At 42.7% G+C, this 231,402-nt stretch overlaps 8 protein-coding genes and 1 long non-coding RNA gene across 15 annotated transcripts; 3 read left to right on the top strand and 6 right to left on the bottom strand.

Moving 5' to 3' along the window:
* The first annotated feature begins 16,355 nt into the window (after positions 1-16,355).
* FAM131B (family with sequence similarity 131 member B) lies at positions 16,356-26,454 on the top strand. Of its 3 annotated transcripts, none has more exons than XM_054494381.2 (7): positions 16,356-16,825; positions 19,706-19,815; positions 20,088-20,123; positions 20,436-20,529; positions 20,831-21,028; positions 22,425-22,568; positions 22,826-26,454. In XM_054494381.2, exons 1-7 carry the CDS (start codon positions 16,669-16,671, stop codon positions 23,296-23,298), a joined length of 1,212 nt encoding a protein of 403 aa, XP_054350356.2. In that variant the 5' UTR covers positions 16,356-16,668; the 3' UTR covers positions 23,299-26,454. The 3 variants fall into 3 exon arrangements, with proteins under 3 accessions (XP_054350356.2, XP_054350353.1, XP_054350354.1); XM_054494378.2 differs by lacking the exon at positions 16,356-16,825 and adding an exon at positions 17,093-17,281; XM_054494379.2 differs by lacking the exon at positions 16,356-16,825 and adding an exon at positions 19,596-19,614.
* A 1,245-nt stretch (positions 26,455-27,699) lies between these two features.
* Positions 27,700-63,688, bottom strand: CLCN1 (chloride voltage-gated channel 1). Its single transcript, XM_054495773.1, has 23 exons — positions 63,407-63,688; positions 59,931-60,051; positions 59,036-59,167; positions 58,360-58,488; positions 58,005-58,138; positions 56,492-56,569; positions 55,392-55,470; positions 48,885-49,010; positions 48,467-48,551; positions 48,131-48,232; positions 47,284-47,368; positions 46,914-47,063; positions 40,455-40,524; positions 40,156-40,266; positions 37,658-37,871; positions 37,290-37,423; positions 34,044-34,285; positions 33,556-33,667; positions 33,149-33,228; positions 32,858-32,896; positions 29,328-29,432; positions 29,150-29,236; positions 27,700-28,189 (listed from the first exon to the last, which is right to left on the bottom strand). The coding sequence occupies exons 1-23, from the start codon at positions 63,584-63,586 to the stop codon at positions 27,818-27,820; spliced, it is 2,967 nt and encodes a 988-aa protein (XP_054351748.1). The 5' UTR covers positions 63,587-63,688; the 3' UTR covers positions 27,700-27,817.
* Positions 63,689-66,768: 3,080 nt separating this feature from the next.
* Positions 66,769-67,238, top strand: LOC129041318 (adenosine 5'-monophosphoramidase HINT1-like). Its single transcript, XM_054496797.2, has one exon. The coding sequence runs from the start codon at positions 66,769-66,771 to the stop codon at positions 67,147-67,149; it is 381 nt and encodes a 126-aa protein (XP_054352772.1). The 3' UTR covers positions 67,150-67,238.
* Positions 67,239-72,129: 4,891 nt separating this feature from the next.
* Positions 72,130-91,546, bottom strand: CASP2 (caspase 2). 3 transcript variants are annotated; one of them, XM_054493672.2, is made up of 11 exons: positions 91,263-91,546; positions 88,105-88,255; positions 87,321-87,488; positions 87,090-87,171; positions 85,492-85,586; positions 85,043-85,219; positions 79,773-79,901; positions 79,534-79,624; positions 75,898-76,047; positions 75,047-75,156; positions 72,130-74,889 (listed from the first exon to the last, which is right to left on the bottom strand). In XM_054493672.2, the coding sequence occupies exons 1-11, from the start codon at positions 91,334-91,336 to the stop codon at positions 74,758-74,760; spliced, it is 1,359 nt and encodes a 452-aa protein (XP_054349647.1). In that variant the 5' UTR covers positions 91,337-91,546; the 3' UTR covers positions 72,130-74,757. The 3 variants fall into 3 exon arrangements, with proteins under 3 accessions (XP_054349647.1, XP_063523991.1, XP_054349649.2); XM_063667921.1 differs by lacking the exons at positions 72,130-74,889; positions 75,047-75,156 and adding an exon at positions 79,388-79,448 and having other exon boundaries at positions 75,914-76,047; positions 91,263-91,389; XM_054493674.2 differs by lacking the exons at positions 72,130-74,889; positions 75,047-75,156; positions 75,898-76,047 and adding exons at positions 76,732-77,177; positions 79,388-79,448 and having other exon boundaries at positions 91,263-91,389.
* On the top strand, positions 91,411-219,557 carry LOC129039983 (uncharacterized). The gene is made up of 4 exons (XR_008503517.1): positions 91,411-93,810; positions 93,949-94,074; positions 124,106-124,228; positions 218,033-219,557. It is a non-coding gene; the product is annotated as an uncharacterized LOC129039983 (long non-coding RNA).
* Positions 91,743-94,830, bottom strand: TMEM139 (transmembrane protein 139). 2 transcript variants are annotated; one of them, XM_063667922.1, is made up of 4 exons: positions 94,789-94,830; positions 94,342-94,439; positions 93,585-93,846; positions 91,743-93,365 (listed from the first exon to the last, which is right to left on the bottom strand). In XM_063667922.1, exons 3-4 carry the CDS (start codon positions 93,827-93,829, stop codon positions 92,960-92,962), a joined length of 651 nt encoding a protein of 216 aa, XP_063523992.1. In that variant the 5' UTR covers positions 93,830-93,846; positions 94,342-94,439; positions 94,789-94,830; the 3' UTR covers positions 91,743-92,959. The 2 variants fall into 2 exon arrangements, with proteins under 2 accessions (XP_063523992.1, XP_054349660.1); XM_054493685.2 differs by lacking the exon at positions 94,789-94,830 and having other exon boundaries at positions 94,342-94,766.
* On the bottom strand, positions 110,395-116,107 carry GSTK1 (glutathione S-transferase kappa 1). Of its 2 annotated transcripts, XM_054493682.2 has the most exons (8): positions 115,927-116,105; positions 115,345-115,426; positions 114,836-114,964; positions 114,420-114,520; positions 114,215-114,250; positions 111,787-111,903; positions 111,336-111,429; positions 110,395-110,724 (listed from the first exon to the last, which is right to left on the bottom strand). In XM_054493682.2, the coding sequence occupies exons 1-8, from the start codon at positions 115,996-115,998 to the stop codon at positions 110,675-110,677; spliced, it is 681 nt and encodes a 226-aa protein (XP_054349657.1). In that variant the 5' UTR covers positions 115,999-116,105; the 3' UTR covers positions 110,395-110,674. The 2 variants fall into 2 exon arrangements, with proteins under 2 accessions (XP_054349657.1, XP_054349658.1); XM_054493683.2 differs by lacking the exon at positions 111,336-111,429 and having other exon boundaries at positions 115,927-116,107.
* TAS2R40 (taste 2 receptor member 40) lies at positions 162,904-163,942 on the bottom strand. The gene has a single exon (XM_054493677.1). It carries the CDS (start codon positions 163,902-163,904, stop codon positions 162,933-162,935), a length of 972 nt encoding a protein of 323 aa, XP_054349652.1. The 5' UTR covers positions 163,905-163,942; the 3' UTR covers positions 162,904-162,932.
* On the bottom strand, positions 202,525-203,539 carry TAS2R39 (taste 2 receptor member 39). Its single transcript, XM_054493676.1, is given in 2 exon segments — positions 202,525-203,479; positions 203,481-203,539. Coding segments are annotated over 2 exon segments (1,014 nt in total).
* Positions 219,558-231,402: the final 11,845 nt, after the last annotated feature.

Raw genomic sequence — 231,402 nt, 5'->3', positions numbered from 1 at the left:
ACTGGGCAGGATAGAGCAGAGTGAGGTCAGAGTGTGAAGATTCAGCCTGATGCCCAAACTGACGCCTCTTCATTCTCCCCCGCTCCATCTGTAAAAGTCACGGTTAATCCATCTACTTTATTGCATTATATGGAGAAATAAATGAAATGTCATAGTTGTGTGCTCTATATGACTCAGTATTATTATTCAAATTCCAGTTCTGCCCAGAATGAAAATTCTGACCCGGTTACACTAAGGCGTTTTCCCCCATATGTCCCTTTCTGGGTTGCCAGGCAGATCTCTCAGGGGCCTCGGTATATGCAATGTCCTCTCTTTCCTTCAACCTTATTAAGTCTTTAATTATACCTAGGACGACATCTTAATCACTTTTGCAAACCCCACTGATCTTTTTCTCTGGCATCTCATTGTCTTTGTCACCACCAGTATTTCTCACAGCCACAGGCATGTGTGGCCATGTGTGATGGGAAGTACGCAGTGCACACCTCTCTGACACGCTCAAGCCAGCCCTGGGCCTGTCTCTGAAGACCTGTTAGAAATTTGATACTGGATTTCCTGTGCATGTTGGAAATTGTGTCTTGGGCTTCACAGACCAAAAGTCTCATCACAGATCCTTCAAAATATGGCCCCTTTGGGGAAAAAAAGATAGTTAAGAAGATGATTTCAAGATAACTTCATAGGAATAAAAGCCATCTACCCTCTAAATGTCTCCTTAAGTAATGTGCATGTGCAAAATAGAGTATGTGTAATTGTTAGGCAGCTGAACCTATTTATAAATCAGAAATAGAAGAGTGCGTAGGCAGGCATAGTTTTACTGACAACTAAGAGCATTCAGAATGCAGAATATTCAAGTGAAGACTTTTAAGCCAGCCATTCTAAATACAAGTAGAAACACCCAGAGTATCCCAGAAGAACAGAATCACTGCCTCAGATGTCTCAAGAGGAGCAGCAGAGTCAATGCTCTTAAAATGAAGACAATGGGCTGGGCACAGTGGCTCACGCCTGTAATCCCAGCACTTTGGAGGCCAAGGCAGGCAGATCACTTGAGGTCAGAAGTTTGAGACCAGCCTGACCAACATGGTGAAACCCAGTCTCTACTAAATATACAAAAATTAGCCTGGTGAGGTGGCGGGAGCCTGTAGTCCCAGCTACTGGGGAAGCTGAGTCAGGAGAATCGCTTGAACCCGGGAGGCAGAGGTTGCAGTGAGCCAAGATCACGCCACTGCCCTCCAGCCTGGGCGACAGTGTGAGACTCCCTCTCAAAAAAAAAAAAATGCAGGAAGTGAATAAGAGTGGCCTTAATGATTGTTGGGCATTTTTCTTAAGTAAGCAATTCTAATTGATATCCTTAGACAGTATGTGCGAAGTACAGCAAATAAGAAGATGTTCCTGAGTAAAGAATGCCCAACAGCTTAAGACCAGCCAGGGAGACAAAGTAAGAAAATGGCCACTGCCCTTTACTACCTAAAACGTCTCCATGCGCCTCCAAGGATTTATAACCATCAGGTACCAGAAAGTTTTCTTCAAGAGTGCACAGCAGAAAGTAGGAAGTTAAGAGCAGTCAGGGAAGGAAAAGGAAAAGACAGTGTCACAACAAAAGAATGATTTCTAAAATGGAAAGAGAAATGCGACCAGGAGGTTCTTTCCATATGCCAACTGCAGATAGATAGAGGTTCACTCACGGGCCAGGCACCACGTGAAGCATTCTGAAAACAGCAACAATAGCAGCCCCCTAATAACATCAACAGCTGTAATAGCAGCACACGCTGAGAGAATGCTTAGAATATTGTTTGAGGTGCAATGCTAAGCACTTTAAATATATTAGCCCCGGCCAGGCACAGTGGCTTACGCCTGTAATCCCAGCACTTTGGGAGGCCGAGGTGGGTGGATCACCTGAGGTCAGGAGTTCGAGACCAGCCTGGCCGACATATAGTGAAACTCCATCTCTACTAAAAATACAAAAATTAGCTGGGCCTGGTGGCACGTGCCTGTAGTCTCAGCTACTCAGGAGGCTAAGATGGGAGAATCACTTGAACCTGGGAGGCGGAGGTTGCAGTGAGCCAAAATCGCACCACTGCACATCAGCCTGGGTGACAGATCGAGACTCTGTCCAAAAAACAACAAACGAACACACATGTATGTGCGTTTGTTTATATATATATATATTAGCCCCTTCTAATCATCACTATAAACCTGTGAGGAATATGCATCATTATCCCATTTTTTAGTTAAGGAAACTGAGGCTAACTGGATGTCGGATTTTTCACCTCCTAGACTGCAAATTTTTTTTTGCAACACAAATATTAAGACTCACCTGCCCCATCCTTGCTTCCATCTTTGTATTCCATCAGTTCTCCTCAGGCCCTCCTACCTGGTCCATCAACAGCCCCTTTCAAGTCTGCCTTCACCCCAACACCCCTACTTTATACCTGTGGGCCACCATTTTCTCTTTCTGTCTCATGACACCATCAAATTCTGTCTGTCTGTTTATGTATCTGTCTACCTGCATGTGAACACATACACACATTTTGTATATGCAAGTTATATGTATACATGCTTTTGTAAAATAGAACATTTCCAGAAGATGTCAAGAATTGTTGACAACACAGCCAGGTGCAGTGGCTCGTGCCTGTAATCTCACCACCTTGGGAGGCTGAGGTGGGCGGATCACTTGAGGTCGGGAGTTCAAGACCAGGCATGGCCAACATGGAGAAACCCCGTCTCTAGAAAAATTACAAACATAAGCTGGGTTGGTGGTGTGCGCCTGTAATCCCAGCTACAAGAATTGCTTGAACCAGGAGGCGGAGGTTGCAGTGAGCTGAGATCATGCCACTGCACTCCATCCTGGGCAAAGGAATGCGACTGTGTGTCAAAAAAATAAATAAATAAAAAGGAATTGTTAACAGTAGTTAATGTTAGGGAGTAGATTGAGGAGGACAGAAGGCTTTTATACTTTTGTATTTTGTCCCTGTGAACATGTATTACTTTATAATCTGAGAAAAGAAAAGAAAGGAGAGAAATGAAAGAGCCGCTGTATCTTTTTCCTGATATCAGAGCACCTCCCTTGCGCTGAGTACTGTGTGCACTCGGCCTGCAGCTTCCCACTTGCTCCCAGATTTACTGTCCCCCTCATCCCACTGGCCTGCATGCCAGTACAAAAGAATCTCTCCCTGGGGGAACTGCAGACACTGTGGATGATGAACCATGGATGAGTTGGACGCGCATCAGGATGAGGTCAGGGTGAAGCACACAGCAAGACCCAGAGACCTTTGCAGTCAAGGCCAAGGTTGAGCAGCCTCCTGCCCTGTCCAAGGGCCACTCCCCCAAGAGAGGGGTGGGACTGACAACCACAAATGCCCACGTTTCCTTCTTTCTTCAGGGTCAGGCCAGGAGGCTGACATCAAAGCATCATCCCCTATACACTTTCCCTCCCATTCCCAACCTCAGTTCAGCCAACATTTACCAATTAATTTCTATATTCTAGGCACTCTGGATATAAAGAAAAATAAACTCAGTTTTGCCCTCAAGAAACCCTCCATCTAGGGGGGAAAATACTTAAGTAGATAGTTTTAGTATAATAAGTGTTAAGATTAGAAAAAACATTTTCTAATCACCCACCCAATAGAGCTGGCTTGGTGTGGCTACTAACTACAATGCCTGGGTGGCCTTCTCATCATGTAACCTCATTATTATCCCACCAGATCAGAAGCAGCAGTGAGGATTCCAGGACCAGGGAACCAGAATCTACATAAGGCATCCAGGGAGCAGAGGTCAGAGAAGCAGGAGAAGGCAGGAGTCCTCTTATCCCAAGTGCTGGGCCAGATGGGCACCCAAAGGCACTGCAAGCGTCAGCAGCCAGAAATGTGTGGTGGGTGGAAGGGGCAGAGCGAGGCAGATGGTCAGATGGCGAGGAGTCAGCAACCGAGGGAGCTGAGAAGGGCAGACAGGAAAAGAGACCCAAGGCACCAACAGCAGCACAGCCAGGTTGCTGGCACCGAGGCAGCCACTAGTGGAGCATCAGCTGCCTTCATTCTCTGTGCACCCAGAGGAAGCCAAAATCAGAGAGCCTGGCCTAGAAGCTGGAGTGTTTGTCACTGAAAATAGCTGACTAAGTCACTGGCGGGAGTAAACATTGCAGAGAGTGGAGGTTGAGTGTAGGTAGATAACCCATCTTGCTTGAGGTGACAAGTACTAGTTGTCTCTAGTTGCTCCCTCACCTCCACTTCCTTTAATAAGGTGGGCTTCAAATGAAGAAACCCACTAGGCTGAACTGACACAGGAAGTGGGTGCTTCTGAGTCACCCTTAGAGCTTGCTCAAGCTTCCTTAGGCTGCCCTTCCTGCCACCCGGTCTGTAGTTATTTATGCCACCCCCAGAGATGTGACTTATGTAGCCAATGGACACTGTCTCAGAAAAAGGGAACAGGTGGACCTACTCAGGTCTACCAACAGCAGACTCAGACTCTCAACATGCCTGAGCAAGCCAGTAGACAGGCCTTTGTACCCAAGCGTGAGATGCTACCAGAAGACAGTCGTCCCATTCAACTAGCTCCCTGGTTCCAGCAAAGTTGTTCCAGGGTGCCTAAGAATAGTGGAGTAGGGCAGGCCCAGCACAGTGCATTTGCTCTATACATTTGCTGACTGAAACTGAGTTCCAGAACCATTGAAAGCTCACTCTAGATCAAGGCAGGCCCTGTATTTGGTAAAGCTTAAGGACTTTTATTGCGTCACTAATTATTCATTCATTTATTCAGCAAACATTTATTGGGCGCCTACTTTGTGCAGGACACTTTGTTAGGTGCTGGGGACATAATAATGAGCAAAGACAGGCATGATCTCAGCCCTTGGTAAGTTCAGGCCTTTGGAGGGTCTCCTAGGAGAGATAAACACTAATTAAATAATGACAGACAAATGCGAAACTGCAACTGTTACAGGAACCTCAAGAGAAAGGAACAGGATGCATCCGGTAGAGCCTGTACGTGGGAGATGTGACCTGGTTGGGGAGCTCAGGAGAGGGAAGTCCAAGCAGAGATCTGAAAGGTAAGCAGAAGTTAAGTACGCAAAGTGGAAGGAGAGAAATATTCCATGCAAAAGGAGAAGTGTTTGCAAAGCCCTGTGACAGCTGTGGGCGCACTAGAGACCCCAAGGCAGGTAGGTGTGGCTGGAGTATCAAGAGAGAGATTCCTCACCGGAGACACAGGGTGAGGAAAGGCTGGACGGGTGGGTGCAGAGAGGTTGCAGAGCATGTGAAAGGGTTTCAACTTGATCCTGAGAGCAATGGGGAGCTGCTGCAGGGTTTTCGATTGAAAAGAGGGGCATGAAGAGACTTGGGAATTTTGAAAGTGTCACCCTAGGGGCAGTGCGGAGAGTCACAGGAAGGGCCAGTGCAGATGTGTGAAGGACAGTTAAGAGGTTCTGGTAGAGCTCGAGGTGAAAGGGAGGAGATTTGTGGAAATGGACAAAAGTGGATAGAGTAGAGAGCTTTTTAGGACATGAACTCGTCCACAGAAAGAATGGGACAGAGGGAGAAAGAGACATCACAGGCCCATCCCAGCTTCTGCTTGAAAGTACTCTCCGCTGAAAAGTACAGGTCTGGGAGTGAAATTGTTTGTTTCATTCTGGACGTACTGAGAACGAGTAGGCGCACAGTGGGCAGTAGGATATCCAGGTCCAAGGCAGAGAAAAGAAAATTATACTGAAGATCCACATTTACAAGTCATCTGCCTCCAAATAGCAATTTGAAGCTGTTATTGGCTGAAAAAAAATCACCTATCAAATATTGCATGAACAGTCGAGAGGGCTAGGATATGGGCTTTGCTGGATTCTAGCATTTTATGGATAGATGGAAGAGGGAGGTATGCACTTTCTGAGTAAAAGTCACCCTTACTCAGATGCAAGGCACATGTGCTCTTCCCCAGGCCTCCGTGTCTCTGCCAGCGGTGAAGTAAGGATGCTTACTCCTCTCACTTCTCCTACACTGTGAGCGCAGGAGTGCCTTGCCCACAGTTGCTCGCCTGGAGACCACCAGAGCTAATTTTATTAAGTCCCGTATTTAGTCCCTTTTATTAACCCCAGAATGTCACTTATGGAAAGAAGCCCTAAATTCCTTGCTCCCGCTATACCTTGGTCCCTGGCTCAACTCCTGGAAACTAGTCCAGGGTGCCTTCAGAGCATGCAGGCCCTTTTCAGCAAGCATTCCTCTTTTTTGAGCATCCTCTCTCCTTCTTACTCTAACCTGGACCATCCCTGAGGATATACCTCCTCGGCACCCCCCACCAAGTGGCAGACAATGTTTTCCCCATAGCCCTGAATGTGGAACAGATATCTCTTTGAACTCTCATTGCTATATCCAGACAATTCTCCCTCCCTCCTTTCTAAAATCCCCCAGTTTTGAATGTCACATGATTAAACTACACAACTACTGCCCATCCTACATAGTCATCTGTTGCCCTGGGTCACACACCCTCATTTCTTTCTCTTGCTCTGTCACCCAGGCTGGAGTGCAGTGGTGTGATCTCGGCTCACTACAACCTCTGCCTCCCAGTTCAAGTGATTCTCCTGCCTCAGCCTCCTGAGTAACTGGGATTACAGGTGCACACCACCACACCTGACTAATTTTTGTATTTTTAGTAGAGACGAGGTTTCACCATGTTGGTCAGGCTGGTCTGGAACTCCTGACCTCAAGTGATCCGCCTGCCTCAGCTTCCCAAAATGCTGACATTACAGGCATGAGCCACGGTGCCTGGCCAAGAGTAAAAATAAATGAATAAAAAGAAAAAAATAAATGAATAAGCCTATATACCCGAACATGTAATCACTAATGGTGTAACCACTATTTTTAAAATTATTTATTTATTAATTATTATTATTTTTTAATGTTTTTGAGATGGAGTTTTACTGTTGTTGCCCAGGCTGGAGTGCAGTGGCATGATCTCAGCTCAACTGCAACCTCTGCCTCCCAGGTTCAAGCGATTCTCCTGCCTCAGCCTCCCAAGTAGCTGGGATTATAGGTGCCCACCACGATGCCTGGTTAATTTTTGTATTTTTAGTAGAGATGAGGTTTCACCATGTCGGCGAGGCTGGTCTCGAACTACTGATCTCAGATGATCTGCCTGTCTCAGCCTCCCAAAGTGCTGGGATTACAGGCATGAGCCACTGTGCCCGGCCTTAAAAATTATTAATGAGGTATTTTACTTTTTTGGCACTAAGTCATGGGAATTTGGTGTGTATTTTACACTTACAGCATGTCTCAATTCACACTAGTCCCATTGCAGGTGCTCAAAGGTTACACATTGCTGGTGGCTCCCACATTGCATGGCAAGTTCTAAATAGACCCTGAGCCATCTCTATACAATCCTAATTTTAAGCCACACTTTCTCCAACCAACTCCTTCTATTTTTCTACTCATTCTCTTTTTGTGCTTCGACAATCCCTTGGCCCACTGGGACCTGCCATTCATGTCCATACCAGCTCACATTTCCTGGACAATCATTAGAGTCACTCCCTTACATCTGTCTCAACTTCCTGTGCCTCTTTCTCACCCTGTGGTGCTCATTTGGCAAAACCCCAGCCTGGGCTGAGTCCAATTCTACCAACTCCATACCTGCACCCACGCAGCTGGGTGGCGCTACAGAAAAACACACAGCCCTTCTGCCAGGTCTCATTGGAAACTCCATGGCTGTGAGCTGCAGATGCCATCTGACCATTCTACATCCTGATAAACATACCAGTCTCGTTTTTCCACCCACTCTCCCACTCTCACTCTCTCAGAAGGCTTCTAGACCTCCTCTCTCTCCACTTCTCCTTCCACATCCTCATGCATAGCTGATGCCTTGCTTCCTGTTGCAAGGAGAAAATTAAACAAATTGAAAAAAAACCTTTCCTAGGCTCTACCTACATCGAATCAAACTAATCCCACATGCTCTCTGGCCTCATCTCCCAGCACTCATTTTGCCTCAGCCACAACGGCCTTGTTACTGTTCCTCCAATGTGTAAGGCACATTCCCATCTCAGGGCCTTGCATTTGCTAGTTTCTCTGCTGGGAAGGTTCTTCCACAGACATCTGTATGGATCACCCCGTTATCTCCATCATAGCCTTCCTCACATGCTGACCTCTCAGTGAGGCCTCCCATGACCATCCAGTTTAGAATGACATATACCAGCCCTTTCATTATTATCCACCTCTCCTTTTTTTTCTTTCTTTCTTTTTTTTTTTTTTTTTTTGAGACAGGGTCTTGCTGTGTTGCCCAGGCTGGAGTGCAACGGCATAATCATGGCCCACTGCAGCCTCTACCTCCCAGGCCCAAGAGATCCTCCCATCTCAGCTTCTCAAGTAGCTGGGACCACAGGCATGTGCCACCAGGCCTGGCTAATTTTCTTTTTCTTTTTGTAAAGACAAGGTCTCCATATGTTGCCCAGGCTGGTCTTTAACACCTGAGCTCAAGCAATCCTCTCACGTCAGCCTCCCAAAATGCTGGGATTACAGGCATGAGCCACTGCCTTAATTTTTCTTCATAGCAATTATCACCTTAAATATATCATTCCATCCTGGGTTTTGGCACCACCACCCCCCCCACCAAACAATTCAGTCTCTTAATTGTTGTATTGCTGTTTCTTCCCCACCACTTCTCACTAGACTATAAGCCCCGTGACAGCAGGAGTTTTGAATCATAGTACCTAGAGAGGTACTGACATAAAGTAGGCGCTCCTTAAATACTTGTAATATGGAATGAATGAATGAACAATGGAAAAACTAGCAAAAAAAGACAAAGAAGGAGCAGCCGGAAAGTCAAGAGGAGAACCAGGAAAGAGTGTTTGGGAATGAGGGAGTAACCATGAGTCCCTCACGAGGGTATGAAATGCCCCTGATGTGCCACTTAAGGTTAGAAATGAACAAAATCTATTAACATGGAGGCTAAGGGTGTTACAGGAAAGAGGTCCCAATCCAGACCCCAAGAGAGGGTTCTTGGATCTCGCACAAGAAAGAACTCAGGGCGAGTCCATAGAGGAAAGTAAAACCAAGTTTATTAGGAAAATAAAGGAATAAAGAATGGCTACACACACAGAGCAGCCCTGAGGGCTGCTGGTTGCCCATTTTCATGTGTGTGTGTTTTTTTAAATTATATGCTAAACAAGGGGTAGGTTATTCATACCTCCCCGTTTTAGACCATAAGGTAACTTCCTGATGTTGCCATGGCATTTCTAAATTATCATGGCGCTGGTAGGAGGGTAGCAGTGAAGACCAGAGGTTACTCTCGTGGCCATTTCGGTTTTGGCGGGTTTTAGTTAGCTTCTTTACTGCAACCTGTTTTATCAGCAAGATCTTTATGACCTATGTCTTGTGCTAACTTTTAATCTCATCCTGTGACTTAGAATGCCATAACCGTCTGGGAACACAGCCCAGCAGGTCTTAGCCTTATTTTACCCAGCTCCTATTCAAGATGGAGTTGCTCTGTTTCAATTGCCTCTGACAGGGGAGCCCCCCATGTGAGCTGCTTCATAGAGTGAAGATGCCAGACTGGGTGAATTGAGGAGTGCAGAGAAGTAAGGAAATGGAGAAGATGAGTGCCGGCAGCTGTTTCAAAAATTTTGGCTGTGAGAGAAACTAGAGAACCAGGAATAGAAAGATCAAGGGGCAAATTCCAGCTCCCACCTTAGAAGGAAGACATTGCTTGCATTCCTGCCCCCAACACAGTTTTCCACCATCAGTAATAAAATTCAGCCTTGACTACCACTAGCCACCTCATGCATATACATGAACAAAGAGGTTGGAAAGGAAATTCTTCTTTAAGTTAAAGAGAGAAACACACCCACCACCTGGCGTTCAAAATTTCCAGTGTCCTTTGGACCTTCCTGCCCATGTGGGTGCCCTGGCAGGATAATTGTGATTGACTGATTCAGTGAGTGAACAGCTTTCAAGTGGACCCCCACCCAGGAGAGTAATGCCTTGTCCCTATTCGCTTATCACCATCACAAAACCTTAACCAAACAGTGGTCTGAACCTATACACTAGGATTAAGTACCCATTCTTAAATGAGCTCTGAACTCCTAAGTTAGAAAGAACAGTGGTCTTTTTTTTTCTTTTAATTTTATTGTGGTTGGTAAGAATGCTTATGAGGAGATCTACTCTCTTAAAACTTTTTTTTTTTTTTTTTTTGAGACAGAGTCTCTCTCTGTCGCCCAGGCTGTAGTGCAGTGGTGCTATCTCAGCTCACTGCAACCTCCGCCTCCTGGGTTCAAGCAATTCTCCTGCCTCAGCCTTCTGAGTAGCTAGGACTACAGGTGCCCACCACCATGTCCAGCTAATTTTTGTATTTTTAGTAGAGACGGGGTTTCGCCATGTTGGCCAGGTGGGTCTCGAACTCCTGACCTCAGGTGATTGACCCTCCTCGGCCTCCCAAAGTGCTGGGATTATAGGCATGAGCCACCGCGCCTGGCCAAAACATTTTTTTAACACGTTTTATCTGCAAGGAGTTGAACAGTCTCCATGAGCAAAAAGATTATGAGACCTGAGCTTATTTCAACAGGGCTTAATGTTATAATAAAAGTCATAGAAAAATAATATAACATAGCTTTAGGGGTGCATCTTAGGACAGGGAAAAGAATGTTAGACTAAGAATTAGAGGACCTGAATTTTGATTGCAGTTCAGCCACTTACTAACTCAGCCACTTACTAACTGTGTGACTGTAAAAATCTGAGAGGTGGATTTTCCTTGTCTGTGGAAGTACAGCAAGGAACTTGATTTCTAAGTACTCACCCAGTTTTAACACTCAGTCATCTGTAACTAATGCCCTATATATCCACCACTCTTTCATTGTCGGGAAAATGCCTTCACTGTTTTTTCTCTGGACTTGATTGGCTCACTTAAATAAAGACATGGCCAACTGGAGCTACATCTACCCATTATGTATTAAATACATTATTTAGGAACAGGATAAGTTGCAGGAAAGGATAAAAGGTTTCAGGTAGTTAGACTTTGTAGCTGAAACAGACCTCCGCCCAAACAAGTGTTTGTAAGAGGAATCCAAGATGAAGTTGCAGGATATCCCAAAAGCTAGTGAAGGAAAAGAATTGGGGAACTCAGAAGGAAAATATATACAGGAATCTGAGAGGTAGGCTGTCAGCTGTGCCTGGTGGTAGAGAAGTCTGACAGGTAGTAATAGAGCCTCAACCATCAGGCTGTGGTTCAGAGGCAGAAGCTGGGGAGGATGGCTTGTAAGCACAAGGCAGGAGCTCTCTCCTAGAGGAATGTGCATACAGGTGAGGGCTGAGGGGTCCCAGCAGGGGAGACAGGGAGGCTCCAGAGGTGTGATATGACATCTGCTGCCCCTCTCCCCTGAGTTCATAAATACTAGACAGGCAGCCATCGGAGACAATCAGGACAAGCCTTCCAGTTCCCGGTTCTCATTGGTTCTCCATGGAGGAAGGAATATAAAACTGGCAGATAGGCCTACTGAGGCTGGAACAAACAACTGCCTTGTATTCTTTATTTGATCTTTCCCTCTCTTTGTCAGTGCTCTGGGATTTGCTTGACCTTTAAAAATCCCATCTGGTTCTTCTCTCTGGGATTTATGAACTCCATTTTTTACTGCCCACCTGGCCTCTGACTCATGGTTGCCCAGACTCTATGCCCTGCCTCCCTGGTCCTGGCATCCTGCCTGATCGCTGCTGCTTGTGGCCTGGTCATGGTGAGGACACCCTGAGGTGCTGTGTGTGCTTGGGGCCTGACCAGGAAGCAGCAGGAAAGCGCTGACATTCTTCCAGGCTCTGGGAGATATGCAGGTGCGATCTACTGGCTTGGCCTTTCTCATCAGAATGTTTGGATGGAACCCCTAAATCTGCAGTAGGGGTTGCAGGCTTTCCCACAAATGTGCTTCCCAAAGAAAACACAGGGCAAATGCATCCCTTTGATCATCTGAAGCATAGGCTCTATGACAGTCACCAAAGAAGCAGTTGTCTGGGCACTCTCTTCCGCTGAATCCTATGGAACGTGATTTGGGGACGTTGACCTGCCCATGCAGGAGGGCCTTGGCTCATGGAGGTGTGTGCCTGGGGACTACACTAAGGAGAATGTGCCTGCCACATTTGCCCATGCTGACAAGCTTTCTTTCTTTTTTTTTTTTTTTTTTTTTTTGAGATGGAGTCTTGCTCTGTTACCCAGGCTAGAGTGTAGTGGCGTGATATTGGCTCACTGCAACCTCCACCTCCCGGGTTCAAGTGATTCTCCTGCCTCAGCCTCTTGAGTAGCTGGGATTACAGGTGTGCACCACCACGCTAGGATAATTTTTGTATTTTTAGTAGAGACGGGGTTTCACCATGTTGATCAGGCTAGTCTCAAACTCCTGACTTCATGATCCACCCGCCTTGGCCTCCCAAAGTACTGGAATTACAGGCGTGAGCCACCACGCCCAGAGATAAGCTGTCTTATCTAACTAAAAGTGGAAGTGAGCTCACCTTAGATCCCCAATATTTTACAAATTTCAAACCTTGTCTAAAAGTCAAATGAGCATGTCCTGTGCTGGTCTATCTTTTGTAGTGTCCAACAGATCAGAGATTGGTAATGTGAGGCCTTTTTGTCCCCACCACCAACACTGAAACCACAGAACTTCTGCCATGGACCCTCTCATCCTCTATAACTAACTGGCTGAGCCATCCTTCCTCAGCAAACTTGCTGTGCCCCAGCGCAATGGCCAGGACCCTCATCTGTTGATTACTCTGAGAAACCAGCTGGGGATGGCGGGTAGGGGTCGGGGAGAGAACTATATCGACCACTAGGACAGATTCTATGGCCACTTCCTATTCTGTGGGAATACAACTTACACACTACGAACACCTGCACTCATCCATGACTTGCCTCTGAGTCTTTCGCTGTGTATGAATGGGGTCCCTTGTCAGCAACCTAGTGCCCCTAAACCCCACTCTTGGTCCTCCTGTTGACTGAGTATTTAGGAAATCACTCTCATTTTAAAGAAAATAGACCTCAGGCTGGGTGCAGTAGCTCACGCCTGTAATCCCAGTACTTTGGGAGGCCAAGGCGGGCGGATCACCTGAGGTCAGGAGTTCGACACCAGCCTGGTCAACATGGTGAAACCCCATCTGTACTAAAAATACAAAAATTAGCCAGTCATGGTGGCGGGTGCCTGTAGTCCCAGCTACTCTAGAGACTAAGGCAGTAGAATTGCTTGAACTTGGGAAGTGGAGGTTGCAGTGAGCTGAGATCTCACCACTGCACTCCAGCCTGGGCGACAGAGCGAGACTCCGTCTCAAAAAAAAAAAAAAAAAAAAAAAGAAAGAATATAGACCTCTGTTACTGACCCTTGTGATTTCCACCTAGTCCCCAAGACTATTCTTACCAACGTTTTCCAGCATGAGCACTCTCACTTCTGGCCTTTAGCAAATAGGGTATTTGAGAACCACTAGGAGTGCCCCAAAGTTGACTGATCTTCAGGGCTGCCTGAAGATAGAGACTCTGACACCATACAAGGACATTGATAAGTAGGGACTAAGACACTTATCATCAGTATTTTATGAAAGCACCAAAGACTTATTGCTACAAATCACTCTGAAGAAAGATCATTGCTTTTCCATTTCAAAATTTAGAAATGTAGATAGATGTATTCCTCTCTTCAGCTTATGGTCCCACCTTAATTAAAGAAAGACAAGCGTGAAAGAATGTGTATCCATTCAAATGTCCTGAGCTGAGTAACTTTAATTTTTTTAAGTGAACAAATAAAGCACTTTCTATAACATCCAGAATAGATTTTCCATCTGAGGAGCTGAGTTTAAATGCTGGCTTTTTTGGCCAGGTGCGGTGGCTCATGCCTATAATTCAAGGACTTTGGGATCCTGCGGCAGGAAGATTGCTTGGGCCAGGAGTTCAAGATCAGCCTGGGCAATACAGTGAGACCCCCGTCTACAAAAATAAAAATTAAAAAATTAGTAAGCCAGGCGTGGTGGCTCACGCCTGTAATCCCAACCTTTTGGGAGACAAAGGCAGGTAGGTCGCTTGAGGCCAGGAGTTCTAGACCAGCCTGGGCAACATGGTGAAATCCCATCTCTACTAAAATAGGCACATACAAAAAATTAGCCTAGTGTTGGGGCACATGCCTGTAGTCCCATCTACTTGGGAGGCAGAGGCAGGAGGATCACTTGAGCCCAGGAGCTCAAGGCTGCAGTGAGCTTTGATCATGCCATTGCTCTCCGGCCTGGTGAGCGTGAGACCCTGTCTCAAAAACAAAACAAAACAAAATGCCAAACAAAAAAGTGCTAGCTCTTTCTCTTTCCAACTGGGAAATCTTAGGGAAAAGGAAGTTAATTGAATTCTCAGCCCCAGTTCTCTCAACTGCAATGCAAAAAGAATATCTTTCTTAGAGGTTTGTAAGAATAGACTGAAAACTGTATTCTTTAAATCAATTGTATATTGATATTTGCACTTTAAAGTGAGTTTTATTTTTTTCTCTATCTCTGTCATTCTGACTCTCAATAAATGATCTTGCCTCCTACTTGTCAGAGAAAGTAGATGCTGTCAGACAGGAATCCCTCATTCTCCCGACAACAAACATGCAGCCCACTGGCATCTGCCCCATCTTCCCTGCTGCTGGAAGAAGAGCTGGGCTCCTCCTGTACAGTCTCATCCCCCTCCCTGAGCTCTGCTCCCATCCCTCAAGGTGGTTTTAGGAATTTACATTCAATATTAATTAATATTCCCCTCTCTTGAACTTTGAGCTTCCCCTTCTCAATTGAATCTTTTCATAGACCTTTAACTATGATCTAATATATCCCAATAAAATAAAAGGAACACTTGATTAAGTTATGTTTTGGAGCCATCTCTCCATTTGTTGGGATGGGTGTGAAGCTTTGGTACCTTCTTTCAATCCTGCAGGTACCACCGAAGTACCTACAGTTATTCCTGGGGACCCCAGCTTCAAAATGGGGTAAGTGTCTTGCCTGATCATTTTATTTCGGGGTTAAGCCCCTGCAGAATTAGAGAACCCCCTCTCCCCGAGTATGTATTTAAAGTCCAGAGGTTCTTAAACTTTTTTTGTGCCCTGGACCTCTTTGGCAAGGAGACTGGGACAATGGCCCTAACTAGTGAGAAGTAGCAGAATCCTTGTATAAGAAGACCTGTAGGGAGCAGGAAGGAAGCTGGCCAGGAATATGCCTAGAATATTTTACTTTTTTTGTGTGGGTAGTGGGGAGGGACTGGAAATACCTTCAAGACAGAATGCGAGATGCGACTGAGTCTCCAAGACCTGGAATCCCTCATGTTAAATCATTTGGATAAATGCAGCCTTATATAGTTGTGTTAAGGAGACCAAGGGGAGGGGTTTGCATCCAAGTTGGAACCACAGTAAGAGATATGTAGTCATATATAAATATATGTATTACTCAGGGAGAGCCATAAGGAGACAGAAGTTTCAGGTGGGAAGGCAAGAGCATAATGGCCACGTGATCCGTTCCTCCTTACCTGGCCAGTCCCCTGTCAGCGTTTTCTCTGCTCAAATAATAGGGGTGTGTGGGCATTGCTAGAATAATGGAGTCTCCTTGTTTTCTTTTGTTTTGTTTTTTTTTTTAATGATCTCTCCATCTTCTTTCCTTTGCAACTAGACAGTGTATTCCATGAAAGCAGAAACCATTTGATACTTCTTTTATATAACCAATAATAGTAGATATGAAAAAAGAAAATGCTTTCTAATTCCCTCCACTATTGAAATAAGGTATCAGATCCTGCCACAAACTACACTAAACGATTAAAATCTAAGCAGACCTGCAACTGATTATTATCTCTTTCCTTCCCGCGGTTTTATAGATCTAGATTTGGCTTATTTCTTCACGCACATACACCGAAGATGGATTCTCTCACCATAATCCCATCTCCTCAATCTACAATTCAATTGTTAGTGTCTTCTTCTCGCACATCTTCATATGCCACCCCATGGGATGTAGCTCTCCATTCATAATCTAAAGTTTAGAAAGTTGCATCCATAAGACTTAGTTTCCCTGTTAGGAGCCCACACCAGGGACCCCTGGCCCATTGCCTTCTCTCTCTGCAACCTCAGAGGGACCTAAAAGTGGGTGAGGTGCAGTCAGAGCCTGGATGGGCACTTGCTTCTGTGAATGCCCACCTGCCCACTCTCTCACACTTTGGGCTTTCTGGGTACAGCTTAGACAAAAGGGTCTCCTTGCCCTTTCTCATGCATCTTTTCTGGACTCCACTTCTTACCTGCTGTAACCACAGTGTTCATTTAACCCTTGCAACTTAGACCTTCATCTCCTCCCCATGGGGCTTCAGGTATCTACCTGGCCCAGTCCCACTAGCCAGAGGCCAATCTTTCTCTCTCTTTGCTGCTTCGAGACCGCCTTGCTTTCATTTGTTCGAGAATACCACGTCTCAGAAAAGTTAAATTGGATTCAAGACGATGTCTCCTAGCCAGCCTCGGGTCCTGACATTGTTGTTAGTCTACTGCGAATGAACTGTCCTCCTCATACTCTCCCATCCCCAACCAGGCCTGGAGGTCGACTATCTGCACATCCCCACACCCACCCCTGAATGTCCAGCGAGCACAGAGAAGTGGACTACACGATTCACTTGCAAAGACTTCACGTTCTGTTTGGATGGACAAAATAGCGCACTCGAAACGCAGAGCCCAAAGCTGTGTCCAATCACGTTCCTATGTGTGTCCCAGATGCGGCCCCAGGAAGAAAACAAGTGTTTGCGGAATTTGGTGGCCAAAGGCCCTTTGGCCCGGCTTTATTCTCACCACCACCCCACTTTCTCTCAGGGCATCCCCTGCCCCCGGCCCGCAAAATCCATCAACCAGAACCTCGGGGTAGGCCCTGGGTTCGTGCCTCGGCTCCTGAAACCCAAGCCGGGGTTCTCCAGGCGAGAGCCCCGGGAGCGGGGCTTGGCACGGGCGGGCGGGGGGCGCGGCCACGGGGGCCCCAGATCCGCGAGGGAGCGCCGCGGCAGGCCGGGGCAGGGGCGGGGAGGCGCGGGGCGCAGCCAATCCTCGGGCCGCCCCCTCCTCGGCCGCGGAGAGCCGAGCCGGGGCGGGGGAGCCAGGCGGCGGCGGCGGCGGCGGCGGCGGCGGCGGCGACGGAGCTGCCGTGGGGAGGGATGGAGAGGGGAGGGGGGAGCGGAGCCGAGCGGAGACAGCCGCGGCGCTGCAGAGCGGCTGGGGCGGCGGCGCGGCTCCCGGTGCTCCCCCCGGCGCGCGCCCCGAGTCGGTGAGGGCCCGGCCCGGCGGCCCCCGGAGCCATGGGCTGCATCGGCTCCCGGACTGTGGGTGGGTACCGCGGCCGGGCGGGGGCAGGGCTGGGCCCCCCGGGCCGCCCTCCGACCCCCTCCCCCATCCCTCTCCTCGCGCCCCGGGCGCCCAGCTCCGCACCCGCCTTGCCCTGCTAGCTCCTTCACTTTCCCTCCGTCCGCCCGCGGTCCCTCTGTCCCTTCTTCCTGCCCGCTCTCCTCTCGCGCCTCCGGGGCTGCCATCCCGCTCGGCTCGGTTCCTTCTCCCCGTAGCCCTCCCGCAGGCGCGGTCCTCTGCATCCTCTCCATCGCCCTCCTCTCCTCTCCTCCGCCGCTCGGCCCGACGCTCGGTCCCCTCATCCCTGCCCCTCCAGGCCATCCGCCTCTGCTCCGCCGTCCCCAGCGCCTCCTCGCATCCCCCACTCCGGAGCAGCCCCCCGCGAAGGACCCTCGGCCTCCGCGCCAGCCCCGAGTCTCTTTCGCACGCCCCCCACGCCACCCCCCGCCGCCTCCATCTGGCTCGGGTGCTTTGCCCCATCTCTCTCTCCCTCTCCGTTGCCTTTTACTGTCGTTCCTGCCTCCTGCGATTCGCTTTGTTCACGTGCGTTTCCCCTCTGGGGCGGGGGCGGGATAAGCCCAGGTTCCACGCCCGGAGGGACAGGGCCAGGGCCGGGTGGAGGGAAGGGGCTGGGGGACGCGGGGAAGAGATGGGGCTTCGAGGCGCTGAGAGGGGTCGGGAGCCCGCGGCCCGGGAGGGTGGGGCCGGCCCTGCCTTGGCGGCCGGGGACCCGCCTGCACCTGTCAGCGGGGGCCGGCGGGGCGGGGCCGGCTCTTTATTTACCTTTGACGCGGGGAGGGAAGACAGGCGCCTCCTAATCCATCTTCTCCCTCCAGCTTCTGGCTGGCTACCGCCCCCGACCCCCACCCAGGCACCCACTCCACTCTCGCCGCTCAGCGAATTCATCCGGCCCTCTCCCACCCCCTCCCCCATTCTTCCCCTTTCCAACTCCCAATTTCTCCCGCCTACACCTGCCGGTGACCTCAGGCTGAGAGAATAATTCGTATTATTATTACAAACAAACTCACTCTCCAGAAGCCTGATTTCCTTGAGACCCGGTTTATTTCCACGGATACCCCCTCCTCCTCTGCTTTCACCCCTTCTCCGCGGCTCTCTCCCTCCCCGCTGCCCCCCACAGCTCTGACTCAGCTCTCCGTCTCTCACAAAGGCCACCTCCCGCTCCCCTCTCCCCCCCGCCCCGCCCTCCCCTGTCTCCCTTCTCCTCAGGCTCTTCTCCACCTGCCCCATTCCTGCTGTGTCCTGAGGGCCATCTTTCCTCTTTTCCCCCAGTCACCACCCCGCGGAGCCCCAGGGGACAGCAGGCCAACTTTGGAGGGTCCTCCCTCCTCAGTCCGGTTCACCACAAGCCCCTTCCTTTCCCCCAGCCCTGCTGATGTGCTGAACGCCTCCTCGTGCCCAGCCCCATTCAATGCTCCCCTTCCCAAAAATGGAGCCGACCCCTAAACCCACAATTGTAAAACCTCATGAGTATAAAGGGTCTGTACGGTCAGATGGTTCTGGCAGCCCTCTGCTGCTTGAATAGTCCCTTTATGAAGACCCAAGCAGTTCTTCCCCAAGACTTTCCGGAGCACCATCCTGCCCTCAGTCCAGGAGTCTCCCTCCACCAGGAGCTCTGGCCCGGCTCTAACAAGGACCCTCCTTCCCGAGTCCTGCAGTTTCCCACGTAGCCCTCAGACCCTGTCCACCCCTCCCACCGTCTTCTGTCTTCTCTCTGACTTGAATTCCTATTTTCTTAATTCCTATTTTAAAAAGTTCTCTTTTCTCCTTCCGCTCCCCACCTTCCCTCCACTTTAATCCATCACTTGTCTCCCCACAATCAGGTGAAATGCCTCCAGCTCACGCTTGGTTTCTCTGCTCACTGTTTTTGGGAGGACACACCCAACTCCTTGCTATCCAACTCCTGCCTTGATTCCCAGGAAGTCCTCTTCCAGTTAGTCAGACTCACGGACTCTTAGGAAGGGCCCACGGGGGGACACGCATCCCTTCCACCCTAAGCATAGAGAAAAGTTCCTCACTAGAGCAGTTCTGCCCTTATCTGTAGACTTGTAAGAGAGAAAAAGCCCAGCTCCCATACAGAAACCCTCCAAGAGTCCTCAGGATGGAATAATTGGTTGCCTGATAAAACCCAACCTCTGACCCCTCCACATAAACAACAACAAATAAGGCCATATATCACTTTTTCTGAGTGCGCTATTCTGGGTTGAGCTAAAACTGAATATTTGGGCTCAGCATTACTACTTGTCTCCCCTAGAATTTGGAGAGTGCAGGGATATAAGAGGAAATGGACAGCTGGGGTAAGGAAGGGGTGTGAAGGGCTGGCCCCAGGGTGTCGCCTGGGCTGCACAGGGAGGTGAGGGCGGGCAGCTAACCTTCTGGCCCCCTCAGGGAACGAGGTGATTGCAGTGGATTGGAAGGGCCTGAAGGATGTCGATCAAATCAACATGGACAGCACCAGCTCACTGCATGGGAGCAGCCTCCATCGGCCATCGACTGAGGTGAGACCCCACTCAGCTACCCCAAGTCTCTGGCTGCCGGCACTTCCTCAATTCCAAGACAACAACCCAAACACTCCTTCAGACTGACACTTCTACAGAACGCTTCTCACAACACATGCCAAGCAGTCCACACGGAGAACCCAGTTAGCGGCATCAACCTTAGGAAAGCCCTCCCCACATCCCGCACTCCTGGAAGGCCCTCTGAGGAAGGGGGCTTCCTTGCATTCCTGCCAATGACTGGGATGCTCATTCCCTTTCCTCTCTCCTCACAGCAAACTCGAACTGATTTCTCCTGGGACGGCATCAATGTGAGTGCAGCTGCCCCCAGACCTCCCCATCCTCCCGAACTCCTCCTCCTCATCTTCTCCCTTGCACCTTCCAACCAGCATGGTATTCCCTGGCTCCAACAGGCACTGTGAGCCTTCACGTTCTCAACCTGTGCCCCAGCTTTCCAGGGCACTGGGGATATATCCCTCCTTGGGACTCTTGGGTATAGTAGCTTTCCTTATCATCTGTCCTAGCTCGAATGCTTTTTCCTGGAAACCATGAACCTCCTCCATGTATAAAGCATGCCCGTCCCTTCTTATTCCTCTGCCCTTCCTCCCACATTCCCATCCCAGCTCTCCATGGAGGACACCACTTCCATTCTTCCGAAGCTTAAGCGAAACTCTAACGCCTATGGCATTGGGGCCCTGGCCAAGTCATCATTCTCAGGTGAGACTCCCAATGTAGGAATGCCTTCAGACAAAATAATGCTGACAGACTCCTTGGCTCAGTCTCCCTGCTCCTTCGAGGTTGATGAAGACCCTCATCCCCACACCCTGACCTATTCACCCTTCTGTCAAGCCTCCCATCCTCCAGGCCATTCCCCCCACCACCCCATCTTTGGAGTCCTTAGGGGAGCCTGGCCCAGTGGGATGGAGTCTCATGGGGCTGGGGTGGGGGGAACGGGGAGGGTCTGGTTATGGGTATTGTGTGGTATTCTGGAGGATGTGGGAAATGTCTGGCCCCATAGGGATCTCACGGAGCATGAAGGACCATGTGACAAAGCCCACAGCCATGGGGCAAGGCCGGGTGGCCCACATGATTGAGTGGCAGGGCTGGGGGAAGACACCAGCTGTTCAGCCACAACACAGCCATGAGGCCGTGCGCAGGGATACGGATGCCTACTCCGACCTCAGCGATGGCGAGAAGGAGGCACGTTTTCTAGCAGGTACATGTACCCTAAAGCCTCAAGAGACACACTTGCAGGATGGCCAGGGACTGGCCCTCCAACCTGATCCCCTATGGCAGGATTAGCTCCATCCATACTTTGACCATAGATTGACATTTCCCAAACAGCTCTAATTCTAAGTATTTTGATGTGCTAATTCAAATAAGTGCCCTCAAACATATTTTTATAATCATCTCAGAAAATGCATGGAATTAGATGGGATTTGTGGGTCCACCCATCCCAGATGCCTTCTCTCCTCATCATGGGACTATCCAAACCTGAACTTCCTCAAGTGCAGGGAAAAAAATGGGCAGGCCTTGGTCTTTGAAAGAAAGAAAGGCCTTGGGAATCTCTTTTAGTCTTTGCCCTTTAGCATTTCGAGTCATGAATTCGCCTACTAGATTCATTACTTGTGACAACCACTAGAAGATTAAGGGAACTGTGTGAGGAGATGGGAGGCCTACAGAAGAGATTTAGTTCCAGGAAAGTAGTGTAGATCTGATAACAGGCATGCAGTGTGCCTACAAGAGTGGCCAAGCTGTAGTGCAGGTCTAAATAAGATGCCTAGAAGGGGACAGTTCTGGAAGAGAAAGGAAGTATCGTGTTGGTGGTATGGGTAGGAGGAGAAATATCAGTGAAGAGGGTGACAAACATGTAGGGTGGGGGGTACCCTCTAGGGAGCAGTACCAGCTTCAACACGCTCATGGATTTGACTAGAACAGGGATCCCCAAGTCTACCCATCCCCTTTTCCTTCCGATCCCTTGAACTTTCAGTTTTATATCATGGTGGACCCACAAGCCCACGATGCTCTCTTGGGGGTTCTCTGTTGATCTTGAAATCTACTATCTAGACTGCAATTCCTCAAAACCTCCAAAGATAAATATCTGGAAATCTCAAATTTGAATCTCTTAGGATATCTCACCAGAAGACCCCTAACTCTTTCCGCTAGGAATCCTAAATCTGATTTTTTAGGAAGTCCCCCACAATTCTCCCTTCTCTGGGGACATACACAAAGGCTGTGCTGTCCAATACATTAGCCACTGGCCTCATGTGGTTATTGAGAACTTGAATTCTGAATGGAGATGTGCTTGTAAGTGTAAAATACCAGCTGGATCTCAAAGGCTTCATATGAATAAAAGAATGTAAAATATCTCATTAATAACTTTTATTTTGATTATACGTTGAGATGAAAATCTTTTTATAAGATCTATTATTTCAATTGATTTAACCTGTTTCTTTTTAATTTTAAATGTGGCTACTGGAAAATTTAAAATGATATAAGTGGCTTGCATTATATTTCTACTGAACAGTGCTGCACTAAGATGTCTTCCTACCCCACGCACGTGTCTAAGGATTCCCTGAGGTATTTTGTGGTCGTTGCATTTCTTCCCGCAGGCGTCATGGAGCAGTTTGCTATCTCTGAGGCCACACTCATGGCCTGGTCTTCCATGGATGGTGAGGACATGAGTGTGAACTCCACCCAGGAGCCATTGGGCTGCAACTACAGTGACAACTACCAGGAACTGATGGAGAGTCAGGGTGAGAGATGTTCCAGAATCCAAACTCTGGAGCCTATGAGGCCTCCCCAACTATCTCAGCTGCCTCCACTCAGCTCCGTTCTTTTAAGACTTCCTTGTCCATCTCAGCTTTCCCATTGTCCTCCCTACTCCCTGTGCGCTCTGTGTCTTACTCCCGGTTCTCTGTGCTGTCTCTTAGCTGTCTCTTGTGCTGTCTGTGCTGTCATTCCTGCCCTTGACATTCTGCGGCCCCGCTGACCTCCATGATTCTTTTTCCAGATGCCCTGGCTCAAGCACCCATGGATGGATGGCCTCACTCTTACGTGTCCCAGGGTATGTACTGTCTGGGGTCATCAGATGCCTGGGAAGCCAGCGACCAGTCCCTCATTGCCTCTCCGGCCACAGGATCCTATCTTGGGCCTGCATTTGATGATTCACAACCCAGCTTGCATGAAATGGGACCTTCCCAACCGGCTTCAGGATACTCTGCTCTGGAGCCTCCACCTTTGCTGGGGGGAGACACTGACTGGGCTCCGGGGGTAGGCGCAGTGGACCTGGCAAGGGGCCCTGCTGAGGAGGAGAAGAGGCCATTGGCCCCTGAGGAGGAAGAGGATGCGGGATGCCGGGACCTGGAGTCACTTTCCCCACGAGAAGACCCTGAGATGTCTACCGCTCTCAGCCGGAAGGTGTCTGATGTCACATCCTCAGGTGTGCAGTCCTTTGACGAGGAGGAAGGCGAGGCCAACAACTAGTTTCCTCCCCCGATGCCCTGCCTTCCACTCCCACCTGAGGGCCATGGCTGTGACCCATACCCTCCCTCCCCCCAGCAGTACAGCTGAAACTGGGCAGACAACATTGGGGAACCCAGGAGCTTCCAGTCCTCTCCCGGAAATGGAGGACCAGGATGGGATTTTATCCAGGCTTACACTCTAGAAACCCACAGGCCTGGGAACTGAGACCCGGGCAACTAGATGGCTGTGAGCTTGGTGTGGCTGTGGAGAAGGACCTGGGCTGTAGGCTTCTGGGTCTGTGCCGACAAAGCCTCCAGTGTGTGCATCCTGAGGACGGGGGCAGCGCAGCTGTGCTCAAGACTGGATCTCAGTTCTTCACGCCCCGATTTCGTCTTCCAGGAGCTGTAACTGTGCTGTCTGAATGCCTCCTTTCTCCATTTCACTCTTGCTTTTCCCAACTCTGTTTTCTCTGGCTGTGGCCCCAGCTCATCCCTACTGAGAGAACAGACCTCAGGGGCTGTTGGACATGGCTGGACAGGCGCAGGGGAGGCTGCCTGAAGGGCACGTCCATGTGGAGGGTGGAGAGGCTGCCTCAGCAGGTCATTTGGCTTCTGAGATCAGGAGTCAAGGAGGAGGTGGATGTGGCAGCTGAGATCTACAGGGGGCACGGATGTGGTTCTTTCTATCAAGGCCTGCCCAGAGACAAGAGAATCACTGAGGAGACCAAGAACAAACACAGCCCCTTGCTCTGGGATCTTGAATATCCCATGGCTTAAAGGAAGATCCTAAGGATCTGGGAAAAGACCCAGTCAGCGCTGGCTGCTCCAGCTCTTGCTTCCCTTTCAGCTTTCTTCCATCCCTGCTCCGGGAGCCTGGCCCTGAGGAGGGTGTGGGGACACCCGTCTTGGATACACCGACGCAGGATGCAGGTGTCGCCAACAGCAGGGGGAGCATGAGGGCTGTCTCCCCCTATCCACCCCTGTCCTCTGAAGCTGTTTACACTTTTCTCTTTGCCTTTTCTACATTTTTATAACTTCTTGGGCACTCAGGGTTGAGTGGGGTGGAGGGAGGAGTCCGGTGCTGTCACTCCCTCAGCCAGGCAGGGTTGCAGCTGAGGGCCAGGGTGGGCACTCGGCACCTTCTGCCCCTTCTTCAGCTCCTCCCAGGACTCCCAAACAGCCTCACAGCTGTCCTCCCTGCCTCCCCAGGCCTCCTACCGGAGGAAGATAGGAAGATCAGCGGATTCTTCCTTCCAGGATGGTGTATGGTGAGGCACAAGCTTGCCCTCCCACACTTGGCATCCATGCTGGTGGGGACTGAGCAGCATATGCGCCCCAGCACTACCGTAAGAGCACAGGCTGAGGATGGGCAGAGCGAAGCAGTGGCACTGTGGGGTTGGAGAGCACTTGGCCCTGCCACTGCCCAGGTGGCCCTTCCCCAGCCCTTGGCACAGGCAGAGTTTGGGTAGGAGAGAGAGGCCTAAGAGGCTCACTGCCCTATCTCCTTCTTTCCTCACGCCCTTCCAAGGCTCCAGCTCCCAGGCCTGTGTCCTACCCACACTCTGTCGGGAGTCCTACCACTTGCATCCTCTGCTGGAAGGGAGCACTGTCGTCCTCTCCTGGCCCTGGGCACAAACTTTGCCCTCACCCCTAGGCCCCAGAACTTATTATTTTGGAATGAGAAGGTTGAGAGTTGGGGTGTTTCTGTCCATCTATGATCCTGTCCCGCCATCAAGTTCATACTCTCTTACACACACTTCTGGGATGCGAGCAGGGCAGGGGGTTCCGTGTCTTCCATGGAAGGGGGACAATGGTTATCTTGAGGTTGGTTTTTGGAGGAAACATGGGCGTAGGCAAGGTGAGCCAAGGCAGGTGCAGTCACCTAACTGAATGCTGCCTGTACAGGGGAAGAGTCCTCTTGTGCTTGCTAACATGTGCTGACTCCATGTCCCAGGACCTCATTTCCAGGAGCTCTGAGAGGTGGTCTAGCATGCCCGCCCTGGCAGCTGTTCCCCACCCGTCTCCTGCTGCAGGCTCTGGGGTTTTGCATGTTCATGTGACCTTCCTTCCATGGGGTCCCTGGTTTCTCACCTTTTCCAATCTGCGCTATTCCCACATCACCTCTTCCTGTCGTCTCATCCTCTCAGTGCCCATGTTATCCCCCCAGACCACGGTGGACATCTCACCCAGTGAGTGCGTTCATTCATGACAGTTCGTTTTTGTTCAGGCCCGGGGGGGTTAGGAAAGGTAGACCACAGCAGCTTTCGTCCCTCCTTCCCTTTCCCAAGGAAGCCAAATGGTCCCTGACAAAAGATGACTAAAGGTCTGAAGGACTCTAGCAGGGTTCATACAGGAACCTGCTTTCCCCAGGGTGCTGGCATATTGCTGCAGACGGAAGTCAGGTGGGGGTCTGTCTTCTGCAAGGAGCTCCCACCCGCTCTGAAGAGGGAGACTGAGGAGCTGGCCTGGGACCATCTTAGGACTCTTCTGGTGCTGGGGACAGGGTGCATGGGGGTTGCTTATCGTCTATTTCAGGGGGTGGGGAGGGGCATGTGCAGGAAGAGGCTGTTTCGGGGTGGGAAAGGGTTGCTTTTCCTTTGGGGTTAAGGCTGTGCAGCACGTTTTACAGCAGTCCTGGAACAGGGCTGTTTTTGTATTCTTGTGAATGAAACTGCTCTTGCTAAATGATTTTCTTTTTTTGGAGGGGGGGTGCACTTTCATTTTCAATTGACTTTATTAAATGAAAATCCAAATCTTCCATTCCTCCCCCTCCATTGTCCCCTCTCCCACCACACACCTTCCTTCTTGTCCTTGTGTTGAAGAGGGGATCTTGGGGAATGAGTTTATTATCTTCTTCTCGACCTCACCTATACATCCCACACACCATCCTCCAGGTCTGGGAAACATCCATTTTTATGGCCAGTCTTAGCATGTTTTCTTAATGTGACATTCCCACCCCAGGCCCAAGAGAGATTCTATGACATATATTACAGAGAGAATTCTATATCAATATATATAAATATTATAGATTATGTACACAAGGGCATGGGCTCAAATGCCCACTGCCAGTCCCCCACCCAGGCTTCAGCATCTCTCTTGGCCTGGGGAAGTGGGAGGGATGTGATGCTGGAGAAGGCTACAGGCTGTGTTCAATGACACTAAACAGAATGTGGTGGCATCCTCTGACTGTGAGTGTCTTATTTGGGGGATGGAGGAGACTGGGAACAGGGGAGGCAAAGGAGGAGAATGTCGGAGCGGGGGCACAATGGCAGAATTAAACAAGGCATACGGGATGGCAGGGTGGGGGAGAAAAACCTTGGGTACAGAGCAAGGGTTTGGGGATGCTCACAGCACCTGGTCTCTCCTTGTAGAGAAAGCACGCTAATGGAGTGCATAGCCAGGCTTCCTGCTGCTAATTTGGGGAGGGTGAAGATGTGACTCTCCCAAGTGCGGGCAGCACTCAAGAGCCCTGCCATCTTGACACTCAGCTCCTAACTCTCCACCCCTAGGAGAGACATCTGAAGAACCAGTCCAAGAGGGGGCTGGTGTCTGAGTGACCCAGTGACCTAGCTGCTCTGAGCCCTGATTCTTGGCAGGAGAAGCCCTGGCTAGAGCAGCTCCAGGGTAGAGCTGACCTTTGGCAGGACAAGTCAATAACTACAGTGGAGAGAGGGAGGATGTGCTTCCTAGGGAGTAACCTGGACACTGGAGGACGAGGAAGCTGTGCTGTGGAATAGAAGGTTTTCTGCCAGAGGGAGTCGGCGGACACCATGGGGGCGTGATTGTTGAGCAACAGGGCACCTGCGTCTTTTGCACAGTGCCTTTGGCGACCTTTTCTTCCAGGCCGCTGCCCCTGACAGGCTTTTTCTCTGCATTTCACTGCTTGAAGCAGGGGACAACGGAGGGGGAATGTGGGCGGCCTCTCACTGCGCTAGTCACGGCCTGGCCTGGAGACAGGCAGTGGGGTCAGAGGCAGATTGCAGGAGTGGACGTGGGCCAGTGCAGGGCTCCAAGAGAAGCGGCTGTGGCTGGCCTGGAGGCACATTCTGGGGTAGTCAGTGCCCGAAGCCATAGGATGGTCCCATCCCCTCCTCCAACATGGCACTCGCAGGGCCACAGTCATTCTGGGCCTCCCCTCACCCCACCTCTTGTAGACACTAAGGCACAGATAGCACAGTGCTGGGACAAGAGCACTGGAGAATTGTTGGGTGGGGAGGGGGAGGCAGAGAGAGGCAGGGGATTCCCTTCCTGCACACCAGGAACACTCGGGAAGCCCCATGGAATATTAGAGGCCCTTCGCTAGGGTTGGGGCCTCCTGCCTGGCTGGGAATGGGGAGAACAGTCAAAATAATTGACCAAGGTGCCTCCCTGTCTAAATGCTGATTCCTCCTTTAAGACTATCACTATCACATTAAAAAATTCCTGGAAGAGGCCACGACATTGGCATGACCTCGCCACATTCAGGACGCACCCTGCCCCACACAAGTTTACCCTCAGGCTGGGCCTCTCGACAGTCTTTATGAGAAGGTCGTGGGAGGGGGTCAAAGGATCAGTTCATCCTCATCCTCCTCGTCTGTGGATCGCAGGCTGGGGCCCTGCAAGATATCAGCCAGCTCCTCTTCCAGCCCTGGACTCTCCACCAGCTCCAGCTCCTCCAGATCGCCCTCTACCTTGCCTGGGGCCAGGGAGAGAGGGGGCTCTGGGGAAGGGGATGGCACAGGGGTCTCTGGGGAGGCAGCAATCACATCCCCTGCTCCAGTGGCCCCAGGCCTGTCCTCAGGCAGGTTCCAGTTCTCTGCAGAAGATGGGGGTGTCCCAGTACTCTTTCGAGTTGAAGTTGTGTTCCGGAAGCTGGCAAGGGGAGGGCGGAGCTGCACCCCAGACTTGGTGTGCCCCTCAATGGCCTTCTGTAGCTGAAGAGCAGTGGGAAAGGAAAAGAGGGTAAAAAGTTGGAAAAAGAAAAAAGACGGGGGCAGTGAGAGACAAACAGAAAAGAACAGGTACAATGAAAGGAAAAAAGAACAGGAAAGATATAGAGTGGCAAAAGGGGGAGAAAGAGAAACAGACAACAAGGAACAATCAGAGAAAGAAAACAGAAAAAGGACAAGAAAAGGGGCATGACAAAAGATCCACCTGCCCAGACTCAGACCCTTGGGTGACCTCTTCCTTCCTAGTGACCACCTGCAGCCACATCCCCCCACTGCCCTGTTTCCACAGCTTTCCTCAAAGCGCGTCCCCGAGAAACTGTGACTCATGCCTGGAACCCCCATCTCAAACCCACACTATCTACGGAAGATCACACGGGCCCCATCTGGGGTGGAGAATTCCATTCCCTTCAGGGCTGTGGCCATAACAGGCTTTGTAGTCTCCTCTACCTCAGCTGGCTGCTTGCTCTACCCCCTCCAATCTCTGCATAAGAAATAGAGAAGGGAGCCGGGCGTGGTGGCTCATGCCTAGAATCGCAGCATTTTGGGAAGCCGAGGCGGGCGGATCACCTGAGTTCAGGAGTTTGAGACCAGCCTGCCCAACATGGCAAAACCCCGTCTCTACTAAAAATACAAAAAATCAGCGGGTGTGGTGGCGGGCACCTGTAATCCCAGCTACTTGGGAGGCTGAGGCAGGAGAATCACTTGAACCCAGGAGGCGGAGGTTGCAGTGAGCTGAGATCACGCCACTGCACTCCAGCCTGGGTGACAAGAGTGAAACTGTCTCAAAAAAAAAAAAAAAGAAAAGAAAAAAAAAGAAAAAGAAAGAAATAGAGAAGGGATTCTGAGGGGACTTCGGAGATGCTAATATTCCCTCTGTCCCGATGCATCCCCTTATCCTATGCGCAGCCTCCCTCCTGCTGCTCAAATGGGACACATCGTGATTACCTCCTCCAGGGCCAGGACGCCCCTGAGCTTCCCCATGCTGGTCACGTAAGCGAGGTGGAGGCCGAGGAGTGAGAACAGAGTGTGAGTCTGAGGACGAAGAGCACAGGTCAGTTCATGTTCCTTGCCCCACAGCTCTCCTGCCTTCCCCACAGCCCTGAGCAGTCAGCAAAGGACTCACCTTGTGCAGGGTTGTCTGCTCCACCAGCTGGAAGGGAGACTGGTCAATACAGCAGGAATCAAAACAGACAGGCTGGCTCAGCTGCTCCTGCTCCCAGGCCTCAATCTGTCAGCCAGAGGAGGAAAGTCACGAAAATGAAATGGAGCCTCTTTTCACCCCACATACCTGATTTTGACCCCAAACGGCCCTCCTAGCCTCTGCCCAGAATCTGGAAACATGCAAGGACTGATCATAGATCCCCCAGATCAGAGGACCTCCTCCTTCTTCCCAGGGGACAGAGCCTCTCTGCCCTTCCTCATCAGGCCCCAATCTACCCTGCAACCTCCAGGTACCCAGAACATCCCTCCCTCTTCTAGGCCCCAACTCTCCTATCCCCTGGCATCCCAAACATTTGTTATTCCCAACCTATCTTTCCCATCTATTTTCCACTACTACTATAAGACATGGGGCTCCAATCAAACCAGACTGCTTTCTGCTCTTCAAACATGCCTTCCCCTTTGTCTTTGCTGTTCTGACCATCTGGAGTCCCTTTACCTGCCCTACCCTGTCCCTGCAGTGTACGTATTTCCTGACTCTCCCAATCAGACGTGCTTCTCCTCTTTTTTAATTCCCATAGTAGTAGCTGGTCTCACCTTTTCAGAAATGACATTGGCCATACTTCCTGCTGTATTGGCATTTTTCTTACCTTTGCATTTGTCTTGAGTGTTATGTGGTATCGGCTGCTGTATATTGTGAAGAAACTAGCACATCACCTCTCATGCAGGGAACCATGGTGAGTACTTTTTGAAATTGAAGAGCTACATTGGACCTCATGGCACTTAGCTGACTTGAGCAAAGCCAGTTTTTGTTTGTTTGTTTTTGTCTGTGACAGAAGCATTAAGGCACAAAGGCCAACCATCCTCTTGACTTTAGATACGCACACCAAAATTCCCAAGAGTCCAAATAATCCATTACATGTCTGGCTCTCATACATTTTTCTAAAATTTCTAAAATCTCTTTTCAGTCAGTATGCTCTGAATGATCTAGAACTCTATTTTCCTATTTGTCCAAATCTACACCTCTCAAACTTCAGAGAATATCACCAAAGGACATTATATAGATTTAGGATCTAGTGTGTAGCCCGTAGTGATGCTCACTCCACCTGTCCTGTCCTGATATTTCTGGATTACAATCATGACTCCTCTATACTCTCATCTTCCGGACTAATGGATTACACAGGTTACATAGCATAGGATGGATGACCACTTAGCAGGTGTGTTGTAGAGAAGATTTAGGTATAGGATGAGGGCTAGACCTTGCCAACCATGGTTTGGTCCATCTCGTCCTCTTGGTCTTTTCTATGATAATCTGTGGCCTTATGTTCCATTTTTGCCTTTCCTTAACAATAACACGGCAACATTTTCAGTGAATGATTATCAAGTACATCCTCTTTGCCAAGCATTATTCTAATTGCCTTACCCGTCTTAGCTCACTTAATCTTCTCCAATAACTCTATCATTATCTTCACTTTATAGATGAGGAAACAGAGGCACAGCATGTTGAAGTCATTTGCCCAGGATTACACAGTCAGTAATTGGTGGAGCTGGGCTTCTAACCTTGACTGCTGTTTGTATTCCAGGTACATCTCCAGCTTTTGCGCAAGGGATGCAGGACGTTGCTGTTGAGGCTGATGTGTTCCACTACTTGAATAAGCTCAGTACCAGTTAGAAACAGAGCTCTGTGTGTACTCCAGAGTATGCAGAATTAAACAAATCCTAGTAGGGACTTCTGGCAACATATAATTGAATCTTTCAATATTCCCATACTGCCCCCATATTGTTTTTTTGGTCAATATCAACATCTTGATATTGTCAAGGGTATCATCTGGTCTGAAAATTGTGTTCAAAGTATCCCGAATTTCAACTCCTATTGGATCTTATCCTTCTAAAATGTCTCAGTGGGTCACACGGGAGTTGGTAGCTCCTTAAAGTCTTCCCTGGGAAAGACATAAGCTAGAAATGATAGTCTATCTTATTTTTAATCCCTGGCTTCACTTTATTTCCAGTGGTCATTCAACAGCCACACTGATCAACTAGCTGGTTTTCTCTCTTTGGTGCATTAAATTAAAAAAAAGAAAAAAGAAAAACTTATTATTATTGGTTTTGGCAACCTAACAAAGTACTCCTTAATTGCAATTATGGCCTTTCTGATTCCTGCTTGTGGGCAGAAGGAATAGGTTTTCCTTTCCCTCTGTGATCATCGATTTGACTTTTCCACAAGTCATTTATCAGAAGTGTGTGTGTTTTGAGGGGGTGGGGAAGGTTTCTCTTCTTTCTTGTCACTCACAACATCCTCCTCCAACCCTGTAATGCTTTTCATTGTCAGCACATATTTATTCTGGATATCCAATAAGATGTTCATTTAAAAATAATATCTGCTGTGTTTTTCGTCAGCTTCATACTTTACAAGCTTTACGTTTTCAGCGTTTGCAGCAAACTGTGCATTCTTTTACCATATGGAATAGTTGCCAATGGATTTTTTGTTGATGTTCCTCCACAACCCCTCGGTATGTTCTGATACTGCCTGCTTCCAATCACTATTCCACATTCTGTTCCCTCCTGACAAGCAAGTACATTCAGAATGCTTGATTTTTCTCTCCTGAAGATTTGATAACCACCTCGTTTAGGAAAATAGGTATTTGTTTGTCCCCAGGAGGCACCATGGTCATTATTTTCTTCCTTTTTCAGTTCTTCCCAGTAGCAAGGCCTAGCATTTTCCACTTGTTCACTGTCTCAGGGCCCTAATCAATCCAGGACAGTAATCTCCACCAGGAGCAGATTTCTCCATTTTAGTTTTTTTTTTTTTTTTTTTTTTTTTTTTGAGGCAGAGTCTGGATCTGTCACCCAGGCTGGAGTGCAGTGGTGCAATCTCTGCTCACTGCAACCCCCGCCTCCCGGGTTCAAGTGATTTTCATGCCTCAGCCTCCCAAGTATCTGGGATTACAGGTGCGTGCCACCATGCCCGGCTTATTTTTGTATTTTTAGTAGAAATGGGGTTTCACCACGTTGGCCAGGCTGGTCTCAAACTCCTGACCTCAGGTGATCTGCCTGCCTTGGCCTCCCAAAGTGCTGGGATTACAGGCATGAGCCACCATGCCCAGCCTCCCATTTTAGTTTTGACGTTCTTCTTCCATGTTGCTGTTTTAGTGCCAGCCTCCTGGTGCCATTTTACGTCCATTAAAGCTTTGCCTGATCCAGAGAGCCCATAATCTCTAAAAGATCTGGGGCTTATCTTAGCACCATGGCCCCATTTACTCATGGAGGCTCAAAGTTTTTCTCTTCTGAAATGACGTGTCCTTCTGAGAACACCTCCATGTCCCATCACACACTCATTACTCTCTCCATAATCATCCTTATTTCCATCCTCTCAAAACACTTCCCATCCAGACCACTTTCTATATCATGACGACACAATAAAGAAGGTAGAAACAAATTAGCAGTATCTTCATTTGACAGAACAATCCACCCCAGGTTTCCATTTCCCTTACTCACCTCTTCAGGTGACATGTTATCCACTAAATCTGTGGAATCCTAGAGAAGAAAGACATAGGTCCAAGTTCTTTCCCTTTTCTTCCCATGGTAGCTATGGTTCCCAAGGAAACAATAGCCATCCCTCCCTGGCCAGGACCACCAATGCCTCCTTTTCATTCATCATCCCTTCCATATGATTAAACTCTTCCTCCTTGGTGGGGTCTCTGCCTTCCTGATTTAAGAACCATGGGTTTCTCACTCTTCAAGGGCAGGCTCCCTTTCCCCTGTATCCCCAAACACATCTCCTCTCACCTGGGTTGTTTTCTTCTTTGTGGGGCGAGCTCTGCCCAGCAAGCAGTGAAGCAGGCACTGGAAGATGGAGGGTCTTTGACCTGAGAGGAGAGGTGAGTGGATGGAAATGGACACAAAGCAACAGGAAACAGACAGGGGCCCCACGCAGTGCCTAACATTTGCCTCTAAAGAGCTGCACTTCCCAGGTACCTCACCCTCTCTTCTACCCTCCTAAATCACCCTCTGCTCCCACTCCCTGGGACAGTAACAAGGAGAATTGATGAATAAGAACCCTGTCCTCCCTCAGTCCCCCAGCCTCACCCCCCACCCCACACCGCATAGGAGTTGCATGCAGGTCAAGGTCAGGTCCAAGTGACCAGAGAGAACCCACAAGGTGTGAGTTGGGGTGCATGAGGGAAGAGCGTCACCTGCAGGCTCTGGTGCTTCCGGCTGCTGTTTGTGGCCAGGCAGAGGCCCATTGGGCTCTTCTGGGGACAGAGGGGCAGTAGTAGAGGGGTGGAGAGGAAGGGAAGGAGGAAGCTGTAAGGAAGAGTAAGAAGTCTCAGCCTGGGAGCAGAGACTGCTTAGGCCTTCACTGCCTTTACCAGTCGGTGGATGTTCTGGGAAAGCGAACTCTATTCTTCCCCCCAGTTCAGAAATTCCTACATCCCTTTGAATTGTCGAGGATACCATCATCTGCAACCTTATCTTCTTTAGTCCCTGGACCCAGAGGCACTGGTCTCTTTGGTACCTGATCCAGAATTTCTGGCTTTCTCAGTTACCAGACTCTCCCCTCCCTCTTCCCACTACTTTCAGGGAAACTATGCCTGTCCCAGCCCAGCCCAGCCCAGCCCAGACGACGCTTTTCCCTTTGCTCCTGATCTATCCCACTCCCTAGCCCTCCTGGCGCGGTCACCTCGCTCTTCCCAGAGAGGTCTTCGTCTTCATCCTCATCCACAAAGGCGAAGGACTCGGGCCGGCCTGGAGGCGCACCGGGGAGCCCCTCCCCAGCCAGCCGCGCCTTCCCGTCGTAAGGCAGCTCCGACAACTTCCGCGCCATCTCCTGGGCCGCGCGCAGCCTGCGCTCAGGACACAGGTGGCGCTGCAGGAGGGCCTGCAGTTCCGACCGCTCCACCGAGCCCAGCAGGATCATTGAATCTGAGGGAAATCAACGCCCCGCCTGAGCGCCCCCTCCAAGCCCTCCCCCACCGCCGCGCTCCGCACCCCTGAGAAGGAACAGGAGAGGAGCCACCCCGCCCCCCGTCCCCACGTCTTTCTCAGCTTCCTAGAAACTCATTTTAAGAATCCTCCAAGATTAACCTCACTCAATCCCTTTTATTTCATCCATTTAGCAGGTACGGGGCCAATTGGTAGAGCACTAATTGGGCTAATTTGTACTTATTTTGATGAGGCCTTATATAGACTTCAGATAGGTGAGCTGACAATTAAGTAGGCTAATCAATGCTGTCCAAATAAAAAGAAACATGAGAAGCCATTCAAATAAGCTGAGACGTGAACACGCTTTGAAAGACGTCTATAAGCAATACAAACATTATATCTCTCCCTGGAAGAAGCGAAACAAGGGAACTCTTTCTTTTGTATCTGACATTTCATCATTTAAAAAACCTGGGCCGGGCGCAGTGGCTCACGCCTGTAGTCTCAGCACTTTGGAAGGCCGAGGCAGGCGGATCGCCTGAGGTAAGGAGTTCGAGACCAGCCTTGGCCAACATGGTGAAACCCCGTCTCTACCAAAAATACAAAAATTAGCTGGGCGTGGTGGCAGGCGCCTGTAATCTCAGCTACTCGGGAGGCTGAGGCAGGAGAATCGCTTGAACCCGGGAGGCAGAGGTTGCAGTGAGCTGAGATCGCACCACTGCACTCCAGCCTGGGCGACAAGAGCAAGATTTTATCAAACAAACAAACAAACAAACAAACAACCCCTGCTAGGATAAATCAAAATGCCTACTTTTCCTGAGAAGGTCTTTTATATGATTATAGAAATTCTGCTACTATAGTTAACATTTTTATTAAGTTTTAAGGCCATGACATTGCAGCAGTGTTACGGAGATGAATTTTACGGTTAGGTCTCAGTCATTACTATGAAAACCTTGCCCCTCATTTGTTGGCTGTACCCCTCCTCTAGTAAAGAGCCTCAGCTGTAGAACATGGAATGTATCTGAGATTTGGGAAAATATTTGAATTAATTTAATTTGAGAAATTTGGATATTCTGATTATTGGAAATCAGAACTAACAATCTTAATGGCTCCAAATGGCCCTACATAATTTTTCTTTGTTGCACTAATTCAAACAGTAGAAAAGTATTCATTTAATATCTAGTAGATACCTATAACAAGGCACTCTGGGTATATAGAATGCATAGCCTCTATTCTCAAGGAATGCCCACCTAGTTAGGAAGACAAGATATAGATATATAAACCACAATAAGAAATCATACAAAGCAGGATGAAGTGTCAAATGATGGTGAAGGCAGAGAAATGTGAAATTATCGTTTACTAAAAACCATTCACTCCTCCATATGAAACAGTTCCAGCCGGGCACAGTGGCTCATGCCTGTAATCCCAGCACTTTGGGAGGCTGAGGCTGGTGGATCACCTGAGGTCAGGAGTTCGAGACCAGCCTGGCCAACATGGTGAAACCCCATCTCTACTAAAAATACAAAATTAGCTGGGCATGGTGGTGCATTCCTGTAATCCCAGCTACTCAGGAGGCTAAGGCAGGAGAATCGCTTAGAACCCAGGAGACAGAGGTTGCAGTGAGCTGAGATGGAGCCATTGCACTCCTGCCTGGGCAACAGAGCGAGGCTCTGTCAAAAAGAAAAGAAAAGAAAAGAGAGAGAGAGAAAGAAAGAGAGAGAGAGGGAAAGAGGGAGGGAGACAGAGAAAGAAAGAAAGAGAGAGAGAAAGAAAGAAAGAAAGAAAGAAAGAAAGAAAGAAAGAAAGAAAGAAAGAAAGAAAGAAAACAGTGCCAATTCTTCCATAAGTTGGGCATTAAAGAACAAGCATGACTTATGTAACCATCAAAATGGAACCACGTAACAAGCTATGGGATTTACATTAATTGTCATTATTCATGGATTCCCTAGTTGTGAATTCAGCTAGTCGTTAAAATATATTTGTAACACAAAACCAATACTAGAGGTGCTTTCACTGTAATTCGCAGACATGCATAGAGCAACGAAGATTTTTAGTTGCCCGATGCCCCTGTTCCCAGCTGAAGTTGAACAAAGCAGTGCTGTACCTTCTTGTTTCAGCTTTCACATTGTAAACAGGTGTTCTTTTTGTAGTCTATTTAGTGCCATCCTTTTTGCATTTTTGTGCTTTGTGTTGGTGATTTTGCTGCTAAAAATGACCACCAAATATAATGTCAAAGTGCTGTTTACTGTTCCTAGTGCAAGAAGGCTGTGATGAGCCTTATTGAGAAAATATGTGTGTTAAGTAAGCTTAATTCAGGCAAGGGTTATAGAGCTGTTGGCACAAGTTCAATATTAATTAATCAACAATATCTATGAAATAAGGCGTCTTTACCAGAAACATACATACAGCAAGGTTACATATTGATTGGTTGATGGAAATGTGACCGGAGACTCACAGGAACACAGTCCTGTATTTTTCCTAGGAGCAATTGTTCAGTAGAGTATTTGAACTTCATACTTAATTGAACATAACTACTATGAATTATGAGACTTGACTGTATTTAGTGGGAATTTTTGTTTTTTTTTTCACAGAGTTTCGTTCTTGTTGCCCAGGCTGCAGTGCAATGATGCGATCTCAGCTTATCGCAACCTCCGTCTCCCGGTTTCTAATTACAGGCATGTGCCACCACGCCAGGCTAATTTTGTATTTTTGGTAGAGACAGGGTTTCTCCATGTTGGTCAGGCTGGTCTCCTGACCTCAGGTGATCTGCCCACCTCGGCCTCCCAAAGTGCTGGGATTACAGGCATGAGCTACCACGCTCGGCCCTTTTAATTGCATTTTTAACTGTCTTTGTGTGCTTGTTTTATGGCTTAATTTTTCCTTCCTTGTACATAGCACATTGGATGGTCCCTAAAGACAAAGCCCCCACCACAGGGCCTCCTCTACGTCTATGTGACCCTTATTCAGGTCACTAGCTCTGGACTCTGCTTCCTTCCTTCCCACTGACCTTTTGAGTCAACCAGTGGTAAAGTCTTGACTGTGGTGGTCTGGAGCAGGGTTCGCAACTCCCCATATGTGTAAGAAGCTGAAACAAACTTCACATCACGTACCATGATGTCCTCAACAAAGATGGTATATTTGCTATGGAGGGAGAAAGCATGGTGGGTTAGCCCCACCGTATACCTATCCCTTGCATTCCTCCCATAAGATTTGCCATACTTTCAGTCACTCACAATATCTACTAGGTGCATGAGAATATAATAATAATTTAAAACAGTGTTTCCAAACATTAACCCTAAGCTCAGTCTCAACCTCAGAACCTCCCACTCTCCCCATCAGATCTGAACTAATTCCATCTAGTGCCCCTGCCCTGACCTGAGCTGGTTCCAGCCAAGGTCAGGCAAGTAGGGTAGCTTCTTGACCTGGATGATGCTGTCATAGAGAGAGGGCTGCAGGCTCTGGGCCACCATGTTGGCCAAGATAACAGCCACCATCATGGGCAGGATGTGAGCAATCTGACCCGTTAATTCGAAGCAAATCACAGCTGTGGAGACTGTGTGGGACACGGCACCAGTCAGCGCTGCTGCTCCTAGAATGACACAGGAATACACCTGTAGGTTAGGACTACCGTTCTTAGCATGAAGGACATATGGGGATGGGATGGGAATAACACGGAATGAGAGACATGACCCCATCCTCATCACTCATAATGATTTGTCAAGAGTAGGGAGTAGGATACTGAACTCTTAGAAAAATCATCATTTTGATCTCATTCTACAAACTTCACCAAGTTACAAAATCTTTGTGTGTGCCAAAATTTTCATTTATAACATGAAGATAGTGATGTCCTATCCATTCCTTGCTTTTAAAAGTTTGGTTATTCACTGAGCATTTTATTTTATTATTTTTTAAATTATTATTATTATTATTATTATTATTATTATTTGAGACAGAGTCTCACTCTGTCACCCAGGCTGGAGTGCAGTGCTGCGATCTCGGCTCATGGGAGCCTCCACCTCCCAGGTTCAAGTGATTCTCCTGCCTCGATCTTCCGAGTAGCCAGGACTACAGGCATGCACCACCACACACGTCTAATTTTTGTATTTTTAGTAGAAACAGGGTTTTGCCATGTTGGCCAGGCTGGTCTCGAATTCCTGGCCTCAAGTGAACCGCCCGCCTCAGCCTCCCAAAGTGCTGAGATTACAGGCATGAGCCACTGTATCAGGCCTCTTCACTGAGCATTTTACAACTCAGTTATGACTTTTTTTTTTTTTTTTTACTTTGGGCTTTAGGTATTAATGCCAACAATTAGTGAGTAAATAGAGTGAAAACCCAAGAATCGTACTGTGGACATGGAGCAATGAGACCTGTGTCAGATCCTGCTCTTACTATTTCTCAATGGAATGAGTAGAGCTTAATTCCTCTGGAATCCCATGCTCTCAATTATAAAGTGAAAGGGGTCATTTAGATGATTTCTAAGGCCCTTGTAGATCAGCAACTTTATATAAGCTCCCTGAAGATAGAATCTATCTTGTTAATTTTTGGTTGTTTCTCCACTAACCAAAATAGTCCTTTGTGCTTTAACTATATTTCTTATTTAAATATGGAAGAGGTATCCTATGGGGAAAATGTAGAGGAAGGCACATATGAAAATGTAACAAGAAAATGTCAGCCAGACATGGTGGCTTATGCCTGTAATCCTAGCACTCTGGGAGGCCGAGACAGGTGGATGACTTGAGGCCAGGAGTTTGAGACCAGCCTGGCCAATATGGTGAAACCCCATCTCTACTAAAATTACAAAAATTAGCCAGGCATGGTGGCATGTGCCTGTAATCCCAGCTACTTGGGAGTCTGAGGCAGGAGAATCACTTGAGCCCAGGAGGCAGAGGTTGCAGTGAACCCAGATTGTGCCACTCCACTCCTCAACAGAGCAAGACTCTGGAAATAAAAGAAGAGAAGAGAAGGAGAAGGAGAAGAGAGAAAAGAAGGAGGGAAGGGAGAAAGAGAGAGAGCAACCAAGAAAGAGTCACAAAAGGGAAATATAGGGAGGAATGACACTATTGGATATTGCATACAACATACTTCAGAACATAAACAATCACAGGACGTGCATACAAGGAAATGTTCACAAGGGAGGCATGTGTACCAGGGAGTCATGAAGATGGAGAACAAGAGTCGATGACCCTCATTGATGAAAGAGGCTTTTATAAGGAAACTATGTCGGGGAGCAGGGTACCAAGTGAGCTAGAAAGCTGGTCAGCACTTCTCTATGTAGGGAAGGCATGGCCTTAGATGCTATGGGATTTTGGTGAGGAAGGGAGGAAGCATAATAATCCCAGGATTCTATTGGTGTTAGGCATAGCTCTATCTCAGAAGTCATTTTAGAATAAAGAAACTAGGGCTCAGAAGCAGCTATCTTGCTTCATGGTCACTGGTAACAAGTGGCAGGAGAAGTCTAGAGCCATGTTTCTTAGCTCTTAGTCCTGTGCTCTTAACTCCCCATCAATATCAACACGTCTCAAGTTGAGTCAATCACCTGTAACCTGAGCCAATCACCTGCATTGTTGGTTCCATGGTTCTTGGGAAGGAAAGACAGAACCCTTATCAAACATCCAGACACAATCCTAGAATCTTATGATCTCATTTGATCCCTATGATCCTTTTCTACATGAGGAAACTAAGGCTCACAGAAGTTCAGTAAGAAATAATGAGAGTCAGAGCCATGGGTATGTTATCTGAGTAAAAGTTGAGTTACGTAGCACTAAATTAAAACTGTATTGTGTAGCCTAGAATGAAGATCCAATGGGAGAGTTTAAGTGTGGGAATCTGGAGTACTCAATGTTTGATTACAGACAAGTGGGAATGTTTCTCACCAATTACTGCATAGCCCCCAGGTAGGATCTTGTAGATGATGTCATCAAATAAAATACCATCAGGAAACAGCATGGCCATGATCTCTCCTACCAGCCTTCCAAATGCAGCTCCTAGAGGGAAGATAAAAGGAAGGAAGGTGTTAGGAGATCCAAGTTCCTTGCTCTCTGTTTTCAGAACCAATCTCTCCTTGGGCGTTAAGACCAAATACAAACTCCCAGCATCCCGGGCCTTTCCTTATGTTTCCTGTGTCCTGGATTGCAACTCTCAGTCAGACCCCAGGCTTCCCATCAGGACTTACCTAGCACAAACACAGGCATGAAGCCTCCGCAGGGTATGGGCATAGTGGTGGCTATGATGGACATCCAGAACTGGAGTAAAAAGAAGCATTGGAATACTCTTTCAATTATGCCCAATAGACATGCACACACACAATTCCCTTCCCACTATCCTCTTTTCTGCAGAAATCCTGGGATAGCTGATCCTTCTGAAAGCCACTTTGTCTGTCACCCTTCTTCCAGAAACAAAAACCACAGAGCTCTCAGGCTAAGAGATCACCAAAGACAATACTATCAGAAGATTCCTCCAGATGGCTAGACCAAATTCCTCCTGCTTTGAGTGCCTGGATTTGCCTTTCAGCAATCTAGAACAAGGAATGGAGCCCCAGAGTACTTACCTTTCTCTGCCCCAAAAGAGCCCCAGCCCATTGTACCCATTTAGTCCAGAAAGTTTGCAAGTTTGCCTCAGCAAAGTAGCCTGAAACTCTTGAAGCTGGAGGAAAACTTTTCCTACTCAGGTTATATTTCTGAAAAGGAGCTCCAGCTCTTTTTTTTTTTTTTTTTTTTTTGAGACAGGGTCTCTCTCTGCCACCCAGCACCCAAGCTGGAGTGCAGTACCATGATCTCGGCTTACTGCAACCTCCACCTCCAAGATCCAAGCTATTTTCCTGCCTCAGCCTCCTGAGTAGCTGGGACTATAGGCGCACGCCACCACGCCCAGCTAATTTTTTGTATTTTTAGTAGAGATGGAGTTTTGCCATGTTGCCCAGGCTGGTCTTGAACTTCTGACCTCAGGCAATCTGCCCGCCTCTGCCTCCCAAAGTGCTGGGATTACAGGTATGAGCCACTGCGCCCGGCCAAGGAGCTCCAGTTTTAAGTGTCAGACATTTAAAGTCTGAGTGACTTATTGTGTGATTAATTGAGCTTCAATGTGGTCATAGAACCATCTATATGGTGAAACTCATGGTAGAACGTGGAGAGAAGACTTACCTGCCCGAGCCACTTGCTTTAATAATCAGATCACCTTAAACAAGGATCAAAATTTAGATCTGTCCTGGCTATCTACTGGAAGGGTAAATTGAGAAAGCCTGATAAGTCAACCAATGTAATAGAAAAAAAATCTCTAAGGCCAAATTTGTAAGCTAGAACTCCAATAGAAATTGAGAGAATTTTACGAAAAGCAATATGTACATTTTGAGGCAAAGAGTACAAAAGAATTGTCCGGGCGCAGTGGCTCACGCCTGTAATCCCAGCACTTTGGGAGGCTGAGGTGGGCAGATCACGATGTCAGGAGATCGAGACCGTTCTGGCTAACACGGTGAAACCCCGTCTCCACTAAAAAATAAAAAAAACAAAAAATAAAAAAAAATTAGCCAGGCATGGTGGTGGGCACCTGTAGTCCTAGCTACTTGGGAGGCTGAGTCAGGAGAATGGCGTGAACCCGGGAGTTGGAGCTTGCAGTGAGCTGAGATCGTGCCACTGCACTCCAGCCTGGGCGACAGAGCGAGACTCTGTCACAAAAAAAAAAAAAGAATTGAGAAATAGAATGGAAAAAAGGCTAGTTGTTGAACTTTTTAAATATCTGTAAAAGAAATAAAAGTATGAGATGTAATATGTAAGCAAAGCAACAGGTTTATATATCCCTTCCAAAATAAGTAAACCAATTTCAGAAAAGGATCTCAAACTTATTAGATATAAGAAGGTAGCAGCTAAAGCTCAGGACAAACTGCCAAGATGAAAGTATTCACAATTTTAGAGCTGTGCGCAATTGCACCGTAAGCTAATGAGAAATATATTTCTTAATTTTCGGAACCATAGAAAGAAAGAACTCCCCTCATCCAGGGCTGACCTCAGGAGACAGGGACAAAGACTCTGAGAAAGTCTCATCCCAGAAGATCTGAGATGAGGCAAAACACACACTCCTTCATGTCAGAATATGACTATTCAAAAACAGTTGAGAACTATAAAAATAAATGGGCAAAATGAAGAGAATAGAAACTGAGAATCCCCTGAGGACAGAGAGTGCATCTTGTCCTTTCTGCCTTCTCTCTGCACTGGCACAGTGCTCAGTAAATGTAGGAAGGATGTAGCTAGGTGAGTAGGTAGAAAGGAAGGAAGGAAAGAACGAAGATGGGCTGAACAAATAGTATTCATGCAAAGGAGGAAAAGCTTCTCAGAGCTAATATTTGCTAAAACACTAAAGAGTAATGCTCATCCAGGGGAACTTGTTTTAAAATGCAGATGACCAGACCCCACTGGAAGCTACCACATCAGATTGTCTGCAGATAGGGCTATAGGCACTTGTAATTTAAGCTTCTTAAGTGATTCTGACATTTAACAGTTGGATACCCCTTGAACTATCCTGTACCATCTCTTTGAAATAAGTACATAAGAGCCGTAAGAGATTTTGTAGGCTCAGGTTAATCTGAAAGCTCTAGCAATTCATATAACAGGTGACCAATAGGTCTGATTTCAGAAGATGTACTTTAGATTATCCTCCAAGATATGTGTTAGAACAGTATTACGATCAGAGGACATTGAAGTTATCAACTCCTATAGCACAAAGGATGACACATGAGATTAACAAACTTTTTTAGCTATTGGCACATGAAAGAAAAGATCCAGAAGTAATGTGAAACACAAATAACTCCCAAGACTTTCTTCTTTCTTTTTCTTTCTTTCTTTCTTTCCCTTCCTTCCTTCCTTTTTTTCTTCTTCTTCTTTTTTTTTTTTTTTTGACAGAGTCTCGTTCTGTCACCCAGGCTGCAGTGCAATGGTGTGTCAGCTCACTGCCACCTCTGGCTCCTGAGTTCAAGCAATTCTCCTGCCTCAGCCTCCCAAGGAGCTGGGATTACAGGTGCCTGCCACCATGCTCAGGTAATTTTTGTATTTTTAGTAGAGACGGGGTTTTGCCATGTTGGCCAGGCTGGTCTCAAACTCCTGACCTCAGGTGATCCACCTGCCTTGGCCTCCCAAAGTGCTGGGATTACACCCAGCTTTTTTTTTTTTTTTTTTTTTTTCGGATCTAGACCTACAGAACTCCCAAGATTTTAAACACTCAATTCCAGGGAACTGGAAAACTGGAAACCCATTATGCATTTCCACCATATTTAGACCCTACATTAGAAGAAGTAAAATGAAGAATTCAGTTTGGGAGAATGAAGTGAAAGGAGTGAAAAAAAAATTCGACAGAGCCTCAGGCTGTGCAGAGAACTTAGTGATACTAGGTAACAATGTTAGACTTATTAAAAGCAAACTGAGAATTTGGAATGGTATTCGCACTCATTGTAAAAGCTCTTCTCTTGATGTATAATGTAATGACACTTTCCATGTCATGAGATTGAGGAAGATGGAAGTTCCCTTCATTAATATTATAAAACAGCTGAATTGGCCGGGTGCGGTGGCTCAGGCCTATAATCCCAGCACTTTGGGAGCCCGAGGTGGGCAGATCACGAGGCCAGGAGATCAAGACTGTCCTGGCTAACAAGGTGAAACACCGTCTCTACTAAAAATACAAAAAAATTAGCTGCGCATGGTGGCGGGCACCTGTAGTCCCAGCTACTCGGGAGGCTGAGGCAGGAGAATGGCGTGAACCTGGGAGCCGGAGCTTGCAGTGAGCCGAGATCACGCCACTGCACTCCAGCCTGGGCTACAGAGTGAAATTCCGAATCAAAAAAAAAAAAAAAAAAAAAAAAACCAGCTGAATTGAGAATCTTACCTGCCTGTACAGATGCTGCTAGAAGACCACATAGACTACATTACAAATTAGACACTGGAAAAATTGTTTCAGTCATGTTTATATTTTAATTTAGCTATGTATCCTACCTAGCTAAAAAATAAGAGTATGGTTATTGTGTCCGATGATTAGACAGTGAAAATGCTGGGAAGTGGTGATAACCAGGGAATATCATAGATTTGTAGCAGTGAATGGTTTTATGTTTACAAATATTATAGGATATTATAGGCTTGCTGCAAACTGTTGGGCTTGAAATATAGCCCAGGAAGTATATGTTTCTTTTCCTGATACATGTATGATGTAACATTATCAAGGATATAATCTAGTGAGAAATTAATAATTGTGGCATACAGGTGAGTCCTCTATATCATCTAAGTAGGTTTCTCAAAATAAGCTTGAATTTGTGAAGTGGAATCCAGACATGTACTTGGGAATCTGGCGAGCTGGGATGAGGTTTGGCAGAAATGTTGAAAAATATACAGTATTTTGTTTCTACAGAACTTTCCAAAATCTTGATATTTTAAAGGTACATATGATGCCAATGTTGCCATATAGCTCAGTCTAGAGGAATCTCAGAAAAATACAGTTATCATCATTGGACTACCGTCCAATTCTGAGATCCACCAAAATTTGTGCTTGGTTACTGTAGATGGGTTTGTGTACTCAACAACTAATTATAGGAGGTTGGGATTTATAAATTAGAGAAGATGAACTCTATAATGAAAGTCTAAAAATCAAATCCCTAACAAGACACCGAGAACTTCTTTTATGATAAAAATGTAAAATCTTTTGAAGAAAGACATGTTAAAGGGATTAAATTAATAAAGTGAATGTGCAAAATATGAATGCTATAGATTCAACTAAACCACCTAAAGTGGAATGGGGAAGATCATTTGCAAATACAGTTTCTAGACACCCTGGGAATATGTTATAGAGTTGAAATCTGGTGTTTCAAGTATCTGCTGTCTCTAGTCTTAACATCACTAAAAAATTAAATTAAATAAACAGCAAAAAATAGAACATTTTAAAATATTAAAAAAATTTTTTTTCTGTTGCAAGCATAAGATATAGCTAAAGGTTAATGATGAAATATTATGTACTTGGCACATAGTAAATGCTTAATAACATTTATGGAACAAATGAACACATGAACCCACTGTAGCTATTGCAATATAAATATAACTTAGTGACTCATATCCTGGGAAAACATAGATTTATAAAAGGTATCATAAATAAGTTAATAGCAAGGTATTCAAAAGCTTGAAAGTTCAGTATGGACAGACTTATAAATGAGAACTCTAATATACAGAGCAAAGTGTTGTGTTATTTAGGCAAGACATACTATTAGTAAAAAAGATAATCATCACAAAAGAAAAAAAAGGGCAATCAATAATTTTTTTTTTTTTCTTGAGGAGTGTCGCCCTTGTCGCCCAGGCTGGAGTGCAATGGCACAATCTTGGCTCACTGCAACCTCCGCCTCCTGGGTTCAAGCAATTCTCCTGCCTCAGCCTCCCAAGTAACTGGGATTACAGGCATGTGCCACCGCACCTGGTTAATTTTGTGTTTTTAGTAGAGACAGGGTTTCACCATATTGGTCAGGCTAGTCTCGAACTCCTGACCTCAGATGACCCACCTCTCTCGGCTTCCCAAAGTGCTGGGAATATAGGCATCAGCCACTGCGCCTGGCCAGCAATCAGCAATTGTAATAGATGTCACAACCAGGGGTAGAAATAAAAATATCTTATTACAAGGCAGTAATTGAGAAGTCTATAAATACATAATCCTTGATGGGCAGATATGAAAAAGAAGTGATGTAAAAGAGATCATCTTTTATTGCCCAGTTGAAGCTAGAAGAATATGGTTTGGGAATGGCAAAATCCTCACAGCTTCATCACCTAAATAGAGAATAATAACATTTATAAATATTATGTGTAGTCACTAATACAATTAATTTAAATATTTTATCCCTTTTGAAGCTCTAAAAAAGAGATTATCTACAAGACTGGGGAAAAAAAGATGCTCAAATCACCTAAAAAATGGATCATCAGATACATGGTGAATGAAATACTTAATTATCTAATAAGTGGGGGAATTTGGTTAATTAATCCAAGGCTTTTACAGTTATTTATAATGCTTACCTCTATCTTGTACTTTTTTACTTGGCTATTGTGACGGCTTAGTAATTTAACAGGAAGAACAATTAGAAGGGTTAGATAACTATGCCAGACAACACTAAGTTGACGTGAATAGAGCAATTAACTCAGATACTAGTTTACTTCTATAGCAACTTACTACTCTATAATTTTTTTTTTTTTTTTGAGACAGAATCACACTCTGTCACCCAGGCTGGAGTGCAATGGCACGATCTTGGCTCACTACAACCTCCACTTCCCAGGTTCAAGTGATTCTCCTGCGTCAGCCTCCCCAGTAGCTGTGATTACAGGCATGCGCCACCATGCCTGGCTAATTTTTTTGAATTTTTGGTAGAGATGGGGTTTCGCTATGTTGGCTATGTTGGTCTCCAACTCCTGGCATCAAGTGATCCACCTGCCTCAGCCTGCCAAAGTGGTGGGATTACAGGTGTGAGCCACCGTGCCTGGCCAACTCTATGGTTTTCAAATGACTTATTTTTAGGTTGGATGAAGACCAAATGATGTTCTACCCCTTCCTACCCCTATGCAAACCCTGGGTTCATAGATTGAAAACAGATGGAGGTTTAGGGTGTTGCTAGTGTCAGGAGCAGTACCTTCATGACGAAGAAGAGAAAGATGATGATGACAACGTTGACCCGGGGGTGAATCCACACAGCTGACTGGCCCAGGCTCCCAGGATCACCCGCGTGTTTCACCCATGTATTGTTGTCAAACAAAGTACTGATGGCTTCGCGGGGCATCAACTGGGAGAGGAAAAAGCAGAAAGGGTGGGTTCTCTAGGGAACTCCTGTGCTTCCTTTTTTAGAGAACTTATTCCCCAGCCTCATTATTCAAGGGTCTCTTTTGCCCTTTTCTCAGGGAGAATCTAGAAAGTCTATCCTTGGACAAAACTACTTATGTTCTGAAGCCTCAGGTATATCTGTGCTGTTTCCTCTTTACCATGTGGCCCCACCAAGAGCTGACCTCTCCAGCCATGAATTGACCGATTCCTGGTGGGAAGGTGAATGAGGCAATGACAAAGGTAACGATTCCAGGATACAGCAGGCGGCTGAAAAAGAAACAGAGTTAACCCCCACAATTCAGCCAACTCACAGTAAATACCATACTGAACGTTGGCAAGCTGAAGTTTCCTTTAGTCCACCGTAGTCTCATTTCTTTAAATGAAAAAGATTCTCTTCACACAAAAAAATAATATTTGAGGCCGAGTGTGGTGGCTCATGCCTGTAATCCCAGCACTTTGGGAGGCCAAGGTGGGCAGATCACCTTAGGTCACAAGTTCGAGACCAGCCTGGCCAACATGGTGAAACCCCGTCTCTACTAAAAATACAAAAATTAGCCAGGCACGGTGGTGCATGCCTGTAATCCCAGCACTTTGGGAGGCCAAGGAGGGTAGATCCCCTGAGGTCACAAGTTCGAGACCAGCCTAGGCAACATGGTGAAACTCCATCTCTACTAAAAATACAAAAATTAGCTGGGCGTGTTGGCACACGTCTGTAATCCCAACTACTCAGGAGGCTGAGGCATGAGAATCGCTTGAACTCAGGAGGCAGAGGTTACAGTGAGCCGAGATCGCACCACTGCACTCCAGCCTGGGTGATGGAGTGTGAGACTGTCTCAAAAAACAAAAACAAAAATAATCTTTAAATGGAAGACCACACAATTCACCCCCTAACCACAATATCAGGGCTTCCTTATATTTTAATGCAAGCCACCCAGAGGCACTTAATGCCTTCCCCAAAGATAAAAAGGGAGGAACTCTTGGAGAAACCAGAAAGTAAATGGGTAGGGCAAAAGAAGGGCAGTGACTCACTGCTTAGCAAGAAACTGGCTGAGGACCTTGTGCTTTCGGACACCGAGCATGACTTGGCGATGCAGATACACAAATACAGCTCCCAGGAGCCCACAGCAAATCCTGAAGGTGTAATTTATAGAGTTGGAATCTTACAGACATGAAATCCTCATCTCTTGGACATAACTACTGCAGGGAAACAAATACCAGGCTTCCGCCTTTCCTATCTGCCCACATCCCCCCAGCAATGTACTCTATCTGTGCCAACCCCACCTTCTTTCTAGCTTGGATCCCTTCCAACCTACAGCCTCACCCCACACCCTGCTCACCACACACAGAGCAGGTAACCTCACTGACCCGATGGCAGCAAAAGCTGGTAGTTCCTTCAGGTCGAAGGGGAAATCCATTCGGAAATTGGTTCTGAACAGAGCAGTGATGGTGACTGTAGGATGGAAAGGCCAGGATTACGGTGGGAGCTTCGTAGAAACCCAACAGGGAAACAGAGGTAGGCAGTTTTCAGGATTAATTCCTTCCTTCCTCCAATCCCAGTTTCTCCTCTTGAATGTATTTTCCTTTTTTCTACGCCCACTCCTCCATGGATATACTCTCCCACCCCATGACCTATATCTTTGTCATACACCCTTGGGCCTTGGTCCCACCCCACAAATGATGCCGCCCATTATTCCTTTTCTGAACTGCCCCACAGAGTTTTCCTCTGCACCCCATTCCCAGTTTTCTATTTCACACGGCCTCCACCCCAGGCCTCCTTGGTTACCAGCGTCCTTGTTCCACACTGCCAGCACTCGAAACACGAAGGCGCTGAACGTGGCTGCAAAGAATCCTCGCCAGTAGTTCCGAACAGCAAAGTAGGTGGAGGTGACCTCGATGCTAAATAGCACTCCTGCAGGGGCACAGAAGTGTGGTCGGGGGCAGACAGCAGTGAAAGGGCTCCCCCACACTCCCCACTGCTTGGACCTAAGGAGCTTTTGCTGAAACATGAATCTGGGCGGAAGCAGTAGTGGAAAGTAATGATCTCTTGGATTCCCATGCTCAAAACCACACAACTGCTCAGGCTAGGAGTTTTTTATTTTTATTTCAGACAAGGGATGGGTCCAACAAGACACAGAGAAGATTGAAAATGAATGGGCCTTTAGCCTCCAAAACATGAGGACCAAGTGTCCGTGCCCTCTGCATCCCTTAGAATGTAGGGTTGAATGGGGTTCACAACTGTCAGATACCCACAGGGACTAAAAGGTAGTTGAAAAAAATCTGCAGAGAAGTTAAGAGAGAGAAAGTTCCAGAGCAGTTCCTCAGTAGAGTTGCCAAGCAGAGCTCAGGATTTACAGGGACTCTCCTTAACACCCTCCTCTGGACTTTCCTACCGTTCTACATATACCATGTATCCTGGGGCAACCTTATAAGGAAGACAGAACAAAAATAGGAAGGGGCTTTGCAGGAGCTGACAATCTTCGATAGTTCAAGAAAAGAAGGTAGAGGAGTCATACAAATAATAATAATAATAAACTAATACTAAAAACCTGACTTAAAAGGACCAATGCAAGGGGAAAAACCAAGAGGCTAGAAGAAGATAAAAACAATCATGCTTAAGAAAGGTGGGTGAGGCAAAAGGAAAGCTAAGTAGTAGTTCTAAGTAGTACTGTTTCTGAGCGTAGGTGCTGGAGCAGAAATTGAGGGGGTAGATCCACAGAAAAAGAACAAGGGTTGGTAGGGACAAAGTAAGGAATGCGAGTGAGGGCATAAAAAGCAACACTCAAGAGAGGCAAAGAAAAAAATATTTCAACATATTAAGAATAAGGGGGGTGGACTTTAATCTGATGCAAAGTAAAAATTGATGACAAAATTACCTAAAACCTGGCTAAGCCTCATCTTTATCAAAAACGAGGAAAAAGAACCAGGGAAATGCAACCACACACATAATTGGATGAATGGAGATGAGGCCTGGCCTCAGGAAACCTTGAACTAGGCAGGTTTGTCCCCTTTCTCTCCATCTGAACAGGGTGAACGCCCTCTTCAGGCAGCATCTCACATCCTAGTAATTTTCTTCTCCCCGTGCTATATTCAAAGTCACATCTCTTGAATCCCCCAGGACCACCACCTTCTCTTCTATAGGTGACAGTCGACTAGTTACATCGGGTCATTTGCACCAAGGGGAGGGTGGCCTAATGGTTACCTCAGGTCATTTGCACCAGGGGGAGGGTGGCCTAATGGTTACTCCCAAATACAGCAGCTGCTGCTGTTTGGCAGAGGATTTCCAGTGGTCAGTTCCAAGTCCCCTTCCCTGAGAAGCCATCCCCAATCCTCCTCTTCAGGTTGAAACCATCCATCCTTCAGCTTGCGCTCTCAGAATTTTGGGTTATTATAGCACTACCACTTTCAGATCCAGATATTTCTTTACATTTCTGAGATCCCCTAGGATTGAAAATTCCTGGGAGGTCAGGTGTGGTGGCTCATGCCTGTAATCCCAGCACTTTGGGAGGCCGAGGCAGGTGGATCACGAAGTCAGGAGTTCGAGGCCAGCCTGGCCAACATGGTGAAACCCTAACTCTACTAAAAATACAAAAATTAGACAGGCGCGGTGGCAGGCGCCTGTAATCCCAGCTACTTGGAAGGCTAAGGCAGGAGAATTGCTTGAACCCGGGAGACACAGGTTGCAGTCAGCCGAGATCGCACCTCTATAATCCAGCCTGGGTGACAGAGCAAGACTCCATCTTGAAAAAAAAAAAAAAAGAAAATTCCTTGGAAACCAGCACCTAGTAGGGTGCTTGGTGAATAATCAGGGCTGAATGTCTATTCTCGGGATGAGCAGGGGAGGAGAGGAAAGGACAGGATGAGGAAAGAAGAGAACAGAAGAGAACAGAATTTCAGGAAACAGAGAAAGGCAATGGGCAATGTGGGGCAGACAGAGCTTTGCCAATCACCCCTTCTGCCCTGCTCTTCACATCACATCAGGTAAGCAGCTGCCTCTGGGGCCTAAAAGGAGGATTTGACACAGCAAGAACCAGGTAGAGTGAGTCTCTCTCCTTTTCCATACCAGTAACAAAAGCAGGCAGCTTCGATTTGCCTGGGTGTAAACTATCCAACTGATGAATATTTTACAACAATTTTTTGAAATCCTGGGCTAGGTTTTCTTTCCCATGATGTGGTTCTGGGACACTTTCCCTAGCAGTCTGTCACTATATGCTCCGGAATAAGAGCTAATTTTAATATTAGCCTGAGCCAAACATAAAATGTGCAGTTAAAAGGAAACAAAGCATTAAAAACAAAAACAGCTTTTGGAAGCTCTCTGCTCAGGTTCTGGAACATTGCTCTCTTCTCCCACCCTGGATTCCCTCTCCACCTTCTCTGCTGCTCCTGTGCCTCTGCCCAACCCCAGCCTTTGTCCTTGGTCTCCTGCTCCTCCTACTCATAGACACACTTTCTCTCTCAATTTCATGTATGCTCATGCCATCAACTACACCTATATGCTGCTGATTAGCAAAGCCATGTTCCTGAGCTTCAGACGCGTCAACCCCGCTACAAAAATGGTATCACCTAGATATGTCACAGGAACATCAAATTCAGTACACTCAAAGTGAAATGTATCAGCTAGCTCCCCCACCAGATCTGTTTCACTTCCCATATACCCAATCTTGGTTACTAACACCACTATCCACCCAATTGCCCTTGTAGGAAATCTGGGTGTTAGTCTAGATCCCTCCTCTCTTTTACCCCACACAAAATTAATCACCGGGATGCCAGGCTGGTGGCCCATGCCTGTAACCCCAGCACTTTGGGAGGCCGAGGCGGGTGGATCACTTGAGGCTGGGAGTTTGAGACCAGCCTGGTCAACATGGAAAAACCTCGCTTCTACTAAAAAATACAAAAATTAGCCAGGCATAGTGGCGTGCGCATGTAGTCCCAGCTACTAGGAGGCTGAGGTGGGAGAATTGCTTGAACCCAGGAGACAGAGGTTGCAGTGAGCCAAGATTGCACCACTGCACTCCAGCCTGGGCCACAGAGCAAGACCCTCTCTTAAAAAGAAAAAATAAAATTAATCACCAAGTTGTACCAATTTTACTTTCTATCATTCTTCTCTTTCTCTTCTGCCTCTGTCCAGTGCAGTCTCTTACTACCTAGCATCAGGACTATGACAATCGTCTTCTTGTTAATCTTGGATTAATCCTGTTAATCCCCAGGCCAATTTTGTCCTGCACACATCTGACAAAGGGATTGGGTGGACACTCAAAGCTGGACATATCACTTCCTTGTGCACAAGTATTTCACGGCTTTAATTCACCCCTGACAGTATTTCCCAAAGTCCGGTCTGTGAGATACTACAAATCCCATGCCCATGAGACAGGGTTCTGTGGGAAATGCTGCATTAGAACCACATTTTGGATATTCCCAATGCGTGTCAGCATATCAAATGTTCTGGTAACTTTTCTTTCTTTTTCCTTTTTTTTTGAGATGGAGTCTCACTCTGTCGCCCGGGCTGGAGTGCAGTGGCGCGCGATCTCGGCTCACTACAACCTCCACCTCCCAGGTTCAAGCAATTCTTCTGCCTTAGCCTCCCAAGTAGCTGGTACTACAGGTGCCTGCCACCACACCCAACTAATTTTTGTATTCTTAATAGAGATTGGGTTTCACCATATTGGCCAGGCTGTTCTTGAACTCCTGACCTCATGATCCGCCCGCCTTGGCCTCCCAAAGTGCTGGGATTATGGGCATGAGCCACTATGCCTGGCCACTGATAAATTTTTAGTTTCAAAAGAAAAAACTCTCTCTTTAACCAAGCATTTTCCAACTGATTTATAGAACCATTTTACACATTAGATCTACCAAACCATGAAACACATTTGTGCAAATCCTAGTCTAGAGAATAAATTCCATATTCTTATACATAGCCATGAGGGTCTTCATAATTCAGCCCCCTTTACTTGTCCAGTCTCATTTGCTATTATTCCTTCCTCTGTATCCCCTGGTAATACTCAGCTACTGCCCCCATCTTGACTTTGCAATGCTGTTTCCTCTGTCCAGAATACCCTGCCCCCACCATCCTGCTTGCCAGTCCTACTTATTATTCAAGCCTCATACCAAACACCACCTCTTTTGTGAAGCTTCATGGGCTCTTGTAGGCAGGTTAGCATAAGGTTCCCACCGCACTTTACCCCAGCTGCCACTGGGCCACTTTTTCGAGTGGGCTATGACAATAGGTTTGCCTGCCTGTCCAGCCTCTCAACTAGGAGCACCCTGAGTGTGCAAGATCCAGCACAGGGCCTGGTACAGAATGGGAGCAAGATGCTTGTCATTTTAGTAGAATGCTGAATTCTATTTATTTCATTAGTGTAAGAAATTAAGAGCTGACTCCATAATGAATACATCATTTTGATACTAATTTTCCTTTCAGAATTATTCGGTATTCTTTTTTAAAAATCAAGTAATGGGCCAGGCACGGTGGCTCACAACTGTAATCCCAGCACTTTGGGAGGCCAAGGTGGGCGGATCACTTGAGGTCAGGAGTATGAGAGCAGCCTGGCCAACATGGTGAAACCCCGTCTCTACTAAAAATACAAAAAATTAACCAGGCGTGATGGCGCAGGCCTGTAATCCCAGCTACTTGGGAGACTGAGGCATGAGAATTGCTTGAATCCAGGAGACAGAGGTTGCAGTGAGCCAAGATGGTGTTACTGCACTCCAGCCTGAGTGACAGAGCAAGACTCCATCTAAACAAACAAACAAACAAACAAACAAAAAACAAGTAATGCCACCTGCAAATACCTTTGTCATTTACCACATAATACAAACAGCCTAAACATGGCACCTTAATTTTTAAGTACTTAACAATTTCTTGTGTCAACAGCAATGCTTTATCTGTGAATTTTTTCTTCCTTTTTCTACCGCAGTGGTTTCAGAACTGTTGCCTGTAACTTCTCTGTGATCTTTACCTCTCCCATACTTGACACAGGACCAAGAAGATTCTTCTCAGAAGAATTTCTTTCTGATTCTTCTCAGAAATTCCAATTTTACGAGGAAAATGCAAATTCTCTTCACATTAAGAGAATCTGGCTGATTAAAACAAAACAACAGAAGTCTCCCAGTCTAAAAATATTATTTAAACCTCCTGGATTTGAAAGGCTAAAGAGTAAATAAAGGCAAAAGTGGGTATAAATGTAAGTGTGAACGTTTAACATGTGCAAAAATCCAAATACACTATCCTCCACTGACAAGGATTAGTGATTTGAATGAGTAGAGCTGAGGACAGAAATGTAAACAGGATGCTAGCTGATGTGCTTGCTAACTTGGGTTCCTTAGTCTGTATGCTTTGCCACAGTGTTTGCATAAGTTAGATCATACATTTGCATTAACTTTAAACTCTTCTCCACTTATCATTCCTGCGCCAAGTCATTTTAGTTCCCTGGAAGATTCTATGAAAAGATTGCTTAACATTTCCATAACTGAAAAGAAACCTCTAACAGTGGGTCATTTAAGAAGCATATGCCCTTCCTGCAATTTTGTTTCTTCACATATCAACTTGGTGTCCTTTTTATCATCAATGAATCCAATGAATGATCTATATAATCCTGCCCTGCTAATCTAGCTATAATTGATTTTGATGAGTCAATAAACAGATACGACTGCTTTCTCCGACTACATCCGTTTGTTAATCATCCATGATAAGGAAAATAATCTGAGAGATCACTATTTGCCTTATACTTGGAGAAAGAGCTAAACTTAACTTTAAATTGCTATCAAGGGACATTTATCCTTTGAAACTCTCCTAACTATTCCACACTAAAAGCTCACCATTAATCTAAATAAGGTCTACCTGAATTCCCATGCAATTAATAAAGCACAACAAAATGTGGATTTTTCCCTTGAAGGAGGAAGTTCATAGAGTCCCCTGTTAGAGATGTCATCGGTGTAGGGCAAAAACATCCAACAATACAAACAGGTTTTAAAATAAGTAGGGGAGCCACGGAGACTGCCTTGGTTTTAATTCCTGGCTTGTACCTTACTAACAGAATGAACTTGCTCAAGTCACTCTCCCTCTCTGTAACTCGGTTCTCTCCTCTTCCTCCTCTGTAATATCTGTCTCATATGGCTTTGGCCAGGAATAAAAGTAAGTGCTTAGAACATTGCCTGGCACATAGCAAACGCTTACTAAAAGTCAGCTATTCTTGTAAGTAACCTGGTAATACCAGCACTTGTGGATACTGATTAAAACTGTTTTGGGAGCCAGGCCAGGCAAGCCGATTGATGGGGGAGGGGGTCAATCACTTGCCTCCAAGTGGTGTCCCAAAACAACAGCCGACTCCCACAGCACAGCCCACCGTCAGGATATCAGAGTAGTAATATGGCTGCTACTAGGGGAGAGACAGATAGAGAGACAGGTGGAAGAGAGGGAGGGGGGCAGGCAGAGGACAGAACAAGCAGGGATGGGGAATAAGGCAGAATGAGAGGCCTAAGTCACAAGGAGTCCTTGTGGTCCCATGTCCCCTGTGATTCCCAGGCCAAGAGAAACTCAGTGAGTTTGGCAAAAAGGAATTAACCTCATAGCACAGTGCCAAAATGAAATAGAAAGTAGGAAATGAAATAAAAGTTAGGCAAATACATGCCAGGCATGTAAATCAACAAATGATAAGCAGAAAAGAGCAAGAACTCCAGAAAGCAGTACTAATAAATCCTGCACCAAACAGCAAGCAGTCTCAAAATAATACACAGCCCTTTCCTGAAAAAATATAGGTATCTGGACCGCAGGGGCTGTGATCCACAGTCATTCCTTGGATGCCCACTCCAAAGCTTGTGGCATCCACCCAAAACCCCCTTCTAAGTCTTGCTTAGGCAACCGGGATAGGGAGCAAGTGCAACTTGCCTCCAACAGGGGCTGCAAAGCAGCATCCTACGCCCACTGCACAGGCCGACACCAGGAGGTCAAGCTGCCCAGGCACGGTCTGCAACAGAGAAGCACGCGGGACAAGGGGGTGGAGGGGTGGGGCAGGTGGGACGTATGTGAGAGGTAGGGTGAGGGATTGGGAGCTACAAAGGGATGGGGGAGCACAGGAGGGAAACGTGGAGGGAAACTGACACAGAGGGGTGGTATGGACTAGCAGGGAGAGCACGGGAGCAGACCACAGGCCAGACCTCCATGTGGGGGCACAGGTCAAAGAGGGGTGGACATTTGGAGGACAGGCACAGGCTAAACAGAGGCATTATGTGGCCAGGGTAGGCAGACAGGGGGACAAGGAAGGGAGCGTGGATTAGTGCGATGCTCCTTCAGCACCACAGCCAGCCCAGAGCAGAGGCAGCCCTCCCAACACCCTGGACACATAGCCGGACGCCTTTACCACCTGGCCCCAGCTCATTTCACTGTCTCAACCTTACCTCATATACTCCGCAGAACACAGACATGAACTTGCTGAGGACAGCAGCACAGATGCTGGCAATGTGGACGAAGGGGCCCTGGAAGAGGGGGAGCGAGGGGGAGGGGGTCAGAGGCCAGATGGAGGCTCTGCAGCACTCACTGGACTAATATTCCTTACTCCAGGCACTGTGCCAGGGGCTGGAAATACAGGAGTTACACAGAGGTACTGCCCTCATGAGGCCTCATCCCAGAGAGGAAGAACAGGAGAAACCAGTGTGTTTCTCCCCTCCAGAGAGCCAGCGTGGAGGAAAGGGCCTGAGGACCCTCCCTCAAGTACAGCTTTGAATGATGGGAGGGAGGGAGCTGCGCAGATGTCAGGAGGAAGAATGTTCCAGGCTGAGAAAACAGCACACAGGGGCGCTGAGGGGCCCAGGGCAGAGTGACTGAGGGACAGAAAGTAAACCTGCGAGCCAAACACAGGGAAGCTGGGGCAGAGGCCTGCAGACAGGAGGAGCCGGAGTCCACGGTCTCGAAGGCCACGTAAGAAGTTCCAATTGGGCCGGGCGCGGTGGCGCATGCCTGGAATCCCAGCACTTTGCAAGGCCAAGGCAGGTGATCACCTGAGGTAAGGAGTTTGAGACCAGCCTGACCAATATGGTGAAACCCTATCTCTACTAAAAATACAAAAATTAGCCTGACGTGGTGGCGTGTGCCTGTAGTCCCAGCTACTCCAGAGGCTGAGGCGGGTGAATCACTTGAACCTGGGAGGTGGAGGTTGCAGTGAGCTGAGATCGCACCACTGCACTCCAGCTTGGGCAAGCGAGCTAGACACTGTCTCAACAACAACAACAACAACAAAACTTTCAATTTTATTTTAAGAGGCATGGAAAGCCTTAAGAAGTTTTTGACCAGGGGTCAGATGAGACTGATTCCATTTTTAAAAGATGCCTCTGGCTGCTGGGTGGAATATGGCAGTAGGGGGCAAAGATGCACACCAGCAGAGAACAGAAGGAGGCTGCACCCCACCGAGCAACCTTGAAAATAGCACAGCCTCTTTCTCAGTCCTGGTTTTCTCAGATTCAAGCAAGGGAATTGGTCTGGATGATCTCTAAGACAGTGTTCTCAACCAGGGGAGATTCTGTCCCCCAGGGTCCATATGGCAATGTCTGAGGACATGCTGGTGTCACAACTGGGCGATGCTACTGGGCATCTAGGAAGGGTCAGAGGCCAGCGATGCTGCTAAGTCCCCTCCACTGCACAGAATAGCCTCCCCACAGCACAGAGTTTTCCAACCCCAAATGTCAGGGGTGTCCAGGCTGAGAGCCTGCTCCAAGCTCCCCAAGCTGTGTGGTTTTTGTCATTGGACCCCAGTTGGAGGAACTTCCAAAGCATTTCCCCTTCCTAGTGTCCCCTGGCCCTGGCCTTGGTCCTGTCCCCTGATCCACTTCCACTCCCAGAGCTCCCTCTAGAGTTGGTGCCACCCTGGCTCCTGAGGGCCCTTCCCAGCTCTTGCTTCAGTCATGCCAGGCCTACCTCTTTCCCCACGGGGATGCCACTGCCCAGGCCCGCAGTCAGGGCGACAACCTTGGCCACAAAGGCTTTCATCGTGAGGTATTCCTTCAGGACAACCCCACGAAGTATTGTCTTCATTTCGGGGATTCCAGAGCCTAAAAGCGTTGAAAGATTATGTGCCAGGTCAAGGTGAAGGTTAAAAGGGAGATGAATGTCCAGAATATGGGAATGGGAATTGGAGAGGGCTGAAGAGGCAGTGGTGGGGAGGATGGGGCAAGGCAGCACAGGGCTGTGGGTGGGGCTGGATGATGGGGGAGACAGACACGGCCCCTCTCAGGCCACCCAGCTCAGGCTGAGTCTGGTGGCAAGTTCTCACCAACAGCCTGGGGAGAGATGAGGTGGCAGAAGAGGGCGCTGAAGAGGATGAGGACTAGTGGGAAGGTGACCCAGACCAGGAACTGCAGAGGAAGGCTGGGCCACATCTGCGCGTAGGACCACTTGTAGGCTGCGGAGACATATGCCTGGGGTTAGGCAGAACGTGGCTGAGCAGTCGTGTCCACGGCACGAGGAAGTGTACCCGGCATGTTCTCAGGCCGTGCTCCTTCTGTGTGCCCCTCCCGAGATGGTGCTGCTCTCATTTGACACATGGGAAGCCTGAGTTATGGGAGGTGATGTGGCCTGTTCCAGTTGGTAGTTGGTGGCTGTGTCACAAATCCCACTGGAGTACGGGGGCTGGAGGCCTGGGTGTGACCAACCACCCGGTGTGCCCAGAACCAAGGGGCTTCCTGGGACTCGGGATGTTCAGTGCTGAAACTGGGAAAGTCCCTGGGAAACTGGGGCAAGTTGGCCACCCTATTAGAGGGGCATCCACTGCTTGGGTGGCAGTGAGTGGAGGGGCATGAGAAGTGGAGCAGGCCTGGGTCTGGTCTTTTCTGGGCCTGGAGTCCCACCTGATCCCTCTCTGCACAACATTCGCTTCCCATAACACACCCTGCTTACCCTAGGTAGAAACTCCAGAAACAGCTGTGGGCAAAAGTCCAGGTTAAACCTACCCTGAAGGCTTTTGGCACTGACATAGTCCATGCTCCAGCTGACCAGAGCCATCAGCAGTCCCAGAAGCACCAGAAAGATCCAGTCTTCCCCTAACTTTCTTCTCACCACCTGTCCCAGGCAGTGGACACAATCTAGGAAGAGATGAGGGAGGAAAAAGAAATATATATATATATATATACACATATACACACAGAGAGAGAGAGAGAGAGAGAAAAAAAAGCAGCTAACGAGTCACTACTTTACTTTGGGTGCTATACCCAAGATGGGAGGGGAAGCCTTGGGCCCCCAGGGTCTGTACGTCTTATGCACTGAGTTTCTCATTACCCCTCTGCTGATTGCTGCTCCAGCCCCTGCAAAAGGCACCAAAGCCCAGTTCCCCATGAGTACTTGAATTCCTTCCTAAAACTCATTTCTTGGAGTTGTGGAAGGAATAACAGGGAATAGGCAAAGTGCAAAGGAGGTGAAGAGAGGTGCCTTTTCCTTAATACTTAGAGGGTCCAAGCGTGGTGGATCACGCTTCTAATCCCAGGAATTTGGGAGGCTAAGGCGGGAGGATTGCTTGATGCCAGGAGTTCAAGACCAGCCTCAGCATCCTTACAAAAAAAGTTTTAAAATTAGCTGGGCATGGTGGCATGTGCCTATAGTCTTAGCTACTGGAGAGGCTGAGGCAGAAGGATCACTTGAGCCCAGGAGTTCTAGGCTGCAGTGAGCTATGATCACTCCACTGCACTTCAGTCTGAATGACAGAGTGAGACCCTGTCTCTTAAAAACAATTAGAGGAGAGTTTTTGTAGCAGGGCAGGGAGTACGTACATGCAATGGGATGCCCAAGTTATTCTCCTAATCCCTGTACCTCTTTCTACTCCAGATTTCTTTATTCCTCAGTCCCCATCACCTTGACATTTAGAATAGTGATCCTCATCCTTGCTGTCCACGGTAGAACTGGAGCCTGTCTTCTTGGGCATCCCTATGTCCCGCTCCCTGTCTGAGAATTGTTCTTTGTGATGGCCATAAATCTGGACAGAGAGAGAATGATCAGCGTCTGCCTTGTGGAAGCGTAGAAAAATAATAGACAGAGGGCAGCAGACAGACTCACAGAAGAAAAGAGCCACAGCTTTTTGAATTCTGGGTGTTGACTGCATGCAGGGTGACTTTGTGGTCATCCCTGCCCTCTACTCTCCACCCTCTATTCCCACACTTCCCACCCTTTCCCTTGTCCATTCATCCTACCTTCTCTCCACCCATCCTCCAACCTGTACTCACCTTGATCCAGGGTAGCCTTTATCAAGGAGGCCAGTGTTTGCTTTGAAGCGGAGGTACAAAACTGTGCTGAACCCAGGCGGCCATATCAATCAGGTGTTCTGTGTCACTGTGCTTTCTGTATGTCCCACAATTTCCCCAGACCACCTGCACTGACTTTCCTCCTAACACGAACAGGGTGAGGACAGACTGGGCTAACTAGCAGGGCAGTCTTGGTTGCACTTTGCCTTGGTGTGTCTAGCCTTACCTGAGGCACTTCAGGTCCTCTATCAAGCTTCAAGACCATCCACCTCATCTCCCAGTGCTTGTATGCACACACAAGAACTAGCCCGGAAAGGCAGGTCAATCTACTTCTTCCCACAGCCAGATAATTAGACCCCTACCTGCCCCACATGTGAAGAAGGCAGAGCAGCTCCCCCAGGTCTGGTGGCCCTCCACTTCCATCCCGAGGCAGAACACGTGTGTCTGTGTGGGGTATACAAGAGCTCCAACCACTTTTAGCCTGCCCCACTCCCACTACACTAACTGTCCTCTGGGGCCAGGGTCAGGCCAGGCCATGTTGCTGGATATTGGGAGAGCCTGAGTAGAAGAGATCTGATTTCACAATACGAGCAGCATTTTACGCCGCAGTCCTGAACAAGCACACACATGAATTGCCCTGCTCATGGCTGTTTGTCTTCTGGGTCAGTGACCAAGGGAGGCAGTGTTTCCTTCCAAACCCTGCTTGGGACCCAGAGAACATACTTCCCAGTGGAAGTCAGACAGCTGAGGCTGTCTCAGCTCCTCGAGGCCCCAGGCCGGTGGAGACAAGGAAGGGGGTTGCTTCATATCATCATACCTGGGCTGGGAAAACACTTAAAGGGCCAGGCAGGGCAGGGTGAGGGGAGGGCAAGGGAGAAGTCAAAACTCAAGTCTACAAGTGATACAATGTCTGGGATTTGTTAAAAAGTATTCCACGGTGTAAGCCAGGCTCAGTGGCTCACCCCTGTAATCCTAGCACTTTAGGAGCCTGAGGCGGGCAGGTCACCTGAGGTCAGGAGTTTGAGATCAGCCTGACCAACATGGAGAAACCCCGTCTCTACTAAAAATACAAAAATTAGCCAGGCATGGTGGTGCATGCCTGTAATCTCAGCTACTCAGGAGGCGGAGAAAGGAGAATTGCTTGAACCCGGGAGGCGGAGATTGCGGTGAGCTGAGATCGCGCCATTGCATTCCAGCCTGGGCAACAAGAGCAAAACTCCGTCTCAAAAACAAAAAACAAAAAAAAAAGTATTCCATGGAGTGTAGAGGGGTGAGGATGGGGAAGGGAAGAATAGATGGAACAATAGTGACAAAATATTGATAACTGGTGGGTACTTGGGGCTTCACTATACCATTCCATTTTTGTGTAAGTCTTCCATAATAAAAATTAAACAAAGAAAAACTAATCCAAACTCTTGTTTGCTTTTAAGACCTGTAGAAAACAGGCCAATTCTACTCCCCAAACTAACCATAGCTTCCCAACAAGAGGCTTCATGCTCACCTGGCCGGTCTCCTCACTGTCATCAGGAAGTGCCATAATGGCACTGTTACTCAAGTTGTCATCCCACCCAGATACGACCACGTACATGAGTGACAGCACAGGGCCAGGGGGAGGGGTCTTCCCTCCTGCTGATCCCAAACGGTGTTCAAAGGCCTAGTCAGCCCCCGCTGTCTCCAGGAAACCTTCCCAACGCTCGATTCCAGCCTACACTGACCTGTATTTCCCTCTTCCCTACTGGGTCCCTGGCACTGCCTTTGCAAATACTCCTGGGGGTTGGTCAGGGACTGACAGCAGATCCTTTGGACCTCCAATGCTGAGATCCCCTGCACAGCTCATGCCTCAGCTTCTCAGCCCCAAACCTAAAGGAACTGTAGGCTCCCTGTTAAAAAAAAAAAAAAAAAGCCTTTTAAGTTCTGACCAGATTGGGCGCAGTGGTTCACACCTGTAATTCCAGCACTTTGGGAGGCCAAGGCGGGTGAATTACCTGAGGTCAGGAGTTCGAGACCAGCCTGGCCAACATGGCAAAACCCTGTCTCTACTGAAAGTACAAAAATTTGCCAGGCATGGTGGCGGGTGCCTGTAATCCCAGCTACTCAGGAGGCTGAGGAAAGAGAATTGCTCGAACCCAGGAGGCGGAGGTCACAGTGAGCCAAGATAGCACCACTGTACTCCAGCCTGGGAGACAGAGCGAGACTTCATCTCAAAACAAAAAAAAAAAAAAAAAGAAATTGTTCTGGCCAACTGTCCTCCAGACAAATTCTATCTTCTGTTGTTCTCTGTTCTCTGCATTCTTTGGAGGGAGAGGCACACTTACTTATTAACCATGACCTATCTTTTTCCATGATAATTTCACAACCTTTCCTTTAGTTGTGCCCATCCCCATTCCCCCTTTCCTAGGTGTTCATATCCCACCAATCCCACAGCAGGAGGCTGCTCATCCGTAGACACTCCTAATTAGTCTGCATGCTTCTGTTGCTGGGATCACATCTCTGCCCTTTTCCAGGTGCCTAACACTTAATAGGTTCTTACTTGATCATCTTGCCACCTAAAAGCTTGTACATCTCTGCTCATTTTGATGTTGGTAGATCTTTGATCACTGATAAGCAATTCAGTCTGTTTTCTACACTTGCCCAAATCCTTTCTTCTGCCTTCTGCAGAAAGATTCATGTGTGTGTGTATTCTGCAGAGGGTCCCAGAGGCAGAAATCTGGCAGTGTCTGCCTGTGAGTGAGGGTGTGGGAGACAGCTCCCAGCACACTGCAGTGTGGGCTCCTACGCAATCCACTCCACGTAGGTTATGTAAGCACGAGCTATTCATGCATGTGAGGCTCTGCTGTTTCCCCATATGATTTGGGTACTCTGTTGGTAAAGGTTGTATGAAAGTGCATGCATATCTCTCTAAGTGCATACTTAAGTGAGCCCAGACTTTCAAAGATTTTCATATTTTGAACACATTACCACGTACTTGTTTTTTAAGTTAAAAAAATGTAACACTGCTCCCTCTTTTCACCCAATTCCTAATTTTCACCAGTCTCTGGCACCACTGTCTGCCCTCATCCATGGCTCCCCTCTCCCCTTATAGCACTTTACCTGTGTGGGGTGGACGTTGTGGCGGGGGCCTGCATCCTTCCGGAGCCTGGGCTGGAGGCCCCCATTCTCAGAGGGCAGTCCGTAGCTGGTGCAGTGTTCAAAGGGCATATACTGGTACTGGGGGTCACTACCCCACCAGCTTTGTTCACCCCCACGCTGCTGTGACCGGGATTGCTCCATGTTCCCTCCCTCCGAGCCCCGGCCAGGCCCTGGCCTGCTTGCCCCTGTCCTTCCCCCAGTGTAGCTCCTTAAGCCTCTGCTCTTGCTGTTCCCAAGGCGTCTGGGGCAGCATGCCCACCTCCAGCTATTTATAGCCCCCTCTCTGTCACATGACCCCCCACTGCCACATCTGATCTGCTTGGGGTCGAAGCAGGTGTGAGTGCAGTGTGGGGGTGGGGGTTGGGATGAGAACCTGAGGGACAGCCCCACAGGGAATTCCCTCTGCTGAGCCAGTGGCATTGTCCCCCTTCTTAGTCACCAGTAGTAGGCTTCCAGCTCCATGTCACTGGTCCCTCTATAAATATCGGCTGGACCGGGATGAGAAACTGCTGAGTATGCTCTCAAACCTACGTGTAGAGCCGGATCTGCATGGAAGCCCTCCAGTTGCCCATCTCTCTTCTTCAGGATGCGGAAGGTGAGGGGTGGGTGCTAGATAAAGATGAAGCGACTCGAAGTTCTGGAAACACTGGCACGTTAACTCACCTGGGAAAGTAACTGGTGCCTCTCTGCCACATCTCCTGGCCGGCTTGTTCCCAACTCTGTGTCCGTCCAGGGTTCTGTCTGGCCAGCTTCGCCAGCCCATCCCATGTTCTTCTCCAGCTCTTTGCCCTTCTGTCTGCCAGAGGCTGCTAATAACAGCTTGGGGGCATCCCCTGATCCCATCCTTATCACCCGCTGGGTGTGGAACACTTATGGGAAGTGGGAAGTCGGGGGTCGGTAATAGCCTTGGGTTCTAGAATTTCTCCCACTTCCCAGACTGTTAGGTGTCAGCCACACTGCCAACCCGGAGGGACTGAGCTTCCATTTGGACCGTGGAGTGCCCACACTGGCTCCATCAGATAGATAACAGGGGAGATAACAGGGGAGATAACAGGGGAGAATTGAAAGTAGAAAGAGGCACAGGGAAGGGAGAGGTGGGAAAGGGGTGAGGGCTTCTCATGACAAGCCCGACAAACATGAAAGATGATGGGGAAGTGCTCTCTGCTATTCTTCCCTTTTCAAGTCAATAAATACTTTTTGGCCAAGGACAAACTTTTCTTCCTGGCATCACATTATAAAACCAATTTTCCTATGACATCTCTTCCCTATGAACTCCTCACTATAGGAGAAAAGATATGAATTGAGCCAAAGTAAAGTTTAGGATCCATTACCAAGTAGGGTCTGTCCCAGGACAGTCCAAGTTCAGGGACTGCAGGTAGGGACACCAAACATCTGGTCTACAATGTGATTTTGACCTAGGCTAAATGGAACCACTCAAAGCAAGAGGGAAGCCAATATCATTAAAAGTACTTTTTCTAGGGCCTCAACATCATTAATCATCAGGAAACCAAAATCATAATGCAATATCACCTCATACCTGTTAGGATGGCTATTATCAAAAAAGCAAGAGATAGCCATTATTATGGCTATGGATATTATGGTTCATGCTTATAATCCCAGCAATGTGGGTGACCAAGGTGGGTGGAATGCTTGAGCCCAGCAGTTCGAGACCAGCCTGGCAACATGGGGAGACCCTGTCTCTATAAAAAATATAAAAACCAGCCATGTGTGGTGGTGCATGCCTGTAGTCCCAGCTACTTGGGAGGCTGAGACAGGAGGATCACTCAAGCCTGGGAGGTGGAGGCTGCAGTGAGCTGGGAAAGCACCACTGCAATCCATCCTGGTTTACAGAGTGAGATTATGTCTCAAAAAAATTAAATAAAAAGATGAGATAAATGTTAGTGAGAATGCAGAGAAAAGGGAACCCTTGTGCACCGTTGGTGGGAATGTAAACCAGTATAATCATTATGAAAAACAGTATAAAATTCCTCAAAAGGTAAAAACAGAACTGCCATATGACTCAGCAACTCCTATACATCAAGGGAAAGGAAATCAGTATCTCAAAGAGGTATCTGCACTCCCACGTTCATTACAGCATTATTCACAATAGCCTAGAAATGGAAACAACCTAAGTGTCCACTAACAGATGAATAAAGAAAATGTCATGTGTATATAAATATATATAATGGAATACTGTTCAGCCCTGACAAAGAAGAAAATCCTGCCACTTGTGACAACATGGATGAACTTGGAGGACATTACGCTAAGTCAAACATTGCAGACACAGAAAGAAAAATACTGCATGATTGCACTTGTATGTGGAATCTAAAATAGTCAAACTCATAGAAGCAGAAAGAAGAGGGTAGTTGCCAGGGGCTGGGCTGGAGTAGGGGGTGGGAGAATGGGGAAATTTGGTCAAAGGATACAAAGGTTCACTTATATAAGATGAGAAAGTCCTGGAGATCTAATGTGCATGGTAACTATAGGTAGTAATACCACATATTTGAAATTTGCTAAGAGGGTAGATCTTGAATGCTCTCACCTCCCTGCACCCCCAAAGCAACTATGTGAGGTGATGGATATGTTAACTGGCTTGATTGTGATGATCATTTCACAATGTACACATATATCAACACATCAAGTTGTACATTGTTGGAGGCCGCACAAATGTTTCTTATGATTAGGTACAATTGAAGCCTGTCAGTAACAATATGAATCTGTGATCAATTCAGCAGCTGACCAATCATTACCTCCTTCTCCTTGTTCTTGTTATCCAGTAAATATGAAGGGCTGAGAAGCTTGGCAGGGGAGCTGCCTTTGCTCACTAGAAGCAGGGAGCTCTCCTCTTCTTCATGTTGCCTTTCCTTAAAAGAGTTTCTTTTGTCTTAAGTTTTCATTTCTACATTCGTCCCTTTGTTCAGTCATAATGATGGTTTCAAGTGGTAACAGTAGTAACTGCTGTAATGACGGTCTCAAGTAGTAGTGTAATTAAATATGTATAATTTCTATTTGTCAATTATACACCAGTGTAGCTAAAAAAAAGCAACAACAACAACAACAACAACAACAAAACCTGCTCTAACAAAAATCCTACAAACCTCAAGGCCTATAATCTCTCCAAAAAATTACAAATGTGTGACGAATTGAGAGACTAAACATTCTGTGATGATACCCACCTTTTCTGCAGGCAGAAAATAAGGATAGACATCTAAGGGATTGGTATGAGCAGAAAGGATTACTTTCTTAACAAAGAAAATAGAATCTGTGGGTTCCTTCCTCCTTCCGAGCCTCTACCCTGGGTGCTGCGTGGGAGACAGGCAGAGATGGCAGGTGAGGTCGCCAAGGCTCAGGTCGCTCGGCCTGGTGGCAACACGATCTTCGGGAAGATCATCTGCAAGGAAATCCCAGCCAAAATCATTTTTGAGGATGACCGGTGCCTTGCTTTCCACGACACTTCCCCTCAAGCACCAACACATTTTCTGTTGATATCGAAAAAACATATATCCCAGATTTCTGCAGCAGAAGATGATGATGAAAGTCTTCTTGGACACTTAATGATTGTTGGCAAGAAATGTGCTGCTGATTTGGGCCTGAATAAGGGTTATCAAATGGTGGTGAATAAAGGTTCAGATGGTGGACAGTCTGTCTATCAAGTTCATCTCCATGTTCTTGGAGGTTGGCAGATGCATTGGCCTCCTGGTTAAGCACGTTTTGGTGATAATTTTCCCTTCTCTGGGCAATGATTAAGTTAGGCAAGTTCCAGTATGTTAAGTAACACACTTATTTTTGCCTGTGTATGGAGATTCAAGAAATAATTTTAAAACCACATACATAATAAAAGACATTGTTGCATGAAAAAAAAAATAGAGTGCCAAGGTAACACTGCATTCGTTGGAGGGCTTCAGAAACAAGATTCTCCTGTTTGAGGAGTATAACTCTCCTGAAGGTGATCAGTTGCTGCAGGAACTTGATAAATATAAGCAGCAAATATGAGATGTAATTATGACTTTCTTACTATTTCTGGGAAAGACAGGTCCCTAAAACAGAGCAGCCTAGTCGTGGACTCTGAGATTTGAAGGCAGAGACCAGTGGAGTGAGGGAAGTGCTCACATCCAGCCAAGCTGAGTGGAAGCGTGTGGTCTAGAAGGAAAGCACCAACTGCGATTCTTAAAACCAGATTCTGAAATTAGGAGGGTCAAAGACATGTACAGACTGCCAGTGCTGGTGGGCAAGGGTTTGAGAGTAAATATCCTGTGTTTGAAATTAGGAATAGTTTAAATCCCATGGGTTTAAATCCCTGCAAAACAACAAGAAAAGAAAATGTAAACCATGCCCACTCCTCACTCCATCATCCTGCTGGGCTTAGTAGCTTAGGTTTTTATTTGGAGGCACAAAGATGGGCTTCTGGGGATTCCTATGAAGCTCCTGAATGTGGAAGCAAATTCATAAGCATGCATAAATGATATATATTCTTTCGGGGTTTATTTATTTTATTTATTTTTTGAGATGGCGTCTCACTCTCTCACCCAGGCTGGAGTGCAATGGCGCGATCTCTGCTCACTGCGACCTCCGTCTCCCGGGTTCGAGCGATTCTGTCACCTCAGCCTCCCGAGTAGCGGGGACTACAGGCACTCACGGTCATGCCCGGCTAATTTTTGTATTTTTGTAGAGACAGGTTTCTCACCATGTTGGCCAGGCTGGTCTTGAACTCCTGACCTCAGGTGATCTGCCTGCTTTGGCCTCTCAAAGTGTTGGGATTACAGGCGTGAGCCACTGCACCTGGCCTCTTTTGGGGTTTTAAATAGATCATCCTAGGGTCCATTATACAAAAAGTTTAAAAGCCCATAGGCTTATAGAATTGCTATTTGAAGGAAAATTGTAAAAAGTTGCCATGCAGGATACATGGAGGAGAAGTTTTGTGTTGGGTATAGGTGAAAGAATTTTCTTTCTGGGTTACACCCTCGTTTCACTCTCACCTCTTCCAGTCTGGCCTCCCCAGCATACTGGGCGGTAAAACCCTTATGTTCTTTAAAGGTGTTTTCAGTCATCACTTTCCCTCTGCATATCCAGGCAGCCATGGAACCCATGGCCACCTACTTTCTGAAATTTCAGCTAAGCTACAACTTCCTCTGAAGACACTTTGTAGTGAACTCCACTGGCGGTCATGTCTCCTCTCCTCTTTATTGTGCCTTGCCTCCTTATTCTTTTTTCTTTTTTTTTTTTTTTTGAGACGGAGTCTCGCTTTGTTGCCCAGGCTGGACTGCAGTGGCACGATCTCGGCTCACTGGAAGCTCCGCCTCCCGGATTCACGCCATTCTCCTGCCTCAGCTTCCCGAGTAGCTGGGACTACAGGCGCCCACCACCACGCCCGGCTAATTTTTTGTATTTTTAGTAGAGACGGGGTTTCACCGTGTTAGCCAGGATGGTCTCTCGAGACCTTGTGATCTGCCCGCCTTGGCCTCCCAAAGTGCTGGGATTATAGGCGTGAGCCACCGCGCCCGGCCATCTTCCTTATTCTTTAAGCATCCTTAGTCCTTTCCCATCTCCTGCACGTCAGGCTTTCCCTGTAGTATTCGACAGGTCTCTTTCTCCCGCTTCCGGCTTTTCAAACATGATACATTTTTCCCTAAACTCCTACCTAATTAGGACTTAAGATGGAATAAGGTTTGGGTCTCAGTTTCATTCCCCCAGCCTAATGGGAGGAATCTTACAGCCCAAAAAAAGTCAGAAGGAAAAAAAATCCTTCAAGCCAGAGGTAAGTTACAGAAGTAAGGCTGTTAGCATACGCTCAAACTGACAGCTTCGGTTTCACATCCTGACCTCAGTTTCCTCAGAAAGGCAGTAACCAGAGGGTTAAGAAGATAAAATAACACATGCAAAAAAACGTGCTATAGGCCGGGCGTGGTGGCTCACACCTGTAATCCCAGCACTTTGGGAGGCCGAGGTGGGCGGATAACGAGGTCAAGAGATCGAGACCGTCCTGGCCAACATGGTGAAACCCCGTCTCTGCTAAAAATACAAAAATTAGCTGGGCGTGGTGGCGTGCGCCTGTAATCCCAGCTACTCGGGAGGCTGAGGCAGGAGAATCACTTGAACCCGGGAGGTGGAGATTGCAGTAAGCCAAGATCACACCACTGCACTCCAGCCTCACAACAGAGTGACACTCCATCTCAAAACAAAAATGTGCTATAGTGTTTGATTCATAGTAAGAACTGTTCACTCATATTAAACTGAAGCTCATTCTGTGAGTTAATACTTATCAAGCATTTTTTATTCATTAACACCATGTGATTTACATGCATCATGACATTTAATCCTCATAGGGACATTAGAAGGTAGACACAATTTTCCTCATTTTTAAATAAGGGAAATTGGGGCTGTGTTAGCTACCTTGATCAAGGTCTCCAATATCTTCAAAGACAGAGCCAGCATTCAAAATCAGATCTACTGAATTCTAGAGTCCATACCGTTAAAGCTACATTTGTGGCCAGGCGTGGTGGCTCACGCCTATAATCCCAGCACTTTGGGAGGCTAAGGTGGGCGAATCACCTGAGCTCAGGAGTTCGAGACCAGCTTGGGCAACATGGTGAAACCCCGTCTCTACTAAAAATACAAAAATTAGCTGGGCCTGGTGGCGTGTGCCTGTAATCCCAGCTACTCGGGAGGCTGAGGCAGGAGAATTGCTTGAACCTGGGAGGCAGAGGTTGCAGTGAGCTGAGATCACGCCATTGTACTCCAGCCTGGGCAACGACAGCAAAATTGTTTCAAAAACAAAAGGGAAAATGACTCCTTCACAGAAGCATGGGGAAGATGAAATGGAAAGCTCCTCTCAATGCCTACAACATACCAAGGACTCAAACAGTTGTAGCTATTATTGTCTTCCTCCTTCTCAGATTAGACACCTTTCCTCCTCCCTGTTTTTTTTTTTTGTTGTTGTTGTCGTTGTTGTTGTTTTGTTTTTTTTAAGATGGGGGTCTCACTATGTTGCCTAGGCTGGTTTTCAACTCCTGGGCTCAAGCAATCCTCTCTCCTTAGCCCCTTGAGTAGCTGGGACTATAGGTGTGTGTTACTGTGCCTGGCCCCATTCTTTATTTTTTAGAGAGGGGGTTTTGCCATGTTGCCCAGGCCGGTCTCAAACTCTTGAGCCCAGGTGATCCACCTGCCTCAGCTTCCCAAAGTGCTGGGATTACAGGCATGAGCCACTGCGCCTGGCCAGTCTGGCACCATTCTTAGTATCACAGCTTTGGTTGGGTGTGGTGGCTCATGTCTGTGATCCCAGTACTCTGGGAGGCCGAGGGAGGAGGATTACTTGAACCCAGATGTTTGAGACCAGCGTGAACAACATAGTGAGACCTCATCTCTATTTTGTAGAATAAAATTTTAAAAATTAAAAAAAAATCAGCTTTGGTCTGATATTACAGTTTTTCCTTCTTCCTGTTTTCCTTTTCCCCATTAGAGGAAACAGGATGGAGGAGGGCAGCAGAGGGCAGCCCCCAGCTCTGGGAGGGGGATAATTTTAGAAGAGAATCCTCTGGCAGAGGTAAGCAGAAGGGAGCAGAGCTGTGAAATTCAACCTCATACCCTTATTCAAGGGCAAGGGGGTTGGGGGGCGGGGAGGACATGGAATTCAGTTCAGATACTGCTCTGTAATTCTCAAACATATCACACCACTGAAAACCCTTCCTATCCTGGAAATGGGTATTTATCTTACTTTCACTGTTTCCATAATTTCTTCACCTGTCCTAGATTTTATATCCTTCCCTTGAGGCTATCCCATAGTTGTTTTTCTTGCAGTACAACCAATCAGTTTCAGTCTTTTTCATGCCCTTTTGTCTCATGTTCTGTACCAAATTCTGCTCTGTCTGCCGAGGTGCTTCAGCTCACCTCAATCCCCTTCTGCTCTTCCTAGACAGCCATACCCTTCTCTGTATGACTCAACAATGTTTCCAGCTCCCACAGCTGTTTCCTACCAAACAAAAAAGTTTTGTTTCTGGTTTGTTATAGGTGGCTCATACCTATAATCCTAGCACTTTGGGAGGCCAAAGCGGGCTGATCCCTTGAGGCCAGGAGTTATAGACCAGCCTGGCCAACATGATGAAACCCCGTATTTAAAAAAAAATTTTGTTTCCTGTGAAAACTTCTGTAGAAAGTTCCTACAGAACATTCCATCTCTTGCCAAATTCCATGGCCCATCTGCACCTGCACTTACCTCTCAGGCACATCCTTTAGATACAATGCACCCCCCAAATATCAACTTACACAAATCCATTGCTTTGATCTCTTCTATGCTGCACTAGAATTCTCTTACAATCTATGCCCACTCTAGAAGACCTTAAATGCAACCAGGTAAGAAATGGAATTTTACTATCTTCACTCTCCCATCCTTCTATTCCAGCCCAATCTGTTATGGCAGCCTACATCTCATAGTCTAAATAATCAAGAACCGGCACTGTTTGCTAATGACTTCCATTTCATCTGTGAGAAATCCCAGGACTACGCAAACTGAGATGGGCCCACACCTGCATATATTTACAGGATCACAGCAGCAAAATAAGAAGGGGTTTTCAGGTCTGGATATGCCTTGTGAGGTGGTGAGGAATGCTGCAGTGTAAGGGGCTAAGGAAACGAAATCTGTGGGCTTCAGAGGACTGAGTATCTACAGAAACATATTGAGCACACATCAGTAATAAATACGAGCATTTATTTGGCACCTGATGGCAATACAAAATCCTGGCAGTGGGAGTGGAAAGATTCTCGCTCTCAAATACTTCCATACTGTGTCAACCCAAAGGCAGGACTTGGCAGCAAGGCTTCAAACCACCCAGCTCACAGAACAAGTATTTATTGAGCACCTTGACTACTACAGGCCTAGCATTTTGCTAGGGACCATGGGAGATGTGAAGGAAGTTATCTCACACATGATATGTCTTCAAGGAGCTAAAAATGCCAGTGGATAAAAGCAAAACACATGGAAAAACAAAGTACAAATAATAATCCGTGTATACTGTCAAAAGGAACATTTTATCAAAAGGTAGGATTGCAGCTAAGGTTGGCTTGCCTTCTTCCCTCTTTTATTCAACAAACATTTACTGAAGACCCATTATGTGCCAAGCACTTGGTACACGATGGTGAATAAAACAAACAAGGTTTCTGCCCTCATTTACAGCCTGGCAGGGGAGACAGAAATGAACAAGTAAGAGTAGCATACATATAAACTGCAATAAATGCAATGAGGGGAAAAGACAAGATGTGGTGACAGACACAGAAGTAGACTGCTCAGGGACTGAAGGGCCCGGGAATGGTCAAGACTTGAGGAATAAGGACACCACCTGAGTCAAGAGTGGTGGGGGTGGAGAGCTGAGAAGGCCCAGGAAGAGGGCAGGAAACAGCACAAAATTAGAAGCTGAGAGGAGACCACTCGAGCTGGAGCTTAGCAAGAAATCACCATTTAATGAGGTTCAAGAGGAAGGCAAGAACCAGTTCTCATAAACCAAGGTGAAGAGTTTAAATTTTAAATGAGGGGTAATAGAAAGCAGAAGGGTTCTAAACAGGGGGGTGATCAGATTTATATTTAAACAACCAAAACCTGACCAGGTGTGGTGGCTCATGCCTGTAGGCCCAGCTATTTGAGAGGCTGAGGTGGGAAGATGGCGTGAGGCCAAGAGTTCAAGACCAGTCTGAGAAACATAGTGAGAACTCACCTTAAAAAACAAAAAACACCAAACAACCAAAAAAAAAAAAAAAAATTAAAAACCAAAACTACTCTGTTATGTGGAGAACAGACTGGAGGAAGAAAGAATGGAAGTTTTTTTTTTTTAAAAAAAAGGTCTTGGCCGGGCACAGTGGCTCACGCCTGTAATCCCAACACTTTGGGAGGCTGAGGTGGGTGGATCATGAGGTCAGGAGATCAAGACCATCCTGGCTAACGGGTGAAACCCTGTCTCTACTAAAAATACAAAAAACTAGTGGGGCACGGTGGTGGGCGCCTGTAGTCCCAGCTACTCGGGACGCTGAGGCAGGAGAATGGCGTGAACCTGGGAGGCAGGGGTTGTAGTGAGCCGTGATAGCGCCACTGCACTCCAGCCTGGGCAACAGGGCGAGACTCCACCTCAAAAAAAACAAAACAAAACAAAAAGTCTTGAAGAACAGGGAAGTTGGGAAGTTTCAGATAAGCAGGGATAAAGGTTTCTAGGTTGAAAAAAATAACATGTATGGCACTGAAATAAAGGCCACATAATATCAAAGGAGAGTTTAATACTGAAGCAGAAAGCAGGAACAAAGAACTACATTACATCTTTGAGCGTTTACATGATCCAGTAAAGCAGGATTCTAGACAGATTTGGTGGCAGCAGCCAACAGGATGAAATGAAGGTAAAGAGGGGAGACATACGAAGCAGGGAGATAGCTAGGAAGCTTTTCTAGAAATCTAGATATGAAGTGCAGGTTGACTGAATGAAAGTGGGAATAGTAAGGGAGAGAGATGGACATTTCTCAGGAAGGAAACAGATAGAGAGGTGGTTACAGAGTCTAGGGAAACACACCATTCTTCCTGGCCTTCTCTGATGCTCCCCACGAGGCTCATTTCAGTAACAAAGCTCAGAGAAACAACCAATGAAAGATCTTTGAGACTTCCATGGGCAAAGATCAATAAGGTACAAATGCAAGGCAACGTTGGCTGACAGGCTGCGGTGCCTTGAGCCCAAACGAGCCAAGAGTGTCCTTCCACTGGGTGGCCCTGCAGTACTGACGGGAACGCACAGGCCGCTTCTGGACACTGCAGCAAGGTGTGTCTCCAGTCATGTTTGCCTCTTCAGAGCCAAAAGATAATGTCTACATTAAATCTGGACATCTTCCAAACTCTCACTCTAGGATAAAAAGGGCAGAAGATATGAATGAAATAAAAGATAGGAGACGGTCTCTCAGACATCTTAACTAATGTAATAAAAGCAATTACTAACATGCCATCTACAAAAGCTGGAACTGAACACAAATATGGGGAACTTATATGCCCTCTCCCCATAACCACACTGTGTTTACAACTTCACTTGTCAGGCTCTTCAACTGCAGCTGAAACATTCCTGGCAACAGGTCCAACCAAGGCTGGCTCTACAGGCAGAGGGCTTCACAGAAGAGGAGCTGGCCTGGAGTCCCACACTCAAAGGCAGAGATGATGGACACAGGAAACAAGTCTGGGAGATTCCCACATCCCTGAGGGGGCAGAACAGAAACCGTGCATCCTGAAGATCAAAGGCTCTATCACACCTCCTGTGGTCCAGTGACTTCCACTAGGCGTGGATGATGGGGAGGTGACATCATGTGGGAGGGTGTCCTGGGAACAGGTAGAGGTGGCGGCACAGAGTGCTGCAGTATTCAGACATCTCCTTGCACCGGTGGAACTCTGTGCCAGGAGCATAACCTTCCCGATCCTTGATAAGTGCGTTCACCTGGAGGGGCAGAACCAATAGGCCCAAGTCTGAGAATCTTGGGCGTCAGGACAGCAGCACAACAGAAAGGGGAGACAGACTATGAAAGAGCATTCAAGGATGGAGGAAAGTTGAGCACTGTGGAGACGCACAGGGGTCACGGAGCCTGCTGGCTCACCTTAACCAGCATGTCGGCCACGTGCATATCACAAGCCCGCTCAGAGAACACTTGAGCAAGAGCCTCGATGTACCAGGAACCTCGTTTGGTGTTCCGCATGGCAGCAGTCCCTGCAACCAAAAGGGCATTAATCACAGTGTGAATGCCATCACACAGCTGGACTTCCCAAACTAGGATCGGCCATGGCACCTGCACCCTCCCCAGTCAGAGAACCCAGCATGAAGAATCCAAGTCTAGGAGGGTACACTCTTTTGGATTATTGGCATACTTTGGAGATACCATAGGTCTGTTTCCAGACCAGCTTAAGAAAGTGAATATGGCAATAAAGCAAGTCATACAAATTTTCAGGTCTCCCAGTGTATATGGAAGTTATGGTTACTATCCTACAGTCTATTAAGTGTGCAACAACATTATGTCTAAGACATGCATATGCTGTAATTAAAACATACTTTATTGCTGAAAAATGCTAACAGAGGCATGCCAATAGAAAAATGGTGCTGACAGATGCTCAAAGGATTGCCACAAACCTTCAATTTGTAAAAAGCAGCTGAACATCCCAAATCCAAAAATCTAAAATGCTTCAAAATCTGAAACTTTCCAAGTGCCAATACGATGCTCAAAGAAGGTGCTCACTGGAGCGTTTTAAATTTAGAATATTTGGATACGGGACACTCAACTAGTAAGTATAACGCAAATATTCCAAAATCCAAAAAAACAAAAAAATCCAAAATCTGAAACACTTTTGGTCCCAACACTTCAGATAGGGGATACTCAACCTGTACCTGTAAAGCACAATAAAGCAAAGTGCAACAAAATGAGGTATGACTCAACTCTTTTGGAACTCAAAGTACCTTTGAGGCAGGCATAGCCGCATATCATGTCTGAGCGCGTGGGCAGTCTCATCTTCGGCAACTTTTCTTTACCGGCATCACTCTCCTCGCACCCAGGGGATCCTGCGTGGTTCTTTCCATCTTGTTGGTCAACTCCACGATCAGTCTCATCTGTAACAAAGGCAGACAGAATGGACAATGATGTTACTTCTTCCTCTCTCTCTTGGGCCTGTCACAGGCAAGCCCACGTTCCCTACAACCTTGAAGGGGAAGAGCCATTTCCAGTTGCTGCCTCCAACCTATGGCTGATAAACTAAAAAAAAAAAAAAAAAAAAAATTATTACTCTCTCAGCATGCATCTGTTCCTCAGGGGATGCCTCATACACACCGGGCACCACACTCAAGCACATGCACATCTATGTGGTTGGAGCAGTTCCCACTCTGTATAAGACAGGGAAAATGCCAAATCAAATACTCCTTGTAAATGGAACTGAAAATCAAAATCATCTAAGTCCAAAACTCACTTGTTCAATTAACAATATGCCTGGGAGTCACAGTGCTTTTTACTGCAATACATAATAAAACACTGATATATTTGATTACATAAACAAGAAAAAACAAGGTAATAAACAACAAATACGGTTACCATATGTATGCTATATAAAAATCACAACCTCGAACTATGTATCCAAAAAATAATAAAACTAAGTATGATCAGTTGTTTCCAAGGTGGTTTTGATATCTTCGAAGCACTATGTTTATTAATTTCATAAGATAAATTAGAGCAAGCATCCAAGATTTAAGAAAAAAATTTTTTAATTTATTTTTTAAAATAACTTTTTAAATCTTTTTTTTTTCTTTTTTTTTAAATAGAGATGGGGTCTTGCTACGTTGACCAGGCTTGTCTTGAACTCCTGGCCTCAAGTGATCCTTCTGCTTTGGCCTCCCAAAGCGTTGGGATTATAGGCATGAGTCACTGCACCTGGCCTTATTAAAATTTTAAGAGGAAAAACTTAAAATGGGGAGAATTTGACTATTTTCTCCCAGAAAATTTAAAAAGATCATCCTTATTCAATTTTAGCAGTAATTTCTCAACATACCCTGAGCAGATCCTTGCTCTTGATACAAGCCTTATGTATCCCAAGACAGACTCTTATTTTTGATGATGTTGTTTTATTTTGGGTGTGGGCAGGGGTGCTGTCAGTAGGAAAGACAGATGGGGAGGACTCTCAGGTCAACACATCAAAAGTAACAGTATGCTCTTTTACAGTACTTCCTGATCCATGCAACATCAAGGGAGCCTAGGAAAGAAGGGAAGCTTCAAGAATTGGGGGGAAAAGGACCAAAGCACAGATTTAATAAAAATGTGTCAAGCAACTGCCATGTGTTGGGCACTGTCTTACTTTAAGGCCTAGGGATAGAGTGAAGAGGAAATTCCTGCCGTCATGGAGCTTACACTCCAGTTTAGAAGCTGACTGGGGCAGGGGGGTGGAGCTTTTTCTAGACATTAATTATATTAACCAAATACAGCAGGAAGACAGGTGAACTCAAATTTTCAACGGAACAATTGGCTACTGGTCATTCCTTGAAGGACTGAATTTCAGAAAAGTCAGAGAGACAGAACAAAAGATTCAGATTACTCCAGAAAAGAGCAATTACTGCTTATCCAGATCCAATAGTGTATTAAATCCCTGGATATAGGAGGAGAAAATCACAATTTAACTGTCGTTTTGTTAGTAAAGACGCCTAAAGGAAACAGGCCAAGCTAAAGAGAAAGGAGAATGCCTCTCTCACCTTTACATCACAGATCCATCAATCAATAAATGCCATTGGTTCTTTTGTCACAATATCCTCATATTTGTTTTTTACACAATACCTACAGTTTTTCAGGCAGATTAATTTTCATCCATTCATTCAACATTTATAAGTGCTACCTGCATCAGGCAGTGCCCTGGGCCTGGGGATAGAGCAGGGAATGAAAAGCGAAGTTCCTGACCCATAACCTCTTTCCTTAGTGCAGCCCCCTCCATGGCAACCTTGCTGGAAAAACAGTTCATCACATTATTTCTTACTTAAGCTCCCAACTGTTCCTTACTTTTACCTGCAGCTGTCCAAAATCTCAGTTATGACTAAAGGTTTGTAATGAGGTGAACCCACTTCATTGTGACCAGCTACATCTCACATACTCACACAGATGCTGTTTTAAAATCAGATCCGAGCATTTGTTTGGGAGGAGGGGAGATACAACATGCCCTCTGAATCTTAGTGTGCTTATCATGTTGTATTGTTTCTTTCCCACGACAGATACTACTCTATAACTATGTAAATCAAATTACTCTGGGTACAAATTAAGCCTTATCCTATCCACAAAATCTCTTTAAACTACTCGCACTTAAAATGATCTACTCTTACTGCATACTCCTTCCTAAGTACAGTTTGTACCTTGCTAATTTCACCTTTGCTTACATGAGGCCTGTGAACTAGTCTTAAGCTACTTCATGTATATTTACTTTATTTTCCTGAGTAACTGGTCTGCTCCTTAGAGAGGCTGCATTTCTTCCTGCTTTTGTGGTAGTAACCGCCATAGTCTGAGTCATATCGCAGGACCTCAGCAGACTATATTCTGCGGTAATATTAGATCAGGATGACAATAATATTAGCTATTTACATTTGGCCACACGAGAGATTAAAACAGTAATTATTTGAATGTTTGGACAAAGTGACCTTTAAAGCAAACTATAAGCCCTTTATGACACTGATCGTGTTTTAGGAGTTATAGCTGGCATATTTTGTGGATGTGCTGTGCGCCAGGTACTGACCTGTGTAAGCCCTTAAATGCATAATCTCATTTAACCATCACAAGCACCTTATGAAGTAGGTACAAGGACTATTTTCATTTTATATTGAGGAAACTGAGATGGAGGGATGCCATTTAACTTAACTTCACATTGCTAGTAAATGGTGAAGTCAGAATTTGACTCCAAAGTTAGGGCTCTTAATTACTATTATTTTCCTCCAGGATGAGAAGCATGCCTATGTGTCCTTTTAATCCTCGTCCTGCAGTCCTGGCTCTTAAAGGAGTAAAACAGACTGCATGAGAGAAAGAGGGGCAGCAGCAGCTCACGGAAAAGGAAGAGTCAAAGGCCCACACGGATTCTGTTCTGCTATCCTGCATGACCCACGAATGGTAAGAAAGGAGGCAAGCGAGGAAGTGTAGGTAAACAGGGAAGTATGTGGAACAAGTGAAAAGGAGAAAGAGTGAAAGAAAGGAGATAAAATAAGAAGGACAGGAAAAAGACAGATCAAAAATCCATAAATGGAATGAGTAACCAAAAAAAGGGCACCAGCGTTAATGAAGCACAGAAAAGAGTAAGAGTTCTCAGAAAGGAAGGCAAAGACACTGATAAAAGAGACCTGAGAACAGGATATGGTGGTGCACGGAGAGCTGACCAGCCTGAGAGCCATGGGCTGCCCAAGTCCCAGCACACCCCATGCATTGGGAGACACTTACAGAGCAAGAGAGGCGGTGGCAGCAGTGAACAGAAGGAGGTGCCCAAGGGATCCAATAGCACCTGAGAGGAGCAAACAGGAAAGTGAGAGCTGGTGGGAAGCTGCCCAGGAGCCACCACCCAGGTGCTGGTCTGCCAGGGCACTCACCTCCACGGCAGGCCTGGATGAAGAACATTTTCGGTTTGTTCTGTAGGCTTGGGCAGTTGGCGTTGTCAAAGAGCTGAAAAACCTCTTGTAGCTGCCAGAAAGAAGGAAGAAGGGAGGTTAAGCATTCGGCGGGGCCTCCTAAGTCCTACACATGCAATAGTAGCCATCACTCGACAGACAGCAGACAGGAGGTAAAGCAGCCTGGTTTCAACAGTTGGCTTCCACCAGGGTATCCGCACCTGGAGCAGTTTCCCATCCACACCATAGATGGCGCCCTCCACACCATGCGAGAGGAGTGCCACGATGCAGGAGTCCGTGACTCGGTGTGCTGGTAACTGTGCAAAATTCTGGAGTTTCTCTTGCATTTCCTAAAAGAAAGGAATGTTTAGTGTTGTGCACTAAGGTCAGCACCAATATAAGCATCAAAGTTTGGTTTCTTTTTGAAACCCTAAGCTATTAGAAGACAAAACGCTTTCTGTATATTCCTGTGGTCAATGATAAAGAGACCTTTTGAGAGACTAAAGAAAGCTATGGACTCACCAGAAAAATGCATATGAGTTCAGACACAATATTCTGAATATGGATTCAGACTCACTGAGATAGGCAAAGAGCTCCTGGATTAAAGAAAGTTACTAAAGAAGCTAATCATGAGCTGGTCAACTCTGATTAATTCCCTGTTCATAACCAGATCCTTCATTAGAGCAACTGCCCTTGTATATAAATGGCACAAGGGTGACTCAAAGTGTAGCTATGAATAAGTAACATGCACATTCAGCTACAAGAAAATAAACTGTTCTGTGACAGCATCATGTTAGTAGAGAACAGCAATACTTGTATGTTGTCTTCTAAGATTCTAAGCATCTAAGAGACAGTGACGATGTCTGTATAAAATGCTTTGTTTCAGAAAGAGCGCGCTATGAAGGAGGATTCCGTACAGGGCAGTAATTACATACACAGGCCCCGGGTTCAGATTAATCTAGGTTTGAACCTTGGCTTCATGAGTTGGAACAACTTATTCAGACCCTTGATACCCCAATTTTCACTTTATAAAAAAAAATTACGAGGATATTTTCTCTAAGTTTGTGAAGATAAAAATGAGATATTATGACAAAGGACTTGGCCTGGGCAACCTAGCAAGACTCCATCTTTTAAAAAAGAAATTAGCCAGGCATGGTGGTACATGCTTATAGTCCCAGTTACTCTAAAGGCTACGGTGGAGGGATCGCTTGAGCCTAGGAAGTTGAGGCTGCAGTGAGCTGTGACTGCACCACTGCACTGTAGCCTGGGTGACAGAGAGAGACGCTGTCTCAAAAACAAAAACAAAACCCGATCACTGTGTCTGGGACACATTGCAAAAAATGTGCCGTTATTACAATGTGCACGTCTATTAAAGAGTATTTTTCTCAAAGAAATCTATTACTGGTCAATGTTGTAGTCCAACTTAAGAACTCTTTCCCTGTTTATCTTTTTTTTTTAAAGACAGTATCTCGCTATGTTGCCCAGGCTTGAGTGACTATTCCCAGGTGCAAGATCACTACTGATCAGCACAGGAGTTTTCACCTGCTCCATTTCTAACCTGGGCTGGTACACCCCTCCTTAGGCAACCTGGTGGTCCCCCACTCCCAGGAGGTTACCATATTGATGATGAACTTAGTTTGGACACCTGATCAGCATTAGCACACTACAGCCTAGCACTCCTGGGCTCAAGGAATCTTCTTGCCTCAGCCTCTAGAGTAGCTGGGACCACAGGCATGTGCCACCATGCCTGGAGAATCTTGTTTATCTTGCACTAAGTTGCGATACATGAAGAGCACTACCTTAAGCATTTGGTCCATCCATCAGAAAGTTATACTGTGTAACTAAAGAACATAATAATCAGGCACACATGTTTAAACCTATGCCTCCCTCTATAATTCACGATGTCTGGGTCTTCTGAGATGGGCAGAGAGAAAACAAGTTCATTTTATTATAAACTTGAATAAAATGTATGAAAATAAGTAAGTTATCTGGGTGAAGAGTTAAAACACACATATATTTAATCACACACACTGTCAAAATAAAAAGCACACTTCTATAATATAACATATTGCAGTAGTTCTCAAAGTGTGGTCCCTAAAGCAGCAACAGCAGCATCACCCAGAAACTTGGAAGAAACGTGAAATCTTGGGCTCCAGCAAAATGTGTTTTAACAAGCCCTCCAGAAGACTGTGATATGTTAAAGTTTGAGAGCTACTAATTTATCTGTTCAGAATACTTCTGTTTGTAGATAAGTGAGATGCAATTACATAAAATATTTGAAAGTCTACAATATAACTAGAAATAAAGAGACTGGTGTTGTTGAAAACTATGTGTATTTTCTAAGTAGAAGCCAACCACAATAATAGAAATCTTAAGGTAATGACAGATAATCAAAAAATTCTTTCAAGAATATATAATTTCAAGAGAATACGTAAGTGTGAATGTTCCTCTGGAGCTGACGCTAATAGAATTCAACATTTAATAGTTAAAGAAGTTAATTTTGCTCAAAGAAGAAAACAAAGGCCGGGCACCATGGCTCACGCCTGTAATCCCAGCACTTTGGGAGGCCGAGGTGGGTGGATCACCTGAGGTCAGGAGTTCGAGACCAGCCTGACCAATGGGATGAAACCCTGTCTCTACTAAAAATACAAAAATTAGCCAGGCGTGGTGGCATGTGCCTGTAATCCCAGTTACTCAGGAGGCTGAGACGGGAGAATTGCTTGAACCCGGGAGGCAGAGGTTGCAATGAGCCCAGGTCACACCATTGCACTCTAGCCTGGGCAACAAAAGTGAAACTCCATCTCAAAAAAAAAAAAAAAAAAAAAAAAAAAAGAAAACAAAAATTATATACGTGGACACTGAATCACAAGCATTTTGAATTTAGTGAGATTAGGTCAGTAAATAGAAAACAATGTCCAAAAAAACAATACACGCACCTTGTAACCAAACTTAGTAAGACTAAACCATTCAATAAATGGGGATTAGACATTTGGAGGAATTTTTCCACAAGTAGCATAGCTTAAAATAGGATCTGCAGATTTGTTTTTGATAAAATTACAGTACTTCTATAAATAGCAGGGTTCTTAACTCCTAAGTGTATTTTTGGCTAGGGGTTGGGGGACATGTGAAGAGAGTAACTTGTGAACCCTCTGAAATTATATGCTAAATTATATGGGCAGCTGCATTTTCCAGGGATAACCCATAGCTTGTCCCTACATTTTCAAAGCAATTTGTGACCCAAATGTAAGCTAAAAAAACAATACCACATGGTAAAAGGCAATTTCCACTCTGAAGAGCACCTCGTTTCCTAACATACGGTAAATCATAATTCTAGAACTAGTAACCTCATGAAGTAGATGCAATAAAAATTTGATAACAAAGAGAAAAGTGAAAACATTTGGGCAGTGAGAATACCAATGTTCACTGCAGCACTATCAGGGGAAGAGGAGTCTCTAAAGACTAATTATACTATTTCCTGTTTTTAAATGGAATTCCTCTCTCAAGTAAAAAAGATTTGATAAGGAAAAGAAAAGAGGATCTTTTTTTTTTTTGGTTCTGTTTCTTTGCTTGCCGAATAGCTATACGATAAACGAGTTGAGTCTCTAGGGAGATCCCACCAGGAAGAGAGCATTCTGTGCAGATGCCCAGTGCACCAAATTATGACACCCATTGCAACTACCTGGTTTATAACACACGCATTTCTTGTCCACACACTGTTCTCCCTGCCTAGGGTGGCTTCAGTAACTTCTATCCTTCAAGGTCAGCTTAAGTTTTGCCTCCTCCATTTATCTTTCTGATCATATCTACCTAGGCGCTTCTTCTTCTTAGCTATGACAGAAGATTTTTTCTCTAATCTTGTTTGGTCGTTAGGAATATAAGAGGACACACTTCCTTTTATGCTGATGTCAAAACTCCCCATCTGATCTTTAAAATCTGTGGCAGCTCACATAGTCCCCCATATAAGGTGCTTGAAGTTCCACTCTACTGAAATTCCAGTTACAGAGCAATTCAACCAAAGAATTAGAATCCAATAGGTCACTGAATATGCATCAGGCTTACCATAAATGGAAATGTTATTTATGAAGTGAGCTCATAAACTCACCAAATCTGACGGTCTTTGAGAAAACAGCAGTATATAGCTGACTTAGTAACTCAGTATCGTATCTTTAACTATTAGACATGTAAGATCCTTTATCAGCTGCATATAACTTGAAAAACCATGACATAATAGATTTCTAGTAAAAGAAATGGCTAGACCAAAACCTCTAAGAAAACACACACAGTGCACATTTTGTTAAGTGACCTTCTGTAGGAATTATGGCTGGTATCCTGCCCTTTGTCCCTTTATGCCCAACAGACTTCTCAGGAAAGCATATAAACTACCTGAATACTTGATGACTGAAGCAGCTGTTCCTGCCGTGGCTTTGAAGCAAGGGTGGATTTAACTACATTGCATATGCTACAATGGGGAAGCTGGCAAAAACAGCATGTAAAGGACAACACCCAGGTACCTGTGGATGAAACTGGCCTTGCCAAAAATATAGTAAATACATAATTACTCTCACAGAAGGAGGGCAGCTAAGAAAGAGAAATGAAGACTACAGACAATGCTGAATGGAAAACAAAGATCCTCTATCCCAACAGATCAAAGTGAATCTCCTAGAAATTTTAATTTCACCACTGACAACCTCAAAGCAAGTTTAAGAAAGTTCTACTATTCTGGAATCAAAATAAAGAGTGAATATGAATCTACAAATGGGCCATTATTGATTGCAAAATAGAAACCCTAAAGGTCACAAAGTCAGTTGTGCAGTACAGTAACTGAGGTTAATGACGAACAGGCCATAATGAAAATGTTTACAATTTCTAGAAATCTAGTCCACAAACAATCTACCCTATGATATGACTGGTGATTACACAAATGTTAATACTTTCCCAGCCAGGTGCCATAGCTCATGCCTATAATCCCAGCACTTTGGGAGGCTGAGGGGGATGGATCACCTGAGGTCAGGAGTTTGAGACCAGCCTGGCCAACGTGGCAAAACCCCGTCTCTATTAAAAATACAACAATTAGCCAGGTATGGTGGTGTGCGCCTGCAGTTCCAGCTACTCAGGAAGCTGAGGCAGGAGAATCACTTAAACCTGGGAGTCAGAGGTTGCAGTGAGCCGAGATTGCGCCATTGCACTCTAGCCTGGGTGACAGAGCCAGACTCCGTCTTACAAAAAAAAAAAAAAAGTGAGAACCCAACCGCGGACTATTATTACTTTATGAAACCACAACCTGAGATGTCAACACTAAAATGGCTGGCGGGCCCTAATTCTTTCTTACTAGATTGCAAGGTGAGAGGCAGAACAGAGTGAGTAAAAATGTAAGTAGAGTAAACCAACTTTTAAGACATATCCCAGCAGGCACAAGAGCAAAAGATGTCTCTGGTCCCAAAGTGTTGTTCAGTCCTCTAATTTACATGTCAATTTTTCCCGCCTCAGGTACCTGTGCAGTCTGGTCACACAAAACATGGACGTCATAGTCCAAAAGCTTGAAGAGGGTGACTAGAGTACTGTGGTCCACATCCCCTCCAGAGCGAAATTCCAGTTCTTTCTCTCCAGTGAAGTGCACATTGCTCAACACCAGTGCTAGGCCACGAGGCCGAGACTGCAACCTATACGCCTGTGGAGGAGACGCCAGTTAGACCATGAACGTCTTGATAACAGATGATTCTTCGGCTAGATTAGACATTTCAAGAAAACAAAGACATTGTATTTTTCTTCTTAACCCCCAGCAGGTAAAAATAGACAAATGCTCACAGAAGGCATTTAACCAGTAACAACTTTCTGACTAATAAGGCAGAAAGGAAATGTACATGCAAACTAAGTTCAGGCTCCCAGGAAGGGTGTCTAATTTCCCAACTCTCTTCCTCTTGTCATTATGCAAAAACTCACCAGCTGGAAGTGTGTTTGATAAAATTCAGGAGTGCAAGGCTTCACCTGAAGGCAGACAGGACCATCTTTATTGTCTAGGGAGTGTTCCACAGTATCTGTGGTATAGACAGAAAACCAAAAAACTAGTATATAACTTAACCATCAATCTTAATATGTCATTGTAACTTCAGACATCTCTTGCAACTGGCTTGTGATATTGGTCTCACTCACTCCCCAAACCTGTAAGCTTCATGAGGGCAGAGACTCTTAGTTTTAGCTCACTAAAGGATTCTCTGCACATAGCCTGCATGTAGCAGATGCTCAACTGGCTGAATGACTGAATGGGCTAGCTGATAAAAGCCTCGTTCCAATCACTAGGCTGCTCCATCAGCAGGCTGGTGGCCCCAAATGTAGTCTTTTCTCATTCAGCTTTTTAGAGGCCAATTGAGCATGAACTTCCTGCCCATCCAAGCTACTCAAAGGGCCAATTATCATAAAAACTGTTATCTGGGGTGGAAGGGAAATGGACCAACTATTAATAACACCCTGCCTGGGCCGGGCGCGGTGACTCATGCCTGTAATCCCAACACTTTGGGAGACCAAGGCAGGCAGATCACGAGGTCAGGAGATGGTGAAACCCCGTCTCTTACTAAAAACACAAAAAATTAGCTGGGCATGGTGGCACGCACCTGTAATCCCAGCTACTCAGGAGGCTGAGGCAGGAGAATCGCTTGAACCCAGGAGGCAGAGTTTGCAGTGAGCCGAGATCGGGCCATTGCACTCCAGCCTGGGCGACACAGCAAGACTCCGTCCGTCACAACAAGAAAAAAAAAAAAAAAACACAAACTCCTGCCTAAACTGTCCTACTAGCCCTTAATAAATTCACTGACAACTGTTCCCAATATAAACTATGTCTCAGCTGGGCATGGTGGCTTACGCCTATAGTCCCAGCACTTTGGGAGGCCTAGGCGGAAGGATCACTTGAGGCCAGAAGTTTGACACCAGCCTGGGTAACAAAGTGAGACTCCTTCTCTACAAAAAATTTAAAAATGAGCTAGGTGTGATGGCATGTACCTGTAATCCCAGGTACTTGGGAGGCTGAGGCAGGAGGAGCCCTTCAACCCAGGAGTTCAAGGCTGCAGTGAGCTATGATGGTGTCACTGCATTCCAGCCTGGGTGACAGAACAAGACCCTATTTCTTTAAAAAAAAAAAAAAAAAAAAAGGCTCATGTTAGGACAAAGCCAGATACCAGACAAGAAAGGGGAAGTCAATCTGGGACACCCCCCTCCTTTTTATTTTATTTTTTGAGACTGAGTATCACTCCGTCGCCAAGGCTGGAGTGCGGTGGCACCGTGTTGGCTCACTGCAATCTCCATCTCCTGGGTTCTAGCAATTCTCCTGCCTCAGCTTCCCGAGTAGCTGGGATTACAGGCGCCCACCACCACGCCCAGCTAGTTTTTATATTTTTAGTAGAGACGGAGTTTCACCATGTTGGCCAGGCTGGTCTCGAACTCCTGACCTCAGGTGATCCACCCGCCTCGGCCTCCCAAAGTGCTGGGATTATAGGTGTAAGCCACGGCGCCTGGCCTGGGACCCCTTTTAGTCCATCAATTCTCACCTGTTGACAGGCGGAGCTTCTTGTAAAGGGGACAGGACTCACACACCGGAAAAGGGAGACTCAAGTCGTAGTCACAGCTCAACTGTAAGAAATCAAAACTCATGATGACAGACCTTAGGGAAGTGGTCCAATCCAAATACAACAAAATCTAGTCTCCCTCACTCTGACTTACAAATTCCTTTCCAGTCAAACTAACTCTTCCCAACACCCCATATTACTAAAGCTTCATACCGGTGGGAGTACATGCTGAAGCCCAGAAAGGGTGGTGAGCAACATATCCTCCAGGTGGCCTTGCTTGGTCTCCCTCAGTGCTTCACAGAAGGCATCAAAAGCTTGGGGACCCCTCTTAGGCAGCAAGTTGAGGAGTTCCACATTCTGGCTGAAACTGCCTACTTTGGCCTAAGACACAAGAATAAAACATGAAATCATATTTACTTCTCTAGCTATAATTCTGCTTCTCCACATGAGCTTCCTAGTAGTGGCCTCATCCATCTCAAGAATTCTTTTTACAGGAAAAGTATATGTTTGGGTGAAGTCCTTCCTGTTATTCTTGAGTTATATATCATTTCTCTCAAATGCTCTATGGTAGAAGGGCATTTCCATTTCTTTAGAAAGGTACGATATCCAGCTGGGTGTGGTGGCTCACACCTGTAATCCCAGCACTTTGGAAGGCCGAGGCAGGTGGATCATGAGGTCAGGAGATTGACACCATCCTGGCTAACACAGTGAAACCCCGTCTCTACTAAAAATACAAAAAATTAGCCAGGCATGGTGGCACCTGCTTGTAGTCCCAGCTACTTGGGAGGCTGAGGCAGGAGAATCACTTGAACCTGGGAGGCAGAGGCTGCAGTGAGCCAAGATCGCGCCATTGCACTCCAGCCTGGGAGACAGAGACTCTGTCTCAAAAAAAAAAAAAAAAAAAAAAAGGAAGAAAGATATGACATCCTTTCCATATTTTGTCATGCTCTATTCCCAGCCCTATGATCAATTTATCTTCTCTTTTGCCTCCAGATACCTGGATGAGCTCCCTCATTTCCAAGGTGATGATGTCCTTCTCCAGAAGATGTTCTAACAATTCACTCAACAACAGCTGTTTGGCTAGCACCACTCGGTTCTTTTTTAGAGTTTCCTGATGATGAGGATGCATGCCACACACTCCCAATATCCTACAGATAAAAGGTAGAGGGAAAGGCTGTCAAGTCACAATTCGACACAGAAGAGTGGAGTGGAAGAGGCATGAATAGGAAGAACAAAAAGACTAAGACTTATAATAACCAAGATTATGCATATTTCTTGAATCTGGTTAAATCAAAGATGCACTAAGCAGGAACACATTGATCATAAGAAAATAATGTCTAATTCCTATGGTTTATGTTCAGCTGAGATCATCTGAGATGAATGGTCTGACTAGGGGAGGGAAATATCTATCTTAAGCAAAATAATACCCCCAAGCACACATATTTATGAGAAGGAATACTTCTCTGATATACCAATTTTAATAAAGAGAATTATTTCAGAAAACATCTCACATTATCTAAGCTGGTGAAAGTGATGTAAGTTTATAATGATCTTGGATGAGGGCTAAAATAACACTATGGCAAAAACTCAAGCCAATGGCTTTAACAGAAAATAAATGAGGCAGATACTAACTCTCTTTCACTAGTGATATAAACATATAATTACATGTTTTTTAAAACTTTAAGTTTCAGTGACAAAATGGCTCCAGAAATTATCAGAATCCTGTTAAGATGTGGATAAGCAGAAAGTATGACAGAAAGTCATAGTGGATAGGTATTTATCTATTTACTTTAAGAGTCTCACTATGCCACCCAGGCTGGAGTGCAGTGGCTATTCACAGGTATGATCCCATTACAGAGCAGCACAGGAGTTTTGACTTGCTCCGTTTTTGACCTGGGCTGGTTCCTTAGGCAACCTGGTGGACCCTGGCTCCCAGGACATCACCACACTGATGCTGAACTTAGTGTGGACACGTGACTGGCATAGCACACTATAGTCCAGAACTCCTGGACTCAAGCGATCCACCTGCCTCAGCCTCCCAAGTAGTTGGGACTACAGGCATGTGCTGTCACCTCCAGCTAATTTTGCTACAGGCTTGCAAAGAGATCAGCTTCTGCTTATAAACTAAAATAATCCTATTGCCAATATATGTCATCTACATGCCTAGTTTACATAAATCCAGAGTTCTCTAGCCTGCCCAGTCACATTTTCCAAATATGTGACAACAGGAAGGGTGGAACCTGATAGCAGTGAAGACACAATAACTTCCGTTTATAACTTAAAAACCTACTCTAAAATGCATCCTGATTTCTAAGGTGTTAAAACATGAGGGGAGGCCGGGCACAGTGGCTCATACCTGTAATCCCTGCACTTTGGGAGGCTAAGGTGGGCAGATCACCTGAGGTCAGGAGTTTGAGACCAGCCCGGCCAACATGGTGAAACCCTGTCTCTACTAAAAATACAAAAATTAGCCGAGTGTGGTGCTGCATGCCTGTAGTCCTAGCTACTCGGGAGGCTGAGGCAGGAGAATCGCTTGAACCTGGGAGATGGAGGTTGCAGTGAGCTGAGATCATTCCACTGCACTCCAGCCTGGGTGACAGAGCAGACTCCGTCTAAAAAAAAAAAAAAAAAAAACGGGAGGGAAAAAATGTGTATCTTAGAATCAGTGAAATACCACACATCTATAGAATGGATGCACTGGCTTGGAGATGTTATTGGATGAGAGATTTATAGTTACAAGAGGGAAGAGCAAGGTCCTGGAGGAACTGGGAGACCTAAGATAGCAGGTGGGATCCTAAAACAGATGAAGTGGGTTGGAAGCAGCCAATGAATCTGAGGTTCGGAAAACTGAGTCTGAAACTCCATTTTTCCTTCTTTTTACTGTAATATTTCCGTTACCCCAGACTTTCAGGAAAAACCGGCTACAAGAAAAAGAGCTATACACATTAAAAAACCTATTTAAGAATGAATCACTTTCGAATACGTCAAAGCAGTAATAACGATCACATATAACACTGCAGCTGGGATACCAACCAGTGGTGCAGCAGATTTCTTCCATTAGTTTACCAGTAGTATTCGCTCCTTAAATCGCTCTCTTCCTCTGGTTTCCATGACAGCATTCTTTGGGAGTCTTCTCTCTGCCTACCCAGTTCCTGTTTTCTTTAGAGGGCCTTTGGCCTGCCCTTAATATTGATATTCCATTAGGGACGCCCCTTCAAAGAGCCTTTCCCTAGGCAATCTCACCCATACTTGCAACTTACTGACTTATAGCTCTTAACTCTCTTGAGTTCCAGACTTGAATTTTCAATCAACTCTTTAATCCGAAGCATCACCCACTCTGCACACCCGCTCCTTCCTCTACTCCGTAGTATGAGAGTCTTAAATGTGAGCATTATAAAAGTTTGCAATTATTTAGAATTTCAGGACACAACTGGAAGGGGAGGAGGGGTGAAGGGCACCACGGAGTTCCTACGTCTTAATTCTGTGTCCTTCTGCAGGTTCCCTTTGCGAAGACCTTAATCTTCAGTCTCGAGCAGGAGGCATTACAATGTTCTCCTGGGTGATGACTGCCATGAAATGGAATGACCGGGGCAGAGGCATGGACACTTGGAGCCACAGGAACCCCCTTGTTCTGCCAAAAGTACTCAATTTCCAAACCCTGTATTGACTTCTTTGAAAATCTGGTCATTCTATGCAAAGCCATGCAGATCATGATACAATCAGTACAAATCAAATGCACATCAGGCAGAGCACCGAGGTCTGCAGAAGGGCTCGTCGATTTTTAAGGGGACAGAGTATGGTCTTTTTATAGTCTCCCTCATAAGAGAGCCAGAGGAAAGGATGAAGAATCTTCAAGAGAAGCCAAGAGCGGGCAGGACTGCAAAGACCTCCCCTTTAGAACCCTCGTGGGTTGAACAAAGGGAGGCTGGGGCAGTCTTTTCCCACGAGAGACAAGGCCAAGAGGTCCGCCCGCGGGCCCCTGCGCGGAGTCAGGCTCGGGGCGGCTCGGGCGGGCCTCCCACCCTTGGCAGGAAGCGCGGACACGGCTGCTTTCCGGGGCTCCGAAGGGAGGGGGGCTGCAGGGCTGCACGCCTGGGGGCCACGCTCCCCTTCCCTGGGCTCCCCTAAGGAGCCCTAAGACCGTTCCCTACTTACCTGCGTCCCCTGTCAGCGGCCATCAGCTCCTTGTGCTCGAAGGTGGACCAAGACCCCGCGGTCGGCGCCGCCATTTCCCGCTTTTCCCGGGCTCTGCGCTGCGCACCGCCCACAGCCCAAACAAACCGGGGGCCGTCGCTTCCCCCACATCCCCCCCGCCAACTGCGGACACACACTGCGCCTGCGCCTGCGCCCTGCCGCGCCCACACACCAGGCCACCCCGTCCCCGGCGCGGTGCGTGCGCAGGCGCAGAGCTCTAGCGGCGGCCGCGCGGTCCAATGCGGTGAAGTGGAGTGCTCGGCGGATAGACAAAAGGAGGGGAAGGAGCGGGGCGGGGCAAAGGGCGGGGAAAGAGCGAGGGCGGGCGGGTGTGCTCCGTTCGGCCCGGGAATCCGATTGGTTATCGATTCCCGCGGAAATCACCCCGGTGCCTCTCGCGCCCCCTGGCCGGCCTATGGCGATAACTTCACGGAGACGGGCGTGGCTGGAGTTTTGCTTTATTGAAGTTGAACGGTTGGGGCCAGGCTGCGAAGGAGACTGAGAGCGCGACAAGGCCTTGGACAGATGCCCGCGCGGGGAAGGAAGGCTGGCTTAGGAAGGGGCGTCAGCTATGGTTTAGCAGCTTCCAGCGGCCGAAACCTACATCATAGCCGCAGCACACAATTCCAGGAAACCTGGTGCTCAATATTGGGATCTCAGGAATCAGGACCGGCGGCTGGGGTGAAAGCCTAGCGGTCAGAGCGCAGGAGTGAGGCAGAAGCTGTTAGAGACTCTTCGCAAGTGGCCCCGGGGCTACATATGGATGATTCAAGAGGGAGTCTCCTTGCCAGAAAGCTCACGTTTCACTCCTTCTGGCCTTCATACCAACCCATTGTTAAAACTGGAAGTCCCTCCACCTGGGGCCACTGACTCCACTGTTTTCAGATAGGATGGGGACCCTGCACTGGAGACTGCTCTCTACCCCCTGGGCAGGAGAGGCACAGACACTGCTACGCACGCGGAGCAGAGATCACCAGAGCTTTGACTGACTTTGCTCGTCCAGGAGGCTGGGGACATGCGTGCCCATGCTCAGCCCACCCCCTCTGTAGAAACAATTGGTCGCCCATTCTGTTTATAGGAAGTCTTCCATCCTGCACCAGCAGCTGTCCCTAGACAGGGATTGGGAGACATGCAAGTGGCTTGGCTTCCTATTACCTTGTGTTGAAAACACAATAGGCTTTGGGATCAGGAGTTCATTCCAGTTATTTTAATGTTATTTACTAGCAGTGTGCCCTCGTGCACATTATCAAACTCCTCTGACTCTTGGAATCCTCATTTTTCAATAATAACTCACAAAGCTGTCAAGCCTAAGGGATCTAACAGCTCGAACAGCACCTGGAACAGAAGCAATAGCCGCCACTCAGAGGTTACTTTTTCCTTCTCCACCTTCTCTGGATCACCTCCCTACCTCATCCTCAATCTAACGCTGGAAATATTGGATATGGGGTAGGTCACCAAATGTTGCCAGAAGACTCAAATTATGCCACCCATATCTCAGCTGGGAAGGGCTTACCGTGGCCTGACTCTCCTCGGGGTCCAAGTCCCCATTTATGATGTCCAGGCAGAAACATAGTTTGTGACACATAGTAGGCGCTGGAAAATGTTAGTCAAATGAAAGAGGTCTGGTGTGGAGAGAAGAGAAATCTTGGGAGAGTCATTTAAGGGGGTGCCCAGTTGTCTTCATAAAAAACACTGTCATCATCAGGGTGACCAAGGCAGACATCATAGGCAGGGGGTGGAGTCAGAGGCTCTAATCTGGGGACTGCTCCCAAGCTCCGCAGATCAGGAGCAGTGGACACAGCCCGTGGTCCCCGAAGCCGAAGGTTGATTGGAGCTCTTCCAGGGCTTCCTTCCTGGGCCATAGACCCCTCTGAGGCCATTCGCCTCTGTTCCAGTTCGGCTCTCCTGGACCCCTCTGGATGGCTAGGTTGTTCCTCCTCAGGTGCTGGGGGTATCACAACAGTGCTGTAGGGGGGTGGTTGGTCCAACTCTTGGGGGCGGCACTGGGATTCTAGTCCCACCACGGCCTCTTCATAGACTGGCACTTCAAAGGCTTCATTGTCCCTGACGGAAGAGAAATAAGGCCATTGGTGGCTTCCATGAAAGAAGCCCTTTTTCCCTTTTTTGTCTGCTATGGGCAAAAGATCCTCTGTTGGCCTCTGACCCCTCCTCCTGCTGATGCCAATGACAGGAAACCAGAGACTCTATGCCTCAGAGACTACAGGGAGAGAGGGAGGATGGGCCTAAGGTGTATTTCTCTTATGATGCCCACCCTTAACTCACCGTGCATTGCCTGAGGGCCCTGAGATCTCAGTCTGCATTGATTGGAGCTGGGACCGAAGCCCCCATTCCAGAAACCGGACCAGGAGATAGGCAAACAAGAAGAAGCCACCCAATGTGAGAAAGAAATAAGCAACAGGGGTGATGTCCGTCTTTATGCCCAGCAAAGCCAGCCCCAGTAGGAAGGAGGCGCAGCACAGGAGGAGAAGCGGCTTCTCCAGTCTCCCCAGTAAGTACATTGGCACCATGGCCCCTCCCCAGGCTCCTGCAAAAAGACACACAGCTATTGTGTCTACACTAGCAATTGGTGTCATGGCTGTGTCAGATACCAAAGTAACCATATGATATTTCTTTGTTTGGTTTCTAGGTTCTTCAATCTCAAATCAAATAAATAATCTGTACAGTCCCCTCCAGCTCCGAAATTCTCTTTATGTCTTGGAGTGTGTGGAATAGCCAGGAAACCAGCCCAGGAGCTTTGACTCCCAGCCATTCTGTAAGTTGACTGTGTCATGGCTCTGCCTTCTTTCCTTTCTCCTTCCCTGTAGTCTCCCAGCTCTGTCCCTTACCACCATCCAGGATCCGGTCCTGGGCACGCCCTGCCTGGGGCTTCAGTGCACACTGGCATCTCTGGAATTCAGGTGATGGGGCAGGCCCTGCCCTTCCTCTGTTATTGCTCCTACTGGATCTCCACCCCCCACCTCCCCAGCCAGAGGCCCTCAATCCAGCCCTGTTAGAGAAGAGGGGAGGGAGCCCCACTTACCCTGTCTGACTCTGTCTTTTCCTTTCCTCCGGTGTCAGCCCATGCTCCAGGTGGAGGGAGAAAGTGCACACAGGTGCACCAAAGCCACAGGGACGCAACTGCTTGAGAAACAATTGTACAGGCAAAGGCCCAGCACAATGGCCGGAGGCCCTGATAACTCCTGTCCTCTTCTAGACCCCACATCTGCCAGGGCCCTCCTCTACCCTCTGTTGATCCTAACTCATTAAACTCAGTTTGCAAGTTTCCTGCCAGGAGTTAGCCCAGTGGCTGGGAGGCGGTGGGCAGGGGAACCCTTTTCTTTCCTTGTAACAGCAACAACCCGAGGCAGCCCATACCCCAAAAACAGCCTGTCACAAGTTGCCAGCGCTCTGTGTAGCAAAGAAGTGCAGATTCCCTCCTCACACTTCGGTCCCAATCCCATGACCCTCCCGACCCTCGCACCCACACCTGTCTCAGGAGTTCGTCGCTCACCTGTCTCCACAGACTGTAGAAAGTAGATGGGGTGGGGGGTGGGGGTAAGGGCTGGAGCGGGTAGGTGGAGCCCACTGGCCCCACCCTCTTTTTCTGTCCCAATCCCTCTGTTCTGGCCCAGTCAGTCTCCGCCCCTTTTCTCCCTAAGGCTGACTTCCAACTGCTGAACCTTGATTTGTTCTGGTTTTTACTCTCTCCACCCACCCATACTGTACCCTAATGAGAGTGCACCCCTGACTCCCAATGATCTTTGTACTTAGGACCTGAGTTAGCATTAACCTTTCCCTCTCGGCGCATATTGTATGTTAATTACAGCCCTGGGCAGTTTACCTTCTCTTTGGGTAATTTACCTTGTGCGTCTCTCCCAAGTGACTGGAAGCAGAGACCTCGGCTTATTTAATCTCTGTAGATCATCATACAGTGCACTGCACACAGAAAGTAATGCTGTGGGCACGGAATGGTGTGTCCTGCTTCCATTGCCCAAATGCTATTTTTATGGACTCCCTGTTTTCTGCAGACCTGTCAGAAGTGTTTGTGTGTATACTTCTTGACCCAGTTAACTCTTGAGTCTTCAAGATCCTCCTCCGAGGTGATGCTGCTTTGGAGCCTGCTCCAGTGTATCCACACCGTTCCTTCCTAAGTCTGTCCCAGCATTTACCTGATTATGTAGCATTTTTCTGCTTACTGATTTTCCTTCCACTGTGAGTTTCTCAAGGTGCGTGATTAGTTTTAATCATCTCTGAATCCTGGAAACTAACATGGTTCCTGGCACGTGGTAGGTCACTTAACTAGAAGGCTCCCCTCTCACCAGGCCTCACCACACTTGTGAAGATCCAGGAGCCGTTCTTTTTAGTTGTGGGTCAGGCAGTTAAGTCGGAGTAGGGTAGGTGCTTGGAGGTAGAGAGTGAGTAGAAGCATACTTTGTCCTTGAGCCAGAGAGTGAACAAAACTGGGCCCCGTTCCTTCAGAGGGTGACCAGCAGACAGACCGAGGTAAGCTGCAGACCATGGGCACAAATCCAATCCAGGCTCCCCAGGGACAGCTGGGGTGGGGAAGCATAGCAGAGGGTGTGTGTGTGTGTGTGAGAGAAAGAGACAGAGAGTATGAGAATGAGAATAACTGTCTGTAGTGGTATATAAGTGTGGGCACTGGTGGGATATTGAAGAATCTCTGTCCCAGAGCCCCAGATCGATAGCGGAGAGAGGAAGGAGACATTAACAGGAAGGCTGTGGGAGTCTAAACAAGGTGTGTCTCTATGCAAAGTAGGCACAGGAGTGAGAGGGGGCTGATTGTTGTTCTGTTTCAGCCAATTTCCTCACTGTTCTGCTCATAGGGGGAAAGTACAGTTGGAATCAGGACTGCAGTCTACAGTTAACATATGAATAGAAGGAAATTGGCCAAGGGTCATTGGTGTGTGTGATAGGAAAGGGGGTTTGTTAAGGAGTGAGTTGTGGGGATGGGAAGGTGTAGGCTAAGAGGCACGGGGCCAAAGGGTATGGGCCTGAGGTGTAAGGGGAGAGTCTGGGAGAGGCAGACCTTCGTAGCTTAAGTCTCTTGGTTGCCTGAAGGAGAGTACAATAGACAAGAACTGGATCCCAACTGGAGAGGCTAGGCTGCTGGCTGGCTGTGCCCGTTCATGAATTCTCAATTCCAGTAATGTAAAATCAATTTTTTAAAATTGCATTTGTTAAAAGAAAAAACATGACAATATTTAAAAGCTAAAGAAAAAAATTGTCTATCTTCTTATTATCCTAACACGGCCATTTAAAACATTTATATATTTCTTCCAGACTGTCCACATGCAAACCAGAATATGCTAACCACTTTGTATCTTTAAAAAGTTTTATACTTAATATTGTATATATTTCACCTTGATAAAGACCTTATTGTAGTAATTTCAAACAGCCGTGTAATATTTTATTGAATCGATATGCCATAATTTGATTAATATACCCTCATGATATGTTGCTCAATAGCACTGAGCCTATTTCACTCAATATTTTTGGCCATTAAAAATAATGCAGGTTGCCGGGCGCGGTGGCTCACGCCTGTAATCCCAGTACTTTGGGAGGCCGAGGCGGACGATCGCGAGGTCAGGAGTTCGAGACCAGCCTGGCCAACATGGTGAAAGCCCATCTCTACTAAAAATACAAAAAGGAGCTGGGCATGGAGGTGTGTGCCTGTAATCCCAGCTACTCGGGAGGCTGAGGCAGGAGAATTGCTTGAACCGGGACCCAGGAGGCGGAGGTTGTGGTGAGCCGAGTTTACGCCATTGCACTCCAGCCTGGGCAACAAGAGTGAAACTCTGTCTCAAAAAATAAAATAGTTAAAAAAAAATAATAATAATAATGCAGGCTGGGCGCAGTGACTCATGCCTGTAATTGCAACACTTTGGGAGGCTGAGGTGGGCGGATTGCTTGAGCACAGGAGTTTGAGACCAGCCTGGGCAACATGACGAAACCATGTCTCTCCAAAAAAAAAAAAAAATACAAAAATTAGCTGGAGGTGGTGGCACACGCCTATAGTTCCAGCTACACAGGAGGCTGAGGTGGGTGGATTGCTTGAGTCATGGAGGTCGAGGCTTCAGTGAGCCGTGATCATGCCACTGCATTCCAGCCTGTCTGCATTCCAGACCCTGTCTCAAAAATTAATATAATAATAATAATAATAATAATAATATAAGAGACAGAAAGTAGATTAGAGTTTGCTAGGGGTGGGGAGGCAGAGGGAGAAATGGAGAGTAACTGCAAATGACTTTCATATTGGGGTGGTGAAAATTTCTAAAATTATATAATGGTGATGCTTGCACAACTCTGAATAATTCTTAAAAAAACCCCACTGCATTGTACACTTTAAAAGGATGAATTATACCTTTGTCAATCAAGGAAAATGACTGAGGCAAGTCTCAATCATTTTAGGAGGTTTATTTGCCAAAGTTAAGGAACTGCACCCGGGAGACAAGTCTATGCCTTTTTTTAAAGATGATTTTGGTGGCTTCAATATTTAATGCCTTTGTCTGGCTCAGTGAATCTGCATTTTTGCATAAGATAATGTAGATAATAGGGCAGAGGAAACAATCAGATATGCATTTGTCTCAGTGGGCAGAGGGATGACTTTCATTTCTCTCCTGTGTTCCCCCACCTGTGAAGATAAGCTATCAATTTACATTGCCATGGTGAACTTCAGCTGAAATGCTTTAGGGTGAAGATCTTGGGTACCATAAAGAATTTCCTTGTGGGCAAAATGTGAGGGAGGTGTGTAGCTTTTCATCTTTGTAGCCATCTTATTTGGAAACCAAAATGGGGCTGGGTGCAGTGGCTCACGCCTGTAATCCCAGCACTTTGGGAGGCCGAGGTGGGAGGATCAGGATCACGAGGTCAGGAGTTTGAGACCAGCCTGGCTAACATGATGAAACCCCAGCTCTACTAAAAATATAAAAATTAGCCAGCGTGGTGGCATGTGCCTGTAATCCCAGCTACTCGGGAGGCTGAGGCAGGAGAATTGCTTGAACCTGGGAGACGGAGGTTGCAGTGAGCCGAGATCGTGCCACTGCATTCCAGCCTGGGTGACAGAGTGAGACTTGGTCTCAAAAAACAAAAACAAAAACAAAACAAAACAAAAAAAACCAAAGAAACCAAAATGGGAGGCAGGTTTGCATGACCCAGTTCCCAGCTTGACTTTTCCCTCTGGCTTAGTAAGTTTGGGATCCCAAGATTTATTTTCCTTTCACACCTTAAGAAAACTGCTTAAAAACTAATGCAATGAACATCTTATGTATAGTTTTCCTTTTGTTTTGGATTATTTCCTCAGGATGAATTTTAAGAAATGTCATTATCGAGAGACAAGCAATAGGAAAGTTTTTATTGTCCCGAATGCATATGGCCAAATTGCTTCCCAAAGGTTTTGCTTTCCTTTATTTCTTCATCAACTTAATATCCTTAGCAAAACAGGAATGCATCACTTAATTCAATTGTCATCCACTTTCTACTTGCCTGCCTTTGACAAACCCTACTGGAGATGGAATGACTTCTCCTTGCCCACTCTTCCCAGCTCATTTGGGTGGATGACGGTGAAGGGAAGTGGAAGGGCAAGGAGAACAAGGGAGAAGTCAAGCTTATTGCCTCCCACTGTGTGCTTGTCTCTGTGGCTTTGTATTTCTGTGATTTTGTGTTTCAGAATCTGGGAGTGCTTTATAGTATCAACATGTGTAGAATGTTTTGTGCATACTCCTCAGTGTGTTAAATACTTTATACAAATTAACTGATTTAAAATACGTATGCTATACTAAGAGGTAGTTACTGTGATTATGTCCATTTTATAGATGAGGTCAGAAACTTGAGGTATGTGGGTAGCTAATTAAGGGTGGGGTCAGGATTTGAACCCATGGTCTGAACCCAGAATCCTGGCTTTTAAGCACTACGCCATCCCACTCTAAATGCTCTCTTGGGCTGCTCTCAAATGATAATTTAACAAAACACTAGAGGCATTCTGAATCATTATTCTGCTCTTCTCTGGAGGAGTGGTTAGATACTACTTTTCCCCACTATTTGCCATTTTAAGAAAAGGCTGATTTTCAGACAGCAAGGGCAGCCAAGGAGATGATCAGAAGGGAAATTAAGGTTATTGACATATAAGGCAGGATAAGGAAATGAAGATTGCAAGCTCTGTATTGGAAGGCTTACCTTTTATCATCGATTAAGACAACTAAAAAATAGATCAGTTTAAACTGAATAAGCATACAACCCACTGCTGGTGACTTCTAAAAAGATATTGGTGACAATAGATACATACCTTTCTGTAGAATCAATTGATTGGACCCACATACACGATCTCATTTGATCCTTATTAACAATCATTTGGGCTGCCTGATTATCATTTTCATTTTATAGAGGAGGAAACAAGCTCAGAGAAAGTACATGATTTCTTTAGTTAGAAGGAAACTCAGAACCTTGACCTTTTAATTCAGCTGGGCGTGTTTTCCCCTTCAGAAATTGCCTTAGTCACAGCTTCTCCAAAATGTGTAAGGAAGGTGGATAAATGGTTTATCATGACATAGGTGAACAACATTGATATTTTCTAGATGGAAATGCTTTCAAAAAATAATAAATCCTCCAGTATGTAAGGATAAATACATGCACTTACCCCATCAACTAGTTTTAATATTGTAAAACCTCGCTAAACAAGAACTGAGTGAACAATGGGGTTGAGGCTGTCAGTCTAGCTCAGATTTTCGGCATTAAGCCACAAAAACCTTCTGGAATTTGAGAAATTGAGTGTAGTTGTTGCTAAGCAACGACAACAAAAAGAGCATTGTGTTTGTTAGAAATGTCTACAGATAGTGACAGCAGAGTCCCACATGGATATGCCTGTAAATACTAGCAAACAGGAGGCCGTGCAGTTTAAGCACGTGTGTTTTGGCCAACCCTGGTTTTCAAATCTCATTTCTACCACTTACTAGCAGTGTGACCTTGGGCAAGTTACTTAACCTTTCTGAGCTTCGGTTACTAATCTGTAAATTGGTGGAAATAAACCCAAGTATATCACCCCTTTCCCACCCTGCTCCTCCAGCTTGGGGAACTACGGCCAAAGTGAGTCTGGGACTGACTGTAATGCGCACAACTGTGTGTGGGACCAGCGAGGGGCACCATCCTGTCACTGGGACCTGATTTCACCACGGAGCATTTGTTTGTAACTACATTGTACATAGCCCTGTGCTAACTTCTAAGGGCCTCTACCCAGGAGAGGTAACATATTTGATTGTGGTCTCCAGGATTTTCTGATATGGGTAGAGAGATAAGAGACGCATATGAAATAATTAAATAACAATTAAAGACAGTATCTGACAGCCTGGGCAACATAGTGAGACCCTGTCCCTACACACAAAAAACATTAAAAATTAGCCAGGTGCAGTGTTGCCTGCCTGTAATCCTAGCTCTTTGGGAGGCTGATGGGGGAGGATTGTCAGAGCCCAAGAGTTCGAGGTTGCAGAAAACTATGACTGTGCCACTACATTCCAGCCTGGGTGACAAGGCAAGATCCTGTCTTTAAAAAAAAAAGAAGAAGAAGACAGTATCTGAAAAAGTATTAATGTATGTGCCGGGCATGGTGGCTCACGCCTGTAATCCCAGCATTTTGGGAGGCCAAGGCAGGTGGATCATGAGGTCAGGAGTTCGAGACCAGCCTGGCCAACATAGTGAAACCCTGTCTCTACTAAAAATACAAAAATTAGCTGGGCATGGTGGCATGCACCTGTAGTTCCAGCTACTCGGGGGGCTGAGGTAGGAGAATCACTTGAACCTGGGAGGCAGAGGTCGCAGTGAGCTGAGATCGCACCACTGTACTCCAGCCTGGGCAACAGAGCGAGACTTCGTCAAAAAACAAACAAACAAACATAAAAATTAAATATATGGATTACTAAAGTATAGTTATTTTAGTTAATTAAAAAATGATCTACACTTTTGGTATAAAATTCAACAGGGAAAAAATTATAATAAAGAGTAAGTCTTTTTTATATCCCCAAACCTCAGTCTCTCAGTCCCCTTCCCATAAGGCAATCTCTTTACCAACTATTTCTGGGTACTCCCTCCCCAGAGAGAGACCATAAATATGCAAACATAATATATACAGGCTCTCTTTCTTTATACATGTGGGAGCATGCCATAGATAATGCTTTATATTTTGCTTTTTCCACCTAACAATATATGTTGGAGATTGTGCCTTATCAACATATGTAGATCAATACGTATAGACCATTTTGTTACGAATTACTAAAAGCATACAGAAAAGGGGCCGGGCATGGTGGCTCATGCCTGTAATCCCGGCATTTTGGGAGACTGAGGTGGGCAGATTGCTTTGAGCTCAGGGCTTCGAGACCAGCCTGGGCAACATGGTGGAACCCCGTCTTTAGAAAAAATACAAAAATTAGCCAGGTGTTGGTGGCTCACGCCTATAGTCCCAGCTACATGGGAGGCCGAGGCTGGAGAATCACTTGAGCTCAGGTAGCAGAGGTTGCAGTGAGCCAGGACTGGGCTACTGCACACCAGCCTGAGTGACAGAGTGAGACCCTGTCTCAAAAAAAAAAATATATATATATATATGTATATATATGTGTATATATGTATATGTATATACATATAACTATACACATATATATACATATATACACATATATATGAGTTTTACAGTGAACACCTATGTACTCACCACCTAGATTTTACAATTAACATTATACTATACTTGTTTTCTATCTACTCATCCCTTTATCCATCCATCAATGCATCTTATTTTTTGATTCATTTTAAAGTAAGTTGCAGACGTCAGTACTCTTCTGATACGTGCAACTTATTTTAGAAGTAATGAGTTCAATATTTGCTTATAGTTAATTTTTTTCCCTTGAAGTAAAATTTGCCTACAGTGAAAAACACAGATTTTTACGTAGGTCATTCCATGAGTTTTGGTATATACATACATTTGTGTAATTCAAACTCCTATCGGGATACAAAACATTACTATCACCCAGAAAGTTCCCTCATATATCTTCCCAGTCAATCCTATAGGCAAGAATATTTTTTTCCCATCTATTATATATATTTTTTGAGATGGAGTCTCACTGTGTCTCCCAGGCTGGAGTGCAGTGGTGCAACCTTGGCCCACTGCAACCTCCACCTCCTGGGTTCCAGTGATTCTCATGCCTCGGCCTCCCAAGTAGCTGGGATTACAGCTGCTTGCCACCACACCCAGCTAATTTTCTAATTTTTGTATTCTTAGTAGAGGCGAGCTTTTGCCACATTGGCCAGGCTGGTCTCAAACTCCTGACTTCATCTATCTGCCTGCCTCAACCTCCCAAAGTGCTAGGATTACAGGTGTGAGCCACTGCAACTGGCCTATATTTAAAAAAAAAAAAATATATATATATATATAAAATATGTATGATATATATATAATATATAAATATATATATATATATATATTTTTGAGACAGAGTCTCACTCTATCGCCCAGGCTGGAGTGCAGTGGTGCGATCTTGGCTCATGCAACCTCTGCCTCCTGGGTTCAAGTGATTCTTCTGCCTCAGCCTCCTAAGTAGCTGGGATTACAGGCACGTGCCACAACACCCGGCTAATTTTTGTAGTTTTAGTAGAGACGGGGTTTCATCATGATGGCCAGGCTGGTCTCAAACTCCTGACCTCAAGTGATCTACCTGCCTCAACCTCCCAAACTGCTGGGATTACATGCGTGAGCCAGTGCACCTGGCCTAAAGTATATTGTAAAGCTATAGCTGCCATAGATGGTGATTCCTCTGATGGATCTGGGCACAGTAAATTGAAAACCTTCCCAAAAGGATTCACTTTTCTAGATGCCATTAAGACATTTGTGCCAGGCATGGTGGCTCATGCCTGTAAATCCCAGCACTTTGGGAGGCCAAGGTGGGAGGATCACTTGAGCCCAAGAGTTGGAGACCAGCATGGGCAACGTCGTAAAGCTCTGTCTCTACAAAAAATACAAAAATCAGCTGGGCTTGGTGGTAAGCACCTGTAGTCCCAGCTACTTGGGAGGCTGAGGTGGGAGGATTGCTTGAGTCCAAGAGGTCGAGGCCACAGTGAGCTGTGATCAGGCAACTGCACTCCCACCTGGGTGACAGAGTGAGACCCTGTGAACAAATTGCCACAGCTATTTCATCCTTCAGCATCTACCACACTGATCAGTCAGCAGCCATCCACACTGAGGCAAGACCCTCTACTAGCAAAGAGATTAGGATTCACTGAAGGCTCAGATGATCATCAGCATTTTTTAGCAACTAAATATTTTTAAACTAAGAAATGTACATTTTTTAGACATACTGTTGCACACTTAATAAACATTAGTATTGTGTAAATATAACTTTTATATGCACCAAAAAATTGTGTGACTCACTTTATAGCGATATTCACTTTATTGTAGTGGTCTGGAACCAAACCTACAATATCTCTGAGTTGCTCCTTTATTTTAGAGGCATTTAATCAACATATATTATATGCTTACAGGATCAGCTATAGCCACATAATTTATGAAAAACCAATATGCAGGGCTGTGTATTCAGAAATTACTAAGAATTTCAAGACAATGACAGCAGAACATTAAACCATTTTGAGGCCCTGTGTGAATGCATAGGTTTCAAGCCCATGAAACCAGCCTTGTGTCCTTAGAACTGTGGGGATAGGATGAAACATGGAGTATCACAGAATTATTATCTCAATACATTCTCTGTCTCTCTTTTTTTTTTTACAGCACTTATGTAATACTTTTTTAAATTTAAAATTTTATTTTAAATTGACAATAATTGTATATGTGTATAGGATATGGTGTGATGTTTTGATATATATATATATACACATTGTGGAATATTACATCAAGCTAATTAACATATCTCCTCATTTACTGGTCATTTTTATATAGTGAGAACATTTAACATCTATTCTTGTAGCAATTTTGAAATATACAATACATGATTATTAATCATGGTAACCATACTGTACAATATATATTAAGAATTGATTCCTCCTAACTGAAACTTTGTACTGTTTGGTCAACATCTCCCCATTGCCCGCCCCACACCCCCAGCCTCTGGTAATCACTGTTCTACTCTCTACTTCTGTTAAGTTCAACTTTTTTAGATTTCCCATGTAAGTGAGATCATGTGGTATTTGTCTTTCCATGCCTGGCTTATTTTATTTCAGATTCCTCTATGTAGTAGCAAATGACAGAATTTCTTCCTTTTTTAAGACTAAATAATATTCCATTGTGTATTGCCTAGTGATTTGTGTTACAATTGCCTACAGTACTCAGTGCAGTAACAGGCTGTACAGTTTTATAGCCCAGGAGCAATAGGCAATACCACATAGCCTATTTGTATAGTAGGCTATACCTTCTAGGTTTGTGTATGTTCTGTATACTCCATGATGTTCACACAATTTCAAAATTACCTAATAATGCATTTCTCAGAACATATCCCCATCATTAAGCAATGCATGACTGTTTATTATACATATCACATTTTTTAACCATTCATTTGGGTTATTTATTTAAAATTTAATTAAAATAAAATAGAGATGAGGTTTTGACATGTTGCCCAGGCTGGTCTCGAACTCCTGGGCTCAAGCAATCCACCCACCTAGGCTTCCCAAAGTGTTGGGATTACAGGCCTGAGCCACCACACCCAGCCTAACCATTCATTTGTTGATGGACACTTAGGTTGACTTCATATTTTGGCTATCGTGAATAAGAGCAAGATATCTCTTTGATATACTGATTTCATTTCTTTTGGATATATACTCAGAAGTGGGACTGCTGGATCATATGGTAGATCCCTTTTTAGCTTTTAGAGGAACCTCCATACCATTGTCCACAATGGCTGTACTAATTCCTATTCCTGCCAACCCTTTTCTCCATGTCGTTACTAACAGTTATCGTTCAGCTTTTTAATAATAGTCATTATAACAAGATGTGAGGTGCTATCTCATTGTAATTTTGATTTGCATTTCCCCGATGATTAGTTGCTGAACATTTTTCATAAACCTGTTGGCCACTTGTACGTCTTCATTTGAGAAATGTCTGTTCACGTCCTGTAATCATTTTTCAGTTGGGTGATTTGTTTTCTTGCTATTGAGTTTCTTTTATATTTTGGATATTAACCTCTTATCAGATGTATGGTTTAAAAATATTTTCTCCCAATCCGTGGGTTTACATTCTTTTTTAAAAACATTTTTATTATGGAAATACCTCAATACACATAACAGAGGATAGTATAAATAACTCCCCATGTATCCATCACTCAGCTTTAATGATAATTAACATCTTGTCACTCTTGTTTCATCTATTCCTTCTGACCTCCCACATTTTAAAAAGCATCATGTCATTTCTATCCTAAATTTTTTTTTTTTTTTGAGACGGAGTCTTGCTCTGTTGCCAGGCTGGAGTGCAGTGCTGCAATCTTGGCTCACTGCAACCTCCGCCTCCCAGGTTCAAGCGATTCTCCTGCCTCAGCCTCCCAAGTAGCTGAGACTACAGGTGCGTGCCACCATGCCCAGCTAACTTTTGTATTTTTAGTAGAAATGAGGTTTCACCATGTTGGCCAGGATGGTCTCAATCTCTTGACCTCGTGATCTGTCTACGTCGGCCTCCCAGAGTGCTGGGATTACAGGTGTGAGCCAGCGTGCCTGGCCCTATCCTAAATATTTCGAAATGAATTACAACCAATGAAAAGTTTTTGTTGTGCACAGCCACTCAGCTGTTATCACATAATGAAATTAATATTAATTCTTTAATATCACCTAATATTCACTCCGTATCATTTTCCCCATTGTCTCAAAAATGTATTCTTAGTCTGTAAATTCTTTTAAAATCTATTGTTAAAAACAATATGAGAAATTTTCAAAGGAGTCTAGTTAGAAAGTAGGCAAAAGACATGAACAGACGTTTTACTGACGACCATGTACAGATGGCAAGTAGCACATGAAAAGATGTTCATTAGTCATTGGGAGATGCAAATTAAAAATCACAGTGAGCTATCACTACCCACCTATCAGAATGATTAAAGTAAGAAACAGTAGTAACACTAAATGCTGGTGAGGCTGTGGACAAACTGGATCACTCATGTGTTGCTGGTGGAAAAGTGAAACCAGCTACTCTGGAAAACAGTATGGCAGTTTCTTTTCTTCTCTTTTTTTCTTTTCTTTTCCCTTCCTCCCTCCCTCTCTCCCTCCCTCCTTCCCTTCCCTCCCTCTCTCTTTCCTTTCTTTCCCTTCCTTCCTTCTTCTTTCCTTTCTTTTTTTTGTTTTTGTTTTTTTTGAGACAGGGTCTGGCTCTGTCGCCCAAGCTGGAGTGCAGTGGTGTGATCATAGCTGACTTCAACCTCCACCTCACAGGCTCAAGCGATCCTCCCACTGTAGCCTCCCAATTAGCTGGGACTGCAGGCACACATCACCATATCTGGCTTTTTCTTTCTTTTTTTTTTTTTTTGGAGATGGGGTTTCGCCATTTTGCCCAGGCTGGTCTTGAACTCCTGGGCTCAAGTCATCCTTCTGCCTTGTTCTCCCAAAGTGCTGGGATTACAGATGGGAGCCATCATGCACCCAGCCTTGACAGTTTCTTCTAAAACTAAACATGGACTTACCATGGGACCCAGTGGTTGTGTTCCTAAGCATTTACCCAGAGAGATGAAAATAAAAACCTGTACATGAACGCACAGAGTAGCTTTATTTGTAAGAACCTGAAACTGGAAACAACCCAAGTGTCCTTCAACAGGTGAATGTTTAAACACACTATGTTATATCCATACTATAGAATATTAATACTATTCAGCAATAAAAAGGAATAAACTCTCGATACATGTCAAAACCTTGGATAGATCTCAAAGGGATTGTGCTGAATGAAAACAATCAAATCTGATTTCATTTATGTAGCATTTTTGAAATGACAAGATATAAAGATCAGATTAGTGATTGCCAAGGGTTAGGGAAGTACAGGGAGGGAGGGAGGTAGCTGTGGCTATAAAAGGTTAGCATGAGAAATCTTTATGCTGAAAATGTTTTGTATGTTGGCTGTGGTGGTGGTCATCAGCATACATGTGATAAAATTATATAGAACTAAATACAGACACACAATTAGCTTGTGTTAAACTGGTGAAATCTGAATAAGGTGGACGGATTGAATCAATGTCAATTTCTTGATTTTTGTCCTATAGTGTGTTATGTCCTATAGTTATGCAAGAGGTTACCATTGGGGAAAGTATGTGAAGAGTATACGGAATCTCTGTATTATAGCTTACAAAATGGATATATAAAAAATTAGAGAGTAGGAATGGGAATGAGAAAGGGAGGACTCTTCACTTTTCACTTGATACCTTGCTTTTACTGTTTTTACCACATACATGCATTATTTTTTTAAATTACCATGTGTGTTTGGCTCTGTAAAAAAAAATCATTTCTGGAAACTTCACCTAAGAAAATACATATACAATAAGATTGTTTTGGAAACATACAGCTAGTTGTTAACCTTGGAATTTGAATTACAATGCAAGAAAGTAGTTCAGTATTGAATCTGAGTATTGGCACAATTGCAAATTTCCTATTACAATTATTGATCAGAAGGGAAGAGGGCAAGAAACTAAGAAAAAGTATGAAACCCTCCTTGGATTAGAAAAAAAGAGTGTTTCATTATTAACGTACAGTTGCTTTGAGAGGCTTTCCCCTTTCTTGTTTTGATTCTATTTGGAAGAAGGAGTTCAGAAATTACAATCTGGATCATGAGTGTAAGCATTAGTCTAGAAATTATCTAGTTCCTCCAGAGAAGATTAAAGTCAGCCACTGGATTCAGAAAATAGGATGATGAAGTCTTCAAAGAAAGACTGGGTAGAGCCACGAAATATGCATCTACAATAAAACATTATCCCACTTAAGCCTGGGAAAAGATTCAGCATTAATTAAGTAGTTAATACATTTAGAAATCAATGGGCAAGATGCAATGTGAATCCACAATTTTTTTTTTTTTTTTTTTTTTTTTGAGATGGAATCTCACTCTGTCGCCCAGGCTGGAGTGCAGTGACCCGATCTCGGCTCACTGCAACCTCCGCCTCCCAGGTTCAAGCGATTCTCCTGCGTAAGCCTCCTGAGTACCTGGGATTGCAGGCGTGCACCACCACACGCAGCTTAATTTTTGTATTTTTAGTAGAGATGGGGTTTCACCATGTTGGTCAGGCTGGTCTCAAACTCCTGACCTCAAGTGATCCACCTGCCTCAGTCTCCCAAAGTGCTGGGATTACAGGCATGAGCCACTGCGCCCGGCCAAATTTTTTATTTTTCATTTTTATTATTTTGTGTATCAGAATACATTTTAAAAAATCAAAAATTTTAAAAGTATACAAATAAAATGGAAAGATTTTGATATATTTTATCTCAGAATAATATCCTCTGTATTATGTTTTTATTCATCAAGACATATTGAGATCATACCATATAGTTTCATCTTTTTCCAATCAATATTATATCTCAAGAATTTCCAATGTTCTTAACAATTCTTCAGAAATACAGTTTTTTTTTTTTTGAGACAGAGTCGCTCTTGTTGCCCAAGCTGGAGTGCAATGGCGCAATCTCAGCTCACCGCAACCTCCGCCTCCCAGGTTCAAGCGATTCTCCTGCCTCAGCCTCTCTAGTAGCTGGTATTACAGGCACGTGCCACCACACCGGGTTACTTTTTTATATTTTTAGTGGAAATAGGGTTTTACCATGTTAGCCAGGCTGGTCTTGAACTCCTGACCTCAGGTGATCCGCTTGCCTTGGCCTCCCAAAGTACTGGGATTACAGGTGTGAGCCACCGTGCTGGCCCTCATGTACAATTTTTGATGACTGTAAAACATTATCTCCTGAATGTGCCATAATTGATTAAAGTATTCTCCTCCTGATAGGTGTTTAAGTTGTTCACAATTTTTGATATCCACAAATAGTGCTGAGACAAGCATCTTTATTCATAAAACTGGTTCCAATCACCCTGCTCTGGGCAGCTTAGTTTTGTCTTAATTTGCCCTTATGATTTTTAAGATTGGACATCTTCCCATATTTTTATTTTATACTAGCTGTACATCCCATGAAACTCCTTTGAAGAAAAGGAGTACTTAATTTGGATATGTTCTTTTGCCATTACTTCACAGATAAGCTGGGTAAAGATGATTTTAAATCCTGGAGGATGCTAGAGACATGGAAAAGGTGAGAGAGGAATACAGAAATTAATGGGAGATAAAAGGGGAAAATGGACTATGGGAAGAGCCAGACCCAGAGGGAGGGATGGAAGGGAAAGTGGCATTGTTCCTGAAACTCCTCTGGGCTATGTAAGGCTCTGTACTTGGTTCCCAACAATGGATCCAGGTGAGGTTTCAGCTTCCAAATACAGAGTATTCTTAAAGAAGTCAAAATACTATTGAAACAAGGGATTCTGATAATTGCACAATGGGCACAGCTAGAGGCAGGGACTTTGGGTCAATTACTGGGGGAATGGAAAAGTTATATGTATGTAGTAGGGAACAGGGGTTATACTAGGTTAGGCAGAGAAGCCTTGGAGTTTTCTCAGAATCTGCACTGAGGGTTAAGGGAGGTATCTATGAGAGGGTGTGCAACTTCTCCAAACCGCAGCAACTCCAGCCAGTTTCCCAGTACTGCCTTGCCCTGGTTCTGCAGGTGTGGCTGGACCCAGTTTAAATATCTGGGCACAAGCTCAGCCAGACTCTGGTTGCCTCTGCTGTTCACTCCCACTGGGCTTCTGGTCCCAGCCCCATCTCAGTCACTGTGGTTGGTCAGAAGACAGTAAATCCCAAACTGGTTAGTTGCAAAGTCCATCTGGCTTGGTTTTCTGTTGCTGACAGAGAGACCAGGGGAGTTTCTGTGTGACAGAACGGAGGACTATTCTCACTTCTTCCACCACACAAGCTGCTCAAGGTGGGCTGCATGGCTGGTCTGGCTGGAAGTACCAAAACAGCTCTCCTTCACCTACCCCTAGAGTAGGCAGGATGTGACCCCAGGAATGAGAATATACCAGGGCAGATACAGACACAGAAATGTTTTGCCTGATGGCATTAGGTTTATTTTGTGGGAAAGCAGAATTGGGGCTCTCTGAAAGGCACTTGTGAGGCATAGAAGTAAAGGTTGCCACATGGCTAATGGTGGATGTCTTCCTGACATCCTTGGGGGTAGGGGAAAGAGAGACAGCTCCCAGGGCCACAGAAAATACCTCTATCAGATAGAGAAATCCAAGTCCCAGTGCCTTATGGTGGACCCAAGGGTTAAGCAGATGGCCTGCTTCTTTTATATGAAGAGTTTGCTTCCTCCGGGCAATCTTAAAGTCTGGCATTCACAGCTGGAGGTACAGGGCCCATCCACTTCTCTCCTGGATGAAGAAAACAACAGACTCTGCACACTGTTCTCAGGTGTTTTGGCAGCAGGACTTGGTCCCACAAGGTCCCAGGGGTTTTCTAGAAAGACCTTTGCTTGGCTTCAAGGTATAGAAGGCTTCCTTTTCTTTTATGGGGATGAAGACAGCACCTGCCCACTCAACCTTGAACAGCACTGACTGCATAATGCTTTGTTACTGGAAATGCCAAGAATATTTTTTTGCTCTGAGCCCCTCCTTCTGGTCAACTGATATAGTCGGTGTGGAGCTGGGGTCAAAAGCAGCTCAGGGTTGAATCTTTTTATTTTTTGAGACGGAGTCTTGCTTTGTCACCCAGGCTGGAGTGCAGTGGCGCGATCTCGGCTCACTGCAACCTCCACCTCCCAGGTTCAAGTGATTCTCCTGCCTCAGCCTCCCGAGTAGCTGGGACTGCAGGTGTAGTCCCAGCTAATTTTTATATTTTTAGTAGAGACGGGGTTTCACCATGTTGGCCACGATGGTCTTAATCTCCTGACCTTGTGCTCCGCTCACCTCGGCCTACCAAAGTGCTGGGATTACAGGCATGAGCCACTGCACCTGGCTCAGTGTTGAATCTTTAACTTACTTACCCAGCAGGTGCGCCAGCAGCTCCATCCGGTCAGAGCCAAATAACATGTGGGTTTGGCCATCCACATGGGCCACGGTGATGGGCAGCCCAAAGGCCTGGAGAAAGCAGTTACAATGCAAAGAGGAAGGCAAAGGAGCAGGTATTGGGCAGGGGTTGAAACCTTCGAGTCAGTACTTTTCTGAGTTCACAGAAGCAAAGAGGTCTAAGAGGCTCTGTGGCCCCAGGTGCCTTCCTGTTTCTAAGATGCTCTCTTTTCTCTCACTGTGCATCTCCTTCCCTTCCTTTCCCTGAGCCCAAGGAAAAGAAGGAAGAAGATGAGGGTTGTTTAAGAGCACTGAGGAGAACACTTGGAAAGGGGGTTTTTGCACAGGAGCATAAGGACTCACACTTAGAGATTCTCAAGTCTCCATCTTCAGGATGGGGGCTGGGAACACACATAAAGAGCTGCTCACCCCATATCTGCAGGCTGCCTCGGTGGTCTCCTTGAGCTGGTTCTTCACCTTTGGTGTTGACATCTTTTCCAGAAGTCCCTGGGCTTGTTCTGCAGACATACCAGCCTTCTCTGCAGCCTAAGGGAATGTAGTAGGGAATACAACTGTGGCTGCATGATATTGGATGGGGATCTCAGAGGAAAACTCTGGTCTTTCTATTTTCTGCCCCCAAGTTTTCCTGGCAATGCCGTTACCCACCCACAAGTAGAGATCTGTCCTTGCCAAGATGAATTATTTCCTTTATCCCAAATCTTGAGATGGGTGGAAAAGGAGAAAAGGTAGATGGCACAGAGTCAATCACAGAAATTAACACCAGGGGACATCTTAGAGACCAGCTAGATAGACCTCTTTATTTCACAAATGAAGAGCTTGAATCCTGAGGTGATACATTACTTGCTTAGAGTTACAGAGCATGTTGGTAGCAGAGCCAACACTAGAATCCAGGTCTCTAGAATTCTAAAGTTCAGGGCTCTTTCCTTCCTACCTCTCACAGTTCCTGAGTATCTCATGCTTTTTTTGAATCAAGAGCTAGGCTGTAATTCCAGTGGAACTTCCTGAGAACTTTGTAACAAGGCACATGGCTGCAGCCACCTGCCTGGCTTCAAGACAAAGATAAAGGCTTCAGTTTGTGGTTTGTTGGTATAGTTTGGGATAGGTGGTTCTTAACTTTGGCTGCCCAATTGAAACTCCTGAGGAGCTTTAAAAAATCTCCACGTGAGGTCATCCCTTAGAACTAGAGCCAAGCACTGTGGCTCATGCCTGTAATTCTAGCTACTTTGGGAGACTGAGGCAGGAGATTGCTTCAGCCCAGGAGTTCGAGACCAGCCTGGGCAACAAAGTGAAACCCCCATCTCTACAAAAAATTTTAAAAATTAGGCATGGTGGCACATGCTTGAAGTCCCAGCTACTCGTAAGGCTGAGATGCGAGATCACTTGAGCCCAAGATGTTGAGTCTGCAGTGAGCCATGATCATGCCACTGCACCCCAGCCTGGGTGACAAAGCAAGACACTGTCTCAAAAAAAAAAAAAAAAAAAAAGAACAAGAACAATTACGTCACAATTCCAGGGGAAATGGTTAGCGCCAAGGTGCTCCAGGTGATTTTAATTCACAGCCAAGATTGAGAACCACTGCAACTTGACTTCCTAGATCAGAAGTGGGACCCAGGAATTCATGTAGCCTGTCCTAATGAGACACTATCTTTGACTTGGTTAAATTAGAGAATTATGTCCCACACAAAATGTTTAACCACAGAAAAATGGTTAAGCAAAACAAAAATAAGTCCACTCAATGGAACCTCTATAGAAACAAAGAACTATACTTTCAGAGTTAAGAATTCCATGGAGCCTGGGCACAGTGGCTCATTTCTGTAAACACAGCACTTTGGGAGGTGGAGGCAGACAGATCTCTTGAGCACAGGAGTTTGAGACCAGCCTGGGCAACACAGTAAAACCCCCTCTCTACAAAAAATAAAAAAGTTAGCCGGACATGGTAGTGTGTGCCTGTAGTCCCAGCTACTTGGGAGGCTAAGGTGGGAAGATTGCTTGAGCCCAGGAGGCAAAGGTTGCAGTGAGTCGAGGTCGTGCCACTGCACTCCAGCCTGGGTGACAAAGCCAGACCCTGTCTCAAAAAAAACAAAAAACAAAAAACAAAAAACAAAACCATGGAAAATGATTAAATATGAAGTAAAAAAGCAAGCTAAAAATTACACATGTACTTTGCAGGAGTATAGACTGTAGAAGATATATTTGCCATTCCTTATACATTTAACTTTTGTGTGATTTGCCACTTTATATATTAAATTTGAATCGGTCTCAACTATTTTTTTTTGTAAACCAGAGGAATAATACTGTTTTGAATTTCCTAATTTAATCCTGAAGACAAACTTACTTTTATACCCCCATCTATGGCTCACTGGTCAATGTTTTGAGCTACTTCCATTTGTTCTCACTCAGCCTCCTATATAACCCTGACATTAGTCAGTTATCTCTTTTCGTCTTTTTAAAGCCTCTTGGAACAAGTCTCCTGCCTTCCACTTGGATGTGTTGGTGGGGTTTGTGTTGGAGTCTGTGGAGACTTGTGAATACTATATCCCTCCCCATCCAGGGGTTCCAACACTGAGCATCTTTCTCTCAGTGACATCTTTCAGCAAATAAATTCTACCCATATATTTTCCCTTTTGCACTTCCCCTTTCAACCTTGAGATATCCTTTTGAGGATCCTTAGTTCCAACTTTTCAGTAGTTTATGCCCTGAATCACAGACATCCTTTCTTCCCCAGTAATTATAACCTTTTCCATGCAATAAGAGACCTATTGTCTTCTTTACCCCCAAACGCCAACTGTTCTCAGATTCTCTATGAGTGCAGTTGGGGTGGAGCCAGGACACTCACCGCCAGGATGCTCTGGGGCTCGGTGATGTCTTCATTCTGGGGAGAAGAGAACACTCAGCAGGAAGGCGGTGCTGGGAGAGGGGTGTGACTGGAGGACAGTAGATCCTCCGGGTGGGGGCAGGGTGATGACCCTGAAAACGTGCCTGGGGAAGGTCAGAAAGTCATCCAAGGTCCTCCCAGAGGATTCCCAGAGCCCCACACTCACCCTTGACCAGACGCGCATCCACAGCTCCCGGGACGCTTTCTCCAGCATCTCTGGATGCTCCAAGTTCAAGGCGGTGAGGAAACGCATGGCAGACAAACTTCCTGTGGGGCAGAGGCACCCAGAGGCAGGGCTCCTCTTGCTGCTTTCCTGGTGGAGAACTAGCTCTTCCTTGCTTCTGACATCCCCCAGAGCTCCTTCGCCCTCAGCCTCTCACCCAAGGTTCCCACGACCTATTTGCCTGCTCTTCTTCCCTTTCATGCCCGGCAACCTTCAGCTCCCTCAACGCTGATCCTGAGGTTTCCCAAGGCAGGCTTCACTTGCTTTAGTCTCCCGCAGCCCCTCCATCCCATCAATCCCTCAATCTCCGACTTCTCTGTTCTTCACTGGATACCCTGTCTACATCCCACTCTCTTCACCTTTTTCAAGCATCACAGACAAGAAATCCTTGGGGAAATGGATGGGAATCTGGAGATGGTGTCTCAGGAGCTTTAAGTCATTTGCCATGTATTGTCCTTTGCGGGGAAGCAGACCCGGAGGCTTGTTTCCTGCCAGGAGAAGGTTGGGCACGCTTAGTGAGAAAAGACCTAAGGGTCCCAGGTTTGGGGACCTCGACGTGGGTTTTGGGCAGAGGGCAGCTTTCTTTTTTTTCTCTTGTTGTTTCGCTCTTGTTGCCCAGGCTGGAGTGCAATGGCGCGATCTCAGCTTACCGCAACCTCCGCCTCCTGGGTTCAAGCGATTCTCCCGCCTCAGCCTCCCGAGTAGCTGTGGTTTACAGGCATGCACCACCACGCCCAGCTAATTTTGTATTTTTAGTAGAGTCGGGGCAGAGGGCAGCTTTCTAGCTGCCAGTGCCAATATAAGGACCCGCTGGGGTCGGCTCTCTTGGTCCACTGAAATCACCCCTGCCCCGACCCTCCCTTCCTACCACTGTCTTTCATGATTCCTGTTATGAGGCTGGGCCGCAACTGCAGGTTGATGTTCCAGATATTTTGATACCGGCACAGGATCTGCGGGCAGAAGTCAAGAACGATTGCCAGTGTGCAAGATGGAAAAGTGAAAGAGCCGAGGGAAAGGGAAGGGAGGCGCTAAGTGCAGAGCAGGGGTTATGCGGACACCCTACATTGTATGGTTTGAAATTGGCAAAACTCTCCTCACTACTAGAAATCTATTCCAGGATCTTCGCTCCTGTGGTCAGTTTTCCCCAAAACTGCCATCGTTGGGCTAAGAGGTGGCCGTGTTCTGCATTTCTCCCTGAATGTTTGGAGCCGCCCCTCTTTCCACCACCGTGGGAAACTGCAGTCAGGATATAAAGGCTCGGGTTGGAGCCAGCGACTCTATTCCGTTTAAAAGCACAAAGTGGCTTTCAGCCCTGGAGCTCTCCCTGCTTGCCCTAACCCCGTGGGCGGCGCCAAGAGTTTCACGAGACCTCTGTCTCGGAGCCCTGCGCTCACTCTTCCCTCCGCCCTCACGCCCCAGACCCCGCCGAGGCTGCCCCTCCCAGCTTCACCTCGAAGCCCAGCCAGGAGTAGGGGGACAGCACGTCATAGAAGAGCTCCACGGTGCGCGGCAGGGGCCCCATGCTGCAGGCTCCAGAAGAGCAGTGGCAGCAGGAGCTCCTTTCCCCGGAACCCGGCAGAGGCTGCCCAACTTCTGGGCCTGCCCGGGACCGCCCACCGCCTTAATGCGCAGCCTCAGAGAGAAACTGCCCTGGCAGAAGTCTTCCTCCGGCGCAGCGGGGCGGGGCCAGCCTACGGCCCCCAGCCAGGGGCGAGGTGGGTAGGGACCTCTTGGGGAGCGCGCAGGTGTGGACAAGGGGCGCTGCAACCGCCTTTGCAAAAATTTTAACAGTGAGAAAATTACGAAGGTGAAACAGATCTGAACTCACCAACTCCATCGTGCCTTTAACCTCCAAACTGCCCTTGGTCATTCCTGAGCATGGGACGAGCTAATATAGGGAGAAATTTAGTTTATAGTTTAAGTGATAATAGCCCTTCCCCAAACTAAACCAGTTTTATAAAACTAATAAAAGTCCACAAGTTTAGGATTATGAGAGGGGCCTGAATTCTGCTAAGATGTAGGCATTAACAATTACCAGACATTGTTCCAGAGGTCACAAGCTCTGCAACTTCCCCAATTATTCCTGTAAATAACCACTTTTGTAGAACCTAAGACTGGCCTTTGAAGATACCTTCTCAGACTTTTCCATTTCTGATGACAGGATGACTTCACCTGGACCAGTAACTCCTCTGTGGGCCTCATCCAGATGCAACTCAGTGCACTGAGGACGGTTTTCCACACCCCTGCGATTGCATCCCCAACCAATCAGCAGCACCCATTCTCTAGCCCCTTGCCCACCAAACTATCGTTAAAAAACTCTAGCCGGCGGGCATGGTGGTTCATGCCTGTAATCCCAGCACTTTGGGAGGCTGAGGCGAGTGGATCACTTGAGGTCAGGAGTTCAAGACCATTCTGGCCCACATGGTGAAATCCTGTCTCTACTAAAAATGCAAAAATTAGCCGGGTATGGTGGCATGTACCTGTAATCCCAGTTACTCGGGGGGCTGAGTCAGGAGAATTGCTTGAATCCGGGAAGCAGAGGTTGCAGTGAGCCGGGATCATGCCACTGCACTCTAGCCTGGGTGACAGAGCAAGACTCCCTCTCAAAAGAAAAAAAACAAAACAAAACACAAAGCCCCCTAATCTCTGCCTCCGAATTTTGAGAGGCTAATTTGAGTAATAATAAAACTGTGGTCTCCTGTTTAGCTGGCTCTATGTGTATTAAACTCTTTCTCTATTGCAATTCCCTTGTCTTGATAAATCAGCCCCATCTGGGTAATGGGCAAGATGAACCCATTGGATTGGTGTCAGGGTGACTGTCCTGCTCTGCAGTGGAGTCTTGTGGGAAGGGGGTAGTTTGAGATGCTTGTAGTGCCTTTCACTTAGCTGTGCCCCTTGGGTGAGCCACTTGACCTCTCTGAACCTATTTCCTCATCCTGCATACACATGGGGAATATCTAATGATAACAGCTGCCTTATGACGAGTTGTGAGGAATGAGGTACTCCAATAACTGCTAGCTCTTATTATTGTTACTTGGCAGTTGCATGAATCTCCTAAACTGGGGCAGAATAAGAAGTTCTCGGAGTACACATTTTCTTGTGTTACCTTTGTCAGAGATTTGCACAGTGTCTGGGACACATTTGACCATCAATACATATATTTTGAGTGAGTGAAAAAAAGAGGGACTGGTAGAAGATGGAGAGGCCTCACCATAGATAATTGTAGTGATAATGGGAACGATTGGCCCTATTCGTTTTCGCAAATATGTGAGTCATATTGTCTTATATTGGGATTACATTTACTGCAAAGAAACAGAATTTTAAAATAATTCCATTTAACTTTGTTAAAATTATTTTTAACATTACTAATTTAATAAATTGGAAAACATATAAAGATTCCACTTTTCATTTGTATCAATAAGGAAAACAACTCCAGGCTATCAGAATACAGAGATACAAGGTAAACCCCTACATGGAGAAGAGCATGCAAAATGGAATGAAAAATGATGTTATCATTACCTACTTGCAGAGTAAACTAATTGTTCGACAACCACTGAAACTAAACTTTTTTTTTTTGAGATGGAGTCTTGCTCTGTTGCCCAGGCTGGAGTGCAGTAGCACAATTTCAGCTCACTGCAACCTCTGCCTCCTGGGTTCAAGCAATTCTCTCTGCCTCAGCCTCCCAAGTAGCTGGGATTACAGGTGCCCACCACCACGCCCAGCTAATTTTTTGTGTGTTTTTGGTAGAGATGGGCTTTCACTATGTTGGCCAGGCTGGTCTTGAACTCCTGACCTCAGGTGATCCACCCATTTTGGCCTTCCAAAGTGCAGGTTACAAACGTGAGCCACCACAGCACACCTTTTTTTTTTTTTTTTGAGACATGATCTCACTCTGTTGCTCAGACTGAAGTGCAGTGGTTCAATTCTGGCTCATTGCAACCTCTGCCCCCCAAGCTCAAACAGTTCTCCCACCTCAGCCTCCTGAGTAGCAGAGACTACAGGTGTATGTCACCACACCCAGCTAATTTTTGTGTTTTTTGTAGAGATGGGGTTTCACCATGCTTCTCAGTCTGGTCTTGAATTCCTGGGCTCAAATGATCCTCCCACCTCGGCCTCCCAAAGTGCTGGGATTACAGGCATGAGCCACCATGCCCAGCTACATTTTTGTTTTTCTCCAGTAATCATAATTTTAAAGTGTCCAAGAGCTAATTCAGCATGGTAATTTAAGGTTTCATTTCAAAGGTAGATCAATCACTTATTTTAAAAAGCTTTTTATATTTGGAAATATTTTAGATTTATAGAAGACTTGTAAAGATAGTACAAGGTTTCTGAATACCCCTTATCCAGCTTTATCTAATGTGAAAATCTTACATAAGTATGGTAATGATAAAAACCAATACATTAGCATTGGTACATTACTTTTTTTTTTTTTTTTTTTTTTTTTTGAGAAGGAGTCTCACTCTGTTACCCAGGCTGGAGTGCAGTGGCGCAATCTTGGCTCACTGCGACCTCCGGCTCCCAGGTTCAAGCGATTCTCCTGTCTCAGTCTCCCGAGTAGCTGGGACTACAGGCGCGTGCCACCACGCTCAGCTAATTTTTTGTATTTTTTAGTAGAGACGGAGTTTCACCATATTGGACAGGCTGGTTTCCAACTCCTGACCTCGTGATCCCCCTGCCTCAGCCTCCCAAAGTGCTGGGATTATAGGCATGAGCCACTGCGCCCGGCCTGGTACGTTACTATTAACTGAACTACAGATTTTACTCACCAGTTTTTTCACTAATGTTCTTTTTCTGTTCCAGGATCCAGTCCAGCATACACACAGAATTTTGTTGTCATGTCTCTTTATTCTTCTCATATCTATGAAAGTTTCTTGGCCTTTTCTAGTGTTGCATGACTTTGACACTTGTGAAGAGTATTGATCAGCTATTTTGTAGCATGTCCCTTCATTTGGGTTTGTCTGATATTTCCTCAGAATAAGACTAAGGTTGTGGACTTCTGGGAAGATTACCACAGAGGTAAGGTGCCCTTCTTGAATCATGTCATGAGGTACAGGGATATCAACATGACTCATCACTGGTGATGTTTACCTTGGTCACCTGGTTAAGGCGGAGCAACTGGCAAATTTCTGCACTGTAAAGTCACCATTTTTCCCTATCCAAACCCTAGTTTTTGGAAGGGAGTCAGTAAGTGCAGCCCACCCTGGGAGTGAGGGTTGAGTAGATTAAGTCCATCCACTGGAGGGAAGAATATTAAAGAAGTTGTGGATATACGTTAACACCACCATGGTAACTAATAAATATTTGGGGGAGATACTTTGAGGCTATGCAAATATCCAGTTGCTCCCTAAACGGTCACCCATCAGTTTTATTATTCGTCAGTGGATCTTGCCTGCAGCAGTTGTTACTGTGGTGTTCTAATGGTGATTCTCTATTTCCTTAGTTTTTTTCATTTATTAATTGGAATTCTTCTGACAGGAGAGTTGTCCCTTCTTTCTGTTTATTTATTTATTCAGTCAGTTATTTATATCAGTACGGACTCATATATATTTACTTTAAGAATCACAGAATAGTAAAACATTGATCTGAATCCTTACAGTCTATCTCCACATACTATTACTGTTGTTATTATTATTATTTTGAGGTTGGGCCCTGTTGTGGATAAAATGGAGTAGTGACAACAAAAAGAAAAATATATTCACTTCTATAGGCTATCATCTTCCTATTGCTGAGAGGGGTGTTTAGTGTTAAAAGAAAAACCTCAGACAATTTAAATTTAATGGAGTTTGAGTAAAGAACGATTCATGAATCAGGCAGTACTCAGAACCAGAAGAGGTTCTGAGAGCTCTGCAACTATAAGCAATGATTATTTATAAGCAGAACAGGAAAGTAAAGTACAGAAATAGTTTGCTTTGTTGCAGCTAAGTGTTTTGCTTGATTTAGACATGAGCCAGTCCGTTGGCTGCTTGCACTTAGCTGAAGCTTGGCTGCTTGTGATTGGCAAAGACCTGGTTATCTGTTATAAAAATGAAACTCCTAAGTTAAGTTTCAGTTTGTTTACATACTAAGTTAGGTTGCATTTTGTTTCATAGGAATTCAAAGCATGGAGACTGTCTCAGGTCAATAGCCTCCTGCTTACTTAATTTTACTCTAGATACTGATTAGAGCTATTGAAACAAGAAATAGTGGTATAAGTAAATTATCTGAAGTGGGAAAAGCACTAAGTAGAGGAACAAAACATGATATAATTATCAAACATTGGAGGAGGCAGAGGAGAGGTGGTGTATGCGATCCAAATTCTCATCTTTCGTAGATGAGCCAATGGTATTATCTACATTTGAAAGCTCAGTAAATAGCGCTTTAATCATGTCATTTGGAATTAAATAATTGATACTGGAAATGCTTTAAATAAGTTGCCTTTTCAAATAAATAAAAAATTGACTATTCAATAAATGATATTGGGACAACTGAGAGGTTTTTTTTGTTTTTGTTTGTTTGTTTGTTTTTGTTTTTTGTGAGGAGTCTCACTCTGTCACCCAGTCTGGAGTGCAGTGGCGCGATCTCGACTCACTGCAACCTCCACCTCCTGGGTTCAAGCGATTCTCCTGCCTTAGCCTCCTGAGTAGCTGGGATTACAGGCGTGTGCCACCATGCCCAGCTAATTTTTGTATTTTTTAGTAAAGACAGGGTTTCACCATGGTAGTCAGGTTGGTCTCGAACGCCTGACCTCATGCTCCACCCGCCTTGGCCTCCCAAAATGCTGGGATTACAGGTGTGAGCCACTGCGCCCGGCCCAAAAATGTATTTGGATCCATACCTCACACCTTACACATGGAACACCTCTTAATGGATCAAATATCTAAATGTTATAAAGAGGAAGCCAATACAGTGCCTCAAGAACTTATGGAAAAACTTTTAAAACAGCTGAGAATAGAGATAGCCTTGCTAACTGTAATACCAGTGCAGAAACCTTAAAAGATCAATACATTTAATTACATCAAATTTTAAAAAATCTGCTTGGCAAAATCCAATGAGTCAAGAATGTAACTGGGAAAAATATCTGTGCTTATTTCATAGTCAAAAAGCTAATTTTAATTATTCTACTGTAGAAAGAGCTAAAAATCAATACATTAAAAAAAACAGAAGCCCAATGGAAAAAATGGGAAGATGAAGAGAACATACATGAAAATGGACATTTAGATGGCTTGCAAATACTAAAAATTTTAAGATACTTTATATACTTATGATAATTGTCAGTTAAAACTACCCTGTGATATGCTTTTGTCTATCAAGTTGACAAAACTCAAAAAGTTTGATGACTCAGTGTTGGTACGGAGTCATGGAAAACCGTTCTTTTATTTAACCGGTGGGACTGTAAATTGGTACCGCGTCTGCAGAGGGCAGTTTAGTGATGTCTTCTGTTTTACAGATGTACCCTTTGATCCAGCAGTTTTAAGAATTTAGATATAAACATGGTTGCCACCTGTGACGTGATATACTATGAAGTTATTAATTATTATTTTTAATTGACAAATTATAATTATATAAATTTGTGGGGTACAAGGTGATGTTTTGATGTAGGTATAAATGTATAAGTCAAGCTAATTAACATATCCACCACCTCACTTATTATTTTTTGTGATGAGACATTTGAAATTTACTCTGAGAAATTTTGAAATACACATTATTATTAACTATAGTCACCATGCTGAGCAATAGATCTCAAAAACATATTCCTTTTTTTCTAATAGAAACCTTGTGCTCTTTCTGCAGTATCTTCTCATTTCCCCTCCTGCAGTGAATTCTATTTTATGTTGCCTTGGCATCGATTTTGAATACAAGTTTAACTTTCTCACACCAGAAGCAGAACTCAGTCACCCTTGACAGAGTTTCTAGTTCTACCTCACATCCAAATGGCTCAAGCCGGTGGCCAGAGATAAGAATTCAGAGACATCTCTCCGGCCTGGAAGACTGGGCTCTCTCCTTTCTCACTGTTTCCTTTAAATGGGCCATTTAGGCATTTTCCAGTGAATTTAAAGTGCCCCCAATCCTAGTCCTCATATATACAGCTAGTTGCCATGGGCTTCTCTCTCTCTGCCTAACTCTTCCTTCCTGCCTCTCATGACCAGGGATGGAGGATTGCCCTCTTCATTCATTACATCTCCTTGCCCAATATCTGTAAGCAAAAATTGCTGAACTTGTCTCCTGTTTTGGTGGTGAATTGAGTTTGTGCCTCCCCTCTGAAGGACTAGGAGATGCCCCAAGTTGGGTTTTCCCTGAGATGCTGAGGAGAACACAAGGTCAGGCGCCCAGCACCAGAGTGATCGCCAGGCAGGCATAAACTGGGCATGGCTCAGACAAGGGTCACAAGAGTGTCTGCCAGTATAAAAGAGTGTTCTGTGTGAGGGATCCCCTGAACCCAGGCTGAAAAGTAGGCATTAGTCCACTGCCTGGTTAAAAAAAGTATCCTGTGAAAGGACATGGTAAACATCCCTATCCAGTTCCCGTTCATTTCCTGTTAGGGGCAGTGTTGCTAGCCACTCTGGTACTGGAACCCCAGTTTGGCTGGGGCTCTCAAAACACCTGCATGCTGTTTTCTATGATGGCTGTACTAATTGACATTCCCACCAATAGTGTACAAGGGTCCCTTTTTCTCCACATCCGCGCCAACACTTGTTTTTCATCTTTTTAATAATAGCTATTCTAACAGTGTGAGGTACTGTCTCATTGTGGTTTTAATTTGCATTTCCCTAATAATCAATGATGTTGAGCATTTATTTATTTATTTTTATTTTTATTTTTATTTTTTTGAGACAGAGTCTTGCTCTTTCGCCAGGCTGGAGTGCAGTGGTGCGATCTCAGCTCACTGCAACCTCCGTCTCCTGGATTCAAGCAATTCTCCTGCCTCCAAGCAATTCTCTTGCCTCAGCCTCCCGAGTAGCTGGGACTACAGGCGCATGCCACCGTGCCCAGCTAATTTTCATATTTTTAGTAGAGATGGGGTTTCACCATGTTGGCCAGCATGGCCTCTATCTCTTGACCTCGTGATCCGCCTGCCTCGGCCTCCCAAAGTGCTGGGATTACAGGTGTGAGCCACTGCACCCGACCACATTTATTTTATACATATCTGTTGGCCATTTGTATGTCTTCTTTTGAGAAATATCTACTCAGGTTCTTTGCCCAGTTTTAAATCATGTTATTTGTTTTCCTGCTTTTGAGTTGTGTGAGTTCCTTATATAGCCTGAATATTAACCCCTTATCAGATGTGTGGTTTGCAAGTATTTCCTCCCATGCTGTGAGTTGTCTCTTCACTCTGTTAATTGTTTTCTTTGCTGTTCAAAAGCTATTTAGTTTGATGCAATCCCATTCGTCTATTTTTGCTCATGTTGCCTGTGCTTTTGGGGTCATATCCAGAAAATTGTTGCCCAGACTGATGTTGTGGAGGTTTTTTCTCTGTTTTCTTCTAGTAGTTTTATAGTTTCAGGCCCTATATTTAAGTCTTTAATATATTTTGTATTGATTTTTGTATATGGTGTAAGATAATAATCCAATTTTATTTTTCCACTTGTGAGTATCCAGTGTTCCAACACCATCTTTTGAAGAGCTTATCTTTTCTCCCTTGTTTGTTCTAGGCACCGTAAGCAAAAAGGAAGTTAGCCACACATGGTGGCTCATAACTATAGTCTCGGCTACGTGGGAGGCAAGGGGAGAGGATCTCTTGAGCCCAGGAGTTCGAGGCCAGCCTAGGCAATGTAGTAAGACCCTGTTCTTAAATTTTTTTAAAAAGCAATTGTCTATAAATGTGTGTGTTTATTTCTGAGCTCTGAATCCTGCTGTGTTGGTCAATGTGTCTGTTTTTATATTATGCTCTTTTGATTACTATAGCTTTCTAGTATATTTTGATGTCAAGAAGTGTGATACCTCCAGCTTTGTTCTTTTTGCTCAAGATTGTTTTGCTATCTGGGTATGTTTTAACGGTTCCATACAAATTTAGGGATTTTTTTTTCTATTTCTGTGAAAAATGACACTGGAATTTTGATAGAGATTGCATTGAATTTGTAAATTGCTTTGGGTAGTATGGACATTTTAACGATATTAATTCTTTCGTGGGACAACTTTCCATTTATTTGTGTCATTTTCAATTTCTTTTATTAGTGTTTTACAGTTTTCACTATACAGATCTTTTACCTCATTTAATCAATTTTTAAAAATTTACACCTAAGTTTTCTTTGTTTTTGTTGTTGCTACTATAAATGGGATTGTTTTCTTAATTTCTTTTTCAGATGGTTCACTGTTGGTGTACAAGAATGCTAGTGATTTTTGTATATTAATTTTGTATCCAGCAACTTTATTGATATTGCTTATCAGTTCTAACAATTTTTTTGGTGGAATCTCTATAGAGTTTTCTATATATAAGATTGTATCATCAACAAACAGAGACAGTTTTATTTCTCCCTTTCATATTAGGATCCCCTTTATTTCTGTCCCTTGGCTAATTGCTCTGGCTAGGACTTCCAGCACTATGTTGAAAAAAAGTGGTGAGAGTGGGCATTATTTTCTTATTCCTGATGTCAGAGGAAAAGCTTTCAACTTTTCCCCTTGAGTGTGATGTTAGCTGTGAGCTTGTCATATATGGCCTTTATTGTGTTGTGGTATATTCCTTCCATACCTGTTGAGAGTTTTTGTCATCAAGAATATTGAATTTTGTCAAATGCTTTCTACTTCTGTTGAGATGATCATATGGTTTTTGTCCTTCATTTTGTTAATGCGGTGTATTATGTTTACTGATTTGCATATGTTGAACCATCCTTGCATCCCTGGGATAAATCACACTTGCTTATGGTAAACGATCTTTTTAGTGTGCTGTTGAATTAAGTTTATAGTTTTTTGTTGAGGGTTTTTACACCTATGTTTATCAGGGATATTGGCCTACAGTTTTCTTTTCTTGTACTGTCCTTGTCTGGCTTTAGTATGAGGGTAATGCTGGCTTGTAAAATGGGTATGGAAGTGTTCCCTTCACTTCAATTTTTTTTGGAAGAGTTTAAAAAGAATTGTTATTTGATATGGTTTGGATGTTTGTCTCCTCCAAAATCTCACCTTAAAATGTGATCTCTGGTGTTGGAGGTGGTGCCCAGTGGGAGATGTTGTTTCATGAGGGCAGATCTCTCATGAATAGAGTGGCTTAGTGCTGTCTCCTTGGTGATGAGTGAGTTCTTGCTGTGTGAGTCCACACAAGAGCAGATTGTTTAAAAGGACCTGGCATCTTGCTTGCTCCCTCTCTCACCATGTGACATGCTGCCTCCCCTTTGCCTTCTACTGTGATTGTAAGCTTCCTGAGGCCCCACCAGAAACAGATGCTGGCATTGTGCTTTTTGTACAGCCTGTAGAACTGTGAGCCAAATAAACCACTTTTCTTCGTAAATTATCCAGTCTTAGGTATTCCTTAATAGCAACATGAATGGACTAATACAGTATTAGTTTTTTATATGTTTGCTAGAATTCAGCTCTGAAGCCATCTGGTCCTGGGCTCTTTTTGATGAGAGACTTTCTATTACCAACTCAAACATCTTACTCGTTCTTAGTATACTGAGATTTTCTATTTATTCATGATTCAGTCTTAGTAGGTTGCATATGTCTAGAATTTATCCATTTTTTTTCTGTTATCCTATTTGTTAGAATATAATTGTTCTTAGTAGTTTCTTATGATCCTTTGTATTCTGTACTATTTGTTATGTTTCCTCTTTCATTTCTGATTTTATTTGAGTAGTCTTTTTTTTCCCTAGTCTGGCTAAGGTTTTTTTCACTTTTGTTTATATTTTCAAAAAGACCCAACTGTTTTGTTTATTTTATTTTATCATAACTTATTTTATTTTTTAGAGACAGGGTCTTGCTCTGTCACTCAGGCTGGAGTGCAATGGTACAATCTTAGATAACTGCAGTCTCGACCTCCTGGGCCCAAGTGATCCTCCCGCCTCAGCCTCCCAAGTTGTTGGGGCTGTAGGCACTTATGGCCATGCCTGGCTAATTTTTGTATTTTTTTTTTTTTTTGTAGAGATGGAGTTTTGCCATGTTGCCCAGGTTGGTCTCAGACTCCTGCAATCTGCCTGCCTCGGCCTCCCAAAGTGCTGGGGTTACAGGTGTGAGCCACCATGCCTGGCCAATTTTGTTGATTTTATCTATTGTTTTTCTAATTACTATTTTATTTATTTCCACTCTGCTGTTTGTTATTACCTTTTTTCTGCTTACTTTGGGCTTAGTTTGTTCCTTTTCTAGTTTGTTAGGTATATTAGATCGCTCATTTGAGCTCTTTCTTCCTTTTTGATATAGGTGTTTATTGCTATAAAGTTTCTTCTTAGAACTGCTTTTGCCACATCCCATGAGTTTTGATATGTTGTGCTTCAATTTTATTTGTCTCAGAATATTTTTCAATTTCCTTTTGATTTCTTCTTTGATCTAATGATTGTTCAGAGTGTGCTCTTTAGTTTTCATATATGTGTGAATTTTTGAAGATTTCTCCTGTTATTGATTTCTAGTATCATACTACTGTAATCATAAAATATACTTGTTATGATTTTAATCCTCTTGAATTTGTTAAGCCTCATTTTGTGGCTATATAAGTCAGTTCTCACACTGCTATAAAGAAATACCTGAGACTGGGTAATTTATAAAGAAAAGAGGTTTAATTGGCTCACAGTTCCACAGGCTGTATAGGAAGAATGGCAGGAAACTTACAATCATGGCAGAAGGTAAAGGGGAAGCAGGCACATCTTACGTGCCTAGAGCAGGAGGAAGAGAGAAGGGGGAGGTACTGAACACTTTTAAACAACCAGATCTCATGATAACTCACTACCACAAGAACAGATCCAGGGGGAAATCCACCACTGTGATCCAATCACCTCCAACCAGGCCCCACCTCCGACACTGGGGATTATTACAATTTGACATGAGATTTGGGCAGGGACACAGACCCAAACCATATCAGTGGCCTAACATTTAGAGCCATCTTAGATAATGTTCTGTGTGCACTTGAGAAGAATGTATATTTTGTTGCTGTTGGAGGAAATGTTCTGTATATGTGTATTAGTTCCATTTAGCCTAACTTGTAATTCAAAGCCAATGTTATCTTACTGATTTTCTGTCTAGATGATCTGTCCATTGTTCAAAGTGGAGTGTTGAAGTTACCTACTATTATTATATTGCAGTCTATCTTTCCCTCCAGATTATTTGTTTATTTATTTGAGATAGAGTCTTGTTTTGTCACCCAGGCTGGAGTGCAGTGGTGTGATCTTGGCTCACTGCAGCCTCGACCTTCTGGGGTCAAATGATCTTCCCACCTCCTGAGTAGCTGGGCCTACAGATGTGCACTGCCATGTCTGGCTAATTTTGTTTATGTTTTGTAGAGATGAGGTCTCACTATGTTGTCCAGGCTGGTTTCAAACTCCTGGGCTCAAGGAATCCTCCTGCCTCAGCCTCCCAAAGTGCTGGGATTATAGACGTGAGCCACCACACCCAGCCTGCATTCAGATCATTTAATAGTTGCTTTTTATATTTAGATGTTCTAATGTTGGGAGCATATGTATTCACACTTGTTTTGTCCTCTTCATGAATTGAACCCCCTATTATTATATAATGACCTTCTTTGTCTTTTTTTTTTTTTTTACAGTTTTTGACTTAGTCTATTAGGTCTGATATCAGTACAGCTACTACTGCTCTCTTTTGGCTTCCATTTGCATGGAATATCTTTTTTCATCCCTTTGCTTTAAGTCTTTGTGTATTTTTACTAATAATGTGAGCCTCTTGTGGGCTACATGTTTTTTTTTTTTTTTTAAATCCACTCAGTTACTTTCTTTTGATTGGATAATTTAGTTGCTTTTTATTTAAGGTAATTATTTAATAGGTGTGGACTTCCTACTGCTATGTTGTAACTTGTTTTCTTGTCGTTTTTCTTTTTTCGTCCCTTGCTATTTTTTTTTTGTGGTTTGGTGGTTTCTTGTAGTGATATGCTTTGAATTATTTCTTTTTATGTTTTGTGCAACTACTATAGGTTTTTGTTTTTGCTTTGTAGTTACCATGAGGCTTACATGAAACATCTTATAATAGGCTATTTTAAACAGATAAGAACTTAACTCTATTCACATACAAAAATTCCACACTTTTACCGCCACCACCTCTTATAATATTGATATAAAATTTTACATCTTTCTGTAATTTGTATTCCTTAACAATTTATTGCAGCTATAGTTGTTTTTAATACTTTTATCTTTTAACCCTCATAGTAGAGATAAAATTGCTTTATACACCACCATTAGAGTAGTAGAGTATCCTGAATATGCTCATTGAGTTTTATATTTTCATATGCTTTGTTATTAATTAAATGCTTTTTATTTCATCTTAAAGAACTCTTTTTTTAGCAATTCCTGCATGATTACTAGGCAGGACTAGTAATGATGAACACCCTTAAATTTTGTTTGTCTGGTAAAGTTTTTATTCTCCCTTATTTCAGAAGGACTTCTTCTGGTTATATTCTTGTTTGGCACTGTTTTCCTTCAGCACTTTGAGTATATTATCCCACTCTGTCCTTATCTGCAGGGTTTTTGCTGAGACATCCACTGCTAGTCACATTGAGATTCCTTAAGATGTGATATTTCTTTATCTCTTTCTGCTTTCAGAGTTCTTTCTGTCTTTAATTTTTGACAGTTTGATTATGATATGTCTTTTTGAACACCTCTTTGAGTTGAATTTTGTTGGAGACCTCTGAGCTCGCTGTACCTGGGTATTGACATCTTTCCCTAGATTTGGGAAGTTTTCAACCATTTTTTAAAAAATGCTTTCTGGCACTTTCTCTCTTTCTCCACTTTCTGCCACTTCTATTTTTACTTATTTATTTATTTGAGACAGGATCTCTCTCTGTTATCCAGGCTGGAGTGCAGTGACATGATCATAGCTCACCATAACCTCGAACACCTTGGCTCAAGCTCATCTTCTGGAATAGCTGGGACTACAGATGTGTGCCACCATGCCTGGCTAATTTTATTTTTGTAGAGATGGAGGTCTTGCTATGTTGCCCAGGCTGGTTTTGAACTCCTCGCCTCAAGCGATCCTCCCAGTGCCACTTTTATTATGTAAATTTAGTTATCTTGATGGTATCCTATAATTCCCAAAGGCTTTCTGTCTTCATTTTATTCTCTTTTCTTTCTTCCCTGAGTAATTTCAAATGTACCATCTTCAACCTCACTGATTCCTTCTTCTGCTTGATTGAGTCTGCCATTGAAGAGTTTTATTGAATTTTTCAGCTCATTTATTATATTCTTTATCTCTAAAATTTCTATTTTTATTGTTTTTATTTCTTTGCCAAACTTTTTGTTTTGTTTGTGTATTGTATTTTAAATTTTATTTAATTTTCTATTCATGTTTTCTTGTAGTTCCCTGAGCTTCTTGAAGAGGATTTTTTTCTGAAGTTTTTGTCAGTCATCTAGGGTCTGTTTCCTAGATGAGTGGTACTGCTATTTGAAATTTTATAGATCTTCATTTTTTTAGGGTCCATTATTGGAGCATTATGAATTTCTTTGGTGGTGTCATATTTCTCTGTTTTTTTGTAATTCTGTGTCTTTGTGTCAATGTCTGCACATTTGAGGAATCACCCACCTTGTCTGGTTTTTGCTGGTGTTCTGCGCTGGGGACGGAGCTTCGCTATTTAGCCTGGCCTGTGTTTCTGAACAGGTCAGCTGGTAGTGACCCTATGCAGGCAGACCTTGCTCTTGGGTTCTTTGGTTGGGCTGAGCTGCTGCCTGAGCTCAAAGGTCAGCTGGAGCTGTTGGCTGTACTCTGCACTCTAGTGAGAGCGCTGGCTGGGCTTTGTGTTTAGGTAGAACTTGTGGCTAGGCTCTGCAATCATGTCTGATTGAGCATATTTGCAGGCTCTTTTTCATAGGTTAGTGGTATGCTGTTTGGAATCTGGCCAGACAGGGCTACAGGCTGGGCCTTAGCCTTAGGGCTGGATGAGTCTCTGAGGTCACTGCTTGCCCACTTGGGATGGGCAAGGCCAGAGGCTATGCTCTACAGATATGCACAGTTTCAAGCTTTCCTCCCTCCCCAGGCCTGGAAAGAACTTCAGGTTGGGCTCTGAAGCAGGGAAGGGTCATTGCTTGACCACAAGAGTTGGGTGCAGCCAAATGCTCTGCTCTGCAAATATGTGGGGACATGAACTTCCCTTCCTATGAGGTTATAAATTACAACACTTTTTGTAATAGCAACAGATTGGAAAGCACCTAATGTTCATTGTTACGGGACTAATTCAATACATCAATATTTAGAATATCTTGCATCTTTAAAAAGAATTTGGAAGCTCTTTTATATTACTATTTAATGATATTCCATATATTAATAAGTGAAAAAAGCAAGATGTAAGATGATGCATATTATTATCTTAAAAGTTGGAAATATTCTGTAAATGTGTGAAATACACATGTATGTATATACTTCCTGATATTGCTTAATGGAGTGACAAAGAACTGACAAAATTGTTGCTTTTGAGGAGGAAACATAGGTGAGTGAGTACCAGGGTATGAGGGAGAGTTTTTGTTGTATATGACATTTAAAACTCATTAAATTTTTGACCCATGTAAGTAAATTATCTACCGAGAAAGAAGCACAGATATGAAGGAAAGAAGGAGGGAGGAATGGGCGTAGGGAAAGATGAAGGGAGGAAGGAGGGAAAAAAAGCAATGAAGAAAGGAAGAAAATTGCCCTTAGGAAATTATACTGGCAGAAGGGGGAGGGAATTAGAAGGAGGCTGTTATTATTTATGTGATTTTCTTTTACCATTTGTATATTTTACCTGGATTTAAGGAAAATGTCAATTATGAAGGCCGTATAGCAACATCTGTGACAGAGTGTTAAGATACAATATTTGCCAAGATACCACTGAGTACTGAGTATTTACATTACTGGTTCTCAACACTTGACATTTTCCTAAGGATTTATCAATGGTTATATGAAACTCGGTGTGCTAGCTTTCTCACTTAAGAAAACATTCCAAATGTAAGAGAGTGAAATTGACATTATTATAATTCTAATCTTGGGTGTGCTATGCTATATTAAAAGAGATAAACCTTAGCAAACTGGGGTACTTTAAATATGATTAATAACAAGGTTAGGTAGAACATCTCACAGTTCATCGGGACATATCAGTGTGACAATATTGAAGCTGAGAACAACTAATATATACTGTAATTATATCCTTATAAAATATGTATTCAGATGGACAAAAACAAAAGAAAATAAAAAAATAAAAATAGCTGTATTACATATCGTGTAATTTCTCCTAATTTCCCAGACTGTAAGGTCTTTTCCTTCCTTCCTTCCTTCCTTCCTTCCTTCCTCCCTTCCTCCCTTCCTCCCTCCCTCTCCCTCCCTCCTTCCTCCTTCTCTCTTTCTTTTTTCTTTCTTTCTTTCTTTCTATCTTTCTTTCTTTCTTTCCTTCCTTCTTTCCTTCCTTCCTTTTCTTTCTTTTTCTTTCTTTCTTTCTTCAGCTTTATTGAGGTTTAACTGACACATAATAAACTGCACATATTTAAAGTATATGCCTTGATAAGTTTTGACATGTGTATATCCCTGTTAACTTGCCACCACAATCAAGACAATGAACATTTATGTCACCCTCCTTCCAAATTTCCTTATGACCCTTTTCAATCCCTTCCTCCATTTCTCTCTGCCCTCCATCCCCACTGATCTGGTGTCTGTCATTATAGGTTATCTTATAAATATATATTTTTGTACATTAAATGTTTTTATGCTCCAATATAAACTTGAGAAGCCAGATCATTGTTTCATATTGTCACATTTGGGAGGCAGACTCCTGAAGATTACAGTGGAGGAGCTTTATCAGGGATTGATTTTATGATCAACACCTCTGGAGAGGAAGTGATGGGATGGAAAGAGAAGGGAAGGAAATGAGAGAGTCAGGAGGAGGGAGAGGTTGGCTGTGGTGCTGTGATGCTGTCTTAGCAAAGGACCCTGTCAGTTCTACAAGGAATTCTGAGATTGTACTGAGTTCCGGTGAATTGGCTGGGACTTTACATCCCCTTATGAGCTAGTCTCAGGTTATGCGCTGCCCTGGGAAGGGGCCCTGACCTTGGCTGAGGTGACTCTTCAGCTCAGGGCTGACAGCTGGAGGCTGCTGGCAGCACCTCACCTGCTTGGGTTTATGTCTAAGGGAGCCTGTGCAGAACATCAGTGCCCTCAATGCAATAATCCTGGTATTTCTCCCATTCTGAGCCGTTCTTTGAAAACACAGTTGTTAGAGAAACAAAGTTGAAATGTAGGAAGGGAAGGGATATGGAAATATTTTCAGAGACTTTTCTTTTTTTAAAAGAATTTGAAAGGACAGTGAGAACAATCCTTAAATTCATGTCAGAAAAGCGGATTCATTTGTTCATTAATTCACACGTTTATTCATTTCACTAGTGCAGGATTTCTCAACCTCAGCATATTGACACATTGGAATGGATAATTATTGGTTGTGGGGGCTGTTGTGTTTATTGTAAAATGTTTTTGTAACATTTCTGGCCTCTACCCACTGGATGCCACTAGGTGCCCAGGTGTGACGACCAAATATTACACTAAATGAAAGAAGATGGATGCAAAATACTATGTGTTATACAATTTCATTTGCATAACATTTTCAGAATAGACATGAAGCAAATCAGTGGTTTCTCCTAAGGCTGTCAGTGAGAGTGGGGATTGACTGAACATTGGCATGAGGGAACTTTTAAGGTGACAAAATTGCCAAGTGTTTCCTGGTGGCATCAAAATCACCCTGGTTGCAAACTTACGCTGGTGTCTATTGAGTGTCTCCTCTGCCTCATGCACTGTTCTGAGTGCTTGGGGATATAAGCACTCCATCTGATGTGGGAGTCAAAAGGCAAAACATCAATTGGCAAATTCAATACAAAGTGTGTTTTGTGTGTGTGTGTGTGTGTGTGTGGGTGTGTGTTGATGGAAGGAGTGTTAAGGACGTTGAGAAAGAATCAGGGAATGCTTCTCAGAGGAAGTAACCCTAAATGAAGACTTGAACTGTAGGTAGGAAGTAAGTAGACCATGGATAGCACTGTAGTCAGGGTTGGAATTATAGAATACAATAGACTGCATAGCTTATAAACAGCAGACATTTATTTCTCGTAGGTCTGGAGGCTGGGAAGTCCAAGATCAAGGAGCTGGCAGATATGGTGTCTGATGAGGGCTCACTTTCTGGCTCACAAATGGCTATCTCCTCCCTGTGTCCTTCCTTGGTAGAAAGGACAGGGAACTCTCTGGGTCTCTTTCATAAGGCCACCCACCTGATTTATGAGGGCTCCACCCTCGTGACCTAATCATTTTCCAAAGCCCCCACTTCCTAATACCATCACCTTGGGGGTTAGGATTCTAACCTATGAGTTTTGTGGGAACACACACATTCAGCCAATAGCAGAGAGGAAGAGCAGATAGATATTCCATACAGAGCCAGCAACATATGCAAAAGCCCGTTGTCTGGAGTCTTGAGGAACTGAGAGAAGTTCTCCTTAGCTGAAGGATTTGAAGGAGGGCAATGGTGAGAGATGAGGCTGGAGCTACGGCAGGTAGAGGCAAGGCAAAGTCATGTGACAAGATTTACAATCTCTCCTGGAATAACCTCAAGCTTAGTGTGATCTTAAAAATGTATTTTATAGAAAAGAAGTAATTTCATTGCCTAAGTACTCAGAATTGCTTCCTGTTGGTGTAGAAAAACATACAGGAACTGTTAGTAATTTACTCTTGCGATGAATCACACAGCCACATTTATTTTTATTGTTTGGCAAACACACATGCAGCTTACTACATCAGTCACTCTTCTAAGTATTTATAAATATTAACTAATTTAATCCTTTTAACAACCCTACAAGGTAAGTACCATTTTTTAGCAACTTGATGTATTTGCCATAAAACTCACCCATTGTAAGTGTACCATTCAATAGTTTTTAGTATATTTATACAGTTGTGTAACCATCACTACAATTCAGCCTTAGAATGTTTTCATCATCTCAAAGTCTTTTCTTTTTTTCTTTGGTGCTACTTTGTAGTCAATCCTGGTTGAGAACCTGCACTCAATCCCACTCCCACCTCCTCAGAAACCATGGATCTTCTTTTTGTCTCTATAGATTTGCCCTTTCTGGAAATTTCATATAAATGGAATCATGCAATATGTAGGTTTTTTTTGCATCTGACTTTTTTTCTACTTAGCATAATGTTCTTGAAGTTCATCTATGTTGTAGCATGTATTTATAGTTTTAAACATTTTATTGCTGAATAGTATTCCATTGTGTGGATGTACCACATTGTTGATGGTCATTTGGATTGTTTCAGGTTGTTGTCCATTATGAATAGTGCTGCTGTAAATATTTGCATTCAAGTCTTGGCATAGACATATGTGTTCTTTTGGATGTGTTCTTTTGGGTAGATACCTAGGAATGGAATTACTAGGTCTAATGGTAGGTCTATGTTTAACTTTTTATTTTTATATTTTATTTATTTATTTATTTATTTTTTAATTGTTTTTATTATTATACTTAAGTTTTAGGGTACATGTGCACAATGTTCAGGTTAGTTACATATGTATACATGTGCCATGCTGGTGTGCTGCACCCATTAACTCATCATTTAGCGTTAGGTATATCTCCCAGTGCTATCCCTCCCCCCTCCCCCCACCCCACAACAGTCCCCAGAGTGTGATGTTCCCCTTCCTGTGTCCATGTGTTCTCATTGTTCAACTCCCATCTATGAGTGAGAACATGCGGTGTTTGGTTTTTTGTCCTTGCGATAGTTTACTGAGAATGATGATTTCCAATTTCATCCATGTCCCTACAAAGGACATGAACTCATCATTTTTTATGGCTGCATAGTATTCCATGGTGTATATGTGCCACATTTTCTTAATCCAGTCTATCATTGTTGGACATTTGGGTTGGTTCCAAGTCTTTGCTATTGTGAATAGTGCCGCAATAAACATACGTGTGCATGTGTATTTATAGCAGCATGATTTATAATCCTTTGGGTATATACCCAGTAATGGGATGGCTGGGTCAAATGGTATTTCTAGTTCTAGATCCCTGAGGAATCACCACACTGACTTCCACAATGGTTGAACTAGTTTACAGTCCCACCAACAGTGTAAAAGTGTTCCTGTTTCTCCACATCCTCTCCAGCACCTGTTGTTTCCTGACTTTTTAATGATGGCCATTGTAACTGGTGTGAGATGGTATCTCATTGTGGTTTTGATTTGCATTTCTCTGATGGCCAGTGATGATGACCATTTTTTCATGTGTCTTTTGGCTGCATAAATGTCTTCTTTTGAGAAGTGTCTGTTCATATCCTTTGCCCACTTTTTGATGGGGTTGTTTGTTTTTTTCTTGTAAATTTGTTTGAGTTCATTGTAGATTCTGGATATTAGCCCTTTGTCAGATGAGTAGGTTGCAAAAATTTTCTCCCATTTTGTAGGTTGCCTGTTCACTCTGATGGTAGTTTCTTTTGCTGTGCAGAAGCTCTTTAGTTTAATTAGATCCCATTTGTCAATTTTGGCTTTTGTTGCCATTGCTTTTGGTGTTTTAGACATGAAGTCCTTGCCCATGCCTGTGTCCTGAATGGTAATGCCTAGGTTTTCTTCTAGGGTTTTTATGGTTTTAGGTCTAAAATTTAAGTCTTTAATCCATCTTGAATTAATTTTTGTATAAGGTGTAAGGAAGGGATCCAGTTTCAGCTTTCTACATATGGCTAGCCAGTTTTCCCAGCACCATTTATTAAATAGGGAATCCTTTCCCCATTGCTTGTTTTTCTCAGGTTTGTCAAAGATCAGATAGTTGTAGATATGCAGTGTTATTTCTGAGGGCTCTGTTCTGTTCCATTGATCTATATCTCTGTTTTGGTACCAGTACCATGCTGTTTTGGTTACTGTAGCCTTGTAGTATAGTTTCAAGTCAGGTAGCATGATGCCTCCAGCTTTGTTCTTTTGGCTTAGGATTGACTTGGCAATGTGGGCTCTTTTTTGGTTCTATATGAACTTTAAAGTAGTTTTTTCCAATTCTGTGAGGAAAGTCACTGGTAGCTTGATGGGGATGGCATTGAATCTATAAATTACCTTGGGCAGTATGGCCATTTTCACAATATTGATTCTTCCTACCCATGAGCATGGAATGTTCTTCCATTTGTTTGTGTCCTCTTTTATTTCATTGAGCTGTGGTTTGTAGTTCTCCTTGAAGAGGTCCTTCATGTCCCTTGTAAGTTGGATTCCTAGGTATTTTATTCTCTTTGAAGCAATTGTGAATGGGAGTTCACTCATGATTTGGCTGTTTGTCTGTTATTGGTGTATAAGAATGCTTGTGATTTTTGTACATTGATTTTGTATCCTGAGACTTTGCTGAAGTTGCTTATCAGCTTAAGGAGATTTTGGGCTGAGACAATGGGGTTTTCTAGAGATACAATCATGTCATCTGCAAACAGGGACAATTTGACTTCCTCTTTTCCTAATTGAATACCCTTTATTTCCTTGTCCTGCCTAATTGCCCTGGCCAGAACTTCCAACACTATGTTGAATAGGAGTGGTGAGAGAGGGCATCCCTGTCTTGTGCCCGTTTTCAAAGGGAATGCTTCCAGTTTTTGCCCCTTCAGTATGATATTGGCTGTGGGTTTGTCATAGATAGCTCTTATTATTTTGAGATACATCCCATCAATACCTAATTTATTGAGAGTTTTTAGCATAAAGGGTTGTTGAATTTTGTCAAAGGCCTTTTCTGCATCTATTGAGATAATCATGTGGTTTTTGTCTTTGGTTCTGTTTATATGCTGGATTACATTTATTGATTTGCATATATTGAACCAGCCTTGCATCCCAGGGATGAAGCCCGCTTGATCATGGTGGATAAGCCTTTTGATGTGCTGCTGGATTCGGTTTGCCAATATTTTATTGAGGATTTTTGCATCAATGTTCATCAAGGATATTGGTCTAAAATTCTCTTTTTTGGTTGTGTCTCTGCCCAGCATTGGTATCAGGATGATGCTGGCCTCATAAAATGAGTTAGGGAGGATTCCCTCTTTTTCTATTGATTGGAATAGTTTCAGAAGGAAAGGTACCAGTTCCTCCTTGTACCTCTGGTAGAATTCGGCTGTGAATCCATCTGGTCCTGGACTCTTTTTGGTTGGTAAGCTATTGATTATTGCCACAATTTCAGCTCCTGTTATTGGTCTATTCAGAGATTCAACTTCTTCCTGGTTTAGTCTTGGGAGGGTGTATGTGTCGAGGAATTTATCCATTTCTTCTAGATTTTCTAGTTTATTTGCGTAGAGGTGTTTGTAGTATTCTCTGATGGTAGTTTGTATTTCTGTGGGATCGCTGGTGATATCCCCTTTATCATTTTTTATTGCGTCTATTTGATTCTTCTCTCCTTTTTCTTTATTAGTCTTGCTAGCGGTCTATCAATTTTGTTGATCTTTTCAAAAAACCAGCTCCTGGATTCGTTGATTTTTTGAAGGGTTTTTTTGTGTCTCTATCTCCTTCAGCTCTGCTCTGATCTTAGTTATTTCTTGCCTTCTGCTAGCTTTTGAATGTGTTTGCTCTTGCTTCTCTAGTTCTTTTAATTGTGATGTTAGGGTGTCAGTTTTAGATCTTTCCTGCTTTCTCTTGTAGGCATTTAGTGCTATAAATTTCCCTCTACACACTGCTTTAAATGTGTCCCAGAGATTCTGGTATGTTGTGTCTTTGTTCTCATTGGTTTTAAAGAACATCTTTATTTCTGCCGTCATTTCGTTATGTACCCAGTAGTCATTCAGGAGCAGGTTGTTCAGTTTCCATGTAGTTGAGCAGTTTTGAGTGAGTTTCTTAATCCTGAGTTCTAGTTTGATTGCACTGTGGTCTGAGAGATAGTTTGTTATAATTTCTGTTGTTTTACATTTGCTGAGGAGAGCTTTACTTCCAACTATGTGGTCAATTTTGGAATAGGTGCAGTGTGGTGCTGAGAAGAATGTATATTCTGTTGATTTGGGGTGGAGAGTTCTGTAGATGTCTATTAGGTCTGCTTGGTGCAGAGCTGAATTCAATTCCTGGATATCCTTGTTAACTTCTGTCTCATTGATCTGTCCAATGTTGACAGTGCGGTGTTAAAGTCTCCCATTATTATTGTATGGGAGTCTAAGTCTCTTTGTAGGTCACTCAGGACTTGCTTTATGAATCTGGGTGCTCCTGTATTGAGTGCATATATATTTAGAATAGTCAGCTCTTCTTGTTGAACTGATCCCTTTACCATTATGTAATGGCCTTCTTTGTCTCTTTTGATCTTTGTTCGTTTAAACTTTGTTTCGTCAGAGACTAGGATTGCAACCCCTGCCTTTTTTTGTTTTCCATTTGCTTGGTAGATTTTCCTCCATCCCTTTATTTTGAACCCATGTGTGTCTCTGCAGATGAGATGGGTTTCCTGAATACAGCACACTGATGGGTCTTGAGTCTTTATCCAATTTGCCAGTCTGTGTCTTTTAATTGGGGCATTTAGCTCATTTACATTTAAGGTTAATATTGTTATGTGTGAATTTGATCCTGTCATTATGATGTTAGCTGGTTATTTTGCTCGTTAGTTGATACAGTTTCTTCCTAGCATCAATGGTCTTTACACATTGGCATGTTTTTGCAGAGGCTGGTACCGGTTGTTCCTTTCCATGTTTAGTGCTTCCTTCAGGAGCTCTTTTAGGGCAGGCCTGGTGGTGACAAAATCTCTCAGCATTTGCTTGTCTGTAAAGTATTTTATTTCTCCTTCACTTATGAAGCTTAGTTTGGCTGGATATGAAATTCTGGGTTGAAAATTCTTTTCTTTAAGAATGTTGAATATTGGCCCCCACTCTCTTCTGGCTTGTAGAGTTTCTGCCGAGAGATCTGCTGTTAGTCTGATGGGCTTCCCTTTGTGGGTATCCCAACCTTTCTCTCTGGCTGCCCTTAACATTTTTTCCCTCATTTCAACTTTGGTGAATCTGACAATTATGCGTCTTGGAGTTGCTCTTCTCGAGGAGTATCTTCGTGGCGTTCTCTGTATTTCCTGAATCTGAATGTTGGCCTGCCTTGCTAGGTTGGGGAAGTTCTCCTGGATAATATCCTGCAGAGTGTTTTCCAACTTGATTCCATTCTCCTCGTCACTTTCAGGTACACCAATCAGATGCAGATTTGGTCTTTTCACATAGTCCCATATTTCTTGGAGGCTTTGTTTGTTTCTTTTTATTATTTTTTCTCTAAACTTCCCTTCTCACTTCATTTCATTCATTTCATCTTCCATCACTGATACCCTTTCTTCCAGTTGATCGCATCGGCTCTTGAGGCTTCTGCATTCTTCATGTAGTTCTCGAGCCTTGGCTTTCGGCTCCATCAGCTCCTTTAAGCACTTCTCTGTATTGGTTATTCTAGTTATACATTCATCTAAATTTTTTTCAAAGTTTTCAACTTCTTTGCCTTTGGTTTGAATTTCCTCCTGTAGCTTGGAGTAGTTTGATCGTCTGAAGCCTTCTTCTCTCAACTTGTCAAAGTCATTCTCTGTCTAGCTTTGTTCCGTTGCTGGTGAGGAACTGCATTCCTTTGGAGGAGGAGAGGTACTCTGCTTTTTAGAGTTTCCAGTTTTTCTGCTCTGTTTTTTCCCCAACTTTGTGGTTTTATCTACTTTTGGTCTTTGATGACGGTGATGTACAGATGGCTTTTTGGTGTGGATGTCCTTTCTGTTTGTTAGTTTTCCTTCTAACAGACAGGACCCTCAGCTGCAGGTCTGTTGGAGTTTGCTAGAGGTCCACTCCAGACCCTGTTTGCCTGGGTATCAGCAGCGGTGTCTGCAGAACTGTGGATTTTCATGAACCGCGAACGCTGCTGTCTGATCGTTCCTCTGGAAGTTTTGTCTCAGGGGAGTACCAGGCCGTGTGAGGTGTCAGTCTGCCCCTACTGGGGGGTGCCTTCCAGTTAGGCTGCTCGGGGGTCAGGGGTCAGGGACCCACTTGAGGAGGCAGTCTGCCGGTTCTCAGATCTCCAGTTGTGTGCTGGGAGAACCACTGCTCTCTTTTTTTTTTTTTTTTAAGAGATTTTTTTTATTTTTATTTTTTATTATTATTATACTTTAAGTTTTATGGTACATGTGCACAATGTGCAGGTTAGTTACATATGTATACATGTGCCATGCTGGTGCGCTGCACCCACTAACTCGTCATCTAGCATTAGGTGTATCTCCCAATGCTATCTCTCCCCCCTCCCCCCACCCCACAACAGTCCCCAGAGTGTGATGTTCCCCTTCTTGTGTCCATGCCCACTGCTCTCTTCAAAGCTGTCAGACACGGACGTTTAAGTCTGCAGAGGTTACTGCTGTCTTTTTGTTTGTCTGTGCCCTGCCCCCAGAGGTGGAGCCTACAGAGGCAGGCAGGCCTCCTTGAGCTGTGGTGGGCTCCACCCAGTTCGAGCTTCCCGGCTGCTTTGTTTACCTAAGCAAGCCTGGGCAATGGCGGGCACCCCTCTCCCAGCCTCGCTGCCGCCTTGCAGTTTGATCTCAGACTGCTGTGCAATCAGTGAGACTCCGTGGGCATAGGACCCTCCCAGCCAGGTGCGGGATATAATCTCCTGGTGCGCCGTTTCCTAAGCCTGTCGGAAAAGCACAGTATTCGGGTGGGAGTGACCCGATTTTCCAGGTGCCATCTGTCACCCCTTTCCTTGACCAGGAAAGGGAACTCCCTGACCCCTTGTGCTTCCCGAGTGAGGCAATGCCTTGCCCTGCTTCGGCTTGCACACGGTGGGCGCACCGACTGACCTGACAGGCCCACTGTCTGGCACTCCCTAGTGAGATGAACCCGGTACCTCAGATGGAAATGCAGAAATCACCCGTCTTCTGCGTCGCTCACACTGGGAGCTGTAGACTGGAGCTGTTCCTATTCGGCCATCTTGGCTCCCTGTTTCTATGTTTAACTTTTTAAGAAATGGACAAACTGTTCTCCAAAGTGGCTATTTAGGTAGATACTATCATCATCGTTTCCCTTTTATTGAAGGTGAAACTTCTACAATGTTATAAAGCCTGTGAATGGTGGCAGTAGGAATTCAACTTATGCCATTCACCACCAACCTCTGTGGCCTTAACACTAAACTTTGATGGCTACTTCCTTTGTTTAAATTGTCGTCAGTTTCAAAAAAAAATAATAATAAATAAATAAAGCTTGTCTTCTTTCCCTTACCTGATCTTGGTTTCAAAACTGCTAGAGAATATGTTGTCTAGTTCTGTCCATGGAATTATGCCTGCGGGAATTTCCGTGATGTTCTTTTCCTTCTTTGCTTCTAAGATGATTCCCTAGGCAAATTTCAGGCCACTCAAGTATTTTCATTTTCACGTCCTTTCTGTGAGAAACATGAACAAACCTAGAGAGTGTTTTGAAAATGAGATTTTTAAACTCTCCAGTGACTAAGTCCTCTTTCCTGGACCAATAACTACCTTCAAAATAACATTCTAGCTACTGACTTAGTCTGTGTGGCTGGTGGATTTCTTTTTAATACAGCAGCTGGTAGGCTACAAAGCACATGTCAGTGACAATGCATGGGATGCCTGTCAGGAGCTCCCAAGCCAATTGCTCAGAGGATCCTTCACCTCTGGCTGGCAATTGCTTCTTTCTGATGTTAAAGGTCACCACAGCAATCACCTACTACCTCTCTCAAGATTTGATATGATCACAACCCTCTCTGCATCTTCACTTTGCTGAGGATTACAAAAGAATGAGACAGCCCACTGTCTAACATGTTCGGAGCAAACCAGTAAGGAGAGGCATTGTGGGGCTTTTAGGTTAACATACACATGATTGATGATATGCAGGAAGGATTGTTCTTGAAGAGATAGGAACTACCTAGAGCAAAGACTCAAGCATACTTAAGGAGACAGCAAGATTCCTCTGGGGTCTTTGAGTTCTGGTAATACATTCTTAGGGCCTGGATATTATCTATCTAGGTGCTATTATTCTGGGAATGTAACTTGCCGAAAATCATGTAAGCTAGTAAAAGGCACAACTGCGATCTTAACCCAGCTTCCAAATCTTAAGCCCTAAACCATACTGCCCGCCAAGACTCCTATTCTCCCTAATTTCTTTGTGAGCTTCCAGGCTAAGTGTTCCACTTTCATATTCTCATGCCATCTGTGTTTTCTCTTATCACGGACCTTACCATATTACATTGAAGTCATCCGTATCCTCCACCATGCTCTGTTTCTGCAGGGAGGAAAACGCATGTGTGTGTTTTTAACCTCGGATTCAGAGAGACTTGAGTTAATTATCACCTTTAATTTATAGCTCACTATTGTACACGAAGTCTCTCCACCTTGGTTTTTTTTTTTTTTTTTTTTTTTTTTGCTTTTGGATGGAGTCTCACTCTGTCACCCAGGGTAGAGTACAATGGTGGGATCTCAGCTCACTGCAACCTCTGCCTCCCGGGTTTAAGCAATTCTCCTGCCTTCTACTCTCCTGAGTAGCTGAGATTACAGGCATCCGCCACCATGCCCAGCTAATTTTTGTATTTTTAGTAGAGACGGGGTTTCACCATGTTGGCCAGGCTGGTCTTGAACTCCTGACCTCAGGTGATCCGCCTGCCTGAGCCTCCCAAAGTGCTGAGATTACAGGCTGAGCCACCAGGCCCGACCCCCACCTTCATTTTTTTTTTTTTAAATCTTATTTTTCTCTTCACTCTTGATTCCCCATTCATATTATTATTGACAATAATAATAGGAATAACAGTGAATATTTACTGCCAGGCATTGTTTAAGCACTTTATATTAACTCAGTTATTCCTCACAGTAACCCCCATAGAGTCTTACTATTTCTATTTCCCATTTTTTTCAGGCAAAGAAACGTTACAGAGAAGTTAAGAGACTTGCTCAAACTGACAGAGTAAGTCTGTGGGAGAGCCAGGATTTGAACCCAAGTGGTCTGGCTCCATAAACCATACTCTTAACTGTTATACAGCTCTTTCAGACACATGTGCTGTTCCAGTTGATGAGGTCCTTGGACATGAATATCACTTCCTAAAATGTAAAGTGTCATTTTGGTGAGAGGTGTTTTTCATAAACATAAATGGCATTGGGCCACACAGCTCTGCTTCTTATAGTTTTCACTCTAGACATGCCCTCTATGTCGCTGTTGGCACATCGAGTTCACAGCTTCTGACTGTGGCATAATGTACTATCCTGGCCACCCGTCACACTTTACTGGTCCATTCTCCTTAATTAGGGCACCTTCAACTTGCTACCTCCACAGAAATGGTGCAAGAAACATCTTTATTTATAGCCTCTCATGAACCTGTGCTAGAATTTCTCTTGGGAATATACTCAAGAGTGGTTCTCTGAGTCTAAGGATATGTGAATATTTTATTTCACCAAGTGCTGAAGGATTGCTCTCCATGTTCAAAGGCACAATTTGACACTCCTGCCAGTAGCACCAGGGTTTTCCTTTCTTCACATCCTCTCCAACACTTGGTAATTTGTGGCCCTTCTAATGCATGCAAAATGGTACCCTGTTGTTGCTTTTAATTTACATATTTCTGGTTAGAAGTAAGCATGAGCACCTCTTCTATGTGCTCACTATTTGGGTTTCCTCTGCCCATTTATGTTTGTGTGTTTGTATGTGCACCAATTGTCCTTGCATAGTCCAGCTAGGGGTTTCTTGTAGCTTTCAGATGTTGTCAATCTGTGTCTCACCTGTGCCTTTCATTGAATGGAAGTCCAATCAATTTTTGCCTTATGATTTGAGCTTTTAGGACCTTGTTTAATTAGCCATTCTTTGCCCTTTGCTCACAAAGTTATTCTATGTTTTCTTCCATTAGATTTATACCTTAACCTTCTGCATTTAGATTTCTTATCCACTTGGGTTTACCTGTGTATGAAGTAAAAGGAAGGTATTCAGCTTTACTTTTCTCCAAATAGTAAGCCTCATGTCTAATACCATCTAATAAATAATCTATCCTTTACTCACTTATATGTGGTTCACTTTTATCATATCTCAAGTTCCCCTGGACAAACAAGTCTGTTTTTGTGCTCATTTTTTGTTGTATTAGTCTACCTATAACTTAGTATGTCTTAAGATCTCATAGAGATATTCGTTATTCAAGAACCCTTATTCCTCTAAGTTTTAGAGTAACTTGCTTGGTTCATCAAAAAATTAATACATTAGTTCTGGAAAGATCTAGTAGATTTGTTGGTAGGTAAATTCTTTGCTTCTATATGACTTTTATTTACCTTTATATCCTTACTTCCTAGCATAGTATCTCACATGCTCAATAAATATTTATAGAACTGAACTATTGTTGAACTAATTTATGATCTCTTTAGTGACTGGGAAGGGGAATAAATTATGTAATGATGGAAGTCAGATTTGAGGCCATCTTGTCTTCTTTTGAGTGAGAAAAGACAGAAGCAGAGAGAAAGGCCAGGGAATTGACTCCCTTCTGTAACAGGGACAACTGTGGCTTTCGTTTTAATTCTTACAATAACTCACCAAGATTAGCAAGTCCTGATTGAGAATAACTCCTGCATAGAGCTTTAAAAGTGGCTGCACGTGAGGGCCAGTAGCTGGGTTCCCAGTGGAATTTCAAGGTAAAATATGTAGCTTAAACTAGGAGATGACAGTAGAAAAAATGCAGTTAATTCATATAATCGAATTAGCAGTTGAATGTTGAGTTGCAAATAGCGCTGCAGAAAAGGTTTGTGCTACAGAAATGAGGAGCCTGCCATCTAGTGGCTATAAATCTACATAGTGCCACTGGAGCTCTAGTCCTGAGTAATAGGACACCCTTAGGGTACTTACTATAGGCTACCCACTATTCTAAGCATTTTGCACATTACAACAGTAACACTGTGAAATATAGCTTATTATTACCCCCATTTTAAAGATGAGGAAATTGAAACTTAGAGGAGTTAAGCAGTTTGCCAAAGTCACAGAGCTAATACTGTGTTGAAATCTAGACTATGTGACTCGAAAATCAATATATTCAAACTATTTGCTATTATGCCTGAAAGAAAAAGAGTGCGGTAGCTAGGATTGTCTCCTACCAGCTAGAGAGAGTGGATGGTGTGCATTCTTTCCAGCACCACATTCAGTGAATCACACTGGTAGTTTCAATTCTGTCATGGTGGGAGTATTTACACTATGAAAACCAGAAAATTCTACATATCTGGGCTTTGTTTTTCTCCCTGCTCCACCTCCTAGAGAGCTGGTTTGCAGGGTGAGAAGGACTGAGAAATAAGAGACATACCCATAAGCTTTTTTTTTTTTTTCGGAAAGCTGGAAAAGAGATTTGGAAAGTACTGAAAACCTGGTTTTTGTAAAAAATAAAATAAAGAGAACTTAAGACTTTTCTTCTGATATTTTGTATTAGATCAGAAATAGGTATTTTATGACTAATGTAGAACTTTCTAGAATGAAGAGAGACTTACCGAAGAGTATGCAGTTGCTCAACTGCTTTATGAGGAAAGAAAACAAAATGGTTACAGAGGCTCTGTTGCAAAGTGCATATTAAAAATGGCAAAGAAACAGATGAGTCAGAAAAAACAAGCAGAACTATTTTTTTTAGAGGAACTGAAGCTAAATAAAACAGGACCTACTTAAAATTTCTTGAGATGGGCAAAATTGCATTGCCTATTTCAAGAAATTTTAAGTAGGTCCTGTTTTATTTATTCTGTATTTGATCTCTAAAATTCAGAGAACAAATACATCTATGCCAATTTTCAGGGGATCAAATCACACACTGAGAATGGCCATGAAATTTAGGGGAAATGACACAAAATTGCTACAACTTCACTTCTTCCCCTTATCTAAATGCTTGGAGTGATACACACACACACACACACACGTGCACACACACACACACACACACATTCTCTCTCTCTCTCTCAGTTGGGAGGAGACCTTTATTCTTGTGGACTACATTCAGTAAACAACAGCTTGAAGAGATATTACAATATGTAAGTATAGTCACTAACAACCTACATTATGTTATGATGTGTAAGAAGAACACATCTGAGGTTTTTTTCGTCACATAATCTGTGGTAAAAAAGACATGTTAGGAATTCCAGCTCGTGTCCCTCCTCACCCCCACCCCACTTTTTTTTTGGACATGCCTCTATAGCCCCTCCTGAAGGAATAGGTGCAACAAATTATAATGTGGTCTCCTGGATATAATTTATGGATGAATCCCTAACTCAAGCAGTGCTATATTATACTCTGAGAATTTAAAGACACAGGAAACGTAGTGTTGTATACTGGAGCTGCAAGATTGTTCAGCATTGGGGCTATGGCAAACTGGAATTATAAGGGGCCATAGACTAATGAACATCCCTCCAGTGGAAGGCGGTTTGAAGAGAGGAGTCTGGAAAAGATGTACAGAGAGATGCAGAGGTCAGAGCTATTTAGTGAGAAAATTGATGGAAACAAGAGAGAAGGAAGGAGAGAAGGGAAATGAAAGAGGAGAAGAGAGAGGGAGACTCCCTCATGGTTTTTTAGTTTTCATGATGCTCAGTCATATTTCTTGCAAATGCCTGAATGGGGTTCCATGAGAGCCCTTAAATCATTTTAATAATTCTCTCTTTTACTTTTGCTTCTTTGAGTTGATTTTTATTTCTTGCATCCAAATGATCCATGATTAAGACATCATCAAAGTAAATTAGAGTAGATAAGCACAGGAATCAGCAAACACCCAGCAGCTGCTGTTGTCCTCTGAGTCAGAACATTCCTGGAATGTACATTGTAGGAAAACCTATATATATTTAAAATAACATTAGTTTCTTTCTTCTTGGTAATAAAGCTAATGCAAAGAGATGTCATCAAATAGTTGCTCAGAGGTACTGGCACTTGCCTCTTCCACAAAGAAGGACCAAAACAATAAATAGATGATAATCACATGTTGAATAGAGCATCTAAGTGAGAACACTGAAATTCAGCAAGGAAGTGACAAAGACTCTCTCAAGCATAGAAACTCAACATGGCAGCATAGAGAGGCAAGTGAAGCAGCTGGCTGGGATTGGCTTAGAGCCAAGAAGGACTCACCATTTTGAGGAAAAGCTAAGCAAGAGATGCATAGTAGTTTATATTCTCATCACAAACACCTGCAGTTTTGACTACAGGAGAGCCAGGCCTAGTATAGGGAGCTTCTTGGGGTCCATATATCTACATTGTTCCAGAGAGGGCATTTATACTGGGTTTTATCCATGAGACTGAAACTGCCACAGCAGAGCACCATTTTGGAAGCAGAGTTACCAGCAGACTGCATCCAGAGAGGGCATTTATACTGGGTTTTACCCATGAGACCTAAACTACCACAGCACAGCACCATTTTGGAAGCAGAGTTACCACCAGACTGCATCCAGAGAGGAAATTTACACTGGGTTTTACCCATGAGACCCAAACTACCACAGCACAGCACCATTTTGGAAGCAGAGTTACCATCAGACTGCATCCTGGCCTGGGACCCAATAGATCTTGCATCTCCATAGCCCTTGGGCTCCACCAATATCCCCCAACATACACTCAGAGGGCTGCAATGTCACAACACCAGCTGGACCCAGCAGTGCAGCTGCATCCCTGCCATTCCAGCCCATGCAGCACCTTACACTCTTAGGAACAGGCATATCAAGCAGTCTAGCACACCAGGAAGGCCATCTCAAAACACAGGGAGCCAAAGCATATGCTCTCTAGAACCTGAGGCCTGTCTACCTGGGGCTGTCACTGTCACTGGTGGTCCCCAACCCCTCCAGCAGTAGAGGTGCTGTGTACCCACATGTACCACTCAGGGGCCCCAAAATCAGAATGCCTGGATCCACTGCTGCTGCCACTAGTGCCTATGCATGGTGCCAAAGAGCCTGAGGACCAGCCCACTCAGTGCCCACCACTACCACTGCCAGAAAACCTGCCTCTTCAAGTCGTGGGGCTGCCACATACCTGCATGTGCCTACCAGGGGCCCAAAGACTGGCCTGCCCAGTGTCCTCATTTCCAGCAAAAATTTTCCACAGCCTCCACAAACAACTACAGTCTAAGTAAATGAGGAACTGGTAGACACCAGTGATTTTGATTACAGCCAAATAAATCATATGGAAACTGCACTATTGCACTCACTCAGAAATAAAGCCAAAGCAATCTACCCAACTGAGACTACAGATAAATCCACAGGAAAAAATATTTCCTTATTAAAACTAATTAAATTAGAAGAAGTGACTGTTGTGCCAAATGCACAGATATCAACATAAGGACACAAGAAACATGAAAAAGCAAAGAAATATGATGCCTCCAAAGGAACACAATAATTCTCCAATAACAGACCCCACAGAAAAGGAAATCTATGAAATGTCCAAAAATGAATTCAAAATAATGATCTTTAGGAAACTCAGCAAGATACAAGAGAACACAAATAGGGAATACAAAGAAATAAGGAAACAATTAATGACCTGAATGAGAAATTTAAAAAGGAATAGCTATAATAAAAAAGCCAAATAGAAATTTCAAAACTGAAGAATTCAATGAATAAAATAAAAGTACAGTTGAGAGCTTCAACAATAGACTAGATCAAGCAGAAGAATTTCTGAACTTGAAGACAAATATTTTGAAATAGCCCAGTCAGACAAAAAGATATAAAGTGCAAAAAAGAATAAAAGGAATGAAGAAAACCTACATGACATATGGGACACCATAAAGTGAACAATATTTGCATTTTGAGAGTTTCAGAAGACATGGGAAAAGGCACAGAAAACATATTTAATAAAAGAATAGCTGAAAACTTCCTGAGTCATGTGAGAGATACAGACATCCAGACACAGGAAGCTCAAACATTCCCAAATAGATTCAACCCAAAAAGGTCCTCTCCAAGGCACACTGTGGTTAAACTGTCAAAAGGCAGAGACAAAGAGAGAATTCTAAAAACAGCAAAAGTGTCAAGTCACATATAAGGGAATCCCCATCAGACTAACAGCAGATTTTTTCAGCAGAAACTTTACAGGCTAGGAGAGAATGGGATGACATATTCAAAGTGCTGAAAGGAAAAAAAAACAAAAACAAAAAATGGCTAGCCAGGAATACTATGCCAAGCAAAGCTATCCTTCACTAATGAAGAAGTAAAGTCTTTCTCCGACAAGCAAAAACTGAGAGAATTTATCACCACTAGACTTGCCTTAAAGGAGTCCTACATCTGGGAGTGAAAGGACAATATCTACCATCCTGAAAATACACAAAAGTATAAAACTCACGGGTAGATCAGATACATGAATGAGAGAAAGAAAGGAATCAGACATTATCAGTACAGAAAATTACCAAAGTCAAAAACATAAAAGAGACAAAGAAGGTCATTATAAAATGATAAAGGAACCAATTCAGCAAGAGGACATACAATTGTAAATATATATGCACTCCATACTGGAACACCCAGATATATAAAGCAAATGTTGTTAGAGCTAAAGAAAGAGAGATAGGTATCAATACAATAATAGGTAAGAACTTCAGCAGACCACTTTCAGCTTTAGACAGATTCTCTAGACAAAATCAACAAAGAAACATTGGACTTAAACTGTTCTGTAGACCAAATAGACCTAATAGACATTGACAGAATGTTTCATCCAACAGCAGCAGAAAATAAATTTCATCAGCACATGAAACATTCTCTGGGATATACCATATATTATGCCACAAAACAAATCTCAAGAAATTTTAACAAATCAAAATAGTATTGAGTATCTTCTAAGGCTACAATAAAACAAAACTCTAAAACAACAAGAGGAACTTCAGAAACTGTATAAATACATGGAAAGTAAACAATGTGCACTCAAACATGGATCTATGAAGCAATAAGAAGGAAGTAAATTTTTTTTGAAACAAATGAGAATAGAAACAAAACATACCAAAACCTATGGGATACAGCAAAAACATTACTAAGAGAGAACTTCATAGCAGTAAATGCCAACATCAAAAAAGTAGAAAGAGTTTGAATAAACAACCTCAAAATGTATCTCATGGAAGTAGAGAAGCAAGAATGACCCAAACTTAAAATTAGTAGAAGGAAAGAAATAATACAGATCAGACTAAAACTAAATAAAATAGAGACAAAAATACAAAAGATTAACAAAATGAAAGTTGTCTTTTTGAAAAGATAAAGTCAATGAATCACTAGCTAGACTAAGAAAAAAGAGGGAAGAAATAAAATCAGAAACAAAAAGGAGACATTACAACTGATACCACAGAAACAAAAAAAAGATCATTAGAAATTATTATAAACAACAATGCATCAACAGACTGAGAAACCTAGAGGAAATGAGAAAATAGATAAATTCCAGGACACATATAACCTACAAAGATTGAACCAGGAAGAAATAGAATACCTGGACAGACTAATAATGAGTAATGAGATTTAATCAAACCTCTTTTTCTTTATAAATTACCCAGTCTCAGGTATTTGTTCATAGCAATATGAAAATGGACTAATGCAGTCACGTATTGTTTGATAATATGTAAGAAGACTTAATCAAACCTTTTTTTTTTTTGAGATGGAGTCTTGCTTTGTCGCTCAGGCTGGGCATGACCTGAGCTCACTGCAACCTCTGCCTCCTGGGTTCAAGCGATTTTCCTGCCTCAACCTCTTGAGTGGCTGGGATTACAGGCACCCGCCATCACCCCTGGCTAATTTTTGTATTTTTAGAAGAGACAGGATTTCACCACGTTGGCCAGGCTGGTCTTGAACTCCTGACCTCAGGTTATCCTCCTGCCTCAGCCTCCCAAAGTGCTGGAATTACAGGCATGAGCCACCATGCCCAGCTCAAACCTCTTTTTCTTTATAAATTATCCAGTCTTGGGTGTTTCTTCATAGCAGTATGAAAATGGACTAATACAGTCACATATTGTATAATAAAAAGTCCCTCAACAAAGAAAAGCCCAGGGCAGAATGGCTTTACTGGTGAATTTTCCCAAAATTTTAAAGAAGAACTGACATCAACTTTTCTCAATCTATTTTGAAAAATTGAAGAAGAGGGAATTTTTCCTAACTCATTCTTATAGGCCAGCATTATCCTGATACCAAAGCCGGACAAAGGCACAACAAAAAAAGAGAAAACAACAGGCAATATCCTTGATGAACATAGATGCAAAAGTTCTCAACAAAATATTAGGGAACTGAATCCAACAGCACATCAAAAAGATAGTACACCATGATGAAGTGGGCTATCCCAGGGATGCAAGAATGTTTCAACAGAGGCAAGTTAATAAATGTGATACATCACATCAAAAGAATGAGAGACAAATGCAATATGATCATCTCAATAGATGCAGAAAAAGCATTTGATAAAATTAAACATCCATTCATAATAAAAACTCTCAACATAGGGACTTGAGAGCTTAGGAATTGAAGGAACATACCTGAATTATGTATAGAAGGAACATACCTCAACACAATAAAGGCCATATATGACAAACCCAAAGCTAACATCCTACTGAATGAGGAAATGCTGAAAACCTTTCCTCAAAGAACCAGAACAAGAGAAGGATGCCCACTCTCACCACTCTTTTTCAACATAGTACTAGAATTGGGCAAGAGAAAGAAATATGGAAGGTGTCCAAATTGGAAAAGAGGACGTAAAATTGTCCCCTCCTTTTTTTTTCTTTTTTTAAAGATGACATGATCTTATACACAGAAAACCCTAAAGACTTCACCAAAAAAACTGTTAGAACAAATACTGATAAACAAATTCAGTAAAGTTTCAGGACACAAAATCAACATATAAAAATCAGTAGTGTTTCTATACACCAATCACCAGCTCATTAAACAAGAAATGTGGAAAACATTCTTATTTACAATAACTACAAAAAAAGTACATAGGAATAAATTTATCCAAGGAGGTGAAAGATCTATACAATAAGAACCACAAAACACTGATGAAAGAAATTGAAAGGGGCCACAAACCAACAGAAAGATATTCCATGCTCATGGATTAGAAGAATTAATATTGTTAAAATGACCATCCTACCCAAAGTAATCTACAGGTTCATTTTAATCCCTATCAAAATACCAATGACAATCCTCACAGAAATAGAAAAAGGAATGCTAAAATTTGTATGGAACCACAAAAGACCCTGAATAACCAAAGCAATCCTGAGCAAAAAGAACATAACTGAAAGCATCACACTATCTGACTTCAAATTATACTACAAAATTATAATAACCAAATCAGCATGGTATTGGTATAAAAACGAACACAGAGAGCAATGGAACAGAATAAAGAACCCAGAAACAAATCCATGTGTTAAATATTTAGAGTCAACTGATTTTTGGCAAAGGTGTTAAGCACAAACACTGGGGAAATAACACCCTGTTTGATAAATGGTGCTGGGAAAACCAGACATTCATATGAAGAGGAATGAAATTAGACCCCTGTCTCTCTCCATATACAAAAATCAACTCCAAATGGATTAAAGACTTAAATGTAAGACCTGGAATTATAAAACTACTAGAGAAAAACATAGGGGAAACACTCCAGGACATTGGTCTAGGCAAAAATTTTATGCCTGCAGCTCTAAAATACAGACAACAAAACCGAAAATAGACAAATGGGACCATACTAAACTAAAAAGCTTCTGCATGGCAAAGAAAGCAATCAAGAGAGCAGACAACCTATAGAATGAGAGAAAATATCTGCAAGCTATGCATTTGGTAGTGTACTAATATCCAGAGTCTACAAGGAACCCAAACAACTCAATAGCAAAAGACCTTAACAATCTCATCAAAAAGTGGGCAAAGAATCTGAATAGACAGTTCTCAGAAAAGACATACAAATGTCCAGCAAGTATATGAAGAAATGCTCAACATCACTAATCATCAGGGTAGTGCCAATTAAAACCACAGTGAGATATCATCTCATCCCAATTAGAACAAGCTATTTTCAAAAAGACAAAAAGTAATAAATGCTTGTGAGGACATGGAGAAGCAGGAGCTCTAATATACTGTGGGAATTTGAATTAGTACAGCCATTATGGAAAACAGTATGGAGGTTTCTCAAAAAGCCAAAAATAAAGCTATTATATGATGCAGCAATCCCACTACTGAGTATTTATCCAAGGAAAAGTAATATATTGAAGACATATCTGCATCCTCATTGTTTATTGCAGCACTATTCACAATAGTCAAGATATGGAATCAACCTAAATGTTCATTGACAGGTAAGTGGATAAACAAAATGTGGTATATATACACAATGGAATACTATGCATCCACAAAAAAGAATGAAATCCTGTCATTTGCAGCAATACGAATGAGCTTGGAGATCATTACGTTAAGTGAAATAAGTCAGAGATGAAAAGAAATACTGCATATTTTCACTCATATGTAGGAGCTAAAAAAGTTGAGTTCATAAAAGTAGAGTAGAATTGTGGTTATTAGAGGCTAGGAAGGGTTGGGGGAGAGGATTAGGAGAGGTTGGCTAACAGATGAATCACAGCTAGATAGAAGGAATAAGTTCTAGGCTTTATAGCATTGGGTGAATATAGTTAACAGTAACTGTGTATTTTTGAAAGCTAGAAGAGAGCCTTTTAATGTTTCCAACATAAAGAAATGCTACATTTTTGAGTCGATGGGTATGCTAATTACCCTAATTTGATAATTACACATTGTATACATGTATAGAAATATCACTCTTAGATACGTTCTATTATTACATGTCAATTAAAAATAGAAGGGAAAAAAGTTGAATTAGAGGAAATACATACCAGAAGAATGATGTATATTTTGGTATATTTCAGATAGTGTGGATTTCAAAGATGAATCTTGAAGCCCAATTAATTTTAATAGGTACTAAAAATTTAACTAGAATCAAAAGAACCCACAAAATCTTTTAGGCTAAAGGTACTAGAAATATTTGAATTATATAATAAACCTCCTCAAAAGCCTTCAACAGTGTGTACTGGCACTATGTTAATGGTTGAGTAGTGGTTACATAGAGGATGTACCATTACCTGCTTTTGTATATGTTTTAAATTTTCCAAAATTAAAATTATAAATAGAACCTAACCATCAGGCCCTTTCAGTGATTATACTTAGTGAAGTGAATAGAATGAAGCATCAAGAGCTGCCAGAAAAGGTATTCCTGAGATGCAGTGTGAAGGGCTTTGCAGGCCAGTCAGAAGGTTTTTGCATAATGAGAAGCCTTTGGAGGATTTTAAGCAGGGGAGTGTGTGTGTGAATGTGAGTGTGTGGTGGTGTGTGAATGTGTGTGGTGTGTGTGTGAATGTGTGTGTTGGTGTGTGTGTGAATGTGAGTGTGTGGTGTGTGTGAATGTGTGTGGTGTGTGTGAATGTGTGTGTGTGTTGTGTGTGAATGTGTGTGGTGGTGTGTGTGTGAATATGTGTTGTGTGTGTGAATGTGTGTGTTGGTGTGTGTGTGTGTGTTGGTGTGTGAATGTGTGTGTGAATGTGTGTGGTGGTGTGTGTGTGATGGTGTGTGGTGGTTGTGTGAATGTGTGTGGTGGTGTGTGTGAATGTGAGTGTGGTGTGTATGAATGTGAGTGTGGTGTATATGAATGTGTTGGTGTGTGAATGTGACTGTGTGTTGGTGTGAATGTGTGTGGTGGTGTGTGTGTGTGAATGTGTGTTGGTGCATGTGTGTTGGTGTGTGTGAATGTGTGTGTTGGTGTGTGTGAATGTGAGTGTGTGTTGGTGTGTGTGAATGTGAGTGTGTGTTGGTGTGTGTGAATGAATGTGTGTGTCGGTATGTGTGAATGTGTGTGGTGTGTGTGAATGTGCGTGTGTTGGGTGTGTGAATGTGTGTGTTGGTGTGTGTGTGAATGTGTGTTGGTGTGTGTGTGAATGTGAGTGTGTGGTGTGTGTGTGAATGTATGTGGTGTGTGTGAATGGGAGTATATGTGAGTGTGTGCGTGAGGTGTGTGTGAAAGAGTATATGAGAGTGTGTGTGTGCATGTGCAGTTCAAGTGAATGTGTATAGGTTTCTTGTTCACAAAGTTATGGAATTGGTGTGAATATCGTAGCTGAGTTGAAAGGTAATACTTGTTATCTGAATTTAGCCTCAGTCATTTGGGTGGAGCTTAGGGTGACCAACTGTCCCAGGTTATCCAGGACAGAGAGGTTTTCTGGGTTGTGGAACTTTCAGTTTATAATATCTGAGTGGTTGGTTACCTTAGTGGTAGCAATAGATAAAGGGTACAAATTGTGAGTAGTTGTATGTTCGAAGGGTGCTTGGTGGATAAGGAAATAGAAGAAAACTCAGGCAGCTGAATAGATATGGAAGTCAAGGGTGAAGATCTCTAAAACAGAGAGAGTGGCCAACAGTGCCCCACCCTTAAGGGGATCAGAGGTGATGAAGACTCAGGCCACAGGTTTGACTTTTAAAAATATTATTAACTTATTCAGATCAGGACTTACTAGGCATGTTTTTTAGTTATTTAGCCTTCAAAAAACAAACAGAAAAAATTCTGCCATTGGGTAAAATTAATGCCATCAGTGCCAAAAATGTAAATTAGAATATAGACACAAAACTTAGTTAGTGAAATAACTCATGAAAGATAAAATATTAGGCAAAGGTGTTTGAATCACTTAACAATTTGATTAGATAACAAAGAGGTTAAGACCATTTCTTGTAGTATTTGGAGATATTTAATTTTTATTAAGTTAAGATAAATCTCACATGAATCTTAACAAATCTTAGTCAACTCTTATGAGTAGAGTGTGAGTGTTAGGTGCTATTCCACTGAGCAGTGAGATGAGGAAAGAACGGGCCTATGGGGTCTTGGTATTTTCTGCAGGTCACATTGCCACTCCCTTCCTGCCAAGCATTTCCATCACTCATGGTCTCAGCTGCACTCAGGGCTGCCAGCCATAATCTACTATCCAGCTACTGGTTTGAATAAACCACTGATTTATTTGCAGTCTCGAGAGCTGTAGGCAGGAAATGCAAACAGCAGCTTTCCCTCAGGAGGGCTAGATGTAATGGGACCCTTTTCTGTTTTGCATCCTCAGGGTCTGATGGGAATCTCTGAGGAAGCTCAGTGGAACATTTCTTTTTCTCTCGGCCCTGATTTCTCCTAAATGGCTCAGTAAGACCGAGAGGAAAAGATTCTGTCCTGAGTTCTCTGCTCCCCACGGTGAAGGAACTAGGGAAAGAAGATCAGAATTAAAAAATTGTTTTTAGAGGATAGGAGTTTTAATTGTGCACATTTGAGGTTTAGGGTACATTCCTGACTCCACAGTACATAGATGACTAATCAGGAATTTTCCACATTGTAATTTAATCCAGTATTCTTTTCTAGCCTGTGTACTCTTGGAGGGTAAAATTTTTGTTGAGTTGATCTTTATTTACTAAAAATGCATTAAGAAATACATTTTTGTTGAATAAATAAATGCACTTATCTTCATATGGTGGTTTACAATTTATTATAGACATATTTTATTTGAGTCTTACAGCAACCCTGTGTAGTGGATGTTATGATTATTTCTGCTTTCCAGATGGGGAGACTGAGGCTCAGAAAGGTTTAGTGACTTTCCCAAGATCACACAGAATGGAGACTGAAGTCTAGATCTTTGACACCAACTGTAGATTCTTTCTATACACCACACTAACTAAGCATTTCCCATCATTATGCAATAAACCAGCCTGTTGCTTAGTCATCTAAAAAGAACACAAAAATATAAACATTGCCCTGCTGGATCAAATTCACAAGGAGAAAGCACTCAGAAAGCCTAGTGTTCAACCTCACCAGAGATGGTTTGTAGAGGCATGACTGTTTCAAACTCATTTCAAACTCATTGTTATCAAGTGAGTAGCTTCAGGGCAATAGCTTTCAAAGCCTTAAGTAGAAACAAAATTTGGGCTCTGTGTCTGTCCTTAGCAGGTGGGAGACAGGGGACTAGAACATTAGCTTTCTGTTTATTTTTTAATTTTATTTTTTACAGAGAACTAGTGGATTCTATTTTAAATATTGCACAGGGACAGAGAAAAGCTGGAGAAATTGAAAGTAGCAAAAATATTGGGGAAGTTGCCACGTTCAAAACATGGCAAAAATTCATAAAAAAGGATGAGTTCATGTCCTTTGCAGGGACATGGATGAAGCTGGAAACCATCATTCTCAGCAAACTAACACAGGAATGGAAAACCAAACACCGCATGTTCTCACTCATAAGTGGAAGTTGAACAATGAGAACACATGGACACAGGGAGGAGAACATCAAACACTGGGGCCTGTTGCGGGGTGGGGGGCTAGTGGAGGGATAGCATTAGGAGAAATACCTAATGTAGACGATGTGTTGATGGGTGCAGCAAACCACCATGGCACATATATACCCGTGTAACAAACCTGCAGATTCTGCACATGTATTCCAGAACTTAAGGTATAATAAAAAAAAAAAAAAAAGAAAAAATAACATGGCAAAAGTTGCCACAATAAGTATCCCTGGTTTTGCAATGAAGTGTGGCTGGGGCCTGGGGAATGCTGTGCCTTCAAGGGTAGGAGAACATGCCTAAGTGAAGGGTCTGCAACTGCAGCCTGGGGGCAAATCTGACCCACTGATTCTTTTTGTTTTGTATAGCCCACGAGATCAACTCAACAAAAGTTTCACCCCCCAAGAGTGCACAGCTGGGAAAGAATGGACATGACTGTGCTCCAACAAAATGTCACATCATGAAATATTAATTTTTTTAACCATTTAAAAATGCAAGAGGCATTTATTAAAATGCATTTTTAAATGGTTGAAAACATTAAAAGAAGAATAATATTTCATGACATGTGAAAATTATATGATATTCAAATTTCAGTGTCCATAAACAAAATTTTGCTGGAGCACACCCATGTCCATTTATTTATTTTTTGAATCACCATGGTGGCTTTTGTGCTGCAACAGAAGAGTTGAATTCTTCTGGCAGGGACTGCATGTGGCCCACAAATCCTAAAATATTTACTCTCTGGTCCTTTACAAAAAAAGTTTGCTGACCCCTAACCTAGTGCCTGTTAGGTTCAAATTGACACTCAAATAACTGTCGGGCAGCTAAACTGTGGAATACTAGATGTCTTTCATTTCTGACATTGTCAGGAAGGGAACAGGAATCCAATTCTTAAGGCCACCCTATACTTTTCACCTGCCACTTGGATGACTGAACTACTGGATCCATGGCCATGTTCTGCCACCAAGCCTGTGGGACTATAAAGGCTAAGCCTTCTGCGTGCATCTGGCCCAGTCTGCTCTGTCCTTTTCATATCTGGCCTGCTTTAAATATCCTCATTCTAGATGCCTCTCAGTGTCACTCCACTTCCCTTTAGAGTACTAACAGCTAACATCTATTGATGGCTTACTCTGGGTCAGATGCTGTGTGCTAAACACTTAGGATGAGTGAGATAACCCTAGGAGGCTGGTATTTCTCATTATTGTTCCCATTTTACAGATGTGGACACTGAGGTTCAGAGAGATGCAATAACATGCCCATTTGCACATCAGTAAGTGGCAGAGCCAGGACCCAAACCCAGTCTCACGACTCCGGGAACTGCACGGGTGGGGGTGTGGAAGTTGATGGGATGCAGGTTTTTCTGTTAACGCTCCACCCTGCCTTGGATCCCCTCCTACTACTGCTGCCACACTAAACCTAGGGGGCGGCTGGTACTTTTCTTTCTTGGGCTATCTTCAAAACCACTTTTCTCTTATTTTTTTTCTTGATGCAACTGAAAGAGGGTGGAACATTCATAAGACATTTTGCTAAAAAAAAAAAGAAAAACCAAATGAGAGACAAACCAGGAAAATTTTTTACAAATCTGTATTCTTCCTACTGAGGTTGTTTGATGGGCTAGCGCCACAGACACAGAGCACCTTTGCAATGCCACACCGGGAAGGAAGAGTCCAACCCAGAAATGCTCCTCTTCAAAGCTCTTGGAAAACTTTGTTTTGCTGCTTACAGGGTAATCCCCACAGGCCTAGGCAGAATTGTCAGTTAAGAGCTTCTCCCAACTGAGAATGGCCAAGATTAACCTCAGCACTCAACACCTCCACATCTTCCCCTTTAGGTTCCCACTGCCCCAGCCCTTCACCCCACCCATTTTCTGCCGTCTGCTCCCATTTTCCGCCCAGGCCTGCCCTTCCTGGGCCATGTCACAGGCTCCAAAATGCTTCCATCTTCTTCCTATCAACAGAAACTTGTAGCAGTGTAACATGTTACCTCTTCCCAGCACACACTTGATTTGAGCGTTTCCCTGAAACTTTTACCTCTCCTACTTTAGGCAACGCTTCCCCCATTTAGAAAAGGGTACAGAGAGTTCCCCCAGCCTTCAAACATTACAGACTGGCTTTTTAGCCTTTCTGTCCTCCTCTTTCTCCCCCAAACAAATCTTTCTGAGTACATAAGAAATTTCCTCCTCTTACCTCTCTTCTAAAGATTTTTCTTGGCCAGTTGCGGTGGCTCACGCCTGTAATCCCAGCACTTTGGGAGGCTGAGGTGGGCAGATCACGAGGTCAGGAGATCAAGACCATCTTGGCCAACATGGTGAAACCCTGTCTCTACTAAAAATAAAAAAATTAGCTGGGCGTGGTGGCACATGCCTGTAATCCCAGCTACTCAGGAGGCTGAGGCAGAAGAATCGCTTAAACCAGGGAGTTGGAGGTTGCAGTGAGCCAAGATGGCACCGCTGCACTCCAGCCTGGGCGACAGAGGGAGACTCCATCTCAAAAAAAAAAAACCAAAAAAAAAAACTATGTATATATTCCTTGTCTCCAGAGGAGAGGGGGAAAAGGTAAGACAGATGGGAGGGCTTCCTCTCTCAGTGTCTTTTTTTTTCTTTCCTTCCGTGATCTTTCCTAATGCATATGTTGCCCTGTCTTCAACAAGACATAATTAGTTAGCCTTTGGTTTCTGCTCCCCTCCCCCAGCACAAGACATTTTAGACTGATTGAACTTACAGTTTCTTTTCTTTTTATTACATAGATGTTTCTTCCCTGCTGCCCCAAGTAAAGAATGCCTGAGAGAATAACAGATTTCCTGTAGAATAAAAGCAAAGAAAAGCCAGAACCACAGTGGAATTTTAGCAGACACTGAAGTAGTTGGAAGGGGAAGATGATACTAGATTTTGGGACAATCTGGTGCCCATAAAGTCATAGCCCTTAGACTGGCCATGGCTGCCAGTCTAGCCTTTATTTGCAAGGACTTGACCAGATATGAGGAAAGAAGCCAGACACCCTGCCTATGGGCTGGGCCTGCCAGACTGGAATCCATTGCTAACCAAAATCCCCTTACCTTCTCCACATGCTAGATGAATATTCAGAGTGACTTTGTGGGTAGAGGAATCCTTCACTCTATCACTTTCAACATCCTGCAGGGCTGTGGGCAAGGGAGATGATGTAGAGTTTGCAAGGTGGGAACCTGTAATACTGAGACCACAGCAAGCCGGGCTTTGCATTTGGTTACAGACCTTAGGCCAGCAGAGTCAATTATTGTCTTCATTTAGGACTTCTGATTGCTGTCTAAAGCCAGACAACTTGAAGACTAGGTATTCTGGGTCTTTCTGAGTGCTTACTTGGGTTTTACATACAGAAGAAAGAGAATTGGAGAGAATTTTATCTCGTTGAAGGCAGGCCAACATGTGCGTCGATAAGGATGTTATCATCCTTGGAGCTTTGTTAGCTATGTCCTGCCTTAGGCTCTTGCTAGCAATGAGATGATATTTCTTCATATTAAGTATGGAGTTATCCACTTTGTGGTCTTGACATGGTTCATGTTAATATAAGGCAACTTTAAATCAATTTTCTCTCTAACTCTGTAATGCATCAGAGAACCGTTAGTGGGTACATGGCCCTTTTATCAATATATATAACTTGGAAGAAAATGTATATTTCTCTATTCTAGGGATTGGAATAAAACTTCAAAATCTAACAAAATCTAATTTGTCTTACTATAACAAATACTGCCTGAAATAGTCATATAAATAGCTATAGCTTAAGAAAACTATCAAAAGTATGTGTTTTATTAATATTTTACTTTTCAGGTAAATAAGTCCCAAGCTGTCTGAGCTATAAAGGAATGTGTGTGTGTGTGTGTGTGTGTGTGTGTGTGTGTGTGTGTATGCCATGTATATGTGTGGTTTTTGCAGTTTATGGATGTAAGCTCTCTGAAATGTGTGCTCGAGAGCGCTGGAGCTCAGAACTAGACTTTGCTACTGACCTTATATTTTCATCTGGGGGCTACCTAAACTTGGTATGATCGGCAGCATTCTTTTTTCATTTTCCTCAATAATCATGACTTAAAACTTACCTAATAAAAGACAACTTCAGATTCCTAACGTTCAAGCTCTAAGATATCTGGGGAGAGGGTGTCCAATATTTTGTGAACAGCTCTTTGAGACAATGCTGCTGGAACCATCCTGAACAATGACAACAGAGAATAATGTTTTTCCTCTTCTCCAGCGGCCTGCCCCAAGTAACCCGCTCTTGCTCCACTATTTACTTCAAGGTAACCCAGAACTGGTAAAACCAGAGGCACAGGTGCCGCTAGCATTGCCACAGAGTCAGGAGCTGAGCAAAACAGACGCTCACTTACTCTGGCCTCTTCCTTTTCTCTTTCTGCTTCCTGCCCACTTCACTCTTTTCCCTGCATTCTTACTTTCCTCTCTGCTCACTTTGTCGCCTCCCATTTGGAGAAATAAAGCATTGAACTGACCCTTCACATATCCATCTGCCGTTCTATAACTCATCTTTATCTCCAAACATCCTCTCTAGACTATTGGTTTTTACCCATCCCCTCCCTTTTGGCATCATCTTCTGGAACTCCTGGGATCAGGATGTCACCCTATCACTCCACTAATAGCACACATGGCCTCCTTTTAGTCAAATCCAGAGCCTTTTTCTTCACCCTTTACTTTCCTTGGACCCTCTGCAGCACTTGATAATTTCCGGCAGCCTTTCTTTCCTGAATCTTCTTTCTCTGTAGCTACTCTGGTTTCCCTTCTACCCTGTGGACTGAGTGCTGTGCTCTGCTTCACCAGCCCTAACTGTGTGTTAGTTGGGTGTCTTAAGTAGGATGATCATGTAATTCTTCATCCAGACCATGATATTCTTGAGAATTAAAGGATGCTCAATTGACAACAGACAATAAACAGAGATTGTCCCTGGCAAACCGATATGTCTGGCCACCCTCTCCTTAAGGCTCAGGAGGAGAAGAAAGTGGAGAGATCTCAGGGCAGGATATGAATGAACATAGTTCAAGGAGCTTTCGAAGTCCATCTTCAGGTTTCTTAGTTACTTCTGTTTAGAATCTCAAGTTAAAAATTCAGCTTCATATTTATAAAAGGATCACGTTATCTGAGAAGTGTCAGAGCAGGTTTGGGAGAGAAGAGACGGGTGAGGAGAGAGTTCTACCTGCGGAAAAGGCAGAAGTGGTTGGACCAGGTCCTGCAGTCCTCCCTGAGTTCCAGTCACAGAGTCTGCCCTTTTAGGTAAAGAGGAACTTGGTGCTGAAACCGCTTCCAGGCTCTTCTCAGCCCCGGGTTGCCCAAGATCAGCTGTACTGAGTGGCCGGCAGGGTAGGCAGCCATGATGATCTTGCACAAAATATTCCAGGAACTGTAAGTGTCAAAGATGTTGGACATGGAAAGAAATAGAGCAATTGCATTGAAAATGTAGAGGATGAGAAAGTAGCTGGTGGCTTTGATGGCCCCTATGTGAGCCTTCATGCTGGGGTCCCTGGACCCTGTGGCATTGCTTCCCATGTGTAGGGTGTGTCTCTTGAGAGAGAGGATCAGCAGGGTGGCTGCCAGGATGAACATGATCAGAGGAACGAAGATCCCCATGTTGTAGAAAAATACCAGGTTGACCATATTGGTCTCAGAGAAGTACTTCTTCTCCGTGGAGTTGGAGGAGGAGATAGGAATGGAGCTATTCACATACACATTGAAGACATGTCTCGAGAGAGGAAAGCTGAAGCTTAAGGAAACCAACACTGACAGCCTGAGAAGCCAAGGCATCAGCACTATGATTTTCCTCTTCATCAAGAAGAACAAAGGATGATTGAAGTTTGCAATTCTAAGACAATAGAAGACTTTGAGCCAGGCAGCAAACCAGAGATTGGAATGGTTCAGAAAGACAGTGATGACTTTGAAGAGGATATACACTGTGTTTTGGTTATAAACAATTCGGAATAGCAGACTGAAAATGTTCTCCAGCATCATCCAAATCTGTAGTAAGAGCCTGGAAAAGCTCAGCATCAACATAATGTGGTCACCAGTGGGGAGTGTTTTGCCCCTGGCCCACTCAGCCCCATAGATGGCCGTGATGAAGCCACTCCCAAGGATGCCAGTGATGCACTCTATTCCGGAGACCACCAAGGTGAAGGTGACCTTGAACGTGGATATGTCTTTATCTGTGGCATCTGTGTTCACCGTTGCCATTCTCTTTGATCCTGACTTTCAGCTTTCTGCGCCAAGAACGAGTAACTGCTCTGCAATCTTCTGACCCTTGCTCAATGTTATTGTAATTTCCGCCCCCCTCATTAATGGTTATTTCCAATTTTTCTCCATTTGTTTATCACATGACTACAAGTTAGAGGCTTCACATGCAAATAATGAGAGGATCTGGTTACTGGGTCTGTCTCAATTTTTCATAAAGATACATTTGTCTTGGGCTTTCAGAAGCTCACTAGAAATAATTTGAGACACGTTTCTAGCTCAACACTTTCCTACCTTATTTACTTTAAGTTCACATTTACCTGATAAGGCATGAATACAAGGCCTTTTTACTTGTCTCACAAGATCTCTGTTACCTGCTAAATTATTTGTAAAAGCTCAAACAGCTTTTAAAATCTGTTTTCCCCACTTCTTTTCTTGTCTCTCTTATTTTGGGAGAGAGTTTTATTTTGATAGATACCATGTTTGTGAATAAGAAATTCCCATAAGCTCATATATGAACATCTTTTACTTAGAATTGAGTTTCTTCCAAAAAGGCCTGCTATTATAATGTCCTCAAATAGTATACAGAAAAGCCAAAATTGGATGCTATTCGAGTTGGAGAGAAGGAAGTCTCCATAGTTCCAGTTTTTATTGTTTGTGTACATGTCATCAATTTCAGCTTACTGAGATCCCACATGACTATTTGAGCTCAGAATCAGGTAGAATGAGCCTGGGGAGAATTCAGTGTTCTGGACATGGTGTTGAAGTTCGGAAATGTGATAAGGTACTGTAACTTGAAATTTAATTTCCTACTTTTTAACCCTGGCTGTGAACCAGAATGAACTCTGGCACTTTACAAGAATATGTAGATGCCCAGGACTCATCCAAATCTAGGAAATCAGAATCTGGACTAGGGCTCAGGCATGCTATCTTTTAAAAAAGCCGAAAGGTCTTGTTGCTCATAGTCGGGATTGAGAACCAAAATCTTAGCTGGAAACCAACGAGCCTTGGGTCAGATTTGGCCTGTAGTCATTTTACCTTGCATTGGCTAATGCTGTACAGCATTAATCCACCAGTGTGTAACTATTTTTTTGAGGGGTTCTATTGGCCAACATTTAAACTTAGGAGATTACTTATATGCACGCACAAAAAATCTATCTTCTCTTGAAAAATTAGAAGATTTGTCAGTATTGGGTCTTCATAGTGAATTGGCTGAAGCTGAGTAGTGGCTGCCCATTTTAAATAAGGTATATACTTTTCAGTTTGTTGACAATACTAATTCCTAGTGTCTTCTTGACACAGAAGCTGAGTGCCAGTTATCATTTTCCAGTGTGCTTGCCCTGTTATTTTTATTTGATTTTTTTTTTCTTTTTGAGACTGGGTCTCACTCTGTCACCCAGGCTGGAGTGCAGTGGTGTAATCATGGCTCACTGCAGCCTTGACCTCCATAGCTCAGGTGATCCCCACACTTCAGCCACCTGAGCAGCTGGGACTACAGGTTCATGCTGCCACACCTGGCTAAGTTTTGTATTTTTTGTAGAGACAGAGTTTCGCCATGTTGGCCAGGCTGATCTTGAATTCTTGGGCTCAAGCAATTCTCCCATCTCAGCCTCCCAAAATACTGGGACTATAGGTGTGAGCTACCATCCCTGGCCTTGGTCCATTATTTTTTTTATAATATACATGGATGAATGATAAAAATGGGTTTCCCTACCCCAAATTAATTTTATTTAAAATAAAGAAGTTGGCTGGGTGCAGTGGCTCATGCCCGCAATCCTAGCACTTTGGGAGGCCGAGGAGGAGGATTGCTTGAGCTCAGGGGTTTGAGGTCAGGCTGGGCAACATGGTGAAACCCCATCTCTACCAAAAATACAAAAAATTAGCTGGGCATGGTGGCACGCACCTGTGGTCTCAACTACTCGAGAGGCTGAGGTGGGAGGATCCTTGAGCCTGGGAGGCGGAGGTCTCAGTGAGCTGAGATGGAGCTACTGCACTCCAGCCTGGGTGACAGAGCCAGACCCTGTCTCAAAAATAAATAAATTAATTAAATAAGGAAGTAGAGATTTAATATTTGTATAGAAATAAGCACCAGGCAAAGCAATATATTTCAAAATTAAGAAAGCATTATTTAGAGAAATTAAAACTTATGTCAACACAGAGATTTGTACAAAAATGCTCACAGCAGCTTTATTCATAATAGTCAGAACTGGAAACAAGATTTGTTGGCAGGTTCTGCATCTCCTGTAAGAGACTCATTAACTTTGGTTAGTTCTCTTAATTGAGGACAGTAGTATTTGTCAGCAGCTTTCATGTATTCCAAAGCATCAAACTCACTTTTTGGTTTATTTTGTCCCAACATATGCAAGTTTGTAATAAATGATATCTCCCCAGATTTCTGGCACACAATCATTGACTTCCATTGTTCTGGTACTATTTTCTATTGGTCTTCACTCATGTTTTTCTCTGATTTTAAGAGGTGGGAACAGAAGGAGATCTTGGGCAGGGTCTGCCTGTAGCCCCAGAGGCTCAGGCAAGAGGAGTAGGGAGGGGATCAGCCACTGGGGTGTGGGACTGTTGCTGAGGCTCTATGCAAGCTGGCAGTCTGGGCTGACAACTCCAAGCCACTCACAGTGCCACATTTATAGCTATGTTTTTATTCCATATTTTATCATTTGGAGAGCTAGAATGGAGGCATCATCTCTACTTTAGAGAAGTTCTTTTTTTATTTTTATTTTTGGAGACAGGGTCTTGCTCTGTCACCCAGGCTGCAGTGCAGTGGCATGATCTCAGCTCACTGAAAGCTCCCCCTCCCAGGTTCGAGCGATTCTCATGTCTCAGCCTCCCAAGTAGCTGGGATTACAGGTATGTGCCACCATGCCTAGCTTATTTTTGTATTTTTAGTAGAGACGGGGTTTCACCATGTTAGTCAGGCTGGCCTTGAACTCCTGGCCTCATGTGATCCACCTGCCTTGCCCTCCCATAGTGCTGGGATTACAGGCATGAGCTACTGCACCCGGCCTACTTTAGGGAAGTTCTCATGGGGGTCTTCAAGGAACAAAAGTTTCAAATTCTTGGCTATGAAGTTTAAAAGCTTTGGTCCAGGCATAGGATAGAACAGATTGGAAGAATACACTTATTCTTCCAATGTTTCCAGGGAAACATTTTTCTTTCACATCTCTCTCCATCACTACCATGTAGACTAGAAAATGCTTTCCCAGTTGGAGAGGAATGAAAGAAGAGGAGGCAGGAAAGAGCTAGAGAAGTTAAGGATCTCTGTTGAAGGGGTCCCACATCTTGGCCCACTGCTCAAGGCTGCATGGGGGTGTCAAAGGCAGACAGGCTGCAAGAGGACCCCTGAGTCCCCTGCAGCCTGTCCACATTTGGGAGAGCTGTTCAACCTTCCTTGTGTTCACAAAAGGAGTTTGGAAATCTGCTAAGGGAGTTATCGGATTCCATGGGGTGTGGTGGCCATATCAAGGAGACTTTACAAGCATGAGATCAAAGTGTGGACATGTGAATTGACATCAACGTAAGGACAGGAATGACCACAGTATAGACTCTACATCCCACCTTCATGCCAAATCTTTGAGTGACTCCCAAGGAGCATAGGTGTCCTTCATGGAAGACAAGAAGGAGAAAGGAGAAAGGATAAACACAACATGTTTCTCCCCCTCCAGTTTCGGTGCCCCACTCTGTGTTTCCCATCCAATTGTAATGTCTTGGGCAGGTTTCAAAGGTTTGTCTTCTTTTGGTTATTAATACTCAGTCCAGTTTAATTTCATATTTGGTTTAAGTATTATCTTCTGCCTTTCCCCAAGCACAGTTTCAGCTGACACCCTATCTGCTAGGACTGGGAGGAGACAAGGTGGACCCTGAGACACCCGTCTCTCCCTCTTGTTTTTGGCTAGTGTGTGTGAGAGAGGACAGGCAGAAGAGTCTCTTTATTTCTCTGGCTGCTGTTGTAAATGCACTCTCTTGTGCTGCTGCTGCTCCCCTGGCCAACACCATCTGGCCCTCCATGACTTCCAGGTGCCAGATGTCCATATGTTTGCTGTCTTGTGAGGATCTCATGTGAGTCTTGAGGAGGCGTTGCAGCAACTCTTCACTCTGCTGCCCATAACTCCAGTAGGCCCTCCTTCTTCCTCCCTAATCTTTCTATATGTGCAGACTCAGGTGGAGGGCTGCTGCTGGGATCCTGGCCATTTGCAGATACTGCTATGGCAGTACCTGCTGCTGGTACTGCTGCCTCTTATTAAGCTTTGTAGGTAGATATTTGGCCTCAATTGTTGGCTGCTTTCTTTAGATCTGTTTTTCTCAACCCTGTCCACATCCTAGAATTACCCTTATGACTGGAAGGGCTTTTGCAAAGCACCTATACACATGTCCCACCCTCAAAGATCATGAATAATTGTTCTGGAGAATAGCTAAGCATTGGCATTTTCAAAACTCCCCACTGTGATTCTTATGTGAAGCAGGACAGGGTTGAGAATCACTGCCCTTTGTGGGGACTTACCCTTATGGTTTTTAGTATGAGCTCTAGGGTTACTTGGGGCAACAGGAGAAGTGGCCCTCAATATCTTTGTGGAAGTGACCGAATGACTTCCTGAAGAAGACTAAGAGGACATATTGTTTATCAGGTGGTAGGAGACCAGATTCAGAGGTTGAATTATGGAAAATAATTATAACATTTTGCAGAACTGGGTTTTTGGTGGTGTGAAGTCACATCTACCCAGTAGTATTAGAAAAGTAGCATATTTCTTATAGTCATATCTTTTTGAAAAGTAGGAAAAGGAAGATAGACTGAGGAGGTCATATGTTCCTCCTGTGTTCCTCATAGAACCCTCCTGTGTGCATATTTGGCAAAAGATGTAATTTAAGAAAACAGTCTAGGTGCCATTATGAAACAAACCACTGGAAGAACAAAGAAGAGGGCCATGGAAGAGACGTGTGATCAAAACCTAAGGAGCTGAAGAGAGAATTGTAATGTCAACAAGGTTTGTCTTGGTTGTTTAAGAAATAAGAAGTCATAAATAAGAAATCTGCCTGGGACATCAAATTCTTCACAGATAGCAAGTCGTAAAAGAGAATCTACTGAATGTAGCGGAAATTGTGTGTCCTGAAAAGATATAAGCACGTGCAAATGTAAATGTAACTAGAAATACTGTTGCTCAATGCAATGGAAATGTGACTAAGAAATGAAAAGAAAAATCATGTGAAAAAATTTTTAAATGGTGGCATTTGCTATTGCAGTTGGTGAAGATACATATTTAGTAATACTTAGATGCAGTAATGAGCTCTGTTAACCACCATGGGGGTTAAGAATTTTTATATGACTGAAAAATATTTTGGACAGTGTGCTCATGACAGACACAACCTTAGGAAGTGATTAAGAAAATATTTTTTTTGTGTATAGAGGAAACTTTCAGACACTTTAATGTGGAAGACTTGTGTGCCTATAGGATGATATTCCTGGGATGAGCAGTGTTTATATCAGACTTGCAATAAAACTTAAACTCTAGGTGGCAAGTTATATAAAGACACAGGCTTTACGTCTACTTACTTGCATTATTTAGCAGGAATTGCCTTCTGCTAGGAGTTAAAAATTGAAGATGTCCCGAACACAGCGTTCATACTGTGAGCTGGATCTCCTTGTAGGGCTTCAGGCACAGAGTGTTGGATGCACCGTGTGATGAATTGGACACGTAGCATGGCAGTCTGCTCATGACACAGAGGGTGGGTGGCTTAGTCATGGCTGAAAGCAAAGGAGCATTGTTGAACAGTTAAGAGAAATGAACTGATTCACATCATTGGAGGGAAAAAAAGCTTTGCTTATGTTAAGCAGTGAAGATTGTTGTCATATAATTGACCTTTGGGGTTGACAAACACTTTGAATATTTCCCTGCAAAGGCACCCACAAAGCAGTTATAAAATGTAGAATAGAGTCTGCTGCCAAGGGTGTTAAAAAAAGAAAAAAAATATTTTAGGAAGGCATATCTGGCATCGTTATTAAGTCCTCTTTTCTGTGGTTGGAATTAGTTTCTAGAAATACAACTGATGGCCTGAAACCTGTGATAAAAATTGTGATACACTGAAAACTGATTTCTCAAAATGGCTTATTGATTTCAGACTTTGTGAAGATAACCTCACATTGTTCAATGCACCTTGTCAATTCCTACTTATAGTGTGAAAAATGACTCATGGTGTGATATAGGATTGGACATTTTGTACAGTGACACTGGAATGCCAGACTTCTACAAATATCTTCACAGTTGTGCAAAGACTCATATTTTAAAATATCTACGTTTTTGAACAGCTCTCTCCCAGTATTAAACTAAGTAGGACAAATTATCACTTCTAGTTAATGGGTCCCAGTCAAGGCTGACTTCTGTTTTCATTATGCAACTTAACACAGGTTTAACAAGGACATACTGGTGCTGAAGAAAAAGTGAGCAAATTGTAAAATAAAATACTAGAAATGAAATATTTATATTTTATCTTTTTTTAATTTTGAATTTAAGATACAATCTTCAGTATCACATATACATTATTCATACGCATACACATTATCTGGTATGTTTGCAGTCTTAGTTCAGAAAAATAAACACAGTGATTATTTTCTTGACGGTTTGTTTTATCATACGGCTGCCATGTTCGCCCGTACACCTTGACGTCTCTGGCTTCTGCAGACCCTGTAGTTTTGAATGAGCTCTTCCAGCCCTAGGTCTTGCCTAGGAATGGATTATGTGGTAGCTGTAAAGCTTATGAATAGTTTTCACCACAAGATGGAGCCTTACGAATGCCTCTCGGAAAAGAGAGCAATTCCTAAATTCGCCCACTAGTGGGCAGGCATGCTCTTTCTAAATAGGAAACTTCTGGGGAAACCTTTCAAAACCTGTTTGAGGCAATTGACTGAGAGTTTTACCTCCTCTCTTCTAAGGAGGTCTCTGATTGTGTACTCATGATCAGTTATTTCAGACAGTTTTCAAGAGAAAATTTATATTGTCTCTTAATCAAGCCTCTTTTATAAAAATATATTTTAGTGAAAGGGTCTTGCTATGTTGCCCAAGCTGGAGAGCAGTGGCTATTCACAGATGCATTCATGGTGCATCACTACAGCATCAAACTCTTGGCCTCAAGTGATCCTCTGGCCTCAGTTTCCTGAGGAGCTGAGATTATAGGCATGCGCCACTCTCCCCAACCACATATACTTTTAATTAACAGATTGGTCAGTATATTTTTGCAAGATAAATTGCAAATGAAAACTATAATCCTTAAGTAGACTAACTTTAATTGATTACAGATGCTATTTCTAAAGAATCCAAAACATGCTGGGCGAAGTGGCTTACTCTTGGAATCCCAGAGTAATTTCAAGGCAGGAGAGGAGGCCAAGGCAGGAGGATTCCTTGAGGCCAGGAGTTTGAGACCAGCTGGGCATCATAGTGAGACCTCATCTGTTAAAAAAAAACATTAGCTGGATATGGTGGTGAATATCTATAGTCCCAGCTACTTGTGAGACTGAGGTGGGAGGACTGCTTGAGGTGGGAGATTGAGGCTACAGTGAGCTGTGATCACGCCACTGTACTCCAGCCTGGGCAACAGAGGGAAACCCTGTCTCAAAAACAAAAACAAAAAAAATCCAAAACATTAGAATGATATAATGCTAGTGCTGCAAGTGACCTGCAAGATTGCTTAGCACAGGAGCTCCCCATATAGGGGTGAGTAAACTAAGTCCTTCAGAAGTGAAGGGAATTGACCAAAGCCATACACCTACTGAGGTATTATTGGACTATCAAGTAGGGGGTCTCAGAAAGTCCCTTCACACTTGCATTTGGATTTTCATTAAAATTCTCTGCTGGATTTTTTTTTTCTGCCAATGAGGTAATTTCTTGCCTAATTAGGTTCTTCTCATCCAACCCAGGAAATGGCTATAAAATCTCATTTAGGCAGTGTTCAACAATCTTTTTGCCCTAAATGAAGTAATTACCTGCACTTGGATATAGACACATACAGTGGCCATTAATTTTCAACAAAACTGGAGCCCTTTTTATTCATTCAACAAATATTTATTAAGTGCCCACGATGTCCCTGGGGATAAATAGTAGATAAGACAGGTTCCTGTCTTAATAAGATGTACATTTGAATTTTTATGTGTGTTTGCAGGGAGTAGGAGGAAGAGGAGATATATGGTTTGGCTGTGTCCTCACTCAAATCTCATCTTGAATTCCCATGAGTTGTGAAGGGGACCTGGTGGGAGATAATCAAATCATGGGGAGATGTCTTCCCTGTGCTGTTTTCTTGTTATTCAATAAGTCTCACAAGATCTGATCATTTTATAAGAGGAGTTCCCCTGCATGAGCTCTCTCTCTTTGCCTGCCACCATCCATGTAAGACGTTACTTGCTCCTCCTTGCCTACCGCCATGATTGTGAGGCCTCCCCAGCCATGTGGAACTTTAAGTCCATTAAACCTCTTTTTCTTCCCAGTCTTGGGTATGTCTTTATCAGCAACATGAAAACAGACTAATACAGAGAGTAAGGGAGTTTGGGAAGGGCAGACAATAAACAAATAAATAATATAATTTCAGATGGTGATAAGTGTCATAAAGACAATAAGGTATTGATTTTCACAAGGGTGCCAAAACTATCTGGAGGAAGGAAAACTGTTAAAAAATGGTGGTGAAACAACTGAATATCCACATGCAAAAGAATGAAGTTAGACCTCCATCTTACACCATATACAAAAAATAACTCAAAATGGATAAAGATATCAATATAAGAGAATATAAGTGTAAATCTTTGTGACCTTGGATTAGGCCATGGTTTCTCAGATATGAGACCTAAAGTACAAGCAGTGAAAGAAAAGTAAGTATAATAAATTGGGCTTCATAAAAATTCAAAAGTTTTGTGCTTCAAAGGGCCCTATCAGGAAACTGAAAGACAACTCACATTCTGGGAGAAAATATTTGCAAAATCATATATCTGATAAGGGCCTAGTATCCAGAATATATAAAGAACTCTTACAAGCAAACAGTAAAAGAAAACTCAATTTAAAAAATGGGCAAAAGGAATGCTGCTAAGAGATGCCAAGAAGAATCTGAACTGACAGGCCTGGCTGGGTTCTTCCTTTCAGTCTATGAGCATTCGATCTTACTTTTTGTCCCATCATATTTCCATACTTTGCTGAACCATGTTAATGTTTATAAACATGGGCAATTTCCCCTGGATCTCTGAGTCTTCATTCTGAAGACAGCTGTGTCACATGAGCTGTGATAAAATAACTTTGTTATGCTCTTCTCCTATTAGAAAAACAATGGAAGCAATGGACACAGACTCCAAAAGCAGGGAGGGGGAGGGGAGGCAAGGGTTGAAAAACTATCTGTTGTGTGTTCACTATTTGGGTGATGAGTTCACTAGAAGCCTAAACCCTAACAGTATGCAATATACCTATGTACCAAACCTGCATATGGACCCCTCTGAATTTATAATAAAAAAAAAAGTGACTGTTCCCTTCTTCTGCCTCTGAATAAACTTCTACCATAATGTTCCCCTCCCCCGCAGAATGAGCAAAAGGCCAGGCATGGTGGCTGACGCCTGTAATTCCTAGTATTGTGGGAGGCTGAGGCGGGAAGATTGCTTGAGCCCAAGAGTGCGAGACCAGCCTGGACAACATAACAAAACACCATCTCTACTAGAAATGAAAAAAAAGAAAAATAGCCGGGTGCAATGGCACATGCCTGTAGTCCCAGCTACTCAAGTGGCTGAGGTGGGAGAGTCACTTGAGTCTGGGAAGTCAAGGCTGCAGTGAGCCGTGATTGCACCACTGCACTCCAACCTGGGTGATAGTGAGACCCTGTCTCAAAAAATAAAAATGGGCAAAGATTTGAATAGATATCTTTCCAAAGAAGATATACAAATGGCCAATAAGCACATGAAAAAAATACTCAGCATCATTAGTCGTTAGGGAAACGCAAATCAAAATCACAAGGAGATACCATTTCTTACCCACTAGGATGGCAAAACTAAGGAAGATGATGACAAGTGTTGACAAGGCTATGGAGAAACTGGAACCCTCATACACCACTGGTGGGAACACAAAATGGTTCAGTCACTTTGGCAAACAGTTCCTCAAAAAGTTAATGAGAAAGTAGGGAGAGGGAATAGAGAGAAAGTGGGCATAGGGTAGTGATGGGATTATTTTAAGAGAAGTTTTCAGTAAGAAGGTAACATCTGAGTGGAGTGTTTGTTGAATTAATGACTGGAGAAAGCACATAAACTTTGCTCTGCTCCCAGTTCTCTCTTCTTTTGTTTGTAAATAGCCTTTCTTTGACACATAAAACATTAGATTGTATCCTTCGCTACTCCAGTTCTACAAATTTTTGTAAAAGTCACTCTCAGGAAATAAAAGTCATCATTCTTTGATGAAAATGTTGGCCTACAATGCTTCCTGGCAGAATTAGTTAATAAGCAGCTCTCTAAGTCCTAATAATTCCGTACATATCTTTATCTTTATTTATTTATTTTTTTTTTGAGATGGAATCTCGCTCTGTCACCCAGACTAGAGTTCAGTGGCACTATCTCGGCTCACTGCAACCTCTGCCTCCTGGGTTCAGGCGATTCTCCTGCCTCAGCCTCCTGAGTAGCTAGGACTACAGGCACGTGCCACCACGCCCAGCTAATTTTTGTAATTTTAGTAGAGACTTCACCATGTCAGTTTAGTAGAGACTGTTTAGTAGAGGGCTTCACCATGTTGGCCAGGCTGGTCTGGAACTCCTGACCTCAGGTGATCCGCCCACCTTAGCCTCCCAAAATGTTGGGATTACAGGCATGAGCCATCATGCTTGGCCAGGAAAGCACTTTAACTGGAAGTCAGAGTTGCTTGCTTGCAATCAGGGTATTACAACCTTGACAGTATTAACATATTGGACCAGATAGTTTTTTTGTTGTTGTTGTGGAGGCTTCCTGCGCATTGTAACATGTTTAGCAGCATCTCTGGGCTCTACTCACTGGATACTGGTGGCATATTCTCAGTCATGATGATCTTAGATATCTCAAGACATTAACCAATGCTGCCTGCGGGGGCAAACATTGTCCTTGGTTGAGAAACACTGCTTTAGAAAAAGATGCATTGTCAAGAATCCTGCTATGGAGGTCTGGAAAACCTACGAAGTGTCCCATAAGGAAGTCAGTGTATCCGTTTCCTGGGGTTGCTGTCATAAGGCACCACACATTTAGCAGTGTGAAACAACACAGGTATATTGCCTTACAGTTCTGGAGGGAGGGCAGAGGTCCAGCAAAGATTCCACTGTGCTACCGTCAAAGTGCTGGCAGGGCTGTGTTCCTTCTGGAAGTGCTCCAGATAATCCCTTTCCTTGCCCTTTCCAGCTTTTCCAGACAGCCCTCATTCCTTGGCTCACAGTTCCCAGCCAGCAATGGCATCACTTTGATCTCTGATTCCATTGTCATTCACTTCTCTGACTCTCACCCTCCTGCCTAAGGACCCTTTGGATTAAACTGGGCCCATCTGGCCAGGTGTGGTGACCCATGCCTGTAATCTCAGCACTTTGGGAGGTCAAGGTGGGTGGATCACTTGAGGCCAGGAGTTTGAGACCAGCCTGGGCAACATGGTGAAACCCTGTCTCTACAAAAAAAAAAAAAAAAAATTAGCTGGACATGGTGGCTGGTCCCCATGGTCCCAACTACTTGAGGTGGGAGGATCACTTGAGCTCCGGAGGCATAGGTTGCAATAAGCCAAGATCAAGGCAGTGCACTCTACCCTAGGTGACGGAGTGACACCCTGTCTCAATAAAATAAATAAGTAGGGCCCATCTGGATAATCCAGGATCCTCTCTCCATCACAAGGTTCTAAACTTAATCACACCTGCTAAGTCCCTTTGGCCACGTAAGGTAACATTCACACATGCTACAGATTAGAAGATGGACATTTTGGGGAGCATTATTCTGCCCATCAGTGACAGGGGAGTGGGGGCAGGGAAGTGCTGAGTAGAGAAGGGTGGGGTCCCTGACAAGGGCTCCACCCTCGGGCCTGTGCCCACGGACCCAAGTGAGAACAAGCATTTCTGTTTTTGCGCCCAAAAAGTTGCCTTTTGGCCCACCACGCCCCCCATCTTGTACCCTTATAAGCCCAAGACCTTAAGTGGACACAAACACAAGTGGCTGGACGTTGAGAGGAGCAGTGGGGCGGAAGAGCACACCGACAGACACCAGCAGACACCGGCATACCATCTGGGGCAGGACGACGTGGCATTCGATTGGGGGCAGTCAGAGGAGAGTCTGTCCGCTGGGCAGCCCGACTGCAGGGAAGACTACTTTCCCACTCCATCCCCTTCTGGTTCCCCATCCACCTCAACTGAGAACAACCTCCACCATTCAATAAAACCTTGCACCCATCCTCCAAGCCCACGTGATTCAATTTTCCCAGTACCCTGGGACAAGAACTCAGGATACAGAAAGCCCTCTGTCCTTGCAATAAGGCAACGGATCTAATTGAGCTGCTTAACACCAGCTGCCTGCAGACGGCAAAGCTCAAAGAATAAACTGTAACGTGCCCACTGGGGCTTTCTTTGGGAGCTGTAAACACTCAACCCTAGATGCTGCTGTGAGGTTGGAGCCCAAAAAAGCTCCCCAAGACCTGCTTATCTGCAGGTTCCCACTAGGGGTTTGAGCAGCGGGGCACCAAAGAATCGAGCCACACCCTGTGGCATAATCTGCAAAGGGAATGAGGGAACTTTTCCCGTTTCATCAGTATTTGGGCACATGTCAACTAGAGGGCATTGAGTATCCACACTGCACCGGAACTAGTTAAGTAATTACCTGAACTTTTTCCTCTTCCCTCCCTTCCTGCCTCTAGAAACTGGCAGCAGTTGAGCAAGCAGGGAAAGGAAGGTGAGGAAAAGAGATTTTATCAGATCCATTCTCATTGCTGGAACTGGGGTAAAGCTCTGTGGCCCAGGCCTTGCTGGAGAGAGGAGAGCACCTTAAAATGAGATGGGAGATAACAGTTTTGATTGCAATAGGACTGAACCTTTTTTTAATCTTTTACCTAAAAATAATGTTGTTTTGATTTCTGACATGTCTAGACGTGGAAGGTTGCTCTTTTATAAATGCAGAAGAAAGCTGTTAAACAGTAAAACCAAAGGCAGTGATGGAAAGAGAAAAAGTTATCCTTCGTGGTGCTTTGTAGAATCCCGTTCTTTGAATAAACCTGGAACCAGATGATTTTAGGGGAGGGGATTTCAAAATTCTATGAAGCCACCTCATGGACTGTGAAGGTCTTCCTAGAGAGGGTGAGGTTGCTGGGAGTTGTGCCAGTTGGTTCCAGGAGACTGAGAGGTGGTGCCTTGAGAAGCCCACATTTTTTTTTTTCCCTAGGACCACCGGATGTTTTTCTGTTACCTAGATGTTTGGGGAAGGCAGTAGAGGAAGGAGATAAGAGAGAAGTGTGAGAGAAAAGTGGAAAGACCTGGACTGAGAGCCACCAGCCTTCTTGTGAGAGAAGAATACATAGATAATATTTTAAATCTGTGCTGGCGGAAAATTCTGGGGCATGTGGCCACCAAAGGGAGGGAGGTACAGCTTGCCTCTCTGCAATCAAACTTTAAAATGCTTCCAATTTGTAAATGGATGGCTTGCTTTAACGCTAAAGCTGTAACTAGGGAACTTTCCTGGGTTTCTTGAGGACACCAATCAAATGTCTAAACCCAAGTTTCTCCCCTCATTGCTGGGTGAGCCTTCATCCTGAGTCCTTCACTTTTCTGGGATCCAGGAACATAGTAGGACAGGTTACTCAAACACTAAAACTTTGAGTGGAAATTGTTAATCTAAAACCAAAATTAGTTATGGTTTTTTATTGTATGTGATATAATTAAAAAGTAATATATTTATATATAATTTTGGTTTTTAAAATATATATATATATATTTTGAGACAGGTTCTAACTTTCTCGCCCAGGCTGGAGTGCAGTGGCATGATCACAGCTCACTGCAACCTCCGCCTCGTGGGCTCAAGTGATCCTCCCACCTCAGCCTCCTGAGTAGCTGGGACCACAGGCACCACCATGCCCAGCTAATTTTTGTATTTTTGTAGAGATGAGGTTTTGCCATATTGTCCAGGCTGGTCTCAAACTCCTAAGCTCAAGTGATCTGCCTTTCTCAGCCTCCCAAAGTGCTGGCATTTCAGGCATGAGCCACGTTGCCCGGCCCTATTTATATATAATTTTGAAGACAATTTTAAGAATTCTGTAAACCAAAAATTAAATTCCAGGCCCCCCAACATCTGAATGGACCCCTTCTCTTGGCCAAGGGCATTGCAAAGTTAACCTGAAAAATGCATTCAGGCCATGATAGAAATGAGGAGTCGGACATGCTTCATTACATCCTCCTTCCTTTTGGAATTCAGGCCCAACTGACCAGCATTAACATAAACACAGACCTTAAGACTGATAGACTGTCCGTCTGATAATAAATATTTATGATCTATTCTCTCTGAAGCCTGCTACCCGGAGGCTTATCTGCATAAAACCTTAGTCTCCACAACCCCCATATTGTAACCTAGACATTTCTTGCTATTGATTCCAGGCTTGTAGATGATAACTCAACCTATTATCAATCAGAAAATTTTTGAATTTGCCTATGACCTGGAAGCACCCCCTTCTAGTTGTCCCACCTTTCGGGACTGAGCCAATATACATCTTATATTGATTGATGTCTTTTGCCTCCCTAACTGTATAAAATGAAGTTGTAGCCTGTCCACTTTGGGCATATATTCTCAGGATCTCTTGAGGGCTGTGTCATGGGCCACGGTCACTCATACTTGGCTCGGAATAAATCCCTGCAAATATTTTACAGAGTTTACCTGTTTAGGTTGACAATTAAAAAGTGGCAAATATATTCTGGTTGTAGTTTTTCCATAAAAAGAGATACAGTGATTTGGGTCTTTTGCTTGTTTTTGTTTTTTGTTTTTTTGCAGGGGGGATGGGGTTGGGGAGATGGAAGATTATAGAGCACCAAAAATGGTTGTGTGTTACATGAAGGGAACAAGATGTTGGAATATCTGTTTGAATGGAATGGAATATTCAGGGTAAAGTGCAGCAGGTCATGAAGATAATGCAATAAGACATAGGTATTTTGTGCCTTCCACATTAGTATAGGGCCTGAGGGAAATGCAAAGCTGGAGAACTGGGCTCAGTCCTCAACAGAGCTGCAGGTCCAGAGAGAAGAGCCACATAAGAGACTGACATGGTGGGTGGGAGGGAGGGAGGAGTGATAAGAGTTCAACAGAATTAACCTGTCTCTAGGTCCTAAACAGGATTGAACTGTGAAAGCTCTACTCCAGGTTCACTGCAGATATTGGAAGTAAGACAGCATTTATATACTTACCTCTGTGGGTGCATGCTATCATCATGCCAAAACGTTACTAGAATTATCTGACAAAGGAAAGAACCTGTGTAGCTGTATGTTTTGCTCAGGTGGTGGGCAGAAGTGTGCAGCTGAAGCTGAATTCTGTCTCTCTCCGTGTATTTGTCCCTGTTTATTTGGGGACAGGTGCATTTTACTTTTAAATTGCATGTAGTCAAGTCTTATTTTCTAAATTAAAGAGAGATGCCTGTCCATGTGTTAGGCTACCAATAAATAAATTGGTTGAGGGAAGGAAGTTGGAAGAAAGAAAAGTGGAAAGAAAGGAAGGAGGTAAGGAAGAGAAGGAATGAGGGAAGGAAAGAGGGAGGAAAGAAATGAAGACCTCCCTGTATGTGTATGTGCTTCTGTGCACTATCACATGGATTTACTACAAGGAATGGCATCTGAGGTTATGGAGGAAGTGAAATCTGTGGGGGACTCTGAGGCTTTGGGCTGTGGCAGGAAAGCAGGAAGTCTTCTTTGGTGCCAGATCTCTTTGGAGGTTTGTGGTGGGGAGGAATGTGACTGTTCTTCCTCCGCAAGTGAGGGTAACAAATGTGACCATGATGATGGCATAGCAACCCTGTTGCTTGCCAGTCAGCTCACGGTCCCTTGTAAGGCAGATTACCTCTAAAGAGCTGCCAAATTTCCTTTCGCTGGGAGCATCAATACAGCAAATGCCAGAGAGCCCTGTGTCACCTTCATTTACTGTCTGCATTGGGACCACTTGCTTTATCTCCCTCCAGCAGCGAGTCCTCCCTCCTCTGTTCATATATTTGATGCGATCAGCCTTATGTTCCATGGTTGTATTTTTCAAAGGGAGAGAGGGTGGATCTCTACATTGTGTGATTCTCAGGAGGGATTGTGATTGCCCTCATTTAGGGAGTGTCCTTTGTTCTGGGCTGTGGCTTGCAAATGTGTGCATTATAAGGTGCCCGGAACTTGGATGGGTATAGTGAATATTAAATGTAAAGAATCTAGGTATATAGTGGGCCTTGATCAATATTTATGGAATTCAAAATGTTTAAATACTGAACTATTTGCTTTTCTTTGTTATTATTAGTATTATTAGTAGTAGTAGTAGTATTACCACGCCTGGCTAATTTTTGTATTTTCAGTAGAGATGGGGTTTCACCATGTTGGCCAGGCTGGTCTCGAACTCCTGACCTCGTGATCCACCTGCTTCAGCCTCCAAAAGTGCTGGGATTACAGGCTTGAGCCACCACGCCCGGCCTCTTTGTTCTTAATTCTGTTTTCACTTGTTCTCTAGCCAAGGCCCCAAGTCTATAATGATCAAGAGGGTTGTTTTATTTTTGACAAGTGGAAACCCACATGTTTCTGAAAAGTGGAGTGGTGGTGGTGGTGGTGGTGGTGGTGGTAGCATAATCTGGAAGACCCCTAAAGAAGGCGGTGCTACCTGCCATGTTTGACATGGGGGTCAGAGCGAGAGTCTGAGTTGGAGAGTTGGGAAGCTAGAAAAATGAAGGACTAAAGTAAGAGATGTGCCTTATTCCTCCTTTTCCTTTTCCACATATCTTGAGAAAGAGAAAGGTTTTTAGTTCAGCAGAAAATGGGAGATGCTGGGGCAGAGATAGAAATGCTCCCCAAACATGGCAGGGACCTCCTTGTATTTCTCATTCTCCTTGCAGTTAGGTTGAGTTAAAGGAGATGCTACTAAAGAAATTTGAAATCTTAGGGTTAGACATGTGGGAATGCACTGCCTACCCTTCCATCTGGGCCGTGACACGGACTCATTCCCCCCAGTTTCCAGAGCTGTGTCCTTTTCATTCCTCTTTCCAAATCCACCTCCACTCAAGCTTTCAATCTGTGCCTGGGCTCTGGTTTGAATGAGCCACTGATTTATTTGCGGCCACCGGGGATCTGGAGTGCAGATGCAAATGGCAGTTTTCCCTGGTAAGTGTTGGTGACAATTGGATCTTTCTCTGATTTGCATTCCCAAGGCCTGCAGGTTTTCAGAAAATCACATCTTATAGGCAGTTCGGGGGCGGGGGGGTTTATTTTCAATGTCAGCTACAAATGCCAGCCCATGATAATTCTTAGAATGAAAGATCTCTCATTTGCAAGGGAGAGGATAGTTAGAGCCAGAACCATTCATTTAGCAAAAATTTGGGCCCAAAAATATATATATAGGAGAAGGGATTGTTGGTGGGTAGAGAGGCCTGGAGATCAAGAGCAAGAGATGAGATAAACACAAGTTTGGAAGCCATTGGCTTGTGGGGGGACCTGAGCACTTAGAATGGAGGAGACCCCTCAGGGAGAGCTTGTAGGGAGAGAGAGAAAGGTGCATCCTGGCCCCATCCTGGGCATTTCTCTTTGAAATTCAACCTTGTTCTAATTCATTTCTAATTCTAATATCAGCAGTGAGGGTTCATCTAATCTATTCTCATCACTTCTTGAGCCTCTCAGCTCTCACTGGTCTTGGCTCTTGCCTGGAGATAATTTTACTCAAAATTCTAGTCCAGGATTTAGAATTGGTCTAAGTACAGATGTGCATCAGGAGGCTATTTCAAAATCCCAGATGAGCTCATACATAAAGTAAGGATTCATTTTTTATTTTGTGAACCAATTGTGTAAAAAAAAAATGCACACTAGGAAAGTAATTCATTTAATTTCCATAACCCACCCCCCCACCCGCCTACAAGCCCCCCTCCCCCATCCCATGCAATCCACCTCATAGGTAAAAACATATTCTGGGCAAACTGACTCATTTCATGTCACATTTATCCCACTCAAGATTGTCCCTCCTGCTTTGAGCCTGGATTCCGTGTAAAGGTGGAAGGTGATTTGGGCTGGTCTCCAGGTAGTCAACACCTGCAACCTATTTTCTTCTCATCACGACACCTACATTCAGTGTCACCTTTTCTTTTCCCTTGGGCTGCCCCCTCTTGCTCACCCCCATGTTCCAATGCCAGCAGCTCTGTCTTTGTGCACAGCCATGCTTGTTGTTCAGCAGCATTCCTCATTAGAATCCCATTACTTGATGGTCAGAGTAGGGTCTCCATGGTGATACAGGCACAAGTGTAGCCAGTATTCTGCCACCGCATCTTACCTACTTGGCAGGCAAGCTAGAGTTGGCCTAACTTCTGCTTTTATCATTTATGTGTTTGTTCTTATGCTTTTAGGAAAAAAAATTCCTGAAATAATGGTGAAGGACAGCAAGTATTTGTCTAGAGTGCATGCTAAGAAGTCTCACATAGATGTTTTTCTTTAAGTATCCTGACCACTTAACATATTGATGAAGACCTCTTATTTCTAGGTTAACAATCAGCTGATACCGACTTAAGCTTTCTGGACATTTTCTATGAAACAAATTTTTGCCAGTAAGAAAAGGAAATTGGGAGCTGCCACTGCTTAATTAATTTGAAGCTTTGATAAGCTTTGCCAGAGAGTCGCATAATAGAATTAGCAAGTTTCTTAACAGGTGAGAAAGCACATGAGCATAAACAAAAATAGGATAAGACTATCATCAATGGGGTTTATGCACCAGCTTAAAAAGCCAGTTTGGGGGACTTTTATGACTCCAAATTAAGATTTGTGCAATATAAGACTGTCCAGGATAAAATATTTTGGGCACCAAATATTAAGCTTCTGAAATAGACCCAGAGGTTCTTGTATGATAAAAAAAAGTATGTATAAAATTTTGATTTGATTTTTTAAATAATGTGTTCACTACTTCCCTTTCTTCTGAGACTCCATAGAGAAAAAAATATCATAATACTAAAGAGAAGGGAATGAGGATGGCCAAGAGCAGACTAGAGATTTCATCCTATTTCTTGGTTGTGGACAATCAGAAAAAGCATATTGTAGATGAAGTGGAGTAAAGGATGCTCAGAATTTGCATGTGATGGGCCTCTGGGAATGTGGTGGCTGATCAGGCTGCTAGAAGCCTGGAGGGCCTTGGCTATCGGATTCCTAGCTTTGGATAGCAGGAGTGAGACATTGTGCAAAAACCAGAGGCATCATTAAAATTCTGTCTGCCATATAGCTGCATCGTTGATGCCTTCCAATGCCTTCCTTGCCACTGCATACAGAACCATCGAAAACCTTCATATTGACAATTCTTTTCTAGAAAAATTAAATACATTTCCAAGGAAGAACTAGCGCTTCAGGTGCAGATATTTGCACATAGATTAAACCCTTTTTTTATTATGGCATTTTGAATTTCCAGGCTAATGTCAGATTCCACACCCACATACCTAAAAGAGGAGCCAGCCTGTCAAGGTGGCCCAGTTACAAAAGAGAGCTTCCAATCAGCCTTTCCATTCAGGAGACCGTTCTACTGAAGAATGATACCTACTTACCCAAAACAGCCTTTCCTTTTCCTTCATGAATTACTAATCAAGATGATCAGAAATAGGAACAAAATCCACAGCCTGAAAGAGAAAGACCGAGATAAACACCAAGAGTGAATTACCCCGAAGAAATAAAGATCAAAGAACACAAAAAATTTAAGCTTGTGTCCTTAGAGGAGGCACAGAAGATATTGCATCCATAAAATAAGAAGGATGCTATTAAAAATAAACAATTAAGAAATGAGAAGGTGAAAATGTAAATTAGTTAGTCATCATGGAGAACAGTATGGAAATTCCTCAACAGTTAAAAATAGAACTAGCCATATGATCCAGCAACCCCACTGCTGAGTATATGTCCAAAGGAAATCACTGAGAGGTATCTGCATTCTCAATGTTTATTGCAGCACTGTTTACAAGAGTCAAGATGTGGAATCAACTTACGTGTTCACCAATGGATGAATAGAGAAAGAAAATGTGTTTTATATATACACAGTGGAATACTATTTAGACATAAAAAATAATTGGAATACGGCCTGCACAGTGGCTCACACCTGTAATCCCAGCACTTTGGGCGGCCAAGGCGGGCAGATTGCCTGAGGTCAGGAGTTCAAGACCAGCCTGGCCAACATGGTGAAACCCTCTCTCTACTAAAAATACAAAAATTAGCCCAGCGTACTGGTGCACGCCTATGATCCCAGCTACTTGGGAGGCTGAGGTAGGAGAATTGCTTGAACCCAGGAGGCAGAGGTTGCAGTGAGCCAAGATCGCACCAATGCACTCCAGCCTGGGCAACAGTGTGAGACTCCATCTCAAAAAAAAAAAAATTGGAATACTATCATTTGTGGCAACATGGGTAAACCTAGAGAACATTATTTTAAGTGAAATAAGCCCGGCACAAGAAGACAAATACTGCATGATCTTACCAATATGTGGAATCTTAAAAAGTTGATCTCATAGAAGTAGAGAGTAGGATAGTGGTTACCAGAGGCTGGAGAAGATAGTGAGATTAGGGGGCAAATGGGGAGAGATTTGTCAATGACTACAAAGTTACAGTTAGATAGGAGGAATTAGTTCTGGTGTTCTATTGCACAGTAGGGTGACTATGTTAGTTAACAATGTTGTGTATTTCAAAATAGTTAGAAAGTCCGGGCACAGTGGCTCAAGCCTGTAATCCCAGCACTTTGGGAGACCAAGGAGGGTGGATCACCTGAGGTCAGTTCAAGACCAGTCTGACCAACATGGTGAAACCCCACCTCTACTAAAAAAATACAAAAATTAGCCAGGCATGGTGATGCATGCCTGTAATCCCAGCTACCTGGGAGGCTGAGGCAGGAGAATCACTTGAACCTGGGAGGCAGAGGTTGCAGTGAGCCAAGATTTCATCATTGCACTACAGCCTGTGCAATAGACAAACCAACAAACAGACAAACAAACAAAACAAACATCAAAATAGGAAAAGTTTGAATGTTCTCACTGTAAAGAAATGATAATTGTATGAGGAGATAGATATATTAAATATCCTGGTTTGATGACTACACAATTTATACATGTATTAAAATATCACATTGTACCTCATAAATATGAGTAATTGTTAAATGCCAATTAAAAACAAAGTAAAAAAGACACAAGAGGCTTTCAGATATTTAAAGTATGATTTAAAATTACATCCAGGTAATATATGATTATAGTAAAAACAAGATGAAGTCAAGGTAATCTCTCAGAATTCAGAGCAAAACTCAATCATGAAAAAGATAAAGGAAAAGGTGAGAGACACAGTTGTTTAACCCAGGAGGTCTAAGATCTGACTGAAAGAAGTTTTAGGTAGTGAAGTTAGAGACAATGGAGGGAAAAACATTATTATTTTTTTAAATAGAAGAAAAAATTTCAGTGCTGACAAAAAACATGTTATTTTAATTGGTAAGCCCAGAGTTGGTCTTACGTAATTTTATTTATTTATTTATTTATTATTATTATACTTTAGGTTTTAGGGTACATGTGCGCAATGTGCAGGTTAGTTACATATCTATACATGTGCCATGCTGGTGCGCTGCACCCACTAACTCGTCATCTAGCATTAGGTATATCTCCCAGTGCTATCCCTCCCCCCTCCCCCCACCCCACAACAGTCCCCAGAGTGTGATGTTCCCCTTCCTGTGTCCATGTGTTCTCATTGTTCTATTCCCACCTATGAGTGAGACTATGCGGTGTTTGGTTTTTTGTTCTTGTGATAGTTTACTGAGAATGATGATTTCCAATTTCATCCATGTCCCTACAAAGGACATGAACTCATTATTTTTTATGGCTGCATAGTATTCCATGGTGTATATGTGCCACATTTTCTTAATCCAGTCTATCATTGTTGGACATTTGGGTTGGTTCCAAGTCTTTGGTATTGTGAATAATGCTGCAATAAACATACCTGTGCATGTGTCTTTATAGCAGCATGATTTATAGTCCTTTGGGTATATACCCAGTAATGGGATGGCTGGGTCAGGGATCTAATTAAACTAAAGAGCTTCTGCACAGCAAAAGAAACTACCATCAGAGTGAACAGGCAACCTACAAAATGGGAGAAAATTTTCGCAACCTACTCATCTGACAAAGGGCTAATATCCAGAATCTACAATGAACTCAAACAAATTTACAAGAAAAAAACAAAAAACCCCATCAAAAAGTAGGCGAAGGACATGAACAGACACTTCTCAAAAGAAGACATTTATGCAGCCAAAAAACACATGAAAAAATGCTCACCATCACTGGCCATCAGAGAAATGCAAATCAAAACCACAGTGAGATACCATCTCACACCAGTTAGAATGGCAATCATTAAAAAGTCAGGAAACAACAGGTGCTGGAGAGGATGTGGAGAAATAGTAACACTTTTACACTGTTGGTGGGACTGTAAACTAGTTCAACCCTTGTGGAAGTCAGTGTGGCGATTCCTCAGGGATCTAGAACGTAATTTTCATCAAGTGGAACATTCACTACAAATTTACTAAGACATGTTCATTCTCCCCTCTTTCTCCTGAAAAAAACATCAATTTTGTTTAGTGTGGAAGTGTGCACAATGAAAAATCATTTCTCGTACAGAGTTCCTTGCAGGGGTGTCCATGTGACCCAGCTCTGCCTGTCTGCATAAAATGCATTTGATTTTAAAAATTGGAGGTAAGACTGACATACTAAAAGGTGTATATATTTAATGTATATATTTTGATGAGTTTGAAGACAAGCATATACCTATGTAAACCATCACCATAAACAATGCCATAAACATAACCATCACTTCTAAATGTAGATGCGATGCCTTGGCTGGGTGCAGTGGCTCATGTCTGTAATCCCAGCATTTGAGAGACCGAGGTGGGCAGATCTCTTGAGCTAAGGAATTTAAGACCAGCCTGGGCAACGTGGCAAAACCCCGTCTCTACTAAAAATACAAAAATTAGCCAGGCATGGTGGCATGTCCCTGTAGTCCCAGCTACTTGGGAGGCTGAGGCAGGAGAATTGCTTGAGCCAGGAGGTGGAGGCTACAGTGAGCCAAGATCATGCCACTGCACTCCAACTTGGGTGGCAGAGGGTGAGCCTGTGTGGAAAAAAAAATGTGATGCCTCATTGTGGAGAAGCCATCTGTGACAATAAACAAGAAAGTAAGTGACAAGAAAAGAGTGGTAGGACAGGAAGGATCCTGGGTCTTTCATGATTGCATGGAGCATTTTGTCCAGCCTCTAGACTTCATGTTACATTAAAAATATTAGTCATTTTATGGTCACTGTAGCTAGATTTCTGTTATGTGAAGTTGTACAATACTAGTGAATCACCAAAAATAAAGAGAAGACCCTAAAAACTTCTAGAGAAAAAGAATGTGAAAATGTACAAATGAAAAAGACACATTGCTTTCAGATTAACAATTTGTAACAAGGTGATATGGTTTGGCTCTGTGTCCCCACCCAAATCTCATCTTGAAGTGTAGTTCACATAATCCCCATGTGTCATGGGAGGGACCTGGTGGGAAATGATTAGATCATGGGGGTAGTTTCCCTCATGCTGTTCCCGTGACAGTGAGTGAGTCTCATGAGCTCTGATGGTTTTGTAAGCGTCTAGCATTTTCCCTGCTTGCACTCATTCTCTCTCCTGCTGACCTATGAAGGGGTGCTTTCCACCGTGATTATAAGTTTCCAGAGGTCTCCCCAGCCATGTGGAACTGTGAGTTAACTAAACTTCTTTTCTTTATAAATTACTCGGTCTCAGATATTTCTTCATAGCAGCATGAGAATGGACTAATACACAAGGAATCTTAGAAGATAATGAAATGTATTTTAAGTTCTTAAGGGAGATTATTTTAGACCTAAATTATATACTCAACAAAACTACCAATCAAGAATGAGGGCAAAATAAAAATATTATAAACATTCAAGGACTGAGAGAGTTTACGTTCTCAGGTCACTTTTCTGAGGGAATTACTTAAGGATGTGTTCCAGCAAGAAAGTGAGAAAATAAATGAAGGGTAAGATACGAGATCTAGAAAATATTTAATGGATATAATTCAGACATTCAGTGAAGGAATTTCCAAATGTGGGTCAGGATTAGGGCACAATTGTTGAGACTAAAATAAGAGGATAGAGGGCTTTGAAAACGGTGCTCCTGGAGCAAAAAAAGCAGATTACATCTACTTGGTAGTAGTGTGATTACAAAGCTGAGTTACTATGAGGAGACAGTAAAACATACGTGTATATTTTTTGGAGGAGGGATCCAAACAACATAAAATAAAGCAACTGAGTAGAATTATTACAAACCCAACCTCTTGAATGCTACTGAGTCAGTGATGGATAATAAGAAAATAAAATGCATTCGATTTTAAAAATTGGAGGTATGACTCATGTACTAAAAGGTGTATATATTTAATGTATATATCTTGATGAGTTTGAAGACAAGTATATACCTATGTAAACCATCACCATAAACAATGCCATAAACATAACCGTCACTTCTAAAAGCTTTTTCCCTCCTTCTTTTTTGTGATAAGGATATTTAACATAAGACTTTCCCTTTTAACAAGTTTGAAAGTAGTATACAATACAGGATTGTTAACTATATGCACTGTGCTATACAGCAGATCTCTAGGACTTACTCATCTTGTATAACTGAAACGTTGTACTTTTTGACCCAAATCTTCTCAATTCTTCCTTCCTTCAGTCCTTAGTAACCACTACTCTACTCTCTGCTTCCATGGGTTTGACTATTTTAGATTTCTAATATAAGTGGGATCATGTAGTATTTGTTCTTCTGTGTTTGGCTTACATCACTTAGCATAATATCCTCAAGATTCATCCATTTTGTTGCCTGTGATAGGATTTCCTTCATTATAAGGCTGAATAATATTCCACTGAGTGTGAGTGTATGTGTGTGGTATGCATATATACGTACATACATATATATATTATATATACACACAAATGGATAAATACTGCATTTTCTTTATCCATTTATCCGTCAATTGACACTTAGGTTGTTTTCAGTATTGGCTGTTATGGATAATGCTGCAATGAACATGAGAGTGCAGATACTTCTTAGAGATAGTGATTTCATTTCTTTTGGATATATATCAAGAAATAGGATTGCTGGATCATACGGTAGTTCTATTTTTAATTTTTTGAGGTTCTTTTTCCATAGTGTCTGTACCAATTTACATTTCCACCAACTATACTTTTTTTCCATATAGTGCCTGTAGAAATTTACATTCCCACCAACAGTCTACAAGAGTTTCATTTTCTCCACATCCTACCAACATTTGCTACTTTTTCTTTTTTGATAACAGCCATTCTAACATGATATATCATCGTTATTTACGTTTTCCTGATGATTAGTGATGTTGAGCGCCTTTTCATATGCCTTTTGGCCATTTGGATGTTTTAAGAAATGTATATTCAAATCTTTTGCCCATTTTTGAATCAGGCTATTATTTTGCTATTGAGTTGTAGGACTTCCTTATGTTTTGGATATTAGTCTTTTATCAAATATATCTTTTGCAAATATTTTCTCCTGTTCAGTAGGTTGCCTTTTCACTTTGCTGATTGTTTTCTTTTTTGTGCAGTTTTTAATTTGATATAATGTCATTTGTCTGTTTTTCTTTTGTTGCCTATGCTTTTGGTGTCGTATCCAAAAAATCATTGTCAAGGCTAACATCAAGAAGGTTTGCCTTTTTTTTTTTGAATTTTATTGTTTCAGGTCTTACATTTAGATCTTTAACTTATTTTAAGTTTTTTTTTTGTATGGTGTATGATAAAGGTCAAATTTTATTTACTGTATGTGGGTATCTAGTTTTCTGACACTATTTACTGAAGAAGATACTATCCTTTCCTGATTGTATATTCTTGCCCTTCTTGTCAAAAATTAGTTTACTGTAAATGTGTGGATTCATTTCTGGGAACTTCATTCTGTTCCACTGGTTGATATGTATGTTTTTATGCCACTGCCATATTGTTTTGATTTCTATAGCTTTTTAATATATTTTGAAATCAGGAAGTGTGATTCCTTCCTTTTTTTTTCTTCTTGCTCCAGATTGCTTTGGCTACTGGGGCATCTTATGGTTCCACGTAAATTTTAGATTTTTTTCTATTTCTATAAAAATGCCATTGCAGTTTTGATGGGATTACATTGAATCTGCAGATCACTTTGGATATTGTGGACATTTTGACAATATTAATTATTCCAGTCCATGAACATGAAGAAATGTCTTTTCATTTATTTGTGACTTTTTCAATTTCTTTCATCAATGTTTCAAAGAATAAATCAAAAGGAAAATTAAAAAAACTATTTTGAGACAAATAAAATGGAAAGACAGCATATTAAAACTTATGGGATGCAGTAAAAGCAGCAGGAGAGAAGTTTACAGTGATAAACATCTACATTAAAAAAAAGATCTCAAATTAAAAACCTAAATTTACCCTTCAGGGAACTAGAAAAAGAAGAACAAACTAAGCCCTAAACTAAGTTTTTACTAGAGTTAATAAAAGGAAAGAAATAATAAGATTAGAGATGGAATAAATAAAATAGAAAATATTTTAAAACAACTTAATGAAATTAAGAGTTTGTTTTTTGAAAAGATAAACAAAATTGGTAAGATAAACAAAATCCTTTAAAAACTCTTCTAAAAAATAGAAGAAGAAACAGTACCAAACTAATTTTATGAGGTCAGCTTTATCCTGATATTAAAACCAGACAAAGACACCATATGAAAAGAAAACTACAGGCCAATATCCCTGATGAACATACATGCAAAAATCTAGAACAAAATACTGCAAAACGAACTCAGTAGCACATTGAAAACACCATGATCAGCTGGGATTTATTGTTGGGATGCGAGATAGCTCAACCTATGCAAATCAATAAATGTATACATTACATTAACAGAATGTAGAATAAAAGTTATATCATCATCGTAGCCAATGCAGAAAATCATTTGACAAAATTCAACACTTTTTCATGATGAAAACGTTCAACAAGTTATGTATAAAAAGAATGTGCCCCAACATAATAAAGGCCATATATCACATGATAAGCTCATAGCTCAAAGCTGATAGCTTTTCCTCTGTCAAGATCAAGACAAGGTTACCCACTCTTGCCTCTGCTATTCAACATAGTATTAGAAGTCCTTCCTAGAGCAATTAGGCAAGAGAAAGAAATAAAGGGCATCCAGTTTGGAAAGGAAGAAGTAAAACTATCTCTGTGTGCAGATGATATAATCCTATATGTAGAAAAGTCTAAAGACTACAAAAATCTGTTAGAACGAACAAGCAAATTCAGTACAGTTGCAAGATACAAAGTCAATATACAAAATCAGTACTGTTTATTTGCACCAAAAATGACCTATCTGATAATAAAATTTTAAAAAACTGTCAAAAATTATCACATCAAAAATAATGAAATACTTAGGAATAAACTTATAAAAGAAGTTGAAGGACTTGTACACAGAAAACTATAAAACACATTTGACTTTTATTGTGGAAATATTCTCCTTTGATTTGGGTCTATGGATTGTGTTATTGACCTTAATGGGAAGCAGTTTTCTATCTTGAGTTGAACAATATTTAGCCACAATATTAGAAATGCTATTTATTGGTTTTCCATATTTAAATCAACTTACAAATAAAGCATAGAAGACTGAACTATAGTTATAGAAAAGCATATGACAATGCAGAAGGAACATATTGCTTTCAGAAGTTATAAGGTGGAAAAGGGAAGGTGTTGAAGGAAGGATGGAGAGCTAATATACTCTTTTTATAAAGTGCATTTTATGGGCATTGAGTATAAATACTTGAATAAGAAATGGAAACTTACAATTATCACTTAACAATTTAAAGACAATGAAAACAAGAGCTGAAAATAGTAATACAACTCAAAATTTTAGAAGAGGACAGGGTCAATAGTTTCAGAGTAATGTAAGTGACATTCAGATTCTCACTTAAAAAGAAAATATAGAGGTGGGGTCTTGCTATGTTGCCCAGGCTAGTATCAAACTCCTGGCCTCAAGGAATCCTCCCGCCTCGGCCTCCCAAAATGTTGAGATTACAGGTGTGAGCCATAGCACCTAGCCAGAAAAAGAAATTCCCACTTTTTATAGTGATATGTCAATGAATATTATTTACAAATGGACAAAAAATATACATACATGTATATGTGTATGTATTTGGAATTGTGAGAGTGACCACCATAAAAGCTAAAGCCAGAAATTGATAGAAATGTTGCTTTTGGAAATGTTAATTGGGGTGAGACAGGAGACTGCTGCTTTTCACAAAACACCTTTTTTAGCATTTAATTTTTCCCCCAGAAACCAGTATTACTTTGATAATAATAATTTTGAAAGTTTCATCATTTTGAAACAACCAATTTTGCTTCTGCATTTTTTTAGGGAGAAGATTTAAAAATGAGTAATATTATTATGTTTTTGTAAGTCTTCCCAATCCATTTTTTAAAAAGGCCGTACATGAGAATTTGAGTTATGATGATTTTAACTTTCTACTAATCAGGCTATTTCACAAGAAAATAAAACCTCTCAATATTACCAGAAAGTAGTAGCAAACAATTATGACATGTGACATGTTTTCGCCAAATTACCTGTTACTAAGATGATTGGGAGCTGCTTGCTAAGAAATCTCATCATTTCCCATAAATATTTTCTCCCAGGTGGTTTTCGATGGCTTTAATTTTCTACTTCCAGCTGTCCATGGCAATGTTTTGACAGTTGTTGACTTAATGTTTTCAGCCCCTGAGAATTATGAGATAGGAAAAAGCATTTACAAAGTACACTTACCCATTTCCTCTGCATCCAGTGTATTATTCAAAATCCATTTTGTTAAGGTACAAGGAAGCATGCCATTATTTGAATACCAAATACTCTATTTTTTTAAACAACAACAAAATCCTCACTAGGGATCAAATGAAAGATAATAATGTTGTTTGTCTAACACACCTGGAACAGACATGTTTCTTCCTGGAAGGCTGTGAAAGGGTGTCAACAAAATGTCATATTACTTGTTAGCTTTTAAGGATGGTGGATCTGAGGAACAATGGCTAACACAGATAAGTCATTGGTCCAGTGAGGACCCCCAACAGGTGTGCATGTTTACAGACTGTCTTAGAGATTAGTTTAGAAATGGGAGCTGTTCCATTCACCTTTTTCCTTTTAGGAAGGTCTACCTTCTGGGGCCCTTTCCACTCCAAGTCAGAAGCCTGATGCCCAGAACCTACCCGGAATAGATTAAAACGATCTGTAGCATCTGTTTCTTGACTTGACAGTTTCAGGATTGTTCTTGCCTTTTGCTCTTTTGCTTTTATTTATCTCCTCTTAGAAGTCCATGGACATTAAAGTTCAGAAAATGAGACCCTTAAGAAGATTCACTGCAATTTCCTGAAGAGAAAAAAGAAATAGTGCCTCTATTTCAGAAGAGTTCCACCTAATACTTTGCAGAGGGGAATAGAGGGTAAAATAAGTTTTGTTTGGAAAATTTATCATAGGTCAAGTTCTGGAGACTGGTGATTCAACATTAGTTGTTACCCCGATACAGCTGCTTTCAATAACAGGTACGGCCAGCTTGTATCAGCCATTTACAATATATATATATATGTTATTTTAATTATTGTTCAGGACCCTCCTGTAAGATCAGCATTATTATCCTCCTCATTTTATAGATGAGAGAATTAAGATTTGCATAGGTTAGTTTTTTGCTCAAGAATAAACAGAGTAGATGGCAGAGACTTAGAACTTTAACTTGAATTTAACTACTGTTACCATTCCTTGCTTGTAGGCACTTTCTGCTCTGTGGTTATTTGGTTGTTGTTGCTGCTACTTTTGTTGTTAATTCAATTTTCTCTAAGATTCAACCTAATTTTCTTCTCAGAGCACTTTCTTAATTACTGTTTCCTCAGCATTTTGTTTTCAGTTTGTCTTTAGTCTTTTCTTTTTACAGGCACCTCTATCTGGCCTTTTCAACCCAACTGTAGGTTGTTACTCTTGGTCTAGTGCCAAGTGGGAGAAATTCTTTCTGCTAAATGGCCGGTGATATGGGAGACTTTATGTTATCACACGTATAATAGAGATGAAAGGGTCAGCTTGCTAGGGTTTATCATTCCAATGCTGACGGTGAATTAGCAACATTTTGTTTATTATATAGAAACCTGTTTACTGGGGCTCAAGAGAGCATTTCTTACATTTATTGGGCGACAGAAATATGTCCTCCCTTAATTCAAGTTAGCACACATTGAGAGTATTCCTGGCTGCCTGAGACTCACCATTGCATAGTGTATACTAATTCTTGACCAGATACGAAAAAATGTTTGTGGCTGAAACAAAACAAAGTTCTGGAAACATAGAGGATGGCAATGGATGTTGTTAGTATTATAATAGGCGTGACTAAATTCTCAAGGTTTAGTAGCACTGATATGGTTTGGCTGTGTCCCCACCCAAATCTCATCTTGAATTGTAGCTCCCACAATTCCCACATGTCGTGGGAGGGACCCAGTGGGAGGTAATTGAATCACAGGGACAGGTCTTTCCCATGCTGTTCTTGTGATAGTGAATAAGTCTCATGAGATCTGATGGTTTTATAAAGGGGAGATCCCTTGCACAAGCTCGCTCTTGCCTGCCACCATGTAAGATGTCCCTTCCACCATGACTGTGAGGCCTCACAATGTGAGTCAAACCTCTTTCCTTTACAAATTATCCAGTCGTGGGTATGTCTTTATTAGCAGTGTGAGAACAGACTAATACAAGCACACACCACAAAACAGCTCAGATTTTCTATTTATACATTTCTTAAATAGATTATATGGTAATACCATTGAAAATTCAGAAGATACAAAATGTATACAGTAAAAAGTCTTCTTCCTGCTTCTTGTCTCCCAGTCACATAATTTACATCTGTGGAAGAAAACAATATATAAATATTTCTGGGCCAGGCGCGGTGGTTCACGCCTGTAATCCCAGCACTTTGGGAGGCCGAGGCGGGCAAATCACGAGGTCAGGAGTTTGAGACCAGCCTGGCCAACATGGTGAAACACCATCTCTACTAAAAATACAAAAATTAGCCAGGCATGGTGGCAGGCGCCTGTAGTCCCAGCTACTCAGGAAGCTGAGGCAGGAGAATTGCTTGAACCCAGGAGGTGGAGGTTACAGTGAGCTGAGATCATGCCACTGCACTCCAGCCTGGGCAACAGAGCAAGACTCTGTCTCAGAAAAAAAAATTCCCATTTTCTAACTCTATTTTAAGAAAACAATATTATTAATTTCTTATTGTATTCTTCCAGAGAAAATTAGTGTATATGCAAGCACACATATATTTAATTATTTTTAACAACAGTGTTGAATGCAAATGATAGTATGTTAAATGCATTGCTTTTTTTTTGCACCTAATAGTACATTTGGAAGCCATTCCAAACACTTAAATACATTTGGTTCCTTTCTGTTTCTTTCTTTCTTTTTCTCGTGCCTCTTTTAATATTTTCTTTCTATAGCTTCTTACACTGAACCTTTGTATTGATATCAATTTGTATTGATGATATCCTGTGATTTTCCTATTTTTTCTATTATAAACAATGCTGTAACATGTAACCTGTGTACATATGTTATCTTTTATGTGTTCAATTATATGTATTCTTGTTTCACTAATGTAAAATTCTTGAGTGAAAGTATGTACCATCATAATTTTCATAGCTATTACTAAACTGTACTTGAGGCAGTAGCAATTAACACTTCCATCATTTATGAGCTCACCCAGTCCCTATGATCATCAGCACAGTGTGTTATCAAACTTTTTGATCTTTGTTAATCTGGTAGGTGAAAAAGTACATCTCAGAGTAGTTCTCATTTCTGTTACTCTTGTAGTAAGTCAGGCTGAGCATCCTTTACATTTTTTAAACAAACTTCTGAAAGGAACTTAATAAATTGGAAAAATCATCTAAATTTTATATAAAAACAGAAGATTACAAAAACTTTCTTTTTAGTATGAACCCAGTTTTGTTAAACTACATACACACACACACACACACACACACACTTTAAAAGTTGTCTCTGGGTTGAAGGATAATGGACGATTTTTAATTTTAAATATCTTTTCACATTTTATAAGCTTTTAATTTCTTAAAAGCCACCTTTATTTCATTTTCTGTAACTATCAGTTCATATCCTTTGCCAATTTTTAAATTCAGTAATTGTTCTTATTGATTTCTATGAGCTCTTAATATATTCAGAAAATTAATCTTTATCTGGAATGTGAGTGGCAAATATTATTTCCCAGCTTCTTGTTTGTCTTTGACTTTGCTTAGGTAGTTTTTGCCATGTAGTATCTTTTTACTTTATGTAACCAGATTAAATAAATCCTTTTATGCTTGTTTTTTCACTTATCATGGTTAGAAGGATCTTCTCAACTCTAAAATTAACTTTGAAATCTCCAAAATTTCTTCTAATATTTAATAGTTCCTTTTTTAAATAAAAACATGAATTATTTGATTTATTTGGCCTAGTATAAGATGTGAGAGAGACATCCAAAATTTTTTTCCACTTGGCTAGCTAGTTGTTCTAACATAATTTCTTGAATAATCCATTATTCCTTTACTAATACCACTTTTACCATATACTAAACTGTCATTTTTCTGGATGTCTACTCTGTTTTATTGAGTATTGATTCCACTGTCACACTATTTTGTGTTTTTCAGCTTCATAACGTGTGTTATTTCATGGGGTTAGTCCTCCCTCATTACTTTTTCATTTTCAGAATGTTTCTGGCCATTCTTGCTTCATTATTTCCAGATTATGTTTATTATCTGTCTAAAAAATTTTTGGCATTTGTGTCAAATTACAGTAAATGTAGACTCATTTCAGGAAATGTTGTATCTAATGACATTGACACTTTCCACTCAATAGCATGGTAGCCTTTCTCCTGTTCAAGTCTTCTGTGTGTATACCTGAAGCATTTAAAAGTAGTCTTCATATAGATTGTGATATGGACAGGAGACTGCGAAATATTAGGTAGAAAAGGGCGGGTCCTTCTTGAAGCCCCACCCTCAAGCCTGGACTCGCAGCCCAAAGTGAGAACATGCATTTCTGTTTTCCCACTGAAATGTTGCCTTTTCCAAATTACCCTGGCCCGCTCCACCCCCGCCCCCCACATCCTGTGCCCATAAAAACCCCAGGCTCCACTAGCAGCAGAGCAGCAGAGGAGAGAAGAGAAAAAGCAGCTTAACATTGGCAAGAAGCAGCTTGACTTCAGAGGGTCGGCTTGATAGCTGGACCTTGGAGAAGAGATGGCCTAACTCCAGAGGAAGACCACCTTCCTGCTCCAACCACTTCCAAGCCCTTCATCCCACTGAGAGCCACTTTTATCAGCAATAAAATCCCCTGCATTTACCATGTTCAATTTGTTCCTGCGACCTGATTCTTCCTGGATGCCCAACAAGAGCTCGAGATACAGAGGGCTATCACGCTGAGTTGTTAAACACTAAAGCTGTACATGGATAGCAAAGCTATAAGAGCACAGTAACACATGCCCTCTGGGGCTCCAGGGGTCATGGGTACCCCGCCAGATGCTGCTGTGGGGCCGCAAGGAGTTCTGCTCCTGCCGGCATCCAGAAGAACTCCTCCTGGTCCCTGCACCTGCTCACCTGCATGCCTCCCCTCCCACAAAGGATTTGAGAGCTGCAGGCTGAATAAATGAGCAACTCCCTTTGTGAGGCCTATGAAGGGATCAGGGAAAATTTCCTATTTCAGTTGTGCTCATTTTTTGTTAACTTTGTTGCTCTAGTATCTTATTTTTTGTTGCTGTTTATTTTTTTCTTCCATATTTCATGCTTTTGTTATTTAGAATAATATTGTAGTTGCTTCTCTTGGGTTTTTTATTTATATAACCATCTTCAGATAATGATACTTCCACCAGGAAACTTCCAATTTTTTAAAATCCTTTAAATTAATTTCACTTCTTCTAGTTGTACTGGATACTATCTAGGGATAACGTCAGTTAATAGGGTGAGGGTAAACATCTTTGTCTTTTTACCTGAATTTAATGGAAATAATAATGTTTTCTCATTAAGAATGATGCTAGCTGTTAAATTAGCCAGGCATGGTGGTTCATGTCTGTAATCCCAGCCACTTGGGAGGCTGAGGCAGGAGAATCGCTTGAACCTGGGAGACAGAGGTTTGCAGTGAGCCAAGACTGTGCCATTGCACTGCACTCCAGCCTGGACAACAGAGTGAGACTCCGTCTAAAAAAAAAAAAAAAAAAAAAGATGCTTGCTAGCTATTAAGAGATAGATATATTTTATCATGTTAGGAAATCATCTATTTTTATTGTAAGATTTTTTAATAATTAGGAATGGTTCTTGAATTTTATTTTTCAGCACTTATGAACATTATTATATGATTTGTCTCTTTAGTATTATTAATATGGTTAATTATATTGATATGTTTTCTAATATTAAACCATCTTTACTTTTATGAAATAAACCTGTATTCTAGATTTAAATTTAATACTAAATTTTATTTAGTATTTTTGTATAAACACTGACAAGTGAGGTTTATTTGTAGTTTTCTGGGAGACAATTTTTGTTAGGTTTTGATATCTAAATTATATTTATTTCACAAAACAAATTTGGAAGCTTCCTTTACCTTTTGTGCTGTGAAACAATTTACATAGACTTCATATTATCTGCTTTTAAAAAGTTGATAGAATTCCCTTGTGAACATCTGGTGCCAGTATTATTTGAGGAGTGGCTCTTCACAACTTTCTCTAGCTCAACTGTGATGATTATTCTGCTTAGATTTTCTTGAAGTCAATTTTAGTAAATTATATTTTTCTAGGAGCATCTATCTTATCTATGTTTTCAAACTCTAGCATAGAGTTAAACAAAATAGTTTCTTAAAAGTACTACAATTTCTCTGATTTGTAGTTATTTTTCTTTCGTGTCTTATTTTGTGTATTTATGCCTTTTTTCTTTCTTGATTATATAAGCTAATGATGCCAATTTTACTGCCTCTTTTCAATGAACCAGTTTTGTATCCATTTTAACTTTTTTATATTTTATTTATCAAATCAATATTTAATCTGTTCTGATTTCCTTAGATTTATTTTGTGATTATCCTAAATGTTTGGTTTATATTTATAATTTTTTATTTTTATAATTTTGTTTTATTTTTAGTTAACATGTAGTAATTGTACATATTAATAGGACCCAGTGATATTTGGGTACGTATATACCATGTGGGATGATCAAATCTGAGTAATCTGCTTATCTATCACTTCAAACATTTCTTTGTGTTGGAAACATTCAAAATCCTCTCTTCTAGCAATTTGAAAATACACAATAAATTATTGTTAACTATAAGTCACCCTACAGTGCTATTCTAGAACTTATTCCTCTATCTAGCTTTATATATATTATATATATATTATATATATAATATATATATAATATATATATATATAATATATAATATATATATATATTTTTTTTTCCTGAGATGGAGTTTTGCTCTTTTGTCTAGGCTGGAGTGCAGTGGTGTGATCTCGGCTCACCGCAACCTCTGCCTTCCGGTTTCAAGAGATTTTCCTGCCTCAGCCTCCTGAGTAGCTGGGATTACAGGCGCCCACCACCACACCCGGCTAATTTTTGTATTTTTAGTAGAGACAGGGTTTCACCATGTTGGCCAGGCTGGTCTCAAACCCCTGACCTCGTGATCCACCTGCCTCGGCCTCCCAAAGTGCTGGGATTACAGGCATGAGCCACGGCGCCTGGCCTAGATTTATATTTTTAACAATTACCTCTTTATATCTTATTTACTCATCTAGGCCCTTCCTGACTGGGCTGATCTAACACCACCATCATGATGTGCTATTCATTCTAGGTTTTATTACCAGTGCTTTCCCACTAGACTAGAAGATCCATGATGACAAGAGCCCTGTTCATTGTATACATAGCACTTGGAATAGAATATGCCATATAGTTGGTGTTCAGCCAATACTTGTTCAACTAATAACTGAATGATCCTCTACTTATACACATCACAGGACAGAAACATGGGACTTACTGATGAGTTGCATGAAGTAAGACAGAAGACACATCCATGATGGTTCCTAGCATGCTGACTTCACCAGTGGAAATAATGTGGCACTATTTAATGAGTTGGAGAAAACTGAAAAGGAAATGTGTTTCAAGGGGAAAATTAAGAATACAAGTTTGCATGTTCTACTTTTGAGTGACCTCTCACATAGATGTTTCAACATAGCTTTTATATTCTAAAAGATATTTTAAAATGAATTTTTAAAATTTGGCAATTGACTTTTTAGTGCTGACATTCAGGGATCATTGGATATTTAAGGAAAGACTCAGTCATGAGAGAAAACAAACTAAAACACATAGAAAAATGAAACTTGGAGGAAGAAAAAATATAGAGGGAGTAGAACATAGTTAAAACATGTCTAATGATTTTTTTTCATTGACTGGCACCCTTTCTATTGAAATATTGGGGTTACAGGCAGAAATTGGTGGATTAATAGATTCACTAATGGAAAAAAGAGGATTGTCCTTCTAATGTTGCCTGTCAAAGACTTTAAGGGCTAAAATGGGTCAGGGAGAAGAGAGGCTGAAGGTTTGGAGACTGAGGAAAAGATGTGAGATAGTCATTGTGGGGACTTTAATGAGTGACTTCTCTAGGGAAATATGGGATGGAAGTGCTCAATGAAGTTACTCATTTGAGGCTGAAGAGCATGAATTTGTAGGAACATGAGCTCATCCAGTTATGAAATACTCTCAAGTAACACTCAGCTGCTTAGAAGCAAACACAGAATGTTAAATAGTCATTTAAATGTGGATTATTTCACATTTAGAAGGGTCAGGAATTTAGAATATTGTATGATTTATTTATACAAAAGCTATATTAGGGAAATTCTCCAACATATTCTGAAATAGAATAGTAGAAATAACTCCACATGCCTGAAGCCTTATTTAAAAAACATTAGCATAAGAATAACCCAAACCACCCCATTCTCTACTCGTTTGTCCTATATTGGATTAATTCAAAGCAAATCACAGATACAGCTCATTTCATCTATAAATATTGAAGCTATTTTTGAAGGGTGAGTATAATGATTGACCAGTAATCCAAATTGAATATGAAAGGAAGAGAGGACAGGCCTGATAGAGGGACAGAGAATATAGAGGTGTCAATGGATTGAAAGCCTGTGATGTTTAATTTGTGATTTGTTTGCATTTTTAATAAAACCCAATAGTGAGAGAGCCAATCAACAAAATAATGTGCACTATCCTTTCTCTCAAATCTTTTTTACTTACCAATTTTCTTTCTAATAAAAATCAATATAAATCTTTTAAAATTTTTAAATTAGTGAAGACAGGTTCTAAGTAGTTCAAACAATGCATAAAGGCATAAAATAAATTGTAAATATTTCATTTATTCCCCAGATACCCAGTGACACCACTCAGAAGCCCTCTGTGAATTATTTTTGGTATATTTGTCCAGAAACTTTGTATGTACATATATACACATACAAATATATAAGTATTATGAAAAAAAGAAATACAGATGGAATCATAAAATATCTCCTTGCTTTTTGCACTATGTATTGGAAATCTTTTCATCTCAGGAAGCATGCATATATCTCATTTAAAAAAGGTTAATATAATATTCATTTCAGACATTCAATTCCCATCATTCATGAATAGCGCAGCTGTGAAGAGCCTCTTGCACATATTTTTGCTTATTTATACTAAACCATGCTTAGAAAAAATTCTTAGTAATTTTTAGGATGAAAAGTGTTTTATGCATTATTAATTTTGATAAATAGTTCCACATTATTTTGGTTATATCTTTGAAAGATGGAGACAAAATGCATTTCAAACTTCTGCTCAGAAAACTTCCCAAGTTATCTAAATGTGTTTAAAAGGCATGTGGAGGGAGAAAGAGAGTTGTCAGGAACTAGTTTCAGAACATTCTTCTATTTTGGTGTCTATACAACCCTGCTGCACAGCAGAATCACCTGGAGAGCTTAGAAAATTGTGTAAATTCTAACACTAGAAATTCTGACTTAATAGATCTGAGATTGGGTTTGAACATTGGTATTTTCAAAAATCAACCTAGAGATTCTAATGTGTAGCCAGTGCGTAGAATCACTGCTTTAAACAGAGCGGGAGGTAGAGGGCTCAGGTAAAGAATATGACAGCACCACTAAGATTGTACCCATGAAGCAAGAGAGAAATGATCAATTTCCTATATAAAAAGCCACATCAGGTGAAAAGGGTCAGATGAGGGTTGGAGAAGACAAGAAGAGAGAAAAGAGAGGTCTAGGTGAGGGAACGGCAGAGCTGGTAAGGCCAGGTCCTGTGGTCTTCTTGGGTGCTGGTCACAGAGTCCACTCTTTTGGGTAAAGATGAAGTCGAAGCTGAAGCCGCTTCCAGGCGCTTCTCAGCCCAGGGTTATCTTGAATCAGTAGAACTGAGTGGCTGGCAGGGTAGGCAGCCATGATGATCTGGCACAAATTATTCCACAGACTGTTGATGTCAAACATGTTGGACAGGTAGATAAACAGAGTAACTGCATTGAAAATGTAGAGAATGAGAAAGTAGCTGGTAGCTTTGATGGCCCCCATGTGAGCCTCCATGCTGGGGTTGTTGGACCCTGTGGCATTGCTTCCCATGTGTAGGGTGTGTCTCTTGAGAGAGAGGATCAGCAGGGTGGCTGTCAGGATGAACATGATCAGAGGAGTCACAATCCCCAGGTTAAAGAAAAAAGCCAGACCGACCACATTGATCTCAGAGAAGTATGTTTTCTTAGTGGAGTTGGAGGAGTGGATAGGGAAAGAATTGTTGCAATACACAGTGCAGATGTTGATGCAGAACATGCTGTGACTGAAGGAAATAAACACGGACAGCCATAGAAGCCAGGGTATCAATCCAGTAATTCTCCACCTCAGCTTGAGGAAAAGGGGGTAGGAGAAATTGGCAATCTTCACAAAGTAGAAGAAACTGAGCCAGGCAGCAAACCACAGGCTACAAAAATTTAAGAATATAAAACTTATTTTGAATGCATAATATACAGCATCTTCAGAATAAAAACTTAGGGAGGTTGAGCTGATGGTAATTTCTAACATCATGAGGCTTTGGAGAGCTATTCTGGATACGCTCAGGAAAACCAGGATCCTGCCACTTGTGGAAACTGCCTTATTTTGAACCCATTCAGCTGCATGTATAGCCGTGATGAAACCATTTGCAATGATACCAATGAGGTATTCAGCAAGTAAAACTGCTAAAATTAAGGTGATGAGAAATGGCGACAATTCACTTTCTGCAGGATCGCAGTTGAGTCATTCTGAGCTGTTGCTTCCCTTTGGTGTCTGGAGGAAAACATCTCCCTAGCATTTGATGAGCAGACTCTTGATAACTCCCAGTATTCATGTCATAGGAGGAAGCAATTGATACATCATTTCCAAATTCACTCCATTTGTTTATTTCAGAATTCTTAGCTCTACATCTAGAGATACAAATGTTGGAAGGATTTGGTTTCTTATCCTCTCTCTATTTTTGAACATGTTGGTAGTAGTTCAATAATGAGGCCCAGGGAAGCGCTTGAATAGACTCTTTAAAAGCAGCTAACATGGTACTGAGGTCCGTGTTCTTTGGTAGCATCAGTTAATTTGAACATTGGTTGACTGAGTCATCATTTAACTTGCTTTCACTTGTGACTGCAGAAAATGATTGAAAATAAAAACTGCTACACACACACACACACACACACTTCTTATTTTGTGCTAAGAAATTTTCAAATGATTTATTTATAATTACTACATTTAAACCTCACAACAACCTTATGAGCATGTGCTTCTATTACCTCCATTTTGCAGATGAAGAAACTAAGGCATACAGGGGTTAAATAACTTGGCCAACATGACACAACTAGAGAGTGATAGAACTGGAATTCAAACCCAAGTCACCTGGTCCCAGAGTTCCTACTCTTATCCACCATGTTATGCTACCTAGACCTGTGGATTCTTTTGTGTGCCCAAGACTAAATGCAGGGTTGATTCCACTGTGACATTTTTTTCCTGGTAGCCTTTTATGTCCCCACCGTCTAAAGAAAAATCAATAAAGCAAGAAGACACTGATTTTTAAGAGATAGGACTCTCTTTTCAAAGTAAATTACTTGAGAGGTAATAAATTTAATTATACATAAAAGATCATGCGCACACACACACACACACACACATACACACACATTCACCTTTCATTTTAAGAAAAACTAGGAAAATAAGAGTTGAAAGTAAAACTCCCTAGTTCCTAACAAGGTAAGCTAGCGAACTTGAGAATAAAAGCAATGTCCCAATTCATCCAATTTTGGAATATTAAAACCAAAAGAAAGGAAAAAGGAATCACTTTTATCTTAAGGAAGTTTTTTCTGATTTTAAAACGCAAGCATAGGACACATAATGATAAAATGGACTTTTCATTTCAGGGTAAATTAATTTTTATGAATGTATATAACTTTAAAATAATGATGAAGTAATAATTCTAATCAAGAGAAAGTTGGTGGGTGAGAAGTCTCAGAAAATCTTTATAACATTTTGTTTTTACTTAAAGCCTTTTAAAACAAAGGCAAGAACTCATAAACATTTTCTGGCTTGATTAATGATTTTAGATGAGTTGTTACGAATTTTACCATCTCATTTGAAAATCACTATTCCTGAACAAATATTTCCCTTGAATACAGTGTAATAGACAGCTGCTCCTCTCTGCTTGTTTCTACCCATTTGCACAAGTAGGCCTGGAGTATCTCAGGACCTCCAGTTTGGTTTTAAAGAGGATTTTTCTTGCCACGGGCTTTCCCCTACTTCTGCTGATCCAGGCTTCCAAGAGTGGGAGGAGAAACAGCACATGGTCCCTTCAGAGGCTGTTGCGTCTTTCCTCATTTGATTTGCTTATCCATGTATCCCACTCCGAGCCCCTAGCCCATGCCGGACACCCAGGAGGCGGTACATAGATACTTGCTGGGTTGATATATGGCCTTAGTGAAGACCTTCAGCTCAGAGAAGCTCTTTATGAGAGACATGAGGAGGAATGGCAGTTCCACGTCTCCTCAAATTTGAAAATCTGCAGGTCCTATGCCTAAATCAAGTGTCAGAGCATAAGCAATGAGGTTCAGTGAGAACACAGCAGACTGTAGAGAACATCTGTGTAAGAAACACTGGTGGGTGACAGAGAGGACAAAGGAAGGGGAAGCAGAGACAGAGCAGCCGGATGAGAAAGAGCTCAGACAGGGTCTGGCTTCACAGTGTAGGGTGCTGTAGAGGCTGTGGGCAGGAGCTGGGACCACAGACATCACCAAAGGCATTTCAGAAGATGCTGTGCTTGCCACAGCTTATGAAAGAGGTGCTTCCTGCAATGGAAAGAGTTTTGTTCATGGAAATTTCCAGGAGCAATCTGAGGGGAGATGAAATAACCTTTCTGGGTGAAAAGATGATCTTTTCTTTTTATTTTTATTTTTATTTATTATACCTTAAGTTCTAGGGTACATGTGCACAACATGCAGGTTTGTTACATATGTATACATGTGCCATGTGGTTTGCTGGACCCATTAACTCGTCATTTACATTAGGTGTATCTCCTAATGCTTTCCTTGCCCCCTCCCCGCACCCCACAACAGGCCCCGGTGTGTGATGTTCCCCTTCCTGTGTCCAAGTCTTCTCATTGTTGAATTCCCACCTATGAGTGAGAAAATGCGGTGTTTGGTTTTTTGTTCTTGCGATAGTTTGCTGAGAATGATGGTTTCCAGCTTCATCCATGTCCCTACAAAGGACATGAACTCATCCTTTTTATGGCTGCATAGTATTCCATGGTGTGTATGTGCCACATTTTCTTGATCTTCTTAAAGTAACACTGTTGGACCAGTTCCTAAATGGCACCTTCAGTTTCCTAAATACATCTTGGATGTGTTTGAGTGGGTATTTCTAATATTAGGTTGGTGCAAAAGTAATTGTGGTTTTCACCATTACTTTTAAAAAAAGGCAAAAACCACAATTGCTTTTGCATCAACCTAATAATTAAGGAATGCTCATGAAGAAAACTCTGACCCATTAAGGACATAGGGAATAGCTTTTAAAAGTCCAGTTTATTTGATTATATTTTTAACTTATTATTGTGAAACAACTTTTGACATAGAGATGACTTGTAAAGATAGTACAGACAATTCTCATACACCCTTCACCCAGCTTCCACTAATGCTTACATCTTACATAATCATGGTACAATGATCAAATGTAGGAAATTGGCGTTGTTACAATACTATCAGCTCAATTTTGGCTTCATTTGGACTTTTCCAGTTTTTCCACTAATGTCCTCTTTTTCTGTTTCGAGACCCAGTCCAGAATACCACATTGTAATTCATCATTGTTTCTTTCGTCTCTTCCAATTCAAAACAAATTCTTGGTCTTTCCTTTTCTTTTATGACCTTGACAGTTTTGAAGAGTCCTGGTCAGGTATTTTGCAGTGTATTCTTTGATTTGGGTTTGTCTTAGTTTTCTCATCATTAGCCTGGGTTAATAGATTTTTGGGAAGAGTACCACAGAGATGATGTGCCCCTCTGACTGCAGGGACCCACGATATCGATGAGTTTCACTGGTGATGTTAACATGATCGCTTAGTTAAGGTGGTATCTGACTGGTCTCTCGGCCATAAAGTTACTCTTTTTTTCCTTTTGTGCTCTATCAAATAGAAGTAAGTCACTAAGTCTGGCCCACACTCAAGGGGAGATGAATTAGACTTCACATCCCAGAGGAGAACTCTTAAAGAATTTGTGGACATTATTTTAAAAACCAACACAGAAATATTCTGTAGGAGATACTTTGAAGCTATGCAAATACCTTGTTTTTCCTAAAATTCTTGTCCACTGATTTGAGTATTCATGAGGGCATGCTACCTGCAGCAATTAACATTACTGTGGCATTATAATTTTTTGTTTTCCTCTTTCCTTTCACCTTTATTAATTAGAATTCTTCTTTAAGAAAGAATTATTCCTCCTCTCCCATTTATTTACTTCATCAAACATTTATTTGTATTCCTATGCACTCGTGGATTTTTATTTTATATTTGGCATTTCGGTCACACTTCAATACTATTGTTATTTTTTGCTCAACCTGCTCAAGCTTTGGCAATTGGGAACTCTTTCAGATTGGTTCTTATGTCTTTTAAATATGGCTCCATTTTTTTTCTTAAGAACTTCCTAACTTTGTGGCATCATGGGATGTTCCAAACTCATATTTTTCCCACCCCAACACTGAAATTAATCATTTATTCGAGGAGTCTTAATTCTTTTATTGGATAATGGCATTTACACACCAAGATCTAGTATTTAACTTTGTAAGAAACTGCCAAACTATTTTCTAGAGTAGTTATACTATTACCAGCAATGTATGAGAGTTTTCCAGTTGCTTCACATCTTTACCAGCACTTGGTATTGTCAAGTGTTTTTAAAAAATTTTAGTAATTTAAAAATGTGTGGCAGTATTTCTTTGTGATTTTAAGTTGCATTTCGCTAATAACTGGTGATGTTGAGCATCTGTTCATATTCCTATTGTGATGGTTAGTACTGAGTGTCAACTTGATTGGACTGAAGGATACAAAGTATTGATTCTGGGTGTGTCTGTGAGGGTGTTACCGAAGGAGATTAATATTTGAGTCAGTGGGCTGGATAAGGCAGACCCACCCTTAATCTGGTAGGCACCATCTAATCAGCTGCCAGCAAATATAAAGCAGGCAGAAAAATGTGAAAAGGAGAGACTGGCCTAGCCTCCATCTTTCTCCCATGCTGGATGCTTCCTGCCCTCAAACATCGGACTCCAAGTTCTTCAGTTTTGGAACTCGGACTGGCTCTCCTTGCTTGTCAGCCTGCAGATGGCCTATTTTGGGACCTTGTGATGGTGTAAGTTAATACTTAATAAACTCCCCTTTATATATATATTCCATCAGTTCTGTCCCTCTAGAGAACCCTGACTAATACACTTACTGACCATCAATATGTCTTTGTTTATTCAGAATTTTGCCTATTAAAAAATGAGTTGTTAAATTCCTTATACAGTCTAATTACAAGTCCCTTATCAGCTATGTGCTTTGCAAATATTTTCTCCCAGTGCATGACTTATCCTTTCAATCTCTTAATGGTTTTTACAGAATACAAGTTTTACATTTTGGTAAAATTCAATTGATCAATTTTTCTTTTATGGATTGCACTTTTGGTGTTTGGTCATAAAACTGTGCCAGACCCAAAGCTATACATATTTTCTCTTGTGTTTTCTTTGAGAAGTTTTATAATTTTAGCTTTCATATTTATGCTGATGATCTACTTTGTAGAAAGCAAAAAGTTTCCTCTTCAAAGTTTCCCTTCTTGTTAAAGAATAAATCATAAGTGTTAATAGTTTCTTTTAAAGACTAACTTCCTTCAACCCTCCTTACTTTGTGCTAATAGCTCTTTGTTAAGCCCTATTCTGTGTAGCTGTTAGACATGCTCACAGGCATGTAGTACATTCTGTGTCCTTGTGCTTTAACCAAGGTGTCTGTGCTAGACGTGCTCACAGGCATGTAGTACATTCTGTGTCCTTGTACTTTAACCAAGGTGTCTGTGCTAGACGTGCTCACAGGCATGTCCCAGCTCGCAACCTATGCCCCTTTTTTATTTGGGAATGTTATTAGTTTTCTAAGTCTTTTCGTAAGCAATTTCCTCTTTTCCTTTGTTCTCTATTGCCTTTACCTATTTAGGAAAGTTTTAAATTATTAGCCAGTTGGGTTCAGTTTAGATTGTGAGGTCTGGCTCCAGCTAATGGAGACAGGACACAGTAGCAGGGACAAGCTGAGTAAGGGATAAAAATTGCTTCCCTCCTTTGTTCAGGTGTGCTCTTGCCATTGTTTCATCTGCAAGGAGCACCCCTTCTGCAGAAAGTAAAATTGCCTTGCTGAGAAAATGTTTTATCTGAATACTAATTTTTCCTTATGGTACCAAGGAATAAGCATTCTGTTTCTAAATAAACATTTTACTTATACTTAGAATTAATTTTTGTGTAAGGTATGAGGAATGTGTCCAGATTGGGTGTTTTTAATTTTTGGTATATGAATATCCAATTATTCCACACCATTTGTTGTCAAAAGCATCCTTTCTCCATTGAATTGACTTGCAACTCTTATAAAAAATCAGTGGACTATATTTGTGTGTGTCTATTTCTTTCCTGTCTCTTCTATTTTATCTATCTATCTATCTATCTATCTATCTATCTATCTTCTATCTACCCTTTTGTAAAAAACACACTGTTTAATTATTGTAACTGTATAACAAGCCTTGAAGTCTGACAGTGTGAATCCTCCAACTTTATTCATGCTTTTCAGAGTTGTTTTGCTGTGAGTGGAGTGTCTGGAAAAATGTTTGAGCAAATTCTTTTCAGCAGTAACTTTGGTTAATTTTAAGATTGTTTTTCTTTAATTTTCTGCAGTTTTTCTACCATGAATGCAGTTTGGACTTTATTATTACCATTACTTAATATGTCTTGCTTGGTATTCAGAAGGGGCTCTAGATGTAACATTTTATATATTTTTTTTTAATTGAAAAACTTTCAGCAATTATATCTTTTTTCTTTTTTCTTTTTTTTTTTTTTTATGAGACAGAGTCTTGCTCTGTCACCCAGGCTGGAGTGCAGTGGCGGGATCTTGACTCACTGCAACCTCTGCCTCCCGGGTTCAAGTGATTCTCCTGCCTCAGCCTTCTGAGTAGCTGGGATTACAGGCACGTGCCACCATGCCTGGCTAAATTTTGTATTTTTAGTAGAGACGAGGTTTCACCATGTTGGCCAGGCTGGTCTCAAACTCCTGACCTTAGGCCATCCACCCGCCTCAGCCTCCCAAAGTGTTGGGATTACAGGCACGAGCCACAGTGTCTGGCCCAGCAATTGTATCTTTACAAACTGCTTCTCAGACTTTTCTTCCATTCTCTTTACCTGGAACTACAGTTAGACTCAGTTTTTCTTAATTGTTTTTGCAAGATTTTAATATTTTTGTCTCTGTATTTTATATTCTGAAGACAACTATGTAATTTACCATGCATGGAAAGGGTGCAACAATAATTAAAAGTATATAATTACTTACAATACAAATTTATTGGCTAAAATTACTTTTATTATTTGTTTGTAGTCTGATAAAATAGATCTATTCTAAAAGTATTCTATGAAATCGTTCTGAAAACCACATATCCTCCTCTCTAAAGCAAAATAAAAAGTACTTCTTTGTATTAACTGAACGTTAAAAATAATATAAGCAGATAATTTTTTGTTATATATATATATTTTTTGAATCAAAATATAATACCATATTTATCAGGAAAGACTTTCATTTTTCTGCATTCCCTTGAAGATGCCATAGTTTTCTAACAGATGGATACTTACTCAATCTGCCTTTTGCTCTCAGGAGGTCAGGTTGAGGACAGAGGATGGGAAAGCCTAGCTAGCAGATGATGCTTCAACTGCAGATTTGTAATAGAGTCTACTTCAAGGTTACTTTTCTTGGAGTCTTGTTCTCTCTTATCCATTTCCCCCTGATTTTTACTCCACCGTTATCTTTTTGGTTATATTAATTCAAGGAATGTCCTTTTAACACTTGCATAAAGGAATGTGACATAATGTGATGACATATTTACTCTATATAGTTATGTTGAGAACATAAATCTCTGTAACATTTAAACATGCTAGAAAAGGGCTCTGCTGAAGTATGTTCACATGTACCCACCAGCCAAATTATTAGAAGTTAAATTATTATCTCCTTTGTGCAAATTATATGGTCTAGAGGGAACTTTCAACAAGGATTTTTCGTTATATATTAATGTATTTTTTAATTTTAATTTTAATTTAATTTTATTTTTTAGAAAGGGTTTTGCTCTGTGCCCAAGCTGGAGTGCAGTGGTGTGATCTCGGCTCACTACAACCACCACCTCTTGGGCTCAAGCGGCCCTCCCACCTCAGCCCAGCAGCTGGCACTACAGGCATGCACCATCATGCCGGGCTAATTTTTGTATTTTTTGTAGGAATGAGGTTTCACTATGTTACCCAGGCTGGTCTCAAACTCCTGGGCTCGAGCGATCTTCCTGCCTTGGCCTCCCAAAGTGCTGGGATTACAGGAATAAGCCACTATGCCTGGACTTTGTTAATGTACTTTAATGAGCTTTTTAGTTATATTTATTTCTGATACCATGTCATTGATATTTTTTCTGAATAATGTATTTTTTAAAATACCTGTTTTGATTGCTCTTATTTTTATGAAATTGCCTACAATATTCTTTTAAGTTGCATTTTACGGTTAACACATTTGAAATTATTGACACTTCAATGGACTCTTCTCTGACGATTGAGAAAATAGTTCTTTATAGGTTGAGATAACTAGAGTGTGCTAATAAGTAAGTTCTGCTACATGGAGGCTATTCTCCATTGTAAGTTTTTGAAACTGAATTATGTAAATATTTTAGCTTCCATTCGGAAAACCTTTCTTTAAAATATTTTATGACAAAAATAATCAAGTAAATTTTCTCTATTTATGATTCTTTTAAAGGTTTTACTAAATCTAAATCATGCAAAATTCTAGTCTTCAATTTTACTTTATTACAATACAGGATATCTATTTATCTAATCAAAAATAATAACTGCACCAAAATATTCCTTTCTAGAAAATGAGATATTCTAGCATAATTTTTAAATTTTGAAATTATATCTTCTCCATCATTGAGCATGCATGGCTTAATTTGTTTAGTTTCTTTCTTACTTTTGTAGGGATAAATGTCAATACTCAGCGTCTTCCTATTTGTAAGTTGTGTTTCAATCATTGTGATTTTCTCAAAGCTTTAGAAGCTGAAGCATTTTTTTGCTCCATTTGTTTAATACTTTGATTATATATTTCCCTCTAATTTTCCACAAAAGCAATCAAAATTGGGAGAAATTGTTTACCAAAACATTCAATATAATTGTAAGAAATTTTGGTTCATATACAAAGTACTTCTTCAAAGACTCAAACATATGTTCAAAGCTCAAACATATGTAAAGAATGATTGATGAGAGGGAACAAAAAGAGAGAAAAAGCATATTGCTATGCCGAAGTATTTTTAGTGTTCAAGATGAGATTCATCATACAAGTTTAGTAGGTCAGTTATTCTGCCCACATAAAAAATTTTGCAAAGTTTATCAATTGTAGCTTCTGTTTTGATTGATAAAGTATCTCTGATTGCTTGAATATTTTTAATTATGTTTGTACCACAGAAAATTTCAATTGTCTTCATATTTCACAGATGTTTTAATTTAGTAAGACCCTAAGCTTTTACTGTGACACTGTGCTCCACTAAAATTTGTGTTTATGTTATTAACTGCAAAACAAATAAAATTTTACCTTTTTAAATGAGTTTCAATAGCACATACTAAAAGGTCAGATATTTCATCTTCAACAGAAGTAACTTTTTTTTTTTGAGATAAGAGTCTCGCTCTGTCACCCAGGCTGGAGTGCAGTGGCACAATCTTTGCTTACTGCAACCTCCACCTCCCAGGTTCAAGCAATTCTCCTACCTCAGCCTCCTGAGTAGCTGGGATTACAGGCATGCACCACCATGCCCAGCTAATTTTTGTATTTTTAGTAAAGGTGGGATTTCACCATGTTAGTGAGGCTGGTCTTGAACTCTTGACCTCAGGTGATCCACCCACCTTGGCCTCCCAAAGTGCTGGGATTACAGGCATGAGCCACCTCCCGGTCAGAAATAACTTTTAAAGCTTTACTCTTATTTCATGAATTGGATGAACACAATCTAACCATTATTTGAATTAACTAATTTTTCTATTTGAAAGACTCTGGTAAAATTGATATAAAACTGATGTCATGTAATTGGGAATTTTTTCTTCTACAGATGGATTCAACATATTAATAGCTTTCAATTCCTTTTTTGTACATGCACAGAAAAACTTTGGAATTGAAAATGTATACTTGGGAATTATACTTCTTTCTTTCCCATTTAGAAGTCTTTCATTTCTTGCCTAATTGCTCTGGCTAGGACTTTCAATACTATGTTTAACAGAAGTGGTGAAAACGTACATCTTTGTCTTGTTCCTGATCTTAGAGAGAAAGCTTTTAGTTTTTCATCTTGAGGATGATGTTAGCTTTGGGCTTGCCATATATGGACTTTATTATGTTGAGGGACATTCCTTCTATATCTAGTTTGTTGAGCCTTTTTTCATGAAAAGGTGTTGAAATTTGTCAAATGTTTTTTTCTGCATCTATTGCGAGGCTCATGTGATTTTTGTCCTTTATCCTGTTAAGTGGTATATGACATGTATTGATTTGCATATGCAAAACCATCCTTGCATCTCAGGGATAAACCTGACTTGGTTCTTCTAATGTGCTGTTTAATTCTGTTTATAATATTTTGTTCAGAATTTTAAATTTATTTTCACAGGGATATTGGCCTGTCATTTTCTTTCCTTGTAGTGTCCTTGTCTGGCTTTGATATAAAGGTGATGCTGGGCTCATAAAATAATTTGGAAGCTTTCCTTTTTCCATTGTTTTGGAAGAGTTTGTAAAAGATTGGCATTAATTCTTTAAGTGTTTGGTGGAATTTACTAGTGAAGCCATCTGGTCCTGGAATTTTTTTTGTTTGGAGATTTCTTTGTTTGGAGTTGTGGCACACATCTGTAGTTTCTGCTGAGGCAGGAGGATCCCTTGAGCCTGGGAGTTCAAGGTTACAGTGAGCTAATCTTTTAACTTTGATTTTTTAGAGACAGGATCTCACCATGTTGTCTAGGCTGGTTTGGAACTCCTGACCTTGAGCCATTCTCACATCTCGGCCTCCCAAAGTGCTGGGATTACAGGTATGAGCCACCACGCCTGGCCAGGTTGGGAGGTTTCTGATTACTAATTCAATCTCCTTACTCATTATTGGTCTGTTCAGATTTTCTGGTTTTCATGATTCATTCTTGATAGGTTGCATGTCTCTAGGAATTTATTTCTTCTCATTTATCTAATTTGTTGGTGTTTAATGTTCATAAGAATCTCTTAAATGTCCTTTTCATTTCTGTAGCATCAGTTGTAATGTTTCATCTTTCATTTCCTGTTTTATTTATTTGATTCTTCCCTCTTTATTTCTTACTTAGTTTAGATAGCAGTATTGGACCAAAATGAAAGGTCACACTCTACTGAAAGATATAAATCAAATGCATCTTCTGCAGATATACATTGATGTCATTTTAGGCATAGTCTTTTTAAAGTAGAAACTAATTTTTCAAGTCAATGCTGAGGCTCCCACAGCAAATTTGGTCTAGGGCTTTCAAGTAGTCAGTGATGTTATTATAGCCATTACGATAGATGGTAAATGGCAACAAACATATTGTGCAAGTTACATGTTCATCATCAACTTCCTTGAAAAATGAAAATTCAGTAATTAATTTTCATTATCATACATTTTGTTTTCTTGAGCTCATTATGCCAAAAGCTTGATTGAAAAAAAAGTCAAATAATAAAATAAATAGTTGTAGATTTACGCCTTACAAAAAAATGACAAATTATCATCACAGGAACATTCAGACCTCTCTTTATATGTTCTATGACAGGACTGCTCAGCATCTATTTCCTACTCACTTTTCCTGTATAGGTAAGCTATAATTTCTCACCTTTTTCCACTGTTCTCATCAACTAATGATCTGAAGGTTTCATAAAATTCTCAGGTCACAGCAAGAGCCTTGGCACGGCTGGTGAGTGGGGCCAGCCCTGGCAGCAACATTGTTTACTTTCGCATTACCATCTATGGCTGGAGAGAGAGAGGGCTGTCCTGAGCCACTTGCTTAGGAGTGCACTTTATTTTTGCAGCAAGTTCCCTGGATAGCATCCTTCAGAAAGAGGTATTGGCGTCCTTCTATTTATGGAAACTATAGGGAACACCCAGCTGGGTTTTAGGGGAGTAGCTAATATATTACTAGAGAAGACCTTCGTAGAAGTTGGAGTACAAAATGAAAGTGCTAAATTCATCCTGTCATATTTTAACGTAGCAGACTAAAATTAAAAATAGGGGACAAATGCTAAATCTAGAGAGGGCGCTGGAGAAAAAGGCATAGACTAATATGCTTGTGGAAAATTTCTGTAGCTCTAGCAAAATTCTTTAACATCATATTCTAATTTACAACTCTTTTCATTATTGGGTTCATTTCACAGTTTATTCCTTTTATTTGTGTCTTTAAAAACTTCAGTGAATATATTTTTCCTTTGCAAAATTTCTAATTGGTTGCTTTTCCTGTTTACTTCTTTTTGTTTTATTTCTGCCCCTTTAAAAAAAGTTCTGCCCTTTTAAGATTATACCATTAGTTAAACATTAGCCTGGCATTAGGTGTCTATGTTGTGTCTTACAGTTTGGGTCTGGTGTTTCATCTTGAACCAGGGAGTCTCTCCTTTCTCCATAGTCACCCTCCCTGTCTAGCAGTTTCACTGTGTTTCAGTCCCTTCTTCCTGGTGCTGTGGTTTCCCAGTGAAGAGCCAAGATTCTTGCTTGGAGCTGGTATTGTTGGTAGCAGATACTTTGTTTCTATGAGTTACAGCTCTTTCAAACAGATGTGTACATTTTTGGTAAACATTTGACTCCTGGCTATATGTAGTTTTCCTTCAAAATTATGTCTTTTCCTCTTACATCTCACTACATTTTTTTTTTTTTTTTTTTTTTTTTTTTATTGAGATGGAGTCTCGCTCTGTCGCCCAGGCTGGGGTGCGGTGGCATGATCACGGCTCACTGCAAGCTCCACCTCCTGGGTTCACACCATTCTCCTGCCTCAGCCTCCCGAGTAGCTGGGACTACAGGTGCCCGCCACCACACCTGGCTAATTTTTTGTATTTTTAGTAGAGACGGGGTTTCACAGTGTTAGCCAGGATGGTCTCGATCTCCTGACCTCTTCAGCAGCCCACCTCGGCTTCCCAAAGTGCTGGGATTACAGGCGTGAGCCACCGCACCCGGCCCACCTCTCACTACATTTCTGACCCTAACACAAGACTAAAATTTTAATGAGTTTTACAAAATTTTGATTTTCTTGCTAAGGACCATAAAAATGTGTCCTTAGCTGAAATGCCTACAACCAAAAGAAACGTATCAAATGTCTTGTAACCATTTATTGTCACTGATATCTGATTTGATGCAATAGTTTTCTTTTTCTTTCTTTCCTTCCTGTAGGAGTTGCTGTTGGGGCTCCACTGTCTTTCCCTAGTAACTATCATTCTTGAACATGGTGAAACTTATTTTAGCTTGTGTTCCTCCAGGGACGGACTTTAAAACCAAGATTTGAATAGAAATATTTTTTAGTTTTTAATTTTTTTAATACTAAGGGCAATATAATTTTTTAAAAAATAAAGGTACATTATTAGGCCAGTTACCACAGTGGAACACTGAGGCTTCATCCTGAGAGGAATCTCTGGCGAGTGCTGTGAAACATGTGACTCAGAGTTCCCACACCTCTCAGGCAGAAAAGCATGGGTTCTCCATGCCAATTTTCCTGTAATTGGCTGAGGCTTGCTCCTCAGGGTTTTTAGTGGCCTTGTCCCCACCTACCCCTTTAGTCTGCAGTGTGTGGGCAAAATGACCTTTCCTATCTCTGGTAGAAGTCCACTAGCACAGAGAGGCAGATATGGCAGGTTGAAATTGCTCAGAGGGCACAGGGATGGTAGGGTTTGAGGGATGGACAAGGCACTAGCGATAGCTCCAAGGCTTCTTACTATACGCACCTGCAACTCCAACCTTGGGGAATCTCTTGGAGTGCAAGACCATACTTCTACTCTTTGTTTCTGTGAGATTGACTATTTTAGTTACTTCCTGTAAGTGGAATGTTGCAGTATTTGTACTTTTATGCCCGGCTTATTTCATTTAGCAAAATATTCTCCTGGTTACAGGTTCATTCGTGGTTTTTTTTTTTCTTTTCCTGGAGATGGAGTGTCACTTTGTCACCCAGGCTGGAGTGCAGTGGCGCAATCATGGCTCACTGCAACCTCCATCTCCCAGCTCAAGCAATTCTTCTGCTTCAGCCTCCTGAGTAGCTGGGATTACAGGTGTGCGCCACCACGCCTGGCTAATTTTTTGTAATTTTAGTAGAGACAAGGTCTCACCATATTGGCCAGCCTGGTCTTGAATTCCCAACCTCAGGTGATCCGCCTGTCTTGGCCTTCCACAATGCTGGAATTACAGGCATGAACCACATGCCTGGCCAGTATTTCCTTTTTTTTTTCAAGGCTTAATAATATTCCATTATGATATTACATATATACGAATATATATGAACATTCCATAATATTCCATATATATATAAATTTCTTTATGACATATAAAGAAATTGTTGAGAGTTTTATTATAATTTCTTTACCCATTTGTCCATTGGTTGTTTCTATATTGTAACTAATTATTGTGAATAATCCTGCAGTGAACATGGAAGTGCAGTGCTGGTATCTCTTCAAGATTTTGATTTCACTTTTTTGGATACATATGCAGAAATGAGATTGCTGGATCATGTAGTGGTTCTATTTTTATTTTAAGGAAGCTTCATGCTGTTTTTCATAGCAGCTTTACCATTTTACCTTCTCAGTAAACTGTACAGCATTCCAATACCACCTCCTCCTCCCCAGCACTTCTCTTCCTTTTTTAAAATCATAACCACTATAACAGGTGTGAAATGACATTTCATTGTGGTTTTGATTTGCAGTTCCCTGATGATTAGTTATGTTAAACACCTTTTCATATGCCTGCTAGCCATTTGTATGTCTTCTCTGGAGAAATAGCAATTCAACTCTTTTCTCTATTTTGTAATTTTTTTTTTTTTTTTTTTTTTTTTTTAGATGGAGTCTTGCTCTGTCAGCAGGCTGGAGTGAAGTGGCGCAATCTCGGCTCACTGCAACCTCTGCTTCGTGGGTTCAAGTGATTCTCCTGCCTCAGCCTCCTGAGTAGGTGGTACTACAGGCACCCACCACCACTCCCAGCTAATTTTTTGCATTTTTTTTTTTTTTTTTTTAGTAGAGACAGGGTTTCACCATATTGGCCAGGATGGTCTCAATCTCTTGACCTCATGATCCACCCTCCTCGGCCTCCCAAAGTGCTGGGATTACAGGAGTGAGCCACCACACCCGGCCCATTTTGTAATATTTATTTATTTATTTACTTACTTATTGCCATTGAGTTGTAGGGGTTTCTTATATTTTTCGGATATTAAACCCTTATCAGATATATGATTTGCAACTATTTTCTCCTATCCCACAGGTCGCCTTTCAGTTCTGTTGACTATTTCCTTTGCTGCTCAGAAATTTATAGTTTGATAAAAATTCTCAACAAACTGGGTATAGGAGGATTTTTTCTCAACATAATGAAGTTCATGTATGACAAACCTGCAGCTAGTATTATATGCAGCAGTGAAAGACAGAAAGCTTTTCCTCTAAGATCAGGAACAAGATAAAGATGCCCCGTCTCATCACTTCCATTCAACGTAGTGCTTGATATAGTTTGGATTTGTGTCCCCACCCGAATCTAATGTTGAATTAGAGGAGGGACCTGGTGCGAGGTGAATGGACCATGGGTAGGGATTTCCCCCTTGCTGTTCTCCTGATAGTGAATGAGTTCTCACGAGATCTGATGGCTTAAAAGCATGTAGCACTTCTCCCCTAGCTCTCTCCTGCCACCATGTGAAGAAGGTCCTTGCTTCCCCTTCACCTTCTGCCATGATTGTAAGTTTCCTGAGATCCCCCAAGTCATGCTTCCTGTAAAGTCTGCAGAACAGTGAGTCAATCAAACCTATTTTCTTCATGAATTACCCAGTCTCAGATAGTTCTTTATAGCAATGTGAAAATGGATTAATACAGTACTGGAAGTTCTAACAAGGTCAATTAGGCAAGAAAAAGAAATACAAGGCATGTAAATCAAATCACAAGGCATTCAAATGAAATCAGAAAGGAAGAAGTAAAAGTATATTTGCTCATAGATGATGTGATACTGTGTGTAGAAAATCCCAAAGACACTTCCAAAAAACTTAGAATGAATAAACAAATTCATTAAAGTTACAGCATACAAAATTCACATATGAAAATTTGTTGAGTTTCTATATACTAACAATGAACCATCTGAAAAGGAAATTAAGAAAAAATTCTGTTTACAGAAGCATAAAGGAGAATAAAATAGAAATAAACCAAACCAAGAAGGTAAAGGACATACACACACACCAAAACATTGATGAATAAAACTAAAGAAGACACAAATAAATGGAAAAACATCCTGCGTTCATGGATTGGAAGACTTAGTGTTGTTAAAATATCCATACTATCCAAAGCAATATATGGATTCAAGCTATCCCCATTCAATCACAATGGCATTTTTAATAAAAATAGAGAAAATGATCTAAAAATTTATATGAAAACACAAAAGATCCCAAACAGCCAAAGTGATCTTGAGAAAGAACAAAGCTGGAGGTATCATACTTCGTGATTTCAAAATATATTACAAAGCTTCAGTAATTAAAACTACATGACATTGGCATAAAGACATACACATAGACCAATGTAACAGGATAGAGAACCCAGACATAAACCTACTCATGTATGGTCAACTGATCTGTGACATGGGCACCAAGAATACATAATGGATAAAGGATAGTCTCTTCAACACATTGTGTTGAGAAAATTGAATATTCATAGGCAAAAGAATAAAACTGAAATATTATTTTACACCATACATAAAAATCAACTCAAAGTAGGTTAAAATACATTGAAGATTTAAACATAAGACATGGAACTATAGAACTCCTAGGAACTATAGAACTCCTAGAAGAAAACACAGAGAAGAAACTTCTTGATATAGGCATTAACAACAATTTCTTAAATATGACAACAAAAGCACAGCAACAAAAACAAAAATAGACAAGCAGGGGTATATTGAACTAAAAAAACCTTAACTTTGGATAGGTTGGAATGAGGTATCTGTAGTGTTTTATTAAAACATGGATAATTATAAGTAAGAATAATTATAAGGGTTGGGGCATTGGATGACTGCTGTGATTGGTTATAGAAACCCAGAAGAAGGCCAAGTGTGGTGGCTCACACCTGCAATCCCAGCACTTTGGGAGGCTGAGGCAGGCGGATCACAAGGTCAAGAGATTGAGACCATCCTGGCCAGCATGGTGAAACCCCATCTCTACTAAAAATATAAAAATTAGCGGGGTGTGGTGGCACATGCCTGTAGTCCCAGCTACTCAGGAGGCTAAGGCAGGAGAATCGCTTAAACCTGGGAGGTGGAGGTTGCAGTGAGCCAAGATCATGCCACTGCACTCCAGCCTGGCAACAGAGTGAGACTCTGTCTCAAAAAAAAAAAAAAAAAAAAAAAAAATTGAAAGAAAGAAAGAAAAAAAGAAACCCAGAAGGAATGACAGACTCAAATATGTCAATGATCAACTCAAAATATAGTTTCAAAGTCAGAAGGTCTTCAAGGCAGTTTAAAAAGATTCTCACCTCTTGCAATTTTCAGTACACCTACAGAAAATCAGGGATGCTCAAAGTCAGGCCTAAGATTTCATAGTAATGGTGGCAGATTTAAAAAGGATTGAATTCACAGCCTTAGCAAAGATTCCTGTGATAAAGTTAGGACCTTTGTGAGGACTAAATGTATTCTAGGACTTGGGATTAGGAGATTTGGATAGACGCATATAAGAACGTTGAATCTCCAGGTTCCCTGAATCTTTAAAGTTTGCTAGAAAAGAGCAAACTTTCTTTGCATGGAGACCACGCACAGACCTCATCTGAGATAATGTTTTGCCTTGTTCTTGAAATTTGCCCATCTCTTTCAACCCATTGATTTTAGACAATCACTAGGGCCAAGTATCAGTGTGACCCAAGAAAGGAAGGACTATCCCTGTAATGGAAAGGAAAAGATGACTCACCAAAGTGCTGGCTAACTTTTATCAACAGGAATGAGGTGAAGATGCCTGGGAATGGATTTTGACCATTTGAATCATAGAAAACACAATTAAAGATTAATTAGAGGGGGGCAGTTCCAAGATGACCGAGTAGGAAGAGCTCCAGTCTACAGCTCCCAGCATGAGCAATGCAGAAGACAGGTGATTTCTGCATTTCCAACTGAGGTACCGAGTTCATCTCACTGGGGCTTTTCAGAGAGTGGGTGCAGGACAGTGGGTGCAACGCACTGAGTGTGAGCCGAAGCAGGGCGAGGCATTGCCTCACCTGGGAAGTGCAAGGGGTCAGGGAATTCCCTTTCATAGCCAAGAAAAGCTGTGACAGATGGCACCTGGAAAATTGGGTCACTCTCACCCTAATGCTACACTGTTCCTATGGTCTTAGCAAATGGCACACCAGGAGATTATATCCCGCACCTGTCTCGGAGGGTCCCACGCCCACGGAACCTCGCTCATTGCTAGCACAGCAGTCTGAGATTGAACTGCAAGGCAGCAGTGAGGCTGGGGGAGGGGTGCCTGCCATTGCTGAGGCTTGAATAGGTAAACAAAGCAGACGGGAAGCTCGAACTGGGTGGAGCCCACCGCAGCTCAAGGAGGCCTGCCTGCCTCTATAGACTCCATCTCTGGGGGCAGGGCACAACCAAACAAAAGGAGCAGAAACCTCTGCATACTTAAATGTCCCTGTCTGACAGCTTTGAAGAGAGTAGTGGTTCTCCCAGCATGGAGTTTGAGATCTCAGAACGGACAGACCGCCTCCTCAAGTGGGTCCCTGACCCCTGAGTAGTCTTTCTGGGAGGCACCCCCCAGTAGGGGCAGACCAACAACTCACATGGCTGAGTACTCCTCTGAGACGAAACCTCCAGAGGAACGATCAGAAAGCAACATTTGCTGTTCAGCAATATTCACTGTTCTGCAGCCTCCCCTGCTGATACCCAGGCAAACAGGGTCTGGAGTGGACCTCCAGCAAACTCCAACAGACCTGCAGCTGAAGGTCCTGACTGTTAGAAGGAAAACTAACAAACAGAAAGGACATCCACACCAAACCCCCATCTGTACGTCACCGTCATCGAAGACCAAAGGCAGATAAAACCACAAAGATGGGGAAGAAACAGAACAGAAAAACTGAAAATTCTAAAAATCAGAGCACCTCTCCTCCTCAAAAGGAACACAGCTCATCACCAGCAATGGAACAAAGCTAGATGGAGAATGACTTTGACGAGTGGAGAGAAGAAGGCTTCAGACAATCAAACTTCTCCGAGCTAAAGGAGGAAGTTCACAAGCATTGCAAAGAAGTTAAAAACTTTGAAAAAAGATTAGATGAATGGCTAACTAGAATAACCAATGCAGAGAAGTCCTTAAAGGACCTGATGGAGCTGAAAACCATGGCACGAGAACTACGTGACGAATGCACAACCTTCGGTCCCAATTCGATCAACTGGAAGAAAGGGTATCAGTGATTGAAGATGAAATGAATGAAATGAAGTGAGAAGAGAAGTTTAGAGAGAAAAAGAATAAAAAGAAATGAACAAAGCCTCCAAGAAATATGGGACTATGTGAAAAGACCAAATCTACGTCTGACTGGTGTACCTGAAAGTGATGGGGAGAATGGAACCAAGTTGGAAAACACTCTGCAGGATATTATCCAGGAGAACTTCCCCAACCTAGCAAGGCAGGCCAACATTCAAATTCAGGAAATACAGAGAACACCACAAAGATACTCCTTGAGAAGAGCAACTCCGAGACACATAATTGTCAGATTCATCAAAGTTGAAATGAAGGAAGAATGTTAAGGGCAGCCAGAGAGAAAGGTCGGGTTACCCACAAAGGGAAGCCCATCAGACTAACAGCTGATCTCTCAGCAGAAACTCTACAAGCCAGAAGAGAGTGGGGGCCAGTATTCAACATTCTTAAATAAAAGAATTTTGAACCCAGAATTTCATATCCAGCCAAACTAAGCTTCATAAGTGAAGGAGAAATAAAATCCTTTACAGACAAGCAAATGCTGAGAGATTCTGTCACCACCAGGCCTGCCCTAAAAGAGCTCCTGAAGGAAGCACTAAACATGGAAAGGAACAACCGGTACCAGCCGCTGCAAAAACATGCCAAAGTGTAAAGACCATTGATGCTAGGAAGAAACTGCATCAACTAACGAGCAAAATAATCAGCTAACATCATAATGACAGGATCAAATTCACACATAAGAATATTAACCTTAAATGTAAATGGGCTAAATGCCCCAATTAAAAGACACAGACTGGCAAATTGGATAAAGACTCAAGACCCATTAGTGTGCTGTATTCAGGAAACCTATCTCATGTGCAGAGACACACATGGGCTCAAACTAAAGGGATGGAGGAAAATCTACCCCCAAGCAAATGGAAAACAAAAAAAAGACAGGGGTTGCAATCCTAGTCTCTGACAAAACAGACTTTAAACCAACAAAGATCAAAAGAGACAAAGAAGGCCATTACATAATGGTAAAGGAATGAGTTCAACAAGAACAGCTGACTATTCTAAATATATATGCACCCAATACAGGAGCACCCAGATTCATAAAGCAAGTCCTTAGAGACCTACAAAGAGACTTAGACTCCCACACAATAATAATGGGAGACTTTAACACCCCACTGTCAACATTAGACAGATCAATGAGACAGAAAGTTAACAAGGATATCCAGGAATTGAATTCAACTCTGCACCAAGCGGACCTAATAGACATCTACAGAACTCTCCACCCCAAATCAACAGAATATACATTCTTGTCAGCACCACACTGCACCTATTCCAAAAGTGACCACATAGTTGGAAGTAAAGCACTCCTCAGCAACTGTAAAAGAACAGAAATTGTAACAAACTGTCTCTCAGACTACAGTGCAATCAAACTAGAACTCAGGATTAAGAAACTCACTCAAAACCGCTCAACTACATGGAAACTGAACAACTTGCTCCTGAATGACTACTGGGTACATAACGAAATGACGGCAGAAATAAAGATGTTCTTTGAAACCAACGAGAACAAAGACACAACATACCAGACTCTCTGGGACACATTTAAAGCAGTGTGTAGAGAGAAATTTATAGCACTAAATGCCCACAAGAGAAAGCAGGAAAGATCCAAAATTGACACCCTAACATCACAATTAAAAGAACTAGAGAAGCAAGAGCAAACATATTCAAAATCTAGCAGAAGGCAAGAAATAACTAAAATCAGAGCAGAACTGAAGGAGATAGAGACACAAAAAACCCTTCAAAAAATCAATGAATCCAGGAACTGGTTTTTTGAAAAGATCAACAAAATTGATAGACCGCTAGCAAGACTAATAAAGAAGAAAGAGAGAAGAATCAAATAGACATAATAAAAAATGATAAACAGGATATAACCACCGATCCCACAGAAATACAAACTACCATCAGAGAATACTATAAACACCTCTACACAAATAAACTAGAAAATCTAGAAGAAATGGATAAATTCCTCGACACATACACCCTCCCAAGACTAAACCAGGGAGAAGTTGAATCTCTGAATAGATCAATAACAGGCTCTGAAATTGAGGCAGTAATTAAGAGCTTACCAACAAAAATAGTCCAGGACCAGATGGATTTACAGCCGAATTCTACCAGAGGTACAAGGAGGAACTGGTACCATTCCTTTTGAAACTATTCCAATCAATAGAAAAAGAGGGAATCCTCCCTAACTCATTTTATGAGGCCAGCATCATCCCGATACCAAAGCCTGGCAGAGACACAGCAAAAAAAGAGAATTTTAGACCAATCTTCCTGATGAACATCAATACAAAAATCCTCAGTAAAATACTGGCAAACCGAATCCAGCAGCACATCAAAAAGCTTATCCACCATGATCAAGTGGGCTTCATCCTGGGGATGCAAAGGTGGTTCAACATATGCAAATCGATAAACATAATCCAGCATATAAACAGAACCAAAGACAAAAACCACATGATTATCTCAATATATGCGGAAAAGGCCTTTGACAAAATTCAACAGCCCTTCATGCTAAAAACTCTCAATAAATTAGGTATTGATGGGATGTATCTCAAAATAATAAGAGCTATTTATGACAAACCCACAGCCAATATCATACTGAATGGGCAAAAACTGGAAGCATTCCCTTTGAAAACTGGCACAAGACAGGGATGCCCTCTCTCTCCACTCCTATTCAACATAGTGTTGGAAGTTCTGGCCAGGGCAATCAGGCAGGAGAAATAAATAAATGGTATTCATTTAGGAAAAGAGGAAGTCAAATTGTCCCTGTTTGCAGATGACATGATTATATATCTAGAAAACCCCATCGTCTCAGCCCAAAATCTCCTTAAGCTGATAAGCAACTTCAGCAAAGTCTCAGGATACAAAATCAATGTACAAAAATCACAAGCATTCTTATACACCAATAACAGAAAAACAGAGAACCAAATCATGAGTGAACTCCCATTCACAGTTGCTTCAAAGAGAATAAAATACCTAGGAATCCAACTTACAAGGGACGTGAAGGACCTCTTCAAGGAGAACTACAAACCACTGCTCAATGAAATAAAAGAGGACACAAACAAATGGAAGAACATTCCATGCTTATGGATAGGAAGAATCAATATCGTGGAAATGGCCATACTGCCCAAGGTAATTTATAGATTCAATGCCATTCCCATCAAGCTACCAATGACTTTCTTCACAGAATTGGAAAAAACTACTTTAAGGTTCATATGGAACCAATAAAGAGCCCACATTGCCAAGTCAATCCTAAGCCAAAAGAACAAAGCTGGAGGCATCACGCTACCTGACTTCAAACTATACTGCAAGGCTACAGTAACCAAAACAGCATGGTACTGGTACCAAAACAGAGATATAGACCAATGGAACAGAACAGAGCCCTCAGAAATAATACCACACATCTACAACTATCTGATCTTTGACAAACTTGACAAAAACAAGCAAGGGGGAAAGGATTCCCTATTTAACAAATGGTGCTGGGAAAACTGGCTAGCCATATGGAGAAAGCTGAAACTGGATCCCTTCCTTACACCTTATACAAAAATTAATTCAAGATGGATTAAAGACTTAAATGTTAGACCTAAAACCATAAAATCCCTAGAAGAAAACCTAGGCAATACCATTCAGGACATAGGCATGGGCAAGGACTTCATGTCTAAAACACCAAAAGCAATGGAAACAAAAGCCAAAACTGACAAATGGAATCTAATTAAACTAAAGAGCTTCTGCACAGCAAAAGAAACTACCATCAGAGTAAACAGGCAACCTACAGAATGGGAGAAAATTTTTGCAATCTACTCATCTGACAAAGGGCTAATATCCAGAATCTACAAAGAACTCAAACAAATTTACAAGAAAAAAACAACCCCATCAAAAAGTGGGCAAAGGATATGAACAGACATTTCTCAAAAGAAGACATTTATGTAGCCAACAGACACATGAAAAAATGGTCATCATCACTGGCCATCAGAGAAATGTAAATCAAAACCACAATGAGATACCATCTCACACCAGTTAGAATGGCGATCATTAAAAAGTCAGGAAACAACAGGTGCTGGAGAGGATGTGGAGAAATAGGAACATTTTTACACTGTTGGTGGGACTGTAAACTAGTTCAAGCATTGTGGAAGACAGTGTGGCAATTCCTCAGGGATTTAGAACTAGAAATACCATTTGACCCAGCCATCCCATTACTGGGTATATACCCAAAGGAATATAAATCATGCTGCTATAAAGACACATGCACATGCATGTTTATTGCAGCACTACTCACAATAGCAAAGACTTGGAACCAACCCAAATGTCCAACAATCATAGACTAGATTAAGAAAATGTGGCACATATACACCATGGAATACTATGCAGCTATAAAAAACGATGAGTTCATGTCCTTTGTAGGGACATGGATGAAGCTGGAAATCATCATTCTCAGCAAACTATCACAAGGACAAAAAACCAAACACCACATGTTCCTACTTATAGGTGGGAATTAAACAATGAGAACACTTGGACACAGGAAGAGGAACATCACTCACCGGGGCCTGTTGTGGGGTGGGGGGAAGGGGGGACGGATAGCATTAGGAGATATACCTAATGCTAAATGACGAGTTAATGGGTGCAGCACACCAACATGGCACATGTATACATGTGTAAGAAGCCTGCACGTTGTGCACATGTACCCTAGAACTTAAAGTATAATTAAAAAATACATTAAAAAAAGATGAATTAGAAAGAATTTATTGACACAGAGGCTGTATTAGTTATCTATTGGTACATAATGAATTACCACAAATGCAGTGCCTTAAAAAACATGCACACACATTTATTATCTTTCAGTTTCTGGGGTCAAGAATTTTGGGCACAGATTAACTGGGTCCTCTGCTTCAGCATTTTTCACAGGCTACAATCCAGGTGTTTGCTAGGGATACGTTCTCTCTGAAGGCTTAATGATGGAAGGGCATGTTTCCAAGCCCACATGGTTGTTGGCAGCATTCAGTTCCCTGTGGGTTTTGGACTGAGGGCCTCAGTTCCTTCCTAGCTGTTGGTTAGAGGCCACCTTCAATTTCTTGCCATCTGGGTCTTTCCAGAATGGTAGTTTGCTTCATCCAACCTAGCAAGGGAGAGTCTATTAGAAGGCGAAAGTCGCCACCTTATGTAATCTTATACATAAGCACATTTCATCATCTTTGCTGAATTCTGTCAGTTGGAAGCAAGTCATATTAATAGTTTCAGCCTAATCTCAAAAAGGAGATTACAGAGTGGCATGAACACCAGGAGGCAGGGATCACTGGGAATCTTGGAAGCTGCCTACCACAGAGGCACTCTCCCTTTGCCCAGGATTTAAGGTCTTGACAAAGGATGCCTGGAGCTCCTTCCTCTGGATTGGATTGGCTTTATGAAGTTTGGGAATATTGTGTGCTAAGGAAAACTATGTGGAGAGGCTCAAACTATTTTGGCAGAGTACTAAGGAAGGATTCAAGATAATTAGATGTGCAAGTCAGAATGGATGTGCAAGGCCAGAAAACCAATCAGGTGGCTTTATTACCTGAGGAATCTCAGAATATATAAACTTCAGTAGTTAAGTAAGGAATGTACTGGTGAAGGAGCCCCTGGAATTGCTGACAGTTTTGGTGGTAACTGTCTTCTCTAGGTCGGAGTTGGCTAGGCAATGCCTCTATGAAGTAGGGTTCCTATGCAGCAAAGGGGGATTATAGAATACTGGGCCAGTAGAGGCCTACTATTGCCACTACAGTGTTGGAGGCAAAAGGGGACATAGTTACTGTGACCACAATTACGAAAGAGCAAAAATAGGCTGAAATCACAAAATAGACAAAAACTACAAAGCAGCAAAAACAAGCAAAAATTACAACCTGGAGGTCTTGGCCCACAGGGATATTTGGTAATGGCTAATAGACCATGATGTTCTTAGGAGAAATATAAATGGAGAGGTAATATTGAATTGTATGACTTAAATATACAAAAAGTTCAATATTGAATAAGCAGAAAGATAATACTGGCAAATATAAAGGAAAGTCGCAATTTTTCACCTACTTTCCAGACCAGAGTTAGTTTTCAGCAGCATGACCTATTTTATTTATTTATTTATTTATTTATTTGACAGAATCTCACTCACTCTGTTGCCCAGACTGGAGTACAGTGGCATGATCTTGGCTCACTGCAACCCCCACCTCCCGGGTTCAAGTGATTCTCCTGCCTCAGCCTTCCAAGTAGCTGGGATTACAGACATGTGCCACCACACCTGGATAACTTTTGTCTTTTTAGTAGAGATGGGGTTTCACCATGTTGGCCAGCCTGGTCTCGAACTCCTGACCTTAGGTGATCCACCCACTTCAGCCTCCCAAAGTGCTGGGATTACAGACGTGAGCCACCGTGCCCTGCCACATGACCTATTTATTAAAGGGGAGACTAGGTCCCCTTGAAGAAGGACCATGCAATAACACAGCATATGTTTCTAGTGTATGAAAAGATTCCTTTGATCTTTCTCCAAAGAGACTTATGGCCATTTACTAGAATAACAGTATCTGGGAATGATAAATGCCCAAATCTTTTTTTTGTGATATTAGATATGGCTCTCAGCTGAGACTGACACCAAAATTCCATTACGGCCTCAATGGTAGGGTAGAGTTAATGGAAGCCAGTTGATAAATAAATGGGGTAGCAGTCTAAGTCCATTTCACAGCGAGTACACTTTTTTTTTTCTCATCGTGTGGTCATTTCTCTGACACCTGAATGCATAACTGAGAAGAATATATCTACAGATGCAGAACTTTCATATCTATTCCCTGACTTATGGAGCAATCACTATTATGATTCAAAAGGCCAAATGGAACCCTGTGAAATTGCATCCTTCAGCAAAGACAGTAAGTCACAATTCCTCCTACTGGAATGATAGAGATAAGTGCTACTCTTAAACAATTAAAGGATGCACATGTGGTGGTTTGCTTTATAGCTCCATTATTTCAGCAGTCTGTCTCACACAAAATTAAATAGATGAAAACAGACCATGGGGGGCTTCTGTAAACTATTAAAAAATCTCCACTGACAGCTGCTGTGTCCGATGTGATATCTTTACACAAACAGTCAACACAGTCTCTGGTGTTTGGCATGCAGCTTTTAATCTGAGGAATGCTATTTTTTTTCAATTCCCATCAGAAAAAAATAAGAGTAGTTTACACTCACCTAGATGGACAGTCACATACATTCACAGTTCTACCTTGAGACCATATTAACTTTGTTATAATATGGCTCCCTTGATCCTCCTGACATCCACAGGACAGAATACTGGTTCATACTTTGATAATATTGTGTTAGTTGGAGCCGATGAGCAGGAAGTGGCAAGTACTCTAGATATCCTAGCAAGACACACGCACAGTGAAAATATTTAAGGGCCTACCACATCGGTGAAGATTTTAAGGCTCAGTGTTGTACCTTGAACAACCTGTCACTAAAAAAGAGGCGCAGAACTGTGCCCAAAATTCATGACCCCAGAAGCTTAAATTTCGGAGGCAGCATTTACTTCACTTGACAATGATATATTGAGTTGCTTTATAGGCTGACTCACAGATACCAGTTTAGAGTGGTATTTAGAGCAAAAATAAATAAATAATAAATAAATTAATTAATTAATAAATTAATTTAAAAAATGCTCTACAGCAGGTTTAAACTTTGATTTAAGCTGTCCTTTATTTTGGCCATATCACCTGGCAGGTCCTATGGAACTACAGAGGTCATGGCAGGTTAATTATGCTGAGCATAGTCTCTAGTAAAGTCCCAGGGAGAGAGATGCTGGGTAGACCAGTAGGCTTCTGAAACAAGGCCATGCCATCTGCAGCAGAGAACTTTATTTATTTATTTATTTATGTCTCTTTAAAGATTTAGAAGACCATCAACTTTATTTGAATCATATGTCAAACACACACACACACACACACACACACACACACACAAACCTACAAAACAATCTGAGACATCTGAACATTGACTGGATATTTGACGGCAATAGGAATGATTATTAAAGATGTGATCATAGAATTGTGATTACATTTTTATTCAACAGGTTTTTGGGGAACAGGTGGTGTTTGGTGACATTAATAAGTTATTTATTGGTGATTTCTGAGATTTTAATGCTTCCATCACCCGAGCAGTGTACCCGTACCCAATGCATAGTCTTTTATCCCGCACCCCATTTCCCACACTTGCCCTCGAGTCCCCAAAGTCCATTGTATCATTCTTACGCCTTTGCATCCTCATAGCTCAGCTCCTGCTTATGAGTGAGAACACACATTGTTTGGTTTTCCATTCCTGAGTTACTTCACTTAGAATAATGGTCTCCAATTCCATCCAGGTTGCTGAAAATGCTGTTATTTCATTCCTTTTTATGGCTGAATAGTATTCCATGGTGTATATATATACACACACACACATATATATACACCCATATATACACATATATATACATGTATACACACACACACACACACACACACATATATATGTATACATACCACATTTTCTTTATCCACTCGTTGACTGATGGGCATTTGGATTGGGTCCATGATTTTGCAGTTATGAATTGTGCTGCTGTAAACATGCGTGTGCAAGTATCTTTTTCATATAATGACTTCTTTTCCTCTGGGTAGATACCTGGTAGTGGGATTGCTGGATTGAATGGTAGATCTACTTTTAGTTCCTTAAGGAATCTCCACACTGTTTTCTACAGTGGTTTTA

Source organism: Pongo pygmaeus, chromosome 6 (assembly GCF_028885625.2).
Source record: "Pongo pygmaeus isolate AG05252 chromosome 6, NHGRI_mPonPyg2-v2.0_pri, whole genome shotgun sequence".
NCBI classification, from domain to species: Eukaryota; Metazoa; Chordata; class Mammalia; order Primates; family Hominidae; genus Pongo; species Pongo pygmaeus.
The sequence above is the reverse complement of the archived record's forward strand: the minus strand, read 5'-3'. Positions and strand labels throughout refer to the sequence as shown.

What these genes read in the sequence shown, in the direction of transcription:
- FAM131B (XM_054494381.2), top strand. Translation starts at nt 16,669, where the DNA reads ATGTGTGTCCCAGATGCGGCCCCAGGAAGAAAACAAGTGTTTGCGGAA. An exon ending in CCATCAACCAGAACCTCGGG is followed by an intron (nt 16,826 to 19,705) that starts GTAGGCCCTGGG and finishes TGGCCCCCTCAG; the next exon opens with GGAACGAGGTGATTGCAGTG. An exon ending in TCTCCTGGGACGGCATCAAT is followed by an intron (nt 20,124 to 20,435) that starts GTGAGTGCAGCT and finishes TTCCCATCCCAG; the next exon opens with CTCTCCATGGAGGACACCAC.
- CLCN1 (XM_054495773.1), bottom strand. Translation starts at nt 63,586, where the DNA reads ATGGAGCAATCCCGGTCACAGCAGCGTGGGGGTGAACAAAGCTGGTGG. An exon ending in AGCCAGTTTCTTGCTAAGCA is followed by an intron (nt 47,369 to 48,130) that starts GTGAGTCACTGC and finishes TTTCTTTTTCAG; the next exon opens with CCGCCTGCTGTATCCTGGAA. An exon ending in GTCAATTCATGGCTGGAGAG is followed by an intron (nt 47,064 to 47,283) that starts GTCAGCTCTTGG and finishes TTCCTCTCCCAG; the next exon opens with TTGATGCCCCGCGAAGCCAT.
- LOC129041318 (XM_054496797.2), top strand. Translation starts at nt 66,769, where the DNA reads ATGGCAGGTGAGGTCGCCAAGGCTCAGGTCGCTCGGCCTGGTGGCAAC.
- CASP2 (XM_054493672.2), bottom strand. Translation starts at nt 91,336, where the DNA reads ATGGCGGCGCCGACCGCGGGGTCTTGGTCCACCTTCGAGCACAAGGAG. An exon ending in GCCGCTGACAGGGGACGCAG is followed by an intron (nt 88,256 to 91,262) that starts GTAAGTAGGGAA and finishes TTTTATCTGTAG; the next exon opens with GATATTGGGAGTGTGTGGCA. An exon ending in CATCCAGGCCTGCCGTGGAG is followed by an intron (nt 76,048 to 79,533) that starts GTGAGTGCCCTG and finishes CCTTTGTTACAG; the next exon opens with ATGAGACTGATCGTGGAGTT.
- TMEM139 (XM_063667922.1), bottom strand. Translation starts at nt 93,829, where the DNA reads ATGGTGCCAATGTACTTACTGGGGAGACTGGAGAAGCCGCTTCTCCTC. An exon ending in GGGCCCTCAGGCAATGCACG is followed by an intron (nt 93,366 to 93,584) that starts GTGAGTTAAGGG and finishes CTCTTCCGTCAG; the next exon opens with GGACAATGAAGCCTTTGAAG.
- GSTK1 (XM_054493682.2), bottom strand. Translation starts at nt 115,998, where the DNA reads ATGGGGCCCCTGCCGCGCACCGTGGAGCTCTTCTATGACGTGCTGTCC. An exon ending in AGGAATCATGAAAGACAGTG is followed by an intron (nt 114,965 to 115,344) that starts GTAGGAAGGGAG and finishes TTCTCCTGGCAG; the next exon opens with GAAACAAGCCTCCGGGTCTG. An exon ending in AGCCCCAGAGCATCCTGGCG is followed by an intron (nt 111,904 to 114,214) that starts GTGAGTGTCCTG and finishes ACATTCCCTTAG; the next exon opens with GCTGCAGAGAAGGCTGGTAT.
- TAS2R40 (XM_054493677.1), bottom strand. Translation starts at nt 163,904, where the DNA reads ATGGCAACGGTGAACACAGATGCCACAGATAAAGACATATCCACGTTC.